This window comes from Camelus ferus, chromosome 14, assembly GCF_009834535.1.
Source record: "Camelus ferus isolate YT-003-E chromosome 14, BCGSAC_Cfer_1.0, whole genome shotgun sequence".
Lineage (NCBI taxonomy): Eukaryota > Metazoa > Chordata > Mammalia > Artiodactyla > Camelidae > Camelus > Camelus ferus.
The window spans coordinates 24,376,826-24,663,407 of NC_045709.1; the positions used below are offsets into that span (position 1 = coordinate 24,376,826).

Below are 286,582 nucleotides of genomic sequence, written 5' to 3' on the forward strand. Positions count from 1 at the left end.
CTGCTTAGTTACATGGGGAGCTGCAAGGTCCATCCCTCCCCCAAAACATTTTTTAAAACCTGACAAAAACTGCCAGAAACTACCTTATCAGAACCTAGAAGATAGTCAAAGGATTACAGCCAACTAGCAGATGTGTGTTACCAACTCAGGTCCTTGGACTCTTCGATCAATAGAAATGGATGGGGCCAGAAATTCAGGGAAGGCCTCATTGGGAATCCTGCTGCAGCACATGGGAGTGAGAACAAGTAAACGTGACTTGTGAATTGTTTTGTTTTGAATGAACTGTCAACTACAGAATAGTGAACTCTGAACCTCCAGCTGAAGATCAAATGAGCACATCTGCTCCACCTAACAGAACTCAAAATGCTTTCCTGGAGTTAATATATGCATCATATATTTTCAAGGAGAATCAAATGGCAGGTTCTAAACAGGTTGTCTTAACCAGAGGACTGAAGAAAAGTTATTTAGCAAGAACATAGCTCAAAACATGCACCCCATACAAAACTGATGGTTTCTTTGGATGGGATCTCATTGAATGGATGATTTAACTCCTAAATGCTGATGTTAGGGTCACTTTTGCTCAACACTTTCCTCATTCCAACTAACCTGAGACCTTAACAATTTACAGCTCCTTACCTGGGGTCTTTCTTGGGGCTTCTCTTGCATATAGAGGGTTTTTCCTTTCCCTTTGAAACATATTCTAATTCAAACCCTCCACTGAAACAGCATGAAAGGGACCTCAGGGCCATGATTTCTTTACTGGTTCCTTAAATGCAGTCAGGGCAGGGCAGGATGCATAACTTAGGTGTCTGCCTGCTGCTTGGTGGTGCCGTGTGTAGGCATCATGCGCAGTCCTAGGCTTTTGCTCCTGACACCTCAGAAATGGCAGTTGGTTTGTGGCTTTTTTGTACCTTATTGTTCTTAATTGCCCAAGTGTGCATGTGTGCAGTTACTTTCAGTCCCTTGTAGTTTCTTTGTATTCTGTTGCTCGAGGAGACATTTGTCCAGGTGCAAGCCCTCCAGTAGAGGGTCCCAGGTCCCATCCTATCTCATGACCAGGAGAAAGGCCACTGAAGCAAGGTAGGAGATCTTTATGGTATTTTAACTTGTTGACCACAGACAATAAAGCAGCCAGTTATTTAATTGATAAAACAGGTTTGTTCAGGAACAGTAAGGAATTGCTGTTAAGGACATGCAGTCTATTAAGAAGCACAGGCAAGTCTGAGAACAAAGGAGAGAAAGATTCTTTTTTTTTTAATTTAATTTTTTACCTTTTTCAGTTTTATTAGGTAGAATTATTAACAGTTTAACTGCACATATACATTATATTGCATGTAAATACATATATACAATATACTGCACCTTTTTTCTTTAGTTTACATATATATACTGATCATTGTTTCTAAGAACATATTAGAGCTTTAGCTTTTTAAACTTACATAGTTATCAAAGGAAAAAGCCAACCACAAAATAAGAATCAACAGAATGTGGTAATCCAATCATAAAAGACTGTCAAATGTGCTTACACATATTCAAGAAATCAATCGCCTAAGTTATAAGTAATAAGTAGTTTGTCATTTTTTTTTTTTTTAGATTCCACATATAAGTGATTATCATATGGCATTTTTCTTTCCCTTTCTGGCCCACTTCACTTAGAATAATGATCTCCAGGTCCATCCATGTTGCTGCAAATGGCATTATTTTATTCTTTTTTATGGGTGAGTAGTGTTCCATTGTATATATGTACCACATCTGAGGAAAATTCTTTTTTTTTTTTAGTAAACCCAAATTTAAAATTTTATTGTGGTTTTAGTGACTCTCTTAATTATAAGGGAGAATAAAATATTCAGTTTCTGTAGCTATTTTAAGGTAACTTCTCAACCTGAGCTATTTATAGCCTTTACTTACATTTATATGGAGAGATTTTAGTTACAAATTTGTTGTTACGTACATATGATCTTACAATAATGCTATGAGGTAAGCAAGGACTATTAAGTCAGTTTTATGGATTCACAAGACTGTAACTGATTTAATTTAGGTTGAGGAAGACTCTTTTATAGAGGAGAAGAGGCTATTATAAGAGTCCTCTGGAGGAAACTGGGAGGCAGCAGTGCGGCAGTTTTTCAGTGTCTGAGTTGTGGGTTTCTCATTGGCTGAGCTGTTTGCTGGCCAAGGAGAAATTCTTCTCTGTGTAAGCTGGGGCACGTAGGAAGTTGCATACATGCCTAAGGCAGGACTGATGCTCAGAAAAGACTTGAAAATGCCACAAGCGTTCGCATCGTGCTGGCCTTTCAGCTGATCGGCCGCAGGGAGTGGAGGACAAGGCAGAGTTGCGAACGGTCTGTCTGACAGAAGAGGGCTGCCCCAACCCAGAGCCAGTCTGCAAAGAACTGGAGGGTACTGTTTTCTTTTCTTCTTCTCTCTCTCTTTCTTTTTTTATCCTGTTTTTCCCTCCAGACACTTAAGAAAATGTCAATCAAACCACTAGCTAAGCAATAAGCTAAAGGAACAGAGACCTCAGAGATCACATGATGAAGAATACAGCAGCCTTTAAAAAAATAGTTTTTAAAAGTCACTAAACAAATAAACAACTGCAGCCCGCAGCAAACAGAAAATCCTGGGGGTTAGGGGTGGGAGAGAGAATCCCATTTCTGGAGTTGCCACATTATAATACTCAACAAAAAGTTAGGAGGCATGCAAAGGAACATGAAAATGTGGCATTTAAAGGAAAAAAGAAATTAACAGAAGATGTCCCCGAGGAAGCACAAACATGGGACTTATTAGACAAATGCATTAAATAAGCTATTTTAAATATGTTGAAATAATTGAAGGAAAATATGAACAAAGAACTAAAGGAAGCCAGGAAAACAATGTCTCAACAAATAAAGAATATCAGGAGAGAGACTGAAATGATAAGAAATGAACCAAATAGAAGTTTTGGAGCTGAAAAGTATAACTGAAATGAACTGAAATTCACTACAGGTGCTCAACAGCAGTTTAGGGCAATTGAAATGATCAAGTCTGAGGAACAGAAGAGAAAAAAAGAGGGAAGGAAAAAAAAAAATGGAGCCCAGGGGACCTGTGGGACATTATTAAGGATACCAACATATGCATGATGGGAGTCCCAGAAAGAAATGAGGGAAAGCAGCAGGAGCATTTGAGGAAATAATGGTAAAAAAACCTCCCAAACTTGACAAAAGATAGGAAGCAACACATCCAAGAAGCTCCACGATGAACTCCAAACAGGGAAACTCAAAAGAGATCCACACCAAGGCACATTATAGTCAAGCTGTTCAAAGACAAAGAGAGAATCACGGAAGTACCAAGAGAGAAGCAAACTGTCCCACACAGGGACTGTCAGTGAGATTCACAGCCAGTTTCTCAACAGAAACCACGGAGGCCAAAAGGCAATGGGATGATAACTGGCAACCAAGAATTCTATACCCATCAAAACTATTAGCAAAAATGAAAGAGAAGTTAAGATATTTCCAGATAAATAAAGTAGGTCTGCTCTGCTGGAAGGGTGAAGGGAGTCCTTTATGCTGAAATGAAAAAACACTAGACAGTAAACTGAAGCCAATGAGGAAATAAAGGACACTGCTAAAGGTAACTATGTAAGCATAAAAATCAATAGTATTATATTTTTGTAACTCCTCTTTCTTCCTATATAATTTAATAGATGCATAAAATAATCATAAAGGTATGTTAATGAGCGGACAATGTATAAAGACGTAACTTGTTACAACAATACATAAAGGGGGAGGAATGTAAATGTATAGGAGTATAGGTTTTGTATACTATTGAATCTAAGTTGATACTAATTCAAACAAGGTTGTTATAAATTTAAGGTACTAATTGTAATCTCAAAGGTAACCACAAAGAAAATAAATAAAAAATATATACAAAAATTAATGGGAAGGGAAACAAAATGGTATATTAAAAGATAAGTACAAAAGATGACAGTAATGGAGAAATCAAGGAATAAAAAAGATGACACTTAGGAAAAAACAACCAAATGGCAGAAATTTGTCATTTGCAGTAATTACTTTAAATTTAACCAGATTAAACTTTCCAAATAAAAGACAGATATAAAACTTATGGGATGCAGTGAAAGTGTTCAGAGGGACATTTATGGCTGTAAATGCCTGTATTCAAAAAGAAGGAAGATCTTAAATCAACAACCTAACTTTACACCTTAAAGAACCAGAAAAAGAAGAGCAAATTGAGCCTAAAGCCAGCAGAAGGAAGGAAATAACAATGATTAGAGTAGAGATATATGAAACAAATAATAGAAAAATAGAATCTATTATATCAAAAATTGGTTTTTGAAAAGATAACAAAATTGAAAAAACTTTAACTGGCCTAACAAAGAAAAAGGAAAGAAGGAAGACTCAATTACTAAAATCAGAAATGGAAGTGTTGATATTATTACTGACCTTACAGAAATCAGGACTATAGGAGAATATATGAACAATTTTACATGAATAAATTACACATTCTAGTTGAAATGGAGAAATTCCTTTTGATGGCCCCTTCCCTGGGATCAGTAATCTTGTGAAGGGTAAACGTGCTGTTTTAAAAATGTGTGATAAAATCCTATAGAATGCTTTTAGAACATCAATTACACGAAAGTCTCACCTATCATTGTATTGCTCTGCTATGATCACAGCAGAGATTCAAGCTAGAATTCGCTTTTATTTACTGCTTGACACTATTGCTCATACCTTCTAGAAGGTAGCACATGTGATACTCCATTGTTCCGATTCCAGGTTTCCATGAACTTTTGCTGTAAGTCCAACACATTCATGCTGTAAATCCAACAGTTCTATCTGTATTAAAATGACAAGATTAAAAAAATGTGTCTTTCAGCAACCAACGTTGTTAGAAACTTTCTTACTGAGGTAAATTCTAGAAATCTGAGATCTGGGGCCTTGGTGAGGAACTCTCTCTTTCCCACAGGTAAAGAGGGCTGTGGCTTTTCTTGCCTTTGCCTCAAGGCTGGATGCATGCACTGAAATAAATGTGCAGCCTAAAAGTTGAGAGTTATGTTTTATTTGGTGGGAGGACTTGATCCAGGATGATAGCCTCTCAGATTGCTCTGAGGGACTGCTCCAAAGAGGAAGGGGAGGAGCTAGAACATATAGGAGATTTACAACAAAGACCAGGTAGTTGGAACAGCAAGATTACTTGTTATCTAAAAAAAAAAAAAGCATCACAAATTAAATAATTTAGTGCTTTTCTATGTATGGGAGGAAGCAAACGGTTGGGCTCACTGAATTCATTCCTTTGACAAGCACCTAGCTATCTAGGGCCAGTATCTTTTCCTTTATTATTCTGTGTCCCCTCAGAGTGCACCATTGTGAGTGGCTGCAGAGGCTGGGCTGCAGGCTTGTCTTCACTAGGGGGTGGCAGCAGCCGCTGATGACTTTGTGGTTTCAGCATTCTTTGTTTACTGATATGGTTTGCAGTATTTTTTGTTCAGACACCCCTCAGTGTACCTCCCTACCCTGCAAGTCACCCTTCCTAGCCTGGATGACACAGGCATGGGGACCATCCCTCGGCCAGGCCTGTAATCTTGTCCTTTCTGGACAGAACAGTCCCTGCTACCACTCTTACAGCAGTGAAAAGTTCTCATCCCTCTGAACATCTTTCATTCCAGATCAGCTATGTTAACAATCTTACCAAATAACGTGAGAGTGACATAGTATTACTTTGTATCTTGTAAAACCATTTGACATGACCTATAGAGCTGGACTTCCAGCAAAGTGAGTTCATCAGCAGCTGAAGTCATAAAAACGAAAGCACCTTGATGGGTATGTTCATGGTATAGATTGTGAAGATGGCTTCATGGGTGAATACGTACCTCTAAACTCTTTAAGTTATATGTACTAAATATAGATAGCTTTCTGTATGAGGTCAGTCATAGCTAAGTAAAGTGATTTAAAAAATTGAAAACCCTTCCTCTTTAACTTTTTACCACATGGTAGATACTATGCTGGTTTTTTACATATATTCTTTTAATATTCTTGACAATCCTATGAAGTAGACACAGCTGTCCTCTGGTACCTGTAGGGGCTTGGTTCCAGGACCCCCATGGATACCAAAATTCTTCAATGCTCAAGTCCCTCCTGTAAAATGATATAGGATGCTTATAACCTACCCCTATCTTCCATATGCTTTAAATGATCTCTGGATTACTTATGATACTTAATACAATGTAAACACTATGTAAATAACTGCAAATACAATGTAAATAGTTGTGGGTGCACAGCAAATTGAAGTTTTGCTTTTTGGAAATTTCTGTAATTTTTTTTCCCCTGAATCTTCTATCCTTGGCTGGTTGAATCTGCAGATGTGAAAGAAACCCGCAGATAGGGTGGCCAACTGTATCCTTATTACATCCCCCCTTTCCAGATGAGAAGACAGTTTCTGAGAGGGTGAGTGATCAAGATAGGATTTGATTCCAGGCCCGCCAGACTCCAAAGCATGGCCCCTTAACCATTATTTTATAGTGCTCTCCTGCCTCCTATGATGGCATAATGGATTGTATCAGATGCATAATTGGTGGCTAAACCCCTGTATGGGAGCTCTTAGTCTTATTCTCCACAGTAATACTTGAAGATGCAACAGCTGAATGAAGCTGAACTTCTCACTGTCTGGCAGAAGAGAAGTTGGAAGTTCCTCCCCTCTATTACTTCCACCTTGTGATGGATTTTGAGAATCCTTCAAGCCTAGTGGGCACTGAGAATTACCTGGTCCACAGGTGAATATTTATATAACCTTAATTTAAAAGCTAGTTAAGATTTGAGTGTGGAAAGGCTCATTTATTCAGCCAGTAAGCAATGTGATACTACATTAGAATAAAAACATAAGAATAAAATATAGGCACAAAAAGTAGAGAATATAGTGACTATCTCACATTTGAAAAATATGTTCTGGGCAAGAGTTCTGGGCAAGCTTTCAAGCCAAGGACTATCATAAAGGAGGAAGAGCATTTGGGTCCTTCTAAGGCATCTTAAATAGTTGTGTGATCTTGTAAGTCTTGGGGTTTGATTTCCTCAACCGTAACGAAAAAAAAGAAAAAAAAAAAAGCAAAACCAAAACCTTGATTTACAGAAAGTATATTTTTGAAGTAACTAGCAAAACAATTTTGGGGAGCCCAATCTTTAGTAAAGAGTGTTTTAAGTTTACTTTAACCAGTGGTAGTTTGTTGCATCTATTACACGGGCTGTTACAAACGGAACGTCATTCGACTTCCTTGACCATCTGAGATGGCTTGTGTTAAACAGTCACAAAGCCGGGCGGGAACACGCCGGCACCCTGCGGTGCGGCGTCAGCATCTACGGGGCACCCTGCGGTGGCGACTAAGAAAACAGTAGAGCTTTCTGAGTTTGCACTTCGTGTAGGCGCACAGCCAGCCCACCGCGCGTTAGACGAGCAAAGACCAGCGAAAACTGCTTTTGGCGTGAATTCATCACAAGGTTACCTTTGCCTGTGAAATAGTGTGGCAGCAGGCCCTCCTCCTTTACTAGGTTACACGTAGGCAAAGAAGAAAATAATGACAAAAACCAAAAAGCGGCCGGAAGCACATTGATTAAGGGCCAAACAGGCCGAGCGTCCGCCTCTGGCTTTTCCGGAAACGCAGAGGCTCACTTCTCGCGAGGGCACCAGGCCAAAATTTCAAAGGCGGGGGCGGGGGCGGTCTGTTCCGGAAGTTCTCTCCTGGATCAGCTTCCCTCCGCCGCGCCCCGCCCCCCGCGCGCGCCCTGGAGGAAGACGCCTGGCCGTCGGCTCTAGTGAAGTGCATCGCCGGAGCAGCGCCGGGAGCTGTAGTTTGCGTGGGCCCGGCGGCACGCTCACGCAGGCGCAGGCGGGCCGAGGGGGGAACTACACTTCCCAGGAACCCTCGGGAGGGGGCGGGGCGGCGGCGGCGGCTGTGGCGGCTCGTTCGTAAGTTCGGCGGCGGCGGCGGCGGGAGTATACTGAGGAGTTGGGGCCGCGTAGCGAGACTTCTCCGGGGCAGGACCGGGGAGCGGGCGTGTTCGCCGCCCTGCGTCAGGAGGGCAGCGGTGCGGAGGGACCGGCCGGGTCTCGGGGCGCGGCGGGCGTTGGGTAGCGGCGCCGGGCGGCCGTGGGCAGCTACCGTCAGTGTCGGGCCCGCGAGCTCGATTTCGCGGCGGCCTCGCAGCTCCCGCCGCCCGTGGTCTCGGCCGCGCCCCGAGCTCCTGTGGAGGCGCGAGGAGCGCGTCGCTGCGTCTCCCTCCCGCAGGTGCGTCTTTGGGAGCTTTGCTGTGGGCTCGTGGTTTCGTGGTTGGTAACTCACCTCCCAGACCAGCCCGGTGCTCTCCACGGCGCGAGGGTGGCTCCGAGTTAGTCGTTTGCCTCCACGTTCACCGCCTCACGATGCGGAGAATTTCTCTTTCCTCCTCACTCTGCTTTACGTAGTGCTCGTGGGAAGTTAGAGACTGTCGGTTTGTTTCCAGCAGGTTTAGTATCTGGAAAATCAAAGTCCACATGCTAATCCTTTCTAGGCATTTTGCTGCATATGCCGGGGCCTCAGAATAAGTGATAAGTAACAAGTTAAGGGGAAACAGTATTTTTACACTGCACGTTGACTGTGAATATGCTTTTGGGATCATAGTAGTGAAATCGAAGGAAGCAGTGGAGGTTTCTTTTTGAGGTGGGGAAAGATGCAGACGTTCGAGTGCTGCATCACAGCGGTGTTTGCACTGGTCAGTCTAGTAGGACCTTTTCTAGTTTTTGATGTTAGAAAATGACCTTGGAGCTTGTCTTTTTCCTAAATTTGGATTTCAGAAGTTTCCTGCTGAGGTTATTTACTTGGTTTTTACTTGGTTGATTTTGATGAAGAGTTGTTGCCTTTTTAGGTAGGCTTTCAAGTCAAAAAGAATTAACTTGCTTAGAGCAGTTTTTAAAAATTATTCAGGAGTAACAGATATCCAGTAAAAGTGCCCTAATTAAAAAAAAATGCCCTAGTCTTAAGTGTACAGCCCAATTGTATACACCGGTGTAAACACCACCCAGGTAAAGAAAAAGAACATCTTTGTAATCCTTGAAGGCGGAAGCCCCTTCCCTGTCAGCAGTACCAGCTTCCTAGATAACCATGATTCTGACTTCTGTACCTATGGATTTATCTTGCCAATTTTTGAACTTCGTATTAAATGGAAACATCCAATATTCATGTCAGACTTGGACTCAACATAACTCATCCATGTTGTTGCCTATAGCAGCATTGTTTTTTAATGCTCTAATAGCTGTGGTTCTCAAAGTGTGGTATCAGTGAGAAAATAAATCACACTGCCATTTTTATCTTTGGTTATTGAATGGTTTGTAAGCAATCCTTTTGTTCCTAGAAAAATCTTTAATTGGAGTTCACAGTACGATAAGCCCTTGTTGAAACTTCCAGAACTCAACTAGGGCACATTGGCAAAAACCAAAACCAAAAAAGTGTCATTAAGTTCGCTGTCTTCTCTCTCTTTGAACAGTTCTGTAAACTGGTGATTCATAGCACTTGCATATACATACTGAACAGTTTTAACAACTGTGTCTGTGATACTGTTCCAGGCTTATGCCTCAGAAACTAGAGCACAAGTATTTTCAGTGTGTGTCATATGGTGGAATGAAGCAGCAAAGGAAACATAGTCTCTTGTTTTAAAATTTTATTAACTCCAGATTTTGAGCTAGTAAAGTGACGTCAAGTTCTTCAGTTACTTTAGCCACATTTCAAGAGCTCAGTAGCCCATTAAGTGACTGCTGGCTACCATATTGGACAGCACAGGTCTATGCAGTTGAGTTTTTTGTCTTTATCTCTTATACCCTGCCCTGCACTTTGCCTTTGCCTGTTTACAATATATCTTGGATATATTCAGTACTTTCAAATCAGTACTTACTGAGTTTTCTTGTTATCCTTTGTAGTTGCATAATGTGAACACCATAATTAGCTGCTCCCTTGTTAGTGGACATTTAAGTTAATTTCAGTTTATTACAAATATTGTAAGCCACTGCCAATATAGCACAAAATGCCTAGATGTGAAATTGCCAAGTCAGTTTTTGTACATTTACATTTTGGATGGATATTGTCAAATTCTTCAAAAGGTTATACTTCACACTCCCAAGTAAATTTTATGGAAGAGTTCCTCTTTTTCACACTGGGTGTTAACAGTTTTTAGTCTTTCTCAGGTGTTTCAAGTGTTCTCAGGGAGGTGAGAGGAGAGGTTAAGAATAATAGATTTTGCTGGTGATGCACAGTGAGTGGTTTTGCACTGGGAGCTGGAGACAGAATAAGCGCATGCGTGGAGATTAGAGTATAAGAGATAAAGGGTGGCTGATGTAGTGGCTTAAATACTTAAAGAGATTAATCCTGGAAGATTTGAGGTAGATGGTAGTGATGGAACTGTGACAACTGGTGGTTGTCTGGAGGAGTGGAGCACTTGGTGAGGGGGCTTCCTGCAGATGGAGGTTACGAGGTCTGGGTAGCTGGGTCTGACTCTGAGTCTCGTAGCTGTACCACTTGCTCCTCCTCCACCAGACCCTTAATTTTGTCCTCAGACTGAGGCCTTCCTGTGCACCCTGTCTACATTTGTAATCTCCAGTCCCCACGTGGCTTTTTTTTTCCTCTTTAACACTTACTAGTATTTAACATATTGTGTAATTCGCTTTTGTGTGTATTTTCCCCACAAGACCCTGACTTTACCCAGTGCCTAAAGCAGTACTGGGCAGAGTAAGAACACAGTGAGTATTAGTTGAGTGAAATAAGAGCATGTCTTCTCTGATGTCCCGGTTAAGTTTATCTATCATACAGGGATAGAGCTGCAGTATGAATTTGGTTATTTTAGAGTGTGATTCATACGGCATAGCTGTCCCATGTTATGAATCGATGTTCTTACTGTTGAACATCAAATGAACTCAAATAATACTTCATAATATGGAATTGTTTTCGACAATATAACCTTAGTTCTGATTTAACTTTAACTTAATTTTAGCAGATATTTATCAAGTTTTGCTTATCTGCCAGGGATGGATGGTACTAGACAGTGGTGAATATACAGATGTCTTCAAGGAACTCACAGCTTGGTAGATTATGAACACAAAAGCAAAATACCACTAATAATGAGGTGAATGCTGAGATAGTGATGTCTGAGACTTCTAGGAATACAGATGAGGGACTACCTGGTGGGTGAGGCATTAGACGGGAGAAGAGAAAGTAAGGGGGCTCCAGGAGACAGTGCCCAGTAGCCATGGGGGTGGTGGTGACTTTTGTTCTGGAACTGGGGAGAACACGGGTTCTCCAGTTAGGCAAAGAAGCAATGTTGGACTGGGGTTGGAAGCATAAAAGTGGTTAAACTGGTGATATTTGATACTGATAGTGGCCTGTTTCTCATTTGGTAACGACATGGCTAAGAAGGTGCTTTAGCTTCCGTCGTTTTAGGTCAGCTGATGGAGCACTTGTATAAACTCGTCAGTAACTGAATGATTAAATTGGAAGGGAGCTTAGGTTTTGATTCCCTCAATTTGGGTATTTTTAAGATATTCCAGAAAAATATGTAACTTATTGCCTGATTGCTTTGCTAGTTAAAGTTTTTTGTATAAGAAGCATTCAGTAGATTTTTGTGCTGAGTTCATGTTGGGTAGAATAGCTTTTTTTTTTTTTTTTAAGAATAGCTTTAACTAATACATTCTGTTGGGTGTCTTCTCTTCTTTACACAGGTATTGGAAATTAATAGCTCTTCTACCTTTCACATTTTTTAAACACAGTAGTGTCATTGGACTAAAATAAAATGTTCCTGATGCCAACCTCTTCAGAGTTAAACAGTGGGCAGAACTTCTTAACCCGGTGGATGACCAGTTCTTCTCGGGCTGGGGTCATATTAAATCGTGGATTTCCTGTTTTGGAAGCAGACGAAGAGAAGCAGGCAAATGTGAACATTTCTTCCAGCTTTCCTGTGAAAGCCACACATTTTCCAAACAGCTTCAGCTGTATAAGTGAAGAAGATTCACTTCATGAAGAACAGATATCGGAGTCTGACAGCCCTTATAAGTTACAATCAGATAAAACTGAAACACATAGAGTCTTTCCTTTAACTAAAGAGGAACCACAAATGGTGACATGTCAGGATGCCCCTGGACACTGGGAAGATAACAGAAATGGCTTTATCTCAGGTCTTACCAGTGAATTCAAAGAAGTTGCTTATAAAGACCCTCTTTTTAAAAAGCTCGAGCAGGTATAACAGGATTTGATGTGATACGTTTTTGTGTTATTGCAGGTTTCTCTTTATGATGAAAAGTCACCTGTTCCAGGTCTTTTTGTTTCTCCCCCTTTACTGTAAAATCCTCATAATACCATATTTTGCCTCTTATTTAATGTAAAACATAAAAACATGTTTAATATGTAAGATATAAATGTAACACTCAAGATAACAATGTCTTTAAGTTTCTACCTCATTTTGTAAAAATTAAGTTAGAAATGGTTGATCAGATATTAGGGAGGAAAAGCTGGTGATAAATGTGCTGATACCTATCCTACTTTAAGAATCAAAAGATTTTTGATTCTTTCTCTGTTTCTTAGTTGAAAGTTTAGAGATTTGGTGGCAGATTTAGTTACTTAGAGATCCATCTTTGAAACACTTTATTACAGAAGATACTAGAAGAAAGGTGGGAGGGATTAAGATGAATGTAAGGAGTGAAGGTTCATAAAGAAATACGAAGTTTAATAGAGTTCATTTTATGTTCAAAAAGCTGAAAGAAGTACAACAGAAGAAGCAGGAACAGCTGAAGAGGCAACAGTTAGAGCAACTACAGAGACTCATGGAGGAACAAGAGAAGCTGCTTACGATGGTGTCTGGGCAGAATACACTCCCAGGTATTTTTTGCTTACATGAGGCCTTGGGTTAGCGCAACTGTAGACAATACATACATTTCTTACCTTTACTTGTTTGATGGTTATTTCTACCATTTCTCTATCCTATGTTGCAAACTCCCAATTTCCTTAGGAGCCGGACAGACAACTGTGAAATGATGGTGGTGTAATTGGGACGGGGGGATCTGTGCCACTCTGGAGCATGTGTCCTGCTTGAAGGCATTCACATTTACTAATAAAATAAAACTTTAAAAAGACCCAGCAGAATAAAAGATCAAGAGCCGAATTTGGCCTGGGGCTGCTGGTTTACAGCCCCTGCCTGAGGAATGAAACTGCTCAGGGTGGTAAAGGTGAGTATGTGTTGAGCCATTCTGCTCAGCTGAGGAGCCAAAACAGAAGTACTTTCTGTGGTGGCCAAGGGCCGTTCTTCTGTAGTATGCTAGCCCGGTCAATGGAAAGCGTGATGTTCTTATTGGGGGAAAACTGCTTGAAATGTGATCTGGAGCAGTAGTTTGGAAAGTTTTTTGAGTATACTGCATAGTAACAAAAGCATTTTTAAATCATGGCTTATAATTTCAAAGAAATTTCATAAATCAGTTCTTACTGGTGTTCCTGGCAGGTAGCAAGGATATTTTCTATTTTGTTTATTCTATGTTATTAAAAAAAATGCCAGTCATGACCTGTTGCCTCTGATGAGAAAATGGATTTGTCCCACGGTTTGAAAAGCAGTGATCTGCGATGTGTTTGCCTCTTGGTGTGGCCCTTTAAGAGATGCACTTTACTGGTTCAGGAAAGCACCTGTTCTGTTCAGAGGTTGCACTGGACATTGAGAATACGAAGAAGAGACGATATTGGCAAATGAGTGTGCAGAGTGTGGCTGGATGGTCCACCAGGAGTGGTGGGAATGGGGTGATGAGAAACGTAGCAAATGAAGAATGGCTTAGGGAATTCGGATGTTTATCTTAGAGAATATAGAGAGCATGGTGTGTATCTTGAAATAGTGAGTGGTTCAGGGTTCCTTTATGAAATACATAAGAAGAATAATCAGGATCACTGAAATAATAGCCTGTGATCGTTTTTAAGGTGGAAACAGCACTATGGCAGAGCAATGGGGAAGCAGATTTCAGAGTTACTCATATAAGAACTACTTCCATGGAGTTTTGGAGCATTTGCTTTTGGGCAGTTTTCATATTTTGATTTCAGGACCCTTTAACACTCTTAAATTATTGAGGACCCCAGAGAGCTTGTTTATATGGGATGTAGCTATTGACATTTACTGTATTAGAAATTAAAACTTAGAAATTTAAAAACTAGTTCATTTAAAATAATAACCAATTATATGTTATCATAAATAACATTTTTTAATGAAAAACTTTTGTAAAAAATTAATGAGAAGAGTAGCATCATTTTATTGTTTTTGAAAATCTCTTAACTTCTGGCTTAAAGAACTCAGCTGATTCTCCTATCTGCTTTTTCATGCCATCTCTTCAGTTGTATTGTTTTGGTTGATGTATGTGAAAAAAATTCCAGCCTCACGTAGATATGTAATTGGAGAAAGGAGAGAGGAGTATTTTAATAGCCTTTTCAAATAATTATGATTATTTCTTTAATATTGCACCCAAACTCAGTAAGTAGTTATTTCTCAGTAGTTATGTTATTGGGACGAGGGCAATAAAAGTTACCTTGCTTCTTAGTCACCTGAAAAAAATGAATTTTTAACTTTAGACAGAGTGTGTGATATAAACAGAAGATTTTATTAGTGAAGTTAAAAGGCAGTAAAATATAGTACACCCCCGAGAATTGGGGTTGGGCCAACCCAAGAGGGGAAAAATGGCACCACTCCTTTGTTTTTCCTGTGTTTATATCCTGGCTTAGGGGACGTTTTTTTTGGTGATTGATTGATTGATTGACGGCTCACGTTCCTGTGCTCAGGTATGTCCATCTCTTTTACACATGCTCCATGGTGCACATGGAGAAACCTGTGGGTGGGGCTCAAACTGAAATGTTAATTACGTTATAATGAGCATTATGTCAAGTTAAGCTGGGTCCTTCTCTTTGCTGTGCAGCCACAGCGTTTGATCCTAGCTGGCATTTCCTCTGGCCCTCACTTAGAGAAAGGAAGTTTTTGGAGCCCCTTATCCTGAGCGCAGGTGTACTGCTATTTTCTGGGTTGCTCCCTTCCTCTTCCTCTCCCCTTGCCTGGTGCTCATTTCTATCTAACTGTCTAACAGTCATTCACAGTATGGAACCTGAAATCATGTTAGTGAGTTTTTTGTACTCTATCACATTAAAATATATTAGAATATCTTGGCATTTTGAATGGATTTTTCATCATGCACTGGTTATTTGGGAAATAATGGTTCACTGAGTTATATAGGTTTTTGAAATATTGACATATTTCATTATGTAATATTAAAAAATTATATCCATTAATTCTACTACAGATCTCATCATAAAAGTCTTGAAGTATTATAAAGCTGTCAAGCTCCTGGTGACGGACATGTTTTCCAACATTCTGATTTTTACTTGAAAGTTTAAATTTTATCACTGGTAACAGATAAATACTGTCAGTTGTTTTCCTTGAAGTGACTGGCTCACCTGTTTCATTTTTGAAAAAATGTCTTCCAAGGACTGAGGCTTAAGTTACCACAGTTTGTCATTCACTCTTTCAAGTAAAAATGATGTTCTTTGAAAGAAGTGGCTAGTTGAGCTTATAGCTCAAAAAATTTCACAGCCCATGTCTCGGCTTACAGCAGAAGTGATTTATGCATTATGCATACTTCCCATTTTGTCCTACAGAATGTTCAAAAGACATGTAGTCAATGGTTAAAATTTAATTAAAAAATTAATGTTGCTACTTTATCTAGGACATTCTTAAGTAAAAAAAAAATATATATATATATATATATATTTTTTTTTTTTTTTTAAACTGTGAGTACTTGGTGGTGATGAACATAGTGGCTGCTAGCAGTCACTGCTGCTCTCCTAGCCTGCTTCTGAGTGATGTCACCAGAAAGTTTCCATTTTGGTTTTGCACTATCAGTGCATATTTCAGCATAGAGAAATAGGCAAATAATGTGTTAGTATTACATGAAAATAGCTTTGAGCTGGTGGATGCCCTGAAAGTCTTGGAGACCTCCAGGGGTTTACAGACCACCCATTGAGTACTGTTGCTTTGGGATTTGCTCTTTTGTCATAGTTGTCTTCATGCTGAAGTGGGATAACCATTAGTCAAAAATACTTACATGAGAGTATTGTTTCAAAGGAAGGGAGATTGAATGTGATACTCAGTGAGGAATTACCTTATTCCCAGTTTTATTTGTGGGCTGTGGTGAGGCAGATGGGTGTTTTAATGAAACACCTCTCATTGTGTCTTCAGTTCCAAGTTTAATTGAGACAGTCTGGGAGAACAGAGGGATAGTTAAGTAGCAGGATTTCAAGGGGCTGGTGCGGCAGGCAGGGTGGCTGGTGTTGCCATCTGTCCTCCAAGAATTGTCTTATAGTTAGATAGAAGGGGAATTTTCTCTCTGTTTATCGGGTTATTTCAAAAGCAGAGACTAAAGAAACAAAAGAGGCAAAAAAGTAATATGAAGTTTTAAGAACTATAGAAAAGTGCAAAACAGAAAAGCCACCCATAATTCCACCTCCTGTTTACCATGTTAATGGTAACCTAAAGGGAAGACTTATTTTTAAGTTTGATTACTTTTTTGGTTGTTTTTATTGTTAAATTTATTTTTTTATTGAAGGATAGTTGGTTTATAATGTTGTGTTAATTTCTGGTATACAGCATAGTGATTCAGTTACACATATATATATTCCTTTTCATATTCTTTTTCATTATAGGCTATTACAGGATATTGAATGTAGTTCCCTGTGTTGTGCAATAGGACCTTTTTGTTTACCTATCTTATATATAGTATCTGCAAATCCCAAACTCCCAATTTATCCCTCCACTGCCCCCATTCTTTCCCCTGGTGGCTGTAAGTTTGTTTTCTGTGTCTGTGAGTCTGTTTTGTAAATAAGTTCATTTGTGTCCTTTTTTTAAACGATTCCACATATAAGTGATATCATATGGTATTTTCCTTTGACTGACTGAGTTCACTAAGTGTGACAATCTCCAGGTCCATCCATGTTGCTGTAAATGGCATTATTTCATTAAAAAAATTTTTTTTTGTTTTTTTTGGGGGAGGTAATTAGGCTTCCTTATGTATTTTTTAATTAATTTTTAATTTAATTTTATTTTTTAGTGCTCCTGGGGATTGAATCCAGGACCTTGTTCATGCTAAGAATGCACTCTACCACTGAGCTGTATGCTCCCCTCATTATTTCATTCTTTTTAATGGCTGAGTAGTATTCCATTGTATAAATATACCACAGCTTCTTTATCCAATCATCTGTTGATGGACATTTAGGTGCTTCCATGTCTTGGCTATTGTAAATAGTCCTCCTTTTGAACATTGGGGTGCATGTGTCTTCTCGAATTAGAGTTTCTTCCTGATGTATGCCCAGGAGTGGGATTGCTGAATCATATGGTAAGTGTGTTTTTAGTTTTTTAAGGAACCTCCATACTGTTTCCCATAATGGCTGCATGAGTTTACATTTCCACCAACAGTGCAGGAGGGTTCCCTTTTCTCCACACCTCCAGCATTTACTGTTTGTGGACTTTTTAATGATGGCCATTCTAGCTGGTGTGAGGTGATGCCTTATTGTAGTTTTGGAGAAATGCTTGTTTAGGTCTTCTGCCCATTTTTTGATTGGGTGGTTTTTTTAATTAAGTTATATGAGCTGTTTGTATATTCTGGAAATTAAGGCCTTGTCAGGCACATCGTTTGCAAATATTTTCTCCCATTCAGTGGACTGTCTTTGTTTTGTTTACAGTGGGGAGTTACCTTTATATGTTGTGAGAGCGGTTGTGGGTCCTTAGGGCACACTTCAGATTGTTGTAACTACATACAGTGGTGCTCTCCCCCTAACTGTGTTTGTTACAGGGCTGCAGAGACACCAGGCAGTGCTCATGGTGGAGCATGAATGGTGCCTTCCTGAGTTAGGCGTTGCTGCAGCCCTACTGTGTACAAACTGTCTGCACATGAATTGTGAAATAAATATACTCAATCAAAATTATGCGAAGGTCACTTTGGACTTCTAAAATTCCATTAAAATTTTTGTTAAAACATAGTTTCCTAATGAGGGGAAGAAATACTTGTATTACTTTGGAGAAAATTTTGTAGCAAGTAGAATAGAAAATGTTATAGGAAGTAGTTAGTTTTGTTGATTTTTCTAATTGCAAGGTTTGACTCCACTGCCTGATGACCAGAGCCAGAAGTACAGATCTCCAGGAAATTCAACCGCTGTGGAGAAAATCAGGCTCTTCCTACCTTCATGTATCTACCAGAATCAAACCCAAGAAAGAAAACACCCTTCCAACATTTTACCCGATAAACAAAACTTCTGTAAAACTACTCATCAGGATTTTGTCTTAACTTCAGAAAGTGGTGCTTCTTCCAATTTGTTTTATGAGGCACAATATCAAGAAGCACTTGTGAAAAAAAAGGATTTGAAGGAAGAAAAGCATGACCATCCTGTAGGTGAGTTACTTACTTTTCTCTCCTCTGTAGTTAACTGACAGGGTTGCGTAGTTGTTCTACGATGAGTCCTTTCTGGTTTTTTTTCTGTCCCCTGAGGCCTTAATTGTGAGGTCCTACATGTTGCATAGCCACTGAGCCTAGATTGGACGTAGAACTGGACATAGAGTTTGGGACTTTCCAAGAGCAGATTGCAGGATGACTCGTGCTGACTTCAAACCTTGCGTGGTGGCGTGGGGTCTTCAAAAAGGGAGGCAGTGAGTTCTGCGTGTACTCTCTTTCTTTGAGAGCTTTGAAGGAGCTTGGGGTTGATTTATAGTGTGTGTGCTGGTGGTGGGCACATGATAGAAGATGTGAGACGGGAGCAGGAGGTTGGTGATGGGAGTTGTTACTTGTAAAAGAAATCCCCAGCCCAGACAGTCTTCACTGCACGTCTGTATTCCCAGCACCCAGCACGTTCCTGCCAGAGCCGGCACCCAGTGTCTGATGGTCTAAACCCATGGAGTTCTTGTGGCGTGTCTAGTATATTTTCTTCTGGTCTTTTTTTTTTTTTTTTTTTTTTTTTTTTCCCTTAAAGTCCTGTTTCTGTGCTCACTCCCTGGCCCCTGCTCCCCCCCCCCCCCCATTTTGTAATCATAGAATATTGTATAATGAATTGTGTTCTTTTCCCACTCATGGGAAAATGGTATGTTATGTTCTGTGGTCTTTGTAACCGTAATTGTAATGGTTGTCATCATTATGCCAGTCATGGAGTAATATATCAGTATTTAATGTTCTTTGTGGTAGGACTGAGTCATTGCAGCATTTTTAATTTTAATTTAATTTTCGATTTTTACGGTGTTTTTATGAATATATTCTCTTGAGTAAGTTATAGAAAAACACAATTGATATTACAGAAGATGTCTACACTTACTACTTAGGATTGGGCGCTGTTGTGGGTAATATCTTGTTCCTAATTTAGAGTAATTCCTTGGTATGGAAAGGTCAAATATCTTTTCCTTATTTTTTAAACAATACACTCCCTTAACCTTTTATTTTGGAAAATTTCAAACATCCAGAATAACTGAAAGACCACTGCAGTGATAACCAGTATACCCACCACCTAGATGCAACAGTTGATGTTTTGCCCTGTTTGTCTTTATATGCTTTTATACTTTTATATATACACACACACACACACACACATACCTATGCCTAAGATTATATCTCTCTTTACAGCTGTGTATTATTTGCTGGGTGATTTCACTGCAAATAATATGCAGACATTGTATTATATCAAATATTTCAGCATACATCAAGCAAAAATTAGGACATTCTTCTATATAACCACAGTACTATTATTATGCCTAGGGACATTGACTATGCAAATGCATTTTAGAATTCTCTGTGATCCCAAAAATGCCTTTTAAAGGTGTTTTTCAAAAACAGCATCCAATCAAGTTTAACATTCAGTTATAACTCTTTAGTCTTTTTTAACTTAGCAAAGCCCACAGTATTTTTTTCCCCCAATGTTAACCTTTTGAAGAATGTTAGGTTTTAATTAGAGTTTTGAAGATTTTCTTTATCATATTAAAGAAACCTTTGGGAGTTCTCAAACCTTTGGCATACAATACTTTTCTTTTTCTTTTTTTAATTGAAGTATAGTTGGCTTACAATGTTGTGTTAGTTTCTGGTGCACAGCGTAGTCATTTAGTTCTATGTATACATATATATTCTTTTCCATTATGGTTTATTACAAGATATTGAATTTAGTTCCCTATGCTATACACTAGGACCTTGTTGTTTATCTACTTTAAGCATAGTAGTTTGTATCTGCTAGTCCCAAACTCCTAATTTATTCCTCCCCCACCACCTTTCCCACCCTGGTAACTAAGTTTGTTTTCTGTGTCTGAGAGTCTGTTTCTGTTTTGTAGATAAGTTCACTTGTTTTATTTTTTAGGTTCCACATATAAGTGATACCCTATGATGTTTGTCTTTCTCTGTCTGACTGACTTCATATAGTATGATAATCTCTGGGTCCATCCATGTTGCTACAAGTGGCATTTTATTTCATTCTTTTTTATGGCTGAGTAGTATTTCATTGTGTATATAAACCACAACTTCTTTATCCAGTCATCTGTTGATAGACATTTAGATGCTTCTGTGCCTAGGCTCTTATAAATAGTGCTACTGAGAACACTGGGGTGTATGTATGTTTTCAAACTAGAGTTCCCTCCAAATATATGCCCAGGAGTGGGATTGCTGGATCATATGGTAAGTCTATTTTTAGTTTTTTAAGGGAACCTCCATACTGTCCTCCATAGTGGCTGCACCAGTTTACCTTCCCACCAACAGTATAGGAAGGTTCCCTTTTCTCCACACCCTCTCCAGCTTTTATTATTTGTAGACTTTTTAATAATGGCCATTCTAGCTGGTGTGAGATGATAACCTCATTGTAGTTTTGATTTGCATTCCTCTAATAATTGGTGATGTTGAGCATCTTTTCATGTGCCTGTTGGCCTTCTGTATGTCTTTTTTGGAGAAGTATTTATTTAGGTCTTCTGCCTGTTTTTTGATTGGGTTGTTTGGTTTTTTGCTATTGAGTTGTATGGGCTGTCTGTGTATTTTGGAAACTAAGCCTTTGTCGATCGCATTGTTTACAGATATTTTCTCCCGTTCTGTAGGTTGTCTTTTTGTTTTGAATGTCATTTCCTTTCCTTTGCTTCCCCAGTGAAGCCATCTGGTCCTGGACTTTTGTTTGCGGGGAGTTTTTTCCTTACGGATTCGATTTCACTTCTAGTGTTCAGTCTGTTCAAATTACTTATTTCTTCTTGATTCAGTTTTGGTGTGCTGTGTTTCTAGCAACTTGTCCATTTCTTCTGGGTTGTCCAGTGTGTTGGCATATAATTGTTCATAGTATTCTCTTACGGTTTATTGTATTTCTTTGGTATCAGTTGTTATTTCTTCTCTTTCATTTCTTAGTTTATTTGGGTCCCCTGTCTTCTCTTCATGGTGAGACTGGCCAGAGGTTTGTTGATTTTGTTTACCCTTTCAAAGAACCAGCTCTTGATTTTATTGTTTTTTTTTTTTTTTTCTGTTTTTTTACGTCTTGATTTTATTTCCTTTCTGATCTTTATTATTTCCTTTCTTCTGACTTTAGGCTTTTGTTTCTTCTCTTTTTCCTAAGTCTTCTAGTGGTATGTTAGGTTGTTTATTTGAGAATTTTCTTGTTTTTGGAGGAAGGCCTGTATCACTATGAACTGCTCTCCAAGGGCTGCTTTTGCTGCATCCCATAGATATTTGTGTGATTGTCATTTGTCTCAAGGTATTTTTAAATTTCCCCTTTGATTTCATCATTGCCCCATTGGTTTTTAGTAGCATGTTGTTTGGTCTCCATGTAATCATTTTTTTCTCATTTTTCTTACTGTGGTTGATTTCTAGTTTCATGTTGTTGTGGTCAGAAAAGATGGCGTACATTACTTTTAACTAATTTTTTTTTAGCATAGTAATTTGTAAAATTCTCAAGTTTTAAAACTTTAATCTGCTTTTTTTGAACTAAATTGTTCCTAATTTTTATCCTAGGAGAAAGTATTTTACCATATTTGGAGAAAATGATGGAACAGGTTCAGGAAGGTGGTGATATGAACTTGAAAAAAATTGATGATTCCCCAGAAGTGGTTAATATTGAAGAAAGGTATCATCCATGTTGAAAGGAATTTAATATAATAGTCATTATTATTGGCACTGTCTTTATTTGAAAGATCCATGGTTTTCTTGTTTTTGCTTGAATTTGCTTTTAAGTATAGGGTTGAAGATATAACTTACTTTGTATTGTCAGCAACAGAAAGAGATTGGGGAGATATATCAGTTAAAGTAGCTTTGACATTGTATTGGGAGAAACTTACTTTGTATTGTCAGCAACAGAAAGAGATTGGGGAGATATATCAGTTAAAGTAGCTTTGACATTGTATTGGGAGAATTGAGCAAAGTTTCTTTACCTTAGGAAAATACCTGGATAAAACTTTCTTCTCAAATAGGTAAATTCTATTTTGGAGAGGAGAAAAACAAATCATATATTGTAGTGTCACATATGGTATCACTTACAAATAATGAGTAAGTGTGGTTACAGAATTTAAAAATTTTATGTCAGAAACAAAATGTCAGTAATGAGGTTGCTCATTGTTTTCTTAAATATTCAAATATTTCAGTGTATGTTATGGAATGGCGAATGACTTTTTTGATTTACTTTGTATTATTAAGGATCATAAAGAATGTGTATTTAATGAACTAATTTTGAAATTTTTAAAAAAATACTGAATATGTTGCTTTAGAAGTTAATCTAAGAGCAGCAGACGGACTTCAGAGGGGCTTCTTCAAGTCACGTGCAGAGTTTTGTGTATTTCTGTATTTGGGGAGGTGGAGTGGGATTGTAGCTTTTATTAGATTCTCCAGTGGCATCTGTGACTTTGAAAAAGGAAAGTTCTCAGTTGAGGCTGTCTGTATCAGGCACACTAAGTGTACAGTATTCACATCACGATTTGCATGTTAAATAACTTTATTTTTATGACTAGGCCTATTAAAGCTGCCATTAGAGAAAGGAAACAGACTTTTGAAGACTACTTAGAAGAACAAATTCGGCTGGAAGAACAAGAACTGAAACAAAAGCAGCTAAGGGTTAGCATCTCAGCTATTCGATTAAATTATCTAAGGCTTTAGAGATTTCTTTGTAATTTGCTTTAATAATAACTTTGCAATTGCTTGGATATACCAGAATTAATCCAAATATTGTTCTTTTATTTTAGGAAGCAGAAGGATCCTTGCTCATCAAAGTAAAACCGAAACAGCCATTCTTAAAACGAGGAGAAGGTTTAGCTAGGTTTACTAATGCTAAATCTAAGATTCGGAAAGGGAGAGAAGGTGAACTAGTGACCACTCAGAGTGCTTCAGAGGATCCACCTGTATGTAAATTAGATAGACAGCAAATCCAGCGGAAAACTGCTCCTATAAACAAAGAACTGTGTGCAGAGAACCTTCCTGTTAAAAAGAGTAAAGCTGGAACCAAGAGTGGTTCTGTCACACTCCATCAGAAGCCAAAAGTGCTTAAGAGTAACAACAGGAAAAGTCTCTCTCCATCAGGACTGAAAATCCCAGCAGGGAAGAAGTGTGATGGGCACCCTAGGGACCAGATCAGTTTAGAAAAGAAAGTAGAATCTAATAATAAAGAAAATGTACCTGAACGTACAAAGCCTCGTGACATGAGCTGCAAAATCCGGAATAAGACACAAGATAAAGACAGACTTCCTCTTTCGACAGGGCTGGTCAGCTCCTTGGCTTCTAGGAGCCCGATGGGTGAGACCTTGAAAGAGTCAGAATCATCTCTTGACATTTCTCTTCAGAAAAAGTTAGAGACTTGGGAACGGGAAAAGGAAAAGGAAAATTTGGAATTAGATGAATTTTTGTTTTTAGAACAAGCTGCTGATGAAATATCATTTTCCAGTAATTCCTCATTTGTACTGAAGATCTTAGAGAGGGACCAGCAGATCTGCAGAGGTCACCGGCTGTCTTCGACACCTGTCAAAGCTGTGCAGCAAGAGAAGACAGCCCCACCAGATCCCACTGGTCAGGGTCACCAAAGTGAGGATCCAGACCGAGCTGAGTGTGAAGGTAAGGGTGGGTGTGAGGTGGCACCCGGGCAGCTCGGTTTTGTGTCCTCACCTGATGGAACGCGGGAGCGATCCCGCACTGTCGGTAGGCGAGCGTTCCAGATGAGCACCTGTGACAGTCAGACTGGGTGGAATGCAGGCGATGATGAGGGTGTTGTGAACAGTGATGGGAGCACTGACTCTGAGAAACAACTTGATGTCACTGTAAAACCAATACCGGAGGGTCAAGAAGGGAGTTTCAGCAGCAGAGAAGATAGTCCCCAAGTCTGTGATGATAAGGGACCTTTTCGGGACACCAGGACTCAAGAAGATAAAAGGAGAGACGTTGATTTAGATCTGTCTGATAAAGAGTACAGTAGTGATGAGTCTGTCATAATAGAAAGCTTGAGAAATAAAATTTCTGATTCCTCAAGAAGACACTCATCTGTGAGTAAAATTGACTTTGATGATGAAAGAACTTGGACCGACCTTGAAGAGAATTCATTTAAACATGATGTTATTCTTGGGAATGAAGCCATTTATGGGACTCCCCAGACAGCCTGCCCCAATAAGAGTGAAACGTGTGTCCTGGACAAAACGATGAAAAGGAAGGTTGCACTGGTCAAGAAGGGAGAAGACGTGGGCAGGTCCAGTAGGGGCACAAGCCCTCCTCCTGCTTCAGATCTGATGGTGAAGTTCTTCCCTTCTTTGAAACCAAAATCGAAATCGGATCCACGCTTGGGAAATGAACCCAGGTTAAACATAAGTCAAGACCAACCACATGGTAAGTCAGAGCATTGTGAAATATGTAATGCAATATTATAAGTTTAATGTTTTATCAGTGTGTTTTCAGAATGCTTATTAAAATCCTAACCTTGTTGCTCAGTGGAAGTCTAGTAGGTGATTTGTTCAGTTTTGATTTGTGAGTCTAAATAATGTAATAGTCAGTAGTATGAGAGATTTGAAACAGTTGTGATTTCAGATTTTTCAAGTTTTTGCCTTTGTCTTATTCTCAGGGTTTTAAAATTAATTCATTATAAAGTGAGATGACATTTAAGTTTCTTTTATAACCAGGGAATACCTGGTTTATGGTTTGGGTTACTGTAGAGTGAACCTCTGTGTGTGCATACTTTTTAAAATTAGCTTTTTTCCTACCTCATGCATTAATCTGCTAAATATGACTAAGAAAATGTACAGTAAGCTCCAGGTTTCCTTCTTTTTCCAGACCTGGGCTGCTAGTCCACTTCCTGGAGTCATCACCTTTTCCATTTCATTTGTGTCCAGTAAAAGACTCCATGCATATGTGTGAACATGTATATGATCCTCCTTTATACACAAGTGGAAACATGCCTTTTATATACTGTTCTGCGCCTTGCTTATAATACATTTTGAAGATTGTTCTAATACACATACATTTGTCTCGTTCTATTTAATGGCTGTATAGTTGATGTGATGTGACTTTTTAAACTTATATTGAAAAAGACTTTTCCATTATATCATGTTGTATTATAAACTCTGAATGTTTAGCAAAGCATAGGTGCTTTATAATATGTTATAACTTAAGCTATTACAAAAATACTCTGATTTTAAAAATAGTATTTTTTCCAGGGAGTTTGGAACCTTAAAAAGTATAGAAGCAAAAATGTTTATAGCTAAGCTATGCAAAGGTAACTGATTTCCATCTGGGGATATTTCTTTCCAGTCATTTTTCCTGTGTATTTTTAATGTGGTAGAGACATGCAACTTGCCTCATCCTGCTTGACCAGGTGTAATATCCTTTGGCTATATCATTAAAACCCTTTGTGTACTTTAAAAATGGTTGCAGAGAATTATATTAATGTAGCATAATTTTATTCATTTATTTGTTTAATATTGGACACTTAAATTATTTTTCACTATTAGAAATAACACTGCAATACATATCGTATACAAAAATAAATGATTTTATAAGTTTATTCTTTAATTAGGGTTTTAAAAATGGGTCAGAGGGTACATACATGTTGTTTACTCTTGTGACATAAATCAGAGCTTTTCTCCAAAAGGGTAGTTGAAAGACGAATGCGTTGGCTATTCTTTTAAATAGCAAATTTAATTCGGAAGAAGGTCATAATTAGTTGGGGGAAACTTTAACTTTGGTGTTGATTCGTGCTTTAGATCTCTTGTGAATACTTATGTTCTTAAGCTATTTATGTATATTGGTTTAAAAAATTTACTTGAATGATTTCTTTTTATATATAATGTTAATTTGTCATCAGATTGATACTCTTTTGAGGTAGAATAATTTGATTCTTTCTTAAATTTAGACTGTTTCATCTGGAAAGTTAGGCCATTAAAATTTTTTTCTCTTTGTTTTTGGAAGCATTGTTTCTAATGCACTTCAACAGTACAGGAGTTTACCAGGTTTTTGGCTCTTATAATAGCTAGCTATTGTTTTGCTGCTGAAAGCTTTTTGTGAAGTTCGGTATTTGTGGCTTATAGGTGACAGTGCTCGATCTCAAGTTTTGAGAGAGAAAGTTATTGAATTGGAAACAGAAATAGAAAAATTTAAAGCTGAGAACACATCTTTAGCTAAACTTCGCATTGGACGAGAAAATGCCTTGGAAAAACTCAGGTAAGTTTGCGTCTATAAATGGGGAAAAATGTACAGTGATTCAGCTTTATCTTTAAGATTATATCTAAACTATTTGAAACAATTCTTATTAATCTAGCAAAATAAATGAGAAGGATGTGAAAAATATACCACATAAGAATTTTTGATTAAATGACCCATTGTGGTCAAAGATGTGTTAGAAGAGGAATTCTCTTAGTGATGAGGTCCTAAGCTGAAATTTGAAAAGCAGTTTGGCGCTATGAATTCAGGTGCTCCCTTGACAGTGTTAGCTTCCCAGGGTGCTTGTAACAATACATGCACACTGGGAGGCCTGAAACGGCAGGAATGTATTTTCTTACAGTGCTGGAAGTCTGAGGTCCAGGTGTCAGCTGAGCCGTGCTTTCTCCCTGTCTAATAGTGGTTTCTGGAAATCCTTGGCATCCCTTGGCTTGCAGCTGGACATTTGGGTTGTTTTACCTTTGGTTACTATGAATAATGCTGCTGTTAACATTGCTGTACAAATATCTGTTCAATTTCTGCTTTTAATTCTTCTGGGTATTTACCCAGGGGTGAAATTGCTTGATCATAATGGTAATTCTATATTTAATTTTTTGAGAACCCACCATACTGTTTTCCACTGTACCAGTTTACATCACGTTAATTGATTCGCATGTGTTGAACCGCTTTGCATCCCAGGGATGAATCCCACCTGGTTATGGTGTTTAGTGCTTTTAATACACTGTTGAACTTGGTTTCCTTGTATTTTTTTGAGAATTTTTACGTCTGTGTTCATCAGGGATACTAGCCTGTAGTTTTCTTGTGTCTTTGTCAGAGTGGTAACTAGGCTCACAGGGAGAGTTTGGAAGTATTCCTTCTTTTTGTGAGAGGGTGGAGGGAAGAGTTTAAGGAGAGTTGGTATTAATTCTTCTTTGAATTTTTGGTGGAATTTACCTGTGAAGCCGTCTGGTCCTGGGCTTTTCTCTTTTGGGAGATTTTTGATGACTGATTCAGTCTCCTTGTTTGTTATTGGACCATTCAGGCTTTCTGTTTCGCTCAGGTTCAGTTTTGGTAGGTTGTATGTTTCTAGGAATTCATCCCTTTCTTCTGGATTATCAGGTGCTTTGGAATGTGACTGTTCATACGTGTTCCTTTTTATTTCTGAGGCATCTCTTGTCTTTCATTTATGATTTTATTTATTTGAGTCTTCTCTCTCTTTTCAGTCGTGAGGGTTTGTTGATTTTTTTTCACTTCCTGAGACTCCTGTAATGTGTGTAATGATTCATTTGATAGTGTCCCATAAGTCCTGTAGGCTTCCTTCAGTCTTTTTCATTCTTTTTCCTTTTTCCCTCTGATGGGTAACTTCACATCACCCGTCTTCAAGGTCACAGATTCTTTCTTCTTGAGTCTGTTGTTGAAGCTCCCTTGTTTCATTCCTTTGTATTCTTCAGCTCCAGAATTTCTGTTTGGTTCTTTCTTTCTTTCTTTCTTTTTTTTTTAAATGATTTCTGTCTCTTTGTTGAACTTCTTTGTTTCTTGTATTTTTCTGAGTTTGTTGAGTTGTTTATCTGGGCTCTCTTGTAGCTTTCTGAGCTTCCTTAAAACAATTATTTTGAATTTTTTGTCAGGCTGTCAGGTGGTTTGTAGATCCCTATTTCTTTGGGGTTGGTTACTGGAGCTTTATTAGTACCCTTTGGTGGTGTCATGTTTGCCTAATTCGTTATGATCCGTGCAGTCTTGCATTTGAAGGAGCAAACACCTCTTCCCGTCTTTAAGACTGGTTTCGGCAAGTGAAGACCTTACGCAGATCCCTGGACTAGTGATGGGTCTGCCTCCAGGATCGTGGTCCAGTGGGGTCCACAGTGGGGCTCACAGTTGCTAGGCTTGTTACGGGGTTTGCAGGCAGCTGTTCCTGCCAGATCCCCTGTAGGACAGGACTGCTCCTTGGACCATGGTCAGGCAGGCTAGAGCTAGGTCAAGGGACTGTTTCCTGGTCTGTTGTTGAGTCTGTAGACAGGGGGTCTGTTTTCAGGGGTGAGGGTGGGTGTGGCTCCTGTGGGCCCCTAGGCAGGTGGGATTGCCTCGGTCATAGGGCTGTGTCAGGATCTGTGGTTGGGACTGAGGTGTGTGGGTCTGTTACTAGGGGCGTGGATGGCCATGGCTCCCTCCTCCTGGGTCCTTGGCAGGGGGCTGTTTTCAGTCTGCAGTCAGGAGCACATGTGGTGAGCCTGCCTTTTCAGAGTGGCTGCCCTTGATCTCGGGCTTCACCAGGGCTTCTCAGCTTCCTGCCTGGACCCTAGGGCTCCCACAGAAGCACTTTCGTGTGTGGAGGACTGCCGCGTTGTTGTTTGTGTGGGAGGGTGTGAGCCAGGGACCACTCACTGCACAGCCTTGCTGGTGCCCTCGCCCGGTGCTCTTTGCACAGCATCCGAGTGAACCTGGCTTATGCCAGCTCCTCTGATCAGCATTCTCCAAAACTAATGCCAGAGTCCTCACAGTGGTCTGTAAGACCCTAATTAGCACCCCCCTTGAAGTTTTCTCCTGCTGGTCTGTCTCTTGCTTACTCTGTTTTAGCCACGCTGGCCTCGTGGCTCTTCTTTGAACACGTCAGACGTAGCCCTGCTTCAGGGCTTTTGCACTTGGTGTTCCCTCTGCCTGAACTGTCTTGTCTAGGTATCTTCACAGCTGTTCTCTCACTTCCCTCCGGTTTTACTTCAAACGCTGTCTCAGCAGCATGACTCCATCCATAATTTCCTCCTTCTACCGTCATATTTCCTAACTTCCTTGATTATTCTCCTTGACATTTCCAGTGATCCATAGATTTTTCTTGTTTTTTGTCATCTTTTGCTCCCACTGGAACGTAAGCAGCTTTATAGGAGTAAGAATGTGTATTTTTTCGACTGGTTTCTCCAGTGCTTGACTGATAGTAGGTAACTCAGTGACTGCCTGTTGAGAAATGCTTTACTGAGGTAACTGACTCTTGTTTCAGTCCTGTGGATCGAAGATGGAAAACTAGCTCCTCAACTGCAGGCTGTCACTCGTGCCCCATTTTGGTACCACAGGTGGATTATGACATTGAGATACTCTCCGTAGATGATAACATGGTTTGGTCATTTTAGGAAAGAAATTGCTGACTTTGAACAACAGAGAGCAAAAGAATTGGCTCGAATAGAGGAATTTAAAAAGGAGGAAATGAGGAAGTTACAAAAGGAGCGCAAAGTTTTTGAAAAGTATTCTACAGTCGCAAGAACTTTCCCAGATAAAAAGGAACGGGAGGAGATACAGGTATGTCAGTCCTTCACGTTGTACTCATGTAAGTTAGTAAAGATGACAGTCTTGTAAGAATCTTAGAATTATTTGATGTGTCAAAGAGAAATTGGGTATCAATTTATTAATCATCCATTGAGTCAACAAATAATCTGAGACATCCGGAATATCTTTTGTAGTCTGACTTTTAAAGAGTAAAGTGTGTAAGTTCTTACTAAAGGCATCCTCAAAAAAGACTGTGGTAATGACATGGATTAATTAACAAGCCAAGAGTTGGAAATTCAGGAGTTGGAACTGTGTTAATTTGTTTCCCCCACTATACATCAAGTTCTGCTAGTTCTGTTTATAATAATTTAAGGCTCGGACGCCTCCTCTCTGTGCTGTCTTTTTGGAGCACCTGCCGGATCTGTGTTCCCGTGTCCGCATCAGTGGACTCACCGGCTGCCTGGCTTCTGGTCCCACCCTTGTCCCGTGCGTGGTTTCTGTCCCCGTGTCTGGGCCCTGCTCTATCTCCAGTTGCGGCCTGTAGTCCCCCGGATCTACTTTCCTCTTCCCTCCCCTGGCATCGCCAGCTGGCTGGCCTCTCTCTTTTCCTCCTGGTGTGTTTGCTGGCACTGCTGGGGGTGCCCCTCCCTGGACGACCGGCTCTCCACCTCCTCTGGCTGGTCACTGAGGCCACCTTACCTTCCCCGTTCACGCCTCCTGCCCAGCAGCTCGGCGTCCCTCCTCCCAGCTCTGCCCCATCACCTTCTGGCGTAGTCCCACCGTGGTCTTCATTTTGTTCTTTGTTCAAGGACACACAACAGTGCCTGATAGACAGCTGACGCCTTGTAAACGTTGCTTTTGAATTCTTGTTAACTTTGTTGAGGAATAGTTGCAATATATAATTGTATATATTTGCAGTACACAGTGTGATTATTTGATACACGTATACATTATGGAATAATTACTAAGACCAAGATAATGAACGCATCCATCACCGTACGCGGTGAACTGTGTGTCTGTGTGTGTGTGCGCTTGTGGTGAGAATGCTTAAGGTCCACTCGCAACTTTCAAATGTATGATTCTTTGTAAATACAGCCGCCCTGCTGCACAGGCTCCGCAGAACTTGCTCTCACAACTGGAAGTTTGTCTCTCTCTCCCTAGCCCCTTCTCTGTTTCTGTGAAATCAGCCTTTTCACTCTCGGTTCTACATGTTAGTGATATGATACAGTATTGGTCTGTCTCTGGCTTTTTGCCTTTGAATTCTTAACTCATCTAGACTTGTATGTTACTGTTCTCGTAGTAAGAAGCTTATTTCCCTGCATGATGATAATGCCTGCCAGTTAGAAAGTACTCCACAGTTTTACAAACGGGGAGGCAGATGTTCAGGGACCTTGTAACGACCTTGTTTCAGATGCTTTCAAGGCACAGAACTGGGGTCTGAGCCTCGATCTCACCCACATCCAGAGTCTGTGCCCTGTGATCCTGGCCTCTCCCTCCGTTGCCTGTGCTGTGCGGTTGACTGTTGTGCAGCTCTGGAGGGAACGGGTGGGTGTTGGGTCTTGTGCGGGGCCCCTGCTGCCTTCGGTCTCACGGCTCAGTGGGTTCTGGTGGGGGAGTGCTGTCTTGCTTCTGTCTGAACTTCCCCAGCTCTCGGTCACGCCCCATACCTTGCACCTGGCTGCATGCAGAGGCCGACTTCTGTTTGTAGGGTTGCCAGAGGCTTCCAGACACTTCCAGGAGTTCCCTCACTTACGTTGTGCAGTCCATCGGGAGCAGCTCGTCTCTTAGACCTGGCTCTTCTCTTGAGTCCAGATAGACCCGTTCAGGCCAGGAGTTCTGACCTGCAGTCTTGTACTCTCCTCACCTCTGCTCTTCCTGTGTTAGCGTGGATCCCTCTTGGTGTGCTCTCCACCAGACAACCCCATTTCCCTTTCCTCCTGTTTCAGTTGGTGTCACAGTTCAGACCTTTATCCCTCGTGGCAGTGTCCCTGCACTGACTCCGGAGTGGCGTCTGCCCCTCCTCCTCCTGATTTCTGGCGTTAATTTTGTTGATACGAGGTGAGGCTCAAACCTGAATCCTGTTCCTTTTCCTGAGAAACCCAGTGTTACTGAGATGTGATCGGCTCAGCGATTCTTTCTGAGTGATGTGTCTTGTCTCTTCTGTTGCATTGTTCTAATTCCAGTAATGGGTTTTGTTTTTTTTTTTTTGAGAGGCTTTGAAGCAGCAGATAGCGTATTTACAGGAAGACTTGAAAAGAAAGGAAGCAAAATGGTCCAGTGCGCATGGCCGTCTTAGAAGCCAGATAGACGTGCTGCTCAGAGAGAACACAGACCTCCGGGAGGAAATCAAAGTGATGGAGAGATTCCGCCTGGACGCCTGGAAGAGAGCAGAGGCTGCTGAGAGCAGCACCGGGATGGGCCAGGGTGGGGCTGCCGCACAGAGGGAGGGGGCCACGGTAGGTTTTGTTCGGGTGGGAGGTGCTGGGATTGAGAGGTCAGGGCCATGGACAGATGTTGAGAGTGCACGCGGGGCGGGCGGGGTGAGGGGGCCGTTGTACAGTGAGGGCGGTTCCTGCCGCATGAGGCAGGGGTGGGGGTGGTCTGGGTGCGGCAGTGCAAATGCACCCCGGACGGGGTGTGCGTTGTGTGCGTCTTACCTCCAGTAGGTATCTCTTTGTGTGCGTTGCTGTACAGAGTTTTCACATTCACTTCTGTAATTCTTCCAGCGTGTTCCAGCACCATAGGCAGGTAATCTCAGCTTTAAAGCAGGCCAAGTGAAGTTTTTGCAGTTTTTTTAGGGGGTGTCTGATCCTTTTGAATCAGGTGCCAGTTTTTTTGTTCATCTGTGTTCACAACTGTGACGTACCAGACGCTGCTTCGAGGCAAGGCAGGCCACACAGTCAAGGGAACAGACGTCCTTGTCCCCTGGGGGAAGGTGGGAAGATGGTGTGTGCTGTTGGGCAGGAGCTGAGGAGCGTCGTCACGGGGTCACGGGTTGGGAAGCCCTGCTGAGAAAGCCACACTGGAACAGTGGCCCGAGGAGGGCGCGGAGCCGGGATGAGACCTGGGTGGAGCAGAGTGGGCAGGGGCCTGAGGCTGGTGCAGCTGGAGCAGAGCCCTGGGGAGATGGGGTGGGTGGGGGTGCAGCTCTCCTGCAGCCTTAGTACGTCCCTGTCAGCGTTGGCTTCTTCCCCCCGAGGGAGACAGGAGCCCCTGGAGGGCTGTGTGTGTGGGGTGTCCCCTCTTCCTGTCAGGCAGCCCGTCTCTGCTGTGGATTTAGGGTAGACTGAGCAGGGAGTGTGGGCACGGTCAGGAGCACACTTGGGTGGGGGCTGTGGCAGTCATTCAGGCCCATTTCAGACCCAAGTGATGGTGGTGGAGACTGGGGGGTAGGCGGGTTTAGCGATGGCCTGGGCTGGGGTGTGGAGGCAGGAGAGGGTCAAGAATGGCTTCCATGTTGAGTTTTGTGTTTCTGGCTTAATGGCCATTTATTATGAGTTTCCCCAGGAGGAGAGCGTGTTTCTCTGGGTGTGGGAGCTCAGGTTTGGACAAGGCGAGCTTGAAACGCCTTCCAGATGTCAAGTGGAGCTGTGTCTGTATCAGGGAAGGTCAGGGTCGTGCAGGCCGCCCACAGGGACAGGGACAGGGACACGGACTGGAGGCTCAGCGGGCAGGGCTGGTTCGGGGGTGGGGGACACCTACCTGACTGCTAAGCCTGGGGAGCGAGAAGCTTCTGTCTGCAGTGGGGACAGTGTGAGCAGTCTTCTCCGAGTAGAGCGGGGCGCTGAGGGTCGCCCACAGGAAGGCTGAGGTCGGGGGTTTGCAGGTGGTGAACGTGGGTTCCTCCCTCTCCTGGCCACCCTGGCACGGTCACAGAGACCTGTTGGATTTGCGTTGTTCCTTGTGCCTTCAGTTGAAGAATGAACGTATTTCTGAAGGTGATGTGTGCGTCATTTGTTCACGGATAACAGCTTGTTCACTCGGCCTTAGTGATGAAAGGAAGCAGCAGAAACACATGCTTAGGACCTTCCTGTCGCAAGCCCAGTTCTCCGCTCGCTCACGGAGCGCATATGTAGACTGACATTGATTTTATGTTCAAAATTTTCTCATACTATAGAATCCATCAGTTCGACCTCAGAAGAGTCAGATTTCTTCAGGAACCCAGGTAGAAAGGCACAAAAAAAATTATTTGCCAACACAAGGTAAGAAGTTGCATGATCTTTTTATAAAACATTTCAGGAATTTAAAGCATAGAAAATTTGTACCCCAACTTAAGAGGTGGAACCGAAGCCCCTGTGCCCTGCTCCCAGTTAGTCCCACCATGACAGCACTGCCTTTCTTGTTTTTCATTCTACTACATTGTATCCAGAAATCAGTTTGGGGTGTTGTTTCATCCTCATCCCTTGCAATTTGCCTTTTTCTCTCAGTATTTTAAGACGTACCCTCATTGATATGTGTGCATCTGGGTTGTTGATTTTAGTAGCTATACAGATTCCATATGTGTTTGCCAGTTTTCTTGTTGACGGACATTCAGGTTTTCCCGCAGTTCGTCACGGGGTAAGTGGGGTGCAGGACAGACCTGGGGCACGTGTCAGGTCTGTGTGATTTTAGGAGGCTTTCCCATTGCTGAGCAGCTTGACCAGTTCCCTCCTTGCTGTCAGCAGAATATGCTCTCTGTGCTCGTCAGCACTCGGTCTGCTCAGACTTTAAACTTACGGCCAGTCAGATGGGTGTGAGGTGGTGGGTCAGTGTAATTTTAATATGCATTTCCCTGATTACTGGTGCGGTAACGTGACTGAGCTTCTTTTCATATTTAGTGGACATTCAGTTTTCCTTTTTTGTGAATTCCCTGTTTGTTTCTTTTGCCCATTTAAAACTATGTGTGTTTTCCCTTACTGAAATTAATTATTCTGCCTGCTTTGTCATTCATAAGCACTGCCAGTATCAATCTGTATTTAGCCTTTTGGTTTGTGATTTTACATACATGCTCTTCCTTTTAATATTAAATTTTCACCTTTTTTTTTTTTTTTAATGGTTTTTGCTTTTTCATGCTTTTAACAAATCCTTCTCAGTCATTAGGTCACAAATACACTGTTTTTTTCCTATGAACTTTTGTTTTCAAAGCTGGGTGTTTAATCTACCTGGAAGTTTTAGAAATTATTTTTGTGAATACAATTTAGGAGAGTGGCTATAACGTGGTTTGACAGTTACGAAGGACATACTTGGATTAGCACTGCCTAGATGGAGAAGCATGTTCCCAGTGGCCCCCCTCCCTTCATCCTCCCTCGCCTCCCGTCGGTCCCTGAACGGCCCTTCTGATGTGCTTGTTTTCTCAATCAGTTCAGCTGCTGACACTTGGCCTCCTGGGGCCTGTGGACAGGGATGTGACCCAGTGCCCTTGAAAGCCTGCTTTCTCCCTGGACACCACATGAGCCTCCTCTGGTGCCCACCAGCCCCCCGACAGGGTGTCTGCCTCTCTTCTTCTCTAGTCTCTTCCTCTGCAGTAGCCAGCATCCAGTCTGGTTTTAGGATTTAAATCAGATCCTGGCACTACCTTGAAGCCCTTCTATCTGGAAGTGGTTGTAATATCCATTGGCAGATAGGAAGGAAATGTTAGAACCTCTGTGTGTTTTTAACTTCACCTCCATGTGGTGGTGGTGGTGGCATGCTTTTTATACCGTATGTTACTGATACAGTGTATGAGTGGTGTGTTGGTCATGATCCTAAAAGTCTATACCACAGCCAGTAGGCCTAGATTTTAATTAAATACCTGGTCACTTGTTTCAAATCGAATTCTGTGTGTATTCTTGGATGCTTCTGTTATCTTTGCCCCGTATCTAACCCTGATGGAAGCCCTATTGGCCGTCCCCAGAATACTCTGGGGTCCGTCTGTTAGGTTAGTTGAACAGCTGTCTCTTCCTCCACATGGTGAACTCTTTCTTGGTCATCCAGGACTTAAGTATTTGAATAAATATTGGATTTATATAATGAAGAATGTCTAGGAATTAGGAAAGAAAAATACCAAGGCTTCCTTAAATAATGGGTGAAGGACAGTTCACAGAAGAGTGTGAACTAAAGAAATGTTTGGCCATAATATTAAGTCAGTTTAAAACTTTCAATTAAATAATAAAACTAAACCTGACAATTACATTCTCACAGGCAGTCCATCTCGAAGGTCGAAGTCTGTGCCTCCGCATGATTTAGGCAGTTCGGATCAAGAACAAGTAAACCTTTTTATATTTTTATATATTCAACAAATTACTCAGGCTTAAAGTTGACTGGTTAACTGGCTTACGTTTCTAAATCATCTATACAGGAAGCTTTTTACTGAACGGAGTTTTCTGTGTGACACCAAGCACTAGTTGTAGAACCCTGTAATGGTGGAATCTGGCTTTTGGATGAAAGTGAAGTTTTAGCTGCTTGAAATGTATTACATGTCCTGTCGGACAGACCTAGCGCCTCTTGTCCTTACAGACGGCCTCCCCCAGGGAACCCGCTGAGCCAGTGAGCTTTCCAGATCCTGACTGTAAAGAGGATGAGAAAGAGGAGAAGGAAGAAATTCAGGGAGCAATCAGCCATCCTGATGGAAAGGTTAAGCGTTTTTTTTTTTAAACCAGTGAATACTGTAAGAAATAAACATGGGTTAAAATGGACTTGAAACACTTACATTGTAAAATAATTGACCTTTAGGGCTGTTGAGGGGGCTTAGGAGCAGGGGGCCTGGGTGCACGACCTCAGCTCGACTCTCTGGGCTCCTCTGAAAATGTTCAACATACAGCATCATTTAGTTGCCATGTCTGAGTTTGGAGATGCAGCTAGAGAAGGAATACAGTCCTGTTTAAGCTGCTGCTTCTTACTCCAAACACAGCTAAAGACCCTTCTGTAAACCTTGGTACTTTTTGCCCCCTTGGTACTTCCCAGAGCCTCGGTTCTCGGCCTTACCTTTCTGCAGCCTCCTTAAGGTTTTCCTGGATCAGGTGCCTTGCTCTGTGCCCCAGCCTGACGGCTTTATTCCTGTGCTCAGGAAAGGTTTTGAGTGGGAAAACGGCCTGGCTGGTGCTGTGGTGAGAATGAACGATGAGGGTCTTTTGCTAGAGAGGTGGTGGGGTTTCCCACAGCTTGTAGAACACGTGCCTTTCCAAGTGCTCTGATTGACTTGAGGAGCAATTACGAGGCCGAAGTCCACTGCTGGTCTTGAATGAGAGATGGACAAAGGCCAGCAGTCAGGAGGAGGTGGTTAGACTTTTCCTGTACAAAGGGTAACAGACTGTTGATGAGGAAAGGTTTTCTTTTCCAGAAGAATTCCAGCTGATGAACGGAAAAGGGACGAGGAAATCGAGAATCAGCAGGTTGCAGCCTCTGATGAAATAAAAGGCCGGCCAGCAGCCGCCAGTGACCCTGAGCCCTTAGGTGAAGGCTGTCGGGTCTGACGATGCGACCCAGTCCCTGTGAGGTCGCGAGGCGGCCGTGTGCTTGCTGTGCTTCTGAGCCTGCGGCCGTCGGAGCCGCCTTGTCAGGAGGGCACAGCTGGGGTTAGTCAGGCCTCAAGAGTCAGCTGCTGGGTTTTGTTTTTGCTTTTTTTTTTTTAAGGAAAAACAGGGGATATGAGAACATGTTAAATGACCCCATCGTGGGAAAGCAACTAGCCAAATCCAGAATGTGGGAAATTTTACAGGTTCAGTGACCTAGTTTCTTCAACAGTTGGCATTAAAAAGGGGGAAAGGAGGGGACTGTTAAAAACTGAGATAAGAGAGAGACATCAGCCACGTGCTGTGTGTGGACTTTGTTGATTGAAGTCAACTGTCAGGCCTTTTTTGTGTCTGTGGAAAACAGTACAGATGGTTATGATGTGATGAGGGAATTGGTTTGTTAGGAGTGATGACGGTTTGGTTCTGTTAAAAATCCTTCCATCAGAGACACCTGTTGATGTGTTTACAGGGGAAGTGATGTCTGCAGCTTGCTTTAAAAAAAACCCACAGAAAGTCTGTCTTGGGGGACGGGTGACGTAAGAGTGGTGAAGTGTTGACAGGTGAAGTTGGCTGTTACGGAGTTTATTAACTTTTCTCTTGAGAAATGTTTCAATTTTTATTATGAAAAATTTGAAGGCAGGCAATTAAGAGAATATGGATATTTCTGTCATGTGGTCCCAGGAGGAAATCTTACATTTGATGATCTTGGTTTTCTTTTGTGTAGATAGAAAAGGTTTATAAGAATGGGTGCCATGTTATATTGTTTCCAAATGGAACTCGAAAAGAAGTGAGTGCGGACGGCAAGACTGTCACCGTCACTTTCTTCAATGGTGATGTCAAGCAGGTCACGCCAGATGAGAGAGTGGTAGGTGTCCACAGCGTGGCTTCTCCGTGGCCCGCGGTGGCTCTGGAGAAGTGGCAGCGCTGCTGTGTGTCTTTGCAGGTCTACTTCTATGCAGCTGCCCGGACCACGCACACCACTTACCCAGAAGGCCTGGAAGTCTTGCATTTCTCCAGTGGGCAGATAGGTAAAGACTTGCTCTGCCTTCTCATTATTAAATTCTTATCTTCTTTTAAAAATAAAAGTTATAGTAACCCCTTTTTATACAGAAAAACATTTCCCAGATGGAAGAAAAGAAATTACGTTTCCTGACCAGACTGTGAAAACCTTGTTTGCTGATGGACAAGAAGAAAGCATTTTCCCAGATGGTACAGTTGTCAGAGTGCAACGGTATGATACTTGCTGAGTTTGTTTTGGATTTTCCAGTTTTCAGCTTTTATAACCAGCCAAAATTTTAACATCTTAAAACATTAAGTCATTTAAAATTTCAGTGAGTTCAAATTTGAGAGCAGGTGAGACGGGTTTTCAGTCTCCTGGAGGTTAGGACTAGTTAGAGGTGGACTCTAATGTCCAGTAAGTCTTGAGCCGAGAGACCTAAAGGGAGTCCAGACAGTGCTTCATGGAAAGAGAATGGGCAGTATTTGTCCAGAAATAACTTTGGTGAGATTTGTAAACAGACACAAAAAAGGAAAGCTGCCCTGTCAGTTTCTAAGAATAACCAAACAGTGGCAGAAGCGACTTTCTCAATCCACAAAAAGAACATCTTATAGGCACTATTTTAATTAAAATCCTGGTGAAGATTTGTCAAATTCATTTTTTCAGTTTTCACCCGCCTCTCCTGGAGTGTATTAAGTGCCCATGAACTTGAATTCTGTGATATAAACCTTGGGGAAAAAAGGGTTAAAACACTACTTCAAATAATGTAGGAACTTCCTACGGCCCTGATAGTGTTTCCCTTTCCATAGTGTGACGCTTTACCTGGTGCTCAACTAAAATAAAATTTGAGGAAAATCTTATGTGGACACCATACTTTGAGTGACTTCAAAAACTTTTAAAAAAATTCTTACTCTTTTGATTGAAATTTTCTGTAATAAAAACAAAATAATATGAAAAGTTTCCTGTATCCCTCTGTGCATCTTCAGGTATTAACTCATGGCCACACATTAGTTCATTCAGAAGTATTTTTCAGTTGAGGTATAATCAACAATAACATTGGTTTCCAGTGAACAAAGATTCAGTATTTGTATATATTGCAAAATGATCACCACACAGTTAGAGACACACTTTTTTTCTTGTGATGAGAACTTCTAAGATTTATTCTCTTAGCAACTTTCAAGTATGCAGTTCACTCAGGATTATTCTGGGGTTTTTCACTCAAGCAGTGGTTCTCAAACTTCAGGGTGCGTCGGAAGCCCCTGGAGGGGCTGCTGACGCAGGTAGCTGGGCCCCACCCAGATGACTAGTGTTTCTCCTGAGTTCTCAGGGGATGCTGACACCCCGTGAACATATGGCTTGGCCCTCCAACACTTGCAGGTGGCACAAAGCCATTATGTTTATGTAAAATTTGAGAAGTAACCAAAATAGGAAAAAACCCACTGTGTGGAGAAGTTGATTCCCAGTCTTTACCCCTGGCTTTTGCTCCTGGCGGCACATAGCACCTGTATCTAGGGGCTCAGTGAACGTCCCCCACAGGCATCAAACAGTCACCTTGGTGTTAACTCTTCATGTTCTGCCTCTGTGTCCACTACCTCGGAGCAGGCCGAGTCAGCCCGGGCCTTCCGAGGAGCACCGCTCCTTAGCCTGACGGAGAGCAGGCGCTCAGATGGCTTGTAACTTAGTGGGAAGAGTAAAGTCAAACTGAAAGCCTTATTTTAATACAATGTCCCCTCCCCCCTTTTAAAGGCAAAGCGTGTGCAGAGTTGAAGAAATTTAAGCATTTTGTGGTGAAAACAAATTTATTAAACTTTTGGGGGCACGTGTTAAGTGCTGTTCTTATCTATCTTTGGAACCGTCCGCCTGCTGCAGAAACAGGAGAGAATCTGCAGAGCTGTTGTGCAGGGAAAAGGACCAAGGGACGCTCTGGAGGGACTAGCCGCCAGGGTTTCCTGTTGTGTATGTCATATTTTTAAAGGCAGTAAATTCTACTTTACATTTACAGAGATGGCAGCAAGATCATAGAGTTTAATAATGGCCAAAGAGAGCTACATACGGCTCAGTTCAAGAGACGGGAATATCCAGACGGCACTGTTAAGACTGTGTATACAAATGGTCACCAGGAAACAAAATACACGTCTGGTCGAGTCAGAGTTAAAGACAAGGATGGTAATGTTCTAATGGACACAAAATTGTAATGATCTTGTGTGTAACTAATCATGACATAACACTAACTTGATTTTCTTGTTAAAAGATGTGCATTTCTTGTGGAGCCTGTGCTTTAATTTATATATGCTGTGTGTGTGTACATACATAAATGGAAACAACTGTTTGGATTGTAAAATAAAACTTGATGCTTTTTATAATCTCTGAAATGCACAGGGACAGCTTTCATTTTTAATTCCTTACTTTATCTTCCTATGGTTATAACCTGTCTAGACTTTAAAAATAGGAAGTGGGTGCTTTCACTGGTTGGAGATGGTTATAAAAACCTAGAGGTACAAGAAATACAGCATCACATAGACTTCCCACCAGCATATCACCATGTCAAGGTCTTGCTCAGAAAGCTGACTGAAGGACTAACAACTTCTCCAGTCAAAATACTACTACGTTCAATTAGTACCAAAATTAAAGCATTTTATCTGCCACAGAGGTTATAGAATGGGAAGTTAAAACAATGAGTGAATAAATAAGTCAAACAGTAAAACAGATGGAGGAGCTCTTTCTGCTAGTACAGATCTCAGTGAGGGGACAGTGGGTGTAACGGGTGGTGATCTAACTGGCAGGGGCGTGAAAAGCAACCAGCAGTGTTAACTGACAGCCCACAGGTGCCTTCACGTTACAGCCCTAAGGTTGGACTGACAGAAGCAGGACGTCCTAGAAGGAGGGGTAGGTCACCTACAAGTAAATTTACATGATCAAGTTTGGTCTAGTCACTTAGTGCAATTTGACAGTCGTGTTGGCAATAAGTCAGTTTAAAAAGTACTTGCATTAATTAATTTCATGTGATTTAAAAACTAAGAAAGTTTTAAACTTTTCAAAGAAAAATAAGGAATTATATATTAACCTCAGGATAGAGAAAGATTTTTAAATAAGACACAGCACAAACCTTAAGTGGTTGATGAGTGAAAAGCTTGTTTGTCCAAAGATAACAGAAAAGAGAACTTTTAAGCCACAGACTCTGAAAAGGTATGTAAATCTGAGAAAGGGTTAATAGCCAGACCACAGAAAGAACACCTCCTAGTCAAGATAGATAATTACAAAGAACTCGGTAGAAAAATGGACAAAGGCTGTGAGTAAGTGATAAACAAGTGACTAAACCAGTGAGTGCATGTTACAGCAGTGAGACACCTGTACTGGTGTCACAAGCCGGCAAATAATGGCCTGGCCACGCCACGTGTTGGCAAGGAACTTGGACTACTGACGTGGGGTTAGTTGGTAAAACCACTTTTTGGAAAGCTATTACCTCATGACTTAGTACATTCCACTAGTAAGTACATTTACCAGAACACCCCTCACAGGTACGTGAGGGGTCCTACAGTAGTATATTTGTAGTTGAGAAGTAACTGGTAACAACCTAAATATCTAATAACAGAATAAGTTATGTGCACAAATGGATATAAGAATGAAAGTGAATAAAACAGCTGTGCACACCAATGTGGGTAAACAGCAGAAATGAAGGGAAACTGATCGTGATACTGCACACACTTGAACATGCACAGAGCAGTGCTGTGTCCTGTATGCGAGTGCCTTATGTATGCATGTGAAGTTACAAAGACCCACGGGAGAATGACAAACACCAGAGCCACAGCGCTCACATCTGCGGCAGGAAGAGAATGACTGGGGGAGGGCGGTGCAGGGGCTGCAAGCGCTGACCCCATCTTATTTCTTAAGCCGAATATACATTAGTTATAGAACAGATTAAATGTTTAATGTGCCTAAAATCTTCCATTTAAAAACTATAGTAAAATAAGTATTTGAAAGCAAGTATTTATTAACTTTTTTCAAACAGTTCCTAACAGTTCAATATGTTAGGAAAAAAAAAAAAGAGCCAGCACTATTGCAGAACAAAGCAAAACAGACCTGAAATGGTCTACAGAAAACAGAAAACTTTCTTCTGGGCTGCTGTGGACGCTCTGCACTGTGTGCCTGAAAAACAAAATGTGTTATTTCACATCTTTGCTTAATGTTCAAATCTAGTTACTGAATCATGTTACATTTATGTGAATGGATAAACAAAGAGGAGCTGTTTACCCAAGTACTTTAATAACGCTGTTGACAGGACACGACTGTGCACCAGTGTGTACGTGCCCCCACAGCCATGCCCTTAAAGTGAGTGACGGAAGTGCCCACAGTCTGCTCCTCTCCTCATGCCTAAGCGCCCGGGACTAGAACAGGCAGCACAGCCAGTGCAGCGCTCTTACAGCCGTGGACCCTCGGAGGCTGCTGGGGCGCCACAGGTAAGAAGGGCCCCTGAAGGAGAAACCTCAGAGGGATTCTTGCTGAGCTCTGTTGTCGCTGCCTGGACACCTCTGGCCTTTCTGGGCAGCTGAGTGTGACTCTGCAGCTGTGAGCCCGATGCCGGCTGCAGGGAGAGCAGGAGGTCATGGCACTTACGTCACTCATCTCGGTCTGCGAGCCCCATCTCCACTAGTGACATGTGGACCGGATACTGTTCATCCTCATATAACGTCACTGTCTGTTCTGGTGCCTGAGCCTGAAATTAAAAGGCGGTTGTCAAGGAAACACCGTAATGTCTTCGTGGCCTGTTCTGTCCTACAGCCGACAAGAGGGAAAGGTTTACGGTCTATACTCGGTACTCTGAAAAGGTGTTTGTGATGGTTTCCTGCTAAACCATTCTTTCCATCTTCTGCTTCATTTAAAATGCAGCTCCTCCCCAGAGTTTTTCTAGGTCAGCCTTAACACTGCCATCCCACCCCTGTTAAAATTCATTTACGTTCTACACAGGAAGCGTCACAGCTTTATGCATAAACTGACCACATTTCGAGTGTTGCTCACAGAGGTGGACACACATGTAGTAACACTTCCTGCCCTGCTGGCATTTCCACTGGCTTCTTGAGAGCACCACTGCACACGCAGGAGCATGGCACGTGCGCTGGTTTTCATAAAGCACTTTCTAGTAACAGCACTGCTTCGTTAAGGGCTCATCCTTAATGTACCAGGAATGTACTGGAAATCCCTAAACCCCGGGTCCCAAATCAGGGGGGCAGGGTTGAAACAGCAGTGGTGAGGACAGGCGGACTGAGAGCTTGAATGAAGATCTGAGGGGACGTCAGCCGACTTCAGGAGGCAGACCTAGGCATTCTAGATTTTCCAACACGTAATTAGAAGTCAAAAGTACAGACTTTCGGGGGTGGGTGTGTGTAGAATTCTCCAATTTTAAAATAGCCGTGCACTGAATCAAACGGTGCAGGCCAGACGTGACTGGGCCTCTAAGTTAGAAAGAATATACTAAACATGACCTGGATTTTCTTATTTGAGCCTTTTGATACAGTTTCTACTGCATTAAACAATTCAAAATGAGTACAATTATGAGATGAGTACAGTTCAAACCTCTATGATTTTGACAGAATCCCCATTCTGGTCTCTCCTGCTCATCTTTTAGGATGCGGCTCAAACATCACTTCCTGTGCTACTGACTCAGGAAGCACCGAAGTGCCTACAATGCAGCCCAACACCACATCCTGGCCTCTCCAGACGGAAATCATCATTCCTGTTTCCTGCACCGCAGCCCCAAAGACACCTGTAGCTTCTGTACGGCACTCACTTCATTCTTCCTTATCTTAGTGGTTTACAAACTTCCCTCACGGACTTGCACATTCTTTGATTACAGGATACTCATTTGATCATTTATCCTGGTCACTGCCATCACTGATACCTTAAATCATTGCAGGGCTAATAAAAAGTTTGTTAAATATAAACCAAGACATCATTTGAACAAGACTTAAAAAATAAATCCTACAGTATTTACAACATTATAAGCTTTAAAGCATTTTTGCATAGATAAAAAGCACTTTGGAAATTTAATAGGGATCCTTGAAATAGCTTTGAGGGTGTTTTGGCTGATTGCGACAGGTATTTACCACGGAAGAAGCGTACAGCTGTTTTCCTTGAAGGCAGTCTATCATGGCCCACAGGGCTTCCATGCTCCACCTGGGACAGTATGGAATCCTTGTCTTTCCTTCATCTCTTAGGGGAGGTCTGAACCCTGCCAAGAGGACCTTTATGGCTCGGGCTGGATACTGCAGCAGGTGAAGAGGAATTTGACGCAGTCTGTCACAAAAGAAATTCTTACATTAAAAAATTTAAAGAATGTCACAATTAGGGGAAAAGTTTATGATGTTGGATTTGATACCAATTTCTTGGATATGACACCAAAAACAGGCAACAAAAGAAAAAACTTGATTACATCAAAATCAAAAACTGCAAAGGACACAAAAGAGTTAAAAGGTAACCTAGAAAGAGAGAAAATTTACAATAAAAAAAGACATCCAAAGAAGAGATATATAAGCACTTGAAAGGAGGGTCAACACCACTGATCAGGGAAATGCAACTCAAGACCACAGCGTGGCACCACTTCACAGCCATCAGGATGGCCACTATTAAGAACCAAAATAACAGGTGTGGTGAGGATATGCAGAGACACTAACCCTAGACACGTGGTGGGAATGTCAAGTGCTGTGGGAAACAGTTCGCTGGTTCCTCCAAACACTACAACTAGAGGGAGCACGCGATCCAGCACTTCTGAGTACACTGAAAGGGTCTTGAAGAGGTATTTGCACCTCTGTGTTCAAAGCATTATTCACAAGAGCCAAGTACCTACCGATGGGTGTGTGGGTAAGTAAAATACAGCATGTATGTATGATGGAGAATTATTCAGCTTTAAAAAGGAAGGAAATTCTAACACATGCTCTAACGTGGATGAACCTTGTCACGCTAAATAAGCCAGGTACAAAAGGACGTGCTCGTATGAGGCACCTGTGGTGGCTGCTGGGCTGGATGGAGGGGGAAGGGAATCGTTTAATGAGGAAAGAGTTTCAGTTTTGCAAAATGAAGAGAGTTCTGGAGACTGGCTGCACTAACAATGTGAGTACAGTTAACACTAAACTATACATTCAAAAGTGGGCAAGACTGTAGATTTTATGATTCATGTATTTTACCACAATTTAAAAAAATACTATAGACAATAACAACAAAACCCAGAAAATAAGTGTTGGCAAGAAGTGGAGGAAACAAACTCCGTTTGTTGCTGGTGGGAGCGTAAACAGCACAGCTGTTACGGAAAAGTTTGGCAGTTCCTCAAAAAATTGAACCCAGAACTACCATGTATGATCCAGCAATTCCACTTCCAGGTATACGCCCCAAACCGTGGAAAGCAGGGACTCACACATCAGTGGTCACAGCAGCACTATGCACAGCCCAAGTGGCCACCAGATGAGGAAACAGAAGTGGAGGACACATACAGTGGCCTATTGGTCATGAAAGTAATGAAATTCTATACATGTTACAACTGGATGAACTCAACATTATTCAAAGTAAAATAAGCCAGACAGAAAAGGACAAATATCGTGTAATTAGACTCCTATGAAGAACCTAAAAGCAACAGATTCACAGAGAGCAGAACAGAGGTTACCAGGAGCTGGGGGACAGAAAATGGAGCATTACTGTTTATGGGCACAGAGTTTCTATTTGGGATTATGAACAAGTCCTGAAAATGGACAGCAGCAATGGCTGCACAAAACTCTGAATATACTTAATGGCAACTGACTGCACTTAAATGGCCAACATGGTAAATTTTACATTATGTATATATTACCACAATAAAAAAACAACTTATAGATTAAAAAAAAATCCCAGTATATATGCAACTTTAAAGTAGATCTTTTTCTTATAAAAGAAGCAAAATCTTTTCAGTAATTATTTTTAAAAAAATACTAAGAATCCTAATTCAACTAGGTTTACTTTTTTTGTTGTTGTTTTTTAACCTGTTTATTGTCAGCTTTTCAGTTGATCCATAATCAACAAATTGTACCAGGACAGCTAGAGGATTAAACTCCTTAATGGAAACAATCTTTGCTCTGTACCATAAGCCATCATCATATTCTGCAAGGCAAGGCATTTCTGAAAAGACAAAAAGGAGAAAAATTACATTGCCTTTTTAAAAAAATTTTTTTTAAAATACAGTAAAGTACAAAGAAAATATAATCACCATATAACCATTATTCAGAATTAAACACTCAACAGTCAGCCATGCTGGCTTGTGGTCTCTTTGCTGTTTATAGTTTATAAACCTTGTTTCTCCTAATTCCTAAGCAAGGAATTTTGGAGAAGGCATGTCTCCTGTTCTCAGGGTCCCTGGTTCCTCCACTGCCCACGACTCAGGCCCTCCTGCCTCGGCTCCCACTTTCCACCCCCTCCCCCGTGTCTCTCATTTGTCTTCTGCAAAGGACAGTAAGATGGTTTCTCTTATTCCTACTTATAATTTTGACCTCCTCCAATCCATTCTCTACAAAACCACCAAGCTGAAACTTCAGCTCCATTGAGCTCTTATTTAAGTCTTCAGTGGGATCTTAACTGTTTGCAGTATTCAGTCCTTAGACTGCAATTTACAGGGTTCTTCACAGTCTACTCCCAACCCACCTGACCACACATCCTCATGTGTTACCTCTACTTCAGCTCACAGCGGTTCCCTGTTCTGGAATGTTCCCCGTGCCCTTTGAAAGACAGGAGTTTATCTCAGAAAGATCAGCTCTACCATGACTTTTATCAAAGCCCTGACCACTGCTAATCACCGCTACGCTGTTAGCCTGTGGCAACGTGCACACACCTTTAATACGAGCTGACTTCATACTGTCCTGGGTGTGCACGCCCCTCCTCTGTGGCCCGCTAGTTCTCGTGTGTACCTGGTACAAGCAACTGCTCAGTAAAGTGTCTGCTAATGAATGCCAGGCTTGAGTAAAACTGTGGAAAACCAGTGCGGTATTACTTCCCCTGTGTTAACACACGTTTAGATTTCAGAGGGCGCAGACCTCAGGTTCCTGTCCTGCCCGCTTTCACCCCTCACGCCACGTGTCACGTTCTCCTCTACACAATTTCCACAAAGAAAAGTGTGGTTGTGGGCAAGCTGCATTTAAGTACACATAACTTTAATGTGCAAAAGACCTTTAATTTCAAATTATTTTGAGTATGCCGAGGTTATCAGCAGAACAGTAAAGAATCTCTTGTGACAGAGCTGTCTGCAGGGGAAACAGCTTTCACCATCTTCAGCCTTAAACGATGACTGAAGTTTCATCTCAAGGAGAACTTTTAAAAACTCACGAGGCTGTCATGTTATTTTAACCCAAAAAACAACTCCTTCAATATAAATTTCTCATTCAAATGTACATATTTCATATGCATTTGTCTATGAACCAACTTTACATATCTATGCTTAAAAAAACTTGAATAAAATAACTGTAGAAAAATGCACAAATAATATATGTATAGGTCCATGAATTACCATGCTATGCAGAGACTGTGTAAATTCCCTCAAGACAAGAATATAATAAGGAAGGAATTGTTTCTTCCAGACTATAAATGAATTAACAAAAATAAAAAATCATAATGAGTTTATTCTTTCACTCATTCGACACATTTATAGGCACCGACCTGTACCAGGTGCCCTTCCACATGCTGGTAGCAGCCCTGCAGTGCTCTGCCCCCCACCCCCCATGCTTACAAAGTGGGGAGGGGGGATGGAGAAGAGCAGGCAGGCAGGGTGGGTGCAGGCGGGATGGGGAAGACCTGCAGTGTGTGCAGAGTTGGGCAGGGACTCTGCTATACCTTCCAGACAATTCCAGGCAGAGGGAACAGCAAATGCTGTTTCTCAGCCAAACATGGCTCCCGAGTGATTAAAATCTCATTAAGTAAAATCAGGCTAATGTTTTAATTTGATAAAATACCCTCTGATACATGTAAAATACCAAGAATAAATATATCTCTATTTGTCACGTGTTGATAAAAACATACAGACACCACTGTTGGTGTTTAGGAACCGTCAACACCAGCAACTAGATGCACCTTCCTCATAGGAGAATCCCACTATTTAATAAAGATGGTAAGATGGATTAGAAAGAAGAAAAGCGGGATTTGACCCATCCTGACAGGACAGGATACAACCTGAGTTCTACTGCCCTGACTCCAGAATGATCAGTTTAGGTGACCTGCAATGAAAGTAACTGCCATTTAGGTCCCAATACTAAGTCACAGTTTGAGCTAGCGGCTCAGAAAAGCGTTCTTCACGCAGTCAGTTGTACAATGCGGCCCGAGTCTTGGGAAATGAAAGTGCCCCAAGGAGAGAGGTCGTGCATGTAAAGTGAGCCTCAGGAAGGGCCGTCTCAGACGGCTTCCCTAGGAACCCCCTGCACTCAGGAGTCCGCACCTGTCCGGAAGTCCGTCAGAGGCGGGAACGTCTCCACGTTCTTGTTGACCCTCCGCAGGGCTTCAGTCAGGCCCTCAGACTCAGACTCCCAGGCGACTCCACTGTCCTCTGTGTCGCTATGCTGGTTACACAGAGTGCAATTTTCTACAGAATCAAGGCAAATATACACCTAAGTGGGGGGAAGGGAAGGAAAAAACTTTAAAATTCTGTAATTTTTTTTTAATTCTGTAATTTTGTATTCATGATATGGACAAAACTATTGCAGGACAGCCTCCAGTGATGGCCCTGTGATCCCTTGGAGAGTTGTCTCCCACATCAAACCAGAGTTGCTCTTTGTGACTCAAACAACAGGACTGAAGTGACAGTCCGCGGCCACTGAGGCCAGATTACCAAAGACGGCCTCTGCCTTGGTGGTGTTCTGCCCAGGACTGGTCTAGGGGGCAAGCAGGCAGCCGGGTCTCCTTGGATCCCGCCCCAGCACCTCCCTGCCCCAGCTCTGTGACTGCAGCCCTGAGGGACCCACTCAAGCAGCTCCTGGATTCCGGACTTTCCTGTGTGTTGCTTTAAGCTGCTAAATCGGGGCAATTTGTTTTGCAGTGATAAATAACTAACTGAAAATCATTATCAAAACCAACAACAGTTTCCAGTACCATGCTCCCTCATAAAAGTTATGGGGCAAACTCTTTTCTATGAAAGAAGGGTTCACTGTGTAAAAATGGCTAAAACTTAATCTGCCACTTCTTTCTCTCTTGGTCGCCAAGAATGTGTAAGTGAATTTTCCCCAGTGTACTTACTCATTAGTCAGTATTTACTGAGTGCCTACTACGTTATCAGACAGCATTCTAGGGACACGCCAGTGACCAAAACAGACAAAAATCCCTGCCTTCATGGACTTACACTCTAGTTGGGAGAAGCAGACAAACATAGCAAGAAAGTGGCACAGAGTGTCAGCCGGTGACAAACAGCACGGAAAACAGAGCAAAGAGCGCCTAAGTTCAATGCAGGAAGAGGACAGGGAAGGTTTCATAGGTGGAAACAGTTCCAACTTAAAAATACACATATTTGATTTAAGAAGCGACACAAAGTGGGAAAACCAAAAAGTGATTAAGAAACACTTGCCTTATTAAGTATAAACAAATGTCTGAAGAGGAAATTACACGGTTGGCAAACTAAAGGTCACCAACCGTCAGTTATTTGAAATCAGAAAGAAATGTGAAGAAGCAATCCTAGACTTTAAGACCAACACCAACAACTCAGGACTGAAATCACATACTTCACTGGGAGAGACAACGTGCTTGACTTGGACAGCGTAGAGCTCCTCCGGGGGAGGCAGACAGGAAGGCGAGTACGGTGGTAGAAGAGGGGTCTCTGTTTCAGACAAAAGCAACTCCTAAAACACCACAAATAAATTCAAATTTCAGAATGACTATTACAGACATCCACTACATTATTAAAGTTCATTATAATGCCAATTTACTTTCAATTAGCAGAAAGTCAGTTGAGACAGTGAATAACACAAAACGATCTGCTCACAGTAGGACCAAAATGTGATGAGTAATCAAAAGATCTTTAGAATTCTTTTGTCCCCGACACCAAAAAAAAAAAGATTTTGTGCAAAAAACCCCACATGAATGTTTATTTAGGTATAATATTTACATGCACACACAAAATTCTAGAGAAGAGTTAACAGTTAACAGGAACTGCCACTGGATTAGGTGTCTGAGATGCAGAATGGGGGTGACTTTTTTCCCTTTTCACATTTCTCTGGTATTTCTTATATTTTTAGAATAAGTATGTGTTTTATAGTAAAAACTAAATTCATATGAGATGCCAAAAGAAGATTTAAATTAAAATCATCAAAAAAGTGTGTTCCCTCTTAAGCTCTATAAACGCATAAGGAATAATGAAAAGTAAATCACGGCAGTCAGCAGTTGTTAAAAGCAAATGTATTTATAAATACATGTGATTTTCTTTTAATAAGTTAAAGAATTCTTGAATATGGCAGTTAGCATAGAAAGAAAAATAATCACATTCAAATTCATAGATTCACTTACTATTTAACAATTCCAAACTGGCGGCAAAACAAAATATATTTGAACCACTTGGTAGATTTCAGCAAAGAGTGACTTACCAACTGCTGAATTTTACTGATATGTTACAAAACATTCCAAAACAAGCATGTTATTTTTGTAATTATAGGAATGAAATTCTACATTTATAATGATAAAACTTTACTTATTAAATCATTTTCTACACCAAAAAGCACAAATGGCAAAAGAAAAAATAAGATTAAAAAAAAGATAAACTGGACTTCATCAAAATGTAAAACTTTGGTGATCAAAGGACACCACCAAGAAAGTGAAAACACAACCACAGAACAGGAGAAAGTGTCTGCAAGAGCTCTGACAGAGGACTTGTATACAGAACATGTAACGTGCTCTCAAAGCTGAGCAGAAGAAACAACCCAGCTAAAAATGGAGAGAACATTTTCTTCATTTAGAAAATTTTCCTTTTCTATGTTTTCCAGTTTTATTAAGATATAGCTGACATACAACATTGTATCAGTCCAAAATATATAGCGTGGTGATTTGATAAACGTATATACGGTGAAATGATTACAGTAAGTTGAGCTGACATCCATCATCCATCACACCACCACGCAGTTAACGCTTTTTCTTCCTCTGATGAGAACATTTAAGATCTACTCTCTTAGCAACTTTCCTATAAACCACATGCCAGTCCCCATGCTGTGCGTCACATCCCAGGACTTACTTATAACTGAAGTCTGTACTCCTGCACCCTGACCCCACCTCTGGTAACCACAAATCTGCGCTCTGTAAGTTCAGTTTTTTGGATTCCAGATATAAGTGAGATCATACGGTATCTGTCTTTCTCTGATTTATTTCACTTAGCATAATGCCTTCAGGGTCTATTACGCTGTCAAAAAAAGGGCAGGATTGCCTTTTTTATGGCTGAACAACATTCTATGGTATAGGTACACCCTGTTTTACTGTGCGTCGCAGAGTGTTACTTACAAATTAAGGGTTTTGGGCAACCCTGTGTTAAGCACAGCTATTGGTGCCATTTTCCCAACAACATCTGTTCACTTCATGTCTCTGCATTACATTTTGGTAATTTTCACAATATTTCAAATTTTTTCATTGTTATTGTATCTGTTACGATGACCTGTGATCAGTGATCTTTGGTGTTACTATGACTCACTGAAGGCTCAGATGATGATCAGCATTTTTCAGTAATACACTATTTTCTAATTAAGGTATGTACGTTGTTTTTTTTTAGACATAATGCTATTGTACACTTAACAGACTACAGCGTAGTGTAAATACAACTTTCATATTTACTGGGACACTGAAACTTCATGGACACGTGCTTTACTGCACTCCTCACTTCACTGTGGTGGCCTGGAGTCAGAGCTGTGGTGCCTCCAAGGTACGCCTGTACACGGGCACCACAGCTTCTTCATCCATCTACCCACTGGCGGACACCTCAGATGCTTCCGTGTCTTAGCTACTGTAAACAACGGTGCAATGAACATGGGGTGCAGATAACTTTCTGAATTAGTATTTTCATTTTATTTGGATAAATATCTAGAATTGGAATTGCTAGATCATATGGTATTTCTATTTTTAATTTTTTGAGGAACCTCCATACTGTTTTCCATAGTGGCTGCACCAATTTCCATTCCTACCAACAATGCACAAAAGTTCCTTTTTTCTGCACCCTCTCCAACATGTTATTTCCTGCATTTTGATGACAGCTGTTCTAAGAAATGTGAGGTGATATCTCACTGTGGTTTTTTTTTTTTTTTTTGATTTCTCTGATGATTAGTGGTGTTGAGTATCTTTTCATGTACCTGTTGGCCATCTGCTTGTCATTGGAAAAAATGTCTATTCAGTTTCTTTGTCCATTTTTAATGAGATTTTTCTTCTATTCAGTTGTATGAGTTCTTTATGTATTTTGGCTATTAACCCCTTACGAGATATGCGATTTTCAAATATTTCCTTCCATTCAGTAGGCTGCCTTTTCATTTTGTTGATCTGGCTTTGCTGTGCAGAAGGTTTTTTAGTCTGATACAGTCCCACTTGTTTATTTTCATTTTTGTTGCCTTTGTTTTAGGTGTCAAATCCTGAGCAGAGGATTTGAAGAGATTTCTCCAAAGAAAATATACAAATGGCCACAGAGCACATGCAGATGCTCACCACTACCAGTCACCAGGGAAACGCACATCAAACCACGATGAGATGCATTTCACACCTGCCCTAAGATGGCTAGGGAAAAAGTCAGATAACAAAAGTTGGTGAGGATATGGGAAAAAATGGAACCCTGGTACAATCCTAGTACAAACATACAATGATGCAGCTCTTTTGGAAAACAGTTTCACAGTTCCTTAAAATGGTAAACAGACTCACCAAGGATTTAGTAATTCTAGTCCTAGGTCCATACTCAAGAGAAGTGAAAACAGACATCCAGTTAAAAACTGTACAAGAATGTTCACAGTAGCTTCATTTACAACTGCAAAAAGGTATAAACAACCCAAGTGTCCATCAACAGACGAATGGACAAACAAAATGTGGTGTATCCATGTAATGGAGTATTATTCAGTAATAAACAGGACACATACTACAACATGAATCAACCCTGAAAACATTATGTTGAATGTAAGAAGCCAGTAACAAAGGGCTATGGACTGTCCGGTTCCCTTTATAGGCTAAGTCCAGAGCAGGCAAACCCACAGACAGAGGACTAGTGGTTTCCAGGAGACTGGGGAAGGGGGTGGGAAGTGACTGCAGCAGTGGTGTGGGGTTTCTTTCTGAGACAATAAACTGTTGTGGAATTAGATAGCTGTGATGACTGCACAACTCTGTGACTGTATTAAAAACCACTAAATCGTACACTTTAATTTATTATCTCAATAATGCTGTTATAAAAGAAAAGTGTTTACTTCCTAGTCTTGTATCGGATTCTTTGTATTGAGGAAGTGTCCAAATTTTCAAAATATTTGGATTGAAACTTACCTCAAACGTTACTTTCCATCTCTCTTCCTCATACTTTTTATTGTAATCTGTTGGTTTCTGAAATAACATAGTATTATTAATGAACAAAACCATCTTCAACTATATAGTACTGTTTTAAGGCACTTTAATATTTCATCCCACAAAAACTGTGGGCATGTCCTTGCTGGTAGTCATTTCAGGTTAACTCCGGGAAAATTTAGAGTTCTGAGTAATCTTAACATTGCAACGAGAGGAACCCTCAAAATCATGCTGAGCGCATGTCCATTCTACACAGTCTACAGTAAGAGGGTGGAGGCCCTTCCTTCCCTTTTAAATGTTCACACTGGAGAGTACAACAGAAGGCAGACTAAGCAGTTTTGGTGAAACCTGTTGACAAACACAGGAGCACGCACGCAGACACGCATACCCCTCTGCTCCAAGGAAACGGCTGGCAGTGAGGATCACATGCACAGACTAACATCATGGTTTTCCACTCGAGAGAAGAAAGTTTTGTATGCTGAACTGAACACTCACTGGCTGTGTGTTATCATTATTCAAAAACCAACAAGTGGACTGTCAGTCTAGAAATGAAACTATCTTGCTATGTAAAATGCTGATGTTAATATTTACGATGAACATTCCACTTCTATAAAGTATTTGTGGCAGCTTACAATGTGAAACCATATGTATAACAAGCTGATTATGTTTTTAAAAATATTAAAAACAGAAGCACCAGGCAACTGGAATGGGCTATTTATGAAGCTAAGCTTAAAATCTGGCTCTGAGTTTCTAGTAAGAAGGCCAAATGGGAGAAACGTTCTACCGCCAAATAAAAGGAAAAAACACTTTCTCTTGGGAGACAGCCCTTTTCTGGCAGTGAATTGCAGTACAATTTTATAATTTACATCTATATTCAAACAACACTGGAGAACTATGAGCTTCTTAGGTTTGAAGGTACAGAAACATTAAGTGAACCTGAGTGCAACCGAAGTCTTTTTTTTAGGACATTTATAAAGCATGACATAGTGTAATCATTTCTCAATAAAGAACTGACAGATTCTTGAGACACTCTTAACATGTAAGACGTGTAGAACTATTTGGAAGACTTGAGGCGTAAGACAAAAATATGACATTTTAACCACAATTTCTTTCTCTACAGTTTGGATTTTCATAGAAAAATAGTTCACTTACTTCCTTCAGTATTTCCTCAGAATGTTCAAAAGTACAATATTTATGATGTGCCATAAAATAAGAAAGTGACATTCCATCAAAATAGAGCTGAATAGATAATTTCTCCCATGGACTTTCAGGTAATTCCTATTTAAGTTCAATACAGAAGATTATTACTATAAAATAATATCTGTTTGAAGATTAAAGTTTCATAGTCAGCAAAACTGAAAGGAGGTTTCTGACAATCACAGTATTACTAGTTTGACTAGTGACTCATTTTGCAAAAATTTCTCCATGGTATCTTGGCAGGTTATAAGGCAACAATTCTACTACTATGGTTTATATAGAATATATTTACATGTCTGTAAGGTAGAGAGTCTTCTAGCTATTTACCAGAAAGCAATTTACTGCACATCATCTTTAGATGATACTGATAATTCATCCTAAGTACAAGGGGAAAGAAAAGCTATGCTCAGGGGAAAATAAATGAGTTTACTTAAAAATCCAAAATGGTAGGAATTGGAAAAAATTAACAGTTAGGAGTCATACAATGGCTTTAAAACCTGTGGGCCCATCTACAAACACTGGGCACTGGACATGCACCGGACCGATGGGCCATCGTTCCTCTTTTCTGCTTGGCACCACCCTGGTCCTAACTCGTGTCTCTCCTGAGTGTCTGTAACTTCCAGCAGCCCCCGTTCTGTGTTCTCTGTGTGATTCTCATCAGTGCAGAGGGTAAGGTCGGGTCACGTCACTCCTTTGCCCAGCTTCACAGTTCCCACCTCCAAGTCCTGTGGGTCTTGTCCTCCAGCCACAGTGGCTTGTGTCCCTCCAGAACCCTCCAGGCTTCTGTCCTGGAGCTCCAGGAACTGTTCTGATATCTGCATGGGGTGTCCCCTCACCATTTAAAAGTCTTAACCAAATTCTTTCTTTTTAAGGATGTCTTCCCCAACCAGTGTATTCAATGCTACTTCCTCCCCGGCCCCCCTCTCCCTACCAGCCTTTCCCGCTTCATTTTTCTTCCTAGCACTTATCACTATTTCACACACTCTGTATTTTATTTTAAAAAGTTGCTTCTCCCCGCTAAAATGGAAGCTCAGTGAAGGCAGGAGTTTGACCATATGGCTCACTGCTGTTTCTGCAGGCCTAGACCAGAGCCCAGCATGCACGTGTCACCAGTGTGGAAGGTCCGGGGCGGGGAGGCGGGGCAGCCTGCTGTGCGGCAGGGCTGCAGGGCAGGCAGGCAGGCATGGTTTCTGGGAAGTCGGGGGCCCCTGCTACACTGAGAAGTGTTTGCCCATGTTAAGCTAAGCAGCAAAGAAAGCTGCCTCGATAAACTAAAAAGCTCCAATCTCTGCTATACTCCGTGACCGCCCACGGAGGTGTGACTGACCGGGGAGGCCCCTCTACCTCATTTAAGTGCGTCTGTGGCTCTTTCTGGTCCTTGTCACGTCACAGCTTCACACAGAAATACTTGTTCACAGTTTTTACATCTTTCTACTTGAATCTTCAAACACAGCTCCAGGTTAATCTTCTCATTACCTGGCTGCTCAGAAACCTCCAGTGGGGCCTCCTGACTGACCTCCTGACTGACCGTACTTCTCACACACCTGTTCACACTGCTCCTCACAGACGCACACTTCCTACAGGTGTGCCAGGCCTGCTTCTGTGCACACCTCCCCTCCAGGTCAGGAGACTGGCTTGACTTCACCACCCTACACTCCTGTCACACTTAGTCCTTTCCCAGTCGCCTGGCTCCGCGCAAGCCCTTCGTGGTGTCCAGTCTTTAGGTTTCTGTGTCTCACTGTTTCCCTAACTAGATGGGGTCTCTGAGGACAGGATTACCTGCACCTCACACAGCGCTACACATAGCACCCTCTCGAAAGCGACCAAGTGTGCTGTAAACGTCTCTAATTCCTTAGTACTTCTCCCTGGGTCAAAGTAAGTCGTTACTAAGGAACTGTCCAAATTACCGGATTTCTTGCTTATGAAAGTTCTCGGGAACTTGCTCAAAATTAGGTTTATTTAAAATGAGCCTAGGAACCAAAGTGGAAACTTTCACGTTAATGAGTAATTTAGGATCACACAGGGACATAGTTCATCATAAAAAATATGCTTCACATTATGTTACCTGAACACTTCATGGCAAATAATCTACATCAACGACATATGCTTTAAATACAAATTACCATGATGTGAATTTCCACCTCTCTCTTTGAAAGCAGTTCCTGAAGAAGTTCTATCGCATCTGGTTGCCAGACATTCCCAACCTGTTTGGGATTAATAGACTCAGATTCCTTCACACTTTCACAAAATAAGACACAGCAGGAAGTAAATGAAAATACACAAAAGCAGCCATAAACAGGTAACACTACAGAGTAGTACAAAACGTACAGGCAATTTTCAGAGATATCATGGGTATATGATAAAAATGATCTTAAGAAACTAATAATTCGCCTCAGCTTCCCATGTCACTCTCTTATTTTATGCTTTAAAAATATAAACCCACAGTAAAAGCAAAACATCATAAAACTTTAAAAGAGCCAACATGCCAACGCAGTGCCTGCATAATGACCATGCCTGCACGTACCACGGAGCAGCGACTGTCACGTTTTATGTGCACAGAGGCTCACCTGGCAGGGAGTGCTTCCTGCCAGCACCTGCCCCCGGCCCACCTGCCAGACGATGTGCATCTGGGGCACGTCCAGGATGCAGCCTCCCTAGCGGCCCTGAGCCAAGACCACCCAGCCAGGCTGCTCCTAGTCTGTGAGCCACAGGGACTGTATAAAACCTCTAAAAAGCTTATTGTCAATTGAGACCACTAAGTTTTAAGCTTAACTTGTTATGTAGTGTGAGATAATTAATATACCATTCCTTAACCTGATCCAGATAAAGGATAAATATCTTGAAATTTTACTTGATAAAGCCATAACTAGAAATTAACAATCATACACCTTCCCATCTATCAATTTATTGTATCAATTTATCCAGATGTTTTTATATCCTTCAGTATAAATCTGTAGTTTTCTTCATAAAGGCCCTTTAGCTGTCTTAGTGAGCTTATTTCTAAATATTCTACTACTTTTGTTGCACTAAAAGGAATTTCAATTTACACTCTAATTTCTAGAAAATTATTCTTAATAAAATACAATAAATTAAAATAAAATAAAAGTATTTAAAATTAACCATCCCACCAATCACTGTTCACTCACAGGTATGGTATTACAGAGCTGACACGGAATACAAAACTGGGGTCTATCAGGACACAGCAAAACAGGGTAAAGATGACACTGCGGAATCTTCTCTGTGAATCCGTGATCTAAATACTGCACCTGAAACAGGACAAATAAAATTTATTACTTTTTTGTATACTTTTTTTTTTAATTGAAGTATAGTCAGTTCACAATCTTGTGTCAATTTCTGGTGTACGACATAAGGCTTCAGTTATATATATATATTATATACTGTATATATATATATATATACATATATATTCATTTCATATTCTTTTCACCATAAGTTACTACAAGATATTGAATATAGTTCCCTGTGCTGTACAGTACGAACTTGTTTATCTAGACAAATAAAAATTTACAATTAAAATTTACTACTAAAAACTAGAGGACTGAAGGGACCCTCTGGTATTAAACAACAACAAAAAAAGACATCCTGGAAAGAAATATAAATCTGGATTTAAAACATATTCAGAAAAAAAACAACATTACATTTCCTCATCCCATAGTGTATCAAATCTCACTGTCAAAAGGATTTCTTACATATAAACCAAAGCCTTTTCTTTCCTTGAGAATAATTAATTTTCTGGAGAATGTTTAAAAATTTTGTTTTGTTTTTCAAAGTATTTTAGAAGTCCCGTTTTTTCTATTTAATAAAACAACATTTCTCAGTATTCCTCAGTTTCAGCTTGGGAAACTCTGAATGTAATGTTTCCTTCTTGGAGAATCACATTGCATAAAAAAGGTTCTGAGAAATCCTATGAGAAAAAAATTTGCTTTTAAGTCATCCAGTGTTCCTCAAACTTTTTTGTAAAATAACTTTTTAAAGACTATTTTTTTTTAGTTTTGGGTTGATAGCAAAATTTGGAGAAAGGTACAGAAGCCTGCCTCATACTCCCTAAGCTCCCATGCCTGCCTCCCCCATCACAACACCCTGCACCAGACGGGTAACCTGTTACCATCATAAAACTACACTGACACACCATAATCAAGGTCCACAGAGATAACAGAAGGTCCACTTTGTGGTGTGCACTCTGTGGGTTTGACAAATGTACAGAGACTTGCATCCACCTTTACGCCACCACACAGAGTAGGTTCACTGCCCTGAGAATCCTCTGGTTTCCGTCTGTTCAGTCCCCTTCCCCTCAACCCCTGGCAGCTACTAAGCTTTTTACTATCTTCATATTCTGCATTTTCCAGAAGGTCATGTAGATGGAGTCATACAATATGTAGCCTTTTCAGACTGGCTGCTTTCACTTAGTAACACACATTTAAGGTTTGTCCGTGGCTTTTTGTGGCTTCATTTCTTTTTAGCGCTGGATAATGTTCCACTGTCAGGACAGACCACGGTTCATGTATCCATTCACATACTGAAGGACATCTTGGGTGCCTCCAAGTTTGGCAGTTACGACTAAAACTACAAACATCTATGTGCAGGTTTTTGTGTGGACGTTAAGTTTTCAAATCCTTTCGGTAAATGCTGTGAAAGTTAAATAAACAAAGACTTCAATTAAATACAGCTGAGACCAGAAAGGGGAGCTCTAAGCCCTGGACGACAGCCGTGCCCAACAGGGACAGACTCCCCCCTTTTTCTGGCCAGGACGCACCAGTGAAAAGCCATGGCTCTTTGTTTACCAGAGTCTTCCCAACTTCCTCCTCTTCTCCATAAAAATGCCCCTTCCCTTGCTGTGCAGGAACTTGGATGTGGCTTGTCATGGTTGTGGATCCTGAATTGCAATTCCCTGCTGACCCCAAATAAACCCAACTTTGCTGGAGAACTATCTGGCAGTCTGTTTATTTCAGGTCAACAATACCAAGAAGTGCAACTGCTGGATCACACACTAAGAGTAAGTTCAGTTTTTGAGAAACTGCCAAACTGTCTTCCAAAGTGGCCGCACCATTTTGCATTCCCACCAACAGTGAATGAGGGTTCCTGTTGCTCCAGATCCTCATCAGCACTTGGTGTTGTCAGTGTTTCAGATTTTGGTGACACAGGTAGATGCGTAATAGTATCGTGTACTAACTTGCATTTCCCTGTCAACGTATGGCGTGGAGCGTCTTTTCATGTATTTACTTGCCATCTGTATGTCTCCTTTGGTGAGGTGTCTGTTAGGGTTTTGGCCCATTTTAAAAATTAGGCTGATTTCTTATTATTGAATTTTAAGAGTTCTTTGTATATTTTGGGTAACAGCCCTTTATCAGATGCATATTCTGCACGTATTTTCTCCCAGTGTATAGCTTGTCTTATTATCTTGACATTGTCTTTCTGCAAAGCAGAAGTTTTTAATTTTAACGAATTTCAGCTTATCCATTCTTTCTTTCATGGGTCATGTCTTCAGTGCTGTCTACAAAGTCACTGCCATACGCAAGGTCACCTGTATTTCTATGCTGTCTTTCTGAGTTTTACGCTTCACATTTAGGTTTGTGGTCCACTTTGAGGTAGTTTCTATGGAGGACGTAAAGTCTGTGTCTAGATTAATTTTTTTGCATGTGGATGTTCCATTGTGACTATCTTTGCTCAGTTGCACTGCCTTCGCTCTCTTGTCAAAGATCACTGACTGTATTTACGCGGCTCTATTTCTGGGTTCTCTATTCTGTTCCATTGACCGATTTGTATTTTGTTTTGCCAGTAACAGTCTGAATTATTTTAACTTTATGCTAAGTCTTGAAGCCTAACATGTCAGTGCTCCATCTTTGTTCTTCCCTTTCAGTATTGTATTGGCTACTCTGTGTCTTTTGCCTCACTATATAAACTCAAAAATCAAGTTTACTGATATTCACAAAGGACCTTGCTGGGAATTTGACTAGGATTGCACTGAATCCATAAAAACAGTTGGAAAGAATTGACATCTTGACATTACTGAGTCTTTCTACAACACAGAATTTCTCTCCATTAATTTTGTTTTTTGAGTTCTGTAGTTTTCCTCATATAGATCTTGTACATATTTTGTTAGATTTATACCTAAATATTTTGTTTTGGGGGGTGCTAATGTAAATGGTATTGTGTTTTGTATTTCAAATTCCACTTGTTCACTGAAGGGACTGGGAAAGGAACTGAGTATTGTACATTAATCTTACATCCTACAATCTTTTTATAATTACTTATTAGTTCCAGGCATTTTCTTGTCAATTCTCTTGCATACACACACACACACACACGGACATGTCACCTGCCAGCTGGATCTGTCTTAATTATGACAGGGAAATGTTGACGTCTCCACCTGTTTCTCCTTGCAGCTCTATTAGTTTTTGCCTCACGTAGTTTTACTCTGTTCTTAGGGGCACATACATTAAGAATTTTATGTCTTCTTAGACAATTGACCCATCTGTCATCATGTAATGCCCTCCTTTTTCCCTGATAACTTCCCTTGCTTTGAAGTCTGTTCTGTCTGAAATTATTATAGCTACTTTTTCTTTTGATTAGACTGAGCATGGAATATTTTTCTCAGTCCATTTAATCTTCACCTTGTATACAATGTAGACAACGGATAGTTGGGTGCTGTTTTTTGATCTACTCTAACAATATCTATCTTAATGGGTGCACTTAGGCCACTGATCTTCAAAGTGATTACTGATATAGCTGGATCAATATCTAACATCTTTGGTACTATTTTTAATTTGTTGCTCTTGTTCTCTGTTCTCATTTTTGTTTTCTACTGTTTTTTTCCTCTGGTGTTTTTTTCAGGGCAAGGGAATTTTATCATTCCATTTTCTCTTTCTTAGCATATCAATATAGTTTCAAAATATTTTTTTTAGTGGTTGCCCTACAGTTTGCAATAATCATTTACAACTGATCTAAGTCCACTTTCAAGTAACACTGTACCACTTTACAGACACTTGACAGTATGAGTACCTTACAATAACAAAATGACCCTAATTCCTCCCTGCCATCTTCTGCACTGTGGTCATTCATTTCACATATATAAACATACATAAGCGTATATATGATATATATATATATATATATAAAAGCACGGGTAATTACATTGCTGCTATTACTACTCTGAACAAACGATTATCTGTTAGAGCTTACCAAACTATTATCGTAGATCAATCAAAAAAAGAAAAACGAAAGATTTATCTTCACTTATTCCTCTTCAAATTCTTTTCTTTACGTAGATCAAAGTTTCTAACCTATTACTTTCCTTTCCCTAAAACTTTTCTTTTAACATTTCTTGCAAGGTAGGTCTACTGGCAACAAACTCTCTCAATTTTTGTTTCTCTGGAAAGTTGTCAGTTTCCCTTCAGTTTTGAAGGACAATTTTGCAGAGTACAGATTTCTAGGCTGATGGGTTTTTCCCCCTCAAGATTTTAAATGCTTCGATCCACTCTCTTCTTGCTTGTGTAGTTTCTAAGGAGAAGCTGGATGTAATTCTTCTCCTTGCTTTTCTACAAGTAAGGTGTTTTCCCCCTCTGGCTTCTTTCAGGATTTTTCTGTAACTTGGATATTCTGTCGTTTGAAATGACAGAATAATTTGTTTTGCATCTATTCTGCTTGGTGTTCTCTGAGCTCCTGAATGTATGGCTGGTGTCTGACATTAATTTGGGGAAATTCTCAGTCATAATTTTTCAGATGTTTCTTCTCTCTTCACTTGCTGGTATTTCTATCACCCCCATGTTACACCCTTGTTGTTGTCCCACAGTCCTGGGGTACCGGCTCTGTTTCTTTCAGTTTTCGCTCTCTTTACTTTTCAGCCTTAGAGGCTTCTACTGGTGCCCCCTCTAGCACAGAGATTCTTCCCTCAGCTGTGGCCACTCCACTAATAAGCCCAGAAAGGTTCCTTCTTAGTATTTCTACCTCTCTGCTTACATTGTCCCTCTGTTCTTGCATGTCACCTACTTTATCCATCAGAGTTCTCAGCATAGTAACCAGAACTGTTTTAAGTTCCTGTTCTGATAATTCCAACACTTCTGCCATGTCTGGTTCTGATGCTTGCCCTGTCACTTCAAATTGTGTTTTCTGCCTTTTAAGTACACTTAATAGTTGAATTTAGCTATGACATACAACATATTAGTTTCAGGTGTACAACATAATGATTTAACATTTGCATATACTGCAAAATGATCACAACAGTAAGTCACCATGCATAGTTACAAAACATTTTTTTCTTGGGATGGAAACTTTTAAGATCTACTCTCTTAGCAACTCTCAAATGTACACTATTATTAATTATAGTCACCATGCTGTACATTACATCTCCATGATGTATTTTATACCTGGAAGTCTGTACTTTTAGTGCCTTTCACCCATAGTGCCCACCCTGCCTCTGACAACTAACAATCTGTTCTCTGTATCCATGAACTCAATTTTTGTTATTTTTTTAGATTTCACGTACAAGAGAGATAATTAAGTATCTGTCTTTTTCTGTCTGCATTATGTCACTCAGCACAGCGTCTTCAAGGTCTATCCATGTCATCTCAAATCACAAGATCTCCTTCTTTTTCATGACTGAAAAATATTCCATTCTATTTATATACCACAATTTCTTTATCCATTCATCTATCAGTGGACACTTAGGTTCATATCTTGGCTATTGTATAATGCTGAAATAAACACAAAAGAGCATATATCTTTTCAATTGTGTTTTCTGTTTTCTTCAAATAAATACCTAGAAGTGGAATAGCTGGGTCACACAGTAGTTCTATTTTTAATTTTTTGAGGATCTTCCATATTGTTTTTCATAGAGGCTGTACCAGAGTCTCAAAAGCAGCATATGAAGTTTCTTTATTCTCCACATTCTCACCCACACTTAACTGGTTTTCTTTTTGATAACAGCTGTATCTAACAGGTACAAGGTGATATCTTATTGCAGTTTGATTTGTAACTCTCTGATAACTAGTGATATAGAACATCTTTTAAGGTACCTGTTGGCCATTTGTATGTCTTCTTTGGAAAAATGTGTATTCAGAGCCTCTACCTAGTTTTTGATCAGATTGTTCGAATTTTATTTGCTATTGAGTTGTATAAGTTCTTTTTTTTATTGAAGTATAGCTGCTGTACAAGATTATATATTACAGGTGTACAATATAGTGACTCACAATTTTTAAAGCTTATACTCCATTTAGTTACTATAAAAAATACTGGCTATATTCCATATGTTGTACAACATATCCTTGTAGCTTATTTTCACCTAATAGTTTGTACTTCTTAGTCTCCTACTCCTAAACTGCCCCTCCCCACTGGTAAAACACTAATTTGTTCTCTGTATCTGTGGGTCTACTTCTACTACTTTTCTTGTTATATTCCCTGCTTTTCTGTATTTTTTAGATTCCACATATAAGTGGTATCATACAGTACTTGCCTTCCTCTGTCTGACTTATTTCACTTAGCATAATGCCCTCCAAGTCCATCCATGTTGCTGCAAATGTCAGTTTCATTTTTTTTTATGGCCGAGTAGTATTCCACTGTATTTATATCCCACAGCTTCTTTATCCATTCACCTGTTGATAAACACTTAGGCTGCTTCCATATCTTGGTAATTGTACATAATGCTGCTATAAACATTGCAGTGCATATATCTTTCCAAATTAGTGTTTTTTGTCTTTTTCAGATAAACGCCCAGAAGTGGAACTCCTGGGTCTTACGATAGTTTTGTTTTTAGTTTTTTGAGAAACCTCCATACTATTTTCCACAGTGGTTGCATCAATTTACATTCCCATCATCAACAGTGTAGGAGGGTCCCCTTTTTGCCCCATCTTCACCAGCATCTGTTATTTGTTTTCTTTTTGATGACAGTTGATTCTGACAGGTGTGAGGTGATACCTCATTGTGGTCTTGACTTGCATTTCCCTGATGATCAGCAATGTTGAGCGTCTTTGCACATGTCTGTTGGACATCTGCATTTCCTCTTTGGAAAAATGTCTATTCATTTCTTTTGCCCATTTCTTAATCATTTTTTAAAAAACGGTGAGTTGTAGGAACTGTTCATATATGTTGGATATTAATCCCTTGTTGGTCATATCATTTGCAAATATTTTCTCTCATTCAGTAGGTTGTCCTTTTGTTGATGGTTTCCTTTGCTGTGCAAAAGCTTTTCAGTTCAATTAGGTTCCATTTGTTATTTTTGCTTTTCTTTCTTTCTCTTTAGGAGACAAATCCAAAAAAAAAAAATAGTGCCGTGATTTATGTCAGAGAGTGTCCTGCCTATGCTTTCCTTGAGGGGTTTTATAGTGTCTAGTCTTAGATTTCGTTCTATAATCCATTTTGAGTTTATTTTTGTATGTGGTGTTAGAGAATGTTCTAATTTCATTCTTTTACACGTAGCTGTCCAGTTTTCTGAGCACCATCTATTGAAGAGACTCTCTTTCCTCCACTGTATAGTTTAACCTCCTTTGTCGTAGATTGACCATAAGTGCATTTCTGGGCTCGAGTTGTGTGAGTTCTTAATGTAAATCAGATATATGATTCACAAATATTTTCTCCCATTCAGTAGGTTGCTTTTTCATTTGTTGATTTCCTTTGCTGTGCAGTTTTTTAGTTTGGTGTTTGTCCACCTAGTTAATTTTTGTTTTTGTTGCCTTGCTTTTACTTCTCATTCAACTTTGTTGTGTCTCAAAATTCTGTTTTTTGCTTTTTTTTTTTTTTTGCCTTTGCTTTTGATGTCAGATCCAAAAAAATTATCACCAAGACCCATGTATGTTAAGGAACTTACCACCTATGTGCTCTTCTAGGAGTTTTATGGCTTCAGGTCTCATGTTCAAATCTTTAACCTATTTTGAGTTAATTTTTGTGTATGTTGTAAGTTAATGGTCTAGTTTCATTCTTTTGCATGTGGCTGTCCAGCTTTCCTAGCACCATTTATTGAAGAAACTGACCTATCCTCAGTGTATATTCTCAGCTTCTTTGTCATAAACTGACCGTATGTGCACAGGTTTATTTCTAGGCTGTCTATATTCTACTCTACTGATCTATCATCTGTTTTCAATGTCAATATCATACTGTTCTTTAATTGAAGAATAGTCAGTTTACAATGTTGTGTTAATTTCTGGTATACAGCGTAGTGCTTCAGTTACACATACACATATTTCTTCTCATATTCTTTCTCACTATAGGCTAGTACAAGACACTGACTACAGTTCCCTGTGCTGTACAGTAGGACCTTGTTGTTTATATTTTATGTATACTTGTTAGTATCTGCAAATCCTGAACTCCTTCATACTCCTTTGACTGTAATTTTTTCTTGATAGCTGGACTTGTACTGAGTGAAAGAAACTGCTATAAATGGGCCTTTAGTAATGTGCTAGTAGGTGTCGGGAAGGCCGAGTGTTCTACAGTCTGCTGAGCAGGTCTCAGGTTCTCAGTGAGCCTGTGCCTCTGGACTGTGAACTTCACAAGTGTTCCCCCGGTTTTTGTTCTTCTCCTAAAGTGGGAGAGGATGGATACAGCAGGCTGGAGTTGGGTCTTTCTCCCATGTGGAAAACTACAGCTAGTTAAAACTGGGTAATTTCCTTCCCTCCAGGCTGATCAGGCTTTGATAATCCCCCAGTCACGTAGGCCCTGCTTAACTACTTTCTCCTGAGTGCAGGCCTTATTAAGAACAGAATGCTCTGGCATATTTTGAAATGGTTCTGTCTCTCCTTCCTGATACCTATGTGAGAACCAAGTCGAGCTCCTAGAGATAAGTCTCACAGAACTTTGTAGAACCCTCCTACATTTGGTTCCCTGGAGCTGTTACCTCTCGGAGTTGTCCACACTAGGTTCCGGCACTTCCTCAGTGGAAGTTCTGGTCATTACTCTGCTCCCATGAGCTGTGACTCCCACATCACCTGACTCTCTAATTGCTGGGGCAGTGGTTTGCCCTTTGTCCTCCCTCTTCTATGGATCCAAGAGGAGCTGCTGATTTTTCAGTTTGTTCAGCTTTTTATTTGTGGTTAGGATGGTATGGCAACTTCAAAGCTCCTTAAATGTGGAAGCAGAAACTAGAAGTCCTCAATAATCCATTTTTGAGATGTTTTATTTAATTCTAATAATTCAATTTCTAAACTTAATAAAGTTATTTCTGTCACCCCAACTTAATAAAACTAACATGTCACTGTTTAATTGGGCTAGCCTGGCAATCAGAATTTTAAAAAATAAAATAAAATTGAATAAAAAAATCTGAGTACAGTAGTTAGGGTGAATACAGTTTTATGTAATGTTTATTTCTTAATGTAGATCATAGGATAAACTTTGAAAGACAGGAAGTTAAGAAATGAAAAACTTATTGTGTATACTTGAAATGTATAGGAAAAAATAAAAAATGATTAGAATTTCAAAATACTTTAAAATAAATTTAAAAGCCAGAGATGTTAAAAAGTGTGAGAAAAATAAAGCTCACCACACTCTCTTATTTACTTGGATTCCTTATATGTAAAGTTCATGAATGGTAACAATGAAAACTGAACTTCAATTTACCTTTATGTTAAAAAAGAAAAAGGATTATCTGAAGAAGTCAAATGTATGTGAAAACTGACTCATTTGCATATAAACACATGAATCTGAAAGTACCCATATACTTAAATACTCACCCAAAATTTGAAACCATTTTACTTCTATTGAAAACATACAAGGTTTGTATTCCAGCAGAAAAGGCCCAAGAGTTAGATCAGAAATTTATGAATCAGAGGCTTAAGACATGAATTCCAGCACTACTACCCACTGATAGGTTAACCTTGGGCACATCACTGAATCTAAATTTCTTACTATTATAATGGGAATAATAATCTACATTTATGATAGTTGGAAACAAAGAGTATGTGAAAAAAGCTTAGAAACCTGAGGTGCTATGTAATTGTCAAATGTCACCATCAAATAGGTAACAAACTTCTATGCAAGTATTAACAAAGACTTTTCTTAATTTTTCTTCCCTTCCTAATACCAAATTTTTCATAGACTTCGTGTCTCTTGATTTCATTGCTTTACTTAGTGAGTACATTGTAAATGGAGGCATTTTCGTCTATTTTTTTACATATACACGTTTTTTCAAAATATGGTTGACCCTCGAACAACATGGGTTTAAACTACAAGGGTTTATGTGTGGATTTTTTTCAGTAAATACCTACTACAGCCCTACACGATTTACAGTTGTTTAAACCTGTCATGTGGAACCATGGGTACAGAGAACAGTATAAACTATACTTGGAATCACTGTGTGGGGCACTGGTGCCCTGACCCCTGTGCTGTTCAAGGTCTACTGTATGCAGCTCTTTCTGAAGATTCTGGATGAAACTCGAGCACTGTTCTCAGTATTATGGAAAGATAAATTAACCCTTATTGTGAAAGAGTAAATTAGAGAAGCCTGAAAATAAATTTGCTAAGGAGATACAGAACAAACTGGAAAATGTTAATTGTTTTACTTAACACAGTGTATACAAACAGGGCTTCCAATTACAAATAAGTGGCACCATTCAGGTATCAGTGGCAAAATTCCTATCTGGAAAATAAAAAGAGAAATTCTTATTACAAATAAATGTGTGATGCATCTGACTGATCTTTCTACAGGAATGAACTCATTAAAAGATGTTTTAATCAAAATTTCATGTATTTGGATTCAAAAGACCACTTAACATTATTATAGCATTTAGCCTTAAAATAGTCACAGGAGAACATGAGACTCACCCGGATAGTGCCGCCAACGACCTCCACCACCCTGCCTCGATACCACAGCGTATCTGATCCCCTTACTGCACAGGCTTCTCCCTTCTTCCAGAAATAAGACTCCAAAAGACCAAGGCACTTTAAATTACTCTGAATTTCATTCATCATTTTCATTAGTTCTGGTTCTGAAGAAATTATTAAAAATAGAAAGCATTTAGGGAAGATTCCCTATCATTTTCAAATGAAGTCATCATCAACCTTTAATAACTTCATCACTTAGAAAATATAAGGAATTAAAAATGAGTCCCCACATAACAGAGCTTTAATAAAAATCTAATTTAGTCAGTAGCTTCTATACGTTTCAAAACATACTACTGATTAACAGCATGTAAATTATTCTGATCTCTGGTTATCAATGCAAGCGTTATTTTGTGAGTGCAAGAGTCATTAAAAACTCTAAACACATAGGGAGCCTAATACAAAAGAACTAGCACTTTAACAGAACATCATTTTGGCAGCACACATATGTGAAACAGAACACAAGCTGAACATCATGAGATGCTCAGATAGATCATGATGTGTGGATATAAAAACTCTTAAATGTTGCTACCTCCTGCTAACTGCCTCATAATCTCCACACATGTCCAAGGCTGGTACCATTGGAGGCAGCCCTGCTGTCAGCTCCTGTGCCAGTTCTTCCGCTGCAGGTGTGTGTTCCTGGGCAGCAGCCTCAGCCTGGTCTCCTGTGAACTGGGCCTAACAGGCCCACCTGCACTATCAGGGTTGCAGGGACCGGACACAAAGCGTCTAGCTCACTGCCCGGCACAGAATAGTCAACCAGTCCCAGCCCTGATTACACACGTCAAGCAAAGCTTCTGGATTAAGCACTGTTGCTAGAGGTCTGAAACACTACTCACTTCTACAAGAGCCAATTACACAGATTTATTCTGGTTTTCAAATAAAAAATAGTATTTAGGAGATTAACAAATGCGACAAAAATTTCATAGTCACCGTACCCCTCACCACAGGTGGACTTACAAGCGAGTGAGGGAGCTTGCATCCCGTGAAAGCTGGAGCTGCCAGGAGTTCTCGAGTGTTCTGGGCACACCCGGCTTGCAGAAAGCCAGCACTAGCACATTAGCCTGAAGAGACTCAGGAAGTCCCTGGTCTTTAGTCATTTGTTCTGATTCCTGTTTTCATTCTAAATGATTATTAACTTTTAACTCTTCTTAGAGAGCTTCCAAACTTGCACAAGTGGTCTTACACACCCAGAACCGCCCCCTGCTCACTTTAGGCCCAGTGTCTATCCATTCCAGTGTCTCAGTGAATGATCTTTATGCGCTAGGCACTGTGAAGAGTGCTTTTTGTGCATTATTTCATTTAACCCACACAACAACTCAGTGGAGACAAGTTCAGAGAGGTTAGATACTTGCCGAAGGTATTTCAATCCATGGGTATCTTACCAGAGAACAGGAGCTGCAGTGACCACTCTGAGAGCTCTGCACAAAGTGGAAGTCTTACCTGATGACTTAGGTACCACAAACACAGTGCCATCGTCACCAATGCAGCTGACTATGGCCTCAAATACTTTCTGGGTAGGGATAGCTGGTGGTCTGTAGGATCCAGCAGTCCTTGGTTCTAGAATTTTCTCCTTAAATTCAGACACCCTGTGCTCACTGACAGTATCAGCTGCTTTTTTGTCAGGGTCACAGTTAATTTTAATACACTTGGTAACTGCTGACTCATCTTGTTCCAGGGGGGTTTCCAGAGATTTCTGGGATAATGAATGGCTGTTATCCAATTTGTTAATTCTGTAACATCCAAAAAAAGAACACATCTAAACATGAGCAAATAAAAAAATTATGGACAAACAACATAAAAAGAATCCTTCAAATATGCTTGAAATTTAAAGAAAATATTTGCTCTAGCCTAGGATATACTGATTTGTTACAATGAAAGTTATTTTAAATTATGAATGAGCTTGATGAAAATAAAGCAATACAATTCCACTTATATGTTAAACTACTATCCACCATTATATGCCATTCTCTCTTAAAATCTTGTAGTAAGTATATGCCAAATATTACACAATTAACTAGCTATTACTGAGAAATACAACAGCTTCAAGCTGATTCCAATTTAGCCCAATGACAAACATCTGTGTGGCAAGTTATCAACATTCATAAAACGATACAAAGATAATATGAATCCCTAATAGTTTTTTCGTACTATTCAGGACTAAGTATTAATGGTAATATACTATACTCACTCATAATTATTTTACTTCCTGTTATTCTCTTCCAATTAAAAAATTATGCCTATAAAAAATCCTAGAAGGACATATTAACATTGCTTATGTTAGAGAAATTATGGCAGGTTTTTGTTTCTCCCACTTCCCTGTATTTTCTTTGAAAAGGAAATAGGCACTGATAAAACAGCTACATAATTCCTCAGGTAACACTGCACCCTCATCGTCCCAGTCTTGAGATAGTAGTTTTAGTGCCATGAAAGCAAAAAAAGAACATTAAACTAGTGGTGGCTATTGTCAGCAGTATTAGCTTGTGTAGCATTTTCCACTTTAACGTTTCTTTTACCAGGGAACTGTGTAGCCTAAAGTCAGTGAACTGGAAAGGACACACATGCAGGCCTGAAGATGCAGCGTCCGGCTGTGCACCGACGCCCCAGCAGCAAGCCGGCCTCTACACACCAAGCCAACAACCTCACTTTCATTTTATTCTGATTTCTCATTCTCTTTCCACTTCATCAGGCCTGGGGTCCTGGTCCAAATAAGGAAAGATACAATCTATGATGAAAAAAGAGATCTGGCTATGTATGGTGGAGAGTGGCTACCTGGAATACGTATTTGCAGTTCTAACATACCTCTACCTCTACAAGGAAAGAGACAGAGAGAGGAAACTGGGGCTACAGCAATATCCTGATTCTTCTCCCCTTGGATCAGAGGAATTTAAACCCCAAACTTATTACCTGAAAGGATCTTTAAATGTAAATATTGTTCAGGTATTCTTCTTTTTGCTGTCCATTTCTACCTTTTGCCACCCATTTTGGTATATATCTACCAGAATTTCCAATATAAAGCTTAAACATTTCCATCTTAAGCAAATGAGGTCAAAGGGCTCGGATCTGCTATCCACTATCTAATTCTCTTTTCCTTTGGTTTAGAGTGTAAATACCAGCGCAAAGGGGAAAGTATAAAAGCAAAAATGTCAGCAGGGGTTTAAATATTTAGCAATCCTGAATGAATTTATTTCTGAGCTAGCTCCTCAAGGTCAGGTTATAAGTCATTTCTGAGAGCAAACAAGAGGCAATTCACGTCTGAAAGCATACAAATTAGAAGCTTCCACCACAAAATGGTATTAAAAAAAAAAAAAGGTCTGTACCTCCTTTCTCTCAAAGCCAAACCCTTTTTAATCAAATATTTAGAAACATCAATACGCTCTCCTTTTTCATCTCTGCAGAAAATTTTCACAGGTAATGGCCATGTTGTTTTGTTTTCCTGCAGTGATTTAAGACCAGAGTAAATATGAGACACAAAAATGCAATCTTTTTATAAACATTACACTTTTCACAGGTACTTCCTCCACATTTCTCCATGCCAGGAAGAAAAATTCCCAACCAAGTAATTTTGACATCTGAGTGTATCAGAGAAAACAGCGTGGGAGAAAGTCAACAAGGTAAGACAGGTGTTCTGAGAAGTGAATCAGGAAGGCATCACTGTCAAGGTGAAATTTACCAAGGGGAGGGGAAAAAAGGCTGAAAGCTTTTTTCATCCCAGAGTGGAGGAGGGAGGAATACACCCTCAATTACAAGTTTCTGTATTCTCCTAAACTCTGCAAATTACAGAACTAAAATATATTTTCCCAGGTATGACTTTATTTTCCTTGTGAAAAGTCAAAAAAGGAAAGAACTACAAAACATATATTCTGCTTTACGTAAAATTATAAAAATGGAGAAAGTGTACATAGAAAAAATTAACATGGAAAAACTAGTAAGAAAATTGTAATCGTTACTGCAATAAAATGTATCAAATTAGAAAAAAGCAAAGGAGGCAAAGTATTTTTGAGTGTTCTGAAAAGATACATCCTATATATGTATCCTCATGTTAAATCCGTACTCATACACTTTTATAACACTGTTAATATGATTTCACTAGAAGCCTAACTTTCCAATCTGTAAAGAATATCAAAAGGCTTCAAAAATGCACTTCAGCATAAATACATATACTCTGTTTGAATGTGCAAATTATCAACTCAAGAATATTACTTTAGAAATGTTTTGATTCACTAATATAATCATTTATGTTATATCTATTATCAAACAGGCATTATAACTTGAATTAAGACCAAAAAAAGGTTGCAAAAAAAAAAAAAATCCAACAGCTTACTGTTATTTACTCAGCAAAATAAACTGGCTTGTAGAAACCATCAATGACAGAACTGGTCCACATCTGTAGCTGTTCACCTGGCACGCACCTGTACGATGATGGTTGCCATGGCTCCAGTCAGGTACAATGAGAGACAGTCACAGGCTGTTGCTGTCCACTTGTCACTCCCACCAGTTGGTCTAAAGCAAAAAATGACAACTAGTTTTATACAAATAGCATAGGATACAGAACTACACAAAAGAAACTCCACATACAGACATAAATTTGAACCAACTACATGTAATGAGAAAATTTAAACGTGGTTTTGTGTTATTTTCACAATTTTATTCCCCATTTTCATAGCCCTTTGTCTATTTTACTTATGGCCCAAATTACATGCTAAGTTATTTATGTACCTCTGTTCTAAAGCTACACTGAGAACTCTTAAAAAAGGAGGTTATGTTTTAAGTTTTTTACGCTAATACACACATTTCATGTATGCTAACTACACCATAAACGCAGCATGGATACCATGCTACGTGTTGGGTGTACATTCAGTTGACCCTGGAACAGTGCAGGAGTCAGGGTGCTGACCCTCTGTGCGGTCAGAAATCTCTGCGTAACTTTACAGCTGGCTCTCCACACCTGAAGCTCTGCATTCACAGACTCACTCGACCACAATGTGCACTGCCATCGTACGTGTTACTGAAAAAAGTCTGCACAAGAGGACCTGTGCAGTTCAGACGTCGTCTACATGTTACGCATCACACGTGTCCTGTCATTACCACCAATGTCTAGGACAGTGCCCAGCACACAGAAGCCACACAAAAGTATTTAATGGAAGTAATAAAAGAACAGTCCCTTTGTAATGATGATTTCTCTGCCCAAATATTTCTAGAAAATTTTTTTCTGGAATTTAAATCTAATATGAATCACTACCCATGAACATTAGCCTCATTTATAGAAAATTTACTTTTTACAGTTCACAGTAAAAAGTATTTAATAAATATTTATTGACAGATTGATGAAAAGGAGAGTATCAACTTCATCACCTCTTTTAGTTTTCAGAGTTGAAACTCAGTGACTTTAGATGTTTCTAACCATCAAAACCACCCCCAGGGAACAAAGCACTACTGCCACTAAAGGGATTACAAGCAACATAAATGCAGGCTCTGAAGGCTCCCTGGAAATGGTTCCAAGATCTGGAGTTGCCCGGAAGCTGCTCCATCCATTAAGTAAATAGCCAAAATGGCCAATCTTTTCACATTAAATGGTTTCTGTGAAGCCCAAACAGTAGGTGAGGGCATATCTCAGTGGTAGAGCACATGCTTAGCATACACAAGGTCCTGGGTTCATCCCCCAGTACCTCCTCTAGAAATAAAAATAAATAAGTAAACTTAATTACCACCTCCCTCCAAAAGAAACCAGCAACAAAAAAGAAGCCCAAACAGTGTTCTTATGAGCTAAGAAGCTTATATTATTAGTCATTCCTTGACTTACTGATGGTTTTTTATTTATTAGGATGGTATACAGATAATATCAGCATAACATTAAATTTTCCCTATGATTTTTTATGGATATGCATTTTTTAAATGTTAACTTTTGAACATCTGAAAGTATTACAACATTTAAGAAAAATATGGCATGTATCCATAGACCTATATGTTTCAGTTGGGAAAGAAAAAATCCTGGAGACGGACAGTGGTATAGGTTGTACAATAATGTGAACTACTTAAAGCCACTGAACTGTACACTTAAAAATGGTAAATTTCATGTTAATGTGTATTTTCCACAACAAAAGGAAATCTATAGAAAAAAATTTCTCAGAAGAGCAGTAAAACATAGTGGTTAGAACTCCAGCTCTAGAATCAGAACTTTTATAATCCTAGTTCAACAGTTAGTAGATGGTTATTACTCTAGATTATAAAATACTTAACCTCTTGAAGACTCAATTTCTTTATCTTTAAATGATACCTTATCTATTGCTTAAAGGCTTGCTGTGATGATTAAGTACAATAATGCCTGTTAAGGCAATTAATACAGGGGTCCAGATGTGCTTAAGGTTAGCTGTTATTAGACTCCTGAAACGGTGGTATTCTACTACAGTCCACAGGATACAATTCAAGGTGTCTACAGGAATGCATTCTCCACAATACTGGGTATAATCAAGGTGCTGACAGAACTCTGTTCTACCAAGGAAGCGAGAGCATCCACAGCCCAGTTAAGGACAGCATCAAGACAGGTAGGAGGCACAGAGACACAGTCTCACCAAGAAAAACCCACCCCCAGTCGCAGCGATCCACAGCCAGGAGGGACCCACAGGGGATGGGTCTCTTCCCTGAGGAGCGAGGGATCCAAGCTTTACATGCAGCACCCTGATCCCGAGATCCTTCACAGGAGAGAAAAGCCCCCCAAACACCTGGCTTTGAAAACCATCAGGGAATCTAATCTGACCAGGAAAACTATAGGACTGCCGGGAACAGAAAACCTGCTCTCAAAGGGCCTGAGTGCAGACTCACTCAACCTAAAAACAAGTGCAAAAACATCAGACTGAAAAGTTCACGGACCAGACTGACTTGCTAATCTTGAAGCATCTGCTGGAGAGGCAGGCACCAGCTGGGATGCCCCTCAGGAATGAGACACTGGCAGAAGCCATTTCTGTGATCTCAGGCTACCTTGTAATGCCAGCACTGAAATCCTCCTTCTAACCTGTTAGTACCAGTGGGTCTGCCCTGCCTACCCGAGCCTCAGCGGGACCTCACAGCCATCCAAGCAACAGCCCTGCCCACCAGCACCCTGCAGCAGCCGCAGCCCTGCCACAGCAGGAGGGCACACACAGCCCACAGAAGGGACACTCTTCACTGCCAGGCTGTGATGGCCAGGCAGGATCGCACCTCTGAGCCCAAAGGCATCTCCTAACTACGGCCATGCTTTCAAGACTGGAAGAGACCTAATACACAGGAACAAATGGAGAATCAGGCAAAATGAAGAGACGACGAGGAGTATGTTCCAAGCAAAAGGATAATACAGAACCTCAGAAAAAGAATTAAAAACAAAACAAAAAAGAGATAAACAATCTTACCTGATAAAAGAGTTAAAAGTAATTGTCATAAAAAATGCTCACCAAACTCAGGAAAAGAATGAACACGGTGAGAACTTCAACAGAGATAGAAACTATAAGAAACTACCAAGCAGAAGTTATAACTGGATGAGAAATACACTCAGACTGGATCAGGTGAAAGAATGAACCAGCGTGCTGGAAGACAAAGCAATGGAACTCCCCAGGACACAGTAGCAAAATGAAAAAGAAAAGTGAAGATACCTTAAGGGACTTCTGGGACATCAAGTGGAGTAACATTTGCATTACAGGAGGAGAGGGAGGGGAAGGGGGGGAGGGAGGGAGGAGGAGAGAGAGACAGAGACGACAAAAAAGATGACAACGAAGAAGACGAAGACGATGAGGAAGAGGAAGAGGAAGAAGAAGAAGAAGTAGAAGAAAGGACCAGAAAAATTATCTGAAGAAATAGTGGCTAAAACTTCCCTAATCTGGGGAAGGAAACACACATCCAGGCCCAGCAAGCCCAGAGAGTGCAAATAAGATGAACCCAAAGAAACACACACCAACACACACTATAATTAAAATGGTAAAAGTTAAGGAAAAAGAGAGAATCCTAAGAGCAGCAAGAGAAAAACAACTTGTTATGTACATGGGAGCCCCCATGAGGCTATCAGCAGATTCTTCAGCAGAAACTTTAAAAGACAGAAGGGAGTGGTATCACACATTCAAAGTGCTGAAAGGGAAAAAAAACTTCCAACTAAGAATTTTCTACCCAGTAATGTTACCATTCAGAATTTGTAGGCGAGATTAAGAGTTTCCCAGATAAGCAAAATCTAAAGGGGTTCATCACCACTAAAGCAGCCCTATAAGAAATGTTAAAGAGACTTCTTTAAAATGAAAAGCAATGACACTAATTAATAATATGAAAATATACAAAATTACAATAGATGGTAAATACAATAAAGGTAGTGAATCAGTCACTTACAAAGCAAGCATGAAGGTTAAAAGAGCAAAGTAGTACAATTAACTAAAATTACAGTAATTATTTAAAGGGTGCATAAAATAAAAAGATGTAAAATGTGTCACTGAAAGTATAAAATGTGGGGGAAGGAGGAAAAAATAAAGCCTCGGAATGTGTTCAAATTTAAGTTACCACTAAATTAAAATAGGCTACTATTTACACAGGCTATTATTATATGTGAAGCTCATCATAACCACACACAAAAAACTTATAATAAATACACAAAAGAAAGAGAAAAAACCTAAACATAACACCAAAGAAAATCACCAAAACACAAGAGGAGAAAGAAAAGAAACACAAAACAGCCAGAAAACAATTAACAAAAATGGCAGTAAGTACACAGCAATCAATAATTACTTTAAATGTAAATGGACTAAATGGTCCAATCAAAAGACAGAGTAGCTGAATGGATGAAAATCCAAGATGCATCTAAATGCTGCCTACGAGAAACTCACTTCAGAAGAAAGGAAACACAGACTGAAAGTGAAGATACAGAAAGAGATATTCCATGCAAATGGAAATAAAAAGAAAGCTGGAGTAGCTATACTCATATCAGGTGGAAAAGACTTTAAAACAAAGACTGTAATACAAGACAAGAACATTTCATAATGATAAAGGGTCAATCCAGCAAAAAGATGTAACATTTATAAATGTATATGCACCCAAAAGATGAGCACCAAGATACATAAAGCAAACTTTACTGGACTTAAAGGGAGAAACTGAAAGCAATGCAATAATGGTAGGTGACTTTAACATCCCACCTGCATCAATGCATCAATCATCTAGATGAAAATCAATACGGAATCAGCATACTTAAACAACACGTTAAGACCAAAGGGACTTAACAGATACATACAGACCTTTCCATACCAAAGCAGGAGATTACACATTCTTCTCGAGTGCATATGGAACATTCTCCAGGATAGATCATGTGTTGCTCTCAAAACAAGTCTCAATAAATTCAAGAAACTGAAATCATATCAAGTATCTTCTCCAATCACAATATTATGAAACTAGAAATCACAAGAAAAAAAATGGGAAACCCCACAAAAACATGGAGATTAAACAACATGCTACTGAACACCCAGTAGGTCATCGGAGAAATCAAATAACCTAGCGACAAATGAAAACAGAAATGCAACATATCAAAAACCTATGAAATATAGTAAGAAAAAAAAAAAAACAGTTCTAAGAGGGAAGTTATAGCAATTAGGCCTACCTCAAGAAACAAGAAAAATCTCAAATACACAATCTAACTTTATATCTAAAGGAACCAAAAAAGAACAAACAAAACCTAAAATTAATAGGAGGGAGGAAATAATAAAGATCAGAGCAGAAATAAGTGCAATAGAGAAAAAAGATAGAAATGACCAACAGAACAAAGAGCTGGTTCTTTGAAAAAATAAACAAAATCAACAAACCTTTAGCTAGACTAACCGAAAACAAAACAAAACAACAAACCTTAAATAAATAAAATAAATGAAAGAAGGAATGTTTTTAACATTTATATGCCAACAAACTGGACACCCTAGAAGAAATGGATAAATTCCCAGAAACACACAATCTTCCAAATAAATCACAAAGAAACAGAAAATGTGAACAGACTGATTACTAGTAAGGGAATTGAAACAGTAATGAAAAACCTCCCGACAAACAAAAGCACAAGACTAGACAACTTTACTGGTGAATTCTAACAAATATTCAAGGAAAAATGCTGTGTAGAACTCTATGCAAGCTCTCCCAAAAAACTGAAGGAGAGAGATACTTCCCAAATATTCCTGATGAACACAGATGCAAAAATTGTCAATAAAATATTGGCAAAACAATACATCAAAAGGATCATACATTCACAATCAAGTGGGATTTATTCCAGGAACACAAAACTGGCCCAACATCCACAAGTTAACCAACGTGATACATACATTAACAAAATGTGGACAAAAACCATATAATAATCCATCTTAATAGATGCAGAAAAAAGCATGTGACAAAATTCAACATCCATTCATGATAAAAACTCTCAACAAAGTGGGTAAAGAGGGAACGTACTTCAACACAATATAGGCGATATATGATAAACCCACAGCTAACATCACACTCCATGGTGAAAAGCTGAAAGCATCTTCTCTAAGATCAGAAACAAGAGAATAATGCCCTCTCACCACTTTTATTCAACATAGTATTGGAAGTCCTAGAACAAAGAATTCTAAAATTTGTATAGAACCACAAAAGATCCCAAAAAGCCAAAACAATCTTGAGAAAGAAGAACAAAGCTGTAGGTGCCATGCTCTCTGATTTCAAACTCCATTACAAAGCTACAGTAATCAAAACAGTATGGTACTAAGGGGGAAGGGTATATATACCTCAGTGGTAGAGCACATGCCTAGCATGCACAAGGTCCTGGGTTCAATCCCTAGTACCTCCATCTAAAAAAATAAACCTAATTACCTCCCCACAAAATTAAAAAAAAAACAAAAAACCCTAATCCTGCCCCCCACCCCCAAAACCCAGTATGGTATTGTCATAAAGGCAGACACATAAATTAATGGAATAGAATTGAGAGCCCAGTAATAAATTCACATGTATATGGAAAATTAATTTATGATGAGAGCAAAAAACATACAATGGAGAAAGGATAGTCTCTTTAATAAATGGTGCTGGGAAAACTGAACAGCCACATGAAAAAGAATAAAACTAGACCACTATCTTAAGCACATAAATTAACTCAAAATGAATGAACGACTTGAATGTAAGAACTGAAACTATACAATTCCTAGAAGAAAACATAGGCACTATCCTCACTGACCTCAGGCCTAGCAATGTTTTTGTGGCTCTCATGCCAAAGGGAAGGAAAACTAAACAAAAAATAAACAAAGACTACAAACTAAAAGTTCCTACACTGCAAAAGAAACCACCATCAAAATGAAAGGACAACCTACTAAATGGGAGAAAATATTTTGCAAATCATATATCCAATAAGGGGTTAATATCCAAAATATATAAAGAACTCATAACCCCACAACAAGAAAACAAACAATCCAATTAAAAAATGGGCAGAAGATGTGAATAGACATTTTTTCAAAGAAGACATACATATGGCCAACAGGTATATGAAAAGATGTTCAGCATCAGTAGGAAAATGCAAACCAAAACCTCAAGGAGATATTGCCTCACATCCGTTAGAATGGCTACTGTTAAAAAGACAACCAACAAGTGTGGGCAAAAATGTGGAGAAAAGGGAATCTTCCTGCACTGTTGGTGGGAATGTAAACTGGTGCAGCCACTATGGAAAACAGTACAGAGGTTCCTCAAAAAATTAACTACTATAGAACCCAGCTACTTCACTTTTGGGTATTTATCTGAAGAACATGAAAACACTAATTCAAAAAGATATATGCACCCCTATGTAGACTGCAGCATTAGTCACAATAGCCAAGATATGGAAGCAACCATAAAACTGATTAATGGATAAAGAAGTGGTATATACACAACTGATTACTGCTCAGCCATAAAAAAGAATGAAATCTTCACATCTGTACCATGGATGAACCTTGAGGGTATTGTGCTAAAATGAAGTTAAGTCAGACTGAGAAAGACAACTCCGTATGATTTCATTCACACGAGGAATCTATGAACCAGCAAACAAAGAAAAGAAAAGAAAAACAAACTCATAGATACAAAAATCAGGTTAGTGATTACCACAGGGGAAGGGGAATGGGAGGTGAGTCAAACAGGTGAAGTGTGTCAACTGCATGGTGATGGGTGGTGACTAGACCTGTGGTGTGATCTTTCTGTAGTGCATACAGATGTTGAATTATAATGCTGTACACCTGAAACTTACAGAATAAAATCCGGTGAACTCACGTTTAAAAAGTTATTATGGTAATTTTCAACATATTCAAAAGCAGAGAGAATGTAATAAATCTGATGTATCTATCACTCAACTTTGACAATTATCAATTCATGACCAACTTTATTTCACCAAACTCCCATGTATTCAGAACCTCCATCCCTGATTATTTTTAAGTAAGCCCCAGAATTAACATTATTTCACTTGAAAATATGTTTGTTAAAAAAAAATTACTTTTGGAAATGCAAACACAACCATGGTACTATTATCACATTAGAAAATTAATAATTCCTAAATCATCAACCACTCGGATGGTGTTCATTTTTTCCTGATGCTTCAAAACAGTTAGTTTGAATTGGTAACTTAAGAGAAGTCCATGCATCATGAATGGTCAATATGTGTCTTTAGTGTCCCTTCCATCACTTTCCCTTGCAATTTTCTGTTGAATAAATTGAGTTGTTCTGCAGTTTTCATGGTTGAATTTAGCTGATTGCATTCCCATCTTGTTTCAGTAGCACTACAACCAACTCTGGAGTGAATGAAAACAGCTGATGACTCTATGGTGAGGGGTGGGAAGCAGTTATTTTTTGTCCTTAGGATATATTCTGGTAAACATGTACCGTCAACTCACTATGTTTTAGTCCTTTGAAAAAGTTCCTCTCTGAGAGGTTATGCCAGCATGTATACAGTTAATTTCACTTTCCTTACCATTTTTACTTACTTGTTTATATAAAATATTAATATAGTTCATGTTAAGTATCATCAGTAACCGCTTCTCTTTCCCCTACTTCTTATTTGAAGTACCTACTCCTAATTAATACCAGTAAGACAGCAGTGAGTTTATTCAACTTTGCATACATCCTCTCCTTTCCCCTCCATTCTCTGAAATTATGCCATATCCACTTGGCATTCTATACTGCTTCCCATGATCATTTGGTCTTCATTCTTTAGGTAAAATAATGTAATAATGCTCACCACCAGCACTATGTCAGAATCTCTCAAGTCTGGCTGATTATCTAAAGCTGGTTCCCTTTCTGGTTCCTCAGGAACGGTTCCTAGAAACAGTATTTCTTCGTGGTCAGACCAGTTTTCTGTCTTAACACCTGAAGGTCAGTTGGCTAGATATAAAACCTATAGTCTGCCATTTTCTTTTGAGTATTTTTTAAATGTTATGTCATTACCTTCTGGAGTAAAGTGTTGGTGGGAAGTGTTACTTTATTTCCCTTGTGAATCAATAATTTTACTGGATCATCTCTCAATGTTGGCATTCCTGAACTGATTTTCCACGATAGACAGTGTGCTCTTTCAATACATTAGTTGTAAACAGTCTTTTACTTTAGGGACCTTTTTTTGAATTGGGTTTTTTAGTATTTGTTTTATTCTGTTTTAGTTTTCTTCTTTGAGATTCCTACTACATGTACATTAGGCCTTTGTCTATGTTAGATCACTTTTGTTTTCTTTTGAATCCTTAGGATTTTTATTTTTTTAATTGAAAAGCTCTATTCTTGGGTAGGGGGGAGGGTAACAACTTAGTGGTAGAGTGCATGTTTAGCATGCACGAGGTCCTGGGTTCAATCCCCAGTACCTCCATTAAAAAAACAAAAAATATCTGTCCTCCTTTCTATCTTGTTTTTCTCTTAAAAACATTTTCTATTATGTATTTTTGTGTTTTTCCCTAGGTTTCTTTTCTTTCCTGAGTGTTATCATCTCTCTTTTCAAGTCTTCCTTTTTCTGTAATCAGTCTTGTTTCTGAGTTTTTAAAATTGTTTTATGTTTTTCTTCAGTTTCTATCATTTTCTAAAGTTTTTAGTTTACTTAAAAATATTAGATTGTTTTGTAAGCATGTCTTTTTCGCTGATTCCACTGCCTCTAGGGATATTATGTGGCTCCTTTTTTCTTCATAATAATTTATATGGAATTTGACTATAATCCTTTCTTTTGCTAATGTTTTACGTGAAATAAAATTTCCTGTACTTCAGGAGAAGGGGAGGATCACAACTGCTTTCCTAGCTTCATGGTTCCAGAATGCTCTCGTGTTATTTTCCCAAAGTGACAGATGATATGGCTTCATATTTGCTCCTCTCTCCTGCTTTTATTTGCATCTTTCCTTTGCCCCATTGTCTGTCTTGCTCAAATCAGGCCCTCTGCCCAGCAGTTCCTCCTCTGTGTGGGGTCATGGAAGAGAGCGTGTACGGCTAAGAAAGCTCCAGCACCATGAAACACTGGCCTGTTACAGGGCTCTTCCCTTCAACTATGAAGCGTACCCAGCATCACATCCTTCTCAGTTTCGGCTGCTGCTCTCAGACTGGCCTGCGGGCTACAGTGACCTGTGAGAATCCCAGTCAGGTTTCCCTCCCCATCCATCCCCATAAGCGTGACACCACAGAGTCCAGTCGGTAGAGCCCCCCCACCCCCACTTGTGGTGGGGGCTCCTGGCGGGACCTTGCTGTCTACACTTGTCGTAGATGTTGACCGTACAGTCTGCAGATCTGCATCCAGGTTTGCGTGTTTATGGCAGGAGTCTAGCAGACTCAGACTAGGCCATGCCATTCCCCAGAATCCTAATTCACTTACTGGTAATTTATACATTTTTAGCTTTCCATGCAAGTCTAAGTTTGTAAGATACACTTTATTTCTATCTGCTAGTGTTCCTCAAGTTTTCTTTAAATCTAACAGAATCTAGACAGAATTTTTGAATTCTATTTAGATACTCATCATACTCACCTACCCCTATTTCCTTAATACCACCAAAACTTACATGCTTTACCATTTTTATATTTCCTGCTTCTTAAAACCTTAAAATTAACTAATCTTATGAAAATTTCAGAATGTCAGCAAAATTAAAACTGATACGAATCTATCAAAAAAGAAAAAATATTTAAAACCATATTCAATAGTGAGAAAATTTACTCAGCGAAAAGCTACCTTATATCAACAAGAGAGCACTCCAAAGATAATCTTCCCATTGTCTTTAGGTTTTCTTGAAGTTCTCTTAAACAGTTAGTATTCACTACTAGTTCAACACCCACGTCATACAGCAAGACCTATGAAAACAATAAGTCAGTCTATGGGAACACAATACTTCAAAAATTTTTTTGCAAACTGAAAAGCATAATACAAATTGGATAAAAATACAAAATGCATTCACTCTCATGATTATATTTTTAACTCTGCACTTACCTTTACCAGTGTGTCTGTAATCACTCTGATGATCTGACCTCTTCGCCACTGATTTTTATCTGGGATCTTAACAGCACAGTGCATATCATTTTCCCATTTTATAGGTTCCCATTTTGAGTTTTCATAAACAGCAAACATCTTTTCTCCTAAACTATGTGAAGAAAAAAAATTAACTCTCTAAACCTTTTCCTGTAACATAATTCTCTGACCACATGTCTTCTACCGTCCCCCCTTCCTCACTCTATTCCAGCCAAACTGGATATCTTGTTCTTCCCTGAATACCCAAGTTTATTTCCGCTGCAGGGTCTTGTCCCCCAGACGTTGCCATGGCTACTCCCTTTCCTCCTTCAGGATACACTTCAAGTGTCACTGGCTCTGTGAGGTCTTCCTCCCCACTGCTTTACTTTTTTCTGTTGCCTTCACCATCATCTGCTGCTCTACATATTTCATTTGTTCACTGTCACTCTCTACAATTTAAGCTCCATGACAGCACAAACTTGTCCATGTTTTTTACCACTGTATCCTTGACACTTATAATACTGGTTATCAAATAATAGGTGCTCAATAAGCATCTGTGGGATTTATAAATCCTAATATAGTGAAAATAACTGGTAAAGATACTATTTGTATACTTTAAACTAGTTTTTAGTGACTATTTAGCTGAAATAATTTCGTACTTTTAAAATTCTGCATTTATTACTTCTATACCATTGAAATGAAATACAGAAAAAAGAATAAAACTATATGCAATATGTTGTCCTTGTATATAATACCTATTAAGTAAGTTTTCTGTTAACAACCACTGAACATAAATCTTCTCAGGAGATATTACATTACAGATATGCACAGGCAGTTCCTTATTATAAAGTGACTGGAGATTCTCATTAGGTAGAGATTTTGCAAATACAGGATTTAAGCTGTTTACTTCATTTGAAATAATTTCTTCTGGAGAAGGATCCCATACTTCAATATGCTTTTTGGAATTATCTTTGAGGGTATATCTGAAAAATAACAAAACCCATCAGCAAACAGAGTAGTTTGCAAAACACCTGTTTGTATTTGCTTAGACACAAATTCACAGTTCTGATATTAATAGCAACTTCAGTCTTTTTTAAAAATAGACTTCCTAATGACCAACAAAGGCCAAAAAGAAAAAAAAGTTAAAGCCACAGTTTAAAATACCAACTTTGCTCGTAATTTCACCATTACCCACTGATATTTTATACTCACAAAGGAACAGAGTTATTGTTTTTTTGATGGTTTGACTTTCTCTTTGACTAAAAAGTATCAACCTGTTTGCCAATGAGAATACAAATGGAAAACAACTGCTATTAAAATGTGTTAACAGGCAAAATTATTAAATGAACTATTTAGAATATTTAATAAATAAGATTAGTTCAGACTCTAATCACAGACAATTAGATACCAAAATTTCTTAAAAAGAAAAAAACTTAAAATTTCTTTCATAATAATATGAGATTTTGCTAACCAAGGTGACTAACCATTTTTCCTTCTAAATCTAATGGACAGTTTTCAGTCATTACTTGACATGAACTTAGAGCACCAGCTACTCTTCCTTCTTCAAATGGTCCCTTTTTTGGTTTCTGGGTTTTCTTTAGCCTCAGGTTCCTGATCTACCAGTTTTTGTTTGTTTGTTTGTTTTTTTACTTTTCTCTTCTGTAAGTGATAATCCTCAGAGCTGCATCTTCATCCAGGGAGACTGAGGTGACTGATGGAGGCAGTGGACTCATTTACCATGTATGTGCTAACTCCATCTGAGTCACCTAACCAGGTCTCTCCCCAACACTGTAGATCCAATAGTCATTTCTTCCATTTAACTATATTCACTGGGTGCATACTGTGAGCCAAGAAAGCTAGATACCAGAGATATGGCAGTGGGCAAAACAAGCAGGGTTCCTGTCCTCCTGGAGCTTGTGATGTTGTGACCCTGAGAGATTACATAACCCTACGCAGAATAAGTTATAAAGGACAAGGGCACAGGCCAATGAAATCTAGTCTGTGAGTTGGAGAAGGTTTCTCTGATTAAGTGACATTTCAATAGAGATTTTAAAAATACATGTAGAGATTTTAAAACACAGGAGTCAGTGACGCATTCCAGAAACTGAAAGAAAACATGTAGTTCTGACACGGTAAGACAACGGGACAAGGCATGACCCTGAGGTAGATGGGGCCAGGCTATTTGGGAAACATGATGTTTTATTTTATAAAGGACGGTGCGTGTGGACGATATAGTTGAGCCCAACAGACTAGTCTGTGGGACTTAACATTTCTTCTTACTCCTCAGGTGCTCAAGGCAGGTACTGATCAAGGGAAGCTCATGTGCTCATCTGAGGACAGGTAACAGGCACAGTGAAAACAGTGGGTCTAGCTGCAGTTGTCAGGAATCAGCAGGCTGGGTGCTGAAGAGCAAGCAGACTGGCTGGAGCTACCAGAGCAGCAGATGTGGGTTTATGAAAACTGGTGCCCTGGGGGTGGGGGTGGGGCACAGCAATGTATTTGTGTAAAATTTTCTAAAGTAAGCATTTTTAACTGCAACTAGTTAAGATCACTGAGTCTTTCTACTCTCACTTTTCCTCTGCATTATTCTTCTCATCTTGGGTGTTGGCCCAGTATTTTGGGGGGTTGGCTAAGGGGAAGTTGAGCTGTATTTCAATTAAAAAAAAATCTATTTACCAATGAAAAACATCAACAATAAGAAAAATAACCCAATTTAAAAATGGACCCAAAACCTTGAGACACTTCATCAAAGTAAACGCACAGATGGCAAATATGCACAAGAGATGCTCCACGCTGTGAGGCACCAGGGAGATGCAAATTAAATCAACAGCGAGGTAACACCACACATCTGCCAGAGTCGCCAAACTCTGGAACACTGACAGCACCAAATGGATGTAGAGCGCAACAGGAACCCTCATTCACTGCTCGTGGGAATGCAAAACAGTACAGGCACCTGGAAGACAGATTGGCAGTTTCCTGTAAAACTAAACATACTCTTACCATGTGACCCAGCAATCATGCTCCTTGGTATTTACCCAAAGGAGCTGAAAACTTATGTCCACACAAAAACCTGCACACAGATGTCTTTAGCAGCTTTATTCATAATTGCCAAAACTTGGAAGACTTCAGTGGGTGAATGGACAAATAAACTATGATATATCCGTTAAATGGCATATTACTCAGTACTAAATAGCAATGAGCTGTCAAGCCAGAAGAAGACACAAGGGCATACTGGCTTTCTTGAGGGCTGTACGTGAGAGTTCTTCAGAAGACCGCTGAGGGGCCACCCAACTGCACAAGTCCCTATAGTGGAAGAATTGCTTTGTCTTGATGTTGAACCCTCCTTCCCTCCTCACCACCACTCTGCCCTTCTGCTTCTGGGGTCACCTCAACCACTGGCCTGTCCTGGGTACCAGCACAATGGTTCAAGCCTGGTTCTCTTTCAAAGTATCCACCTGAACCCAAGAAAAAGTCACACTTCCCCAGATGGAGTACAGGCTACTCTACTACTGTGCATACTCTCTATCCTGCCATTTCTCTTCCAAATCCTCTTCCCCCAAATGGACAAGAGGCTATCTAGGCAGACATTCCATCTTGAAGTAAGATGGCAGCCTCCTTTTCTTAGAAGCAACCTCAATCTCTAGGAGCCATTCTTGTTGCTGTAGAGTCCCCTAGAGATGAAGGAAAGAGCCACCCCACTCCCACTGGACTGACTCCAATCATTTTTCCTTCTCTTTTCCTGACCCATTAACAGAGAAAAACTCCCAAGTCTATGGCCTAAGCAGATATCCAATGGGGAATGATACGCCAGTTTCCCTTCTTGTGGATCAAGAGTTACATATGAATTAAAAGTAAAAGTTGGCAGGTCTACTTACCCTGCTTCATAAGATGCTAGGCCCTCTTTGACTAGCTGGTCATTAATACTAGTAGGCATCGTTCCAGGAGCACCGAGAGAATCAAAAAGCTCAACCAAGAGCACATTATCTTCCAGAATTTCTGCAAAACCATTAAGACTAGTTTGAGGAAAGAAATAAATATGTTGCAAAATATACTAAATGAAGCAATTTTTGAAAACCTGAAAACTTAATTTCCTTCATTTTGCACACATAAGGTTTCTTTCTCAATAATATCAGTCTCTCTCCAGCGGTAAAAGTAGCATTTTTCAGACACAAAAGAACTGGCAATGTTAATAAAACTTCCATTTTAGGTTACTGTGTACTATTCTATAATGAACCAAAAGCAGCTTAAAGCTTTTAGATTCAGAAGAATATAAAGTGACATATATTTATTAAAGCAGCATTCTACTGTGTTTTTAAATTGTTTTATTAGATTCTACCAAGTTCCTGAGGACAAAAGAAATGAATGAAAGTTAATTCAGGCCAGTGCTTGTCTGCAAAGTTTCAAAGCTTTTATAAGAATGGCACAAAGCTTAAAACAACAAAAACTCAATCCAGAACACTAACTGCAATTTTTTCCTATCCTTTTGTTTTTAAGACAAAACATCTAGCTTTTAACTTCTTTTAGAAAACAAATTGGTTACTTGTTTGTTAAGTCTATTTCTTAGAGTAAACTGGGAGTTAGTTGAGGGTAGATTTTACATCTCGTGTTTCTGTATTTCTGGTTCGCAGCATAAAGAGTCTGCTCAACATGCACTTGAATAAATGATAGAGGAATTTCTCTAGGAAACATGCAGTTCTATGCGCTGAGATCAGTTTATGCTTACACTTCTATGCAATAGTAGCTGGCAGCTGCTAAGAGAATGATGACTCCAAATAAAAACACAAATTACTACCAGCAGTAACATTCTATATTACATAGTTATAAGAATACATGTTAGAAAGCTTTTTTCCAAGAGCTGAAAAATCATCACTGACTACTTTTCAATGGACCAGATACACTATCTAGAAACAAAAGGCCAAGCAACTCACCTGGGGCCTCAAGAAACTCACCTCCTCACTTCCTATCTCTTGCGTTCCTCTAGCATTTGATTCCGCACTTCCCAGGTAAAAGCCTTTATTCCAAAGGGGCCAACTTGCCCTGTGTCCTGTACCTGCTCATCTTCCCTACTCTGCTCCTAACTGAAACTTACACAGCTCCTGCTTTTATAAGGTAACACAGTAAACTAACGGGAGGCTCCCATTCTGGGAGCCACTTTATGATAAACACCTTCAACTCTCAATCTCTTCACTGGGCAGGTTAATGGGGAAAGATGCTTTAGGTCGAGTGGGGCTTTTTGGCATTCCTTAAATCAAACTATATAGCTTAAGATACACCACAACTAGTGTTTAGGTATTTGGTGTTAACAAGTAACTGAGAATGAAAAAGGGGGAGTCATGAAAGAAACCCAGGAGTCAGGTCTTCATGGGTTAACCCTGAAGGAGGTATTTAAGGGAGAAGCTAAAAACAACAGAATAAAGTACCGACAGGAAAGCTGGGAAGCAGAATTAAAGCATGTTAAAGTCAGCTCAAATTCAGTGGAGGTTACTCAGGAACAAGAGGCCCTTAATTTACCATTCATATCAGAGAAGCCAGACATAAAACTTCTACAGACTGAGGATACAGTTTCTATAATCACACTCTTCTTCAACAGATCTACTACTTCAGAATAATGTCTTGTATTAAAGTAAGTCAGCACAGACAGGCAATCACTTTCGGATTACGTGGCCTTGATTGATGGATCTCTGAGCTTTAATACCCTCACACTGTCAAACAGGCTAACAATCTCACGATGTCTGAGTTTGTTCAACGATAGTATGATGAAAATGAAAAAATGGATATGGTAAAAAGTGCCCTTGGAAGTCCATGATCAGCCCTAAGTGAACATCGTCTGGTGTATTCTGCACTAGTACAGGTTAACACCAACACAGCCAAGGTTGGTCCCAGCTTTGGAAAAGATCAAAACTCCAGATAATAACAGATTCTGAACCACCCCTCGCCCAATCCAAATCCCTGTGGCACGACATGTTTCAGAACTCTTCAAATCGAGAGAAGCTACACAGAATATACCTCGTATACTTCTTACTTTGTAAAACCCACAGCAGGGTGAGGCAGCAGCTCACAAGCAAATATGACTATCCTGAAGTGGAATACATGACTATTTGCTGCACAGGAGATAATTACTATATATATACCATTGTATCTTTATGTAAACTCATCAGCTTTTGCCATTAAACTTTTGATTTTCAAAACTTGTTGGATTTCAAAATTGTGGGCTAGTGTTCAGCCTGTGTGTCTCAGACCCAAACTGTTCCAAAAAAGGGAGTAACTTTTTTCAAAATATCCCAAGAGCCTACAGTTAAATTCACTCAAGTCAAACAAAACTAAAACCAACAAAAACTATTTATTAGTTATGTCCCACCTCCCCTCACTTTCTTGCAGATTAAATCTTAGCATCCACCACCCCAAGATGAGAGACAGACCTGGCAAAAGAGCAAAGAAAAGAGAAGAGAATTCCTGGCGTCAGGGCTCTCAAGAGGCCATGTTGAGGGTAGGGTGACTTGATCTTTAACAGTATTTTTTGCCTCGTGTGCTGATTTTAGACTCTAGAGCCTGCAGAAGATATTATTCCACTGTCTCCAATTCTTAGTAAGTGTTCTCTCTCACTATTCATACTGATGACACATGGAATTTATTATAAGATCTGGCAAATGTTATATCATAATGTTAGTCTTACTTAAAATTATGATCACACAGCAACAAAAAAATGGAAATAGCTTACTAATGACTGAACATGTCATAAACTTATCTTGCGTTTTTTCTTCAAATTTTTCTTTAGCTTTTTTTGACCACTGCATTGTCCTTTTACATGGTTCAATATAGGCCAGCTTACATTTAATTGCCTGTGTCAAATAAAATTGCACCTTTAAGAAAGTAACTTAAATTTATATTTACTTTAGAATTAAAGTGTTACATGTGCACAAAACTAAACTTTGTGTTTGAATTTAATACAAATTTGGAAAACAAATAAATGTCCAAAGATGTCTCTAACAGTATTTATAAATGCAAACAGTTGGAATTGACAGACTATTGGATTAAGAGGTACAAACTATTATGTATAAAATAAGCTACAAAGATATACTGCACAGCACAGGGAATATAGCTAATATTTTATAATGACTATAAATGGAGTATAACTTTTAAAAATTGTGAATCACTATATATTGTACACTTGTAACATATAATATTTTACATCAACTATACTTCAATTAAAAAAATAAAATACCCAATAACCTATTTAAAAAAACCCCTAAAAATCTGGAGGGAGGGTATAGCTCAGTGGTAGAGTGCATGCTTAGCATGGATGAGGTCCTCAGTTCAATCCCCAATACCTCTGTTAAAATAAGTAAGTAAATAAATTAATTACCCTCCTGCCACAAAAAAACCCCAAATCAAAAATGAAACAAAAAAAGCAGTATTTTGTTGAATGAATTGTTGAACATTCAGATACTGGAATAATAAGCATTCACTGAAAGAATTACAGATACTATGATACATTTTTATATGAAAAAGCAGGTTATAAAACTGTACAGTGTACTCCCATAATCTTGAAAAACACAGAAGATGCATCTTAGAAGCACACACAACAAAAATATTGAATAATTCTAAGTGATGCCCCCCTCATTTTACTCATCTGTATTTTCAAGTTTCTCTGGTAACATTTTACCCATTTTTAAATAAAAAATACTGCTTAATAACAATTCAAATACTAGGAGTGTATGAATTAGGAAAGAAGCCTCCTAAACCTTAATTATCTCTAGGGAGCAGGATTCTAAGATAAAGTTTTATATTTATTCTTTCAGACTTGTCTCTCTCTCTTGCACACATTATATATACTTAAACATAAATGGAATCATAGTAAAAGCATTTCTGTAATGAGTTCGTTTCATATAATATATCATAGTCTTACCACATTGTTCAGGTATTTCAAAATAACATTAAAAGCTGTGGACCAGTAAGTACCTTATAAAGGCACAAATATACATATACACATATGTTTATAATTAATGCTTATTTGCTAAGATATATATGTTATTTAAAAAATAGTAACTACAGAAACTCTTTTCCATAGTCCATGTATCAGACAATATTTACAGACAAAAATTATAGTTAAAAGAATATTTCTATGGTGAAAATGACTTCTAAAACTACTTTAATCTTTGTACTAATATTCTAACCTTATGATTCACAATAAGATGATTACCTTCTCTGCAGGATGTAGAAACTCATCCTTTATTTTACGCATTTCTTTAAGCGTTACTTTTGCTGTATTGCCAAAGTCCACGTATTTAACTTCAACTTCACGATGTCCAGGCAATCCTTCAAACATTATGAAATTGGAAATCACAAACTTGAAAAAAGAATTACATAGCAAAATTTACATTCATCTACAGTCAACTATATTAGAATACTTTTATGTTCAACATACAAACTTAACTGTTTCTTTTCAATGGGAAAAATATTTCTAAGATTTCTAACATAACTTAACACAATCAACTACAATGCATAGTTGTTGAGACTTGATGAATGAGAAACTAACAATTTAAAGATATCAAAGGACAACCAAAATCAGGATGACAAAACAGCCATCAAATGCTAGGTGTTATGGCCTAAAAGTCAAGAATTAGGTTTGAAGTTAGACACTTAAATGCCATGTGACTGAGCAAGCTAATCTGTCTCTCTCAGGTATCACCCTGAGCATGTTACCTTTTCTCTCTAAGCCTCACTATTTCATCTGTAAAGTGGTGTACCAATAGAATCAAATCTTGAGACTTTTTTTTTTTTGAGAATTCACCAATTTAAAATACTCTGCAAAGCACCAAGCACAAAATACGCACTTAATGTTTGTTAATCAACACAAACAAGAAAGACAAACAAGGCAAATAATAATCAAGCTACAGATTCACTCACATAACAGTATCTAACTGTGAAAGCAAAAAAAAATTATTTAGGGGAAAAAGGAGCAGAGACAGACTTCTTTGTCAATCTAGTTTTCATATTTTACAGGATACCAAATAAACCTCTGGAAGGTTCAAACACACCAAAGCTTGAATAAAGATCTATCACAAACTGACCTTTTTTATAAACACTCAAAATATACAACTGAATTTAGCCCCTCCAAGTACATGTATGTTCAGTGCTACAAAATTTGTTGCCATCACTTTCAAATTAAAAAACTAATACAGTATATATAATTTCAAAATGGGAAAAAGTCCAGACATCCTCTGCTCCGTGGCAGAAGTGAAAGCAGGTGGAACAACACTGGTACGACTCGAGATGGCACTTAAGACTTAAGCCTTACGGTGGAGTGTATCTGCAGCACTTGAGAAGACGTGTGTTACTCTGTCAGGTTAAAAGATGAGGGGACCTCCCCCCATTTCCTCTGGAACCCTCAGGCAAGGAGGTTATTCTCAACTGTACCAATGTCATTAGTCTTACCATGCCTCAAGTCTCTGAATGGAGATGCAGTTTTAAACAAAACAAACAAACAGATGGATATGGGATGGAATTTAGAGAACATATTTTACCCAAGTTATTAATCACGTGTGAGAGTAGAGTCAGGAGACATGGAAGGTCTCGAAATTTACCTCCCACGTATTCTCTTTGAGGAAAATGCTCCACTAGATGTGAGTGTAAACTGAAAAGGTAAATGGGATCTGAAAACAAGGGGTCCAACACAGGAAAACCAGTGAAATAAATTCCTAGAATAACAAGAGTGTAGCAAGCCTAGAGGCCAAGCAGTCTAACTGGAGGAGATGACAGAATCAAACCAACATTATCTGAAAAATCTAATCATGTGGAAAATTGTTTTAAACTATTAGGAAAATGTAGCCATAAATTAAAAGAAAATAAAGTGAACAACTGATGCAGTTACTAACTCAGAAGTAAGCAAAGTATAATTTATAGAGTAGCAGTGAAAACATCTGCATGGAATACAAATTTAACTAAAAAATTGTGATACTAACTTCGGGAGGGATAAAGGGGACAAAGAGCTGTAAGAGATCTAATACCTATGTAACATAAGAACAGGTAATACCTAAGACTGAAGTATCCACAAAGTACTACTTATTGTTTAGAAGACAACACAGGTAAACAACAAAGGAAACAGCTGAAATAATTAAGAGTATTTGCTTTTTAGGAGGAGAGTGGAATATGTGTGAGTCATTCAACACCATTTAACTTTCGAAATAAGGCAAATATTAGAAAACAAGAAAATGGTTAAGTCCTATTCACATCAAATGAAACCGAAGGAGCCAGAGATTCACCTACCAACATGACCATCAACTTTCTAAACTGGATGACAGAACAAAACCGTAGGGTCAAATAATATCATCCCCATGATTTAATCTGTACCAACTCAAATGGTATCCGTTTCTTAAAAAAAAAATTGTATTTATTTGTTTCTTCCTTTATTTATTTTTTACTTAAAAATTTTTAATTGAAGTATAGTTGATTACAATGTTGTGCTAGTTTCAGGTGTACAGCAAAGTGATTCAGTTATACATACACACATACATTCTTTTTCGGATTCTTTTCCACTATAGGTGATCACAAGATATTGAATATAGTTCCCTATGCTATACAGTAGGTCCTTATTGCTTATCGATTTTATCTATAGTAGTGTGGATATGTTAATCCCAAATGCCTAATTTATCCCTCCTCCCATCCCTTCCCCTTTGGTGAGCATAGTTTTATGTCTGTGAGTCTATTTCTGGTTTGTTCAATTTTTAAGTATAACATTTCCCTGTAAAAACAGTGTGCAATTTCCTACCAATAACTTTTGCTCGGTACCAAACTCCATCTTCAAACTTAGCTACACAGGCTTGATCTTGAACTGGACAGAGGATTTCCAGATTCTCCCCATCTTCACTTTTATAGAATTCCTCAATTGTCCTTAATATAAATAAAAAATCCAGGCTCTCTATCTAAGAAACAAAGGGATTAAAGTGCTGTAGTTTCATAGAAACTCAAAATTCACATGTTGCATGTATTATAGATATTGCTCACAAAATTATGAAGTATTAGAATTGAATTAGAGATAAATTATTACGTAATTTATATCTGAAATATTTTATTACAGAAGTAGTATATAAAATAAGCATATATAGAGAGAACAAAAAATTTTTAAAAAATCACATTCCTCCAGATATCTTAACTGTATATCCATCCAGATCTTTTTCTAAACACACTTTCCATACATTTGTTTTTACAAAGACAGACCATACCATACATACAATTTGATAATCTGCATTCTTCTATCAATTTTCACTTTTTCTATTTCAGTAAGTATTCCTACTAGTACTTTTAGACTATATTGGATTTCCCTAATTGACCAAACCCAGTATCCAATCTGTCTCAGTAAGCTTTTTAATTAAGTGTAGTGTTCTTTTTCAAATGATCCTGTATTGTTAAAGAGAGTATTTTCCTGCAGAATGCCCCATCTTCTGGATTTCCGTGGTTAGTCCTCATCCTGTTATTCAGCTTGTTCCTCCAGTGAGTAGGGTCCATCCCCTGAACTTCCCAAAAGCTGACAGTTCTATCTACAGGTTTGACAGATTCAAGCCAAACCTTTCTGGCTAAAATATATCATAGTATACTCAAGTTGCAACGCCTCAGAAGACCTAACATTACTGACACTATTAATATGTTAAAATTCACCTAACCACACGTCAAGAGGCAGGAACAAACCAAGCGACCCTCAGTGGATGAATGGACTAAAAAAATGTGGTCCACAACGGAAGATCAGTCAGCCTTAAAAAGTAAATCCCGTCACTGCTACAACACGGATGAACCTTCAGGGCACTATGCTACGTGAAATAAGACAGTGACAAAAGGACAAGCACAGGTATCCCCTGCTACCTCAAGTAGAGTGTTCCCACGAAGCTTTTTGTCAGCCAAACGGACTAACGCAAAGCAGCTCACTTTTTTCATAACAACAAAATCCTCTTCAGCTTTCTCTCAGTTAATGAAAACAGATACTAACATAGGTCTTCCAGAAAAGCAGAGCTGATGTAAAGTGAACTTTCAAAAAACGGGGGATAGCTGTACTGTATGATTGCACTTACCTGAAATATTTAAATAGTCAAATTCATAGAAAAAGAAGGGGGAACTGTGATGGTCAGTGGCTGAGAATGAAATAGGGAGTTGTTATTCAAGGGGTACTGAGTTTCAGTTTTGCAAGATAAAAAAGTTCAAGAGAGCTGTTTGTTGCACAACAATGTGACTATAGTTAATACTACTAAACTGTACACCTAAAAATGTGTTCAGATGGCAAATTTTCTATGTGAAGGACTGACAGACTTTCTTTCAAGATCAGTAACAAGGTAAAGGTGTACGCTTTTGCCACTGCTATTTAATATACTACTTTAAGTTCCAGCCAGAGTAATTAGGCAAGAAAAAGATACAAAAGCCGTCCAAATTGACAGGAAGTAGTAAAATAATCTCTTTTTTGCAGATGACATGATCTTATAGGTAGAAAATCCTACAGATTCCACAAAAATAATAGAAGGTCTAATAAATGAATTCAGGAAAGATACAGGATACAAAGTCAACACACAAAGAATCAGATGCTTTTCTATACACTAACAATGAACAGTCTGTGGAAATTAAGAAAACAATTCATTTACAATAGAATTGAAAAGAATACACTTAGTAAGAAATATAACCAAGGAGGCAAAAGACTTGTACACTACACAACACTGCTGAAATTAAAGACAAAATAAATGGAAAGGTCTCCCACATTCATGAACTGAAGACTTAACTCTGTTGAGCTGTCAATACTACCCCGTGCAATCTATAATTCAAAGCCACACTTATCAGAATCCCAATGATGTCTCATGAGGAATACAAAAACTCATCCTAAAAGTGACATGGAATCTCAAGGGACCCCAACCTTCCAAAACAATCCTGAAAAAGAACAACAAAGTTGGAGAGCTCACACATCCTGATTTCAAAACTTGCTACAAAGCCACAGTAATGAAAATAGTGCTCTACTGCCACAAGGACAGACGGACAGAGAGCCCAGAATTAAACTTTCACATTATATGGTCAGCTGAGTTTTGACAAAAGTGCCAAGACCATTCAATGGAGAAAAGACCATCTTTTCAACAAATGGTACCGGGAAAACTGGAATTCATATGGGAAAGAATGAAATTGGATCCTTCCCTTATATTATACAACAGTTAGCTCAAAATGACTCAAAGACCTATATGTAAGAGCTAAAACTATAAAACTCTTAGAAGGAAACATATGGCGGGAAAAGCTTCATGATGTTAGATTTGGCAATGATTTCTTAGATATGACACCAAAACAGAGGAAACAGAGAAAAAAAATAGAAAAAAAAGTCTTTATCAATTAAAAACTTTTTTGGATCAAAAAATGCTATCAAGAGAGTGAAAAGGCAAGCCACAGGATGAGAGAAAATACCTGAAAATGATGTATCTGATAAAGGATTAATATCCATAATGTATAAAGAACTGCTACAACCCAACAACAACAAAATAAATAATCCAATTCAAATGGGCAAAGGACTGGAATAGATATTTCTCCAGAGAAAACATATAAACAGTGAACTAATAAGCAAAAGAAAAGATGTGCTCCACAATACTAGCTACTAGGAAAACACAAATCAAATCCAAAATGAGATCACTTCACCCCCTCAAACTTGGTATTACTAGAAAAAGGAAAGTAAGTGTTGCTGAGGATGTGGAGAAACTGGAAGCCTTGGGCACTACACTGCTGGTGGTGACAGACGCACACATTCTGAATGGCACTGAAGTGTACACTTAATTGTTAAAATGGTAAATTTTATGTTATATATGTTTTACCTCGATTTAAATAAAAGACACTAAAAAAATCAACAAAAGAAATACACAAGTCCTCTTAGTGACAAACAAAATTTCACCACTCATCTAGGAAACCAGTACAGTGTGGTGCAGTGCTTCTGATGACAGGCTCTAAATGAGCCCAGTTCAATCCTGGCCCTACTCTTTCGCAGCTGTGTAACCTCAGGCAAGTTGCTTCACCCTTCTGGTTACAGTCTCCACATCTAAATGAAGATAACAGTAATTTTCTCATAGGACTGTTGTAAGATCCATGAGTTAATTCATACAAAGCACTGACACAAAGATCTCAGTAGGGATGAAACTTACTGCTGATAGCTATCTAAAACAAACTCATCAGTCACACATCCAAAACGTAATATGAAATGCCTTTAATCTGAATCTATTTTGGTGTTCAAATTCAGAATATTACTTAGTAATATTAAGTATATTCCTGTGTTTGCATGATCAGAAACAGGCTTTATCATTTTATTTTGAATTGCCAGCTCCATGTGCTCTCCTGGTTTCTAGATTTTAGAAGAGAAACATCCATACATTAGGCATCCTTCACTGTCCTTTCCCTCCACACTTCACTAACTTGTACGATGAAGATTTCTTTCAACTTACTATGAATCACATGAATTTCTTGTTTAAAGTTGCAGCTACTAAGAAACTTAAGTTTACTGAAGTTTGATAGTGGTTTGCTTGCTCTAAAATTCATACTGGGCATCATTTCCACTATATATTTCTACTTAAAATTTGAAAAAAATACTTTCTTCTTAAAGGGCCACTATATACTTACCAGCTGAAGATAGAAATCAGTAGGACTATTTATATGACAAACCATAACTGAAACATCTGTCATTTCTTTAGGCAAAACAGGTGGATGATAGTGTAAAGTCATATTTTTTTCAGAGTGACTTCTTGGTGACTGTGACCTAAACCTAGTTAAAAGCATAATTAAAAGCATAAGAGCCATTTTCTTAAAGTTTCTCTTTTCTCAGTGAACTGATCTGAAGACTTACATATATACTGATTTATCTATCAAGAGTCTTTTTCCAATTTCTCTCTTCTAACTTGTGACATTTCTTGGTATTGTTTCCAATTATCAAAACAGGTTATCAAGAGATTCTCAAAACTCAGTAATTAACCTTCAGTTTGTGTTGGAACATTTCTGAGTTGGGGCTGTATGTTCAAAGCTTCTACTCTCCTGGCTGACTTCTTAACCACTGTCTATGGTGGCGCTCAGAAAGGCCAGCTGAAGGGTCTCTGTGGCTCCTCCCAGCTCAGATACTCCAAACTTATTTTTCCTGAATGGAATCTACCCGAGTCACCTCCAGAGTCATGCAACTGCTCAGGACAGAAAGTTGGTGTCTTCCACTACCTCTGCAGTTACTTAGTCATCTTAATCTGTTCATCAGAGATGAGAAAGGAAAAGAAATTTATTCTAGATTCCTATATTAAATGTTCAGTGGTGATCATGATCTTACTCCAAAGGTAAGAAATTTTAAGTCAGGAACTGTTAAACTGTAATTCCTGAAACCCTACTGGAGCTTCCTGTGAAGTTAGCAAGTCTAAAAAAATGTTCAGTATCTACAAATCGTTTCTATTTTGAGCTACCTTAATTTCTCTATTTCCTTAAATCAAATGATCTGAATGTAACTTTTTCACAGACAATCGAACTTAGAAAACTCTGATAGCAGTATTTTTAACCTCTCAGGGTAAGTTACAGTTCATTTTAGAGCCCACAGTTTCTCAAGGTAAAATCTCTTATTCTAATTTATACCTATGATCTTGAAAATATTTAAGCTGTAATGTTACCTACCTTGCTAGTTCCATAAAAACTAAGGCATCTCTAAGAGACACGGGCATATCACTGCTTATTTTATTTGTTGGTGGTTTCTGTAGATCTACAATGAGCACACCATCTTCTTTTTTAAAAACTTTCATTAAAACAGCCTTCTTATTTACCATTTTCAAAAATTCTACTTTAGCTTCTTCTCCCCAGCCTTCATTCTGTGGAAAAAGTAAAATTCCAATGTATTTAGTAATTACAGTTAGCTCTAATGGTATAATACTACAGATTAAGCTTTATACCAGCCAAAGTCTGCAAATTTGAGCGAAGGCATGAATCAACCATAGATATTTAAGAAGTAGCTAGGGCCACAAACCCTATAAAGGACAATCTTTATGTATGCACAATGTATGGACCATACTCAGATTTTATAAACATGGTCTCAAGGTGACCATAAGCTGCTTCCCTTTAGGACTTAGTTTTCCTTCTGAATATTAATATGAAGATAATAAAGATTTAAAAATAAAACAAGCAATATATATGAATTTTACACATAAACGATGAAATCCAAAAGGTAATTTTGAAAGCATAATAGAAGCCATGTAATACATTTAAGATACTTATAATCATCATCAGTTACTAGCAACAGATGAGGCATATCCTACTTAAACAGTAAGGAAAAACACTCACCTGCTGAAAAAAATTTTTTCCAGTTGATCTTTAAAACTTTAAGTACCCATACCTAAAGTAAATTTCAAGAGCCAAAACTACACATTCCTTAAAAATAAAACATCTTTCTAAAGATTTTATGAGAACAGAAGCAAAGCCTACCCAGAATAGAAAGTGCAAAAACATATATACAAGATAAAATTAAAGTCAAAACAATTTTACCATTTTGAGGAAACACAAGTGCTAATATTTTTGTGTGTTTCTTTTTACTTTCTTACTCATTTGTTCACTCTTTCCAGTATTTGCTGAATGCTTCCTATGTGCTCAGTGATTTGCTAAGTGCTGGAGTACAGTGATAAACAAAGGCATACACTTTATAATGATATAACTGCTTAACATACATTTTTACACACAATTTCTGTCTCCTAGGAGATTTAAATCTTGCTGTGGAATAAATATTCATAAGTAATACAAAGCAGAATAGAACAGGGGCTAAAAGTAGAGTAATGAGCAAAGGCCCACAGAAACAGTGAAGAAATGTACAGAAACACATACCACATCATAATTTAAATTTATTTCTCTCTATATATTTATTTGACTTCAAAATTTAATGGTTTACTTGGATATTTCACGCATCATTATGTTCATATATGTATATTCAAATCAATTTCCCATTAAGAACGTTTCCAATTACAGAAACTGAAGTTCATTTCCTTTTCTTATTGGCACCAATTGTTTATTATGCAAAATGGATTTAACAAGAGAACTGGTGCCTTTAACCTACATTCAGTAATCTGATCAGCAATACATAGCTAAAATTGGAAAACTGGACCCTGAATAAGGAATAATTTAAGCCTCACTTACTGAATTCTGTGGAACAATGTCTTTCAATGAACATGGCAGTGCTAATGGGTGCATGTCTTTCAGCAGCTCTTCCACGTATGGTTCAGACTTCCTCAGAACTAGACATAAGTCATTTAGTACTACATGTTGCTTAGCAGTGTGTTCTGATCTCACATGAGTATCACCAACTCTAGGAAGAATTCAAGTAATTATTGAAAATAATGCTTCAAAGGCAATGGAGATACTAAATGACACAATAAAACAGTTGGACTTGGAAGCTACTTTTGGGACATTACATCACCCCAAAACAGAATATACATTCTTTTCAAGTGCTCATGGAATATTCTCTAGGATAGACCACATACTCGGGCACAAAAGAAGCCTCAACAAATTTAAGAGGATAGAAATTATTTCGAGCATCTTCTCTGACCACAATGGCATGAAACTAGAAATCAACCACAGAAAAACAAATGAGAAAAAAACAATGGAGACCAAACAACATGCTACTAAAAAAACCAATGGGTCAATGATGAAATCAAACAAGAAATTTAAAAACATTTTGAGATAAATGACAATGAAAACACAACCACACAAAATCTATGGGATGCAGCAAAAGCAGCCCTAAGAGGGAAGTTCATAGCAATACAGGCCTTCCTCAAAAAACAAGAACAATCTCAAATAAACAACCTAACCTACCACCTAAAACAATTAGAAAAAGAAGAACAAACAAAACCTAGTCAGCAGAAGGAAAGAAATAAGGATCAGGGAGGAAATAAATAAAATAGAGATTAAAAAAATAGAAAAAATAATCAATCAAACCAAGAGCTGGTTTTTCAAAAGAGTAAACAAAATTGACAAACCTCTGGCCAGGCTCACCAAGAAGAGGGAGGACACAAATAAACAAAATAAGAAATGAAATTGGAGAAATTACAACAACCACTATAGAAATATAAAAAATCATAAGAGAATACCATGAACAACTATATGGCAATAAATTGGACAACTTAGAAGAAATGGACAAGTTTCTAGAAACATACAGTCCACCAAAACTGAATCAAGAAGAAATAGATCATTTGAACAGGCCAATCACTAGAAGTGAAATAGAATCAGCAATAAAAAAAACCCTCCCTGCAAACAGGACCAGATGGCTTCACTGTGGAATTCTATCAAACATGCAAAGAAGAGCTCATACTGATCCTTCTCAAAACCTTCCAAAAGAATGACAAGGAGGGAATACTCCCAAACTCATTCTATGAAGCCACCATCACCATGATACCAAAGCCAAAGGCATTACTAAAAAAGAAAACTATAGGCAAATATCGTTGATGAACACAGATGCAAAAATCCTCAACAAAGTATGAGCAGAATCCAACAGCATATAAAAAAAATTATACACCATCATCAAGTTGGGTTCATCCCAGGGAATAAGGATGATTCAGCACATGCTAATCAATCAACGTGATACGCCACATCAACCGGAGAAGGGACAAAAATCACAGGACCATCTCAATAAATGAAGAAAAAGCATTTGGTAAAATTCAACACCCATTTATGACAGAAACTCTAACCAAACTGGGTATACAGGGAACATATCTCTACATAATAAAACCTATTTAGGACAAACCTACAGCCAGCTTAATACTCAATGGTGAAAAGTTGAAAGCCTTCCCACTAAAATCTGGAACAAGACAAGGATGCCCACTCTCACCACTTCTATTCAACATAGTATTGAAGTCTTAGCCATAACAATTGGACAAGAAAAAGAAATAAAGGGGAACTTGGAAGAGAAGAAGTAGAACTGTCATCGTATGTGGATGACATGATAGTATATATAGAAATCCCTAAAGGCTCCACACAAAAACTACCAGAGCTGATAAAAGAATATGGCAAGGTAGCAGGCTACAAGATTAATGTACAGAAACCAGTTGCATTTCTTTGCACTAACAATGAAATATCAAAAAAGGAAAGTAAAGAAACAACTCCTTTTAAAATTACATCCAAAAAAAATAAAATACTTAGGAATAAATCTGACCAAGGAAGTGAAAGATTTACATGCTGAGAACTACAAAACACTGAGAAAGGAAATTAAAGATGACTTAAAGAAATGGAAAGATATTCCATGTTCTTGGATTGGAAGAATTAACATTGTTAAAATGGCCATACTACCCAAAACAATCTACAGATTTAATGTAATCCCTATCAAATTACCCATGACATTTTTCACAGAACTGGAGCAAATAATCCTAAAATTTATAAGGAATCACAAAAGACTCAGAATTGCTGAAGTAATACTGAGGAAAAAGAATGAAGCTGGAGGAATAACCCTCCTAGATTTCAGACAATACTACAGAGCACCAGTAATCAAAACAGCATGGTATTGGTACAAAAACAAACATATGGATTAGTGAAACAGAACAGAGAGCCCAGAAATAAACCCACAAACTTTTGGTCAACTAATCTTTGACAAAGCAGGCAAGAACATACAATGGAGTAAAGGCAGCCTCTTCAGCAAATAGTGTTGGGATAACTGGACAGCTGCATATAAATCAATAAAGTTAGAATACTCCCTCACATCATACACAAAAATAAACTCAAAATGGCTTAAAGACTTGAACATAAGACAAGACACTATAAACCTCTTAGCAGAAAACACAGGCAAAACATTCTCCGACATAAATCTTAGCAATGTTCTCCTAGGGCAGTCTACCTAGGCAATTGAAATAAGAGCAAAAATTAACAAATGGGATCTAATGAAACTTATAAGCTTTTGCACAGCAAAGGAAATCATAAGCAAAGCAAAAAGTCTACGGAATGCGAGAAAATATTTGCAAAAGATGAGACTGACAAGAGCTTAATTTCAAGAATATATAAATAGTTCATACAACTTAAAAAAAAAACCCAATCCAAAAATGGGCAGAAGACCTAAACAAGCAATTCTCCAATGAAGACAGACAAATGGACAATAGGCATATGAAAAAATGCTCAATATCACTAATTATCAGAGAAATGGAAATCAAAACTACAATGAGGTATTACCTCCCATCAGTCAGAATGGCCATCATTCAAAAGTCCACAAACGATAAATGCTGGAGAGGATATGGAGAAAAGGGAACCCTTCTACACTGTTTGTGGGAATGTAGTTTGGTGGAGTCGTTATGGAAAACAGCATGGAGATTCCTCAAAAGACTAAAAGCAGACTTACCATATGATCCAGCAAACCCACTCCTGGCCATGTATCTGGGGGGAACTGTAATTCGAAAAGATACATGCACCCAATGCTCGTAGCAGCACTATTTACAGTAGCCAAGACATGGAAACAACCTAAATGTCCATCCACAGATGACTGGATAAAGAAGTTGTGGCATATTTATACAATGGAAAACTACTCAGCCATCATAAATAAAATAATGCCATTTGCAGCAAGACGGATGGACTTGGAGGCTGTCATTCTAAGTGAAGTAAGTCAAAAAGGAAAGAAAAATACCGTATGATATCACTTACATGCGGAATCTTAAAAAAAAAAAAAGACAAATGAACTTACTTACAAAACAGAAAGAGACAAAAAACAAACTTGTGGTTACTGGGAGGGGGAAGGGAGTAGAAAAGAATAAATTGGGAGTTCAAGATCTGCACATACTAATATATATAAAATACATAAATGGCAAGTTCATACTGTATAGAATAGGGGACAACATTCAATATCTTATAGTAACTTATGGTGGAAAAGAATAGGAAAACAAACATATGTATGTTCATGTATGACTGAAGCATTATGATGTACACCAGAAATTGACAATGACATTGTAAACTGACTATATTTCAATAAAAACGCATATTTAAAAAAATTCAAAAAAAGAATGCTTTAAACCCAAACTTGCCTTCCCTCACAAAAGGTATACATTTCTAAGAATACTCTCCTTAAGTTAAATCTTCTAGAAAGTTATATTTTAATTCATGCTATCTCACTACATAGATTCAATCTAGCTTTTATAAACACAGACATTATTTCTATCCATAGAAATAAATCTCAACTGCCTTCATCTGGATTGTCCTTCATATACCCATTCAGTTTAAACTTGAAAGGCATAATGACAGCCCCACACAGAAATATATTTATTTATAAAGCTATGACCACTAAATGAAGTGACCATGCTATAATTAATACTAGTCCTTACCACAAGAACAATATCAGTTTATTTTCCTAGAAGATTGAGGAAACATTTTTGAACACCTAGATTGAATTCTAACATCAATTAAATTTTGGAGATCTCATTAAAAACTGTATGCAATCATCTGGTAACTAACTGTAACACTTTTTTAGAAGGACTATTTTTGTGCCTCATGCCCTGCTTTGAAGCAACAAAGAAGAGTATTTAAGTTTGATATATTGGAAAGTTCCTTTTGCAAGCTCCCCATCTTAATAACACAGACAAATCTTACCACTTTACCAATTTAGTAATTAATAAGACAAATTACAGAGCAAAATAAAAAGTCTATACCTTGGAACTGAAAAATGATAAATTACTCCTCTGTACCTGTCCAGTTTTTTCTTTAGTATCTCCCTCCTCCACATACGAAGTGTGTCTAAGCAGGCTAAGAACATGTAATAATCATAAAATAACATACCCTGTGACAACCAGGACTTCAGAATTTCCAAAATCTACCATGAATATTTGTATCAGTGCAACTTCATGGACTAAGTATTTGGTTGGACTATGTCTTCTGATATTTTCACTTCCTATTGGAATTAATTCAGTAATAGTTCCTCGACACCACATTCCATTTTCAATACTGTTGACAAATATTCTTGCACCTAAACAATGAGGGAGATGAATCATTATCAATGTTTATGGAGAAAAACACCCAATAACCTCTAAGTTACAAACATGTATATTAGTTCCACCACTAAGAAGTCTTAATTCATGTATTTACTGATGACATACAGTGAATACACAGCCCCCTGTCAAATGCTATGAGAGGGATAAATAAAGCTAGTGTATTCTGACAGTTTCTGTTATACAGAAACTCATGAGCTAGACAGGGAGGTAAAAACAAAGAATACAAAGTCAGCAGTCCTTTACTGAGGACCTGTGTTTTATGAACTGTAACAAAGACGAATGAGACCATGCTGCCTCAAGAAGCTCAAGAAAGGAAAAGAGACAGGCAAATTAAGTTACTATAATACACTACGCAAAACATTAAAAAAAAAAAAAAAAAGAACTTCTAGCCTTTTGTATGTACACACACATGTGCACAGATACATGCATGCTGAAATTTGTAACATACTTCTTTGGTAGCATAAAGGAAGAAGCAATTACCTTCCCTCAATTAAAAGTGGAATGAGAGTAAAGGAACCAAGAAAGGCAGAGTGGGAAAGGCCAAAATTAAGAAATGTACACACAGTGGACTTCAGAAAAGGGGAAGATGAACCAAGGACGTAGCAGCAGAGGAGGGCCTCATGGAGGCATCAGATGAATTACAAATAAATAACCAGGAAAAAAAAAGATCAAGCCAGAAAGAGGCCCGGATTTTTACGTTTACAATGGGCTCAGCAACGTTCTCAATATTTTGTGTGTGAGTTCACCTCCTCCCCACAACAACCCCATGAAAATGGTCCTCCACCCAAATGTGTGAGGAAAGTAGGCAGACAGAGCCTCGTAGCTACTAAGGAGAGGTAGCAGGTGGTGTTGGAGGCCATCCTTTTAACTAATTCAGCATTAGAGAGAAATTTGGTATGACCTGGTCACAGATTATATACAAAGATGCTCTATAATCCCCTCTGTATATGCTAATAAAAACAGGATAGCTGAGAGGCACATCAGGGTAGCCTTTCAATTTTAACTTCTACCAAAACATTAGTTTGGCCTTGAGATTGTCATCAACCCTTTTCTTATGTTGCTATACCACATGACCTATATCTTTAGTTTTAAACTACATGCTATTAAAACATTCTTTCTTGCAGTAGGTGAGATACAAGTCTACTGGAGCTACTTATTAGTCCTTATAATGAAGAACATAGGTAGGAAAAGGGAACAGGGGATACTCTGCTAAAGCATCATATCACATTTCTTCCCTTACCAACCATTTCTCAAAAGATAAATGAGTATTTAAATCATGTATATTTGCCTTGAAATAATAATTATCCTTGACAATTTAAAGCAAAGGATGACTTTCTGGCTTTCTTAGCATATTTTCTGAATCTAAACTGAGCTTTTGGGCATATATTAAATTTAAAGAATTATTTCCAGCCATAAAAAATAAGTTTAACACTACACTTCCCGCTTTAGATGCTCATAATTTAAACCCTGTTTTTTAACTTTTAAAATTATTATTCATTTTTGTTAGTATATGATGGTTCTAGTCTTCTGATATTCTGAAAAAAGACACAGACAAGCTGGGAATTAATCACACTTTTAAAGAACTACTATATAAAGCTAAACAGATCATACAGAACTTTTTGGTATTAGTTATATGCAGGTGTTGACCAATGTTAGCAGAATGAGAAAAATGCTCTAATAATAAGTCAAATCATAGCCTCATCTTATTATAGATATACCATATTTAATCAATGTTATAAGGGAAGTATTTGTAATGAAAGTTTAAATTACAGCAAATCACACACAGCCTTAGAATTAACATGGGCTGATTAAGTTTACCTACCATGCTGTGTGGCCCAGGAAGCAGATGCCATAGGCCTTCTGCATCTGCCTCACCCAGGTGTGCAATGACATCCTCACCATTCACATGTGGACAGCAAGGCCCCATCTTACAGAACACAACGGGACAAACTACATAACCCGTCAGGGGTTTGTAATTTAAAAAATATCTCACCTTACTCCATAGTGGAGTTTTTGTGTACCTCATCTGACAGTCAATTTTAATATTTAGCTAAGTTATCTAAATAAGTTAAATAAAATTAAACTTATGTTAAACAATTCCAAAGCCTTTTACGCTTGTACAAATCTGTATCACAAAAGTCTATATGGGTTGGCCAAATATTACAATATTTAAATAAACTTCAGATTTTAACTTGGAGTAGTATTTCATTACCTAGCTCCAAAATGTCTGAAGGACCAAGGTGTAAACTCGTATTGCAAAACTGATTCACCTTCTTTTCCAATACTGTTGCATCTTTTATTTGTGAATACTTCCGAACATAGAAGTGGCAAGGATGTATTACATGGCTTACAAAAACTAGCTCTGGAGAACCTGGATAAGAATATTTAAACCATATTAAGAAACCAAAAGTTAGGAAAAAATTCACTAAAAACAGAATGCAATCTCCTCTAAAAGAATAGTAAGTGTCTTGTAGCACTGCAAACTCTAGAAGACCTAGGCCCCACAAGAGTCCAAACTATAAAATAGTAACTAGACTGATAAAACAAATAGAGCCCACTTTCACAGATTTCTTTCGCAACCCGAACCATGAACATTTTATTTTACTTGTAAAATACGTTAAATAAATGAGCTGTAGTTCCTGTGGTAGTTAGGTTCTAAAGTCAGAGTATGTGCTATAACTCTGTTTTACAACAAAACACCAACGTTTATTTATAAATATAATTGGAACTTGGAACCCCCTTGATAATGATTAGGTTTCCAGTATAGCTCCAAATCTCCTTTAAACTGTACTAAATCGAAAGAACCAATAATTAGCTCATAGCCACTCTGACTCCTAAATCTTCTCAGGCTGGAGAGGTATGAAAAAAATGTCTGGGAAAGCCAACATATTGAGCAGCAATTGAGGGGAAGATGTGCATGTTTTGGTGGAAGCAAGGGTTGGGTAGAATAAGACAGTGAGAAATTTTTTGTATATAGTAGTAATTAAGCCAAGTGTTTTTACTGATATGAAAAGATCTCAGAGTACAATGTTAAGAAAGGATTTAAAAGAACAGAACAGTGTGTATGGCACGCTACGTTTTGTGCACAAAAACAAAAAACGAGAACTAGAAAAATAAAATCTGTGTATTTGTTCGAATATGCATAAAGAAACTCTGGAAAGGAAGAGGAGACTAGATGGAAAGAGAACAGGTTAGGGGAAAAGTTTCACAGGGTATTTTAATATGTATACATTTAATTTTTGAACAATGTAGATGTTCTAGTAAATCTAGTAAAAATGTTTAAAAAACAAAGACTTGAAGGAATTGAAGGATAGATGATAAAAACAGAACAAACAGATCATTTTACCTATCCAAAACAGACTGCAAAGAAAAATATGCATACTGAGAATGAGGTAAAGAGATAAGCACGTGTAACTGGAGAGATTGCTGAGAGAAGTGTTATAAATTTCAGAAATATTTTTGCCAATAACAGCCAGAACTTTAACCATTAAAAAGGAAGATGTTTTACGTATCAGTAAAATTCATGTTACTCACGGCCTCACTCTTCTTAAGAGTTACTATACATAAAGTACCTGCTTTTGATCCAAAAGGAGATTTCTTCTGAAGAGGCTTTTCTTGATATTTAGGTGTCTCCATAAGATAATCTGTGCAGCATGCTTCAACAATATAGAGGAGAAAGACAACTGTATTAATTTTATTATGTTGGCAATGGCACACTTAACATACTGTTTAAAAAGCTGTACTTGAATTGGTAAAACACTGGAGTGGCAGGACCCCCTGTATCAGTAGGCAAAATACTGATAGTTTTCTTAACTCACTGAGATAATCAGTGACAATAATCATCCAGTGGAAATGAGAGAAAATAACGTGTCCTTTTTTATGTATCCAAAATATTCTGTAAAGTCAACCAATGAAACAGACTGGGGGGTGGGGTGGGGGAAGGAAAAAATCAAAGTGGATCTTGAAAATGGTCCTGAAGAAGACTGACGGGATAATTGCACACAACGTGATCTCACTCTGGTGCTGATGGGAGACACCGCTGGAAACCCAATCAAACAGCTGTGATACATTTAAAATGCGACCACTCAGATGCTATTGTACTCATGATAGTTCATTTTATAACAGGAGGTATCTCAGAACAAAGATTTAAGACATGGTCTTCTTAAATTTAAGGACAAAGTCACAATCTCTCATTTATTTATAATATTTTCATCTTTTTTTTGGCCTTTTTTGTTTTGTTTTGTTTTATGAGGGGGAGGTAATTGGGTTTATTTATTTATATTTGGAGGAGGTACTGGGGGTTGAACCCAGGGCCTTGTGCACAGTAAGCATGCACTCAATCGCTTGAGCTATAGCCTTCCCACTATTCTCATCTTTTATATGGGTTTATATGTGGAACACTAAAAAGTCAAATACCCTAATATTAAAATTATACCTCAGAGTTTAGCTAATATTCCTGAATTAAAAATAAAAATAATCTGAACTTTAGGAATGTGACAGTAGAGGCATGGAATCAACAGGTGTTAACTCACAGTGAGGTGTAAGTAACATGTTTAAGTACAGGGAAAAACAAGAACTAATTTTGTCTCTAATTCCAGACATGATATATTATTTCTTTGCTTTTGTATTTTTACTCACTTTCCAGGTTTTCTTCAATAATTTCTTCAATGATCACATCAGGGCTGGATCCCATCTGAGGTAGAGCAGCAGTGGTTTTAGGGGATGTTGTTGCAACAACATCTTTCTGTGGCTGGAAGTTTTTTGATTCTAAATGCACATTATTGGTTTCCCATCGCAAAGGAGTTGGTGGGGCTTCATTAGTTAGGACAGAAATGTCAAACTTTTTCTTTTTTAGTGATGGTTGTGTACGACTACAAGCAAATTCCTTTTTATGATTATTGTTCTTTAGAACATTCTGTCCAATTTCATTTTCTTGAGGATCACATCTGTTTAAAAATATAAAGGCTACTTTAAGTCATTTGATAAATTTTTTATATCCACCTTCAAACCGTTTCCTTTACACCTGACAGTTAATACTGTGACATGTGCAGAGTTAGTCACACAGGTGTCCCACGGGTTTTTAACAGCTTTATTAATGTATAATTTACACACTATCAGATCCAGTAATTTTTACTAAATTTACTTGTGTAACCATCACAATCTAATTTTGAATATTTCCATTACCCTAAAAGAAACTTTTGCCCATTCTCAAGCAAGCCCAAGGGTTTTAAAAGGTCAAGAGGTAAAAATCAACGAGAAGCTGAAGAAAGAACTTGACATAGTCACATCACAATGATTTGATCCTAAAAGAACACTGGATGTAGTTTTTAATTTCAATCCAGTTTCAAAACTGACACATTGTAACTGACTGTACTTGAATAAAAAAACTGTTAAGAACTCTAAAAAAAAAATCAGCTTCAAATTTTTATTTGGCTTAGGTGTTTAATTTTAAATTATGTGAAGATTATTTCTTTTAATTCACTGAATTAAAAATAAAGTATAGGAAGCAGTGCGGGGTACAGTCCTAAGCAAATTACTAGAAACCTCCACCTAGGCTAAAAGTCACCATTCGTCTGAATACTTTGGGAATGATTGTTCAACAGTCACCAACCTACAGCTGATTATTCCCTTTGCTCCATTATTTTTCTGTCTTCTTCACAAATCCACACAGATTTGGGCTCTCAAACCAACAACTAGAGAAATTCTATCAAAGAAATGAGGTTGAGTCTCAAAAGCTTTTAGTTAACTCATGATAGATTTAGTTTCTTCACAGATCACCATTTAAGAGCCATTTCAGAAATAAGAACTAACAAAGCCAACAGGAATCAGCACTGACCTATCTTATCTGTCTCTTAACACACACTGAATAAAGGTCCAAACGCCTCCTGACAACACACGTATGTACACAACTTTGTAACTGAAACATTTCTTTTCACAACCAACTCTCATCTGACCTTTCTGAGACATTTAACACCATCAACCAACTCCAGTCTCATAAACCTCTCCTCTGACTTCTAGAACACCACTCTCTCCTGCTCCTTCTCAGTTTTGTTTTGTTTTTTTGCAGGTTACCCTGTCCCTAATTTAAAACTTATTATTTTTCAAGGGCACTGTACTTGATCTACTTCAATATTTGCTCTCACTGGGCAAACCGATTCCTTTATTACCACCTGTAAACGGTAGAGGCAGGTTACAATGATACTTTCCCTAAAAACTAGGAAGAAATTTAAGATTACTCAGAGTTAAATCTGAATCAATACAAACTCTTACAGAGACAGAATAGCATCTAGGATTAAAAATAACTGACAATCACCATATTCTAGTCATGAAAATATCTAGACGCACGTAATGACTGGAAAGGATGATTATCCATGGAAGTGTAAAACGTCAAGTCACAGAGGAAAACAGGGGCCAGGGCTCCATGTACGGGGGATGATGACTTGAGACAAAGTCCTCTCGCAACCTCCTCCCCGTGGGGCAAGGGCTGCAGCATGCTGTCTAGGGCTGATGCAGTTCAGTTATTTGATAAATCTTACTCTCTTTATTCCCAAAATGCTGCAAACAAAGCAACCTCTGATGATTTGGCTTCTTGTGTCTGTCTGGATGTTGGAAGAGAATGCCCACGTAACTGTTCTAGTTCCCGTGGCAATTCTATTTGCCCCTTAATTTAATAAACGGCACTCAATTTAATAAACTGGCACTCTTACAAGAGTTTACTTGGCTTAGACTAGATCTGCTCATGCCTGTTTCTGAGCTGATGAGGCTGTGGGTGGGACCCTCATTAGTTTCCCAAAGTGATGAATGTGGTGCTTCTTAGGGGATGATTTCCCCAGGAGACATACCACCTACAACTGGATGAACTTACTTTCTTCTGCAGGGGGTGGTTTCTAAAGTATTTATATTTGGACTACTCCTGAACAAAGAATCAAGTCCAGAACCTCTTCTTAAGTTTCAGCACATACGGCCTACTTCCTTCTGAACATTTTGCTCTAGAGACACAGTAAACCACAGCAACCACATACCCCACGATCTCCCCCTCCCAACTTCTTTCTTTCCTGTGTCCCAGCCTTGGTGGATAATACCACAGTCCACCAACTTAGTCACCAAAGACAGATCTATAAATCATCGAGGACGCCTCCCTTTTCGTCATTCCTCACACCCAACAACTACTAAGTTTCATCACTTTTCCCAACTTAACATTTGTCATTATCTATTCCTCTCCAGTGCTCTACCTATGTTTGGTTTCTCATCATTTGCTGAGACTATTTATATAACAGCCTAAACCATCCTTCAGCTTCCAACCTCATATTCTTCCAAAGAATCCTCTCAATGGTCACTAGAGTTATCTTTAAGAAATGTAACCTAATTCTATTTGCTTTCATGCTGCAAATCTTTCAGTGGTTTTCTATTATTCACAGCTGAGCTGTCCAACAGAACCTTCTGCGATAATGAAATGGTGCAGTGCTACCCAATACAGCAGCCACTAACCACATATGACTGAGCACCTGAAATGCGGCTAGTGCAACCAAAGAACTGAACTCTTCATTTCATTTAGTTTTAATTAATTTATGCTTAAATTTAAATGGCCATATGTGGTTAGTGGCCACCATATTGGATAGCACAGGTCTAGGAAACTAAGTGCAGACGCCCCCGCACAGCATACAAAGTCTAGGATTTAGCCTCCATGTTCCTTCTGCCATGTGGTATTATACATGCTGTTCCTTGAATGTAGTATGTTATCTTCCTGTTAAGACACCTGCCTCCCTTCTGTCCTCCTCTCCAACTGCTACTCATTTTTCATGGATGAAGAAACATAAAATCTCCTCTTTCCAAGTCCCCTGTTACCCACCCCCTGCCCCAAGAACTGCTCATTTCCTTTGCATCTCCATTAAATTCTGCATATGCAACTTTCACAGCAATTACGCACTTTATTGTTACAAGGGTCATTCTCTACTTAGTGCAACTTCTCTGCATAAATCTCAGTACCTGGGGTATTAGTACCTAGCATAAAGTCAGTGTTCAATGCTGGCTGAATGAACGGCTCTCAAAGATGATTCAGACACGTATCATTGAGTGCTGATTCCTTCTACGTCTTTTAATTCTTAAATGTCTTACACAGAATTTAAATGATAGAAACCACGCTGCCCTTTACATTGTTTTTCAGCTTTTGAATCACAAGTACTACACTAAACATCAATTTTTCTGTCCCTTAGATAATATTTCTGTCCCTTAGGCCATGTCAGACACTAATGGCATGTTGCTATTCTTTTAAATACTTACTTTGTTGAGTCTTCAAATTCAATCTTTCCCATAGTGTTGAACATACAGATGATCTCACTGCAATTCATGTTCAACCTATAATTAAATACTTCACATAAAAAAATGTTCTAATATAAGTTTACTACTTTCTCTAATAAAAATTAGTTGCTGACATTAAAAACTCCAAAATACAGAACACTTAATAACTTTGTAATTTATCATAAATTACTTATTTTAATTTAGTTGCTAACTTGGGAAACATTTTTGAACTGAATTATCAATTAATAATTGCTTGCTATTTTAATAAATTTAGGCTCTAATACATCTTTATACTTAATTATCATGTTCTCCTGAATTATAACTTACTTGGGAGAGCTCCTTAGTTTTAGAGAGCTAACCTGTGACAATTCACTCTCAAATGTTAGCTTCAAAGTCCGAATAATCTAGAATCAAAAGAGAAGTATCACTTATGTGTGTGTTTTATTTTGTTATAAATACTGTTGAAACAGAATGAGATTTGAGAAGCAAAACTATACCCTGTAGGTATTTCACTAAGTAACATGCTTACAGTTTGATTTTAGGCAAGTAAAGTGAGGGATGCATGTAAGTGTCTGTGACTCCCCCAACTCCAAAATTTAAAATCTCTTGGAGATACGTATTAACAGACAACAACAACACAGGACACTAGTTAATAAATGGAATATAGCTACACAGTCAGAGGCATTTCTGATCAGATTTATTTTGCATCTGCATTGCTATCCTCATGTTTTTCTTTTTTTCCCCCATCTTCTTAACTAGACTAACTAGGATAAAGACCAAATTTTACTACTTTTTTAACCTCCTAATGCCTCACATGTAATACACAGGAATTGACGATTACTTTTTTAGAACTATAGCTGGAGGGAGGCCTGGCCAAGTAAGATGGTGGTAAACTCTTCTCCTTTAATTTGTAGTTCAAGACTTTAGAGGCAGGTAAACCAATGGCTTCTATTTTGTACCTCAGTTCAGTCCAAACATCTCATTATCTATGGGTAATGAGGCCCTGAGGATTCAAAGACAATAGAGTAGGATATATACCCCAAGGGAGCAAGACAGAAATTAGCAAAGAGGACTGATGGTTAACCTTGTCCTGCCAACGAGCGCATAAGAAACATATTTCTCTCTCTGCACAACTCCAGGCACATCACTAGAGGACAGGATAGAGTGAAGTATCCTGTCTCTTGACCTGCACATCTTAGGGTGGCAGGTTGAGAGAAAAACCTGAATGGGATCTTGTTAAGTTTTTAAGCCAAGAGTTGACAGTCATACCTAGCTGCTTATAAAAGAGAAATAGAGTCCTATTTAATTTGCTACTCTTATTGGTCTTCATTTTCTATTCTAGTGACCTAGAAACAACTCTAGATTGAGGGTCACCCTACTTGTTCTTGAATCGTGTTACATCATTTCCCTGAGTGATAAATAATAACAAAAGTCCAAACAAATTTATTAATGTTTGTCTTAGAATTCAAACACCTAAGAATTCTAAACTGATGCCATTACAAGTTAGGATAATCTAAAAAACAAATTTTTCTTAGGTTTTAAATATCATATTCCAAAGTAGGTAAAATAAGCTACCACAGAAATAATTCACATGAAATATTAAAACTACCTGATTCAGGTCACAGTATGTCCTTAGAGAAGGTGCCGATTTTAATTCTCTTGCTATCTTCATAGCTGCATCCAAATCATTTTTTTTCTCTTCAATGTAGCTCTTAGCCATCATTACATTTGATAAATAATCACCTGTATTTCTTACTACTTCTTCACACAGGTTCTTTTTCCTTCATTTACGATAAAGTTATTTTTCAGTATTTCATAAACATGTTTATGACAGTAAGTTTACAGTAACTCAACAGTATTGAACAGATAATTTCACTATTTTGTGAGCGTAAATAAAGTAAGATTGTTAAAAGGGGCATTCAGTTGAACTAAAATGTATTAGAGTGGAAGCTGTGTGCATGTAACTAGAGAAAAATCAGCCTCTGTAGGAGGACACAGTTATCATGTCACAGAGACAGCTGTCAGAGCTGCACAGTAAGATAGACCCTGGATGATTCCACCACCACTTTTAAAAGTAGGAGGAACCCTGGCCATCTTGCTGTCATTTGTGCCATTATAACAAACACATTCTGTGCTCATTTCTCACAAGGATCTATCTGTACATTAAAATATTTCTGTAAGTAGATACATATTACATGAACTTAAAATGATATTTTTAAATACTTCACCAAACCAGAACTTAATTAACTATAATCTTCAAAGTAATCACTCAGGAAGCTTATAGCATTACTCCTTCATTACTTACCTCATTTTACTCAAGAAATTTTCTGTGCCTACGGTACAATTACTTTATTATGGAAATTAAGATATTTTGCACCAAAAATTATAGTGTCTAATTGCTCATTTTATTCATCAAACAAATGAGTAAAATGATTTCCTCAAAATCAAATCTGGCCTCAAAAAAAGACTTGGCTACACTGAACAGTCTGAAAAGGAAATTAAGAAAACCATTTACAATAGAATAAAAAAAAAGAACATATTTAGGAATAAACATAACCAAGGAGGCAACAGACGTGTACACTACACAACATTGCTGAAATTAAAGAAGGCAAAATAAATGGAAAGGTCTCTCATGTTGTTCATGAATTAGAAGACAACACTGTTAAGATGTCAATACTACCCAGCACAATCTACAATTCAAAGCCATCCTTATCAAAATCGGAACAGAAAAACCCATCCTAAAAGTGACATGGAATCTCAAGGGACCCCAACCTTCCAAAACAATCCTGAAAAAGAACAACAAAGTTGGAGAGCTCACACATCCTGATTTCAAAACTTGCTACAAAGCCACAGTAATGAAAACAGTGCTCTACTGCCACAAGGACAGACAGACAGACAGACAGCCCAGAATTAAATCTTCACATATATGGTCAACTGAGTTTTGACAAAAGTGCCAAGACCATTCAATGGAAAAAAGACCATCTTTTCAACAAATGGTACTGGGAATGAATGACATTAGGCCCTTTCTTTACACTATATACAAAAATCAGCCCCAAATGACTCAAAGACCTAAATGTTAGAGCTAAAACTATAAGACTCTTAGAAGAAAACACAGAGAGGAAGCTTCACAGTATTAGATTTGGCAATGATTTCTTGGATATGACACCAAAACATGGCAACAAAGAAAAAATAGATAAAACAGACTTTATCAATTAAAAACTTATTTAGATCAAAGAATGCTATCAGGAGAGTGAAAAGGCAAGCCACAGAAGAAATGTTTTCTTAGGTCAGTCTGCTAAGGCAAAAGAAATAAAAGCAAAAATAAACAAATGGGACCTAATCAAACATACGAGCTTTCGCACAGCAAAGGAAATTACAAACAAAACAAAAAGACAACCTATGGACTGGGAGAAAATATTTGCAAATGGTGCAACTGACAGGGCATTTAATTTCCAAAATATACAAACAGCTCTTACAGCTCAACATCAAAAAAAATAAATAAATAAAATAAAAAACCCCCAAAACCCCAAACCAACAATGCAATAGAAAAATGGGTGGAAGACCTAAACATACATTTCTCCAAAGACATACAAACGGCCAACAGGCACATGAAAAGGTGCTCAACATCACAAATTACTAGAGAAATGCAAATCAAAATCACAATGAAGTATATCACTTCACACCAGTGAGAATGGCCATCATCAAAAAGTCTACAAATAGGGGGAGGGTATAGCTCAAGTGGTAGAGTGCATGCTTAGCATGCAGAAGGTCTTGGGTTCAATTCCCAGTCCCTCTCTGAAACATAAATAAGTAAACCTAATTACTCCCCAAATAAATAAATAAATAAATAATTTTTTTAAAAAGTCTATAATTATACAAATATAATAAATGCTGGAGAGACTGTGGAGAAAACAGAACCCTTCTACAACTGTTGGTGTGAATGTAAACTGATGCAGCCACAATGGAAAACAGCATGGCAATTCCTAAAAAAACTAAAAATAGAGTTACCACATGATCTAGCAATCCCACTCCTGGGCACATATCTGGAAAAGGCAAAAACTCTAATTTGAAAAGATACATGCACCCAATGTTAATAGCAACACTATTTATAGTATCTAAGATATGGAAGCACCTAAATGTCCATCAACAGATAAATGGATAAAGACAATGTGACACACATACATACATAAACATATATATTCATATATATATGGATATTACTCAGCCACAAAAAAGAATGAAATAATGTCCTTTGCAGCAACATGGATGGACCCAGAGATTACCATACTAAGTGAAGTAAGTCAAAGATAAATATAATATGATATAACTTATCTGTGCAATCTAAAAAAGTGATACAAATGAACTTAGTTACAAAACAGAAACAGACTCACAGACACAGAAAACAAACTATGGTTACCAAAAGGGAAAGGGGGGAGGGATAAATAAGGAGTTTGGGATCAACAGATACACACTACTATATATAAAACATATAAACAACAAGGACTGACTGTAAAGCACAGGAAACTACATTCATTAACTTGTAATAATCTGAAAAGGAATATATATAACTGAATCATTTTGCTGTACGGCTGAAATTAACACAACATTGTAAATCAAATACACTTCAATTAAAAAAGTCAAAAAAAAAAACAACAAGCCACAGAACAAGAGAAATTATCTGAAAATGATATATTTGATAAAGGATTAATATCCATAATGGATACAGAACTCCTACAACCCAGCAACAACAAAACAAATAATCCAATTCAAAAATGGGCAGAGGACTGGAATAGATATTTCTCCAGAAAAAAATAAGCAAATGGTCAACTGAAAGGATATGGTCCACAATACCACTAGCTATTATGGAAATGTAAGTCAAATACAAAATCAGATACCACTTCACATCCTCAAAATGGCTGTATTTTAAAAAAGAATTAACAAGTGTTGGTAAGGATGTGGAGAAACTGAAACTCTTATGCACTGCTAGTGGGAATGTAACCTGTGTAGCCAACTTAGAAAACAGTTTGGTAGTTCTTAACAAGATAAACATAAAAGTACCCTGTGCCACTAAACTGTACATTTTTAAATGGTTACAAAAGTAAACTTCATTATGCATATATACCACTATTAAAAAATGTAATAAAAATGTATGCACATGACCTATCACTTAAAATTTTATAACTGAATATTAAACATGAGATACCAACAACATTGAGGAATAAAGAATATGATTCATTCATAGTGTATTGAGCCTATGTTCTAGATATCCTAATTAGACTAAAAAAAAAAAAAATAAAAAGAACCCAGATCCAAAGGGGCAAGTACCATTACCAAATATATTTCTTACTTTTATGAGCCTGCCTCTTGAAATACAAAAATGTGATTAAAGATTATTTAAGCTCTTATATATCAAAGTTTTAAAAAAGGATGGCTATATAACAGTATGGTGGTATTGTTTAGAAATGAGTATTAGAAAGTATGTTATTATTTTCTGTGATGCAAATAAACACAAGAAAAAATGATGAAATTACATACCAGAAAAAGTATGTTTGCATTTTCCCAAGTATGCTGAATTCTACAATGGGATTCAGAATTTGAAATCATTTTTCTGTGCTAACTGGTTTAAGAAAGAAATTATCTGAACAGCTTTGGATCAGAAGGCAAATAGTCAAAATAAAAAAAAACCCCAAAAATGCTGCTCTTCATTTTGAAGCTGTCAACATCAGCCTACAGGGACCACCCATAACCTTCCAAACTTGTTTAATAGTTACTCATTACTTTAATCTATGCAAAGGAATAAAATGACAAGTTAATGTTAAAAGCTTCAGTTTCATTGAGTATATATTTTTAACTTATTACCTGGAATCAAGAGAAGTAAAAAGCTGATCAAACTGTTTCTCCAGAACCTCTATAAGACTGACTGTTTCCTCTTTTGTTTGACTGTGTATGTGTTCGAGCATCTGGGAAGAACATAATACAAAGATATAATTTGGTATTTCTATTTTGGAGGAACTGTACTCTTTAACATAATTTTGAAAGTAAAAGATACTTTTTGGACTTTTCAAAATAACAACACAAGAGGAGATTAGATGATAAAAATGGAATAACTCATTAGGTTAAACTTTAAATCCTGGTCCTTGTCAGCAAGATCATGTCTTTTTTGGCACTTTGTACTGATAAACTGGCAAAAAGGCCTAGAAAACCCACTAAGTTTTCAAAACTTCTTATCATTTTAATCAGTACAGGAAATGAATCGTTTTGGATAGCTGAATTTCTCTCTGGTAGGATTCCTTAAATTTATAAAAACTTAAAATGTAGTATTAAAAATATTTGAAATAAAGTGTTAACTATTTCACATACTTCTTCATATTTTCAAAGAATCACTGCTTGGTATCTGTGACCTTTTCTTCTTCCAATTTCTTTTTGGAATGGGAATGTCTACCTATGCCTATCCAACCAGTGTATTTTAGGAGATAATTTATTAGTTTCACACATTCACAGTTGGAGAGGAATTTTGCCCCAGCATGAGTCATTCTCTGAGTCTCACCTATACCTGATTTAGAAGATACTTAGATGAGATTTTGGAGCTAGAGTTGATGCTGAAATAGGTTAAGAATTTGGGGGATGTGAGATGGGATGAATGTATTTTGCATGTGAGAAGGATATGAATCTGGGAGGGCCAAAGAACAGACTGCTATGGGTTGAATTCTGTACCCCACTCCCCTTTCAGATTCACGTGCTGAAGTCTTAACTCTCATATCAGCTATAACCCTTTGAATGCCTTGGCTGTGAATTTGCTGTTGCTGGGTGTAAGGAATTTGTTCTTCCTCAATAAAGAAGTCTCTGTCTCTCGGGTGACAGGGTTAAGGAGAAAAGAGCGTAAGACTCTGTGTAACGATATACAGCCAGATAACATGCAATGCTAGAAAGGTGATCTGCAATGCTTCCAAGACAAAACTCAGCTCACAGCAAGCAGAAATCACAGCTCCTTAACAAAGCTCCAATTTCAGCATGCTGCTAGCACAACAATGCTATGAGATTACTGCTAGCAGGCCATGAGAGGTGTCCATTCTTTTGTATATTTCTCTTATCATTTGATAATCATACTTAATAACTGAATGCTAAGCTCCAACTTCAGTGATATTACATCCAAATTACACAGTTAAAGAGAACATGCCTTAATTTATGATAGAATTTAATCATTCAAAATGCTTACTTTTACAGCAATACTTAATTCTTCAAAATTCTGGCCTGCTATCTTCAATGCTTCATCAATTTCTTCCACAGTTTTAGTCTCCTAAGAAAGGGAAGGGGAACATACAAACACAAAGTATAAAAATAGATGCTTAGATACAACATAGTAGCTGCAAAAACATCAAGCTACCATTGCGGTTACAGACCCACTACAGAAATCTGAAAAGAAGCAACAATTAACATTTCAGTTTTGGTGATAGCATCCCAAATTTCTTTTAGGTAGCTTTTTGGAAAAAATGGAATTATGTCCTACAACCATTTTGCATCTTAAAACTACCTGAAAAATTTATCATGGCAATAAATATATATACATAAAAAGTAACAGTTCTTAAGAAAAAAAGATTATAATTTGGCTATGTTAAGATTTAAACAACGAAGGTGAAGACAGCGCTCTGTCTTCTCTCCCAGCCCACTAACGATTCCCTTAACAAAAAGATGTAATACTTCATTCAGCAGTATTTTGGAGTTTCTCCTGTTTCTAGTCTTAAATTAAAAGAATACATTATTTAAAGTGATATGGAGTAGTAACAGGTAAAACTCAATCTTCCAACAACAATTACACCATCCTTTCAGTCACCGTTAAAACACCCGGTAAATCACCCTTAGAATTTAGAAACTTGCACTTTATACAATCTCATAGAATGTGAATTCAATAACTAGGTTCAAAAGGAGGAAGCTATGTACAGGTAAATATCAAGAGCACTGACAGAGCTGGTCAAAGGCAGAATGGGCTAACTTGGGAAGAAAAGAGAATTGCTGAGAACAGTTCAGAACAAATCAAGAGATTCAAGCAAGGGAATATAGGTTTACCTCTGTTACCTTCGTGTTTCCAAAAGAATCTATAGTTATAGGAACCTTGAGAGAAGAGGAAAGTTAAGCTACCAGAGACAAAGTAAAAATGTTTGGCCATATGTCACTTCATGAATAACATTCTTCATACCTCCATTACAGCTGATGGGTTCAGAACAGTCCCGCGTGTGAAGGTTGAATGTTCTAAACCAACAGTTAGCTGGCCAGCAGTCTTTTTAAAGTCCTGAGAACAGTTCTTTATCCTGGAAAATGTCAAGTACATTTATTTTAAATACCAACATTAATATAATGGTTTCAATCCTCTAGTCTGATTTTTACTCTCTCTCAAAAATAATTCAGGGGGAGGTTATAGCTCAGTGGTAGACTGTGTGCTTAGCATGTACGAAATCGTGGGTTCAATCCCCAGTACCTCCATTAAACATAAATAAATAAATAAACCTAACTATCTCCCCACTCAAAAAAACTAAAAAAATAAATCATACTATGACTTCTAAGAACACTTAACAGTGGGTTCTCAATTATCTATGATAAGTAAAGACAGGGAAACCATGACTAAATATGCTTTCATATAAAACTTAATTTTAATCAAGAATTCAATTTCTTAACAAATTCCTAAAAATAATAGCTTACAGTATAAATCGTGCTTGAATTTCCAAACCGTCTCTCCTTCTCTGATATTTTTTGGTAGACATGTTGATAATCCTTTAACTGTCTCAAGCTCAATTATTTATACACACAAATGCCAGCTATTAAAAAATGTACTTATAGGCCTAGATAATGTATATAAAGGTAATGAATTTACCAGATAAGTTAATTTCAAAGAAAAAGTAAGCTACATTTCTTGAGTACAGACGCTAGAGTTTTTGCCTATTTTTATCTTTATATCCCTATGTTAGCTAGCACACAATTAAGTACTCAGTGTTTGTTGAATAAGTAAATCAGAAGCCTATGACACTTCATGGAAGAAACTATGATTAAATATGTTACTCTCAGAGAGAGAAATAATAGACTAGATAATTTTTAAACATTCTATTACTTAAAAAGTGAACATTCATGTTCTTAAAAACATATGTGAATGCTTTGGCCATAAGGAATCCATTATTCAATTCCTGTTTCAAAATATTAAAGACAAATCAGGAAGGAAACACTTCATGTATCAAAAGATACTTCTATTTTAAAATATATAACCATTTAAACCAAATTCTACTGAAATTAGGAAATAGAGGAGTTTCTAACGTAAGTATATTTGACATGGAGAACTAATTTTAAAATGGTAATTCAGAAAAAAACTGGGGTACCTAAAACCAGATTCATCTACTTCTGAAAATGAAATTTCACTTTGCAACCATATTCAATATTATATAGATCTAGACAAAAGTACAATCAAATTTGACTTGGACGATGTATAAAAAGAAAGATTCATACAGAAGCCCACATTTATATTTTCTCTTGGGAAAAAAAAAAAAAGGATAATCTGGCAACACTGGGATGGTCTTAACACAAAGCAGTAATTGGCTGGAGCTGAGTACAGGCTACCTCCCCTTCTGTCTGCCACAATCCTTAACGCTCATTTAATGTCAGTCTATCTCACCCAGTAAGTCATCTGCTAGATTCCTGTAGGTGTTCAAATTTGTTACGGCCACTGACTCACAGGAAGCCAAAAAGATTCCTGAAGTGATTATTCACTCAGAGCCTATGGAGGAAGTGACCGGTGAAATGCAAATACAGGAGTTGGGAGCAGTAATGGTGTTCCATGAGCCTGAGTTCCACCTCTGGTTCTGTCAATAACCAGTTGCTGGACTTCAGCTAAGTGGTTATGCTACCCAAAGGAAAAACTGTTCTGTTGGTTTCTACGCACGCATATAAATCTGGACAGAGAAGGTACAGCAATAACATGAAAAGTCATGACAGTTAGTCTAAAGGATTTTGGATTTTACCTGGATAGGCAATGAAAACCATAGAGCAGGAAAGGGTCTGAAGTCCTAAGGAGGTAGCCAAAAGAGACTAAAAGAATCAAACAGGGTGTAGAAATGGAAGGTAAATTATGAATATGGGTGATATTGTGGAAATAGAATCTGCAGGAGGTCAGATGGATGAGATATGAGGAACTGCATGATCTATAGATGTTTGGGCCAATGACAAAATTGAAAAGTTTCAAATGAGACTGTTCCTTGAGGGAACCCTGTATTTATTTTATTTCCCATATAACTTACTTCCATATTAAATATGATTTAAGAAGTTAAAAGTTATACAAAAATATAATTACCATCTGAGTAGCGTCTTGGTAAATTAAGAAGATTCTTCAACCCTTAAAAAGTTGCAAAGTCAAACTTTACCATTTTTTAAATCATGATTCATTCCACAGTCAACCCTAAATGTACATTCGCCTAGGATCAGAAAATGATTTTCAGAAAAACTACAGCAAATGTCAAAATATCATGGTTCTTCGTCTAACATTTATAAAATGTTTACTCTGTGTCCAGCACCAGGGATGTAGAAAACAATAAAATATGGCCCTTGCCATTAAAGGGGCTTGTAGACTAGAAGAAGATGACAAATATAAATAAATGCAATTAAAAAAACACAGGTGCTCATCTCCAGCTGGAATATGTTAAAAAAAAATCTTTGCATACTATTTCAAAAAGAGAATTTATTAATACATATACATGTAAAATCTTACACAAGAATGGAAAAATGAATAAAATAATCTCAAAGTTATCACTTTCCATAAATCACCTCTCAAACCACTTCTTTTCAAAATCTTGCATTGTATTGTATTCATACTACTGTTGAGAATCAATAGAAATGTAAGTTCTTATTTTTTTCCTCCATTATCTTCTCACTCAGCACACTAGTTTTTGCTAAGTCTATTCTCAGCTTCTCTTACTCTGATGTGGCAATCTTGCATTCTTTTCTTTCCCCACTTTAAATAAGAACAAACTAATGCTGCATCTTTAAGAGTTGGAGTCTCCATTTCATTTACAGCTAAGACAAATTATAAACCTAAAGAGCAATGTATAAACAATGGGTTACAAACACTAATCTAAGAATGACATTTTATCAATGATTCTAAAATATCTCTTCAAGAAATATGTTAAACTTCAAACACTAAAATAAGTGCACACAGAACATACTTTTTTGGCTGCAGTTTTTCCATAAAAGACTCTTCTTTAATATATCCATCTATTGGGCAGTATCCTTGTTTTGTATTTATAGTTGTAGCAACCTTAGGATAAAAGATGAATGGAAGAAACCAGAAAGTCATTCAATAAATTCTGTTTACCCAGAATTCAAAAAACTAGCGTGTCATCCATAGATAAAGTTGAAAATAGCTCTAAAGATCCTGAAATCCTCTTTAAATCAAAGAAAAAGCAACACTTTCATGTTTTTATCCTATTTTATTTTTTTAAAAAATCAGTTATTTGGCAATTAATTAAGCAGAACATTAACTAAAATACTTCACTCTGCTACATTTCTAAAGGAAATGCTTGGAACAATACTTATAAATTCACTGTAAAATTTTTACAATGCTATTTTAAGGTACGTACAAAACTCTAAAATACTTGGGAATAACTATAGTAAGAAAAATACAAGCTCTAAGAAAAGAAAACAAAAAACTTTACTGGCAGTCACAAACAAGAACTGAATAAATGGAGAATTAGGTTAGGGTCTTGAAGACAAAGATTTAAAGCCCTAAAACATAACTAATATAAAATTAATACAATTCTGAAGTTCGTATAAAAACATAATGAGCAAGAATATAAAATTTTTAATATAACATTCAGTGGAGATTTATCCCACCAGAAAATAAAGCTACTGTAATTAAAACACTAAGGTAGTGGCACAATACAAGTCGACCCTTGAACAACGCAGGGCTTACTGTGCATGTAATTTACAGCTGGCCCTCCATATGTGTGGTGCTTCTGCATCCACGGATTCAACCAACTGCAAACCATGTAGTACTGTAGCATTTATCTACATAAGTGGACTTACACAGCTCAAACCTGCACTGACCAAGGGACAACTGTAAATGAACAGAACAGAGCCCTGAAACAGATCCACATATATATGGGAACTTCATATAGACTGTAAGTGGCATTTCAATTAAATAGAGGAAAGATTGATTATTCAACAAATCATGTGGGAAAGTCAGCTAATTATTCTGAAGAAGAAAGTCACATACTCACATCATATAAAATATAAAGGGATTTAATACTTACTTTTTAAAAAAATAAGTATTGAAAAAAAAGTACTGTAACTCTGAGATGGAAAGTCTGCCTAACCAAAGAAAACCTAGAAGCCATGAAGGAGGAGGAAAAACAACTCAAGAAGGAAACATTTCTGAATGGTAAAATGTAATAAACAAAATTAAAAGTGAAAAATTGGGAGAAAACATTTAAAATACACAGGACAAAGTGTTAATATCTCTATCACATGAAATAGTCTGACAAGCTAGAAAAAGACAATTCAAAAGGAAAGTATGGAAAGGACCAAAAAGGATCCGTTAAAAATCCTCCCAGAAGAGGAGCTAAGAAGTCAACATATGAAAAATTGCTCAATTTCACTAGTAGTCAGGGAATTGCAATTTAAAACAAGGAGATACCCACTTTTTGTCCATTAAATGGTCAAACATTAAAAAAATGGACAAACTCAAACATGGATATTTTTTAGACCTGGAAACTAACAGAATCTGCTGATAAGATTTTTTTGGTGGGAGTGGGTTTCAAGAATTGTGCAAAGATATAGTGAAAAATTTTGAAAACCACCTAAATGTTTTATCATAAAGAGATTAGTTAAGAATTACAGCACTTATGTACCATAGTTTATTATATAGTCTTTGAAAGTATTGCAGCAACATGGATGGACCTGGAGATTGTCATTCTAAGTGAAGTAAGCCAGAAAGAGAAAGAAAAATACCATGTGATATCACTTATATGTGGAAACTAAAAAAAAGACAAATGAACTTAATAACAAAACAGAAACAGACTCACAGACATAGAAAACAAACTTATTGTTACCAGAGGGGAAGGGGGTGGGGGAAGGGATAAATTGGGAGTTTGAAATTTGCAGATACTAACTACTATATTCAAAACAGATAAACAACAAGGTTCTACTGCATAGCACAGGGAACTACATTCAATATCTTGTAGTAACCTATAATGAAAAAGAATATGAAAATGAATAAATGTATGTATATGTATGACTGAACTATTATGGAGAGATTGACACAACATTGTAAACTGATTATACTTCAATTAAAAAAAAGTAATGTAGGAGACTCTCATGAGAATAGGTTAATGCTGCTAAGAAAAATAAAGCAGACTACTAAATGCGATAGTCTCTCATTTAAATATATACCTCTGGTGGGAAAGAGGATGTTCTGGGAAGGTTTTAAGTATAAGGTACCAAAGATAGTTATGTATTATTAGGTTATCAGGGTAAAAGTGTTACGTTAGGAAAATCACAATGGAGCAATTGTTATTTTTAAGAGTGTCCCCTCAGAACTGAGGACTAAAACTTTCATTTCTATCTGCCTCTTCATTTATGCCCTTTTGGCCTGGCATTTCATAGTAAGAGCTTAATGTTACTATCAACAGATTTGATACAGGACATTTCTTCCAGAAAATTTAAGAAATTATTAAATACAACTGATTTAAAATATTTCAGTTAAAACTGTGTAAAGATTCTTAACTTCTAACATACATAATAAATATTTTCTCCCCCTTCCTCTGCCATAGCTTGTCATTTAAGTGTTACTTATTGTGGTGTTTTTGCTTGTTTTTTCTATTTGTAAATGAAAAAAATGTGGTCAAATTTAACCAGCATCTCTTCTATGGTTTCTGACTTCAGTGATACGCTTAATAAGGCTTCCCCAACCAAGATCACACAATTATCTATATTTCCTTCTAGTTTATATTTTCAACTTGTACGTTATTAACATTTCTAATCTACATAGGATTTTAATATATATTAATTACCTATTGATTGCATAAATTATCATTTCCTCATGGTCCAATATATTTTTGGACTCAGGTCCAAATGATCAGTAAAATGCCAGTACTTTGGAATGGTCCCTAAGTATGATCCTACCCTTAAAACAAAATCTGCCATATTGCTGTGTATAATTATACAGTGGTTATTACCAATTAACCATTAATATCAATCAGAAGCAGAGAAGAGATGTTACAGAAAACCATACAACCATGAGAGATAAAGATTCTTAGATAAATTCATATTCACCCCAACTCAGACATAAGAACACAAGTATACCCATTAATTCTGAATGAGATAATCTTCAGCTTAAGCTTAAAATAATCAGCATTACCTAGGCCTTCAAAGTGAAAGATAAATTATAAGTCTAATGTAAATATAGGTATTTCAATCTTACTTTTTAGAGCATCCACCTCATTTAAAATAAACTAAAAAAAAGAAAAAAGTAATAAACTATAATCCTGAAATAGTCTATAAATTCAGACTTTTCATTTAGACTTGATTCCTCCATTCTCTCTTATTCCAAGTAAAAGATACCAGCAGAAATCTAAGCTTTAAAAACTAATAAAAGAGTGGTAACAATTTCAGGAAGGTTTCTTGAAGGCCTCCTTTAACAGTGAACAGCTTTAGTGCATCTGAAGAATCTTAAATACAGTCCTCTGTCAATTACCTGGGGTAACAGCACAGGGGGATAGGAGAAAAGGAGGGAAGAACGGGACAGATCACTTATCTCCCAAGGTAAGAGTCAGAACTGGTCAACTGATACAGAACAATTTGTCAAAATCCTAAAATCAAAACCAATATTTATAAACACACTATAAACACTTGATTAGATGTTATCCAAAACACTAAAAATAATACAAGTATAATGATTTAAGAGACCACTGAACATGAAATCATTTGCCACAAAAACCAAGAAGTTACTGTTCTAATAAACGTATCGTCTGTTTTTTGAACATTAGAACAGGATGGATACGGGCAGAGACAGTTCCAGCTGTCTGCCTCTTCCTTTTCCCTTTACTTATTCTTTACCTACCACAAGACTCTATCTTCATATCGTTGGGGATATTCCATTTCAACCTCAGGAGTTAGTCTCCCCTTTTCTTAACTATGTAGTGAGACACATCTGAGGAACCTACCGTCAAAAAAAGGGAAAGGGGATGGGAATTTCCCACAATGAAGGTCATAATTTGTAAAGTATATATCCAGAAGGAACCTTACTTCAAAATGACACCTGCACTCCAATGTTCATAGCAGCACTATTTACAATAGCCAAGACATGGAAACAGCCTAAATGTCCATCAACAGATGACTGGATAAAGAAGATGTGGTATATTTATACAATGGAATACTATTCAGCCAAAAAAACCAACAACATAATGCCATTTGCAGCAACATGGATGCTCCTGGAGAATGTCATTCTAAGTGAAGTAAGCCAGAAGGAGAAAGAAAAATATCATATGAGATCGCTCATATGTGGAATCTAAAAAAAAAAACCAAACAAAACATAAATACAAAACAGAAACAGACTCATAGACACAGAATACAAACTTGTGGTTGCCAAGGGGGCAGGGGTGGGAAGGGATAGACTGGGATTTCAAAATGTACAACAGATAAACAAGATTATACTGTATAGCACAGGGAAATATATTCAAGATCTTATGGTAGCTCACAGAGAAAAAAGTGTGACAATGAATATATACATATATATATGTTCACGTGTAACTGAAAAGTTGTGTTCTACACTGGAATTTGACACAACATTGTAAAATGATTATAAGTCAATAAAAAAGATTTAAAAAAAACATAATTTGTAAAGTATGTTATTCCAAAACAGACATCTTCTAATATGTAAATGTTTCTGCTATAATTAAAATGTTCCCAAATTATATATATATATGTTTAAAAACATATTAATATATATATTTTTTTATCATGTTTAACCTGTAAACCAGTTAATCCGCACTTAGTCAAGGGTCGACTGTAACACTTATTTTAAAGGTTGTAGAGAACTTTCACTTAATTTAGATTTGACTCTTACAACCCTATGAAATAAGAAAAGCAGGTATTATTTTCATCTCACAAATGAGGAAACTCAGGGTTAGGGTGACAGAACCAGGATTGTACTGCAGGTCTTCTGCCTCTAATATTAACTGTCTGCCACACTGCCACAAAAAACAAGATATAAATCCTTATCATCCAATCTCTAAAGTGGAACATTAAGAATTTAGAGAGTAAGACAACTTTCTAGGAACATACTATATAAACTGAGCAACATTTGTACTTGTAGTAATGCAAAGAATATCCAGTAAATTTTATTTTAAATCATTAATTTATTCTATTATGGGTCCACGTGCAAATGTATTACTTTTAGTGCTTCTGAAGTCATGTTAACTTAAAGCCACTGTTTTTTTTTTTTTTTTTTTTTTCACTCTAGCATCTCTACGAATGTAAATTTGATGACACACAAAGGTTGAGGGGCAGGGCAAAGTTCAAAATTTGCTTGCATGGTATTGGTGTGGAAAATGCAGGTACAAATCTGAAAGGAATATTATTTCATTACGATAAAAATAAATAGAGGCAATATTCCACAAAAATCTCCAAAAAAGTCAAAATATATAGGCTAAGTGTATAAACTTAACCTTGCATTCCCTTTGATCACTTTGAACAATTATAAAGTGGATATGAACAGCTTATCTTTTGCTAGGTTCCTTAGACTCAGGAGCAAAAATGCAAGTTTTTAGTTCCTAACTAAAAGTATGTCTTATTTCTCCAATATTTTCACCTTTAACATTAGGTTGTAATGCATTCAATATGAAAGACTAAAACTTACCTCACAATCAGGGCATATAATTGTGCTGTATTCTTCAGTTACTAACAAGCACAGTTCACAAAAAGCATGTCCACACTGAAGTTCATGATGGTGACCTATAGATGAAATTTTATTGTGAATTAAACTTTGCACAATTTGTTAATGTTGAATGTTCAGTATAATCAGATGGAAAGTTAAAGGGGATTCTCTTGTATAGGAAAAGAAATGTAGTTTAGTTGGAAATGGATGACTTATTAAATGAAATTCAGGAGAAACAACACAAGTCAGAAGGAGGGAGAAAAATAAGAAAAACCAGGCAGAGCTATGTAATATTGTTTGCATTCATTTAGATGGTTATTTAGCACCTATACTTCTTCAAATTTGACATCTCTTATAATCATATAAAGTGCTCTGACATACTTCATTTGATCATTGTAAATCGCATGGCTAAGCAGGCTGGGAATATTTTATTCAACCTAGGGATGGGTAAACATTTTAGTGATCTGGGGTAAATGGTATAATCTAGACTCCAATCTAGTTCTGTTTCCAAGTCTAATGTTCTTTCTACTTGATCATACTGCCCTCTGCTAATTTATATTTCCCAACCTGTGATGGGACAGAGAGGGCCAATTTGAGACACTGGCAAGACCATTCTCTTCATGATCTAAGACACTGGCAAGGACAGAAGTCAGATGCCACTAATGTCACACACACATGACCCATATAAAGATTATCTTCACAAACTTAGCATTTATGAAGGGAAATACCATAATCTTATCTTTGGAGTAGGGAGGGAATTAGTGTTTAATGGGTAGCATTTCAGTTTTGCAAGATGAAAAAGTTCTAGAGATCTGTTATACAACAATGTGAATATACTTAACACTACTGAACTGTTCTTTTTAAAATGGTTCAGATGGTACATTTAATGGTTATTTTTTTTTTTTTTAAACCACAATAAAAAAGAAACCAGAGAATGACTCCCCGACCACACTGAGAACTGGAATGCCAATGGCTCTATTGCCTGTGCCACAATCAGGATGTTGCAAATGAAGAAGCTGCTGCCACAGCAGCCAATTCCAGAACCCTAACCCCTGTGCCATGTTCACACCAGCAAGGTGGTCTTGAGTCTTGCCTCTCCTCCGTATGATACCACAATTTTGACTGAAAAACCTAATATCAAGATGTTAATAATCTAAGTAGAATTTGGAGTTTATCATAATAAGCATTCATTATAGCTGTCACTTTCACAGGTTGTCGTTTTAAAAGACTTTGCAAGAAAAAAAGGGAAAAAGAAACTAGATAAAATTAGTCACCATTCACTATAAAATTACAGTGTTCTTGCTAATTTATATTATAATAATTGCATTCTTTTGATAAAAAAAGCTTTAGTTTTAAAGCCAGCTGAAACATCTGAAGCTAGCTTACAACCAAGCTAAATTTTAAAGCTCGTTTAAATCCCAGAGATAATGTTACTAAAGAAATCAAAACTGTTTCAACTGTTTTACTTTTATAAGGTTTCTGACATTGTACAAAGCAAAATAACTTGTGCTGCATTACAGCTTACAGCAGTTTCACAACTTCGTATGCACAGGCACTATCTTTCCAATTGAGTACTTCTCAGCATTATAATAAAAATGTATGGAAGAAGCAGTGATTTAAAAATGCCATGTTCTAAAACTTTACTTTGTAATACTATCTCATTCGAATAATGGCGATTTTCTATGCAACAGCAGTGATCGAAATTTGGGGTAGGAGAAATTTGGCTCCCCACCGAAAACACAACTAACCAACTTTTCCCACTCGCTCATGTCTCCCAAATGGAGTCCGTCTTGGAGGGACTGAGAAAACTGACTTTCACTTCGAAAGTGCAAAGATTTAACAGGTACACAGCGTAATAAGGCTTTCAGCAGCTCCAGGAGTTGAAATTCAACAACTCGCCCCTGGCAGAGACACAGCGCCGTAACGCCTTTCCGGTTACATTAAGTAACTTGAACCTGTTCCACCTGAGGGGAGTCTTGAGGGAGCAAATCAAGGGCTCACGTTCCCTTGCCGCACAAGGTCAGAAAGCAAGACGCACAGAAGTAACGTGCTGTCTGCCAAACCGAGCCGCATGCCCCGGCCCATCCCCAACGTCCGTTGTGTAATTTTAGAAACATTTCCCAGTGGTCTATTCGTTACTACAACAAAAACTACACAAGGAAGCCATGTTTCGTTGCTTCACCACAGGATGACGGCTAGGGCCTCACAGCTCCCCTCTCACCGACCTGCGAACCGGCCGGTGAGGAAGGGGCGGCGCACGGGGAGGCTGGGGGTGAGGAGAGCCGCCCTCGCCCGTCTCAGCGCGTCCCAGCCTCGCTCTCCTCGCGGCCCGCGGGCTCCGGGGCCCGGCCTCGACCCGCGCACGCCTAGCCGCCGCGGCCACCCCGCCCCGCCCCGCCCCCTCGCGGGCCGCGGGCTGACCCTCAAGCCCTCACCCAAAGCTCCGGGCGCCCTTCCTCCACACCGGGCGCACAGGGCCTCCCCCGTGGCCTGGGCTCGGGCTTGCCTCTCCACCTGCCCGCAGGAAGACGGGCCGCGCCGAGCCCTCAAGGCCTCAGCCGCCATCGCCGCTTCCTCAGGCTCCGAGGGCGCACGCCGCGTGCAGGCCGACGTCCCTCGCGGCAGTGGCCAATCACCGGAGGCGGCGGCTCCAGAGGGCCAATCACCGGAGGCGGCGGCTCCAGAGAGCCAATCGGTGGCGAGGAAGTTGAAGCCCCCCCCCCCCCGGCCAGCGGGGCAGCCGGGCTGTTTCTGTTTTGCCGCCGTCGGAGAAACGATGCGCGAGGTGATCAAAAACCGTTTCCCCGTCCGATCTTAGTCCGAGCGTCACCGCCTTAGCACTCTTACTGCATTTAAATCAGACTTAACACAGCATTCCTTCCACTGCTGTTGACCTCACAAGGGGCGAACCATCCTTCACGTTGAAGTCGTCCCCCTTCCCTCGGGCACCATAGGGGCTTCGGTGCGCAAGCCGGCCCAGCTGCCTACCGGTAGGGGGATGGGTTAGCTACTTCAGACTAAGGTGGTCATGATTGCCAACAGCTGTCAAACTCTCGGTGTACAAGGCACTGTGGTCGGGAACAGTTGAGGGTGCTAAAAATTTACAAACTAACATGTTCCCGCTTGAGAGGTATGGAGGCCTCTACCTAAAGGGTAACTTCTAGTACGGTAGCTTGTGTTAAATGCCGGAGGAGAGTGAGAGAAAAGAAGAATTATCTGCGTTGTATGAAAAGCCTTCCTAGAGGATAGAGGGTTTCCACTAGACCTTAATACCTGGATGGGACTTGCGGAAGTAAACAGGGTAAATGAGGCATTCCAGGGAGAAAGAACAGCATAAGCAAGAGAAACTAGGTGGGAGATGCTGTGGTCTATTCGGAATTTAACTTATAGATCATTTGGCCAGAGTATTAACTTACTTACAGTGAGCTTTTTGGAGAGGTATATTGGAGTTGAGCCTTACAGGGTCTTGAATGCCGGACTTGGCATTTGGAGGAGTTTGGACTTCACCATTTAAGCAGTAGAGTGCTGGCCAAATTGTGTGAGCAAGGAATGACGTGATCTGGTAACAGTGCGGCAGGTATATTGTGGAGGAAGCATCTGGAGATGGCAGGGTGCATTCAGCTGCTACGAATAAAAGCCTGCATACAGTCTTCATTTTCTCTTTTCTGTATACTTTTTTTTTTTTTGGATATAGAAGTATTCTATGCAAAAGCTCACCCCTGATTAATATCCAAAATGTGCAAACAGCTCACACATTTCAATATTAAAAAACAAACCACCCTATCAAAAAATGGAAGAAGACCTGAACAGACATTTCTCCAAAGAAGATATACAGATGGCTGACAGACATATGAAAAGATGTCCAACATTGCTAATTATTACAGAAATGCAAATCAAAACCACAATGAGGTATCACCTCCCACCAGTCAGAATGGCTATCATGAAAAAGTCTACAAATAATAAATGCTGGAGAAGATATGGAGAAAAGGGAACCTCGTACACTGTTGATGGGAATGTAAATTGGTGCAGCCGCTATGGAAAACAGCATGTAGTTTCCTTAAAAAACTACAAATGGTCTAAAACTACTATATGGTCCAGCAATTCATATATACCTGGAAAAAAATGAAAACTCTAGTTGGAAAAGATACATGTAGCCTGATGTTCATAGCAGTACTATTTACAATAGCCGAGACATGGAAGTAAGTCGAAGTGCCCATAAACAGATGATTGGCTTAAGAAGATGTGGTACACATATACAATGGAATATTGCTCAGTCATAAAAAAGAATGAGATCTTGCCATTTGCAGCAACATGGATGGACCTAGGGAATATTACACTTAGTGAAATTAGTCAAAGAAATACAAATACTATATAATATCACATGTGGAATAAAAAAATACAAATGAATCTATACATGAAACAGAAACAGACTCACAGACAAAACAAATTTATGGCTACCAAGTGGGATGGGGTGGAAGAGGGGAGGGACAAATTAGGACTATGGGATTAACATATATGAACTACTATACATAAAATAGAAAAGCAACAAGGATTTATGGTACAACACAGGAAATTACACCCAATATCTTGTAATCACCTATAATGGAATATAATTTGCAAAGAACAAAAACAAAAAGCAGAAGCTGAACCACTATGCTGTATACTTGAAACTAACACAATATTATAATTCAACTATAGTTCAATTTTAAAAAAGCTCACCCCTACTCAAAAATCTGTTTACTTTGTAGACCTCAGGAAAAAGTACTGATTCATTAATACATCTCCATGCTACCATCCAATAGTTTCTACCACTAATCCATAATGGAATTCAGAGTACTAATCAAGCCAGTATTCCCATGTAACGTGCTAATATTTCTACAACTTTTTTTTAGTGGTGTTGCCTGTTCCCCTCATCTGGAGTGCCCACTCCTTTCTCCATCAATTCATGTTTTTTCCTCATCATTCATGGGTCAGCTTTAGAACCACCTGTGCCTCACAACCTTCAGATTTCTCCCTGCACTCAATACTAGAGCATGTAGCTGCAATCTCCTTTTCCATTAGGATATCTCTAATGTAATTTGAATAATGACAATCTTGTTGCATAGGGGTTCCTCTTGTGTCATAAGATGAACTGAATGTGGTTCAGTACAGAGGAGTCATGTCTGAATATCACCAGGCAGGCTGGAGAGAATTATGCCTTTGGTACAGTTGAATAAATCTTGGGTAAATCAGGGTCAGTGACAAGTACAATGACATACATTTAGACCTCACATATTAGGTATTGGTACCTCCCAGATCTTTCCAACAGAGCAGATAGAATTACGTTTACATTTAATTTAGATTGTTTAAATCCTTTGTGTGGAATTCTTTAATGGCTTCCCTTTGACTGTGACAAATCCTTAAAATGGCCTTCGATTTGGCCTCTTTGATTTGGTCTCTGCTGACCTCTGTAGCTTCATTTTGCCTCACTCCTCCTCACTGTGCTCCGGATACTCTGGCCTTTTTCAGTTCTGTAAGTCGGTCAAGCTCTTTCCAACCTTAGGGCCTTTGCCTGGAATTCTCTTCCCTGCATTATTAAAAAAAATACTGTAGGCTATTTTAGCCCCACAATAAGGAATAAAGAATAAAATTATGAATGCCCATGATCACTTCAACTGGCTTAAGAAATAATTTAATTTTATTTAAGTAATTCAGTTTTATAATGTCTGGCCAGTTACTCACATTTTAGCAAATTCTTTGTTCCTCCTGTGCTTCATACCTTCCTTCTAGGATCCTTTCCTTCAAGGACACCCTGAAGAAATGTCTTTAGTGAGAGTATCTTAATGGTGAATGCTCTCAGCTTTTATTTGAATGCAAATATTTTCATCTCATTTTCATACTTAAATGATTATTTAGTAACATACCATTCTAAATTGACAGTTTTTTTTTTCTCAGAGTTTGAAGATAACATCATATCAATTTCTGACTTTTACTGTTGCTATTGAGAAGTTTGCTATAAATCTGTCATTCTTGACAGCTAAGTTGTTTTTCTTTGGCATTCTATATATTCGTTGTAATGTCAAAGTGTAGATATTTATTTTCCCTGCTTCAGACTGATTGTAGTTCCTCAGTCTGAGAAATTCATTCCTATCATACTGGTCTGGCAAATTCTCAGCCATTTGTCTTCTTTTAATATTACCTCTTCCTTATTATTTTCTTTTGGAACTCCTGTTAGACAGTAAATAGGACTTTTTTTTTATCCTTTATTTCTGTTAATCTCTCTTTCATATTTTCCATTCTTTATGTCTCTGTGCTGCATTATGGGTGATTTTCTTCAGATGTATATCCCAATTAATCAGTTCTCTCTCCAGCTGGATCATTAGATCTGCTGTTTAATATGACCATTGAGTTTTAAATTTTCAATGACTACTTAATCTAATTTTAGATTTTTTTTTAATTTCCAAATTTGCCTGACCTTTTGGATAATGCTGTATACCTTTCTCATGTCTTTGATTCCATTTTTAAAATTACTTTAATATAATACACTTACTTTATTATGCACCTGCAAATTCCTTTTTCTGCATTCTTGAGGGGTCTAATCCTGCAATTTATTATTTTTATTGATTTTCATTCATGGTGATTTGTTTCCTCACGTGTTTTGTAATTTTGCATTTTAAACTCACATGGAAGTGCTTATTTGTGGGAATCCTGTGAAGCCTGTAATAAGCATGCATTTCTCCAGATTATGTTTTTACTTCTCACAGGTGCCCCAAGAAACTATGAAACTTGGACTGCTTTAATTTAATTCCTCGGCTTGTGTTTTCCTAGATTACTCCAATAGCATATTCTGAATCTCAGGCCCACCGAGGGCAGGTGTGTATTCTAGATTACCTGGGGAGATATTTTCCCCACCCAAAGGTATACAAGATAGACAAATTTCTTTCCCTTTTAGCCAAATTGTTTACTCCCACCAGCAGTGTATGAACCTTCTATGCAAATGATTGGATTAGCATTTGTTTTGTTTTTTTGACGTACTTTGCAGTACTCAGTGGCTGTACTTTGATATCTCCTTTTTGCTTTGATTTACATTTCTCTGAAGACTAATAAGGCTGGCATCATTTCATATTTATTGGTCATTTAGGCTTTCATGTTCTGTTTAAGGGCAGGGGAGTTCTGTGTCTATTTCTTATTGATTTGCAGCAATTCTTTATTCTAGATTCCACTACGAATATCATTTTCCAGGCTGTGACTTGTTTTTTCATTTTATGATATCTCTTGTTGTCCAAAAGTGTTTTATTTCACTATGATATTTTCATTGAGGTTTGCAATATTTGCCTATTGTTTAAGAAATCTCCCCCAAGCTAAACATTCATTTTATTCATTATCTTCCATAAGCTTTATTACCTTCCCTTACACTTTAAAATTCAGCTTTGTTGTTGTTGGTATTTGCGTTGGAGTGGGAAGAAGTGGGGTGCAATGGAAACATGGGAGCCCAGTGATTTGGATGGACAGGGTCATGAACCTTGATGTTCCGTTTTCATGTGTGCTTCTACGTATCACATAGTGAAGTGCCATCTCAGAAAATAGATACAGAGATAGATTCCACAATGGCATTTAAAAAATCAGGGTGGGGGAGCTAATTAGTTTTATTTATTTATTTTAATTGTTTTTGGTGGAGGTACTGGGAATTGAACCCAGGACTCATGCATGCTAAGCACGTACTCTACCACTGAGCTATACCCTCCTGCCTCACAATGGCATTTTATTATGCTTTTCAAAAAAGGATCAAGTATATTTTAACTTCGATTCTGCTTTTGTCTCAATAAAACCTTGGGTTTACCATTTTTCCACTAGACTCACTAAAATTATCAGGTTGTCACTAAAATAATTTATTGTACAACATTCACAGAATGTACACAGTATGTACTCAGTAGAAGTATAGTCGTGAACATTCACTTGGTGTCAAAACATGAGAGTAAGGAGGGTGCACCAACATGCCTCAGCCAGCACGACATGGTCTCCAAATGCACCAGATGGCGCCAGGCCCTTGACAAACAGCATTTGCAGTTTGGTTGCTTTCTTAACTTTCTGAAGGTAGTTTTCAGGCCCTCTGCTACTTTGCCTCGGACCTTCCTGTCCTAATTACTGCTAGCAGAGGTGTGCAGTGAAGAGGTATAAACTGTCTTCCGTATGTATTCCGGATGAGGCGGAATACCCAGCTCTTTCGGGAAGAGACTGGCTTTTTCCTTAGAGATTGATCACAGGGCAGTGGGGCAGGAAGGCCCTTTAGAAAGCACTGAACCCCACCCCCTCATTTAGGGTGGGGTAGCCAAAGCTCTGGCCTCCATGGGTGGCATCCCAGTGTCTTGGTTTCTGGACCGTGCTCCTGGGCTTCACTATGCCAATCTCCACATCCACCTCCAGAAAACTCTGCCTTGGGAATTGTAAAAGAAGTGGACTGCATGGACATGAAATTTTATATGAATGGAGAGATGACCAGTGCTGCTTCAGGCCAGCTCTGAGGGACTTTCTGGGGATAAGCAAGCGTCAACCTTGCTGCTATGAAGAGTTAGGGGGCAGGATGAGGGCTACAGGGTCCTTTCTTGAGAAAGAGTCCCAAGGAGAGCTCCAGGGTCCTAAAAGTTGAGGAACGTACCCCTGTGAGCCTCCCTGTAGGGCAGCAGCGTGTTAGTGTCCTACACTGGGCCTCTCATGCTCTCGTCAGGGGTTCCACTCATTAACTAGGGGCATCTCCATCTGTGTTTGTCACACTCAGGCCAAGTGGCTGCCTTCCAGGCTGAGATGGGTGTGGGCCCTTGGTTGCAGAGCCCACGACACCTCTGGCTTGAACTTGGCCAGCAGAGGTTAACTCGTGGTTCCCAGACTTTGGTGTGCTTAAGAGTCCTTTGGAGAGGTTATGAGAGTACAGAAGCCCACGACCTAAAGGTTCTGACTCAGAAGGTCCAGGTGAAGCCCAGGCATGTGCCCTTTCATAGCCGTCCTGTGCTGGATTTCATTAGACTGGGTCCACCCTGAGAGCAGGTTGCCTTACATTCTTGAGGTCTCTTCTGACTCCTCTGTGGTTCATGTACATTTCTCTAGTTCCTTCCATTCCAAGACATATATTCACTGCTATCAGATTTTCTTCTTTTGGAAACATAAAGCTGCAGACTCCAAGGGAAAAACAACACCCATGTTTTCATAGATTTTGTTTGTTTCCATTGAGGCAAGTTATTATGACGAGGAAACCTCCAGGGGCAGAGTCAGTGCAAGGCCAGGCCTGAGATCACTCTGAGGTGAGGCAGGTGATGGAAGTGCATTTGGTGTTGGCTCAACAGACAAATACAACCCACTGTTTCAGACGCTGATTTCAGTCCCTAATTGTGTCTCAAACTTTGTTTCAGTCACTGACGGTGTGGGCTACGCTGTGAGTGGCCCCTCATGAGGCACCTGGCCAGAGGGGTGGGCAGCCCTCTGCCCTCCACCTTTGCAAACTCTGATGGGCAGGAGGCTGTCCATCCCTTCTCTGAAGTCATAAAGGAATAAAGGCTTTTCATGCAAAGCTCAGAAGCACGGTCACTTCTCAGGTGGGATGTTGTTTGGTTGTGGTATTTATGGCTCTGTCCTTTTTGCCCACACTCCATCAGATGTGCCCGTAAATGTGGTTCACAAACCCTGGTCGTGATTCTAACAGGATGGCATCGATTTTGATGATGGCTTCAGGGAAGATGAAGAAAGTAGGAAGGCGTGTTCAAGCTCACGGTGGCAAAGGGGAGTTGGAGAATTAGAGGGGTGGTGGCCCAGGTCCAGCACGATCACGTTTACTGGCCTTTTCTCAGCAGGGAAATTAATTCTCAGCCTTCCTTTCTGTCCGTCCGGGAGGGTCTCCTCTTGCCCCCTCCCACCTCTTCACCTCTTAGCTTAAAGGCAAATAAAACTCACATCTGAATTGACAGGACTTTCCTGGAAACCAACTCGCTCATCCCTATATGCACTGGCCCCTCTCATTTTAGTGAAAACAGTGTAGTGAATGTCATATTCACCATTGTTTTTGTGCGTAAAGCTGCTTCCTTTTACACACAGACCTTCCCACTGGGGCTGAGCCCACGTGGTAGAGTCCCAGCAGCAACAGGGACTCTCTTTCAGATCTCTTTGTCGTGCATGCATTTCGCATTCAATTACTCTCTTTTTTATTTGTCTCTGTTTCCCACGATGAGTCTTGCTTTTTGAGTCTACTGCGTTTTCCTAAAATGGCCACCGCATGATCCCCTGCCATGTAGTGTTGACACCTTTCCTGTCAGTGATGGCTGAGGAAGACGGTGGGAGAAAATGAAGGTGGGGTGGTGTGCAAAGGCAGGTCATGCTGAGCACGGTGGGCTATGCTGACTTTGGAGTTTACGGGGCAGGGGAGTGACAGGATCCAGCGGCCTTCTCGCTCCTTCATGTTGTGGGGAGCACGTGGTGGCACTGGGTAGAAGAGCTTCAGGAGCTGTCAGTGCGACTGTTGTCATCTCCAGAGTCAGGGGACACGCCCCTCACAGCCTGGGGCTCCCCACCCCATGTTGCTCTCCGAGGAGGTGAAGGAGATGGGCCTGTGCTCCACAGAGGTGGGCAGTGGGAGGGCATAGGCTCTGTGGACACTTACTGCCTGTGTGACCTTTCTGAGACTCTCCCTCCCCTGCTGGGTGGGCAGGATGAGAGTCCTGAGGTAACGCTGGTGTGCGCCACAGAGGGCCCAGCGTGCAGGCAAGCAAAGAGGGAGGCTCCCAACCTGCTTAGACTCTGACTGAGCCTCTCCAGCTGTAAAGAACTTTGAATGAAATAGTCACTGGGATCATGAAAAATACTCTGCATCACAGCACCTCTATTCTGGCCTCAAAGGTTTAACCTGAATGAAGCCTTTAAATGAAACTTACTGTCTACAGGAAGTACGTGTGCTAGAGGTACAAGTCAATGACACTAAAAGGAAGCAATCAGCCAGATTCAGAGTGTGGAGCCCTCTACAGGACAGCCGACCCAGTTCAACAAGTAAACAGCATAAAAAAAGAAAAAAGGGGCAGGAGAGGAGGAAGGGACTGTCTCAGAATAAAAGTCACTTTAAAAGCTGTAACAGCCAAACATAATAATGGACCCCCTCTATGTCTCCATTTTAACAAACTTGTAGTAAAAAGGTGTTTTTAGAGAATTACGGAAATTTGGATTTGTACATATTAGATGCTATCAAGGAATTATTGTTGATGTTGTTATTCGTTATGTAGTAAAACCTGCCTTTTTAAGACTGCAAACTGAAGTATTTAGGGTAGAGCTGCAAGATAAAATACACTGTTGCACAGGACATACTTTTACTAAAAATTGTTTATTATTATCAATTTTAACTGAATGACCTGTATTTCCATTGGCTAAGTCTGGCAACCCTAATTTAGGGGTAATGTGGGATGATGTCATGTTCCAGCAAGGAAAAAAAAAAAAGTGGGGCCATAAATTAAGTAAAGCACAGCAAAATGGAAATGATTGTTGAAAGTAGTTGAAGGTACAAGAAGGTTCAAACAAAACAAAACAAATAAAAAATACTCTGTACCAGGAGGCAAATAAACCCAATTCTGTCACTGATGACCTGTGTGACTTTAGACAAATCAGTCTTTGAGATTCAATCTCCTCATCTATAAAATGCCCAGATCATTTCTCAGGTTTGTTATGAAGATCAAGTGTGGAGGGCTTTGTGAATGGTCCGCTGTCAACAACAGGTAGAGGCATCACTGCTGTTTTCAGGTGATGTGTCCCACATCTCTGGAGATGCTCTTCAGTGGAGAGACTCTGGAGCATACGCTTGAATTGTGCGATGAAAGCTGCAACAGCCTTATCACTGGACTTGGTTTCCTAATATCCTGGGGCCAGATCGCATTAGCAGACATGTAATGAGTGAGATGGAAAAGAATTCTCCAACAAGTCACAGTTTCATCAGCTCTGCTCTTTGGGTGAACCTGAAATTACCTTTCAGAGGTTGGCCCAGCTGAAGCAATGCTGGTCCTGGAGAGAGGTCTGGCTACAGTGTTTTGTAATCGAGCCCTGACTTCTCTGAGCCCTGGTTTTCCTTCCTACAAGATGGAAGTGTACTGGTAAGCCTGCTTCCGCCATTGCTTTCCCACTGACACCATAAAAGTAAAAGGAATTTTAAAAATTGTGTAGGACCATTCAAATACTTTTGAGGTTTTATTTTTCATGTTAATACATAAAAATCACTATGGAAAATATTTTTGGAATGCATGCTTTTCCAGTAGAAGAGACTGAAATAAATATCTTTGGATTTCACAGGGGTTGACTGATGCCTCGTTTATGTGAGACAGCATCACGCAGTGGCTGAGAGCTCAGACTTTGGAGTCTGACAGATTGAGTGGCTCTGCCTCAGTTTTCCCATCTGTAAAATGGGGGTAATAATAAATAAATAAATAATAAAATAATAAATAAAATATATAAATAATAAAACAGTATCTACCTCTCAAGGTTGTTGTGAGGTAGATTAAATGAATTAACAGATATAAAAGTGCTCACAACAGTGTCTGGCAAATAATAAGCACTAAATAAGGCTTACAGTCAGTGCCCAGCACAGTTCTTGGCACAGTGTAGGGCCTCTGGAACCATGTTGTCCGCAATGCTGAATGAAGCTTTTATAAACATCTATGTGCATGTTTTTGTGTGAACATAAGTTTTCAGCATCTTTGGGTAAATACCAAGGAGCACGACTTCTGGATCGAATGGTGAGAGTGGGTTCCACACTGGCTGCACCATTTTGCACTTCCACCAGCAGCGAATGAGAGTTCCTGCTGCTCCACTTCCTTGTCAGCACTTAGTGTTGTCAGCGTTCTGGATTTTAGCCATTTCATTAGATGTGTAGCAGTGTCATGTATTAATCCGCATTTCCCTGATGACGTGATGTGAAGTGTCTTTTCAGATGCTTATTCGCCATCAGTATAACTTCTTTGGTGAGGTGTCTGTTACTGTCTTTGACTCATTTTTCGATTGGGTTTTTCTTATTGTTGAGTTTTAAGAGTAATTTTTATATTTTGAGTCGCAGTCCTCTATCAGCTGTGTCACCGTTTCTTTATGCCTCCCTCCTCGTCCCGCTGAGCTGACGTAAATCAGACATGCCCCCATAGTAAGGAGTCAGACTTCATCTTTTTGGTGTTTGACTGCTGATAGATTTTAAGCATCACTTGTCCCTTTCTTTCTGCCGCACGTCTGGGCAACAATAAGAAAGCCTGGCTGTTCTCTCTTTTGGAGCCCTCAGTCCATCCCCCACCATGATACAAAGTCTGAGCCAGTTTCCTTTCTCTGCTCTCTCAAGCTGTTTTTGGACTTGCTTGGGAACCACCCTGCTCGCCTTAGGAAATCTCATGATGTGAGGAGTAAGCCTTCCCGTGCCCTGGTACGTGGAACGGGGACGGCTTCGGTCGTCTTGACGTCTGAGCCAGCTTTGGGGTGGGGTGTCTTCTCTTTCTGCAGAGTGACTACAGCACCCCTCTCTGATAATGTAATGTGTGAAATGGCTGACTACTGCTTGAGAAAGGGCCGAGTTTTCGTAAAAGTGGGATGGCTGCTTCCTTCTGAAGAATCTGGATAAGCAGCAGGGCAAGACAGTACAAATGTGCCCTTGTGGACCTAAGTCTTTCACTGTTGGGTGGTAAATATCACTGCTTCTTGGAGACCTAGCCGTTCTGGAGACAGTCTGAACACTGGGCTTTAGTATCTGAAGGTCTGGGCAGCTTCGTGGCCTGGGCCCAGGGGAGCTGTTGGAAGAGTCGTGGTTGGAGAGGGCGGCTCCTTCACCCGAGAAAGCCCCGCAGCTCTGTGTGCATTTGACCCCAGCACCTGAGGAGGGTGAGGTTGCTAGTTCTGAGCACAAATCTTTTGGGGGGAATTTATTAAGAGGCCGGGTTCTCGGAACCCCTGTAGAAAATGTTTAATAGCTTTAGAAGCTTGTTGTCTCACACTGGATGGGATTCAGCTCAGATGAACGCGGCACCTCTTTGCTCCCCAGGCCGCCCTTTTGCGCTGGAGAGAGCTGTCGTCACTGCCACGTTACAGCTGAACTGGAGAAGTGTGGAGTGGGTGCAGGAGTTTTCCGTGAACGCATCTGAGGAAACTGAAGCACAGAGAGTTGTCCTTACTGGCCTTCTCTGCTGATAATGGAGGACAATCCAGTCAAGCTGAGAAAGTCAGGAAGCAGCCCTGGCAGCTGACAGCCAGGCCATGATGTCCCCAGCTGAGTGTGAACACTTTTCTCAGATTCTAAAGGGGACTCAGACATCCTGTTCTGCGGCCAGCGGGGAACGGGTTCGAAACATGAATACTCTGCAGAGAGTATTCAAAACAGCTCCACCAGACCCCAAGGCCCAGGACACTTTCCTCTGTGAACAGCTGGTCAGAGTCCTTCCTCTGCCTCCTGAGTGGGGGTCCCTCCACGTTCCTGTTTCTGAGCCTCCGTTCGAGGCTCACCCCCTTGTTGACCATCTGTTCTCGCTCCTCCAGCCATTCCTCCGTCACCCTTACTGAGCTGTTCTCTGAGCCGTTCCTGCCCTCCTGGGGCTGACGCTTCAGGGAACAGAGGAGGTAAAACGTGCAGTGCATCAGAGGCTGGCGTTTGCCGTGGAGAAAAGCGAAGCGTGGAAGGGAGGGGTGTCAGGGTAGAAGGTGCTGGTCCACAGACCTGAGACATCAGGGAGAAGGCACTTCCCGAGGGGCAGCCCTCACAAGGCCCCAGCTAGACTTGCAGGCCACGTGGACAGGTCACCCTGTGAGGGCCTGCAGGCCACTGTGGACACCTCAGGCCTTTCTGACTAATAGGCTTTAGTATCAGTCTCCTTGTTTGTGGGGCGTCCTATCATCTCACCTGGATGTGTGAGTTAGTCTTACTCCCACAGGGAATCTCATTTCTGTCTCTTAGGGGGTCACAGATACTGTAGTACCCCCGGGATGACAGGGGCTGTAATGCACCCAGGCTCACAGGGGTCCTTAGGGCCAGCAGCTGTCTGCACCCTCCTGTCGCTTCGCCCAGGGAGCTCGCAGTCTGCCCTGGGGGCGCTGGCTTCCAGGACGCGTCGTGACCCACTGGGCACATCCCTGGGCCTTTCCCCTTCTTTTCCTGGTACCTGCAAAACTCTCCCTCATCTTTGCCTTCGAAATCTCAGCTCTTAAAACGTGAGCTGGGCCCACTCAGGGTGTTCCCTGGAGACCCAGGACATTCTGCGCCTCTGTCAATCCTGCCCTTGCTGGACAGCTTATTTAAAAGTCTGTCTTTCCTGTTGTATCACTTGCTCCTCTCAGGCCGGCACCGCATTGCTCAGTCTCAGTGCTTCTCCCATCATTTAGGTCCTGCTGTGTCCTAGCAGTGCTTAATTTGTCGAAAAATGAAACCAAGAGGAAGAAATCCCATGTTATACAAATGTTAACACATAATGTAGGGAAAAACCCCACCAACTGATAAATCTAGTACCTATGCACTTACAAAATGCTTCTCTCCACAATATCTCAATTTATCTTCACAACGACTCTGTAGAAGGGAGCCTCTATCCCTTTAAAATGAATCAGGCTTTTGCCTTAAATCTACATTAAACTTTATCTTAGAACCTCTGGACCAAGAAGATAAAATCCCGAGTTAGGTTCTGGTATGTCGAAGGGGAGGGCTGAGAACCAGGAGTGGGACAGAGGAGAAGGAGCTCGCCCGGAGTTCTGGTCTGAAGCGGAAAGAACAGCATCGGTGAAGCAAAAGTGCAAGATGGGGCCAGGTGCTGGCGGGGGAGGCCCGCGCTGGCTGAGCTGAGGCCAGGTGCCCCCGAGGGGAGTAGATGGTAGCTTTCGTCCTCTCTTTTCAGTGTTAAATGTCAATTTTCAAAGGAAAGGTAAAATCATGGCTCTCACCCAGATATAACAACAAGTAAGTGTTAATGATTTTATTTAGCTTGTATCCAGATGCGGGAACTAGGCAGTTGTTAGAACTGGTTCAAAGGTGCAAAGACGCACATGTTTATCTGGAGGTGAGGAATGCCCGATGCTTGTGCGAACAGGGCAAACTGGCTTTTCCAGAGAAGGAGGACTGTCCCTCATGGGGCAGGGCTCGTTTGCGCATCTACAGAAAGGAATATTCTGAATTGCTATCAGTTCTCTGTAACCTTAGCTCTGTAAAGCCTGCCTGAGGGTGTGGTCTCTGGACAGCAGGCAGGTTTCCATCCAAGCACTGTCCTGACCCGACTTGGCAGATTCTATGGTCGAGCCACTTAGTAGAGGGGATGGACAGTGCTGGACGGTCACTTGATCCCGCAAACCCATCTCCCTTCTGTCATGCAAGGCTGACACTACTAACGGGTGGGGCTGCCGTGAGCATTCGAGAGACAAGGCTTTGAGGAGTCATCTCAGTCCCGGGTGTTTAATGACCACCAGCAGTTGTTCCAGTCCTGTTAAGAAACATTCAACTGCACTCTTGGGGTGATGGCTGCCGAGTGAGCACGGAGACCTCACGGTCTTTGTGAACAGTCAGAAGCAACTAGCAAATGTGCACTTGTTCTATTTTAAGTCTCCTGGGAAGAGACTTTCCCCATCCCGATAATAACGCTGTCAGCGACGGATGTTGGTGGCCTGACTTGGCTCATCAACAGGCAACCTCCTTTACAAAATTCCTCCACGGAAGCCTGTTCATCCAGATCCAGGTACACATGCACACACTCACAAGAGCCAGGTGCTTCACACATGGCCTCCCACCTGTCACACCTCCTCGTCCAGGTCTCTGCTCTCCTGGCCTCCTAACCCCCCCACTGTGTCTGTTCTTGCTGGGCTGCTCTTCTACTGCCCCCCTGCCCCCGGAGCCAAGGTGATCTTAACACATGACCTGGAGCAAGTCTCTGCCTTTATTAATAACCTTCAACAGCTTGGCCTGTGTTTGCAATGAAATCCAGCCTCCTTCATGTGGCCTATGAGGCCCTACAAGGTAAGAGTCTTGCCTGCTCCTCCAGCTGCCTGCTGACCAGTCTTCCTGTTGCAGTCCACCCTCCCGCCAACCTCACCGTCCCTCCTCCTGGAATTCTCTGGGCTCGACAGCGGCGGCTCCTTCTCACTCACCTCAAAAAGGACTTTCCTGACCACCCATTTAAAGTAGGCTCACCCACTGCCCTGTCCTAAACTAAGCCTCCTTATGTTTATTAAAACCCTTACACTATTTCTCCTGCCCCTTCACCAGAGTCCCAGGACCATGAGTCTGTCTTGTCCCTGCTGTGCCCTCAGCCTGCACAGCAGACACGGGCTGAACAGAAATCTCTCATGGCCGACAGATCTTTCATACCCTATTGACCAGCAAGGCAGTCACTTAGTATTATGGGCAGGAGTATAAACTGACACTGCTTATCTGAAAACAAATCTGGCAGTGTTTATTAAGAGCCTTAAAAATGTTCTTAATCCCTTAATTCCGTTTTGAGGAATCTATTATAAAAAAAATAAGAGATGTGGTATCAGATTTAGTGACAAGATGCAGCCTTTTAAAAAAAGATGACTAGTAAGAAATAAATGAGTCATTCAGTGGTGGGGATAATAAGCTCTCAATATGGAACAGTGTTGTCATTGGAATCATGTCTTCAAGGTAAATAAAAAGGCAGAATGGAGCAGTCCCTCCAAAACAACACCACCACTGCCAAACGGACCCTTTGGTCTGAGACCATTTTGCCCCCTTTCTGTCTACAACTTAATAAAGCTACTTGATATACCAGTCTCATTTCTGGTTTGACTCTGTTATTTATTCATTTTATAAATACTTGAGTGTCAACTTTTTGCAAGAGTAGGTATGTACAATATGAAAGTTATTCCAGACAGAGTTCCTGCTGTGAAGAGACTTCTCCTTCAAATTTAACTCCTTTCAAACTGATTCCAGCCCCAAGCTAAACCACTTACAGCTTTGTGCGTCATCGACCGGCTTCTCCCACTGGCTCTGGCAGGACCAAGAGCAGCTGGCCATCACAGCTGGGGGCAGGCAGACAGCCCAGCAGGAGGAAGAGTGAGGATGGGTTACTCGTGGCCGCACTTTAGAAAGCATTGCTACCCTGTCAAGACTGGAATGAGAAGGCTGTCATGATGCTGCCTGGAAAGGGTTCCAGTTCACTGGACATCAGATTAGTCCAATGATATTGTGGCTGAAGACAGAGATTAAAAACCTGGAGAACAGCAACACTGTTTTAACTTAAATACACACACACAGTAACACAGCATATTAAAACCTATTTACATGAAGTACACTGTACCCCAAGAAAACAGCACAGAACTCTGAGACTCCCTTTTCCTGCTCAGAGACACAACCTGGCACGGTCAGCAGCAAGACATCCTTGTAAGTGAATGATGGAGAAGAGGTGGGGTGGGGGGCAGCCCCCACAATGGGAAAAGCTTACGGAGTGTAATTTTCAGGTTCTGTCAAATCAGTTTGTGCTGGGAGTGCCGCCGATGATGGAAAGGCTGTGAAAACTGCTTTCCCTAGCATGCTGCTGCTGAAAGGTGTAGCCCCCTACAGAAATTCTGAGTTAGAAATGTGGGCACATCAGATGGGAGACAAAGCAGGGATGCTGGTGAGGGAAGAGTTCAGACTATCCACAAGAAGTAAAGTGACCAGAAAAAATTAAAAAAAAAAAAAATTGAAATCACATCTCACTTTTTTGTGTCCTATGCTCTGTGTTTTATACAAACTCAAATTAATTAGAACTCCACAATCAGGCCTGGTTTTATAAGACATCTTTCACTGGAGCTCTCAACATGGGTGTGGTTACACACGAATAAACTAAATAGAAGCACAAAATGTACAGTAAGTGCTGCAGAACGCTTTGTAACTATCTCATAGGAAATGAATACGACATTTTAAACCATGGTGGACCTCCACTGAGGCTGAATCCTGGTAAATGAAAACCCCTTTGGGCCAAGGGAGCATTTGGAGCTTCGTTTTGGAGTTGGCAGAGGGGTGGAGGGTGACCTGGGAGGAGGGAGGGCACCAGAGGATTGGCCAGGTGGTGAGCAGGAATGAGGACCTTTAAGAAGGATGCCTCAGAGGCAAACTGAGGTTGTCCAGGTTGCTGGGAAGTAAACCTGTCATCACGCCCATCTCTTGCCAACGTCTTGCTGAATTAGCCTTTTTTGAGCAAGGTGACTGTGAAATAAGTTCTCCGGGGATTCACAGGGATCTCAGGGAGGCCACTGGCCTTTTAATAGGTTGTGGAGGTCTGAGCAACCTTCCCTAGAGTTCAAAGGACAGGGAGACCCCAGCAGATGCCTGGATTCCTTGAGACTGTTGAACACGGGTGAGCTTTATACACATATAAACACGTCATTCTTCCTTACACCACCACCTTGAAACCCACATATGCTTAAATAAGGAGCTAGATGTATAAACGAAAATCATATACAAACAGTTAAATCTCTGCGTTACATTACAAAACACCACTGAGTATCTTTTATACAGTTCTGTCCTCTTAAATGCATTCTGACGACGTCCCCACGGCAGCACTCGCCCAGCTGGTGGCCGGCAGATGAAGAACCCCCGCGTGAGGCTGGCAGGCTTGGGAAGTAAGGTGGTCTCAATAATACATGTTCTTATCCCACCAGCCTGCAGAGGTGGAAAACAGCAAGTCAGAACTGCGAGTCCATTGCGGACGAGCAGCCCCTCGCGGCGTGCGGCGACCTACCTCCCGGATAGAGCCGGATGAAGAGCTTCCGCGCCTCGTCGTACACCCAGATCAGGACGGCGTGCGGCGCAGCCACGAACCAGTACTGAGCCCTGGAAGCAGAGGGGAGAGTCCTGACGTCCGCGAGGCCACCTCCCTGCCTTCCTGGACACACTGCGCGGGGTCACACAGCGTAAAACTGGGCCGTGACTCCAGGAACAACGTCTGCCTTGGAAGTGGGCCATCGGGTGAGGGGAGAGGCGGGGCGGCGAGGACGGAGAACCCGTTTCCTCTTCTGAAAAGACTAGCGGTCACAGCCTCAGGCTGATACGAAGCCTGTTCCATACTACCTCTCTTGAAAGACTGGAGGGGAAAGAACCCCCTGAAACCCTAATATTCATCTAGGCTGCGACAACCAGGTCGGGGGGGCTCTTCCCTCCCCGCGGGCCAAGGAAGCTCACCGGAGTGTGGTGAAGTTCAGGGCTGTGACACTCCCCAGGCCATAGGAGAGGATCAACGCGATGATAATCTGCGAGGCGATCCCCACCCAGATGACTTTATTTCTGCAGGACACATAGGAGCAGAGCCTGAATTCGCAGGCCCACACGCCCAGTAGTCAACCCTCTTGTGCTTCAGGCGTGGCCCCCATCATCCCGGCACCAAAGGCCGAGGTTGAACCAGGAGGGTGGATGCGGGCGGTACCTGAACAGGCCCTGCTGGAAGATGGAATTCCTGCGGGTCTTCCTGATAATCAGATCTGCCAGCTGCTGGATCATGATGCCAACGAAGAAGGCGGTGTAGCCCGTCCATTCTAAGTATTTCCTCTGGTAACTCGTCTGTCAACGGCCAGAGGAAGAGGAGGCCGTGAGGCCCCAGATGGAAACTTCAGGGAGGTTTCAGTGCATTTCCATTAACCGTTACTCTTTTCCCCTCACCAAGATTGAGAGGGGATCACCTCCTTGCGTTTGGAAAGAAACATGTTTTTTTCCTTTAACCAGGTGAACAGGGAAAGATGCTGACCTAGGTGATTGGGTCCAGCCCTGGAGTTATTGGCTGGTTACCCTTCCACACCAACTGCAAGGCCAGTGCAAAAAAATGAGCTCCAGGCATCTAACTCGAGAGATTAGCTGGGCCCGGTAAAGGCAAACCGCTGTGACCAAGGGGCCCGCAAGCCCTCTTAACTGGGAAAACTGTCACCTTCTCGGTCCCTGTCCGGCCGTCTGTGGAAAAGAAAGTTCCACATCTGGGGTGACGCAGTGACAGGGGTGAAGCGGAGGAGCCGCCACAGCCCCGCCCTCACCCACTCCTGCCCGCAGCCCCGCCCTTACCCACTCCTGCCCGTAGCTGTCTTCCAAGTCGTTCACGTAGTCCTTTTCCCACTCCACCCGGAGGTTAATGAGGGCGCTGGGTTGGAAGCCCTCCTGTGCGTACACGGTGAAGTACACAAGGAAAGCTCCCAGGGCTTGCATGAGGCCTGGAAGAATGGGAGGGTCGACAAGGACATCAGAACTGCCCTGACCTCATTCTCCTTTGCTTCCTCCTCACATCCCCACCCGCCCAACCCACCAGGAAAAGTGAATTCTCGGGTGGCCCCTTGGGTGACAGGCGAGAAGCGCCCTCTGCGTACCAATGTGCAAGTACGAGTACACGGCCAGGGGCAGGTTCACCAGTCTGTCCTTCTTCTTGTGACGAGGCTTCCTGTTCATGATGTCACTCTCAGCTTTCTCATAAGCCAGGGCAACGGAGGGGATCTAGAGAAGACAGCCCGAGGCCTGAGCCTGAGCCTGAAACTCCACGCCTGCCAACCTGCTGGGGGCAGGAGGTGCAGCCGGCAGGGCCGCCAGGCTGGGGTGGGGTCACAGAACTGGTCTTCCCAGGGCGGGCAGTGGGGTGCGCCGTGCGCTGAGAACTTAAGAATCTGTCTGCTCTGTGTGATCCCAGGTGCCACTGGTTCAAAACAGCGCCAGTCACATGCACTTTCCTCTCAGAGAGGCTCTCCCCTGCTGCTCTCTCCCCCTCCCCTGCCGCTGGTCCTAGTGGTTCTTGCAGGTTCCCCTCAGAGGGCAGACAGCCTGCATCTCTAACCAGTTCCCGGGTGTTGCCTGGAAGACCCACTACAGTGAGGGCTTGGAAAGTGAGCTGACTGTAGACTGTGGATCCTCAACTCCCTTCTAAGATAAAGATGCCTCCAGCCTCCCTGTAGTGCGGTGGTTGCCTGGGTGTTGTAGGAATGAGAAGGGGGCTCCACTGGCTCCCTGCCGCCCATGTCAGCCAGACCCTTGAGAACGAATGCACAAAGCATTCTTAAGTGGATTCGCACTAGAGGACGTTACTGCAGGTCAACGTGAGGCCACACAGTGCGAATGACCACCACTTCTTACTGCACTTAGAGAGGGGCTTCTGGATCACAGATGCTTCCTAACAAGGGGCAGTTGTGGGTTATTAGCCGCTGGATCCCCAGTGGCACAGGGCTGTTCTGATGAGAGCTGCACCTTCTTAAAAGAAAACGGAGGCACATGAGCTGCAACTGACCAATGGCATTTTTTTGAAAGGTGAAGAATTCATGCCTTGAAAAGTTCGTATGTACAGTGAAGTGGTTTTAATTTCCAAACATTTGACACACCTCTCTAGCCCTTTGCTTTGAAGTGTGGTTGGGGACCAGCAGATCGGTGTCACTTTAGAGCTTGTTAGAAATGCAGAACTTCAGGCCCCCTCATGTTGAGGTTTGAGAAGCACGATTTAGTCCACCTCTTGCCCCTGAAGGTAAAGACTCTGAAGCTGACACCCCGGGGAAGTTATCAGAGCCTGCTGCCTTTCCTGCTACTTACTATATCTGTGCCCAGGTCGATGAACAAGATAGTAATGGTGCCAATGGGCAGGGGCAGGCCGGCGATGATGTAGATAAGAAAGGGGCAGAGCTCAGCGATGTTCTTGGTCAGGGTGTACGCGATAGTCTTCTTCAGGTTGTCAAAGATCAGGCGGCCTAGGCAGAGACGTTTCTGCTTACAGGACTTGCCTCTGATTTCCCTGGTGCCCCAGCCAGTAGGACCACTTGAGGCCCCACTCACCTTCCTCCACCCCTGTGACTATGGACGCGAAGTTGTCATCCAGCAAGACCATGTCGGCTGCATTTTTGGCTGCGTCAGAACCTGTGATCCCCATGGCAATCCCAATGTCTGCCTTCTTTAGAGCTGGAGAGTCGTTAACTCCATCCCCCGTCACAGCGACAATAGCATCCTGTGGGGACACGTGAGGAGGTGGGTGAGCAGCTGGGGCAGGACCAACACAGTCCCCAGTGTGTCTGAGGATGCGAGGACGGCTGGAGCGGAAATGAGGCCCGTTCGGGGTTCGGGGGAAAGATTAAGACGGGAGATCCCAGAAGAAAGACCAATGAGCTCCAGACTAGCTGTGCTGGATAATTAACCCAACGAGGATCCAAACTGGAGAGGAAGAAGTGAGACTGTCACTGCAGATGACACGTGGAGAATCCTGAAGATGCCACCAGAAAACTAGTAGAATGAATGATTCAGTAAAGTTGCAGGATACAAAATTAACATACAGAAATATGTTGTATATCTGTATACTAACAATGAGCTATCAGACAGAGAAATCAAGGAAACAATCTCATTAACAACTGCATCAAAAAGAATTAAATATCTAGGCATAAATCTAACTAACTAAATCTAACTAATCTAAATCTAACTAAAGTACTCAGAAAACTGTAAGACACTGATGAAAGAAACTGAAGGCAACACAACCAGATGGAAAGATAAACCATGTCTGTGGATTGCAAGAAGTAGTGTTGTTAAAATGACCACACTGCCCAAGGCAGTGTACAGTCAATGCAGTCCCTATCAAAATATCAATGCCATTTTTCACAGAACTACAAGAAGTAATTATAAAACTTGTATGGAATCATAAAAGCCTCCAAATAGGCAAAATAATCTTAAGAAAGAATAACAAAGCTAGAGGATCACACTCCCTGATTTCAAACTATTCTACAAAACTACAATAATCAAAACAGTATGGTACTGGCACAAAAACAGACACATAGATCAATGGAACAGAACAGAGAGCCTGGAAATAAACCCACACTTATATGGGCAATTAATCCACAACAAAGAAGTCAAGGCTATACAATGGAGTAAAGAGAGTCTCTTCAATGTATGGCGTTGGGAAAACTGGACAGCTACATGCAGAATGAGACTGGCCACTTTCTCACAGCCTATACAAAAATAAACTCAAAATGGATTAAAGACTTAAATGGAAATGTAAGATCTGAAAACGTAAAACTAGAAGGAAACGTAGGCAGTGTGCTCTTTGTCAGTCTTGGCAATATTGTTTTGGATATGTCTCCTCAGGCAGAGGAAACAAGAGCAGAAATAAGTAAGTGGGATTATATCAAACCAGAAAGCTTCTGCACAGTAAAGTCAACTATAGACAAAACAAAAAGGCAACCTACTGAATGGGAGACGATGTTTGCAAATGATATATACAACAAGGGGTTAATAGCCAACACATGCAAAGAACCCATACAACCTGACATTAAAAAATTAATGATTCAATTAAAAAAACGAACAGAGAACACAAATAGACATTTTTCCAAAGAAGACATACAGATGATCAACAGACACATGAGAAGACGCTCAACATCACCACTCATTAGGGAAACGCAGATCAAAACCACAAGGATACATCGCCTCACACCTTTGAGAGTGGCTGTTATCAAAATGACAACAAACAACAAGTGCTGGCGAGGTTGCAGAGGAAAGACAGCCCTCCTACACTGCTGGTGGGAACGTAAATTGGTGCAGCCACTGTGGAAAACAGTGTGGAGATTCCTCAGAAAGTTAAAAATAGAACTATTAGTGGATCCAGCAGTTCCCCTTGTGGGTATTTTTGTGAAAAAAGCAAAAACACTAATCAGAAAAAATATATATGCACAAGATATATGTTCAATGCAGTATTTTTTTACAATAGCCAAGACATGGAAGCAACCTAAGTGCCTGTCAATAGATGCCTGGATAAAGAGGATGTGCTGTGTGTGTGTGTGTGTGTAATATATATATATAACTCAGCCATAAAAAAAGAATGAAATCTTACCAACTACAACAACATGGATGGACCTAGAGGGTATTTTGCTTAGTGAAATAAGTCAGAGAAAGACAAATACCATATGATTTTACTTACATGTGGAATCTAAAAAACAAAACAAACGAACAAACACGACAAAACAGAAACAGTAACAGACTCAGAGAACAATCAGGCGGCTGCCAGAGGAGGGCATGGGGCACTGAGTGAAGCAGGTGCTGCGGATGAAGAGGTCAAACTTGCAGTCACACAATAAATGTCACAGGGATGAAACGCACAGCCTGGGGAAGACGGTTGGTAACTGTGTAATATCTTTGTATGGTGACAGATGCACTCGAGTTAATCGTGGTCATTTCTAAATGTACAGAAATATCAAATCACTGAGTTGTGCCACAGGAACTAACAGTGTTGTAGGTCAATTACACATCAAAAACAAACTTATAAAAAAGGAAGTCAGACTTGTAGATACTAGAGGCAGGGGGTGAGGAGAGGTAGAATTAGAGGAAGGTGGCCAAACAGTGCAAACTTCCAGTTATAACATAAATAAGTACTAGGAATGTAATGTACAATGTGATAAATATAATTAACACTGTTGTATGCTATATTTGAAAGTGGTTTAAGAGAGTAAATTGAGTTCTCATCACAAGGAAAAAAAAGTTTTTCTTTTTCTTTTATTTTGTATGTATATGAGATGGATGTGCACTGAACTTACTGTGATAATCATTTCATGATGTATGCAAGTCAGCATTATGCTGTACATGTCAAACAAACAGTGCTATGTGTGTCAATTTTACCTCAATAAAACTGGAAGGAAAAGCCCCCATGTGTGTGGCAGGCGAAAGTCTTTACCCTTTTTGTTGTATGTCTTACAATTGTACACCTTCCTATGCCCATAGCCCCCAGAGTATCACACTTCACTGTCAGAAAGCCCTGGGGAGCATGCTGGAGGGTCCCCTGGGGTAGAGGGTCAGCCCTGACCACTGGCGATGTGGGGTGGTGAGGACAGTTCTAGAGCCCTGATGGGGGCCAGGGCCCAGCACAGCACTCCCCCGGGGCGGGGGCAGACCTGGAAGGTCCCCAGGTGCTCTGTCCACCCACCTGCCTCTGACAGCCCTCCACGATGATCAGCTTCTGCTGGGGGGACGTCCGGGCAAAGACGATCTCTGAGTAGTTGGTTAAGAGCTCATCCAGCTGTGCTGGGCTCATGTCCTTCAGCTCCATGCCGGTCACCACGGCGGCCTTGGCATCCCTAGAAGGGCCAGGAGGAACTGGGTGAAGCCAAGGTGGAATGTGGCTGAAATGCTGTTCTGGCAGGACGTGGGCGGAAGCCTCTTTGATTCTCCCTGGAAGCCAGCGTCCTGACGCCCAATACTCTAGTGGGACACCAGGGCTTACGGGTAGTGGGAATATTGTGGTCTCATTTCAAGACAGCAAACTAAGCCGGACAAATAAGGCTGTTTCCTGGTACCCTACAACAGGAAAAAGCCAAGGAGCTGTTTCTTTACAGAACAGGTGAGCGATGGTACTTCCTGGGGCAATGCTTTACTCAACAAGTAAAAGGAAGGTAAAAAAAACCTGCCTGCTATATTTTGGGTCTTAGAATGCAGCTTACGTCAAAACACACAGGCAACAATTCCTTGTTGTGGTTTATTTCAGATTTATAGGGTCTACTATGCAATGTGCTATGTAGGGAGAAAGGTTCACTGAGGTCTTCTTTAAGGAAAACCATTGTGTGCTGAGTATAAAAGTAAGATTCTAAAGCCACTGATCATGCAGATCTGATGGTGCTGCCCCTGAGAAACCTCTTCTAACGGTTTCCACAGAGCTGCTAGCAGAGCCCAGGACCCCTGACTCGTCTGCAGAGCCAGGTGCAGCCTGCCTTGTCCCCTCTGGCTGCCCCCGTGGCCCACTGGACTTCTCAGTTCTGAGCCCCCAGTCTGTGCCCCGAGCTCCCAGGTCCTGCAGCCTTTGCCGGGAACGGGCCTCTCTCACTCCCTTCCCTCGGCAAACACCCCACTTTTCAGCCCTCAAATCTTAGTTTGAACGTTCTTAGGTACAAGATACTGCGTGCTTTTTTCTTTACATTTTTAACGTTTTGAGCTGTTTTTAGGTCTGTTTTTTCCTATAGGTACTAAATATTGGAATTTGAGCACCTGACTCAAAGTACAGATTTTCCTATACTCTGATTTAAAAAATGGAACAGTAAGTTAAGAAGGAAAGAGTGTTTCCTTTCTCCCCAGAGCTGCAAAAATAGTTCTTCTATGATCATGCAGCTGGAGTTGGTGAAGTGGGTAATGGAACACATTCACAGAAAGCACCCACCCTGCTCTCCTGCGGTGACTGGTATGAAAGGTAGAACCCTACTGCTTCTAAAGCAAAACAAACAACAGAAGCTCAGAGCCTGTCTGCGCAGATGAATGCTGCTTTCGCCAAGGACAGGAGCACTCAGACTTCAGATACTGCCGTGCCCAGAGGCTGTTTGGCTCTGGGTCTGAACTGCGCCTTGTTGGCTGTGCTTTATTACCTACAGCTCCGTGCTCCCAAAGGGCACGCACGCTTGGGAACTAGAGGAGGTCCTCTGCTCTTTCCCCTCCACCCCCACACGTGAAAGCCGACAAGGCCAATGACATTTATTTTCAAACTGAGACTTTGGAAGCTTTGACTTGTGTGAATGATCAACATTCCAGGTGCCTGTCCCCCCACTGCCAGCTCCTTGTCCCCATGTGCCTCCTTCACTGGACTTATCACATCACAATCAGCCTCCATTCTTCTGCACCTCTGGCTAGATGGAAGGCCCCCCAGGCACGGGGAGAGCGTCTGCTCTGCTCGCTGCTGTAGCTCCAGTGTCTAGGTATGCGGTGGTAGGTTTTCTAGTGACTGGAATGTAGTTGGCACTCAACAGTTGTCAGAAGAATTAACACACAAATGAATGGACAGATGACAGGACTAAAGGACCCACACGGTTAAAAGAATTAGGAGAAATAAGGAAAAACTGAGTCTTTCCTTAGGAAGCTTCCATTCTACTTACAATCCAATAAAAAAGGAAAGAAAAGTGTGCTTCCATAGCTACACACCACGAAGCCAATGGAATAAGCACTCAGGATGCACACCAGGGGAGTGCATGGAGCACGAGGGTTCTTGGCATTCCCGATCACACAGCTGCATCAGCGACAAGTAATTCCCCATAAAGTTTCTGTTTCAGCTTTCTCACTCTACATTAGGGCTCATGTTTTCAGATCTGCTTCACTGGGTTGAAATTTCATATAGGAAATGCAGAAAGGTAATTTTCACGGGATCAGTCCAGTGCCTGGCCCATATTAGGCGCTCAATAAAATTTTGAGTAATGAATGGATATATAAATTATAGCATAAACCAGCCTAGCATTACCCTGAGGGAAATGTTTGGCAAAAAGGGGCTTTGCTCCCAACAGCACCGCTCTTCAGAGGCAACAGGGCCCACGGGTAAGAGCCTGAGATCTGTCGCGGTGGCTCCGAGCTTACCGCTGGTTAACTTGCTCCACAGCAATGTTGAGGCGCTTTGCGATGTCTTCTACGGTCTCGCTGTTGGCCGAAATTATCCCCACACTCTTGGCAATAGCTTTGGCCGTGATTGGATGATCACCCGTAACCATAATGACCTAAAACACAGTGAGAAAGGCAGGTGGACGGTTAGGAAGCCAGCTGACCGGAGTAGGGACATTCAGGGTCGCCTACTACAGCTTGAGCACGATTAGTGACAACTGTGGTCTGCCCTCACGGGTGGTTCTTGATCTCTAGGTCAAAGAAACAGCTGTCCTTGAAGGATACACTGGTCCCACTCGATCTGTGCTTGCTCCTGAGCTTCTGACATTTCCTCTCCTGACAGTAAATGAAGCCCTTCCCTTCGACGTAACTTTATCGGTGCAAGGGCTGGTAGGCGTCTCCTCGGGCAGCTTCATGTTGCTCCGACAGTCTTGGAGTCAACATGGTCATGGAATTCACATGGATTCTGGAAGCTGCACCTCAAGATTAAGTAATAAAACCCTTTACTGTCTCTCAAGGTCTAGGTGAGATAGGGCCGCCTCATGGCACAGGGAGACAGACAGCTTTCTCCTCACAGCAGTTACTCTTGTGGTTTATACCACACAGACGCAATCATTTTGCTTTCAGGGGACAGTTCCTGAAAGTATAGTAAAAGTAGAAATTAAAAAAGGGGAATTGTGATATTTGGTTGAAGACACCTAAATACTCTCGTGACAAATGTTCTTGGCAAGGGACACAACGTGAACAGAGGGCTTGCTGGGTCAGGAAGATTAACCCCACCTTGATCCCCGCGCTCCGGCATTTGGTGACTGCATCAGGAACCGTGGACCGAGGTGGGTCAATCATGGATAGGAGGCCCACGAAACAGAAGTTGGAGGTAGGGAAGTTCATCGCGTCTGTATCAAACAAGTAGGTTTCTGGAAACTCATCTGCTGGCAGGTAGAGATGACAGAAACCTGAAGCAGGTATGAATTGGGGAGTCAATGAAACTAGGATAAGAGATGACAAAAGAAAGAAAACACATTTTCATACACTCTCAGGCCTTTATATTGAACCAATACTTTGGCGTTTACCAGAATTATTTAATTCCTTCAGTTCCATAACACACGTTGTTTCTAGGAAAGACATACTTCATCCAAAAATACTTCACTGTGTGCCACTGGGGTCTCTGTTGTGTTCTGGAGATAGACCAAGAGCGAACAGCCTTTACTTCTGCAGATGCCCCACTTCAGTGGGGAGACAGAGACATGAGAACCGGGAAAGCCGTCACCAAGGAGGTCACGTGAGCTGACTCTTGAGAGAGGAGTCGGACATTTTCCAGGGGAAGAAGGGAGGACCGGGGTGGGAAACGCTTTGGTTTTTGGCAGAGATAGCAGCGTGTGCTCCTGTACAAACCAGGGAAAGAACCTGGGGCGTCAGGGGAACACTGTGACACTCTTCCCGGAGAGGCGGGGAGAACCGCTGGGCACTCAGAGGGCGCCCGCCTCTCGCAGGTCAAGGGAGGAGGGGTTCCCTAAGTCGGGTGTGACACCCAAGGGTGCGTTACTTTCTCAACCGCTTTTACATCAAATTTATTCTCAGCGTGGCACTCTGCCTTACACATTTCACGTTTCAGCAAAACACAGGCTTTGGGAGGTCAACCGACCGTGGGGTTCCTAGAGCATCTGGTCAGAAGGGTCGCGGCCCCGCCTTGAAAAGGTCGCCTGGTGCTGTGGGTTATTTAAGGCTTGCGTCCAGCTTCATCACCTCATTTATGCATTTTACTTGCTTTAAAAACTCAAATATCCCTTAGAAACACACATTCCACAGATTCCATCTCTACTGGCAAGAACTGTCATGATGTTTAATGAGCCTTGCCATCAACTCTGAACTCCTGGCACCTTGAGTTCTGCAGCTCAGAGGTGCCATTCTGTCAACCCTGGTCCTCACGACAGCGTATCTCATGACACCACACACAGGTCCTGCCACCATGGCTGTGCGACCACGGATCCTCCCACCTTTAACATCCCGTCTCAGATACTGGCAGTAATTTTTCCTAATTACTAAGCAGGAAAAGTCAACATTTTTGAAAACTTACTTTTCCCCTCTAAGTAGTTGCTAAGTCCTACCAGTTCTGCCTCCACAGTCTTATTGGGTCAAATATCCCCCCTCTTCCACCTGAGGGGGGACAGCACCTCCTGCTGAGACCCACACCTCTACTCTCCCTCCTGCCGCCAAGGACAATCCTCTAGGAAACACTAGCTCCCAAAAAGCCTTTCGTGGCTCTGCACTGGCTGCAGAGCGAAGCCCCAGCCCCTCCCGCCGCAGCCACCCCACGTCACCACCGCCAGCTCCCCTTCCCAGGGTGGCGTCCCCTCACCTAGCCATCCCAGCCATTTCCACCTCTGTACTTCAGCTACATTGTCCCCCCACCTCCCTCCAAGTGTTGTCACTCAAGGACCAGATTGAAATGTAGCTCCTCCCCTCAAACCTCCCCAGATTTTCCTGGTGGGGAAGTGACCCCACCCTCCCTGGTGATATCAGATGGAGGGTCTTTCTTGTTTGCTCTCCTTGCTCCTTTCTGTGGTTCGAGTGGATGCCAGCGCTCCTCTGCTACATCATGACCCCAAGGCATAGAGCCTTGGGTAAGGGGTCGGGGGCTCACCCAGCACGCGCTCCCCCAGGCCTCCCAGCTCCATGTATGCTGTGTGGAAGGCCTTGGCGGTGCTCTGGTCCAGAGGCTGCTCCTGGCCGTGGACCATGATGGTGCTGCATTTCTCCAGGACCCGCTCAGGGGCCCCTTTCATCACCAGGAGGAAACGCTTGTCGTCGGGGTCGTCTGTCTCGTGTATGGAGAGCTGTGAGGGAGGAGCCGAGCGTGTTAAGTACTGCGTGTCCCTGGCATCGAATGTGATACCGTCTGGACTCGCAACAGCCTGAATCGTAGATGTTTTAATCAGCAACACACTAGCATTAATGACACCCCTTTCTCTGCAAGGCTACTTGTCCTCGTGTGTAAGGAGGGGAGCATTCTCTGCAGGCAAGCTCCTTCTTTCTACCTCGGGCCCCAGTTATGTGCAGAGATCTGGACTCCGTCCCGGCCCAGAAGGATGCCCTGAGTTTGGATCCAAACTAAGTGCAGCTTGTTTCTCAAACACAAACTGGCAGCTTTACTGAGGGCAGATGTGACTGTCAGCCTACGAAGCCATCTGTCTTGAACAAGCTCTCCTGGGGTGACTGTGGGGCAGGAGGGCTGTGAGCCTGCCTCTCTCACCTGCTACTGTGAGAGCGGCCTTCAGACCCCACCAGCCCGAGCTCAGGCGAGCTGCGGGCCTCTCTGTCTCCATGTTGGGCCAGCTTTACTGGATGCGGAGAGGGCAGGGGTGGGGGGCTCTCATCACAGGCCTCTGGTAAGTAGCAGGCATCACAACTTCACTGTCAATACCCTTTGACCTAACAATTCTGCTTCTAGATTCATCACAAAAGACAGGCAGGAAAACTGTGAAAAAATGCACAGATGATAATAAAGTGGCTAAGTGTCATGTAGCCCTGGCTGCGTGCCAGGGGCTCTTCCAAGCCCCTGAAAGGAATCTTAGGAGCTTGGATTGTGGGAGAGAATGAGTAAGCTGAGAAGAAAAATTCTACCATTTTGGGGTTATCACTTGATTCCAAATCAGTAGTTTTTAGAATTTTGGATATCAGAGATGAGTACAAAAAAAATGTAGAGGGCAAACATAGGTTGCAGCCTTTTTTTTGTACAGCCAAGTAAAGACAGTAGAAAACCCACTAATTAAACAGACTGAAAACCCCCCATCATTTTCTCAAAGGTAGGGCATTTTAACACTTAAAGTAGGAATAATAAACACATTTATTACGTGTGCCATTCTGAGTGCTCAAAAATTAAATGGACTCATTTAATTCTCAAAACTATGGCTGTGGGTACCATTATCATCACCTTTTACAAGGGAGGACTCTGAGATGTGGAGAGGTTCAGTGACTTGTGCGAGGTCACCACTAACAGGAGGCTGAGCTGGGACTTGAATTCAGGCCCCAGAGTTCCTGTCCTAACCATGCAGGACAAAAAGGATAATCTTTTGAATTCATCTCTATGCAAAACTTTATAAAATATTGTCCTAGTTTTCTAATTTGCCATAAAGTATGGAAATTATTTTCATGGACCATGTCAGTTTGGGGAGTTGCTGTTCTAAGACCAATAAGACACAGACTTTCCACCCTGTTTCCTTTGGTTGAATGACACTCAGAAGCCTTCCACGGTCAGGACATCGCATCATCTTACTTCGGTGGAGCGTTGCTCGTGTGTGGATACAAAACGGCACTAGCAGGGTCCAGAGGCTCTTTGGCCTCTTCTGCAGGAACCCCTCTCCTTTCTAGCCCAACTCTGTCTCCTTCAACATTTTGTACGTGAGGCCTCACAGAACCTGCTTTTCCTCACTTCTCACATGATGAGGAAAGTCTTCTCTGGAGGAGATGGAGCCGCAGCAGGCGTCTGCGTCTTGTTCCTGACTGGAAGGTCACCTGACCTGGTTCTGAAGAGCACAGACTCCTGGCTCTGGCCCTCCTGGCTGCGGACAGTGCTGGGCGCCCCCCCTCCCCACCACCTGCTGAGCTGTGTGAAGTGAGGGGCTCAGGACGTGTGGGAATTGGCCCATGACATCTACCACTGCTGCTGTCACTTCAGAACCGTCACTCATTCTATTTCCACTCTTGTTTTGAACAGAGGTCTGATTTCCTCTGTATCTTACATCATGCATTTTGTTAGTCCTCTGCTTTGCTAACCACAATTCTTTATGGGTCAATTATCCACAATACAGTTACTTTCCAATCCTAAGTTCTTTCCAAAAAAATGTGTGGGTAGTCACCAGAAACTTGGTCATCCTATTTGCATAACTGACTGCTATGCCAAGACCAAGTCACGACACTCCGCTGTCAGCTTTGGAGTCTACGGGGATCCCCACCTGAAGCAGACCCTGGGCTACAGACTGTCCTGTGTCCTAACATGAGATAAGACAGTCGACTGCCGGCCACCCAGGCATGAGGGGAAACGGGGCCCTGTGCACTGCTGGAGGCGGAGCTGGAAAGCTCTTCATGAAGGGCAAGCCTTGCTCACATGCCCTGAAGCAAACCGTCCTGCCTCTGTGTCGTGGCACAGAAAGCATACACTCAGGAGTCAAACAGCTGTGTGAGACTGCTCACATCCACGCCTCCCGTTGCCTCTCCTGTCGGCTGGGGTCACTTCGCCCTCCCGCACAGACGTCTTGTGAGGATCAAGGGCCTGGCACAGAGGCAGGTGTGGCACTGCTCTCCCCACCTTTTCCTCGTCCTTCGGGACGAGGTGGCTGTCCCTCACTTGTGCCAAGGTCACCCAGCGGGCTGGTGGTGTGTGCGCATGCTGAGAGTGGGGGTCACACAGGTGGCTCATTCATGGGAACAGCCAGGCCCGGACAGGATCTGCGCCTTACTTCAACTCCTCCACTTAGGTCAGGGAAACCTGTTCTGGGTTTACCAGATGCCCAGGCCCTGCCTTCCTGAGGACTAGTTTTGAAGTCAAGTACTATTCAAAACACAGATTCACCAAAGGACACGTACAGGTAGACATGCTGCTCTGGTGTTGATAGAGATTCAGTTGTGAGGAAGACTCACCTGAAATTTGTTGGTTGAGTTAAAAGGGATTTCAGCTACTTTGCGGTTTCTTTCTCTAACTTCCATCACATCACCCAAAATCACCTCTGAGAATTTCAAAAGAGCAGACTCTGAGGCGTCTCCAACCACAACTTTCTGCGAACCAAAAGGGATAAATACTTTCAGCACATAATCTGGTTTTTGGTAATTATTTTCAAGGACCCAGCATGTAACCCAAGCCTCCTTTCTACCTAGAGAGAGAGAGCAATCACACCACGGTCAGTGACTGACTAAGACCACGGTGATGCTGACTGCAGGGTGGTGCCAGCTGCTGGCAGCAGGGAAGCTCAGAGCTCTCCCAGAGCTGGAAGTTTTCATGAAAAATGCAGTTACGAACTGTATCTTGAAAGACAGGTGAGTTACCTATAGACAGAGAAGCAGAAGAAAGCCTTCTAGGAACCAGAATGCCGCGAAGGAAGGCACGCCGTGGGGAAGTTCTGTTGTGAGAGCTGGAGACACAGGTGGATGTGGAGGGTGTGCTGGATGCCCCTGAAAGGCAGGCTGAGGTCTACACTTGAGAAGCAGAAAACAGAGAAGCATGGGCAGTTTCTGAGCAAAGTTAGGTGAAGCAGGTCATCAATGTAGTATTTAAGGAAAGACTGGGGGAGACAGAAACTGGAATCATGGAGGCCAATTAAGAGGTTTAAGACAATTATTTAGAAACAAGGTACTAGCGATAACAGAAATGAATAATTACAGATATTTTGAAACAAGAATGATAGGACTTGGTGATTCATTAGCTATTTGGAAAGGAGAAAGGTAAAGATGGCTTCAAAATATTTGGGCCTGGGTGACAAGTAAAATGATTCTGCCATAGAAAAACAGAAAATTTGGGACAAGATATTAATTTGGAGCCAGTCTGGGTACAGGTGGAAGGGCCCAAGTATAATCTGTTGAGAGTCTAACATGCACACTTCCAGGTGGAAACTCACAGCTATCTGGAGACCCATGGAGTTTGGGTGAGAAATCAGAACTGGAGACAAGGATTTGAAAGATAGAGACAGAGAAGTGACTGGCCAAAAGGAGAATTAGAGGGGGCTGATAGAGAAAGAAAAGCAAACAGAAAACATAAGAAAGTAAGAGTCAATGAAGGAAACAGATGGTACGTGGAAAAGCCAGGAGAACACAGCCTAGCAACTCACTGAGAGGGAGAGAGGCAAGGAGGAGGACGGAGGGGAGGGGAGAGTTTGTGTTTGGAAGTGCAGTTACACACCAGAGCTCCGTCCGTTACACACCAGAGCTCCGTCCGTTACACACCAGAGCTCTGTCTGCAGCCGAGAGGACTGTGCTCTGAGGCCAGTCCTTCTATTTCCATCCCATTATGTTTGAACTGGTGAATGGCACTTGCATAATAAAGAAACTTTGATTATATCTTCTTAGCTGGTAAAGAAGTTAGGAAAGTAACTTAAAGGCACATTCACTTTCTGGAATGAAACAGAATTTTCAAAAGGCCTAAATGAACATTCTGAGGACTCTTAGATTTCTCGGAGCAAGTTACAGTGAAAGAAGTTTCCTGCAGGTCTCGTGATTGGACTTGCTCTTACAGTTCAGACTTTACTCAGTTGGAGAGATTAAGTCAAGCACCAGGTCAGAACAGAGAAAGGCTGTGACGGATGACTGCACGTGCGGACCCTTCACCTTCATGACGGGGACGCTCTCCTGGCCGGGTCTGAACTCAGCTCGGTTGCACAGCGTTATTATCTTCGACAAGGAGGCCCAGGTTGCAGAGCTTTGGTCGAAGGCTTGATCTGGAAGCAGAAGGACAGCGATGCCGAGGATGCTGGGCGTGCCGGTCATGAGCAGCACCGCTCAGCCCGGCCAGGCCGCGGACCAGCGTGGTCTGTGCGGCTCAGCCCCTCCGCGAGTCCCCAGCGGGGCGCAGACAGGGCGCGCCAGGAAACTCACTCGAATGGGCTTCACTAGTGTCCGCCACAAAGACCTGGTTGTCGAACCACAGGTGGGCCACGGTCATCCTGTTCTGGGTCAGAGTCCCCGTCTTGTCCGAGCAGATGATGGAGGTGGATCCCAGGGTCTCCACCGCCTCCAGGTTCTTCACCAGGCAGTTCTTCTTGGCCATCCGCTTTGCAGTCAGGGACAAGGCCACCTAGGCAGCAGAGAGAGAGAGACAGAGAGAAGGAGGCTTTAAGAAAAATCGGGTTCAAACATGAAGAAACAGAGCTGGACTAGTTCCAGGTCCCGTTCCAGATGCAGTAAAGCTTCAGACCCAGAGGCTGATGAAACACAGAGTGCCCTTCTTTTATTAAATATGGGACCCTTTTTTGGTCCCTTTACCCCTTGAGGAAGTGATCCTGAGGGGCCTGCAGATAGCAAAGCCAGGCGAGGTCACTGCCACCAACACTCGGGAGTCACCACAAAGGGGCTTTGGCTGCCGAGCACCTGTGGCTTGCAAGCAAGACTGTGGGAGGTGGACTTTGACCTTGGGGCCAAAGAGCTTGCCCCCGGGGGCTCACTTGTTTCTTTGGGGAAATCAAGAAGCACTTGTTTCACTTTAAGAGCTCCAGATTATAAAGATTCTTAGCTCCCTCTCAACTCCCCACGTCTCAAAGGGTTCTTTTGGCTCCAATTCCATCAAATTACTATCTGCTGGAGTCAGGGGAGCCCTGGGGTCAACAACTCCTCTCCGTCCTTGCTCAGGACAATACCAAGCTGCCTTCACCCGGAACTGGAAAGATGAATCCCTCTTCTGGGGCCTCCACAGCAGAGGCGGGGGCGGGGCCCTGTGTGCAAGGATGAGTTAGGCTCTCCCTTCAGAGGGAGACTTAGAGCTGAAACTGGGGGAGGGGGCAAGCAGGAAAGGGCTGAATTGCTCTGCAGGAACACGGGTGTGTGTGTGTGTGTGTGTGTGTCTGTCTGAGAGAGGGAAGAGAAAAGAGGTAAAAAATGTGTCTAAATTCTTCAGTTGCAGGAAATGCCAAAGAAATTATTATTTTCCTTTAAGAACTGTGGAAACATGGGGAAGGTGTGGGGCTTCTAGAAAATCTGTAAATGGTGCTTTGAGACTGTCTTATCCAGCTCTTAAGGGGCAAAGTATCATCCATAATTTGCAAATGGATCTCCTGAAAGTGAAAATATAAGGTTTTCAAGGGCAAAGCATTCACATGTTAACAACATCTCAACTCCTTTGTCCCTCTAAGAAGCAGCCCATCCTGAATGGCCTGCGGTCGTCCCTGACAGCGTGAACTCGGCTGTGCAGGAGCTCGCCCAGCACAGCAGAACGGCCCGTGTTAGCAGGGTCAGGGTGTGGCCTCCAGCAGCACAGACTCACAGTGACAGTGGCCAGGAGACCCTCAGGCACATTGGCCACAATGATGCCAATGAGGAAGATGATGGAGTCCAGGACCTGATACTTCATGGACACCGCGATGATGAAGAAAAGGACGCCAATGGACACGGCCACTCCTGCCACAATGTGAACAAAGTGCTGGATCTCGATGGCAATGGGTGTCTTTACATTCGTGACTCTTGAAGCCAGCGAGGCGATCTGCCCGATGACGGTACGGTCACCCGTGTTGATGACCATGCCAGTCGCCGTGCCTACAGGTGGAGCAGACATTTTATTGCAGGTCCTCAGCTAGGACCTCTCTTTGGTGGCTTATGTGGTCAATCAGCACGTGACATTACAAAGGTCAGACTCCAGGCTCTTCAATTCATGTTTTCTCTTGGGAAAGCTTTGTAGCAAGATGTGGTAAACAGACAAAACCATAAAGCCTAAAGAGGGAGAAGTGGTATGGGTGAAACGTGCGTCCCTCCAGCGGCTGGACTTACCTTCCAGACAGGTGGTCGAGAAGAAGCTGATGTTCTTTGTTTCCAGGGGGTTCTCGTGTGTAAACTCGCAGGAGCGGGGCTGGGGCTCAGACTCCCCAGTGAGAGATGAATTATCTACCTAGAAATTTGGAAGAAAGTTCAAGAGTAGGCACCTGTTCTCTGCCCTCTTACACTGAGACCTGGAAAGACAAAAGCACGCTCCTCAGGATGTCCCATGGTACCCACCTTACACCCCTGAGCAGACAGCAGCCTGATGTCCGCAGGGATCTGGTCTCCTCCTTTAATCTCCACTATGTCGCCCACCACCAGCTGCTCTGCTGGAATTGTCTTCTTCTCTGAGTCTCGAATGACAAGAGCTTGCTGGGAAAGAAAACCACGACCCACATCTCAGATTCCCTCCTGGGATGATGCTGACCTCCGCCACCCTCACCAAATCCACAGACTGAGGTACTGGAACCCACAGCTGTCAGAATGGCAAAAAATGAAACAAAGACTTTTACTTTGGGCCTGAAGACCCTAAGAACTATTTTTTCTTGAGTTGGAGCTCATAGAGATAGTCTTGGAACCAGAAAATGCTGCTATGGGCAGATATAGCAAAGCGACAGCCCTGGGCCTGACGGAGAGGGAAACAGTTAAGGATGAGTGGTCCTGGCTGGGATGTCCAGGAAGAATCCTGGAGGTTAAGCCACAGGGTTTAATAATCTTACTCAGGTTAGGAAAACTTTAATGGAGTTGGAGATGGACCTCCGCTTGGTAGCACAAAAGATTCCACCCAGAGTCCCTCCACTGGCAGCTCTGCGGCCTGGGACAGTGCAGCCTTCCTGCAGCACTGACAGTGGGGCAGGTGCTCGGTCTCCCTGGAGGACACCTCCTGGGTTCGGGTGGGGGGAGGGGTGCTGGGGCCTCCCACGCTGAGAACGTCTCGGGGCAACACGCAGTGAGGCTCAGAAATGGCAGTAAACATGGTCACAGGTAAAGAATCGACCTCCTTGGCTGCCAGTGGACACTCCTGAACCACAGGAGTTCGTCCTCAGAACCGCCTCAACCTCTTTTGTCTTAGCGGCTCTCCAGCGCTGAGGAGCAGCGACGGGAGATGCTGTGGTGCCTAATGATTCTGTCCTGCTTTACTTCTGAGTGAGCATTTTCCTCTCTCTTACCTCTTGGGTCATCTGAAGACCCTGGGAGGAAACAGCGGTTCACGGAGATTAGGCCTCTTGCTCAAGACCTCTCAGACAGCAAAGATGGGGCCAGGGCCTGAGCACGGCCCTCTGCCTCTCAGGCCCCAAGCTCCTCCTCACCAGGTGCTTGCTCACCCGACGTCTCGCAGACGCCAGAGAGGGGTGGTGCCACTCACCTGTGGAATCATCTTATGGAAGCTGGCCATGATGTTGGTGCTTCTGGCCTCTTGGTAATAAGCAAAGATCCCTGTTAGAATAACCACCAGGGCAAGCACGGAGCCCAAGTACACCTGGGTGAGGAGGACAGGCGTCAGTCAGAAAAGCAAGCATCAGGAATGAGCCAGATCCTAGGGCCAGGGCTCCACGGGACAGTGAGAGATGACAGTTGTATCTAATTAAATGGCGAAGAGTAAGTGACATGGCTGTGCAATCTGTCACCCCAATAAGACCCCGGGCACCCCGGCAGTCCTTCCCCCCTCCAGCCCCAGCCTTGGCCACCACCAATCTGCTTTCTGGACCCAGGGTCCATCTCCTCTGGACACTTCCTGTCAATGGACCGAACACTATGTGCCTGCTGCACCTGGCTTCTCTTTCTCAGCATCATGTTGGCCAGTTCAGTTTTGTGGTTTGGTGCTCAGTTCGCAGCAGGCACAGATGCTCTCCGTGGTAAAGGGAGAGTCAGCTGCGAGGAGAGAAGGCCCATGGATACTTCACATGGATATCGATATTTTTCCTCACTTAGGAACTTACAGCGTACCTCTCTCTCCCTTAAAAATTCATGCTCATACTGCCTCTGACACATCAGAAAGTCAGACAGAATTTCTGTCTTAACACTGGGAAATGAGTGATTTTTCCCAAACCCATGCAGTGGCTGATCAGCGGCAGCCCCCTGACTCCAGCCCAGGATGCGGCCCATGGAAGGAGGCCTGCTCCCCTGCCAGCAGCAAAGCCAGGAAGGAGCCCCCATGTCTTACGTTGTCCAGGGAGGAGGCCTTATTGCTGGAGTACTGGATCCCATAGGCGATCCAGCAGAGGACGGCCCCTATCCACAGCAGGATGGAGAATCCCCCCACCATCTGCTTCAGGAACTTGACAATCTCCGGGGTCTCCTTGGGAGGGGTGAGGGCATTGGGCCCATTGCGAGCCAGGAGCTCAGCAGCCCGGGCGCTGGAGAGACCCTGAGAAAGCCGACCCAAAGAAATAGGAATTAGATATTTCTCCCCCCCGGGTGGGACATCACACTTCTGCAGTTGTGGGTGGCGGTCACTACATCCGAGTTCAATCACTGTGCCCTCCAGGGAGCCTCCTCTGGTCAGAATCCATCATTCAGCATATCCTTCAAACCTTCCACACGCCATCTGGGTGGAACAGAGTGGGTGTCATGACACCCCCCTACACACCTGCATCCCCACCCAACTGCTTACTCCTCAAGCCCCGGCATCGCCACTCCTCCCCACCCCTCACTGCAGCCCAGTGGGTCACAGAGTAGGTACCTTCGTTGACTTGAACAGATGTATCCAAATCTGATGTTAAGACACCAAAACTTTTGAAATTTGAGTTTGAATCCTCAAAAGGAAGCAGAGCTTCCATGGTGGGGATTTTGAGAGACACACCAGGTGCCCTGCTGCCACCCTTCCTTCTCAGGCCGGGCTTGGAGAAGACCCTCACACATCCTGGGCACAGGGTTTAAAAGCAACCTCTGACCATGACAGCAAGGAAGCGTCTGAACCTTTGGGGTTCCCACAGGTTTCCGACAGTCACAGAGACCCCTCGATGACCCAGCACAGGCTCAGCAGGGGGCTCTGCCGGCTCTGGAGGCTGCCCCACTTCCACACGGCGGTGGGCACGTGGGATTCTCACAGCTGCAGCTGCAGGCCACTCATCCTGAAGGTGCTGTATTCTGCACCCCCCACCCTCCACAGCCTTCTTTGTATAGCCACAGGGATTCTCTCCCATCATGAGTTCTCTGATGACTTACCATAGTGATGTTTGTACCATATTTCATTTCCAGTTCCTCACTGCTGAGTTTGTGGTCATCCTGAATCCCATGAAAGGAAGAACAGAGTGAATTAGATAATTCCAAAAGACTGAAACTCGAAGCCTTGACAAGCCCACGAAAGCTGGGAGTGGCACTGAGGATGGGAGAGGGGACAGGAAGTGTGGTAAAAAGAAAGAAGGCTTTGTGCCAGGTAGCTACTGCTACAAGAGGAAAGAACCCTGCTGCAGGAGAGGTCACTGGACAGGAGGTTTCTGGCCACCCCTGAAGAGTTCAGACTTAATTTGCCATCTGTCATGTAGCAGCTGTCTTTAGTTTTTATGAACAAAGCAATGCATTTCACTTCAGTCTGATCTTCAGCACATGCAAATCCTAGCACACCTGCTGTCCAGGCACTCTGATCTAGACACTTAACTCGGACGCGAATTCTGGTTAGGGTGAGGAGCAGTGCGTTCTGACAGCTCTTCCCCAAGCAGCCCTCTCGGGGTAGGCCGTCTGGGAGGGAGAAGTTGGCCTTTTCTTATTCCAGTCCTTAAGACTCAGTTCACAGGCAGAGAAACCCTGCAGATTAAGAACCTGCCAAATAAATACCAGGAGGGCCCACACTTGCTGATTTTGCCACAGAATCATTAGACTAAAGCAGAGTTTCTCAACCTTGGCATTATTGACATTTTGGGCCAATAGATTCTGTTGTGAGCTTCCACCCACCAGCACCTCCCTTGAGAAGGGATAACCAGGAATGTCTCCAGACATTCCTAAATGTCCCCTGGGAACAAAATCCTCCTCTCTTCTCTGGGCTAAAGGACTAGAAACCTCTCCCTGTAGCAGAAAACCCAGGGGTGAGCCTTCCTCACCCCACCGAGAAAACCCAGCACTCAGGATAAACCCTGATTGTCCGAAACAAAAACTGATATTGTGATTGGCACCAGAACATCTCTTTTCTTAAGAACATGCAAAAGAGTTTCGTGCCCTTTTCTCAGCCGGACCTGCTGTGCCCGTCCACCCACTGTACCAACACCAGCTGCCTGTGATAGTTCTGGGGGGTCAAAGGTTAAGATGCAGTTCTGGGCACACCATGCCAGGTTCTGGGAAAACAAAAAGTAACAGGTGGTTGGAACCATTGCTTTCAAGGATGGACCTCAGAATTTCAGTGGCCTGTACTGCGACACCCTTCTCCCGTTAGCCTGGCTCTGGGAGGGGAGCAGGGCGGGTTGTGAGTGTGGACTCTGCCAGGACAGCGCAGGGCAGTACCAGGTGGCTCAGGCTTGTGTCTTCAGAAGCCAGGGGCACTGCGCTTCTCATCCAGGTTCTAATTTTCTGGAAGGGTCAGGATGCGAGCGCGCACCCCTGTACGTGTCACAGATTACAGGGTTCTTGTGAGAAGGGTGTGAAAAAAGAGGGAAAGAAAACGTTTCCCTCTCAGCGAGGAAGCAAGGGAACACTCTGGCCAGTACTGTGGAAGTTACTTTTCTATATTCTACACCTTCATAAAGTGCTCAAATCTCAAGGGAGATTCTCATTACAATTAACAAGCATATGAGAGAATGGATATATATTCATGTTATAAATTGCAATTTCAAGTAAGACTAGCTATGTCTTCACTCCTGCATACTGGAGACACACAGGAAACAAGGGTGACTACCACCGTCTGGTGCCGGGTGGAGTCTATCTCCTGCTTTCTTTCACTTAATCCTCTTAACGATTCTAAGAGGTAAGTACCATTTTTAATTCCAGTTTTTCAGCATAGGAAACTGAGCTTCGTCAAACTTGGATTTGAATTCAGGCCAGTCCACTTACAGGTCTTAAATATGTGTGGACACATGCCTAGTGGTGTGCTGCTAGCCATTTCATGAACTCTCCAGGAAAAACAAATAAAAAGCTCTGATCTGTAGCGTCTGCCGATTTCTCACCGTAGCCACACTTAAGTTACCAACACAATATTAGTCAGCTTGCCAAATTCCTGAATATTTAACTGGGGGCTCTCTAGCACACGTGAGCCCACCCCACCAGATGCTCAAAGAATCACAGCCTCAAAGTCTGCAGTGAAGTGCAGGGCCAATCTAGCACCATCGTAGACTCAGCGTGGAAGCCTCCCATTTGTGCTCCTGAGATGTGATCTGTCACGTTGCAGGTCTCGGCTGGCCAGCTTTAACAACCCCCAAGTTCGTCCTTAGTGGTAATGGTGTTGCCCATCCACAAAGCACTTTAGTCACAACATGCGCTTACTCTTATCCCACATTCCCCCCTCACACACCCACGCAAAGTGTTCATTTCCCATTTTACGTAAAGAGAATGGAGCTTCAGTGAACTTGGGTAGTCTGCTCCCAGTCACAGATCAGTCCTGGAGAACTGGAACCTCAGTTGAGCCTAAGGTTGTCTGAATCCAAACCCAACATTCTCACCACTGAAATTCTTTCTTGTGGGGCAAATAAACCCAGAAACCCAGCAAGGTTTAGTGCTTTCAGTTTTCCTCCTGGGTGGTTCTGGCTAAAATAGTTTAATCTTATCAGCTAAAATCTGGCAAGTGGTTACTTATATCTCAATGCAGCCACCAGGAAGGAGAGAGGTCTGGGCCGAGCCTGCAGGGACTGGAATCAGAGCCTCATCCCTTGGGTTCTCCCTGGGCGTGCCTGCCGCCTGAATGCAGGAATCTTTAGAGGGCCTGACCCACTGGCAGATAGTATCACATCATTTTTTTTTTTCCAGCAAGGAAACAAATCTCAGGGATTTTCACATTTTTGAGACTGATTTTTCTTTTTTAAGAGGTGGGTTGCGGGGGCACTCAGGGGGAGGGCAGGGCTTAGCGGCACCCCTCTGGCTTAGGGACCAAATCAACTGACCAGATCAAGTTCCTTCTTAAGCTCCTCTTTCTGCTGATCCTTCCTGAGCTCCCAGCGGTTCTTTCTCAGGCCCTTGTGCTTCCCCTTGTCATCCCCCCTGTCTGTTTTCTCCACATCGTTCCTTCCACTGAGCTCCACGGAGTAAATTTCCGTTTTCTGAAAGAGAAGCAGATCCGAGGTGGGTTTTCTGAAGAGGTGCAGCGGGCCCACCACTTAGGGACCTACAGGGAAGGGCAGTCCTCCCCCTGTCCCTCCTCTGCAGGAGTGGAGAGCTGCTCTCCGCCTCACCTGCAAACAGCAGCTCCGCGCGCCGGCCTTTCCCCTCCGGCCCTCCGGTGGAGGGCAGGCTGGGTGGGCACAGGCGTCTCCCCAGGGCACCCCTCCCGGGGGTGGGGGCGTTACTTCCCTCAACTCGACAAGATCCCTCCAAGAGGTGGCAGGGTCTCCGTGTTCCCCACAGGGCTCACCGTTTCAAGGGTTGGGGTACCTACTGAACCCCTGAAACACAGTGGCCAAGGCGGCTTGAAGACCACAGCGCACCGCGTAGTCACCAGCCCAGCGCCACGCTCCGGATCGGAGCTGTCCCCGGACCCCTGGCGCCCCCTCCCCGCGTTCGGGTTTGGGTCTTCACCCGGCCAGCCCTGCGGTCCCCGCACAGGCGCTTCGGGAGAGAAGCTGACCGGGGGAGCGCGGAGCGGAGCGGAGCGGCCCTGCCCCTCCCCTGGCCCCGCGCGTCCGCGCCGCGCCGCGCCGCGGCGCACGCACCTGGCTCATGGCGCGGGCGGGGGTCCGGTCGGGCGGGGGTCCGGGCACGCGGCGGGGTCCGGCGGCGTCCGAGGCTGGCGGCGGGGTCCTCGCTCCTCCGGCCGAGCGCCAGCCCAGCCCGGGAGGCTGCACGGCCTTAAATGCGCGGCCCCGCCCCTTCCCGCGCCGCCCGCGCCGCCCGCGCCGCCCGCGCTGGCCGCACCTCCTGCGGCGCCCGCGGCGCCCGCGGCCCCTGCGGCCTGAGCTCCGGGGGGCGCGGGGTCCCGCGGGCAGTGCAGTCCGGCCGCCCCGACCACCTGCCGCGCGGAGAGCACGGGAAACCCCCACCCGCTTTGCTCTCTAAAACTTGATTGCTCTCCAGGAAAGAGTTTTTAAAAAGGTGTAAGCAGAGGGGAGGTTGCAGCTGCTAGCAGCAACTAACCGCCCTCTAAGGTGTCCCGAAAGTAAAAGGCTCCTGTTGACCGAGAATGGATTTGGGCAGGGAGTGTGTCAGCGTGAATATGGGAATGCCCGGGACAGCGCTCTGAGGAGCGGCTGAATGACTTTTGCAGGGTCCTGAGGACGGAGGGGCTGTGAAGTCAGCGGGCTCTGGGATGAGGCTGCCTGGAGGGCAGAACCGAAGCTTGGGGCTGCTCTGGGAGGAACACCCCATCCCTCCCGGGATGGAGACCTCCCTCTCCAACTACTGGCCGTCTCCCCTCCTTCCCTCCCCCCTTCCCTTCTTTTCTTTCCAAAAGGGCAGCATTTGAAGTCACCCCCCCCCCAACCGTGGAGCAGGGCAACAGCAGTGAGTCACTCCTTCACTAAGCTAAGTCACAAGGGAGTGATAGACTCTGGTGACATCTGGCTACAGTTACAGTCACCCGTTCTTTAGAGTTGGAGAAGTTACATTCTAGTCCACACTCAAGCAGCAGTGTACTTCGGAGGAGTTCTGTGTAAGGATATACAAACTCTGTATGAAACTTTTGTGCCTTTTTGCTGGGAACCAAGAGAAAGGGTTTGCAGGCACAGAGTGGCTGCTGCTGCTCTGTCTTTTTGGACAGACGTTGGATGAAGAACCAGGACGCCTGGAGAGAGGCCCCTGGGCTCCAGTCCAGTTCAAGCTTGCAGAGCAAACCCAGTGCACTGTCTTGATTAGGGGACAGGAGAGAGGGAGTTGAGGAGAGGAGTGGGCTAACGGACAGGAGATGGCACAGTTTTAAACATTAGTAAGACATAGCAACCCCCTTGGAGAAGATTGCTGTTAACCTTGTTGGTGTCAAGTTTGGAAAAATCTCAGTTGTCCTGCACTGTTTGGCCCTGCAGAGATCCTGGCTTCTGCCAGGTGCCAGTTTCAGCTGCTGCTGCTGTGGCCCTGCTGCCCTGGGGGCAGCCTCGGATGCCATCAGGTGTCCTGGGTGCAACTTCTGCCACTCCCCCCACACCCACCCTAACTCCAGAATTATTGCTTTCCACCACCAGTCATCCTGCAGCAGAGTCCCAGATCCCAGTGCTCCTCATTGAGAATGGCCTCCAGGTATCTGTGAAGCAGGCACCTGGGTTGGTCCTTACCTGATAGAAGTGCAAACTGGATTTCCCTCGGAAACATTGACCCACCTCTTGTAGGCCCCAGGGGCTCTCTCCTGTGCTGTTCTGGGCAGGGACCCTGATCTCCACCCAGTTCTGGTGACCTCTCTTGGGCTGGCTGGAAAGGCCAAGGTACAAACCGGACACCTCCCCTGCCTGAGACTGCAGTAGCAGCTTCTATGGAAGCTGGATTTTCCCATCTTTGAAAAGAAGCTTAGCCATGCTGTCTCTGCTAGGACTGCTCTAAGTGACAGATGCTACATGTTCGATAGGCTGTCATCATATATGTAACTATTCCTAGCTCATATTAATCAATTAAAACACTTTGTGTATTTGAAACTGCACTAGACATAGGGGTGGTAGGGAGAAATGGCACCAAAATTGTGTCAGAGGAAGGTACACTTGAGTTAAAGAGGCAAAATTAATAAGTAAATGATAGTAAATGACCCAAGACAGAATGGAATTTATCAGTAAGTGGTACAGACTCTAAGTGCTTTCAGAGGTGAAAGGAAAGATGGGGAGAGATGTTAACACTTAGAATTCATCATCTAGATTTGTTTCCATCCCTTAGTGGCCTCCGTGAAAGGTGGGCGTTGGGCCTGTGCTTGTCAGTTACTCCTCCCGGTGCCTGAGCGGCCCCTCCTGCTGCAGCCCCTCGGTGACAGGTTATCCACAGCAGGCTCCCCAGGCAGACGTGAGGGTGTCAAGTCGGAGAAGAGGATCTAGGCAACAGTGGGAAGAGGAAGATTCACCTCCTGCCTCACAGCCCCCGCCCTTCCTCTTCGCTCCTCTCCGCACATGCCATCCCACACACCTGTATTGCTCATCCTACCAGGTTATGACGAGGCAGCATTTCTCCATCCGTGAGGGCCCCTCCAGGGAGTTGGAGGCAGAATGAAAAACAAAAACAAAACAGTGCTTCAGTCAAGCACGCCTCTGCACTGTTTCCTCATTTCTTCATTCACAGGGGCGTCTGGACATCCCGTGGAGAGGAATCTGGCTTCCAGAAACCAGCACCTGCACCTGCTGACGCCCTGCCTGCTGGAGTCCGGGGCCAGGTGGGCTGGCGCGTCCAGGGATTGCAGGGGCTCAGGTGGGCCCCGGGGCGGCCACAGGTGTGTTTCCTTTTCCCCAAAGGTTAGCGCACGGCCGCCTTTGTTCTCTGTGACTTATTTTGGGTAATAAGATCCTTTTTCAGAAAATTAGTTTTCCAGGTAATAAGTGATTGAAAAATATTGATTGCATTCTGAGGTCTTTGATTTTTGTTTTTTAATCTTAGGGCGAAAAGAGATTTTTCCCCACTGGAGTCACCCTCAGCTTTATCATGGATGGGTGCACGTGTAATGTGTGACCCACGACATGGAAGCTTCCTTCACACAAATGTGTTTGGTTGACTTTGCAGGAGTCTGTCCCTTCTCCTGAGCGAGCTGATACCCTCCTAGTCACCAGCTCCCACGGCCTTCAGAGTCGGGGAGCCAAGTGCAGACACTCGGATTTGTATTTACTCCTGAAGTGTTTATGGGAGACTGCAATCTGAATGTGGCAGTGCCCTGGCCCTTCGTCTGGCAGAGCTCCCCTGGTGGAGGAGGTGATGCATCACCCAGGTTAGAGCACCGACACAGACAGGAGAGGTGCCTGCCCTGGGCCGGTGGGCAGGCACATTTCCAAACAGCCGAGGAAGAAGTGCGCTCGGGGCAGGGAAGGCGGGCGCTTCCCTGGGTGTGTCGGGTGCAGGTGCGTTTGGAGGGCGGGGTAACCGGGCATAAGCAGGAGGAGAGAGGAGGGCACCGGCTCCTGCAGAGACATGGCCCAGGGCGTTTCGGGGCGGGGGGGGGAGCCCGGGGCTGGCAGGACGGTCCTCTCAGGGAGTAGCAGGAGGTCCAGGGTCAAGGTGGGCTGTGCGGGGACAGGGCTTCATCCCTCCATGGGCTGAGGGAGCCCTTGAGGATGAGAGTGTCATAAAAGAAACAGCATCTTGGGGAGATGAGAGGTTCTGGAGCAGAAGCTGAGGCTTACCTCACCGTGAGGCTTGCAGCTGTCCCAGCGTGGATTTGAACCAAGCTCCCTTCTTGCTGGGCGCTTGTAAGCCCGCAGAGCGCCAGCGAGGTGTTGTGCATGTGCTTTAGCAGCCAGCGCCCTGAGCATGTCTAGTCCCTGAGCTGCTATTAATTTGGATACAATTTATTTGTTCTCTTAAGAGCCTTTGAAATGAAACAAGGAAAGGAAGGGCAAACAATGGTCACCTAATCTGATTTAGAGGAGTTTCTAGGCTCCTTGCTGTGTGCCCCCACATATGTACATGTACCCTGTGTTTCCAGGGTGAACAGAGCTGTTCTGAGAGCTGTGGTGTGTGTGTGGGGGAGCCCTAAGAGACACAGTCCACCTCATCCTTCATCTGCAAGGATCAGCTTCTGTCTGCAATAGTGATGAGGGGCTGTCCTCCTTGACAATGATCCAGATTAACCAAAACAGCGTTTGGCCTCTTCCCAGGGATGTTAGTAGAACAGTGCTCAACCCCCAGTTTCACGCCTGGCCTGTCCCTGTGAGACACCAGGTGCAGTTTTGGGGTGAGAGGAAGGACCTGGTCCTCGTGGAGTCAGTGTTCCCTGTAAGGCAGGCACATGTAACAGCACTTCACTATCTCGGCCATCTCTTCTCTCTGATGTACTTTAAATAATTGTCTGTGATGACCAACATCTTAGGTCAACATGAAGTAGGTTTGTCTAACTCTATGGACATATCTGTCCTGGGATCAGCACTTCAAAATTCCAAAAATTTACTCTAGAAGCAAATGGGGAAGAAAAAAGAGAAAGAGAGGGAACACAGCCCAAATCCCTGGTCTCCTTCACAGCAGGGCCCGAGTTAGCTCTTGTTGATCCAGAAAGGGTGCCGCAGTGGGCCTTTCAGCACCCAGCCCAGGGTTCAGACCATGGCTAGAGAGGAGGCATTTTGTACATAAACCGAGGAAATAAAAACCAGTCAAGGAACTGAAAGGCTGTCTTCAAGGGACAATCAGTAGAAAACCATCGGCTGCTTGGCTACATGTTCTCCTGGTAAGTTCTCCGAAGAGGTGAGTGGGTAGTTGAGGTTCTGAGGTTGTATCTGCTGTGGCCCATGGGGGCGGGAAGGGGTCAGACCTGCCCAGCCAAGTGCTCTGGGGCCCCAGGAGAAGCGAGGAGGCAGGAGGAACGAGGCAGGTTCACAGAGGTCCTCCTGTGCGGCCAGCGTGTCCCCGGGGAAACAGCCGGGGCAGCTGGGGCAGCCTCTGTTGACACACCGGCCACCAGCATCACAGCCTGGGAAGCGTCTCGATGGGGCTGGCTGCCCCTCAGGCCAGCTGCACCAGCTTCCAGCCTTCTTAGACCTGGCTCTGACCTCTCTCCTCTGTCTCTCCTCCCTCCCTCCCAGGGTTGTCAGATAAGATACAGGCTCCTGCTAGAGCTGCATTTCGGAGAAACAGTGAATAATTTCTTAGTATGTCTCACATATCACATATGATATACTTATACTAAAAAAGTAACTATTCATTGTTTAGCCAAAATGCAAATTTCACTGCATGCTATTTGTTAACATGGTCAGCCTTGCTCCCTCTAGGTGCCTGGGGGTCCTTTACTGCTTGTCAGCAGACACATCTGGGGACACCAGCCCACGCTCTATGGGTCTTCTCATTGCTAGGCCAAAGATGAAAAGAAAAACACACTCAACTTTCTCTTCCTGCTGTGCCAGTTCCTCCCAAGAGCCGGGTTTGTCTTAAGATGGACAGCGTGAATGAGCGTGGAAGAAAGTTTTTTTTTAAATCAATTATTTCTTCAGCCAGAAAATTCTTACACTGTGTGGAAGTCACAGTCCTGGATCTGAGACGAGCACTGAGGGATTGTCTGTTTCAGAGGCAACCAGCAGAGGGGGCACATTCCACAACGAGTCAGGGTCCCTGGGTGAGAGGATCACCTTCACGGCCACCTGTGGTCACTCAGGCACCAAGAATTCATAGAGTACCCGCAGGCACGGCTACCTCGTGCCAAATACTTCATCTCTGACTGAGCAAAGGACAACTTGGTAGGAGACAAGCCCCAAACAAACCAGTGAAAAAAAGAAACAACAGCAAAAAATCTCCAGTGATAATTACCACAGGAGGCAGTGAACTGCAGCGTTTCTTCAGGACAAACGAGCTGCGGAAGCTTCCCTCCTCCTCGGGCTGGACGGGGTCTGGAGACACCGCGTCCACCTCGAGACTCGCGGTCTCCCTGAGGCGGGTGTTCTCCAGGAGCAGCCCGCCTCCTGCTCTACCTCCTCTGGATGTTGCCGCCATCACACTGCGGCGCAGAATCAGCCTCCCCAAATACGTCTCTTTGGGATGTTAATTGCTTTAAGCTGTCTGTCTCCTGAGACACAGCAGAGATGGGAAAAACTCTGAAAACCAGGTGGGAGTCACTGTTTTGTAAGAAGCATTTACGTTTGTAAGGGAAACTTCCTCTTGTAAGGGTGTCTCCCGCCTTGTACCAGGAAGAGGAGGATGACCAAATCTAGAAAGGTGTCAGTGGGGAGGACAAAGGCTTGAAAATGTCTAACAACCTCACCCTTGTTTTGTGTGCTTTTCTGGGTCACTGACTCCCCACCCTCAACGTCCTCTCTGGTCCTTGGCTGAGTATGGTATTTGAGGCGAGGGCTTCGTCCATTTTGGAGGCTTGCTCAGTGCTCCTGGGTCTTCCGTGTGCACGTGTTGTTAGGCTTTTGTTTGATTTTCTCCTGTTAGTCGTTCTCCTGTCACCTTGATTCTGGATCAGCCAGAAGAACCTAGAAGGCTGGAGGAAGACTTCTCAACGGCAGTCTTGGCCCGGCGGTCCCGCATGGCTTCGCCTCGTTTGTCTCCTCGCCAGGGAAGCGAGCTCTCTGCTGCTGAGCCACGGACCTTCTCCAGGGTCTCAGACACAGCTGTGGGGCCTGGCGTGGAGCAGGGGCCTCCAAGTCTCAATTCTCTTGGAGAAATGAAAGACGACTGTGAAAATATCATTTTAAAAGATCACACAATCTCACTTTATCACCCTTGATTTTATTTTGATTTCTTTCTTTCTTTTTAAAAATCTTTTTCACATGGAGGAACTGGGAATCAAACCAGGTGCCTTGAGCATGCTCAGCATGCTCTCCACCAACTGAGCCCCAGCTCACCCTCGACTTTAGTAACTGACTCTTGCAATTAAGAAAACCTTTCTTATAAACTCCTTAAAAAACTCATTTTGCAGTTGTTTATTTCTAGATATAAGGGGGCCCCGATGTAACAGGAAAAAATTCATTGTTTTGTGAAACCTAAAACATAAAAGTAGGTATTTCTTCCCAGCTTGAGAGAGAAACTTGATGATCTCTTCATAAATAGTGCTGAGCTGAGCCTGCAGCCCTGAGTCCTACCGCTCCCGTTTGCTGGCTGCATTTGTTGGACAAGATGTCTAACATTCCTATGATGGCAGACAGTGTCGGAGTTGAGTAGGTCAGTGGTTCCCAAACCTGGCTGATCACAGAATCTCCTGGGAGCTTGAAAACCTCCCTGGACCCCACACCCACATAAGTCCAGGGTAAGTCCTGCGGGCCTCCCAGGTGATTCTCCTGAACCAGTGGGCTTGAGATGATGTCTGGACACCAGAGAGTGATGTCAGTGGTCTGGTGTGAGCAGAGGTTGGACGGCTTCCCCAGGTGATGCTGCTATACAGCCAAGGTCAAGGGCCCTGGCTCTTTAAGGTCCCTTTGATTCTAACACTTCACGGTCTGAGAACCTTTCTATTGCCTTTGTAAGTACTTATGGGGCAGTTTTATCGCACTTAATTAAAATGGGTGTTAGACTCTTGCAGCTCAGATTTGCGTATTGAAGGGCAAGTGTCTCATAGCCACCTCCTGGCAAAGGGCTGCCCCTGTTCACAGAAGGAAGGGGTGTGGAGTGCGGGCGAGTTGGCACAAGCCAGCTGCCCCTCTGCAGGGTGGCCAGATGTGCACGCATTGCAGCCTTGTGCCGGCTCTGGCTGTGTGTCTGTGACACTGCGTAGAGCTTTTCATACGCAGGGATGTGGGTTCATTCTACAAACAACAATGAATTGTGATGACCCCAAAGTACCCACATTTCAGCTTATTTCTATATTTCTAAATGTAACTGATGTGTGTGTTTACACAGGGCAGAGGAACCCATTGCAAGCATGAGAGGGCTTCCAGCCTGAGCCTAGATTGTGTCTAAATTTAGGACCTGCCTGGGCATGCCTGGCTCACTGCAGAGCAGGCTGGATGGAGGGTGGAAGTGCCTCCGTTCAGAAATAGGACAAGGCACACAAATGTGGGTCCAGCACAGAAACTTCAGTCACTGGAAAGCCTGTGTGCACTGTCATTCCCTTTGGTCTCACGGTCCAGCTCACAGATGAACGAGGGTGGTGAGTCTGCTTCACGGACTCTGTAAACGCGGAGGTTCAGCCCCTGCGGGCCGTGAGCACAGACAGTGGCAATGCCTCGTGGAGACTGTGGTTCAGCAGGAACTTGCAGGAAGTGGAGACAAACCCTGGGGTCTGGTGGACAGAGAGCTGGCTTAGAATGACCAGGGCTGGAGCTGGGGAAGGCAAGGAGGGACTTGACCTCTCCTGGCATCCCAGGCTCCTGGAGGGCTTTGGGTTGGAGAGGAACGAGGGCTGACAGAACACGGCTCACATCCTGATGCCCAGAGACCCAGCCAGGGACCTGGGCACCTGTGGTCTTTTCAGGAGATTGTCCAACTCAGTTCAGCAAATGCCAGGCTTTGTCGCTTGTTCCCCATGCCTCAGTAGTAGAGTGTGTGTCGGAGCTGGTCCGTCTGCAGGGGACACAGGTCTCCTGCCGCGGGCGAGTGAGTGGAAGTGCCATTAGCTGGGCCGCGACAGGCTGTTGGATCTCCAGTATGCCTGCCCCTTCCCGCGGGGTGGCTGTGGACACGTGGTGACCCAGAGGCACCTTTCTTCCCCCTCTTTCCCTCGCTGCATGGCGGGGAAGGGGCTGGGGTTGGGCTCAGATCAGGGGAGCCAGACCCTGGGCTGTGCTGTGGAGCCTGTGCCTTTCCACGGGGCTCAGTGATGCTGCCATGAAAGGCCTGCCACATGGAAGCCAGAAAGCTGTTCTCAGTTCACCCACCCCATCTTGCTTCTGAGGTAACTTTTCACCTCCTAGAAAATTCTGACTGGAGCTCTGTGGTTTCATGTGTCAGCTTGGTTAGGCCATGCTGCCCAGATTTTGGTCAAACACCAGTATAGATGTTGCTGTGAAGGTATGTTTCAAAGATGTGATTGACAGTTAAGTCAGTGCCCTTGGAGTAAAGTAGATTACCTCCCATAATGTGGGTGGGCCTCATTCAATCAGTTGAAGGACTTAACGCATGAACAGACCGAGGTCCCTCAAGGAGGAGGGGATTCTGCCTCCAGACAGCCTTTGGACTCCAGCTGCCACACCAGCTCTTCTCTGCATCTCCAGCCTGCTGGCCTGTCCTGCAGATTTTCTACTTGCCTGCTCCCACAATTGTGTGAGCAATTTCCTTGAAATAAATCTCTCCCTATTTAAACATCCTATTGGTTCTGTGTCTCTGGGGAATCCTGAGCTAATGCAAACTCCTTAAGTTCATCAGACCAGCAAACCTCACAGAGAACTTTTAGCACATAGAAAAGAAATCAAATGTCAAAGGCAGTTTCAGTCATTTGCCTGTACCCTAAAGGAGGCTTGTGTGATCAGTTGCCTTTTAGAAGGAGGTTTACAGGAAAAAGCAACTGATGCTGTGTATGTTGTGTAACCAGTTACTATCATCACCTGCTCCAGTTTCATAAGCCCTGTTCTAGAACCAGATCTCCTTGTGGTTTGTTCTGAGGTCATTTTACTAACCGTGGGATGTCGGGGTAGCAGCAGGGAGGCTGACAATGAATAGTCAGCCGCAGGGGAGGGAAGCACGGAGCAGAGCCTCTGACCTTGAACGATTCAAGAGCCTGCAATGAAGTGACTTGAATTCTTAGTTTTCCTGAGAACTCGTAGAGGCCAAGCTACTTCTGCTAAATTTTATCTTGGTTACAAGCTCTGTTTTCAAAGGCAGCTTGTAAACTGTTTCTATAAAAGAAAAGGCAATAGGGCATTCAGGACCTTTCTGGTGGATTTGACCAGTACAGACATCAAGTCTGCAGCTGACAGGATCACCCAGATTTGGAGGTTTGGGAAAGATCCAACCAATTTCCCAAACACCCTTGTTTTCTTGGCCCCTTTGGTCTCAGCCACGTAGACTCAGATTACGCAGCTCTGACGATTAATCCTGAGACGGGGATACGCAGAAAGGTGATTTCCTGAGGATTCTGTTTATCCGTGGTTCCCCAAACGTGTGCCGTGGAATCTCAGTCCTGCAACACGGTCTCAAGGGCAAACACATTCACCAGTGTTTTGTGTGGTGCACTTTTCATCCATGGAGAGTTACTATGCTGTTAGCATATACATGTGCTAGGACACCGCTAACCTCCATCAGAGGGGCATTTCCTGGGATAGAAAACCTAATTTTATAGGCTCCTGGTAAATCAGAAGGAAGAGGCTGATTTGCCCAAGCACAGTTAACAGCAGTAAGTACACCGTCACCAAACTCAGACTTGAACCCTGCGTCATGGGAACACGTCCTTCCTTCCCTTCCCAAGTCTGAGAACTTCACGGACCCAGCTGGCTCCTGGAGCTCTCCGGGGACTTCGTCCCACGTACAAGCATGGAAGCTGAGGTAAGACCCTCCTTTCACCTCTGCCAGGTGCCGAGCAGGGCAGGTGTTGTGCAGCATCTACAATGGGATTGGTGATTTGGAGGGTATGAAGCAGTGATAGGAATGGTTTTATTCAAAAGCCTTAAAAATAACTTGCATAAATATGTCCACAGTAGTAGATTTCTGAATGGCAAATATTTGGAGCTATTCAAATGGCAAAAAAGGGGCCACGACTTAACATTATAGCATGTTATACCACAAATGAATATTGTGAATTAATTGGAAAAAATGACTATCATGTAGAAAATGTCAATAAAAGGAGATGCCTAAATGAAATAAAATTAGATGAAAATAGCAGAAAATAAGTTATGTGCACACTGATTACATTGTATGGAATTATATGTATGAATGTTAGCAAATCTGAGAGAATTTGAATGAGGTTGGTAGTGTAGGATTTAATATTCATTGGGTTCTTTTTCACACAACTGCTCAAGTTCCTGTAAGACAGCAGGCTGTCCCCCGGGTCTGTGACTTGGGGCCACCATGTCTCACGCCTGGGGCTTGGTGAGGACAAGCCCACGTGAGGGTCAGTTTGATGTGTCCACTTGGCAGAGCTGCACCCCAGTTATTCAATCTAGCACCCTTCTGGGTGGTCTTGTGAGGTATTTTGAAGAGGTGACTGAAGTCTATAGTCAGCTGACTTTAGGCATGGGGGATTGTCCCAGAGAATCTGGGTGGGCCCCACCAGACAGATGAAAGGCCTTTTGAGCAGAGTGGAGGCTTCCTTGATGATGAAATTCCACCTCGTAGACGCTAGCTCCGCTTCCTGCTGGCCTTCAGACTTGCCTTCCCAGCCCCTACAATGTTGTAAAGCAATTCTTTGCAATCAGTCTCTTATATGTCTCCTGTTGGTTTTGTCTCTCTGGTTCAAATTGGACTGGTAGGTTGCTACGAGCACTTTATAGAGGGCGATGGAAACTCAGTGGGATCACAGAGCAGTGGAGTGACAGGCCTGCAACCTGGAGTTATTTCTGCTATGTAGTCTCTCCTTCATTCTTCTGACTCGGGGCAAAAGGGAAGGGAGAGTTTGTTGAATCTTCTTTGTAAAGTTCCATGGACAGTTTCATGAGAGCTGATGGAAATGCCTGTGAAACGCTAGGAACTATCTGCCCTTCCTTCTGGGCCTTCTCCACACTCCAAGAAGAGCTCGGGCTCTTTCAGAACTTGGGAGACAGTCAGTGCTGCTGCTGCCACCTCACAAGCTCTGCACTGCGGACAGCCACCCCGGGCGGTCTGGGAGCTTGCCAGACAATGTCTCAGGGAAAGGTGGCAGAAAGGGATTCCAAGGTGAACTGACAATTACAGTTACGTAAACTCACTTCCCATCTCCTGGTCACACTGGCGGTCAGTGCCTGGTGGACCTGACTGGATGGGGAAGTGGGGGGGGACGTGTTCCCACAGGCGACATGTAGCATTCTTTTCTTGGAAACCTGGAAAGCTCATTAACTCTAGAAGCAGGGAGATAGAAAGTCTTGGAAAATTCCTTCGGAAAAAAAATGAGTGTGTATATAATGAGGTAAAAAATTTACCCTTCCAGGTCAGAGGGTCAGCACCTCCCAAACCAGATGAAACCCTGGGGCACAAGAAGGGAGAGAACGCCCGAATATACTCACTTAGAATTAAACTTTGTAATTTCCTTATGAGCTTATTGTATCCTTAAAATAGAATTTTCACCTGTGTTCCCATAAAGTCTGTGTAAATATGGATTCTAACAGAGGTTGGAAATTTGTATCTTCAAGGCCAGATGTGCAATTTGCACAAAAGATTCAGTTTCCTCAAGTAATCCCCTCATTTGGGGAGCAAGGAACCAGGAAGGATAGAAGGATGGCAATTCTTTTATTTTCTTGTTTTTGAAGTGCCAGTGATGGCAGCATGAGAAGTTGGGTGGCTTTTGTTTTATCAGTGACCTAAGGGAGTCCGTGCAGGTCACTACATGGAGCATATGATGTAACTTTTAAAGTAAAACAAATTAGCAACTGTTTAAATCAAGTGGTGTCCCTTTTCTGAATGGTCTTGGAGGACCTCTGGATAGTTTAATTTTATTTAAATTATTTAGTTATTTTCCATCCAAGTTCTCGGTGTAGTTTCAGGATTTACATCAGCGTTGGATTCACCTAACACATCACCTCACTGGCCCTTCTGGGCAACTTACACGCTCGAGCTTTATGACCTGGCAATGAGCAAGGTCATCCTTCCTTTAAAAAGGAGAATCCAGGTTTGAGATGGAGCACGGCTCCTCCAACTGCTTCAGCAAGTATGTGAACGTGATTGGATCTGCACCACTCTTTTCTTATCTTCTGGAATTAGTGGGATAACCCTTTAAGGTAAACCATCTATTTGATGAATTTACTAAAATGTAAAGAATGAAAAATCCATTGCTCTTAACTTGTCATTTTGGTAGCGTCAGTCACTAATGAACAAATGGTTATTTCTAATAAGGAACATCGATTCTTGTGTTTAATGCAGACAATTACCTTCTTTCGGAAGTCTGAAGGGTGTTGGGAACAGCACTGACCAGACATAGGAAATACTCCTATATTCACACTGGCTGTGGAGGGAAAGCTTTATGAATCTGATGAGGGCCTTTGTACAGCATCTTTGGAAATTATATGTAGTATGAGTAAGTCTCATTTTAAGTAAACACAGCATACAATACTCTAGCGCTAATAAAGCAGGGAAATAATTCACATTATGTATTCTCCACCCTCAAAATTGAAGTGCCATGTGTTAGATGTCGAGGCATGGAAGTGCTACCCTGCCTTATGAGGCCACGGAGGAGGGCAAAGCCACACAGAAAGAAGCAGTGGGCATAAAGTGGGGGTCCTGGGACGTTCTGCGGTTCAGAAGGAAAACCAGGGCAGATGGCCGATAGGGACGCTCCAGGTGCTGCCGTGTGGGAAATGTGGGCTGTTGAGAGGCGGCAGGAATTGTCAGTTAGTGTTCAACTGTTTGGTTTCAATGACTAGCATTTCCATTGCCCTGGACAAACGGTTTTTGGACTAGCATCGTAATTCTCCTACTCCTTGCCATTTATAACAGAAAATAAGCAGGGAATTAGCAAGAAAGTGATTTTAGAGATCACTTTTTAAAAAAAATAATTTTTCCATAAAGTAAGATACACGTGCGCAGTCTTTGGAAGTACCCACTTAAATGTCAGATTTTGTTTGCATTTATGTTTTATGTTCTGTTGTTTAGAAACTGTTAACATTTACATTAATTAGATACATGGTTGGTGAGTCAGAATATTCTACATGGAGATTGGGTGAATAAACAGCAGTAACAGTTGGAGGGCACGCGCCTTCCAGGCTGGGAGATGCTGTCTTCAGGAATCACTGCATCACAGGGACCTTTTCAAGGCAGCAGCCCTTCAGTGAGGGCTTGCTGTGTGCTAGGCATGCCGTAAACATTGTTTCATTAAAAATGTTTTGAAATAAGATATAATTGACATAAAGGAGTTCTTTTTTACTCCAAAAACTTTAAATCACATTAATCACATGAATAATCATTTGCTCAGTTCCCAGTGTTGCTGAAGGCTGGTCTTGGGCTTAGTTTGTGCCGTGTGGGGTACTTCCCACCATGTACCCCCAGCAGCAGTGAGGTGCACAGAGTGGAGGTGAGGGCAGGAGCAGGCCCACTTCTGTGCTCAAAGGCCTGTGGTCTGGCGAGAGTGAGGCTCGTCCACAGGGGCCCTGCCCTACTGTGGGCTTCTGGCAAGACTCTGGAATGCCACAACTCCTGGTGCGGATGTATGGAGTGGCAGGGTAGGTGGGCAGTGAGTGCCCTTGGAAGACACCCTTTGTGTTTGCTCAGTGGCAGAAAGTCTAACAGCGCAGGAATAGTGACCGTGGACCACTTCCTGTTTCCATCAGTCTCGGCCCCGCGTCTCTCCGGCTTAAGCAAGCTGCTAAACTGGTCTGAAGAGGCAGTTCCAGCATCGTTAGCATAATTCCACACTGAAGTATGTTCATGGAGGAGAAAGTGGCTGAAAGGTGTCGGGGTGCCCATTAAAGCTAGCAACTGTGAAAAGGCCCGCCCTTGCTGATCTGAACCAGGCTCCATCCAGCCTTGCCCGGCTGCTGGCCACCGTGAAGCTAGAAAATCTCAGAGCTTTTACTTGGATCTTTGGCCTTCTTTTCATTTTTTTCTCTCATCTTTTCATTTTTCTTTAATATATATTTGTTTGTTTTTATCTTCATTTTTCCAGCTTAAGCATTTTCTTTCTAATATTTTCTTACTCTTCATTTTCAATCCTCTAATTTCACTCTCCCATTGTTTTTTTTTCTTTACTTATGGGGGGCTTTTGCTTATTGTCTGTGTTCTAAAAGACACCTGTCTGCATGCTTGGAATTAACATGTGCTTTAGCAGGGAAAATTGTATCAGGATCGATCCATCAACACATAAATGTTGTTGTCATGGAAACGCTGCCAGGAGACGCTCATTAGAAATTAGATGTGATGATGTGGCATTGCCCTGGACACTCCAGATTCGTAAAATAAGTATTAAACTCTTTCTTTGTTACCCAAAACTCACTGTGTTTTTTTTTTAATTGACGTATAGTCAGTTACAATGTGTCAGTCGCTGGTGTACAGCTTAATGTCCCAGTCATGCATATACATACATGTATTCATTTTCATATTCTTTTTCATTAAAGGTTATTACAAGATACTGAACATAGTTCCCTGTGTTACATAGAAGAAATTTGTTTTTTATCTGTTTTTATATACAGTAGTTAATATTTGCAAATCTCGAACTCCCAGATTTATCCCTTCCCGCCTCCTTTCCCCCTGGTAACCAATAGATTGTTTTCTATGTCTGTGAGTCTATTTCTGTTTTGTAAATAAGTTTATTTGTGTCATATTTTAGATTCCCTATGAGTGTTATCATATGATATTTTTCTTTCTCTTTCTGGGTTACTTCACTTAGAATGACCAGGTCCATCCATGTTGCTGCAAATGGCATTATTTCATTCTTTTTTTTTTATTGCTGAGTAGTATTCCATTGTATAAATATACCACAACTTCTTTATCCAGTTCTCTGTCAAAGGACATTTAGGTTGTTTCCATGTCTTGACTATTGTGTATAGTGCTGCTATGAACATTGTGGTACATCTATCTTTTCAAATTTGGGTTCCCTCTGGATATATGCCCAGGAGTGGGATTGCTGGATCATATGGTAAGTCTATTTTTAGCTTTTTGAGGACTCTCCGTGCTGTTTTCCATAATGTTTTCCACCAAACTGCATTCCCGCCAGCAGTGCAGGAGGGCTCCCTTTTCTCCACAGCCTCTCCAGCATTCATTGTTTGGACCTCACTGTGTTTTGAAAGGTTTAATGGTCATCTTTCCCAGTGGAGGAAATGGATAATTCCAGCAAGGGCCTCCCAGCTGGGCTGGCAACGGGGCTCTTGGACAGCAAGCCTCAACTCTAGTATTAAAAAATTTGCAGCGGCGGGACCAAGATGGCGGAGTAGAAGGACGCTAGTAGCTCACCATGTCCCACAAATACACCAAAACTCACATCCATGACCCCCCCCCCAGCCAACCAGAGCACCTGCCGACAGAACATCGCCCTCTTTGAAAGACAAAGACGCCAAAAATCTGGTAGGAGAAAAGGAAAAATGAAAGAAGAAAAAGCAAAACAGTGCGGGACCGGTCCCACAGGGAGGGAGCGGCAAAGGAGGACTGGTGCTCGTTTGCTGGGTCGCCCCTCTCCAGTGGAGAGGCCAGCGGGACGGAGGGAGGGCCTCCGAGGCTCAGATCTGCCCTGAGCACCCCTTGACCTACAGAACTGAGTTAAACGGGCACAAAGGGTCTCCGCGACACCTAGCCCGAGACGGGGACTGGACAGGCCACCTGAGCCGGGCAGAGGACGGGGGCGGCTGTAGTGAGGCAGCCCCGGGGGACTGCAAGGTGCTGCGTGCCGTGGCTGAGAGGGGACACGGAACAGAACAACCTGGGCCCCCATAAATTACGGAAAAAAAAAAAAAAAAAAAAAAAAAAAGAAAAACAACATGGCTGGTGTGCCCTTGGGGGGAGGGGTGCCGTAGCCTTTGTCTCCTCAGAGCCGCTGCGCCATTACTGGCGCTTCTCGGGAGAAGAGAGGCGGGGAGCAGCCACAGCCGCCATCTCCTCCTGTGCGCAGCGCCGGGCAGGGGCGGGGCCGTGCCCTGAATCCGCACCAGGGGGCTCCGCAACCTCCTGGGCAGGGTGAGACTTGCTCACAGCCTCAGGCAGACAGGATCTTTCTGCCCTGGCACGTCAGAGATCTCGCGCCACCAAGACAAGCAAGGAGCTGAGTCTGGGCACGGAGCGGTGGCAGGGCAGTTCCGCGGTCTTCCCCGAGCCCGCCTACGGAGCGCCCACCGGAGGTGGAGCGGGCAGCTGCACAGAGCAGCGGAGCGACCGGCGCCGGGAGCGGGCGGGCGGCCACCCCCTTCCTGGCAGGAACGCAGCCCCTGACCGCAGTGCTGGGAAGGGGCGCGATCCACCCGCCCGCGCACCCAGCATCTGACTGCGGCATCCGGAGGGAGAGTGACCCGCCCGCCCACTGCGAAGGAGACCAGCACCTGACCCAGTGTTGGGAGGGGGCGGGATCTGCTTGCCGACAGGCACTGGGAGCAGCACAGACGAGGGCGCCAACAGAGGGCCTCTGGAAACAGCAAGCTGAGTTCGCGAAACAGGGCGAAGACAGAAAGACTTCTTGATAAAATCTTTAAGAGTGCACAGTCTCCAGGAGAATACATCCTTTTTTTTTTTTTTTAAATCTTTTTTATATCTGTTCTATTTTCTATTATCTTTTTAATTTTTACTTTTTAAACAATTGTATATGTCTACAGTTTTAATCCCTTTAAAATTTTTCTTTTAAAATCTTTTTATTATTTTTTTAAAAAAATCCACCTCATTTCATTTTTAATTCTCTTGGTTTTGATCTCCAGTTATTGATTATACACAGGTTTCAGATATTGTTTTTTGATTTTTTTCTCCTTTTTTTAAAAAGTTTTTAAAAGACATCTCAGTTCGATTGCTATTCTGTTTCAACTTGCTCTTCTATTATTGATTATACACTGTTTTCAAACCTTTTTTCCTCCCTTTTAAAATTCTCTCGTTTTATTCTTTTAAAAAATCTATTCTATTTTCTATTACCTTTTAAATTTTTTACCTTTAAAACAATTGTATATGTCTACAGTTTTCAACCCTTTCAATTTTTTTTAAAAAAATATTTTAATTTTTGTTATTTAAAAAAATCCACTACATTTCATTTTTACTTCTCTTGGTTCTGATCTCCTGTTACTGATTATACACAGGTTTCAAATATTGTTTTCTGATTTTTTCCTCCTTTTTTAAAGGTTTTTAAAAGACGTCTCAACTCAATTGCTATTCCGCTTCAACTTGCTCTTCTATTATTGATTATACACTGTTTTCAAACCTTATTTTCTCCATTCTTTTAAAATTCTCTCTCTTTTTAAAGTTTTATTCCTGCATAGGCTTTAGATATATAAATACATAAACTCCTTAAGGACACCAATAGATAACTGATACTCCTTAAGCTACAGTGCCAGAGAGATATGAACAATATGAAGAAGCAGAGGAACCACTCCAAATTAAAAGAGCAAGAGAAATCCCCTGAAAGAATGATCAATGAAATAGACATCGATGGCCTACTAGGTCAAGATATCAAAAAAGGAGTGATCAAAGTACTGAAGGAACTAAAAGAAATAGTGTTTAGAGATACAAAATATGTCAAAAATGAAATAGAATCTATAAAGAAGAGCCAAGTAGAATTGGCAAACTCATTTGCTGAGGTGAGAGCTGATCTAAAGGCTGTACAAAGCAGGTGTACAAGTGACCTAGAAGACAGGACAACAGAAAGCACCCAATCAGAACAACTGAGGAAAAAACAAATAAAAAATAATGAAAACAATATAAGGGACCTATGGGATAATATAAAGTGTGCCAATCTACGCATAACAGGGGTTCCAGAAGGGGAAGAAAGAACAAAGGGGATTGAAAAAGTATTCGAAGAAATCATGACTGAAAACTTCCCAAACCTAAAGAAGGAATCAGATATCCAAGTACAGGAAGCTCTGAGGGTCCCAAACAGGAAGAACCCAAACAGACCCACACCAAGACATACCATAATCAAGATGGCCAGAGTGAAGGATAAAGAAATGATCCTAAAGGCAGCAAGAGAAAAACAAAGCTTGAGCTACAAGGGAACCCCCATAAGGCTCTCAGCTGATTTCTCTACACAAACACTACAGGCCAGAAGGGAGTGGCAAGATATATTCAAAGTCCTGAATGAAAAAAAAGATGCAGCCTAGGATACTCTATCCAGCAAGGCTATCTTTTAGAATAGAAGGAGAGACAAAAAATTTCACAGACAAGCAAAAACTAAAAGAGTTTAGCCACACTAAACCCATGCTAGAAGAAATATTGACAGGTCTACTCTAAATAGAAAAGAAGCAGGATGCTACAAAAGTGAGAATCTCATAACTGGAAAGGTGATAACTATCATGAATTATAAATAGAATAAACACAAAATTGTAAAAGAAGACATCTAAATCATTAAGAGTGGGAGAGGGAAGCAAGGAAATATAGAGAATTTTTTTTCTTTTGAAAATTTTTTGTTCTCCATAGGATGGGTTTGAGATTATATTACTATCTGTTTAGTACAAACAGTTATAGTAATGGGTTAATAGACTTACAAAAAAGGGCAACCATAAGCCAAAAACTTACAAGTGAGTCACAAAAACTAAATAAAACCCAAGATAGTACAAAGGAAAATTACCAAACCACAAAAGGAAGAAGAAAGGAAGAAGGAGGAAATACCAAATCAACTGCAAAAATAAGTTCAAAATGGCAATAAACACCCATCTGTCATTAATTACTCTAAATGTTAATGGATTAAATGCTCCAGTCAAAAGACATAGAGTGGCAGACTGGATAATAAAGCAAGAACCTTCAATATGCTGCATACAAGAGACCCACTTCAGGGAGAAGGAACCCTACTTCAAAATGACACCTGCACCCCAATGTTCGTAGCAGCACTATTTACAATAGCCAAGACATGGGAAGCAGCCTAAATGTCCATCAACAGATGACTGGATAAAGAAGATGTGGTATATTTATACAATGGAATACTATTCAGCCATAAAAACCAACAACATAACGCCATTTGCAGCAACATGGATGTTCCTGGAGAATGTCATTCTAAGTGAAGTAAGCCAGAAGGAGAAAGAAAAATATCATAATGCGATTGCTCATATGTGGACTATAAAAAAAAAAAAAAAGAAAGAAAAACAGACATAAATACAAAACAGAAACAGACTCATAGACATAGAATTCAAACTTGTGGTTGCCAAGGGGATGGGGAGTGGGAAGGGACAGATTTGGATTTCAAAATGCATAATAGATAAACAAGATTATACTGTATAGCACAGGGAAATATATACAAGATCTTGTGGTAGCTCACAGAGAAAAAAATGTGACAATGAATATATATATGTTCATGTATAACTGAAAAATTGTGCTCTACACTGGAATTTGACACAACATTGTAAAATGAGTATAACTCAATAAAAAACTGTTTAAAAATTTTTTCAGCTGTAGAAAGAAAGGGGTTCTGTAGGAATTGTTTCTTTGAGAATATATGGTTTCAGTTGACCAACTGATCAATAATCAGACAGGAAAGATTTGTTGAGTATCTGTTACATATGCTAAGCCCGTGGTAGATAGTTACAGGTTACGAGAGAAATCTAGTCAATCCTTAGCTGTGCTAGTGGGGCAGGTGAACTGTAGGAAGGGGCAGACCTGAAAGTTTGAAGACTGTACCACAGGAGAAGAGGGGGGTGTGCAGGTCAGCATGGGCCCCTCCTCTGTACAGTTCTGGCAGGACCACGGCTGATAGGGGCACTTCTATCTTCAAAGTGTGGCTTCCAAGGTTGCCTTGGAGACCATCATTCCAGTCTGCAGACGTGCAGGTGTGTGAGACCCAGCAGGGGCACAGGTAACTTCTGTATGTGTGCACTGGCCAGGATTTAGTTCTGTGGCCGCATTTGACAGCAGTAGAGGAAATGAATTCCAGCTGTGTGGCCCAGGAGGCAAAAACAGGAATTTTGGCTAGTGGCTGGCAGTGTGTACTGCCCTGGTTAAAGTGTGGGTTGTGGGTCTAAAGTGATACTATGGAAGATTTAAATTCATTTATCCATATTTTCCTATATTTTCACAGTTTATTATTATGTGTATTACTTTTACAATCAGGAAAAAAAAAAAGCAGTACATCTCATTTAAAAGATGTAATCCACCCAAGGACAAAGTATTTTTTCTCTGTTCCTTTTATATTGCATCTGTGTGAGATGACGGATGTTCACTAAATGTATCATGGTCCTCATGATGTGTGTAATATCATGCTGTGCACCTTGAACTCAGCACTGTGTATCAATTATATCTCAATAAAACTGGAAGAAAAAAATCTGTCATCCAGGTTTGGAACTTAGATCATTATTAATTTTTTTTCTATAGAAACAGTTAAAATTGCTGTTTGGATCCCACACTGAGATCATAAAATTCTATACAATCCACAAAGTCAAAATATAAGGCTAATCTAATTCTTAACTCTGCCGTGTTTCTCAGAGGGATTTACATCTACCCATGAAGCCAGCCTGACACCTGCTCTGGGCAGAGGACCAGGCAGGAGAGAGGGACAGACAGGAGGAGCAGGACCTGAAGTGCGAACGTGGACACCAGGGCTCTGGCTGGCCCCCACGTTGCGGCCGTCCCCCTGTCAACCCACGTGCCTCCTGGCAGCTAGCACCTTGCTCAGCTGTGTCCACTTTCCAAAGTAGCCCCTGCTCCAAAATTACCTTTCTTTTTCCCAACGAAGTGCCTCTTCACTCTGACCTCACTCAGGGATTGCGGGTAAAACCCGTTTTGAATTAATTTGGAGGGAGAGAGAACACAACCACTTGGGTTTCTCAGGGTCGCTGCAATCTTCAAGAAAGTTAAGCCAAATGCCTCTACCGTTGGCAGGTTTGGGGCAGTGAGTAGACAAGATTCTCACGTAGGGTGGTGTAGATGTTTTTGGTCAGAGGCCCCACCCCAGGCTCACGTGCAAGTCTGTCTCCTGTACAACTTCTTGGGGCTCTTTCTGCCTTTCATGGCGTCAGGCTGCCTCCAGTCTTCCACCCCACGTCTATCACAGCCGCATTCTTCCAACATCCTCTGTGTGACCCTTCCCCTCCCAGGCCTTCTCAGTCATGTTGGGCTATGTGACAAACTGTGCTACTGGGCTGTGAGTGTAAGGCCTGTGAGTCACTTCTGAGTAGACGCAGTTAAGAGCAGGTGTGAGTCTTCCACACAGGCTGTTTCTTTCATCTGAGTGGCTACAAGGGATGACCTACTGCAGGTGGAGGAGCTGAGGGGGAGGAGCTGGAGGGGGAGGAGCTGAGGTGGAGGAGCTGTGGTGGAGGAGCTGAGGGGGAGGAGCTGGAGGGGGAGGAGCTGAGGGGGAGGAGCTGGAGGGGGAGGAGCTGAGGGGGAGGAGCTGAGGGGGAAGAGCTCAGGGGGAGGAGCTGGAGGGAGAGGAGCTGAGGGGGAGGAGCTGACAAAGAAGCTGCCCCACCCCTAGCGTGACCTGACGGAGAAGACCCTCTGTGGTGTGCTACCACCTAGGGCTCTGTTGTCACCCCTAGCCTACCTTGTCTAGATGGACACAGGCTCCCAGACAGCAGGGAGGGGGTCTACTGGGCGTGGAGACACGGACACGGGAAGGGTTTGTAGGCCTGAGTCAGGCCGCCTCATCAGACTCCCCTTGTGGTGGTGCTTCACCTGAGAGAGACAGGGAATCCACGTGGGAGGGAGCTGCTGAGGCAAAATCAGCACTACTGTCATCACCATCGTCATCGGCACCACCAGTTGCTGAGCAGAGGAATAATGTGAACAGATTTGTTTAGGTTTAGAGAAAAGAATGCCTGGAGAGGAAAGAAAATGGGCCAGAGACGTCAGTCCGAAGGAGAGAGAATGTCTCTGACTTCAAGTACTTCGAGCTGGAGGCATCAGGGTTGGTCTCGAAGTGCCGTGCAAGAGACTGTCCAGGTGTTGACTGAGCAGTGCAGCATATAGCAGATATTTGGAAGAAGAGATTCATTACAGGCTTGGAGACCAGGGAAGAGGGACGTCTTCACCGAAGTGCAGGGATGTGAGGCAGCTTTCTCGTGGCCAGATTTAGAAAGGTGGGGAGAGGAGCAGTGGGCCCTCTGGATGGAAGGGTTGATGTGCACAAAGGTTTTGAGGCCAGAAAATCATGTTAGACTAGTTTGGAAAGTACTATTTCAGGAAGGGTGCATAACTGGAAGGTGAGACTGCAGAGACAGATGGAGGACACATGGTGGAGAACCTTAAATGTCACTGAGTGCCTTTAAACTTTAACTTGAAAGACTGCTGTTTAAAGTCAGAGTGAGGAACTGGCAACAGGGCAGATGTCATTTGGGGACAGCTGCGACCCACCTGCAGTGCACCATTCGGCAGTGGTGCGGATTGTGTTGGACCTACGTGTGTGCATGTGGACAGATCTCTGAGGCACTGTTGAGTAAAAACATCAAGAATAAGTGACACTGCTTGTGTAGAGCAGGCTGCGTCTTTCCCTGCAATACTCCATATTCCTGAGCGTACATGTGAGTAAACACAGGCGGATGTGAGCGACTGCACCCTGGTTCTGGAAGGGAACATGCAAACTGATTACAGTGGTTACATCTGCGCAAGGACCTGGGACTGGCCACAATCCTGCCTACTCTGGAGGGTCAAAGCCTTGTCATTGGAGAGATTTTTCTAGCCAGATTCCTTCCCCAGACCCAGCTCAAGCTGGATTCCAACCGTGGTTATCATTTGGGTGGACCAGACTGGACTTGCTCTCCTTCCCATCAATTCCGATTCATTTATGGTAATAGGAGGTAGTAAATATTCTTGCAGAGATAAGCAGAGCCCCCTTTTACCTAAAATTACTTTTCACTGAGTAAAAATATTTCTTTTCAAGACATAAACACTCTTTTGAGAATGATATTTTTGTTTTCCTATATGTGAAAATCTTTGATATCTTGTTTATATCCTGACTATTTTCAAGAAAAATTTGAAGCGACCAGTAACATTAAAATACATTAATTTAAACCACAGGACAATAAAGGTATTTAAAAAGAAAGAAAAAAATTTATTTAGATCATACACAAGTGGGAAATGAAAATGTATGCTTATGCAAAGACTTGTGCATGCGAGTGTTCATGGCCGCTTTATATAAAACAGCCCCGAACTGGAAACAACCGAAATGTCCATCAACAGGTAAATGGATACACAATTTGCATACATCTATACAATGGCAGCACCGTAAGGAATTAACTACTGATACACACAATCTGGATGGCTTTTAAAAACACTATGCTGAGCAAAGGATGCCAGAGACAAAAAGGTATATGCTGGATTATTTCATCTGGGTAAAATTCTAGGAAAGACAAATCTGATCTGTAGTGCTACAGAGTAGATCAGTGAATCCATGGTTCTCAACCATTCAGGTGATGGAAACCTTCTTTATCGTGCCTGAGGTGTTGGCTACATGAGTGTAAATGTTGGTCAAAACGAATCTAACTGTACATTAAAATACGTGCATTTTGTTTTACATAAATTATACTTTAATGTAGTTGGTTTAAAAAATAACATTTTAGTGCAACAAGTAGAAAATGTAGTTTAAAAAAGACTATAGCAACAAAATACAAGGTACTTCAAATTAAAATGAACAAAAATGTGCAAGAACTTTATGGAATCAATTATAAAATATTATTGAAAGATGTGGAAGATCCAAATCAGTAGAGAAATAGGCCAGGTTTCATCAATATAGAGCTCAATATCCAAGAAGTGCAAATTCTACTCAAAATGATCTGTAGATCCAATGCAATGCCAACAAAAAAATTCCAAAAATTTTTTTTGTGGAATGTACAAACTGTTCCTAAAATTCATATGAAAGAATAAAAGATCCAAGGATAGCTAAAATGTTTCTTAAAAAAAAAAAGAATTAAGAGGAAGAACTTGAACTATTGGATGTAAGAAATTATCATGAAGCTGCAGTACTAAATAACAGTGGTTTTGAATTAAAATAGACAAATGGAGTAGAAGAGATCAAAAATAGATCAATGGACTAGAAAACAAATATGTTTATATGAGAACTTGACGTAAGACAGGAGAGGTATTAAAATCAGAAGAAATGATACTGTATGTAAAAAATAAAATTAGATTCCTCCCTCATATCATATGCAAACAAAGAAACAAAAAGTAGACCATGGGGCTGACCTTGGGACAGGCAGGGTGAGGTCGGTGCTGGAGGAAACCACAAAAGAAAAACATCAGGACATTTGTCTCTAAAAATTTTAAAACTTCTAATGTCAAACAAATGAAAATGTATGCACAAAATTGGAAGAGAAAGTCACAAGATTATTACTATCTAAAGAACTTTTAAATGAATAAAATGTACCTAAGTACTTCAATATAGGAAAAGGACACTGTGCATGGAAGAGACACAAATTGGAAATTGGCAAGTGAAGAGATGTACTGTTTAATTAGCAGTCAAATTCAGGCAATTCAAAATGCCAAACTGGTGAAGTTAAAAAAAAAATCAACCTATATTATTCAACACTGGTGAGGGTGTGTTGAGACACTGTTCTCATCAATTGCTGGTAAGAGTGTAGACTGGCAAAAACTTCTGGAAAGCAATTTGGCAATGTGTATCATGGCTTCAAAAATTACAGTTCGTGGTGCTTAAGACTGAAAGAATGAACAAGCCTGACGACGATTAAACCAGCCGCCATGCACACGCACACTGTCGGGCAGCCAGCGGGGCTCGTGGTTTAGGGTTTACTTAGTTACCATGGGAGAAAGTATTCAATATTAATGCTCAGTACAAAAGTCAGCCTACAAGTTTATACAAAATATAATTGCAACTTTTCTGGACAAAATATATGCATACTCTAAACACAGGATTGGAAATAAGCATAACAAAATTTTAACAGTGATTATCTCTGAGTGCTAAAACTACGGAGGATTTATATTTTCTTGAATTTCCAGTTTTCTACAGTAAGCCTGCATTAATTTTGCAAAAAGAAACAAATACTTATAAACTTCACAAAGACTACGGAGACATCTGTACTAGGCACCTCAAGTAAACGGCTTATTGAGAATTTAAAATACATAGAGCTTTAAGGGCCTGGCCTCAAAACAAGAGGAAAACATATCAGGTTGCATGTTTCTGGGAAAAGAAGCAACGTTTTGCTGACTGCTCTGCAGCAGCGTCTACCAAAGTGTGTTCTGGGAACTTCAGTGCTGTAAGTGTTATCACATAATATTGGGAAGAAGTATGGAATTATGGAAATGTTCCTTGGCTATCAATTTTGGGTACAAAAGGAAAATAAAATAGTTCTTCTCTTAAGCCTTTGAAAGCTGAGTGTCTGAAATGCTGTTATCTTCAGTTGTAATAGTCCTATGTTTTAGATTCCAAATTGTAGGCATCAGAGGAAGCAATTCTGGGTCCAATGCATGTTTTAGCCTAAACAGAGGCCATCTTCAGAGTGTCTATGGAGAGGCTTCAATAAGGGCATAGAATCTGCTGAGGCTCTTATTTAAATAGTATTTGATCCAGACTCTAGGGTTCCAAGCACTTAGCATGGAAGAGGCCACCTCAGTGTGTAAATTTTAGGGCAGACATTACTAATTTACCCCTTCAGCCTTAATCAGATCACAACCTGGCTCCTGTGGGAGATTGGACTTTGTTTAGCGTCTTGAAGTATAATTTAGCTATAGACAATGTCATTGTTGGAGGTTGAATGGGGTTCTTTAGTTTTGTCCATTTAAATTTGGGGCAGCGTCGTCCAATACTTGGAATGCCTCAGGGGTTTGCACGTCATCTTCGCCCAGGGCCATGCCCGCCTCCTCTGCTCTGTTCCAGCTCCCAGACACTTGCAGCCCAGGAAGCACCACAGACTGGCCAGACATCTGGGAGATAACACATTTGGTCATGAGTTCCGAGCGTGAATTTGTTGGAAATAGTCTGTTGCCTTCCGGCTTGAGAAACTAGTCTTCCTGTTGCCCAAGGGACAGAATTCTGAGCGCCATCCTCAGGCCTCAGCAGCATGTCTCTGACCTGCAGGTGGTCGTGCAGCTCTGAACAAGCAGGGAGGCACTGTGTTTCCAGGGGGCAGCATCAGGCTGGGGCAATCAGAGGGCTCTGGGTGCAGTTCAGACGGACAGGAGAGAGGGCAGGGGCTCTGGCACAGGGCGGGGGACAGCACAGGGGAGGGAAGAAGAGCCAATGTCTACACTTCAAAAGGGAGGAAAAACTAGATTCTGGGGGATGCTCAATCCCTGAAAAAGTCTGGAACACATTATTAAAGAGTTATCTTTGAATTGTCTTTTGTTTTGTTCTGTTTTGAGGGTGTGCAAACCAGGCTAGTGGGCCCAAAGAGCAAGTGGAAAGTGGCATTAGAAAAAGCCCGGGTCTCTCCTTGGCTGAGGTGGAGAACCTGGAGCGCTGGCCTCGAGGAAAACAAGTGGGCTGAGGACAGCCTCACCACGTCTGTGACGAGTGTCTTGAAGGACCTCTGCTCTTTGTGCCCCCAAGGAGGAGGCGGCTGAGTGCACCAGAACCAGGCTGAAGGGGGCCTGGGAGCAGGCAGGGCTTCTCAGGAACGAGGCTCCCAAGCTGGGGAGGTGAGGCTGAGCCGTGGCCAGGCGGGCGGGCGGGATGCTCTGCGCAGAGAGGAGAGAAAGGAGACAGAGGCAGCAGGGACGGGGTACCCCGACACCCGGGCCAGAGTGAGCCTCCCTGTCAGCCGCGGATGGTGCTGGTGTGGGCCGCCCTCCCCTCTGCAGGGATGATGGGGTCACCCGAGGGTGGGTGTTGTAATACGTAGCAGAACAGAAGGGTGCCAGGCATCCCGCGTCCCACTGGGCATTGCATACCTGGGGACCCAGCCTTCCGCTGTCCCCGCCCCAGCCCTCCAGTGGTCCAGGTCTCAGGTCTGCAGACTGAGGAGCACACTGCCACTACTAAGTGCTGACAAAGCACTCTCTGAGCACTCTCTGAGCACTAACTAGGCTGGGCGTGGGGAGAGTCCGCATGAACAAACACCACGCCCACTGGGGACGCACGTCAGCACAAACCACAGAGGCCGTGAGGGGCCCCCTCCCTCATCCCAGGGCCGCACCGCTGGGCCCCTCAGCTCCCTGAGCTTCCCTGTCCACCCACTTCGGGGTTCAGGAAATGACATATTTATGTAGAGTTCGTGAATAATTATGTGCCAACAGGGTTTTCCTCTGTGCTTCTCATCCACTTAAATCCACAGCAGAAATCACTCTTGTGAGCACTGCTCTGCTCTCAATTTTTATAAAAATATCTTCAAACCTGAGCATTGGGCAGTGAATAGAAAACTAATTTCTGGTTCAGCCTGTCCTGCTCTTTGAGTTGACCCCGGTGTCGTGTGGACGTCCAGCACTGGGCTGCCGACCCTTTAAGTCGGCCTCATGACTGTGTGCCAGACTCGCTGGCTGAACAGAACAGAACCAGCAGGCTGCCCCACAGGGATGGCAGTGCTTCCTGGCCCACCTGTTTCAGGCTTAATTTCAGCAGCTGATCTCCTGTTTTCAGCATTTCCTTCCTGCAGGCAGGTCTTCCTGATGCAGACAGTTCTGCTTCTGCCAGGCTCCACATCACTTACCCCATCAGCTCCACCCTCTAGAACCACGCAGACTCCGGTGTTAGGGGAAAGCCATGGTCACCGCTGTATCAAGCTGTGGGCTGACTCATTAGACAGAGATGGTGGTGCTCGCCTCAGGTGAACGCTCTAGTCGGGCAAGGTGGGGAGGGGCCTCAAGCTCTTTTCTGAATCTCTGTATCTTGCTGTACATCAGTTCTTTCCAGCCCCTAAAGGTCGAGAGACAAACACTGCAACAGTGTTTGCTGCGCTGGGGAGGGGCTCTTTCACAACCTAACTTACTCACCTCTGGGGAATGTGTTGGCACAGGGTCTGGCAGGCAGTGAGCGCTCATCTATGCGGCTGCTATGGTGTGATTTATAGAACAGAAGCCTCTGTTAAACATACTCCAAGACATGGTGCAAACGAGGCCTCACTGGGAGTATGTACATATTTGTGTGTCAAATGGCAGCAGGCACTTTACGTATGAAACTGACCTTATCAATTTGTGAATTGATTTCAGAAAGAAATGCTTTCTCTTACTGAAATCCTAGTGGTGTAAATGGGAACACATTTATGTGCAGTCATTTGCACATGATTAAAGCACTCCATAGACACCACTCTGGGGACAGGGACAATTACATATTTATAGTTTAGTTGTTCTATTTTAAGACAAAAGCTAGATGTGCTTTGAAATATATGCTTATTACTTTTGTTAAATGAGCAAAAGTCAACATTGGAATAGAACATATAAAATCAAAGCCCTGAGTGAGGAGAACATTTCTTTAATTCACGTTACTGAACTCCTGATTTTCAGTACAATATTTCCACCATCACAAATTTGATACTGGAAAATATCAAAAGGGCTAATAAAGCCGTTACTGATGGATGATCTGTTCAAGGGTCTTTTAAAGAGAATAGAAGCATTTCTACACCAGCTGAGCAACTGTATGACAGACACATCAGCGGCACAGCACTGAAATGTTTGTGTGTCTGTGTTCCCATGAGGTAATACCTAGGGTAAATTTAAGTATAATTTTCAAATAGCTTATTCCAGAAATACGAATCTACATCACTTTTCAATGCAAAACACTTCTTAACCAAATAGTTATTCTAAAATTGGTCAAGTTTTGAGGGAAAAAGTGAAAAAAATTGGGAAGAAAACGTGTGGATAATTTTGAATGTGAGGAATGCCCCTGTGTTCATGGCCCGAACAGGAGAAATCATACAATGATGACAAACAGTTGTGCCTCCAAGCCCTTCTTGTGGGAAACTGCACTTGTTACTGTTGATAATGGCAAAAGTGAGCGAAGACGACTGCACTTTCCTCAGCGTGCAGTGGGGGTGCGAGGTGCGGGGGGGGCGGTCATCCCAAAAGCTGTCAGCAGCAGTGTGTCCAGTCTGTCCCTCCAGACGCGTGGGAATAAAGGCCACCAGTGATGACAGTAGGAGCCCGGGAAGTGTGGCAAAGCGGGGAGCCACGCGATGAGGATCGGGTCACCGCTGACGGGACGTGCGGTCCGTTTTCATTAGGCTGCTTCTCCCTAGCCCTTCCTCCCATGCACACCGCTTCTTTGTTTCCTGACACCCCCTCAGCAGCTCCTTCAGACAGCTCCTCCCTCCATCGGAAAAGCCTCCCTTTTCCCTTCCTCACTTCCCTTTGCTAGCTCCCTTCTTCTGGAAGCTTCCTTTTCCTCCAATTCCCTACTCCTTTCCAGCTCTGCCCCTCTCAAGGGATGTCCTGCTGGTGACGGAAAGGAAATTCAACTTCAGTGTTCAGCAACAGAGACACACCCGATCAGTTACGCGGCTGCACTGAGTCCATGAAAAACCTTTGGAATTCTATGTGTTTACGCTGTTTGGAACTGGAACTTAATGAATCTGAAGATTCGAAGTTTCTCTGCCACCTTGTTTTGACTGTGGCCCCTTCCCTGCTCCCCCCTGAAACACCGGCTTGTGTGCTGGGCTTCCTCACTCTAGTCCCCAGGTCTCTTGCTTCACTGTCCTGGGTTTGATTTCTTCTCTCTGCTTCAGTTCCCTCAAGTGCAACTCTCACTTCTATCAGACCTCTGTCTGTTGTGTATATCCTGCTATTTGACTCTACGATTTCATTTCTGGAAGTTCTACTTGGTACTTTTTCAAACTCCCATGCCCCCTTATTTTTAAATAAGATCTTACTCTTTTTTTTAGAAATTTGATTCATTTATATTCATAATGGTTTGACACATTTTTACATTCTCTTGCATTTTGCTGTTCTGTTACCTCCGATGTTCACAGCTCTAACCTTGCTGCTCCTTCATGTGCTTTCACTCACTTCGGGTGTTTCTACGGGTGTTTTGTCATTTTGATTATGAGCTGCTTGAGTGGGGCTTGTTTCCACCATGAGAATTTCTTGTGGCTTTGTTGTGAAAGTTCTTCCAGACCCATTTTGCAACCAATTTTATGATATTATCATGGCTTGGAGGTCCTAGGGTAGCATAAGTTCAAGCTCCCCGCTCTTTTTGAAGAGAAGGCCTGGATTCCTGAATTATCAGGGAGACATTTCTTTCACCCAGTGCCTAAGCAGGTGAACTTCCTTCCAACAGTCTGTTCCCATGGGCGAGTTTTTCCGAGCCCACCCCTCTTATGCGAAGAGGGGTTCTGGAACTAAGTATTGCATGTAGGTGGTGTTCTCAGCTCTGGCTACCCTCCTTGTGGGGACTTAAAGTCTGGTTTTCTGTTGACTGGGACCACCCTTCACCGAGGGCAGCACACGCAGCTCACACAGGTACTGTGCAGGTTTTAGCTCCTTCCTAGTTTATGACACCTGGCAATTACCCCGTCCCACCCCGCCCAAGCCTTCTGTTTAAAGATCAGCCTTGCTTTAAAAGGTTGTTCTATTTTTAGCAGTCCTAACGATTTGAGGCAATTTAAATCAGCCAGATTTAGAATCAGTATTGCCAGATATAGAAACATCACCAATAAAATCGGATAAACTGTCAAGTATGTAAGGGTGTTTCTCCTTATAAGTGGTGACTGGATTGCCAGGCTGAGCTGCTGGTGTTTTAAAGGCATGTTTTGCATCGTTCTATGCTGTAGACGCTGCACATCTGTCAGGTCTAGAGGCCAAATGTGCGCTAACGTCTGGGCGCTTGAGGACGCCATCCTCTCGGGAGGGCGGTGTTGCGGCTGCGCAGAGCGGCGCTTGCGCCGCCTCCTCCGCGCTCGGGCCCAGGCCTGCCGCGATCCTGCTCAATGGCGGGCTGGCTGTTTTCTGAACCTGCCTTTTCGGGCATGAAATCGGGACAGTCACCCCCGCCATGCTGATCATAGTGAGGACTAAGTGAGGCCCTGCACGGGAAGTTCCTGGACTCGGTGATGCCTGGCACACAGTAACTGCTGCCAAGAAACAGGGTTCTTGCCACTGTTCCCTCCCCGCCACGAGGCTGAGAGCGGCGACAGCATCATTCGTAAGCTCACCAACGCCTCAGGTTTAGAGCCCAGCCTTCTGGGCCTCCTCCCTGTTACCTGAGTCATCCTATAAAAGAGACGTTCACATATTGAGATACCGGGAACTCGTTCTGGCTTAGACAGGCATTAACTTGAATTTCATGCTCACTAAAATAGCCTGTCTATGGCCCATCAAACATACATTGTACATCTGCTTTACTTAAGAAAGTAAAGGGCACAGTGACCAGCAGTAGAGAACATCCATGTTAAAAATAAAGATTAAGTGCCCTCTTCCTGGGACGCCAGCGCTGGTCCCCCCTCCCAGGTGCGAGGCTGCACCGCACGTGCTGTGCGTGCACGCGCTGGTCTGTGGTTTTCTTTTCGAAACTTTGGAGAAATGTATTCCTGAGTTGTTCAATGTTCTTTGTTCTGACAAGATATAAAACTGCTGGAACCTCTGCTTCTCCGGAGCAGTTTCTCAGAGTCATCTGGGAAGCGGGCTTCTGGGCTGGTGCTTAGTTTGGCTCAAATAAAACTTTTTTCTATTCTTAGTATTGATTGTTTATTGATTATTTTCGTTGGCACATCCAAGGTGAGTAAGTTGGGAGGTCGAGGAAGGCCTCGGTTCAAACCCAGCCCTGCTGCATGCTGGCCGTGACCATGTGCCAGCCCCCCAACTCATTGTCCTTTGCCATAAAATGGGGATCTGAGCATCTTGCTTACGGGGTGACCACGGGGAAGAAGGAAGGTGGGAATCCCACACAGAGTGGCGTGCGGGGGTCCAAGCACAGAACCTCATGCCCTCAGCAAGCAGGGCCTCTCATTTCTCCTTCCTGCTTCCAGCGTCTCCCCAGCTCCTGCTCAGTGAACGCTGGGCTGAGTGGGACGAAGGGAACCAGGAAGGAGAAATGAGACCCAATGCAGAACGGCAGGCAGCAGCACAAAGCCGGCAGGGAGCCCAGGACCCACCAGCCAGGCTGGGGCCCCGACCCCAAGCTGCCCCCAGCTGCCCGCACTGGGGGGAGAGGCGGGGGAGTGGCCACCCGGGTGAGGACGAAGAGGCCTAGGGAGCTGGCAGAGGGTGTGGAGGAATCTTGAACTCGACGTTTCCATTTCAGTAGGAACCGGAGACATTCCAGGGATTAAAACAGTTCTTCCGTGAACAAGATTATACTGTGTAGCACAGGGAAATATACACAAGGTCTGGTGGTAGCTCACAGTGAAAAATAATGGGACAATGAATGTATATGTGTATGTGTAACTGAAGAATTGTGCTCTGCACTGGAAATTGACACTTTGTAAACTGACTATAACAAAAGTAAAAAAAAAAAACGAAAAACAGTTCTTCCTTCTCAGGAGCTCGAGGGCCCTACTCGGGCAGTGGACGCACCGGTCACACAGTGTCAGGACAGACGCACCTGGACTTTGGTTTGGAGCAACATCAGCTGGTTGCTCAAATGCCCCAGCTTTGCAGCCTCGACCTCCGTCTCCTGTTCACCGCTTCCTTCTCTTTCTCGTGACAGCCTCCCGTGCACAGCTTCTTCAGACCACATGTATTGGCATGGCCGTTCTTACAGACGGGAAGCCGAGGGCCACAGACTCCACTGGGTTTGCCCAAGAGGAGGAGACACCAATGTGTAGGAGTACTTGGCTCCAAAGATGCTTTGTCCGTTGTCCCAGGCAGCTCCTGGCTCACTGTGTCCCATGCTGTGTCACCCTGAAAAGCCTGGCGGGGAGGGTGGGGATCTGGGGCCCAGGCTCTCCTTCCTCTGACTGACAAGCTATGTGAGCTCAGGGAAGTCATTTCCCCTGGGAGCTTGGCTTCTTCATCGATAAAACAAAGATTCACGTGGATGAGTCTAGGGCACCTTCCAGCTCCAGCTTCTATGATTCTCCTACCACGTTTTAGGATAACTCAGGTTTCTGCCAGGCCATCTCCTGTGTCCCCTCACAAACCCTCACCTGAGAACCCAGGAAACTGAGCAAGATGGAAAGATGAGGCAGGAAACTAATGTTTGCAGAGTTGTGCTGGGTGCTGTTAGCCAAAGTTCCTGATTTTCATGAGGTCTGAGACTACTTTATCCTTTCGATTAATTCCTGGCATTTACAAACTCTTCATCATTTCTGTTGTTGCCTATAGATGCAACCAGTGTTCCAGGTTCTTGTCCTGTCCCAGAAAGAATTCAGAGACAAGACGTAGTGGTTAAAAAAGTAAAGTGAGGCTTTATTAAAGGATGGATGGTACAGTCTCAGGGGAAGAGTGGGCAGGCTCAGGGGAGCGGCCGCCCTGAGTTTCTTTGGCAAGTTAGTTACATGGGGTGTAAAAGTGAACGGGCAGAATATTCATTGGGGAGGGAAGGGTCTGGGGTCGTATTCCCTGATTATCATCCCAACTCCACCTTCCCAGAGGGAGGAGGGGTTTTTGTCCTTATTTAGTCTGGATCGGAAGTGTCATGGCGTTGGTGCGTGATGGGTACTTCTGATCTGCAAGGCTAATTTTATTGATATGAAGGCATAGTGAGCAAAAGGTTACATTCGGACCCTGGAGACTCCTGCCTTTCCTCACCTTTCTTTGTATTTCTCCAGGCCACTCATCACCCCAAAAAGCTGTGACCCCTTATCAGCCCAAAGGTTCCTACTTTTCTTTCTCTGCCCAGGGACCCCTGGTGCTTACATGATGTGTGGTTTCCTGCATTTGGCCTGTGCCCCTCCTTTCTGCCCAATTCCTGCCATTTGGTCTGTGTCCCCCTTTCTCTGCTCATACCTAGCTGTCTGCCTGCTCTAACACTATGACTCGTGTTCTTTCTACTTCTCTATATCTAGAATGCGTTCTTCTGGCCCTTTCCCCACCACCAAACTCAAGCTAGAGTAATTTACCATGGATAGACCCACCAGAATTACCTGCTATGTTGATTTTTTGGTAAAAAGCTGGAGAGAAGAAAGCTGGGTAGGAAAGTAAGCGTAAAAGGAGGGAGCAACGAGGATTCTCCCTATTAACACTCGGTGCACTGGGGGGTGTCATATCACCTACCTGGAGATGGTTTTTTGACTTAATAGTCTGCACCAAGGTCATGAAATCTTGATTCTTTTTGTGAAAAGGGATTAAAAACAAGATCTTTCCTGCTTCTTTCTGTGACTCCCGGGAACCTTTGTGCAGTGTTGGAATGTCTTGTCAATAATCACTTCTGATGCTAAATTCAGGGTTAGGCTCTGTGGGTGACGTGTTCCCTCCAGAAGGTACTGGGTGGGGAAGAGCTGAGAAGACTTTGCTCTTGACCTGTAAATGCTTTAAAGTGCAACTGGCAGTTCAAATTCTTGTCCCACATGGCTTCTCTGCCTGAAGTTTTGTGAAAAGTCTTAGGGACCAGACTTTAAGACAATTACGAGACATTGTCTGAAGACATTGTCTGACATTGTCTGACATTGTCACACCCACCCCGCTGGGCGGTCCTCTGGCGGTAGCTGGGGCCCTCCCGAGTTCGCATTGTGTTGAGAGGCCAAGGACGCTCTCAGGGGTGATGTTCAGCCCTCCTTCCCACTAGACCTGAAGGCTGTAAAACTCCTGGGCACAAAAAATTCAGTTAAGTTCACACCAATTCAAAAGATTTCTCAAAACCTTGCTGCTGTACTTGACAAACACCAAAGTTTCAGTGGCTTAGCACCACTGAGGTTTACTTCTCACGTCAAGTCTGGAGGGGACAGGGTGGGAGGGCACGCTTTCCTTACAGCCCACCTGGAGGGCTGAGGGAGGCTCTGCTGCGCGGCCTCACCCTGCGCCTCCACACCTAGCAGGGGAAGCTGGAAGAGCGGGCAGGGAGGCCTTCCAGGAGGGCGCTCTGGCTCAGCCCCGCCGGCAGCCCAGACACCGCACACGCTCCAAACTGCTGCAAGCAGCCGGGGAAGTGGAGCTCCTGGCAGGTTGGATGGCTCCTCGGGGCTGCCCCCAGCTGCTTCTGCACACCCACTGTGCGCTGGGGCCGGGGTGGGCGGTGAGGACGGTAATGACCCTCCCTCCCTCTGCCCCGACCCTCCGTCTATCATTTCTCACCCCTCACACGCGTCCCCCCTTTTCTTCTGATGCAGGAAAACGGATGTGGGGCCTGAGATGGGCTGTGTCCCAGGCTTTGATTGAGCCCCTGGAACATGCCACCAAGTGTGGGTCCTTGGCTTCGCACAGGAAAGCGTTCAAGAGCGAGCCACAGTTGAGTAAAGGTAGATTTATTCAGACAGATACATTGAAAGGCAAGAGAAAGGCCACGAGGTGTGGGGGTTGGGTGCTCAGATTAAAAGTAGGCACACATTCCATAGACAGAATGTGGGCTGTCTCCGAAGAGGTAGAGAGAGAGAGGGACGGCCGTAAGGTGCCGTGTTGCTAGTTTTTATGGGCTTGGTGGCTTCATATGCTAATAAGTGGAAGGACCAGTCTAAGTAGCCTGGGGATGGGGCTGGGGTTCCCAGGAAGTTGGCCATTTCCCACTCTTTGTCCTTTTGTGGCCAGCCTTGGGACTGCCACGGTGCCTGTGGGCATGTTATCCACCACGCTGATATATTACAATGGGCGTATAATGACGCTCAAGAGCTGCTAGAAGTTAAATCTCCCACCATCCTGAGCCTCAAGGCCTCCTGGGGGTTGACTCGTTCACCATTTTGATGTTAATTGCTGTGGCATTCCTTGAATGGCTGTGCCCTGCCCCCTTCCTGTCCCACTTCAGCACTGCAGGGACCATTCAAGTTGAAGCCAGGCTGAAAGCACAGGCTGAAAGGAAATCAGTATTTGCCCCCACCCCACACGGGGCCTCAATGACCTCGGTTCAGGCGCAGCACCACCTCCCCCAAGGCAGGTCACCCACCACTGCCCCGCCTGGGGCTCCGGGCCCCTCCGGGCCCCTCTGAGAGGAGCTGCTGTTCACGCGGCGCCATCTGGCGGTGGAGACGAGTCATTGCAGGCTGACATCGACCCCACCCCCCCACCCCGGGAGGATTCAGACTTCCTCCTTGGCGTCTTCTGACCCAAGGCCAAGGCTCTGTTTCAGCCGGAGCGGGACTGTGTTTTCTCCCTCATATCCCCAGAGCGCCTGACGATGGGTAGACTTGCTGGTTACTTATTCGAAACTCAAGACGCTACTGCCAACTTTTGTTTTGTGTCCATCTTCTACCAGGCATCTTACTGTTGTGTTCACATGTGTTATCTCAAGTAAACTTTCAGCAGCTCAGTGCCAAACCCGGGCTTCCTAGGGACTGGAGGTTGTAATTACAGGTCAGGGAGTGCGAGAAGTGGGCTCTGAACTCAAGTCTTCTATTTTAAAATCCTATTTTCCCCCTATTATTTTATGTACTTAAATGATTTTCTATTAACTAAAACCCAGTAGTGGAACCCTTGCACATTTCAGTTGACATGTAAACTGTTTCATTTTTAGGTTTCAGTAGTTGCAGTTGGCAGTCACCCTCTTGTGTGTCTGTGAGGAAGGTATGCATACATAGACACAACCACTTATGCGCAGTCTGTATATATACAAGTGAGATTCCTTCTTTCTGTGACTGTAAGATCTTCTAAGCGCTGAAAGCTTCGTCCTGGACTGACATACTACTAGAACTATCACGGGACATACTTGATGAAAACGACATGCGCTTGTCTGGAGGTGCTGTGGGCGCCTGGGGATGGGGTGCAGGAGGCCCCCTCGGGCGGAGGCTTCAGATCACGGCACTTTGGAGCTCTCGGACGGACGTCGTCAGCTCTGGGCGCCGGCTCCCCGGTCAGCGCCTCGCTGGTGTCTGCTCAGAGGGCCTGCTCCGCTTCTTCCTCCCAGTCCTGGCTCCTGCCCCTCCCCTTACAGGTGTGAGTCCCCAGAAACATCTCGTGCCTCAAAGTGCGTCTCCGTGTCTGCTGCAGGGAGACTCTCGGACACTAAACGTCCCAGGTGCAGACCCTCTGGGGAGGCTGGAGGGCAGCTCAGAGCTTGGGTTTAAAGAACATGTCGGGCCCCAAATCCATCACCGCCCCTCTCTCCCCACGCCCTGCTCAAGGACTCTGAAAGGCCTGGTTTCCTGAAGCACTTAATGTTTTGAAGATACCAGCCAATCAATAATATACTCGAAACATTTAATGAAAATCAAGATCGCTTTCCATGTTGTTCATGAGAGTGTGGAGGGAGCAGTGAGGGAGGTTCTCCAGGAAGGGGCGCTTCTGTCTCAGGTGGGCTGTGGGTGAAGTGTTTCAAGCTGCCCCAGAAAGAGACAGGAAGCTTGCACTCTGGCTGTTAATGCCATCTTAGCCTGAAATACATAACAGCAACAATAAAACAGTATTTCAATAGGGAACACTTATGAAGTGCTCACTGTGTCAAAGCTCCCCTAGAGAGTTTATGTATATTTGCTCATCTAACCCTCAGACAACACCAAGCTAAGTATTATTACTAAAACGGATAGACAGAACAAGGAAGAGGGTGTCGGAGGCTACACTTACTGGACGTTTACTCTACTCAGGTCATTGCACTAAGAAAGTAACTTGTAACATCTCATTTCACCCTGCTGTGACCGAGTGATTTACACATCATTGTCCTACAGATGAGGAACACCTCAACCAGGAAGTGGCAGAGCCAGCTGTGAGCAGCTCCTCCCTGGGGAAGAGGGAACCTGGGTCCTCAGGCCCCTCCAGGGAGTTTTAATTTGGTCCCTTCCTCCTCTGTGCGTGACATGCAAATGCCCTCTCCAGGGTGGGGCAGCAGTCTCACCTCTGCAACAGGTCATGGCCCTCGGGGTGAAGCCGACAGCAGGTAAGCCTGCTCTGCAGTGATTAAGGGGGTGGAGGGGATGGCTTTGAATCAGTCCTCAGCTTCCTGATACCAGAGCAGAGCTTGGAAAACTGGGGGCCGGTTGGGAGGCTGGGCTGTCAACACGAGGAAGGAAGGAATGCAGGGCGGGACTGGGCAGAGCTGCAAGTTCTGGGGCCGACCCTCCTGCATGGGGACAGACGGGTGGGCCGGGCCGGGAGCACCTCCAACACGGAAATGCTGCGGTGTTTTCCCCAGAGACGCTGCCCGCGCTGGGGAAACAACAGGCCCTCTTCACAAAAGTGGCAGAGACCCAGAACTTCACCCTAGAGGCAGGGCTGGGACTGCGCAGAGCCGGCTGAGAGTCTCAGCTCAGACGTGATTCACAGGCACACAGGCCCTTTGAGAAGGGAGAAGTCCTGCCGACCAAATCCTACGTGGAAGCAGCACGGGAAGTGGAGAAAAGGCGCCTTCCAGGAGTACCTTATTTTCTCGGTTCAGATTTCTTAAACTAACTTCCTATGAGTGTCCAGCGAGATGGCAGGGCTCTTCTGACAGACCCGACGGGCGTTCCGAGGTGGGGTGGACGGCACTGGCCAGCTTCTCACTTGTCTGGGTCGGTGGCACATTATTGAGAAAAGTCCACAGTCATGCAGGTGAACCATTGCAAGTTCCCAAAGTTTAGATGTGTCTTGGTTTGCAATCAGGAAATTTCAAAATTAGAGAGGGCAGGAGAGTTATTTTGGAGTCTACATTAAGATATACTAAGCTAGCAGTTGAAGCGAAGACTTTGGTGACATCCAGCGATTTGTATGTTGACTGTTACGTCTTTGAATGTACTTTTTTACTTTTCAGTTTTAGAAGCAGTTAAGAATGCACACGGAGGAAGTGGAAGTCAGTCCCTGTAGAGGATTTGACGTGGGCCCAGGGAGAACGCGGGGTTTCTGAGGTGCGTGCCTTGGAACCCGCTAGCCTGGCAAAATCTGAGGCACCTCCCTTTGGGACTCTGGGTGTGTGCGGGGCTGCCATCACTAACCACGTGCAGATTTCAGAAGCTGGTGAAACCATCGTTGGGTGTCACTACAATGTGGTGGTGAAGACCGTGGGCTTTGTTGTCAGACAGACCTGGGTCTGAACAGGAACCCTGTCGCTTAGCAGTGCCTGCAGGTCACTGTGTCTCATCTGTAGAATAGATTGGTGCCACCTCCCTCGTGGATCCTGTGATCTTTGGAGCACTCGGCCCAGCCTCTGGCATTTATAAAACACGGGCTAAGGGATGGGGACAACCTTTGGTGGCTGCCATGGCTGTGTCTGTGCCCAGACTCGGGGACGACAGGGGTCCTGCGGGCTCTGCATCCAGTGCCCACGCCGCCCGAACCCCAGGCTCACCTACTTGGCTTGGGCTGGATTTGGGTCTGGTAGCAGCTCAGACTCAGGAATAAATGAGATTCATGACCCCTGGCCCTCTCAGCCTTTGTACCCCTAGACCACATTCTCCTGTGACCTCGACTCCCAGTGAGGCCACTCACAGCATCCTGGGCGGCTCCCCTGCAGCCTGCTGGACGTGCAGAGCATGGTTCCCTAGAATAAGAAGCTGCCTTCACAAGATCCCTGGCGGTTCTCCTGCACGTGGAGTTTGTGATGTGCTGAACCCCCTGCTGCTCTGCCCTCTTAGGGGCTCACTGTCCTCTGGGTCCAGGAGCCCCCATCCTGCAGCCCCAACCTTCCCACCCTATCCACGGGGACCTCTGTAGCAGGGCCCTCGCTGTCACTGGCCCAGGGACCAGTCCAGGCCCAGCATCACGGAAACCTAGACCAGCTGCTCCCTCTTCTGGTTCCCTTCTGTGAACGAAGGCTGGTCTCCATTTGCTAAATGTCTGGCTGCTCTGATGGTTGATTTGGGACCCATGTGAGGTGGCCTTGGGCTCAAGTCTGGGTGGACACAGCTCCTACTCTAGGCGGCTCTTTCCAGGCTGATCCTCCAGACCCATGGGTGGGACCGCATGGACACATGCTCGCCTCCGGGCCTTGGTCTGTCCTGAACCATGCACCTGACATGAGTTCAGACACACACACACACATCTGGGCTGTGTTTAGGTGTTTGCTGGTGGTGGAAATGGAATTTCTAGGTCATTTGGGGTCAGTTGTGTCAATCTCAGAGGCCGCTGGGAAGCAGTTTGGATAGAGATCTACGTGGAAGCAGTGGGGAGACACATGGTTGGTGCTTTTTTATTACCTGAGTGGGGAGTGACTATCCTGTGTCCTGGCCCAGGGACTGCTGCTACTAAAGGGATGGGCGTCACTCGCCTCCGTGGAGGAAGGTGAGCACTTCTGAGCGGGTCATACCAGCCAGAGAAGCAGAAGCCAGCGGGCAGTCTGCAGAGCTGCCTCTCGGCCCACGCCCACCAGTGAGGACCGGGCAGGGACTTTGGCCCCCGTGGCAGCTCCTCCCTCCCTCATGACCTGGAGCCCCGAGTTGTAGGGTCTCACAGGTAGTGAGCTCCCTACTGGCGTATTTGGGGCAGGACAGGGGGTGTCCGTTCCTCCGGGCCCCACGTGAGCATCTGTGTGTGGCCCCTGGGGTGCCCGGCCTGGAGCACAGCTCTAAATGCCGGGGTCCAGGTGTAGCTCAGTCTGGCTGCGAGGGCCCAGAGCCTTGGCTCAACACTGGCCATCAGAAGAGGCTGACGCAGCTCTGTGCCCTGGCCTGGCAGGCCGGCCCGAGGGCCAAGAAGCAGTGGCCCGGGAGGAGAGGGGAGCCCCAGGAGCCCAGGACACTCTCCACCCTGCTTGCCTCTGTGGTTTCCTCTTCCTAAGTGATTCTGCCCTGAAACTTCTGGCCGATACCTGGCACGCTCTTTTGTCTCCTCTCTCTCTTTCCAGCCACCTAACTAGTCTGAAATGCTCTCCCTTCTCCCTGCCCCTTTCCAACCATCCCAGCCCCAGCCCTCCGTGAAGTTGTCCCTCGCCTCCGAGCACCTTCTAGCTCGCCCACAAGGTTGGCCCTGAGTCAGTGCAGGCTCCCACGAGCTGGCGTGGCCCTGACGTGGCTGTGAGGTCTCAGGGTCAGTGTCCTCCACAAGGTCAGTTATACTCATGCAGCACTTCTGGGTCAGCCACTGCCCCGTGCATGAGGAGCAGTGTGGGGTGTGTGTGTGTGAGATACATGTTCTGCCTTAAGGAACTCAGTCTGGAAGGGAGGACAAAGCATGGCACAGGGAGTAAAGTAGGAGTCAGAGCCCACGAGGGTGAGAGGAGGGGTGAGTGAGAAAGGGGTGGGGTGAGTGGCCTCCGGGGCAGGTGGCAGTGGCCTCGGGCCATCCTCCGACAGAGGATGAAGAGAATTTTGTCACTGAACCAGGTTTGTCTGCAAGCCAAACACTGTGAGCCGAGGTTTGCAGCAGGGAAAGGGTTCATTTTCAAGGCAGCCAAGTGAGGAGAGGGAGGATGAACCTTAGCTCTGCCTCCCTGAAGACCAGGGGCTTGAGATGCTCATGGGATAAAGAAGCAGGGTGGGCTGAGGCGGGGGAAAGGGGACTGGAGGCAGAGAAAAGATGAGGTAATTGGTGTTCTGCACAGGCCCAGTTTTAGGGTTGGTCATCCCAACTGGTCTTAGCCAGTCTGACCTAGGCGGGAGCTGACTCCAGGTTTCTGGGAGACAGCTCGAGCCCCCCTTACTGTAGTCACTCGTACATCAGAAGCCTGAGCTACAGGGCAGTTAAGAATTCTGGTGACATGTCACCTGGGCCACGTGAAGCTCGGAGGGCATGCAGCTAGAGAAGGAAACAACAACAGCAGTCAGTAAAGGCGGGGGACTCAGTCAGTAAAGGCGGGGCCGCCTGTCCTTGTCTGCTGCTCTGGAAGGCACACTCAGCTCCTGTTAACTGTGGGGCATGATCCCAGTTCAGCTGAGTGACGGGGCTGCCCCAGATTAGGACTGCTTGAGCACAAGCATGGGGCAGGAAGTGCTGGCTGCCCAGGAGGCAGGGCCTGTCTCTGGCCTCCAGGAGGTCCTGGCTCCTGGAGGGGAGCAGGGTCCGGTGGGCTCCCACGAGGACTCAGCTGTGACGGGAGGTGGGAGTGGAAGTTCTGGGCTGGGGCTGCACCTGAGTTCTCATAGTCCCCACCCCAGGCACCTCTCACCCCTGAAGCCGGGGCTCCAAGTGAAGCACAGAGGCTCAATGGACAGAGTTAGTGATGGGAATGCACGCTGATTTTCCAGCCTCACCCCAAAGGATCCCAGACAGAAATCAGCACAAGCCGAGGTCCAGGCTTTGAAAGAAATCTGGGTGTTACCGGGGAGCATGCCATGAAGCCCAGCACACACTCTGGGCCAGGCAGTCCCCCAGAGCCCACCCCTTCCTGCCAGCAGTGAGCAGAGGAGCCGTGTCTGCGTGGAGAAGGCCCCATGGCCCCTGTGTGACTCACGTCTCCCCAGGTGGGGCCGGCTGCCACCTGCCACCTGGAGGAGCAGGGACAGCTCCCACTCCAGGTCTTCCGCCCTCTGGGCCAGGCAGGCTCTCCTGGCCTCCAGTGTCAGGGCCTGGTCACTGTTCAGGGCCCAGGTTCCCAGGTTCTCTCTGCCGGGGCCTCCGGCCTCTGCTGGGTCGGGTCTGTGTTCCTGCCACACAGGAGGGCCGGTTCTGGGAAGCACCTGAAAAGACACAAATGGAAGAGGAGTCGGCCTGCGCAGCGTGCTGAGTTCACTCTGCCCTGAGCCCACCCGCGACCCCGCATGGCCCCGTCACCAACACTTTGACAACACCCACTCCAACTCGATGCCCACAAGTTACATCCAGGGACTGGCCTTCCGCTTAAGAAGAAAGACATAGTGTTCCCTGAGTTTATGTGGCCATATTCGTGCACAGTAACAACAAATTACTGCATTACACGTTTGTCACGTTTAATAACTTGCAGCAATTGTTAAACAGTTTAATCTTTTTATGGCCCCTCAGCTCATGCTGGTTTTCCTTCCTTAACATGAGGGATATTTATGTCGTATCTCCTGAGGCATGAACACTCCCTGGTACTTTATTCTCACCAAATAAGCATCAGCTTAGATTCTCCGTACAACTCGTGCTGGGTAACTGCACCTGGTCACCGCACACTGGAGCTGATGCCACAGCTTCCCTGAGGAACCACCCCTCAGCTTAGCGTGACCCCTTTGGAAGGGGTCTGGATGAAGCTCAGGGAAGGAACGGTAGACACACTGGGAAGAGGATAATACCAGAGGCTGGTGCCTGCATTTGGGTTTCTCAGGGGGACCCGCTGTGGGGTTCAGGGACACTTTAGGGCCAGAGGAAGACACAGCTCCTGCAGCCCCTCTGGGAAGGATGTCTGTGCGCTTAGTGGCTGTGACAAGGCCCTCTGTTCCTTGTTTACACACGAGACAAAACTTCCCTCAGTTGTTTGTGAGCTTAGGTGCCCTTTCTTGTGGTTTTGTCTTAAGAGGTCAGATTGATGAAGAATTGACTTTCCAGACACCCCCCCACCAAACATCAAGGCTCAGGCACACGCTCTGCTCCGAGCAGAACCCTCTGTATTCAGGGAGCATCTCAGCTCCTGGGCCCCCAAATCCTAGGGCCACTGTGCAGGTGGGCCACTCCCTGGTTGTGAAGAGGGATTCCTTGGTGAACAAGATTTCTCGGTGCTGACGCCCACTCCGGGAAGCCTGGTGAGAAGCGATGCCTGACCGTGCCATCCACCGCCCAGGGCATTGCCAGCCCTAGCAGCTCAGCAAGGCAGGAGCCAGGGTGACAGGAGGGAGGTGCTGGGCATGGGTGTAAAGGTCAGGGGGGCTCCAGACACTCAGGTCAAGAGAAATAGTATTTTAATGCAGTGTTAAAGATCAGACTGGCAAACTGAGGCCCACAAGCTGGCCGCCTGCTTTAGTAAATAGTTTTATGGAGTTCAGGGCAGACACGGCTGAAGTATCACTTCTGTCTCATGCCTTTGGCCCCCTACCGTCCCTGTGTCTAGCCCTCCAGAGACCTGAGTTGGGTTAGGGTGCGGTGCAGGTGTGGGGTTCACCCTTGTTCCAGAGCCATGGCTGTTGATTAGGCTGCATCTGGAAGAGCTATTTCCATTGCTCTCTTTGCAGGTGCCCTTCCCCAGTCTTTCCAGGACATCCATTTCCTGAGACACCTGCAAACCCACGGTGACTGAGTGTGCCTCCCTGACCCTGGATGCAGCACTTAGCCCTCCTGGGGTAGGCTGCCATCTGCCAAAGAGAACAGGCAAAGCTGGCCCTTGGCTTGTGGGCTTTCTGGTCAGAGCTGGTTGTTTTGGTCTGAACTGCTTTCTGTGGAAGGGGCTGTGACTCCGTGGGCCCCACGCCATGAGACTCAGCTGTCTGCGGACACCTTAAGAGCTGAGACTCACCACAAACATGTTGCCTTCACTTGGCGACAGCTGTCCTGGCCTGTCCTCTTCTTTCTGGAGCACTAAGGCTTGAGCAGTGAGCTGGAAGAACTCCTCATTCAGCCCATCCAGATTGTCTTCCACCTGCCGTATCTTTCTCTAGAAATAAGTGACACAGGGTCTTCATTACTTTCACTTTTATTCTAATTTCATTAAAAATTTGTGAAGCTTCTGCTCTGTGACAGGCTGTGCCATCAGTGCTGGACATAGAGAGTTGAAGTCAAGTCTGGTCTCCAAGGGCTCAGTGCCTAAAGGAAAGTAGACCCAGACCTACAGTCCAGTCTGGCGAAAGCTGTTGTGGAGGGACACACAGGGGCTACAGGAGCAAGAAGCAGGACACCTGAAACAGGCAGGCGTGATCACAGAGAGCTTTCTGGAAGAGGAGAGACATCTCAGCTGAATCTTAACAATGAATAGGGATTAACTGGGTGGACAATGGGAGAAGGGCATGCTAGGCAAAGGGAACGGCATGTGTGGAAACACAGAGACACGAGATCGCACAGGGAACATTCATCCAACTGTCAGTTCATCCATGCATGCATGCATCCATCCCTGCATCATTCATCCATCCACCTATCCCTGCATCATCCATCAATCCATCCATCCACTCATAAGTAAAGGAAGATTTATTGAGCACCCAGTATGTATCAAGCCAAAGGTTGGTTCTGGGACTCAATTAGTGAACATCCATAGGGTCAAGATGGCAGACACAGAACAAGGAATTATCAGCGACCAGTGTTACCTGAGGGGATGTTCAGGTTGCTGTGGGAAATAGTCAAAATTCAGTTAGTGATAGCATGGAATTTGTTTGGAAAAGTAGAAGGAGATGATGCAGGAGATATAGGGACAGCAGGCTGCAAAGGGTCTTGTGTGCCAGTCTTGGCTCCAATGGCAGAGACTTCTTGTTAATTTTGTGGGAGTGTCAGCATTTCCAGATGAAGAACTGCTCGTTTCAGACACTCTTATGGACAGAGATGATCATGTGATTAAGTTTTGGCCAAGCAGATATAAAAGGAAATTGTTGAGGGAATGGATTCTAGAAAACCTTTTACAAGAGAGAGCTGCCTCAGTTACCCTTTACCTTCCTGCCTTTCTAGTGCCTGTCATGTGACTGCACGTGACCGTGAAGATGAAGTCATGGCCGGGGTCACAAAGCAGAGCCATGGAGGCAAGGGTCAAGTTTGTAGACCATCACAGATGCTGATGGCTTTGCTTTGAATGTGGTAAATTTAAGCTACCTGCAGGGCATCCCATGAGTTAACACAGCAACCGGTGCAAGGTGAACTCAGCTGTCATGAAAAGCTTACCTCTTGCTCTGCATATGAAATGCCAGATAAAATGCAAACACAAATGCAGAGCCACAGTTGAATGGAAACTCTTTTGATACCGAAGGTGAAGGCACAGATCGGGGTAGGAGGGAGCTGAAGGCTCCTCCTTGGAGGCCAAGGCGTTAACTCCCACTTTGGGCAGATGTTGAGGCCGTGAAGGCATTTATGGTAGAAACTGAGTCAAGCATGGATGGAAGTGGCTGAAATATCCCTCCCAGTCACCTTTCCCCCAAACCTGTGTTTGACTTCTGTCTCCCAGAGTCACACCACGGTGTGCAGGTAGCAAGCAGGGCTGAGTGTGGCGCAGCTGGTTGGCGCAGACCTCAGGGCAGGCAATGGAGCATGTGGTGGCCCGCAGCACCCCTGACGTGAACGGGCCCCCGTCACAGAGCCCGGCTCCTACCTGCAGCCCAGGAAAGGCTCCAGTCCTGTGTCCACGTCCCCGGCTCTCAGCGTCTGTTCCTTTGGCGTCACCCTGGGGGGGCCGCCCAGGTCCTGGCTGCTGCTGGGGGCTGGGAGGAGGGGGGATGAGAGGCGGGCTCTCAGGCCTCTGCTGCCCAGTAACACCTGGTTCTGCCTGAACCAGAACAGAAGAGACACTGGCCGCTTTTGACACCTCTGTGGGCGTCTGAGATTAGAGAAAGATGAGGTTTTAATGAGAAGAAGGAACCGACAAGCCCTTAGGTCCCCTGTGGCCGGGCTAGTGGACCCTTGCAGCCTTCCTTACCCAGCAGTCGGGTGACTTCCCAGTGAAGGGAGCAGAACATGCCAGCTGACACGTGCCAACTGAGATACTGATGTTTTTGAGGTGAAGCCAAGTGAGAAGCAGCAGATGCAAGAAGAGCTCTATGCGTCCCCTATTTGCCTAAAAGCAGGACCCACATTCTGAAGGTCCCCGCCTCCCCTCTACCAGGAAGGCCTGCAGTTAATCACTGGAGACAACTCTAGATCCTTACCAGCCCAGAGATGGCACCAAAACGTACATAAAACCTTGCCAAAACTAGCCCCATCCACCATCAGTTTCCCATGTATTTACTTTCCCACAATTGGCCGCCCTAGAACTCAAAGTCCTTTTCTTTCATCTTGTTATGTCTCTAAGGATGGACTGTTCTCTTGTCAGGACGCCGTGTGCGCTGCACCCCTTTGCGTTGCTCGGCGCCTTGTGCTCCTGCACCAGGGGCACACACACGTGAGTGAGCTTCTGGTTGCTTTCCTCTGGCTGCTCTTTGTCGGTCTAACTTACAGGACCCATGTGGAGAACTGAGATGGGCAGGGGAAAAGGGTTTTTTCCCTTCCCCACGTCACTGGCTATGCCCCTGCCCAAGGCCACATGCCCCGTGCAGTGCTCCTTCTGTGCCCGGAAGCTGCTCTGCTGACCCGCGGGGCTGCACGTACCTGCTCGCCCTTCCTGCACCTCCCTCGCTGTGCTCTCCTCAAAGTTTCCCTCTAGAATGTGCCAGCTGCTTCCTGCTGGGACCCTGTCAGTGCATGACGGTACTCTTCAGAGTCCCCTTGGGTCACTCAGTTCCAGATCTCAGTTTCTATACTTTGAAATGAGATGGCTGGACTCATCAGGGAGCCCTCAGGCCTGGGGGACTGGTCTCAGTTCATGAGTCAAACCTGAGCTCTCTCACCTCCATCTTTGCCAAAGCTGTTCTCCTCCAGGAAGACCCTTCCCCAACCCTCTCCTGATTAGGAATCCATCCTTAGTTTAAAGCCCACCTCACCTTTCCTGGTTCTCACAGGTTCCTTTAACCTCTAGAATCTTTTGCTGTAGTCACTTGTTCTTCCTGACCCCTTCATCAAAGGCAGCAACCAATATTTGTCGAATGGAATGATCCTCAGGTTGAAGCTCGTACAGCTGGCTGGGAAGTGTTTTCTCAAGGTCTATAGTGTTCGGGGCAGAGCCCAGTCTAGAATCCAGGGCTCCTGATTCCTGAGTTGCCTTTCCTTTGTGTGACCGCTCTTCCTGGAGTCTCGACCCTCCAAGAGCCCCAGGCCCCCGCTAATTTAGCAGGAGGGTTCAGACTTTTCTCCCCTTTCCTGTAGGAGACTTCAGTTATTTGTGTGAGCTTTCTAGGCACCTTAAATCAGGAAACCAACGGGAGCGATGTCTGTGGGAAGTAGGACTGTTGTGGTTTGGTGGGGGGGAATCAGAGGAGAGGTCTGTGCGGAGCAGGCACTGAAATCCCAGCCCTGTCACGTTCCGAACACACCTCCCTGAGCTCTGGCTCCCTCACCCTGAAAGGAGCACAAGCGTGGGATCCGCTTCACAGGGTTGCTGTGAGGATAAGTTAGAGAGCAGATAAAGTGCTTGTCTCAGGACCAGGAACTACAAGTCAATGACAGTCACCACGTATTGCTAGTCAGAGACAGTGCAGGGAAGGACAGACGGCGTGTCTGAACACCTGGACAGAAATCGCACCAGCACAAGCAAACTGACCAGCTCAGCCTATTGCTGAGCTCGGGGAAGAACAGAGACTGGAGGCTACACCTGGCAGGAGGCTGGATCAGAGGAGGAGGGTCAGAGGAGGCGGGTGGGAACATGAAGGGTGGGGACAACCCCAGTAAATGAAGGAGTTCTGATGAGTACTCAGACCAGCAACGCTTTGGCAAACAGGGTGGCCACAACAATGGGGGGTTACCACGGGCAGGGGGCCCCCAGACTTGTAGCTGGATTAGAGGGGGTTAAGGCTCTAAATCAGGCTCTGGTTATGAAGAATGAGAGTCTTGTTGCCAGGGAGCTTAGGGGGCCAACACCTGTCCCCCACCTTGGGCCTTGGTGCTTCTCATCCGAGGGCAGAGGCCGGGGCTTCAGGAGCACTTCATCCACCAGTTGAGGGTCTCGCTGACGAGCAGAGAGAGGCTGTTCACCAACCTGACCAGAGGCCTTGGAAGAACAGACACTCCTGTAACTTCCCTCCAGCTCTGGGCTCAGAAAAGAACAGCAATGGACCAGGACATCACAGCTAAACTGACCTGGACTCATGTGCGGATCTGAGCTTGGGACTCCGTGTCTCTGGGTAGCCTGGCCGCTGACTGTCTGGTGCTCTTGGGGGCCCTGGGCACCTGCCCAGGAGCAGTTAAGACCTGACTTGGGTCATGGCCTCCCTCATCTAGGTCCCAGGCCCCTTGGGGACACTTGTTGCCATCATGGGCTCTGCCCTCTGCCCTGGGGGTGTCCCGGGGGGGCACCCCTGCACAGAGGCCCTCTGAGTCCTCCTTCCCGCAGACACACTGCTCTCAGGGCGGGATCTGTGAATCGTGCTTCTATCCTGAGCTCTGTCCTGTGTGAGAGGCCAGATCAGCTCACAGACTGGGGAGATTCTCGTGTGTGTGTGTGTGTATGAATCTCCACAGCTCAGGCTAGCAGGGTACCCCAGGGGCCCTTCACCTTTCTGCTGATCCGAGCTGGTGGTCCGCTTGCCTGAGAAAGTGCCGACGCCAGAGCGTAAAGCACTCTGTCCAGCTCTGGCTGAAAGCCCGCGGGAGGGACGCTGAGGGTACAGCCTGGGGAGGAAGAGCACAGAGAAGCACCGTCTGCACATGGACGCCTGGCCCGACACTTACTTCACACTTTCCCATTTTGGAAGCTTGTGTGTTTGCCCTTTTCATCCCAGGACCTTCCCTCCCGCTCTCTTTCCTCTGGGCAGTCACCGCCATGGGCTACGTGTGTGTGTGGGCTGCCTTGCATGTGACCAAGGTCCTTTCCCTTTGTATACATCTCATTATGTTTCTTACTTTTTCTAAACTTGGAAATGTTTAAAGATCTGCGCATCTTTAATTTATGCATCTCATCTATCGCATCTGACTGAGAGCACCCATGTGGGGCCCAGGATGCCCCTCCGCACCCCGCCTTATCCTGCCCTGGTGGACACTGAACACCTGCTCCTCTGCAGCACCAAATCCTAAAGGAAGAAGCCTTTGCAGCCTGGAAAATGCTGGACTCTGCTGTGTAGCAGGAGCATTTCCAAGGTGTCATGAGAGGGGTTTCCCCGGGGTCCAAGAAAGAGCAAATGAATATTCACATACAGACTTGCAAGGCCGCCTGGCTAAGTGGACTCTCGCTACCCGTTTACAGCCTCTTCTGTGCGGATGGGAATTTGTAAGGAGCTCTATCACTTTTGCCCTTTAGAAAAACATAACTAAAGGTCTAAACTAGGGAGACTGTCAAAGCCTCAGGGTCCGCGTCACCCTGATATCTTACACAAAGCCACCCCTAAAAGCCAGTGCTGGAGGCAGCCAGCAGGAAAGCTGGGGGAGGCCTCACTCCGCCATCGTTATCTGAGTCCCTTCCCTGGCCCTGGGGGAGCAGGGGCGCTGTCTGGCTGCCGTACCACGTGAGATGATGAATGTGAAGCGACACTGAGGCACTACCCACTGCGAGCGCTGCTGTCATGGCTGTTCACCTGCCGGTGCGGCACCTCCCCTCCTCTCACCTGGAGGACACTGCCAGGGCTCCCTGGGAGAAGCCGCAGTGTGGCTGCCCCACGAGTCCTGGCTTTGCCCGTCGTCTGTCCTGGCAGCGGCTCCGGCCCCCGTCACTGGGTCCCCACCGCTGCCCAGACCTGGCTGCTCAGTCATGCTGAAGCCCTGCAGGAGGTCCTGGAAGAACCAGGGCTGCATCAGCCTCTCAGGTATGGAAGTCCATCTTGGCTCAGGCAGTTTCGGCAGTTTCCAGGAGGAAGTGGGCATCTGCTCCCCCAGGCCGGGGCACCGGGGGCTGGGTTGTCTCGGGTTGGGGGCTGACCTTGAGTCCCTGGAGCTGCCGGCAGGCACCCCTGTAGAAGGCCAGCATGTCATCCCTGTGCCTGCTCAGCTGGGCCGCCACATGCAGGCTCTGGTCCTCAAGCTTGTCATATAGCGTGCGGACACTGATGTCCTCCAAGGTTGTGGCCGGGGGTGGCTTCCCTGCAGGAAGAGGCCTTGGAGTGAGACTGTGGGATAAGCAGGGCCTCCTTCCCCTCAGGAGCTGTCTTGATGGAAGAAGGAAGGATGGTGTGAGGCCCCCACGCTGGCCTGGGGCTCCGCCAGGGCAGCACCTGCAGGAGCTGAGTGTGAGGCTGAGGGACTGTCCACTGCCAGTCTTCCCCAGGCCTGGTGGGTGCATGTGGGGGGAAGGGAAGCCCCATCTGTGCTGCAAAAGCGGTAGGGGAATTCTCGTTCTGAGCAGCAAACATGGGCCCAGCTCTGGCAGAGCCAGCATCGCCTCCTTCCTCTCTCTGTGGTCAGGGTGGTATCTGTCCCCCGAGCTCACCAGCCGGTCAGTTGGGAAGGGGGTAGGCAGCTGTCAAGAAGGCCGGACTGGGTCCTCCACTCTACCAAGCTCGCCCTCTCCATTGCCCTGTCACACACTGCACAGTGAAGGGGAAATTCACCCTCCCCGAAGGGACCCATCCTCTATCCAGAAGGGCCCTGTCCCACCTCCTCCTGTGGGAGCTCCCAGCCCTGCGTCTGAATGGAGGCTACCTTTGGGGGTTAAAGTGCTGGCCTCAGTCCTGACTCTGTGTAGCCCCTCCGTGTCCACTGGTCACCCGTGAGGGGTGGCCCAGGTGGGAGGGTAGGCTCGTCCTGGACTCGGTCAGTCCTCTGCTCACGTTGGGGGGGCGCTGTCCTCACTGTCCAGAGCCTTCACCAGGAAAGTGGCGACTGGCCTCTAATCCCCATGCGAAGGGTGCTCGGGGGCAGCAGCCAGGCCTGCCCTGCATGGTGTGCCCGTGGTGTAGGGCGTGTGGGTGTGTGTGTGGGTGAGGAGGCCTACGTTCAGGTTCACACAACGAGCAAGACTTCATGTGCTCTGACCCCACGACCACGCTTGTAATGATTCACTTCACTGCCTCCCCCAGGCCCCTGAGCATTCAACTCACTTGCTGGGGTCCCTGCAAGTCCCCAGTTAAGAATCAACAGAGGCAACGTCTGAGCTGTGTGAGCCCAGGTCCGGGAGAACTTACAGGGCCCTTCCCTACCCCTCTGCCTGCCGTCCGAGGGAGGCAGCCTGGGTAGTGAAGGGTCTTACACCTGCAGTGCCCCCTGCATGCCCCACTGCACACACTTCCTGCTCACTGTTGCGGTCGGGGGCCAGGTGGGGACGGGGGGAGCTGTGGGTCCCCAGATCCCCCAAGGCAATGCCCAGCTCTCCAGGTGCAGGAGGAGCTGACAGGGCAGGTGAGTGGTCCTGTAAAGGGGTCCTGGAGAGCAGTGCTCATGCCTGTGCCTGCCTTGAGCGAGGCCCCCCCCCCCCCCGAGCTCCTGACCAGCACAGTGAGGACCAGAGAGCTCTTCCTCAGTTCAGCCCTCCCAGCCTGGGACGTTGGGCAAGCCACTTACATTTCCTTGTGCCTCAGTCTCCGTCTATAAAATGGGGACAGCACAACACCTGAACACACCTACTTCTAGGTTTTGTTGTGAAGGCGAGATGGACAGCTAAAGTGCAGAAACCCCAGTGTTGTGGAAATACAAGATGCTCCCAAGAGCGTGTACATGGAGGGCAGGCAGAGAGGAGGAGGGGTTGCCCACCAGCAGGTACCTGTGCCCTGGGCAGCGGCCCTCTCTGAGGAATTGGCTCCGTCCTCAGAGCCCCAAGGACCAAGGTCTTCAGAGAAGGGAAGGCTGCAAAGAAGCACCAGCCTCAGTGCACAGACACACATGAGCGGCCCAGGGCTCGTGTGGGCCCGGGGGCCAGTGGTGAATCCCACAGGTCAGCTTAGGAAGGGGCCCCTCCCGAGCCCACAGGGCCAGGCTGGGCTCATGAGTGTGGGCAGGGCCAGGCCTGCTGCAGTCACTGGGCTGGGCTGGGGCCGGGAGACGTGTGAGGGGTGAAGGGGACTCACCTGTCCCTGAGGGGCACATACTCCATGGGCATGTGAGGCTCCCCAAGGCCCCTCCACTGAGGCCTCCAGGTCTGCATGGGGCAGGCCTGGGCCAGCGAGGGTCTTAGCACGAGGCCCAGGCCTGTCAGCAGCACGGTTGCCAAGCCAACAGCCAGCAGTACCCCTGAAAGGTGGGGCAGAGGGGCGGGGTCCTGTGACGACTTCCCGGAACCTCCCTAGGCTACAGTTTTGCATGGGTCTCAGTGGCTCTGGTTTCTCTTCCTGCTGCCTCTGGGCCTTAACTCCTCACGCTCCCTGGGAAACAGTCCTCATTCCTGCCTGGGGCTTAACCATGTCTGGGGGCTGACTAGGGGTTCTCCTCCACCCTTGCTGTCTCTGTGGAATCTGCTCCAGTCTAGGGCCCAAGGATGAGGGGACCCCTCCTGGGACACTGCTGTCCTGCCCGCCTGGCCCCAGAGCCAGGTCCTGGCTCAGTGTGGCTGGCTGGCCGCTTCGTGCCCAGGCAGGTTTGGGCCTCAGCCACGATGGGCAGTATTCTCTGTCCACCTGGCAGGCTCAGCCTGGAGAGTGGCTCATGAGGACGAGGAGGAAAAAAGACAGGAAAACCCACAGAGGAGGTTAGAACAGGCATCTCTGGGATCCTATGACTTCACCCAGGGGCCCTGTTCACCATGGAGGGACCCCATTCACTGGGACAGGTCCCAGAAATAAGGAACACAGGGCGAGCAGGGAGGGTGAGGAAGGTGACCCCTGGGGAGAAAATTCAGTTTCTTTGCCTGGCAAATGAAGCCCCAGTTCAAGACAAGCTTGTTCTTGTCCCCATCTGTAGTCTGGGACTATGCCCAGAGTCTCAGGCTGGACACATAGCTGGGGTCCCTGCTGTGTGACCCTCTTCCCACACCCCCTCCACATCCCGGCCCCTCTGGTCTGTGGTCAGTACCCGAGATCACTGCCCAGTCTGGGCCCAGGTTTTGTAGCTGGTGCCTGAGGACACCGTGCCTGGCGAGGTGATGTGGGGAGGAGGGCTGCACTGGGGACAGGCCAGGGTCGCAGGCCACCCCCTTCTCCTTCACCAGCACCACCGTGATGCTCTCGGGCAGCCCGTTGTCCTGAAACACGTATGTGCCCGGATCTAGAAACTGATGAGCAAACCTGTGGGGGTGCAGGGCAGGAACATGGGGAGAGTCTGGGTGGCTGCGAGCCGCAGCCAGGCCTCTCCCCACTCACAGGAGTAGCTGCCTGTGATCCCCACCCCTCCCACATGGTCTGCAGCCCCCACCCCTGGGTCCTCCCGTTGCCCACCCTGACCCCAGGCTGCAGTCACCTGGAGAAGTTGAGGTGAGTCTCGTGCACCAGGTGGGCGAGTCTCCTGAAGGCCCCGAAGTCCCAGTGGGGGTTGCTGTTGAACAGATGCTGCCTCTGGTACACGGGGTAGTGACTGAATGAGCGATCTGGGGGATGAAACGGGTTGGCCTGGGTTCCAGAGGCTTCCTGACCCCACCCTGGGCAACCCCCAGCCTGTCTCAGGAGACATGTTTCCAGTGAAATGACACTTCATCCTTTCATGCATGTAATCCTGGTGCCAGGGCCAGACCTGTTGACCTGCAGAGAAAGCTGACGTCCCTTTGGGGTGCACATGACAGCGCCCTGGCACTCTCAGAGGTGGGGGCCTGTTCAGCTCTGCTCCCCGATAGCACAGGGCAGACACGCAGCGGGCACTCAGCACATGCCGTGGGGGTAGGGGGCCCGCTGGCAGGACACACGGGTGGGCCCGGCCTGGCCAGTCCCTCCAATGAGGCCTTTCCCATGCACATATGTCAGCTCTTCTTACTGAGATCGGTCCCCTGCCACCCCCAACATGGGGCTCTGAGCTCACATCCCCGCAGTGTGGGAAGGAGACACACGGGGCATGTCAGCGATGCAAACGCCAAGGCTTAGAGCGGGTGAGGCTGCGACAGGCCCGGAGTGTTTATGCAAGAGCTGGGCCTGGGAACCAGGGCACACAAGTTTGCACTGGGCTTGGTTTCCCATGACTCCTGTCCCTCTTGGCTTTGGCACTACCTCGTGGGGAGGACTCTGGGTAGTCACGTGACATGAAACCAAACACAGTCTACTTCTACCTGGGTCAAGTGCCCGTTCTGTCCCAATGTGATTAAAAGCCTGGACTGTGCCGCACAGTGACCTATCCAGACACAAGGGCTGAAATCTCAATTTCAGGTACCAGAGGCTGAGATCTTCAGTCTCTCCTAAACCTCAGTCTTTGGGCCACTATCCTGTTGCTTTGTAGGGGCATCCTCTGTACTGACTTGTTGCAGTTATAAAGCAATTAGCGAGACAGCTTACGTTTGTAAGCTCTGCCCCATATTTTATCTCCTCAAAATCCATTCCTTAAAAAAAAGAGAAAAAAATTTATTGGAGAAAAGAAAGCCACCCTGGGGCTGGCTGCCCCCTTGCCTGATGGGCCAGCTGCCTGGTGTCCGGGGAGGTCCCTGTGGGTCCCACTACCCTGTGTGTGAGCAGATGGGTGGGGTGCCCATCCCCCGCATAGCACCCTGGGGAAGTCCAGGTGGGGAAATGGGAGGGCGTTAAGGTCTCCTGAGGGCTGGACCATGCTCAGTGCCTGGAGGAGGGTCGCTGAGCCGGGCTGGGGGCTGGGGGTGGCGAGACCCTCTTCTACCAGGGAAGCTGTTTCACGGAGGAGGTCTCAGGCTTGTTCTGAGTTTCCTGGGGTGGGAATCACAGGGAGGCAGACTTCAGCTCACTGTGGGGAAGACAATCCTTATAAATCCCAAGAAGGAGGGGCTGTCAGGCAGAGTTAGGGTCCAGCCGGCCAAGGCACAGAGCAGCCCTGCAGAGGGGCTGTGGCCCAAGTCAGAGGTCACTTTGGTGAGGACCCTCTGCTCCCAAGGCACAGAGTTCTGACAACCCCATGTTGCAGCTGGAGCGTATACTCCAAGATGTGTAATTGAGGCCCATGGTGAAGCAACCCATCAGCCAAGAGCAAGGGGGCAGCACAGGCCAGGGACTGGCTGCTGCGAGGTCACGGGACAGCCGGTAGGGGAAAGATGAGAGAGTCAGGGTGGGACTCACTGTGGGGAAGAATATGAAGCTGGAAAAGAATCACGTCCCCCTCTACCAGGCAGACCACTGGGTTTGGAATATGGGGGTGGATGCTGGGATCCTGGGGGACAGGGTACTCCAGGGCTGTAGTCCGGTGACGCCTTTGCTGCCGTGGGCTGGACACAGGTGGACCTGGGAGAGTTTTGAGGAGGAAATCTGGCGGACCTGGGCCTGTTTGGGGAGCCACACGCCCACCTTTGGGCCCCACCTGTCTTGCTTCCCTTTAAGGAGCAGTCCCAAGGCTGCCAGGGCCTCATCTCCCAGAAGACTGTCTTCCTACCTGAACTTCTGTGATCCCTGCCAGACTCTCATCTCCCCAACACCTGAGACAGAGCTGAGAGATTTCTGAGGGGTTTGAGGTGGGCCCATAGCTTCCCAGGGCTTCCTCTTCCTGGAAGCGTGCAGCCATGTGCGCCCCCCCCCCCCCAATCTGGGAAACCTGGGCTTGGAACCCCTCCCAGCTCACCAAGGAGGAAGGAGTCAAGCACGTCCCCTCTGGAGATAACAAAGCCAAGCATGCCGTGGGGGCCACACTGGACCAGATGGACCCTGGCGCTCCCTTGCAAGGACTGGTCTGGGCCCAGGGTGCTCACTGCTTCCTGAGAACGAAGCATAGCATTGTATACCCCAGGAGCGGGGACGGGCAGCGAGACTTGGGAGGGTGGACAGACAGAAACACAGACTGAGCCATTCAGCACAGCCCTTGCGATGCGGTGCCCACCCCCAACCTCCCTCAGGACATATTTCCTTCCTCACTTAGCTTGCCTAGGTGGCTTCCTGATCCCTAGGCCGTCCTTGTCTTCAGAAAACACCCCAGACTCAACTCAGGTCCCTGCACTGGGTCGTTGTTTGCCTCTTTTTTCTTTCTACCTGCAAACGTGCTACTCATATGACAACCAGAAACATCTCCCTATCACCTGAAACTGCTGCCCAGTCCCTGCCCTTTCAGTGGTGAGCAGACACACCACCCAGAAGCTCTGGCAGAAGAATACCTAGGGCGAGCCGGACCCACACCGCACTGGTCCTCTTGCCCCCACCTCGAAGAAGTAACTGAGGCCCTGAGACAGCCATGGCCACCTTGTAGTGGCCAGGAGATGGCCCTGCCTTGTGGCCAGAGGTCCAGGCGGGATAAGAGGCCCAGGTTTGGCTCCGGCAGAGTTCACACCATTTCTGTGACCATGGTGAGCGGTTTCACGCCTTTGAGCCTTGCTTCACCCTTTTGCAAAGTGAAGCTTCTGGCGTTCAGACTGGGTCGTTGATGTTGACAGAAGTTTCACCGCTGTCACCTGCTCTCTGCCCTTCCCTCCAGCCTGCAGACGGGACACTCACTCGGACAGCAGAAGACCAGGTAAGGAAGGCTGCTGAGCACACGGGCTCCCCCTCCGCCTCCTGGTTTCTTCATACTGGCGCTTGGGTTTCCCACAGCTGTGGGTGCCTGGGTGGCCCCTCTGCCCTGCCTCCAGTGGGCAGAGGCTGTCCCTCCATCCCAGCCCCTCCCTGAGCTGAGCTCACCCTCTGGACACTGTCCCCGGCTTTGCCCTTCACGCTGAGGACCAGCTTTCTGCCGGGTCCCCAGGCCAGGGAGAGCTGGGGGGCCCTGGCCAGACACTGGGCATCACAGAGCTCCTCTGCAGAGACATACTCCCGGCACTGGCAGCTGTGGGAGAGAGAGGGCAGGAGGCTGGCCCCAGCAGGTTCAGAGTAGCTGCCCACTCCCTAAGGCCCCTTAGCCAGTGCTGCCTGCTCTGGAAGGACAGGGACCTGCACTTTTGATGGAGGCCCTTGAAGGACTGGACAGCACACCCTCTTGCCCCCATCCTGCACCAGCCCAGGCATCTCCCAGAATGGGAGCAGTGCCTGGGACAAAGGCCTTGTCCTGGGTGGGAGCGTTTTACTTGGGGTGTCCTGCCCTGGAAGAGTGAGGAGGGACCCAGCTGCTCAGCCTGGAACACGCCTGCTTATTTAGCAGAACTCCCAGCACAGTGGTTCTCCCTCCACTGCCTGTTCAGGGAAGCTCGACCCAGGGCAAAGGGCAGCTGGAGGTGTAGAACTCAGGCCCAAAGCAGGCCCCTTGTGGCTTGGCATGAAGTCAGGCTCAGGCTCTGGGAGCTGCTCGTGTGCTGGGGTCCTCCTCCTCCACCGGCACCTCCTCAGCCCGGGCTGCTTGCCCTTGGCCATGCTGGCCTGGTGCCCTCTCAGGGATGCCCAACCTGCACCTTCTGGAAGGATTCCAGGCTGGGTCCTGCCAGCACCCTCCTGGAGGCCCTCTGGGGACAGTCAGGACATGCCTGGGGATGGTGGCTTCGCTCTGCTCATAGCAGCTTTGCGTCACTCACATGCCCAGTGAGGCGCTGAGCTCCCCACCCACTGGGTGGCAGAAGGAGGAGCAGTCGTGCTGCTGGGGGGACACGCACGTGCGGGTGGCGGCCAGGCGGATGTCTCCAGGCGAGCAGCGCTCCGCTACCTGCAGGAGGGTGTGGAAGGAGAGTCTTGGCTCGGGCACTGTGCAGGTTGGGGGTGCACCAGAGAACACTCCAGAGAACATTCCAGAGACAGAGGAAGGGTCTCTGGGGAACCAGTCTCCTCCAAGAGGTCATTTAGTCAACGTGCTAAGACTAGGGTTAGGCTGGAGGGTAGAGGGGACCCCACACAAGTAACAGGAGACAAGTCAGCTCCTTGGAGAGATACACGGGAGGGAGGTCTAGCTCTGGGGAGACTGACCTAGGTTCCCACGCCACAGCAAACATGACTTCCCAGGAAGTAAGTATGATGGGCAGGAGGGAAGGTGGGGGCTGGTCATGGTGAGACCGGTTTAGAGTAAGACTGAGGGCAAGACGCCCCAGAGGGAGGGCAGCCCAGCAGTTGGAAGGACCAGAGTGTCAGAGGAGCAGCCCAGCCAGGGGGGCAGGAGGGAGCAGCATCAAAGGAGCCGGTGCGCTGGCTGGGCCCACACTGCCCGTCTACCTCCGGAAGGTGTGAGTCCAGGGTGGAAGGGGTCTGGGGAGCTGCAGTCCCTTCCCTGGGGTCACGTCAGGGAAAACATGCTCCCTCCTGAAAAACCCAATTTTTTAGGCCAGTGGGTAGCCAGACTTTCGATCATGCTGCCCAAGACTGAAAATGACTGTGAAAAGTATTAGTCCAACATATGCTAGACAGTGTAAAAAAATACACAAATACAAGGGAAAATCTCATGAGAAGGAAATGAACATGAGCAGTTTTGATATTTCCTTCTTGGACCCCAGTGACTTGAGCACACCGATTTTGGGATGGGCTCCGTGAGGCCAGAGTGTTCCCTGTTCTCTGACCAGGGTAGTAGGGGTAACGGGTAAGGGAGTTTGCCCATTAAAATCAGGGGTGAGTTTTAGGTGCTACCCATGAAATCAGCCACACCTCTGAGGAGCTGATCCGTATGTGATCCCATGATACGTCAGAGGTGAGCCCTGCCTCTAAGTAGCTGAGTTTTGTCGATAACCTGGTTAGCTCTCTGCACTTCACTCTCTTCATGTGTAAAGGGGGCAGCTTTGACATTCCGGGGACCAGAGGCAGGCCAGGCAGTGTGTCAGGCTCCACACAGGGCACTGGGAGGCCACCTGAAGGCCTTGGGCTGGGCAGTAGCTCTGTGTGGGAAGGAGGCTGTCTCTGAGGGTGGGAGGGCTTGCATCTGCAGGGAAGTTCGAGAAACGGAGAGGATGGGGTAGGTTTGGTTTTCTTGGCTACGGGGGCAGGCGGGAGGGGGCCCAGCTTCTCACAGACCTGAGTAAGGGTGCTGGGAGCCAGGGCCGGGTGGCCACGTGAAGGACAAACGCCCAGACCTGTCTAGGGAGCAGCTCCTTGTCCAAGCTGAGCGCCCTCAGCCGAGCTCAGACTTGCAAGGCCTGGGAGCCAGGCTGGTGAGCGGTTTTCAAACGTCAGTGACTGTCAGAAACATTTGGAGGCTTGAGGAGACCCAGCTGCTGGGTCCTCCTCCTGGAGTCTCTGCTTCAGTCCGCCGGGGGCGGGGCTCAAGGATGAGCATTTCTGACAAGCTTCCAGGCGATGCTGATGCTGCCGGTGCAGAGACCACACCTGGAGAGCCACTAGTCCAGCAGAAGGAGGAGCAGAGCCTCTCGCACACAGGGGAGAGGGGCTCAGACAGCGAGGACTACCTGACTTAGGGCTCCAGGCATGTTGGAAGCCAATCAGGCTGGGGCCATGGCCAGGGGCTGTGACCGTCCTCCTGGGGGAGACGGTCACAGCCTGCCTCACCATGTTGGCTCTTCTCCTGTTTAGCAGCAGGGTCTGCAAGGGGGAAGGTAGACCCGCCTGGAATGGCACAGGTAGGGGAGAAGAAGGGCGGCGAGAGAGCAGGCGTTCAGGCTGAGCTCCTGTTGGACCTGGGCGGGTGGACGGCCTTGGGGTCCTGACTGTCGTCTTGTTTTTCTGTGGCTCAAATGCAGGATTAAGATGACTGAAATTGGAGATTTGGAGTCAAGGGGGAGACATCTGCTGATTGAGCCCGGGACAGCACAGGGGCTTCTATACCACATGGCTGTTTGGGCGAAGGGGCCCCCATACAGATGTTGCTGCCTTTCAAAAAAACGTCAGATCCAGGGCCTCCAGAGCTGACTATGAAAGGAGGGGTTCCTGGCTGCCCCCAGGGCCCTGTGCCAGGGAGGGGCATTGCTCCTGTTCTAGCGTCCCGTCCCACCTGGGACGTGGCCCTTCCTGCTGTTTGTGGCTTCTTGTTTCATGTGCTCCAGGGACAGACCCCTGCAGGGGCGACTCTAAGATCCTGTACAAGGCTGAGTTTCTGTGGTTCTCTGATAAGGAGAGACGTGTGTCTGGACCTGAGCTCTCTGCGGTCTTCCCATTTGTGCAGGAGCTAATCCCCGGGCACAAAGGGCTGGACGGGAACCAAACAGCCAACGGAGGTGCCTGGCACATAGGGCGGCCACCGAGACAGTGCTCCCCTCACCCCCCAAGCCTCCCCTCCCCGAGGCCCCAGTGCGCTCGCTACCTGGGGCTGACAGTCCTCGCCACTGCTGCGCTTGTCCTCGGACTCGTGTCCTGCCTGGCAGATGCAGGAACTGTCTGACTTCTGGAAGACCCTGTTCAGGCCTCGGCATGTGCAGTGGGAGGCACCTGGAGAGAGAGAAGTCCCCAAGCTCATCACAGGCTCCTGACAGGGAACCAGAGACACGAGGCAGCCCGGTAGGGCAATCAGACACCTGCCTTCATCAAAGTACTGACCTGAAGGGTCTCTGAGGGGAAAAATGAGCTCTTCCAAGTCTGACTTTGCATTAGAATTATCTGAGAAGTTTTTAAAAACATTTGTCCCCTTTAGACCAATTAAATGAAAATCTCTGAGGGGAGGCCGGGACATCTACCTTTTAAAAAGTTCCTGGAGACCTTTACTGTGCAGCCAGGGCTGAGACCTAGCCGTGCAGCTGAAAGTCCCTGGCACCTGTGGAAGGCGCTGTTCCTACCAGGGTCACACAGAACCTCGGGGGTGCAGGGGGCCGTCCTGAAAGGCTGGCCCAGGCTTCTGTCTCTAGGTAACGAAGGGGCGAGATCTGCAGACTGAAGGCCCCTCGAGACCTTGAAGGATGGCCTGGAATGCGTGGACGGAGCTGGGTAAGGAAGTTCGGGTTTTATTTGATTGACAAAAGGAGCCCAGGTGGATGTTCCTCTGGGAGAGGCAGTTGTGGGGAGGTCGAGACTGGGACCTTGCAGGGGACTGAGGTTCACTGTGGTTCTGGCCTGTTTGCCCCTGTTGGGATTGACGTCTGCTCAGGGAGATTAAAAACTAATCAAAGTTTAGCCCCTGCAGATACCACTTGGACATAGTGCACAGTAGCCAACAGATCCTCAGCAGAACTTGTTGACTGAATTGATTAAGGCTGAGATTTTTTGCCAACATGGTTACAATCTCCCCCTGCATTCCCAAATTTAGGGACCATTAACAAGAAGGAGAATTATTTTTACTGTAGAGAAGGATGGAAATTACTCAACCCTGAAGTGACACAGGGGGTTTTCTCCCACAGTCAGATTGTCAGCTCTCTCCACTACCCTGAAGGCTAGAAAGTGCTTTGGCCCATCTGGACCCGCCCCCCCTGAGTGAGACGTGGGCCCCATCATGATCCAGGGGTCTTCCATGTCTTCTCTTTGTCCAGAGCCGTGGGCTGCAAACCTGGGAACCTGGGTGCCGGGGAACTTCTTGGGTGAAGGAGTGACTAGGTGGGTGAAGGAGTGACCAGTTATGAGACCTCACCCTCAGTGTTTTATAATTCAATTATATTAATTTCCTGAATAACAATTTTTTAAAAAATTTTTCTTTTGCTAAAGAATACTTTGAACAAAAGTCTGAATGCTTGGTGTGGCATTCATGCCTATAGATTCGACCACAGATCTTAAAAGTATCATTTTAAATCTTTCCCCCACCATCCCAAGCCAGTGGGATTCTACTCATCCTCAGGTTCCTGTTTAAATACGTTTCCCAGAAGCTTGCCCTGATCCTGCCCTGCAGAAGCAATTTTTTTCTGATTTTGAACCATCCAGACCTTTAGGCTCACTTCTTGTGGCGCTGACACTCCTGCTAGTTCTTTTTGTGTTTTCTTCCTTCTTCCTGTGAGAACTGTCTTCGTATCTTTCACAGTGCCTCTGTGGCACTAACAGTTGGAAGCTAGTGTTTGTGGGCTGACCTTTAAATATATTAACTGAAAAACCCCCACCTCATCCTGAAAGGGAAAGAGGCAGTTTACAAATGTGCATGTACCTGCCAGACGTTTTTCTACCTTTGGCAGAGTAGCTTTTTTCAGACCCATCTTCCTATGACATACAACTAGAAAAGCCAGAAAAAAATACAGAAAACTTCTGTCTGAAGGCATAAAGAACTTAACTAAAGACTTAAGAAAAAGGGCGGGAACACCCAGAGGACCGGCCCACATTTGGGACACACCCCCTGAAAGCCGCTGGACTCTCAGTTGACAGGCTGAGATGCGCACAGCTTCACGATGGCCCTCGAGGCCCTGGGGACACCGAGAATGGGGGGTCTCCGGTCAACACCACGACCTTCAATTCGAGCCACTGAAGATCTGCAGTCAGGGATGCACTGACTCTCTCAAAACCTGGAGCCCAGGACTCCTTTTCTGAATCCCTGATGAACTGAGGGCTTTTGCTGCTACTGTGACTGCCTTCCAAAATGAAAGTGACTCCTCTATTCTGGAAGGTAGCAGCGTCCAGAACTGCAAAACTTCTCTACAGTTTTCATTCACAAAGCCGAGCATCCAACTGAAACAAACAGACAAACAAAATAACACCCACAGCAACAAAACCAGACATGCAAAAAACAGGAATTGTTAAGAAATCCAAAAAAACCCCACATGTTCAATTTAGGCTCCCAAGAGATCCAAATATTGGAGGTGTGAGACATGACATATACTTTAAACTGCGATTTGTATGTTTGATAAATCAAACGACAAGATGGAGAATTTCACCGGGGGAATAGGAAACTATAAAGGAATAATAGAAAATCCAGAACTGAAAGATTCAATAGCAAAAAATAAAATATCGTTAGATGCATTTAATAGCAGATTATATGGAGCTAAAGATAAAATAAAGTGAAATACAGGTCTGAAAAAACATCCAAATTGAATCTCAGAAAGAGAACATAAAAGATGAAAAATGCAGCAAACAACGCAAGAGACGTGTGTGGTAAGAAGAGGTAACATGTGTAACTGGAGATCCAAAAGGAAAGGGAAAAAAACAAGGCAGAGTAAATATTTAAAAACATAATGGCTGAGAATTTCACAAAATTAAAATACATCAAACCACTCAGGAAGTACTAAAGGAACTCAAGTAGGATTAACTCAAATAACACAAACAAAATTTGCAGGAAAAAACCCCTCAGTTTTATTCTTAAAAATCAAAGACAATGAGAAAATCTTAAAACTACTCAAGAAAAAGTACATTTAGCTGCAAAGAGCAAATATAGGTGCTTAAATAAGACTCCTCAACAGAAACAATGGAAGCAGAGGCCCTGGAAGCGTATCTTTGAAACGCTGAACGAAAATCACTGTCAAACCAGAATTCTAGCTCAAGTATGCCTTACGACTAAAGCTGAGGAGACATCTTTAGACAAACAAAACATCAGCCGATGACAGTTTAAAACCCTAATAGCATTTACAATGGCATCAAGATACACGAAACGCCCAGGAATAAAGCTGATTCTACGTAGGTGTAGACACAGTGCTGTTTTCTTCATTGTGCTCTGATCAGGCTTCTCAACTTCCACAAGATGTCCCACTCTAGTTAATACATTTTCCCTTTCTGTTTTCTAAAAGCGTTGTTGACTTCTTGTGTAGGACATGAGTTAAGAGTCAGAATTCACTGTTCCTAAGTAGATAGCCATGGCATGGCCCTTTTATTGAGGAAACACTCATGTTTGTCATCAACCACACATCTTATATATAGCGGGTCTGTTTGAGATCTGTCCTGTTCCGTTGGTCTTTTACCCTGTCCTAGTCAATGTAGCTTTATAATAAATCTTCATCAGTACTCTATGTCTCCCAACTTCATTCTTCTTTTTAAGATTGTCTTAGCTATTTGTGGCCCTGGAATTTCCACATAATCAGATCATATCCACAAAGACCATTGCTGGAATTTCTATTGGGTGGCATAGAATCAACAAATCCTTCGGGAGAGAGATGGTATCTTTATTATATTAAGTCTTCTTACCTTTGAACGTGGCTTAACTTTCCTTTCATTTGTGTGTTCTTTATTTTTGTTCATTTCGGACAGCACTTAGACAGGACAGTACCTGGTAATTGCGCTTAATACTCTCCTAGAGAAAGTCCGCCGACGTTCAGCCTCCATTAGGGGGCAGGTCTGCAACGAGCTAAATACGTATGATGTGGATGTCTTCAATTCCCCATTGTGGGACTATCTGGTTACTTCTCCTGCTTGCACAGTGGAGAATGGCTCACAGCAAAAACCACATGAAGACCACCTCTTTGAAATGAGGGAGGTGAGGAGTCAGCAAGGAGCCACTGGCCCAGGCCGAGAGCTGTACTGACAGCTCTGCAGCTGCCTCTACCGCATGGATTCTAGGATAGGGACGGGCTTGGGGCCTCAGCAGCGTCAGACCTGGACTGGACAGCCTCAGAGCGGAGATCCAGCTCCCCGACCAGCATGGTGCTGTGGAGCAGGTGGCTCAGCCTCTCTGAGTGTGTTCCTCACCTCACTCATCTACGTGTGGAAGTCACTGTGTGGACTCTTACTCTGTCCACACACACCACACCGAGACATAGTGTGGCTTCCGTAGAACAACTACACTCAACGATATGGTGGTTTTCTGAAACCACTGACCCTCAAAGCTGCAAGGGAAGGAGAACTGGTATATTTGGAGCTAGTATCTGCAGACAAGAGCAACCAGCCAGCTGCAGGCAGGCAGGAGCCCTGAGACTCACCTGGTGGAGAGAAAGCAGAGCTCCCGCAGGGGAGGCAGCCCTTCTGGCCTGGATGGGCACTGAAGGTGCTGGCGGGGCAGGGCAGGCAGTCTCCAGCTGCCCCCGCCTGGCTGCTGTTTCTGAAGGTTCCCGAAGGGCAGGGCCTGGGGCTGTGAGTCCCGGCAGGACAGTAGTGCCCCGCTGGGCAGGGCTGGCTCTGATAACTCTCTGTCCCTGGAGGGAAATGAGGGGAAGTTCTGAGCTACAGACTCCAGCTAAGGCAGGGTTTGAGCAATGGCAGAGGGAGTCCAGTGGAAGAATGACTTGCTGGGGGATGTGTGGAGGTGCAGGGGAGACAGCAGAGCAAATACAGGGGAGAATCTAGATTGTGGGGAGGACGGTGGAGGCCCTGAAACCGTTGTACCTATCCCCCACTTCCAGCAGTGCCCTCCCGACACCCGAACACGCCTCCGTCTCTCTCCGCAGACACAGGGCAGTGTGCCTGGCATCCCTCACAAGCTGGGCAGCCATTGTCTTATTTTCAGGAGCACCTGGGCCGCAGGCTCCAATATGCTAATTTGTGTGGTGTTGTGCACAGACTGTAATTTGTAGGTCTTTTAACCTAACATGAAGACAGATGCGGCAGCTGCCTGCTCTGAATCCTCCTCGACCTGTGTTGTCCCTGTGTTCTTGGGTCTTTCTCCGTCAGGTGGCTGGCCTAGCCGAGAAAAACTACAGGCCTGTCTCCCGGCACACTCCCCAGGACCCTGAGGATCTCTCCCTGCCTGACACCTCCACCACCTCACCAGGCTCAGCCCAGTTCTGACTCGAGGCCCAAGCCCTCCCTTGCTTCCCAAACTCACCCTGGTGGCAGCTGAATCCGGGGGGGCAGGGCTGGCAGGGCAGGGCGTCCAGGGCCCAGCTGCGGTAGGTGCCCGCTTCACAGAGGCGGCAGCAGGTCTCCTCAGAGACTCTAAGGCCGCTTCCATTCAGGGCCTCAGAGCCCCCGGGGCACGCACGTGCATGGGTGCTGCCCGGAGGGCAGTAATAGGGAAACACGCAGCTGCGCAGAGACACAGACCCCAGACCCGGGTTTCAAGCTGGTTGGGTCTGTGTGTGCCATTGCTTCTCATCTCACTAGCAGAGCCCCAACACTCCCCAGGCTTGGGCCGTAAGCTGGCGGGGGGAGGGGAGACTCCGATGTTACCCTGGATAGGGGGCTCTGGGGTTGCCTTGTGTCTAATGGGGCCTAAGCAGGTCCGGGTGCCTTCTTGGAGAAGGCTGAGCCACGTCCAGGTGACCAGACTGGATTTCCTGCACTTTCACTTGCTAAATCTGACCACCCCACGCAGGATGGCCCTGGAAACCGATGAAGGACATCTCAGTGCAATTTGCTCCGTCATCCTCCTTCCCTGGGACAGAGGCAGGGACAACCAAGCAAAGGGTTACCTGTACTTGTCTCTGAGCCCTGCTGTTTGGCCTGAATCCTCCGGGAAACTGAAAGGGTGGACCCCTATTGGGAGAGCCTGGAGGCTGAGACATGGCGAGGAGCCTCTCACTGATGGGAGAGGGTACTCACAGCTGCCCGGGGCCAGTGTAGGTGGAGGAGCCAGCAGGGCAGGTGTAACCCCCAGGACAGAGTGGGGGGATCCCAGTCTGGGGTCCACAGTAGGAGCCAGCTCTGCACGTGACCTCAGCCACAGCACCTGCGGGAGGCAGGAACAGGCATCGTGGTCTTGGGGAGGTCCGGGTGGTGAGACCCAACCAAAGATTGGGTGGACCTTGGTAGGCTGGGCAGCTGGTTTGCGAAGGCAAGCAGGTGGCCGTGGGGTTTCTGCCTGATGTGCCCTGGGCCTCCTGTGTGAGCTCCTGGCCAAACCTCAGGGGTGAAGGTGTGAGGGCTGGGGGCAGGGCTGGGAGGGAACTAAGGGCTGGCAGTCTCACCTGCAGGGCACTCAGACCCCGCTCTGCAGGGGATGGCAAACACATTTGCGTGGCTGCTCAGCTCAACCCCTGGGCAGTAGTAGCCAGCGGGACACAGCTCACAGTCTTCCAGCGATGATGCCCCTGGCTCTGTCCGAAAGGTTCCCGGTGGGCAGAGGAAGACACCCTGACCACCTGGACACCAGTGGCCTGGAGGACATGGGTGGTCTTCGAAGGAAGAGAGACCTGGGGCAAACGCAGCAGGCAAGGAAGCGATGCCTCACAGGGCCTCCTGATGGCCTCTTGACTCGCCTGCCCAAAGGTCTGAGCATCTGGCCAGGACATGACCTCTCACCTGGGGATGGGCAGTGGTACCCGGCAGGGCAGGGGAGGCATTCTGCCAGACTCTGGGCCCCTTCTGCTGCCAGGTAGGTGTGTTCAGGGCAGGCCTGAGGGTCTCCTGGGTTGGTCTCACTACCTCCAGGGCAGTAGTGGCCGGCGGGGCAGGGGCGGATGGCCGTGGTCCCTGGAAAGCAAGGGCTGGGCTCACATTCCATCCTCCACCCCGTGCCTTTCTCAGGACCAGCGCTCTTTGGGCTATGGCACAGCTGCCTCACCAGCTTGGCACCAGCGCCCGGCGGGGCAAGGCCCACAGTCCTCTTGCTTCTTGGCTCCGGGGGCTGTGGCCACAGTATGAGGAGGGCACAGGATGGGTTCTCCACTGCCCTCTGGGCAGTAGAAACCTGAAGCACAGAGGGTCATGTTGGGTTCCTTGGAAGGCAGGGAGGCTGCTCCACTGTGGCTTGTGGGGAACAGCACCAGGACTGTGGGGCGCATGTGTCCAGGGGTGGTCTGGGGGTTTCCACTGACCCAGGAGCTGAGAGGTCTGGGTGTCAGTCTTGGCTCCCCTCGCCTCTGCACTTGCCCAATCAGTGATCAGGTGCTTATCACATTAGATGCCACATACATGCGGTGCAGGTAATGACATACATACGCATATGCACATACCTCCTAGCTGTTCAACACCTGGGATCAACTATTTTTGGAGTCTGTGACACAAAAGATCCTTTGCCCGGCTGGGACTTGTGGTCGCTGCCTCTTTCACACACCACAGGCAAGAAACGAGCATGGTTACCTGGTGAGCACTGCTTGGCACAGAGCTGTCCCTGGGAACACGTGGTCTGGGGCTCCCTGGGACCTGGTGTTGTCACTTCAGAGGTCCCAGGTGGGCAGAAATAACCAGCAGGACATTTCCCCAACACCTGTCCACCTCTGGCAGCCAGGAAGAGGGGAGAGAGAGTGACACAAAGAGGATGGAGGGCCCATCTGACCCCAGTGCCCCAGCGCCAGGGGAAGCTTGCCCTGATTTTGGAGTTTTGCCTTTGACCTCTGCCCCGGGAGCACACGTGAATACATCCAGGTATACGATAGGAAAAGGATGAGACACCTCATCTAGCTGTAAAACAGGGCATGAGGCTTACACCCAGGGGCCCCGGGTCCAGCGCAGCACCCGAAGCCCCACCCCTGTGCAAAGTCCCGCAGGGGCTGGGTTCCTGGGTGTCTTCTCTCCACTGCATTTGTGGAGCCCCGGGGATAAAGAGCAGGACCCGGGCAGGGCTGCCAACAGCAGGACAAGCCCCTCCAGGAGAGGCTCTGTGGCCCTGCTGCACTCACTGTGGGATGAGGAGGGAGAGGACGGCAGGTGCTCCACCTGCTTTCCGCTCAGTCTCCAGGGAGCACTTGGGGCCTGCCAGGGACTGAGCCCTGGAGACACCCGTCTTATCTCCAGCTCTGCAGCAGGAGAAAGCAGGCCAGACCTCAGGACGAACTTCCCGAGACAGGGAGAGGCGCCTCCAGAAGGGGACCCTGAGGGGCCCTCTGCTGTCCCCTGGTGCGTAGTAGAGTCCACTTTGAAGCAGGTACACCCCTGTCAAACGTCTAGCAACTCCTCTTCTGATGAGCCCTCTTCCCAGTCTCCAGAAACTGCCTTTAACAAATGTTGGGAGATTTCCCTGGACCAGAGACCACCAGGGTGCTTTCATTTTGTCTGTGAGTCTCTGAATCCCAAGCATAGAGTCCTTGCAGTGATTCCTGCTGCTCCTTTGCACAGATGGGTAGGCCAGGTGCAAGTGTGCACGTGCCTTACACACAGTGGACGTGTGTAGGACATTCTGGTGGAATTTGGGCCCTAAGGCCTGCTCTCTGATCATTCTGTTTAAAGACACTATGTATTGTCTCTCCAGCCCAAGCAATTCCGAAAGCTACTCTCATGGTAGAGAATTCAGAAATAGGGGTGCAAGGAAGCACTGTCCATCTTTCCCCTGGAGTGTATGGGCAGGACACTGGTGTCAGCTAGAGGCACCAAGCAGTTCACTTGTAAGGAGCTGCCCCTGGTTTTGCAGAGCAGAGCTCTTTTCATTTCCTACGGAGCCTCCCTCAGTTTGAATATATTTTATTTTTAAATCTAGATCTGTGCTGATTGTCCTGGCTCTCTTTACCTGTTCAGGCCTGTGTGGCCAGGTGGGACTGTGGTCTCACAGAAAGCCCCAGCCCCTTACACATTAGCTCCCCTACCCACAGTCTGGGGGCCTTGGGGCAGGCCCGGGGACACCCATGGCCTCTTCCCCCAGAGGGTGCACTTTGCTGGCAGTGGCAGGTGAGTGACTCTGGGCTGTTACTGACCTGCAGTAGTGACCAGGGGGACAGATGGAACAGTCACCCTCTTCCCGGAGGCCCAGCGTGTCCTGAGGAGTGAAGGTCCCTAGAGGACATGGAGGCGGGGACCCCGTTCCTGGAGGAAGGGGAGCAGCTAGTGAAAATGGGCAGCCCAAGGCTCGGGTCAGACCCGTGCCTCTGGACCTGCCCGGGCCCGTCAGTGTCCTGCTGCCCCTGATGGTGCTGAGTTTCTCGTGCTGCTTTCCCAGAGCCGATGAAGTGATGACACAGTGGTGACCTCAGTCTCTCTCCCTGTGATTATTGTCTCTTTATAAGAGTAACTCCCTGGTGGAGGGTTTTCAGATAGCAGTGAAGCTATTTTGGGGAGAGGGGCCATTCATCTAGTCAATGGGATCACTGAGCTGCCTACCGTGAATCAGACACTGTGGGCTCTCTGGGACTGAGCTGGACCCGCATCTGTCCACACATCAGCGCATCTCATTTGAAGACTGCCTCCTCTCTGACCTGCCCTCTGTCCTCAGTGCCCTGCTGCCTGGCCTGGGTGGGTGGGTGTGCCTGTGCTAGTTCCATCCTCCTCCAGCTCGGCACCCCCCAACGCCCTCACATCCTCAGCCCTCATCCTGGGGGTGTCCTCTGGCTTTGCCGGTCTCAGTGTTTTCTTGTGCACGTGGGCTGTGCTGGTAGGTACCAGTGCATACGCCTTGAATGGAAATAGAAGGAGGAATTTCTCGACAGGGTAAAAGGTTTACAGGGAGCAGCTAGATCTACTGAAAAAAATCTGACCAGGAGTGGGAGTAAGAAGCTGAAAGGTGTGAGTTTAGTTTGGGGCCGTTGAGAGTAAGAGAGTCAGCACCTCAGCAAGGGCGGGTGAAGGTCTGTGTGGTGGGCCTGAGAATCCAGGGCAACGGTGCTCCTCAGACAGGGGCCATCCTCCCTGCGTGTGTGTGTGCGTGTGTGCAACTAGTACGACATGTAATCATCAGGACAACAGCCCAGGTTGTTTGAACTTGGGACATTCTAAATATTCATGGGTAAGAGGTCGCTCATTAAAAGGGGCATACCTTTACACCGTACTCATGGGAAGAACAAACGTATGCACCACCTGTGGATCAGACCCCTGTAATGTACTCACCCTTCTAAATTGGCAGGACTTTCTCCCCCGTTTACCTAATACATGATGAGGATTATGAACTTTTGTGGACACCTACTTGTCTGCTGGGCTGCCTGAGGACGACATGTGTGTGTGTCTGTGCGTGTGTGCACGCATGTGCATTTGGGTGCACATCCTGTGTGTGCATGTTTGTGCATCTGTAGGCGTGTGTGCATGTGTGAGCTGTGTGCTCCTGTGTCTTGTGTGCATGTGCACTGTGAGAGTGTGCCTGTGTGTATGTATTTGCATGTGCATGTGTGAGTTGGTGGGAATATGGGCTCGCGCAACGTATGTTCTGGGTTAGCAAACTGGTGGTCATTGTGGCTCTGCTGTCTTACTTGCTGCTTCCCCAGTGCCCTGTCACCACCACAGGCCCTTCTCCCTGCAGAGCTTAGCAAGCCCTCCCTAGATTGTCGACCCAGATTGGCACGGGCGATGACAACTGTTTGCCATCGTCTCTGGTCCAGGTGCTCTCTCAGGGGCCCTGGCTGAGTGTGGGGAAGAGGCAGGACACTGAGCATGGGTGAGTCAACTGATGGAGAGAAGAGATGCAACGGTCTGGGTGGGAGGGTGAGGTGGGGTCGGGGGAGGGAGGACAAGGGCTGTGAGTGTGCTCTTCACTGTCTCCCCATTGCAAACCAGGGATGGACTTTGAATGAAGGAATGGATAGATGAATGAATGAATGAATGAATGAAAGGGAGGCATGGAGGGAGGGAGGGAGAAGGGGGAGTTGGAGCTCCTGGGCATACCAGCTGGGCAGTAGGCATGTGCTGGGCAGAGCGTGGGCACTCTGCTGCCAGGATGTGGACAGTGAAAGCCAGCTGGACACTGCAGGCAGGCGTCTGAGCCCAGGGAGGGCTGGTACTCTCCTGGGTGGCACAGGGCAGGCCAAGCAGCCCCTGGTTGGCAGAAGTGACCCTGGGAATTGAACAAAAAGTAGCACCTCTGAGAGCCAGGCTGGGTGTGGTTTGGGTGCCCAGGGGCTTGGGAGGGTCAGTGCCTTATCCTCCCTTCTGGTTGGTTCAGGCCCTGGCGACTAGAGTCCGGGAGACCAGGAGGCTGGATGGCGCAGCTGGGGAGAGGATCAGGGTCTAGGAGATGGGGGAGTTGAGGTCCCTCTGGTGAGGCACTGAGAGCTGGCCAGTGGAGGGTTCCAGCTTGAATCCTGGGAAGGGAGCCCTGGCTTCCCCGGGGGTTGGTGTTTGGGCCCCCTCCCGCCACTCCCCGGGAGGTACCTGAGGGCAGAGGAGAGCCATGGGGCTAGAGGCACTGGGGTCCGAGGGACATTCAGAGCCAGCCACACAGGAGCCAGGGGGAGAGCTGAGGCCCAGGCTAGGGCAGAATGAGCCAGCTGGGCAGGGCCTGCAGCTCTCCTCAGAGATGCCACCTGGATAGAGAGGTTCCCTCAGGGAATATCAGCCCCTGAAGACAGACCTCCCACTGCTCGGTCACCGATGTCCCCTGGGGCCAGAACGGAGCCAGCACAGTGTGTGTCCAATGAAGCAGCTGTTGGCCGGGACCTCCCTTGGGCTGCCGATGGCGCAGTCTGGCATTTTGCAGACAGAGCCCTGCCTTGGGCACAGCCTGTCCTGGGGGTGTAGGCCCTCACATCCACACCTAGGCACAGCCTGTTGCCTGGACCCCACCCCAGCCTGTGTCCATCCCAGTGGGAGCCCCAGAGACCCTGGCCAACAAACGGTCCTGTGGTGCTGTTTGTGTCTGCTCCTCGGGGCTGGAGGGGGTTCTGAGGGAGGAGCGGCCCCCCGCTGGGAGGGGAAGCACAGACCAGACACTCACCTGGGCTGCCCCTCGTCATTCCCGCGGGGCAGGGTACAGGATACAGAGTCCCCTGTGGGCAGTAGTGGCCACGAGGGCAGGGCCCATTGAGGGGGAAGGCAGAGATTCTCCAGGGAGTGGGGCTGGCTGCACCCCCCTCACAGTAGTAGCCGGCTGAGCAGGGTCCTTGAACATAGAGAGATGTAGAATGTTAGGGTGGCAACAGAGACCCAACCAGCTGCCTGCACTATGCAAAGCCCATGTCCTGCCCTTCCTGCCCTCAGTCCTGGAGAAAGACAGAAGTTAAAGTAGGAGGAAGGAAAAATGCAGGGGAACCAGAGATTAGTTCCACACGGAGCCCAGGGCGAGGGGTGACAACAGGAGACAGCAGTTGTGGGCACTGCTGCGTACAAGGTGCCACTCTCAGCTCCTGATCTGTAAGGACCACGCTCTCCTCAGCACCATTTTACAGGGGAGGAGACAGGCCCGTGAGGTTAGGTGACCCGTCCAGGTCTACACTTGCACTAAGTGCAGAGCCAGGGCTAGAAGCCCACTGGCACCTCTGGGAGCCCCGCTCTCGGCCACAAGGCTGAGGCGCCTCAGGAAGGCAGGAAGGAGCAGGCTTCAATGGAGGAGGTGGCAGGAGGCGGCCAGTCCGCCCCAGACCTATGCTGTGGTCCTGCCGAGGCACATCCTGGGGGAGGCTGTGCTCTGCTGGGTTGCCGTGCTTACCCTCGGGCTGCCCGTTGCCCTCCCCAGGGCAATACCTCCCTGAAGGGCAGGGCTGGCAGGCCCTGGAGGAGAGAGTGCCTTCTCGCGGGTTCAGGGTTCCCTCTGGGCAGGGAAGAGGAGAGGGCGTCCCTGTTGGGCAGTAATGACCTATGGGGAAGGCCGGAATGAATTAGCGCTGTGTCCTGGCCCCGCACGGCTCCCTGACCCCACAGTTGGAGGGCGTGGAAGAGGGCATGGGTGGGGTGCTGGCCCAGGAGGTGGGAGGAGGCCGGGAGGGCTTAGAATCCAGGCAGAGGGGCGGGGGCTCTGCTGGAGTCCTGTCTGGGGTGTGCCTGTGTGTGCACTTGTGCGTGAGTCTGTGCAAGTGTGTGCACACAGGGACATCAGATCTGAGGTTCCCGGGGTCGTCACTCAGTGATGAGTAATTATGTGTGTGGTCTGGCTCTACAGGGCTGAGAGAGGAAGAGAGTTTCTTGTCTTGGAGGAAGTGGGGTCATGTACAGACCCCAGTTTTCCTCTGGAGAAGTGGCTGCCTTTGGAGCACCCCCAGCAGGCAGCCTCGCCACCCAGATCGCTGTGGCGTCTTCTCTGGGGGCTTCCTGAGCGGGGCCCCTCTCCCGAGGAGGAGTGCTCCCAGGCCCTCTGGCCTCGCCTTGCAGACGGATGGAGGCCACCCAAGGACAGCAGCACTTAGCGGCAGGGCGGGGACTGGCCAGCACACCCTGCCTCTTGGGCCTGTGCTCTCTCCTCCGTAACTCAAGAGAGTCACCTCCGGGCCCTCGCTGGAAACTTGTGGTGAGCAGGAAGGAATGGCTGAGAGAGGCCTGTCGCAGACCGTGGGGCAGGACTGGCACCCCAGGGGGTGTGCTTCCTCGATGAGCTTCACCCCACGTCCTTCCTCTGCAGCACAGTTACCCCCACTTCATGGGTGGGCCGCTGGCTGCTGGGAGGGCTGAGGCCTTGCCATGAGGCATGGAGACTGGGAGAGAGCCGAGCCCCGGGAGACAGGGGTCCCACCTGTGGTGAACCCTGAGCTGCACCCTCCATTGTGGTCATGCCCATGTCCCTCTGTCCCCAAGAGACCGGCCTGAGGGCATTCACTACCTTTGGGGCAGGTGGTGGGCTCCACGGTGGCAGCCTTTTGGCAGTAGGTGCCCCCTGGGCAGGGCAGGCAGGTATCAGCTCCAGGCAATGGGCTGAAGGTGCCAGGTTCACAGGGCAACTCGCTGTGGGCCCCTGGGGGACAGCGGAAGCCAGGAGGACATCTGTATCCGTGGGTTCCATCAGAGGGTGAGGGGACAACACTGCCTCCCAGGCAGATGTACCTGAGAAAACGGAGAAGCGTGGCTGAACTTCCTCCAGCACCACCTTGGGGTCCTAGTCAGGCTGAAGGCGAGAGCCAAGGGTGGACTTTGAAGCCCCAGGCTATCAGGGCTGTGCTGAGGAAGGCCAGTGTGGCCACAGCCAAGGGCCATCCCTGGGATGAAAGGAGCTCCCCAGGTCCCTGAGATAGGAAGCTAAGCAGCAGGGCCTCAGGAAGACAGTTCTGGAAAGGGTCTGACATTTTCCAGAGTAAGCATGACTTCCCTCTCCAAATGTTCTCTGTCCTCAGGGCCCCTGAGCAGATGGGCCAGGTCTTCCTTTGCACAGGACCTGGCCGGAGCTTACTGGTGCTCATGGCCAGTCTCCATCCAGCCCTTTGGGCTATGCGGGGGATGCACCTGAGTCAGAATCTCAGACACCTGTTGGCAGAGTGTGTTGGCCAGTGGGATAAAAACCAAGGCCTGGCAGAGGCCACAGAGTGTGTAGAGGCCACCCTGGGGGCGAGCACACCCAGAACTCCTTGGACCTTGGAAGGTTAGTGCTGTGAGGGTCAGTGAGGGTGTGTCCAGTTCAGCCCCGTATCTGAGGGATGGCACACTGGAGGCCCACATGCCTCAGGGAGATAGTCACCCTGACCTGGGCTCCTCAGGGGGTCTGGGGAGAGATCATGGGAACTTAGGATTGGTATGACTTGAGGAAAGCCTAAGCTGGGGATGCCCCTCCCTCCTCAGGCCACTGCTCACCCTGCATCACAGGTCCCTGCCTCCAGGATGTGCGACAGCCCAGGATGGCTGCAGTAGTGCCCTGCAGGGCATGGCTGGCACTGGAGCCCACTGGCCAGGCCTGGAGCAGAGGAGTAAAACCCAGGCAAGCAGGGCACTGGGGAGCCTGTTCCCCTGGGGCAGAAGAAGCCAGGGGGGCAGATGTCATTCCCAGAGAGTCCAGGAGCCTCCACCACCTGTGCATCCAGAGAGAAGGAAGAAAGGACATGAGGGCAGGGCTTGGTCCCAGGCTGCAAACACCACTGCTGGCTCCTGGGGGAGAAGACGTGCGGAGTCAACTTAAATGAGGCTACTTTGCAAATAAAAATGTTACCTGCAAAATCTCCCTTAATTAATATGTGTTTTTAACTGTGCCAGCGGAAGCCTGGGAGGCTGGTCTCGGACATCTGGGAGGGGCCTCTTACTTCCTAAATCATAGTGCTGACTCAGTGGACGCCCCTCCCTCCCTGGCTCATCTCCCAGCCCAGTCTCCTGTCTGGTGTTGCTGTGGAATCAGTGACTTCCAAAAGAAGGGGCAGTCTCTGTTCTAAAGAGGACGCAGTGCCCAGAGAGGGCAAGGGGCATGTATGCTCACAGTCACGCAGCCAGTCAGTGACAAAATGAGGATCAGAGACAATTAACCAGCACACCAGCACCCATCTGTCCATCTGTCTGTCCAACATGGGTCCTCGCATCTACCTGCCTGACTGACTCCACTGCCCTGCTCTGCAGAATAATCTAACATACCGATGGTCGCTTTCTCGCCATGTGGCCTTGAAAGTCCCTTACCCCATGGGTTCCTCAGTTTCTTTCTGCCTAAATGGGGTCACCCTGGGGCCTCCCACGGGGCCACTGTGAGGCCTGCAGTTTCAACGCGTGTACAACACATGACGCTGCCAGCACGTGTGACTTGCTAATATTGCCATGTGTCTCAAGCCCAAGTTGCCATGTACTGGAGGGAGAGCAATTTAAAAGGAAAAAAATCACTGCCATTATGATGGCCAGTTGCCAAGGGTTGTGAGACGCTGCTGGTCTCAGAGACGGTAAATGTGAAAAAGTGGCCCATCTTAGGGTCTGCACCAGGCTCTGCACAAGGCCCTGGGGACACTTAGGTGAGGGGGGCCCTGCCCTCGGGGTGCTTCGACCCTGGTGGGAGAATCAGGCAGCTCAGCAGGCACCTCAGCCAGCTTTGTGGTCCAGTACACACATGGGTGTTGCAGGGCGGACTCTGCCGCCTGTCTGGGGTGCTGTGCCCAGCTCTTAGTACCTTGTGTTTGATGGGGGTGGGAGACACTGCTCCCCCTGAGCAGTAGTGGGCGGAGTGGCAGAGCCCCGATGGCTGAGACAGCCCTTCTGATGAGCAGAACATCCCTAGAAAAAGCAGACCCAAGGGGCAAGTGACAGAGGGACTTCCCTCACCTCCCTCCTGCTCTGGCAACAGCCCTGCCGCCCCTGGGCTGTGCCCCTCCCACCTCCCCTGCCCCCTCCCAGGGTGCTGCTCTAATGGCCAGACACTCGGGGAATGAGGGGCAGTCCTCTTTCTCCAATAATACCAGGCCTCTGAAGGGGACATGGGTTGGCCTTGTCCTGAGCCCTAGAGGGCATGTGGGCTGGACTGGGGCACAGGGCAAGAGGAGGCCCTGGGAATCCAAAGGACGGTGGGGGCTGTAGGCCTGTTGAGGGTTGGCAGGGCCCAGCCCATGTGTGGACCTGACCTTGCTGTCCTTGATCCGGCCACTGGGCTCGTGAGGTGCTGCCGTGACAACATGGGCCCAGGGGACCTTTCGCTAGCCCTCCTACTTTTCCTCATTCTCTCCTCAGTTTCTCAGCCTAGGCTTCCCGAGGGCCCACATCAGGGTCCACGCACCTGCTGGGCACAGCTCGCAGTCCAGCTCCGCAGCAGCCCCTTGCCTGGGCCTAAATGTCCCCCGAGGGCACGGGTGGGCAGTGGCGGAGTGGGAGCCGGGGGGACAGAAGTAGCCCCGGAGGCACAGTCTGGGGCCACTGGCCAAGGGGCCTAGGGGCAACGGCAGGGTCAGCCTGAGTTTGTGGTGGGAGACTCAGGACCCCCAGGCTCTGAACCTGCCTTAGCCCAGGCCCTCAGTCAAGGTGCTTTATGCTTTGTCTAATTTCTGGGCTTGCTAGCTGCCACGGGCCCCTCCATGGCTGACTGTCTGCATTGTCCAGGAAACCTCCGTGGGCCCCTGAGATCTCCAGCCCCCAGAAGGCCTGTCTGTTGAGCATAAGCCTCCCTTTCTCTAGGACATGGCATTTGCCCATGCTGGTCATACTACGGCCGCCCCCCTGGGCTTGCTCAGTGGCTTGCGGACCCCACTGCGCAAGCTTCTCTATCCTGCATTTAGAGATGGCCCAGGCCATCACCGGGGAAACTGAGTAGGGCCATAGCCAGCTGGATCCTAGGGGCTGGATCTCAGACTGTCCTGTCCTGCACCTTGTGCCTACCGTCCTGATGAGTCTCCATGTAGTGCCCTGTCCTGGGTCAAGTCCCTGGCAAGCCTTTCCCTCTTACCTGGCCTGTTTCAGGGACCCCTTCCTCTGCTTTTCTGTCGGTTGTCAAGGGCCACATGAGAATCATAGCACTATGACCGTGACAACCAAGTTCCTCGCATAAAAACTCCCAAGATACATTCTAAAGCCAAAGCTAAAAGAGCACATACAGGGAGGCATCAGGGTCTCCTGAGGCCCTGAGCCCACCCCCTGTGCTGGCTTTGGCAAGTCACTCCCCTCTCTCTCTAACAGGGGAAGTGAACATCTTGGTCTTCAAGCGGCCCATGGAGAGCTAGGTTCTCCCACCACTGGCACCTTGCCCTGGGGCCCAGTGCCCTGCTGCGGCCTCCTGCTCGGCCCCAGTGAGCCCACCTGTGCTGGAGGCCTCACAGTAGAATCCCGCAGGGCAGGGCTCACAGGAGTCCTTGGCCTCCTGGGGCTGGAATGTTCCGTTCTCACAGGGCCTTGGCTGGGGAGATCCCTCAGGACAGTAGAAGCCTGGTGGGCACCGGAAAGATGAAGGGGTAGCTGAGGTCTGGCCAGGAGGACAGTAATAACCTGCTGAGCACGGCCCGTCTGGGAAGCGTTTCCCGGCTCCTGTGGAGAGGGGGTGGAGACAGTGGGCCTGGCATCAGATAAGAAGGGAAAGGAGGAGAGGGGCTGAGCATGGCCATGGAGCTCAAGGCGCAAGGCTTTGGAGCCAAACTCTGCATCCCTGCTGGCTCTGCTGCTCACTGACTACGCAGCTATGCAGGGGGCCTCTCTGAACTCAGGCTTTTCATCTATAAAAGAGTAGCCTTATTGTGAGGATAAATGAGTTAAATGGCCTGTCTGGACACGTCCCATGGGGTCATGGAGCCAAAGTGAGAGTGCTGACTGAGGAACCTAGAAACACAGGCCAGGCTGAGGCAGTTGAGGTGTGCAGAGCCTTGCCGCCCTGGCTGCAGGGGATGGGCCAATGCCTCACATCCCCAGCCCTATTCTGGTGTGACACACTCAGGCCCTTGTGGGGGCCCCTGGGGCCTGGGGCCATTTGAGGGAATACACACTTCCTTTCTTCTGCTACCCGGTGTCATCACTACTTACTGCCCACCTCCATCTTCTGTAGGTAGTTTATATAGAAACGGAGTAGCCAATGAAAATTGACAAACTCTCATCACACTCTTCTCTTCTTCCTCTCTCCAACATGGCTACAGCTTTGTCCACCCTCTCATCTGTGGGCTCAGTCTTGGTGGGGTCCCCTGAAGTCCTGCCCCTGGCTGTTCTGGCCAGAGTCCCTGCTTCCAGAACAAGGCTGGTAACCTTCAAAGCCTGAAGCAAGCACTCCATGATTCCTCCCTGGGACACTCCAGAAATCAGGGTATTCCTGGGCTGGAGCACTCGTCTGTCTCAGTCCATCCCCTTCCCTTCTGTGAACTCACAGGGGCTGGGGCCAGGTCACCTTTGCCTGCCTCTCCTGCCCCCCTGTCCAGGTCTCAAGCAGTGTCCCTTACGGGGCTGCAGATTGGATATAATGTGAGGGGACCTGGGATGTCCACCCTCAGGGAAGTTAAGTGTCTTTGGGACCACACTTGTGGTCACTGGGGTGACCACAAAGGACATTGCAAAATCCCAGAGAGAGATGGCTCTCGTTACCTGAATCCGAGCAGAACTGTCCTGCAGGACAGGGGCTGCAATCCTCAGTGCTGCGTGCTCCAGGCCTCTCTCGGAAGGTGCCCCTGGGACATGGGTGCTGGGTGGGAGTCTGGGTACCCAAAGGGCAGTAGTAGCCAGCAGGACAGTCCACTGGCCAAAGAGGCCTGGTTTCCGGCTCCCAGGTCCCATAGGGACAGAACCTGTGGACACAGCCAGTGGGTAGTCAGGAATGAAGGATCAAAGACTTCTTTATCTCCAGGCTTCCTAGGAAGTAAGGCTCCTGCAGTGCTCCCAGGACGTGGAGGGTTTGGCAGAAGCAAATCTGAGGTCAGAGGAAACGGACATTAAGACAATGGCCTTCTGTCTCACTGAGTCTTGCGCGTGAAGCCTGCAGCCCTCCAGACCCTGCACTGGCTATAGTGTTCATTACGCTGGGCTTTGTGGGGTGATTGGGGCCTGGAGTGCTCATGGTCACTGGTTCCTGCAACCTGTCTGAGCCCTTCCGGCTCCAGGGGAGGGCAGGAAAAGTCAGAGGTCACTCGGATCGAGGAGGAGCCCCAGCCCAGTCCCCGCTCCTCACTTCCCAGCAGGGCACGTCTTGCAAAGACTCTGTCCAGGTTCATCCTGATACTGCCCTGGGGGGCAGAGCTGTGGCTCCAGGCTGCCTGGGGGGCACAAGTGCCCAGCGGGGCAGAGAGTGCCTAGAAAAGCCAAGAGAGACAGTTATTTCCTCTCAGGGGACTCCCCATCTCCTCCAGCCAGAACCCAGAACCGCCACTTCTTTCTCCCTCCATGTAAGTGTGGCCGAGGTGGGGTGCGTGATTCGTGGTGCCTATGGCACAGGACACTTCTGGGCGCCTCACACCTCAGTCCTACGAATGCCTAGAGGGGAGACAGGTGCGGGCGAAAGCCAGCCTTGTATGGAAGGGCCGTGTGGTGGAAGGAGTCAGGTCTGTCATGGCCGGGCTGAGAGGGGTGCAGGGACGGAGCTCCCCCCAGGCTTGGAGTCGGAGCCTCACTGGGTACGCAAGGCAGTCTCAGGCTTCCAAGTCAGAACCCTTCTCACGAAAGGTGTTCCCAGGGGTCCTAGTACTATGAGATGTTCCTCAAAACATAGCTTCTTTTGGGAAATGCTGCGTCAACAAAGCCCCTGGGAGACCCCGTGCTCACAAACTGAGGGCTCTTGATTGACGGCAGCATGAGATGTCAGGCTGCAGTGGGCTAATTTAGGCCACGGGAAGGGATGGGGCCAGATCAGAAAACTGTACTCTGTGTCCATATTCTGGGGGATGAAGCTGTTTTCACGCTTTCATATATTCACTTTGTTTATTTCCTGGGATACTTAATGAATGTTTTTGAAGATGCTGTCCTAGATTGGCTGTGCCCCAGAGTCGGGGCTGATGCCAGAGCTTACAGGTGGGGACTGTTGGTGGGGGGGAACCTCCTGGGCACTGCAGTGTCAGAGGAGCCTCGCCCTTGGGTCAGGAGCCCCTGCCCCTCTGACGCTGTCAGGTTGGAGCTTGGTGAAGGCAGGGACGCAGTGCCGTGCCTGGCACACAGGCGTTATCACGAGAGCTGGTTGGCAGGCAGCCTTCGAACGGGGTCACCACCGAGTGCTGTGCAGGCTGGGTCCCATCTCCCTTGCTGAGCTCCAGGCACACGAGGAGCCTCCCTAATGTATGTTCCCAGCCCTTTCCCAGCAGGCTCGAGTTCACAAGGGGCTGTTCCATTGCTGTTGGGCTATAGGGGCCTGAATGCACAGGGAGAGCCCACAGGGCGTGTCTCCCTTCCAGGCCGGCCCACTGCAGATCCCACAGCACCCAAGCCCTTCCCAGATTGTGAGGAGAGTCTGCCCTTACCTGGACTGTGCCCAGAGACAGAGGCCCTGGGGCAGAACCAGCCTCCTTCACATGGGGCCTCCGGGGAGCTCAGGCCAGCTTGGGAGCAGAACCAGCCGGCTGGGCATGGCTGGCAATCCTCCAGCGACGTGGCCCCAGGGATGGGCAGGAAAGAGCCTGCAGGTCCACACACTGTGGTCACCACAAGGAGGCCTCCCAGATGCAGACTTGTGGTGGCCCACCTCAGATTACAGAGCAGATTCTGCTCCGCCTGCGAGGCTGCCCAGCCTCCCAGCCAACTTGTCATGTGGAGTGCTGCACAGCTGAGGTGTGCCTCATCCCACGTCTCCGCTGCCAGGACCACTCACTCTCACTGTGTCTCTGCCATCCACCTCTTCTTGTGCAAACCTCCCCCGGAGAGCCTGGGCCCAGGCTTTAAGTCATCCCATTTATCACTGCACCCACTAGCCCCATGCTGTGTGGATGCAGGGTGGAAGCTGCCCTTTAAGAGCAGTTTGGGGGTTTCTTTTGTATCTTTCCCCAGGGGGCTCCCCAAGGCTGGGCCTCTACTCCCTGCCCCTCTTATGGGCCCAGAGCAGACCCCCGCACTGCTGGTGCTCATCCAACAGTGACTTACCAGCGGGGCACGGAGTGGGCCTGGGGCTGCCCTGGGAGCAGAAGTGGCCTGAAGGACAGAAATCTCCTGTGATCCCATCCGTGGGATTTGGGACAGAAGCTCCCTGAATGCAGTGGAATCCTGCACTGCAAGGCCCAGACACGGCCTCTAGGCCAGACAGGAGACAGTAGGAGCCTGTAGGGGAGACGAAAAGATGGGATCCCTGGACTTGAGGGGCAGAGAGATTGGGGCACCCCACATCCAGCTAGCAAACGTGGGATGATCTAATGTGCATTGCAGGCTGTGGCCAAAGCACCCGCATCTGAGCCAGGCCTGAGTCCTGCCCTCACTGGCCAGGGGTGATGTGGCTTAAAGTACCTCCTTACCTGGCTCACAGGGGGTGCAGTCTGACCGCTGGACAGCCCCTCTCTCTGGCTGATAGGTGCCCCTGGGGCAGGGGAACTGAGAAGCAAAGGAGGTGGAGGCAGGACAGTAATGGCCAGCAGGACACTCGTTCCCCACCACAGAGGAGGTGTTTGCCAGGCAGAAGAAGCTACAGAGAGGACAAGGTGGGAGAACGGGGCTCAGAGGGCTGCTGTGTTCCTGCAGCACAGAGAAGAGGGGAATGGCTGCCTTCCTCCCACAGCCTCAGCAGCTACCCCTGGGCTGCAGACACAGCTCTCCTGCAGCTCAAGGGACTGGTGGGAGGGTTTGCCTGGGGCTTAAATGGCTTAAATTGCAACAAAAGAGACCCAGGTTTGAAATTAGGAATGACTCAGCGATACCCAACAAAGAGATCAGAGACAGACACAAAGATGGCAAGAAGTTGTGGAAGTTCTGTGGCTTCTTAATGTCAGAGAAAACTCTTTAGGGAGCATCTCGTCTGACCACCTCCTGTAGCAGGAACGCAGACTGTGTGCCAGCTGCACATGCGGGCCCCTGGGATGCCTTTTAGCACTTACCCCTCAGGACAAGGCTCACAGTGGCCCTGGGCAGCCAGCCCATTGTGGGTGCCTGCTGGGCAGGGCCTGGGGGTACCAGTGCCTGGGGGGCAAAAGTGTCCTGAAAGGGAAACAGATCCAGCAGGTCAGGGCCAGGGAAGCCCCACTCCCTGGTGCTTGGAGCGGCCCTGTTCTAAACCCTACTCCTGGAGGGCCCAGAGGACCCTTGGCCTCTGTCTGGGAGGCAGCCTTGGAGCTTGCTCTTTCCCCACCTCCTCAGGCTCCTCCTCAGGCCAGCGCCCAAGGATACCTGCAGGGCAAGGGCCACTGGTCCAGTCCTCCAGGGAGCTGTTGGGTGCGAGGGCCCCACTGAGGCAGTAGAAGCCTGTGCTGCAGAGCCCAGAAGGGCTGGTGAGGCCAGAAGAGCCGCAGTAGTAGCCAGGCGGACATGGGGAGCAGGCAGCCTGCAGGAGATGACCCCATTAAGATGTACGACGACTTTTGACCTCAGGGGCAGTGCGGTTTGGCTGGATCCAAACAGGCCCTCTCCACACCCAGACTTTTCTCCAGACTGGGGTCTGCCTACCTCTGAGCTGAGCTTGAGACGTGGGCTGAAGGTGCCAGGTGGGCAGGGCTGGGGCACGGCCGAGCCCCTGGGGCAGTAGTGTCCCTGAGGACATGGGCCAGCTCCCTCTGCAACCAAGAGACAAGTCAGCCTGGTCACTGGGAAGGACAGGGTGAGGTGTGGGTTCTCTAGCAGCTCCACCTGCATCCCTGGTACAGGCTCTGGGCCCAGGGGGAGTCGGTCAGCTGTTTCCCAAGGCACACCTGTCAGTGGTCCTTCCTGTGACCACACCCGTTGCACCTGGCTATTCCGCTCCAGCCCATCTGCTCATACCAATGGGACAGAGGACACTGGTTGCCATGGGTTGGTGGCATCTGGAAGGGGCCCCTGAGGGAGGGGGGGGCCTCCCTGGAAAGCTCGTGCCTTAGGGGATGGACGGTGTCTGAGACCGAGGCAGGGGTTCAGCCAGATCACCACCCACTTCAGCTCTTGCTGCAGGACCCTTGGCAGACCTCCCTGTGCTGGCTAGTGCACTAACAGTTTTCCTAGTTTCTGGAGCTGCCTCGTGGTGTCTTCCCTTCTCCTCTCCTTCACCTCACATGGGCCGTGCTCTGAGTGGCCAGCCACCAGGGCAGCTCGTGGCAGAGGGTGGGAGGCAGCTGGTGGGCTGCTGCTGAGCAGACCAAGCTGTGGGAGCTGGGGCACGGGCTGTGCATCGGTGACCCCACCCCACAGCACCCGGGCCTCCCCGAGGGTGGTGTGACCCTTGGGGCTCACAGGTAGCTGCAGAGTGGCAGATAGCTGGACCTGGGTCAGTGGGCCTGACATCCAGCTTGGCTACTGACTGTGTGACCTCAGGCAAAGCAGACCCTATTCCTGAGCCTTAGTTTCCTTTTCTGTCAGAGGCAGGAGTTGGACTGGATCACAGAATTTTGTCCTTTGGGGCCTGGATTCAGAGCTCTAGGAACTCCATGAAACATAGTGAAAGTGTTGCCAGAGCTGTTCCAAGTCTTTGCTCAAAACATGCTAACCCCCACCTTTAGCAGGAGTGAACATAAATCTTTAAGTTGAAGAGTCCAGAGATAAGAAAGGAAGCTCCAAACAAAAAAACCCGGCTGGGACCAAGATGGCAGGGCATCTGACCTCCTCACACGCTGGCTTCACTACATCAGTGTATTGAATGACACAGCTGAAGGCGGAGGTCACTGGGCATCAAGGATAAAAAGGGGGTGGTGCCGCCTCCCCCAGGAAGCCCCGCCCCCTCCGCAGGGGACGAAGGCATCTGCCTCCCCATCATGAGCCTCACTCCTCCTCCCTTAGTCTTCACTCTTTATTATCAAATACCCCTCCTCAGGTGGTTGAGAAGCTGATCTATGAACTTAGTTCCCGCTTCTCCATTCTGTGGCCACTGAATGAAGCTTGGGCTGTGTCGATCTCAGATTCAATTTCGTTATTGGCTGCTCGAACCTGAATGGAAACAGAACCCTCCCCGGCTGAGGCAGAGAACCTTGGCCAGGCTGGGGCCCATATGACTTAATTTGGCAACAAAAGCTTTGGGTGTTTTCCCTGGACATGTTTTCCTGAAAGTGTGTCCATAGATTCCATCAGTTTTCAAAGGACGCTTGGTCCCTAGAAGACTAAAAACACTGGAATGATCTCTCGGCCACACATGAGAACTGCTTGGGAAGGTTATCAAAGTGACGTACCTGGGCTGGTCTACACCCCAGAAACTGAGACTGGTGGCCTGCTCCCCTGCCCCCACCACCCCCCGCACCAGTAGGTACTGGCACACCAGCAACTCAGATACACCACCATGGCACTTCACCATGGCCCTTAAGGTGAGCTTCCTCAGGCCTGCCCTGTATTTGCCCTCAGCCTGGCCAGTGTGGGGTATGGTGGTCCTTGGGGGTCCCACTGAGGATGGACAGTGAGTGGAGGAAACAATGCCAGGGCACTGTTCATTGCTGGGCCACAGTGTTCCTCCCACCAAGAACAAGAAGACCCCAAGAACACGAGAGGCCCAGGACAGGTGCCAGGTCTCTGGAAAGAACAGACTCCTCAGTTTCTCTGGGTGTACCAGTGAGTGAACGGGGGGCTTTGAATCTGCCCCTCGCCTCCCAGTCGAGGGCTTCAGGAAATGGGGCAGGGGCTCAACATCCATCAGGGAAGGGTCCATTACCTTCAGTGCCAGCTTCCGGGTTGGGCCGGGTGGACGCTCTGGAGCAGAAGAAGCCCTCCCAGCACTCTCCGCCAGCCTCTGTGGCATTGGCCCTGGGGCAGAACCTGCCCCCGTCACAGGCTCGACATCCCTGCAGGCTGCTCAGTCCAGGCACAGGGCCATAGGTGCCCGCGGGGCAGGGCTGCCAGTTGAGCTCTGTCCCTTCAGGGCAGTAGAAGCCTGTGAAGGGGCAGAGACGAGACTAGGGCCTGAGAAGGCAGAGAAGGGGAGGAAGCCTGGAGGAGGCCGGAGGAGGGAAAGCTCTGGGTGCTGGGCTGGGGCCTCTTTGCTGCAGGACTCCTGCCCAGGAAATGGAAATGTTCCATAAACTTATTATCATAATGTACAGCCCAAGCCTTTGCCTGAGGGGACTGGGGGGGGGGAGATAACTGCCCTGTAGGCAACTGCCCCCACTCCTCCCTTCTGCTTTGGACCCTCCGCTCAGTCAGCTGGGCTGGCAGGACACTAACCTCTCGGACACAGTTGTGGCCTCAGCCCTGGGACACAGTAGTGGCCACTGGGACAGATGTGACATTTCGTTGTGTGGATGCTGGAAGCGTAGGAGCCAGGAGGACACAGAGGGGGGTCAGCCATTCCTGGAGGGCAGAAGTGCCCTGGGGAGCAGGATCTCCCAGAAAGCCCCTCCATAGGGGTGACGAGGACAGTTCCTCCACTGCAGGAAATGCTGGAAAAGATATGTGCTCTCAACAGAGAACCATGGGCAGCAAATGGACTTTAAGCATGGGCCTGGGACCTTTCCTACCCTGCTCGCTCTGGGAGCCTCCCACCTCATGTCCTCCCACCCTCCAGTCTGGCCCCCGGAGGGTCAGCCTGGCTCTTGGGGTGGGATGGGTGGTGGCAGAGATGAGATGTGCTGCCACAAGTCTGGACACCAATGTCCTTCCAGTGACCTTGTGCAGAGCAGTCAGATCCCAGCACACAGCACTCAGCGCAGCCTGACCTTTGCAGGTCTACAAGTGGCCTGTAGGCCAGTGGGGGTGGCTCCGCCCTGACAGTAGGGATTTCCTCCTCTTGCTCTCTGGTAAGAAACCCTGAAACGGAACCAACTCCTCACTCTGTGGACGTGTCCCTTGTCTGTCAGAGGAGGCGAAGTGTTTGCCCACCCTGGGTGGTAGGGGGCTGGCCAGATTGGCGGGTGGCCACCAGGGCAGAGTTGCCCTCCAGAGCAGTCTTGACATCCTCCTGGGGTTCTGTTTCCTTCCTCAGACCAGGTTCCAGGTGGGCATCGGGCAGGGACAGAGGCGCCTGTAGAAGTTGGAGTGACAGATGAAAGAGGCTCTGTGCTCTGCTAGCTCCCTCTGGCCCCAGGGAGACCTTGGTCTGGGCCGGGCTCCTGTCCCCTGAGCCTCTCCCTCCAGACAGTCAGACCACGGAGGAAATGCGTCCTCGTCTCAGCTTCCAGAGGGCAGGGACCGGTTCAGTTCTGCAGTCGTCACTGAGTAAATGAAATACTTTTGCCACCCTCTTTGGTGAGGACCGAAGAGGGGAGGAACCCCCAGGCCTTTAAAAAACATCCTGGGTGGGGAGTAACTGAGGCATGAGGTGCAAAGGAGGAAGGGCAGTCACCCAAGTGAGGTTTCCTGAGATCCAGGCTGCAGGAGGGTTCTTGGAGAGGGGGAAGGCGAGGACTGTTGAGCAGAGTGGGGAGGGCATCGGGGGAGAAGGGGCCTGTGCTCAGCCCTGCACAACTCAGCACTGCCCTTCATTTAGGGGCCCTGTGGCCTGTGCTGGAAGAGGGGCTCAAAGCATGTGGAGACCCGCCTTTAACTAGCAGAGAGCTGGAAGGCAGTGGGCCTTCTGCCCTGCAGTGGTTGGCATGGCCCCAGAAGTGGTGAGGTACCCTCGAGGCAGTAGTGCCCGGCGGGGCAGAGGAGGCCCCGCGCCCCATCGGTAGGGTCCTTGCTCGTGGCTCCTCCCTTGCACCAGTGCCCTGCAGCACAGTCTCCTAGGAGAGAGGATGCCTTGTCAGCTGTTCCTGCCATGCCCTTCACTGGAGAACAGCACGAGGACCGTGGCCCCTCACCCTTTCCCCACACCCACCCGTCCCCTACGATGGCCACAGACCGCAGGAGTCCCTGGCCTGAATCCAGTCCTAGCAGCCCGGGGCCCTGGTTCAGCAAGGTCCTGAACGGGCCCTCCTCTGTTCAGTACTCAGCTCCTGGGTCAAAGCAGGTGTGGGGTCTGGGGCAGTTTGAGGTTTGCCCTCCTCAGAGACTGTCAACTTCCAGGCCTGGATTTTCCTTATGTATTAAATCATTTGCGGCCATTTTACCCAGAAACTGCCCAAACACCCCCTGAAAGTGACCCCCTCCTTCCCCTTCCCCAAACCAGCTAAGGGGGGCAAGGGTGTGGGGTAGGGCAGAGACACTAAAGACCCTCTGGGAGAACCCTGAACACAGTGCTGGGAGGGGTGGTGGAGGGGCCTCTGCTGAGAATGGTGACTGGGGTACACTTCTGCTCTGAGGCAGGCGTGCAGCGATGAGACACTCCCAATTCTGGGTGATGTCAGAATCACCTGGAGAACTTCCTAAAACCAGACAGCTGGGCCCAACCCCACACCTTCTGGCTCTCTGAGGCAGGTCTGGGGAAGGCAGTGGAAATGTAGTCCCCCTTCTAGTCCAGCAAGTCCCAGCTGCCCTGACCCCCATGTTGTCCAGTGGTCCAGGTCAACGGTGTTTCCCCTGAAGCATCTCCTCCTCAGCCTGGTCTGGGAACCACCACTCAGGCCCACCCACTGCCTAAGGACTTTTCTGCCCTGGAGGACATACCTGTTGGTGCAGTGAGCCCTGCCAGTGCACAGAATTTCCCAGCAGGGCATGGCTGGCATTCAGCGATGCTCCTTAGCCCCTTCCGAGGGCCATAAGTGCCCAGTGGGCAGCTGTGGTGTGTGGCTACAAATGTGCCCAGGGGGCAGTAGTAGCCTTGAGGACAGGGGTACAGGCTGAAGTCCTGGATGGGCCCAGCACTGGAGTCACAGTAATAACCTGGCCGGGAGTGAGGAACACTCAGGACTACCCCTCCCTGCCACCCTGGGACGTTTAGTCCTAGCAGGGTGTCCATGGAACCCAGTGCCCTGAGAACTGTGCCCCTGGAGCTCCACTCCCAGCAGCATCTCCTTTGCCAACCCCCCTAGGTCTTTGCTGCCTCTCACCTGCTGGGCACTGCCCACTGGGGGCCTGGAGACCAGCCTCCTTGCAGTAGAAGCCAGGCGGGCAGGCCTGGCACGCAGAAGGCATGGTCTGCTCCGGGAGGCTGGAGAAGGTGCCAGCGGGACATGGTGTGGGTCTGCACGATGCTGCAGCTGAGGGCACAGGGTGGCCTGGATAAGGGGAAGCCACCGGTCCAGGGAGTAGGCTTCTCATGGGCAGCAGGTGTGGACCCAGCCTCAGAGATGGGCCTTTAGGACCCATCTCTGCCCAAACTCCCTGATGCCCAGTCCCCTCTGCCACACACTTAGAGACCCCAGACCCTTTACCTGTGGCTGGAGGAGCATTACCAGGATTCATACCCCTGAGAGCTAATGAGGCTTCTGGTGCCACAAGGCCACAGCCACTGGTCCTCAGCTGTCCACACCAAATAACTCAAGCCACAGCAAACACCCCGGGTATATTTTAACCATGTCCCTCTGCAATGCTTCTCGGCCTCAGGCTGGACAGCCTGTGGCCCCTCTTCCCTCTGGCTTCCTCCCAATTGCCCAAGGTCTAGATGCAAATGGAGGAATAAGGTCTGTCAGCAGCCCTGGGAAAGGAGGGCGAGTGGGGCTGAGAGTGCAGCCCAAGGAGACACTCACGGCAGAAGGTTCCAGGGGGGCAGGGGCCCCCTGTCAGCCCATCCTCTGGAGCTGGGGAGGCTGCTCCTTCTGCACAGAAGTAGCCACCCTGGCAGGGCCCACTGGGTGTGGAGAGGCCTGGGGGCGAGAGTAGACTCACTATGAGAAGAGGTTGATCCTGCAGGGCAGGCTGGGGGCCGTGCACAGTGTCGGGCCTTGGGGGACTTGGGGCCTCTGGACTGAGGGTCCCACCAGCGGCCAAGCCGGAGTTGAGTGCCTTGTCCCGTTCTCCTCTCCATCGAGCACTGAGACGTGGTACCACTCCTGTCTCACAGGGGCCTGAGGCCCCTGCCAGCAAGCAACCAGGTTCAGTGGACTCGGGCTGGGGCCTTGGCCTCACTGTGCTCTCCAGGCTGAGAGGGACTGAGAGCTGGGGCAGGAAGAGTCTAGCTCATGTTTGGGTCCCCAGTGACCAGTGGTGTCCAGCCACAGTCGGTTCTCAGGAAGTGTGCCACAGAGCCCCTCTCTCTGCAGAGACCTGCCCTCCTCCCCACACTATTCTGTGTGACCCACCTGAGCTCACTCGACAGTGACAGCCACAGATTTATGCAGCACAGCCCTGCCCGTAAGTGCACCAAGCACACCGCAACATGAAGCAGGTTCAGGCATCAGTTCTCAGTTTTCAGAGGAAAACCATGGCGGCATGCTTGAGTCACACAGCTAGTGAGAGAGGGTCTAGATTCATGGCAGCTCTCTCACCACCCTGCCTAGCCTGGGTCACAGCATGATGTCCGGAGAGGGTGCTGGTCCTCACCAGAAGTGGCGCAGAAATATCCTGGGGGGCAGGGCATGGGCTCTGGGCTGCCCCTGGGGCAGAAGGAGCCAGCCGGGCACTTTCCCCCCGTGGCTGTGGCTGGGCACAGGCAGTTGGTGCTGGTGTAGTTGTCCAGGTCGAAGGGGCGGGCGGTCCACGCTGCTGATACGCAGAACCACCCTGAGGTGGAAGCCAGCAGGGAAGGGTAAGTGGTGGGGCAGGAAGGTGGGCAGTGGTCCTGGGGTTCAAGGGCCAAGCACCCACAGGCTGCAGGCCCACCCCTCCCAGTAGCTGTGCCAGGGGATAGCCTGAGTCACTCCAGGTCTGGGGACAGAAGGGAGAAGTGCAGGAATAAGTGGGAACTTCTTAAGGTACTTAGGGAAACTCACCTGCATCACAGGGCCCGGAGGCCTGAGTCAGATTCTCCTGCCCGCAGTAGTGGCCTGGGGGGCAGGGTAGACAGCTGTCCAGGCTCTGGGTGAGTGGGTCTGGATTGTAGTAGCCCCGAGGGCAAGGGAACTGGGTGGCATACTTGGTGCCTGAGAAGCAAAGTTCAGAGAAGAGGGTCCAGCTTGCTGGAGTCCAGCTGGGCCCAGGGCTGGGGCGGGAGACAGTGCCACTTGCTGCTGCGTGCACCCTCCTGCAGGGCCTGTCCCCTCACCAGTCGCTTCCACCGGACTTCCCAGGCTGTGTGGCACTGGGCCTGGGGTCCACAAAGCCACTTATCTTCCCTGTGGTCAACTTTACTGGAAGGCATGGGGCCAAAAAATTTATAACATATTGGTAATTTTAAATCTTTATTTTTTAGCCAACATAGATCTAATATGGAGTGGAAAGTAAAACTCTCATGAATTTGAAAGACGAGGCAAAGGAAGTGAAGAAACTCCGTGTTCAAAGCCAGCTTCTTTGGGCTTGGCCCGGGGGGGACCAGTCCTCCCCTGGGTCTTTGGGATGGGTGGCGGGAAAGTCTCAGAGGCAGAGAATGTCTGTGTGCTCCTCAGTTGCCACAGCAGTTTTCAGATTGGCAAGAGCCAAACCCTCTGGCCAAGCCTGGCCCAGGCACTCACCTCTGGGGCAGTAGAAGCCGGCGGGGCAGGGGTGCTGGCTGTAGGTGGTAAGGTTCTCAGGGCAGTAGTAGCCAGCAGGGCAGGGAAAGCAAGAGGCTTGGCCAGTCAGGTTGCTGTAGGAGCCAGCACGGCAAGGCTGGGGGAGGCTGCTTCCCCTGGGGCAGAAGTGGCCTTGGGGACAGGGGCCCCCCTGCTCCGAGTGGCCTGAGGAAAGGAAGGAAGCTGAGTGGGGGGTGCTAGCCTAGTCATAGCAGAGCATGCTGCAGCCTGGGGTGACCAGGGTGGTGCCACCAGGATGAAAGGGGGACCTGGATTTGGGTCAGAGGCTCAAGGGTTTTATAAAGAAATAATGCTGATAACTAATGTTTGCACATCCCCTTCCAGATCAAAACACGTGTCTTTCCATACATGTTATATCATTAGAGCCTCAGAAAACCCCTCTTTGGTAGGTGGGCAGTAGTAATGATGCAGCCTTGCTGGGGACGACGACCTGAGAAGGAAACTGACCCTGCCGAGACTCAGACCCTTTTCCTGACGTTGATTATGGTGCCCATTCGAGGACAGGCTCTGTGAGCGCTCACTTTGTGATAACACAGACTTAGAGAGCATTGCTTTCACATGTAGCTGTAATGGACCAGGAGGGCTGGTTCTGGTTTTGGTGGGTTGTCCTGGCTGAGCCACCTGGGCCCCCTCCATCACTCCAGCCCCTGCACGGGGGACATGGATTCCATTCTCTTGCTCCCCTCCCGACACCCAGAACTTAACCTCCCACCCAGGGACAGGACTTCTGCCTCAGGCGTTTTCTGGACCAGTGGAAATGTTAGAGGAGAGGGATTTTAAGGGCCCTTGCCAACGCTGCAGCTCTGCTCTGCGCCCAGTCAGACGTCCCGAGGATGAGGCACACCCACCGAGGACAAGGGCAGCGGCCACTAGAGGGAGCCCCTCTGCCTCACTCGTCCTGCTGGGGCGCGGAGGGTCTCCGGCCCCCACACTCAGCTCACCTCTGGGTGGCCCACAGGGCAAATTCTGGTACCCACTGGTCTCTGGAAGCTCCCTGGTCCTCCCTGGCCACCTCCTTGCAAATCTGTGACATTCCTGCCTTTAGGCCGATGGGGCTCTGATTCACGAGATCAGATGGCCGGGGTGGGCTTGGGGCTGCAGCTGTGACAAGAGCCCCGTGACTGCAGTGCAGGAAGGCAGTGAGCCACTCTGTGAGAAGCTGCTGGGCAGAGGCAGGGGGGTGGGAGGCCAGAGGGTCCAAGAGTAGCTGTCAGACCACTAAACACTCGGCCAAGGCTCATCTCCAGGCCTACCCTGCTCACACACTCCCCTGTCCTCAGACTGCCCCCACCTAGTCACCTCCCATCACTAGAATGCCTGCCTAACTCTGGGTGTCTGGCCAGGGCAGGGCCTGCTCCTGTCCTGAGAGGACCCTTACCTGTTGGGTTTGGGGAGAAGACTCCTGCCAAACAGAAGTAGCCAGGGGAGCAGGTTCCAGAGGGGGTAGTGAGGCCAGACGCACCGCAGAAATGGCCAGGGGGGCAGGACAAGCACTCAGAGGCCCTGGAGAGAAACATCCTGGGGAGACAGAGAGACTCCTGGGGAGTCGGGCCAGGGAGGTGTCCCAGGGCAAAAAGAAGATGGGTCAGGGGACCAGGCACTCTGAGGGTGGAGGGCTGTTCAGGCAGGGACATGCCTTTCTGGGGCCTTTCCACTTCTCCTCTGTAGTCTCCCTGGGATTCCTCCTGCTTACACGGTATCCAGGGCAGCATCCTGGCAGATGCCTGAGCAGGAGGGTGGTCTCTCTGTCTCTCACAACAGGCACCTGGTTACAGTTGTCCTTCTCTATCTTAATCTCCAATTCGAACTCAGGCTGTCTAGGGCCACAGACCTCTGGGTCTGGCAACTACAGTCAGAACACCCAACAGCCTTTCGGGCACTGGTTCTACTGCTGTCCCCTTGCTCTGGGGTATCCTCTCCCGGGGGGCTGGGAGTTTCCCAGAGGTGGGGAGACAGAGCACTGCTCTCAGGTGCAACACAGGCAGACATGCGGTGTTCCTAATGCTTTTCTTTCTCGGACATGACTTGTTCTCAAGCTCTCAGCAGTCGGCACTGCCTGCCTTTATTCTGGCCAGCTCTCTCCTTCCATTGTACTGCTAGTGAGGGGATTTCTGCCCTCACAGGCCACATGAAACTCCTGCTTTCGAAGACCCATGATCCTCCATGGAAGGGGGAGGGGTGTTGATGATGAGACGGTCAACACAGGAAGAGAACTAGGAAGAAAACAGTTCTGGGCTGACCCCCATGGGCCTGGGGGCAGTGGCACTCACCGATCCGAGAACGTGCCCATAGGGCAGGGGAGGGGCACTTCCGTTCCCTCTGGACAGAAATGGCCTGGAGGGCAAGGTCCCCCTGTCTTGGCACGGATATCTCCAACAGGGTGGGTGACCTCAGCTCCTGCCCAAAGTCAGAGGTGGGTGAGATCACAGAGGAGCCTCTACCCAGCCAGAGCTGTCACTCAGCAGCCTGTACCTCATGCATGCTCTGCAGGAGGACATTTCCAGGACGAGCAAGCTCAGTTTGAAAGCTGCAGAGAAGGTACCTCACTCCCCAGGTGGCTCTCAAGCCCAAGTTCTGCCCAATCCTGATCTCCATGGGGATGCCTAGTGGTGCCTCAGGTAGGGGTAGGGTCCGGAGATGTGTCCCCTTTTAAACTAATTATGGGTTATCTGGTTAGGACTCCAAAGTGGGGAGAAGATATCGGGATGCTGGCATTTGCCCTATCCTGGAGAAATGTAGGTGTGAGACAGGAGAGGGCTTGGGGGCTCCAGGTCCAGCTCGGGAAGGAAATCCAAGTGGCCCAACATAGACCTCTGCGACATTTGTTTTGGAGATCTGGTCCCATCTTGGCCAAGTTTTCATTTTCATTTGTCCCCTTATGGTTCGCTCAAGCCTTTTTGGTATGAGATGGGGCACATAATTATATCGATGATAAACTCTAAGAAGAGGGCTTTTGTACTGTTATGGGAAGAGAAAAGAGAGTGATGTGTGACTGCCCCCAAAGCCGCCGGATTTGTCTGGGAAGGCTGCGTGTGTGCACTTCTGCATGTCACCCCCGGACACAGGTGCCGAGGCTGGAGGAAGAAGACTGGGTGGCGTGTGTATGAGCACCGTGGCCCCACAGCTGCGTGAACGCCATCTCCACAGCACAGAGAGCACTGATGCGATGGGGGAGGAGAGACTGCCTCATGTCAGGAGACTTTCTGGGACAAGGGAGGCCTGGAGTAACGGCCTCACCCTGGTGTGCCCCTGGACCTGCTTGTGAAGCAGAAGTGCCACCTGGCAGAGATCGTTGGGCCGGTGTTTGTCTTATAAACACATGTGGGCTTGGTGCCAGCCTCGGCCGCACAGAATCTGCCCAGGTGGCACTGAGGTCACACGAGGTGGGCCTTGGTAGGGTCACTCCATCAGCCAGACGCAGTCTCGTCACTGGAAGGACATGGTGAGAAGTCCTGTTCCCTGAGGGCTCCTCCAGCCCAGGAGTTCTGTGATTCATGGTCTTATGGCTCCCCTTGCTTAGCTATGCCCTTAACAGCTCACTTGGCTGGGAAGTCTCCTGATGCTGACCTAGGAGAAAGCCTGTCTAGGGTCGGGCCTTCAATGCCCCCACCCCGAGGAGGGCAGCGGGTTGGAGCTGAGACTCAGTCTTCCCTGCAGGAGGCCAGTCCCACCCTCTCCCTTCCGGGCCCGTGTCACTGAGCCCATTCCTCCATCACCCCGACCTACAGAGCTGCTCTCCTGTGTTACGGTCACTTCTCAGGCTCAGTCAGGCTGTGCTTTTTCACTGCCTTCCTGGTCTCTGCTTTATTTAATTTCTACCTCAACACTATGCACTCCCATACTCTTAGTAGTCCTATCAGAAACCAAGTGATGTGATTTCCTGCACTAAGGAGTGGTGACACGGGCCTTCTGCTGAAAGACCCAAAGGCCCTGTCCTTAACCCCTGAGCCAGCAGGGAGAAAAGGTTCCCCGTGAGCTGCTGCTCCTCAGGCCCCAAGGCACAGCCTTGACCGTCTCCCCAGGAGATCCCATCTGCTCCTTTCTGTCTCCTCCTGTAGGATGTGGCCAGCAGCCTCGGGCTTGGTTTTGGCCCTGACATGGACTGGACATATCCAGAGGACAGGACAAGGGTAGGCAGCCAGTGCCCTGGGAGCAGCAGGTCCACTCTTGGTGGCTCTCTTGGCTGCTCTCTTGGCCTAGAGAGCAAAGTGGCTTTGGTCACCCTGTGCCCTGCCCACCCTGTGTGTAGACGGTTTCAGTAGCAGCTCTGCTCTGCTTTCCAAGAAGCCCACATACCTGAGCCATTGTTGTGCTGCCCGTCCACCCAGGGTATGGCCTCCAGCGAGCCTTCTGGACAGGTATGGCCCTCAGTACCGAGGTTTCCCCATGCCCCACTGAGAGGTCTTAGACTCTGTGCCCCTCCTGGACAGTAAAACCCTGGAAACAGAGGAATCACTCAGGCTGACCTGCTCTTGGGGGTAGAGCTCAGCTCCTTGACCTCCTGTCCTTGAGGGTCCTGCCACTCCAGTAACGGCTCCTGTTTTGCCTAAGCCCAGCTACACTGACTTGGGAAGACTTCCCCTGGGTTCTGTCCAACCCACCTTAGCCTCAGGGACTGAGGATCCCAGGGCCAGTGCCGAGGTGGCAGGCTGGCCACCCTCTGCTTGGTGCTTTTCCTGGCCAGTCATCGGGGAGACTCGGGGGCCCTCACCTGGTGCGCATGGGCCCCTGGGGGCAGCCTGGCCCGCCTCAGCGCAGAACAGCCCAGGTGGGCAGGGCAGGCACCAGCTCACATCTGGTGCCCCTTTCTCCGCATTCCAGGTGCCAGCAGGGCAGGGCCTCTGCCTGGGGTCCTTGGTGCCAGCAGGGCAAAAATGGCCAGGGGGGCAGAGGTCACCAAAGGGGAGTCCCTCCTGGAGGAAAAGGGGTCTGTCAAGGCTTAAAGTCAGGAGCAAGGGGGTTCTCTCGTGGTCCTGCCTGATTGCCTCTCTGGGGAAGCCTGCCTGGCTCAGCCTGGCCACTCCTGCTCCTGCATGTGCATTGGTCTGCCCTCTGGGAACCGCACTGGGAGTTTAACTTTGCAGAAAAATAAAGTGAACTGTAATATTAAATAGCCTAAGCAGCCCCAATCCCCTGTCTGTTAGATGAAACTATTGATGCAGAGCTTCAGCTGTGGTCAGGTAACCTGTCTGTCTGTCTTTCTGTATCCATCCATCCATCCATCCACCCGTCACCTTCACACCAGCGAGCACAACTACTCGTCATTATTAATAGTTCCCCAGCTCCCCCCAGGCTTGACATGGCATATCTCTGCCTAGACATTTTCTTATTACTGGGCCATTGTGGTGTTTTGTATATTTTTGTTTCATTTTGTTTTTGCTATTAACATTTGTGGTTTGAACATCTTTGCATAAATCACTATTTTTTCCCCTTTCAGGCTCCTTTCCAGATTGGAATGACTGGATTGGAAGATCTGAACTGCCTTGGGGCCCTTGCCATACACTGCCTGGGTACAATGGACTCTGCTCCCCAGCAGTGCCCGCCAAGGGCACTGGCAATTGTGTTTACTCTTGATGATTTGTAGGTGCATGTTGTGAAAAATGGCTTTGCTTCACGTGTCCTTGGCTGTCAGCCCAGCTGTGCCCTTTCCCTAGCTGATGACACATTTGTATTTGGTCCCTCTTCAGGTGGAAGCTGGAAATCGACGTTGAATACCTTTTCTCTACTTTTTCACATTTTTATCAGCCATGTGTAATGGTTGTGGGTCTACCAGCTCTGTCTCTGCAGTAGTTCCGTCCTGTCTTTGCTGGGGGCGCACTGTCATCCCATTAGGTGGCAAGCCCTAGAGGGCAGGCACTAGGCCTTGCCCTCTGCTGTGGCCCCCAGCCCCGGCCCAGGCCTCTGTGCTTAGGCTGGCCTTGCCTCTGGGAGGCCCAGTGGGGCCTGCACTCACCGGGGAAGAGGTGTTGGAACCAGGCCCACAGTGATACCCGGGACGGCATAGCCCCTGGGGCTCAGCCAGGCCGGCTTTGCCGCAGAAGGTCCCAGAGCGGCATGGCTGGCAGTCCTCCATGTGGGCGGCCCCAGGGGCCTCTCGGAAAGTGCCCTGGGCAGAGAGAAGGATACCACCAAGGTCAAGGTCCTGGAGACCAGAATAGGGGCTCCAGGCCTGAACAGGTTGGCCACTCTGCCAAGAAGGGAGGAGAGCAGGGCCCCTTTACCCTCACCTGGGACAGGAGGAGCAGGGGAATGGGAGATCCCTGATCAAGAAATGAGCCTCCAATGAGGGGAGGCTAGGGAAAAAAAAAAAAGAAGAAGAAGAAGAAAAAGAAATGAGCCTCCAAGACACTCGCAGGAATGGGTGGGATTTACTTTTCGACAGATCAAAAGAGTTTGACTGCAAAGTGCCCATCCGATGAGGAGCGTCGTAGCTAGAAGTCATTCGATTCTGCTAGCAGGCAGGAAAAGAGAACAGAAGCCACCAGGCCGTCTAAGAGGTGCATGTATCTTGGGGAGAGGAAGCCGTGGTGTAGGGGCAGTGGGGACAGAGGGCTTATGGGGCTTGGAGAGCAAATGCTGCCCTTCCTGCCCAGGCCCCACCTGGCCTCCTCCCTTCCTCTGCGTCCCTCTCACCCCCACAAGCCTGTGTCACTTTGTCCCTTGTGACTTTCTGGTCTGGCAGCACTATCAGAAACCAGCTGCAGGAAAGTGAGCGGTCCAGCCCTCATCTGAGCTGGGGTGGGAGGAGGAGGGCTGGGTCCAAAGGCTGGACCGCTGCACATGCCATGGTGAAAGGATGCTGTCTGTCCCACCCACCCGGACAGGGCTGATGGCTCTAGAACTTCCCTACCCAAAAGCAAAGAATGGCTGGAAGGGTGGGGGAACTTCTCACCCTGGGACAGGGGATGGACAGCAGGCCCTGGGCTGGGCAGTAGTGCCCAGGTGGACACGCAAGGGGGCTAGCCAGCTTTGTCTGGTTGCAGAGTTTTCCTCCTGGGCACTCCTGACACCAGAGACGACCTGGACCCTGGAAAGAGGGGTTGGTAGTAAGGCTGGTTTCTTTCCACACTGCTAACATTTGGGCCAGGCCTGGTGCATAGCAGGTACTCAGGAAATGTGTTGAATTGCACTGGAGATGCTTCTGGCCTGGGCCCCAGGCTCTGCGTTTGTTTGCGCCTTCCTTTCTGAGGAGGGCAGGGCCTGAGAGTGCCTGAGCACAGGGCAGATGCCAGTAGAACTGAGGTGCTCTGTGGGCATCTGACTTGGTCCACACATTGTCAACGTCCGGAGGGAGGGCCGGGATGGAGCCTCTGCTCTGCTGGCCACCACCCCACCTCCCTTACCTTAGAACCCTCCCATTTCCAGGCCCTCTGAGGGAACACTTACTGAGAAGCTGCCAGCACTGCATGGCCGTGGAGTGGCGGTGCCCAGCTCAGGGCAGTGGTGACCAGCTGGGCACAGCACACAGGCCACAGCCAGCCTCGCACCAGGACTCTGGCGGGAGGTTCCCCTGGAGGAGAAGTAGAGAGCTGAGGGGGTGGGGCCCACAGCCTTGCTGGGGGAGGAGCTGTGACAGCCACATGCGGTCACCGTTGTCCCCATGCACACCACAGGGTTCGAGAGCAACCAGGCCCCTAGGTAAGGCTGAGGATGTGCCTGGTGTGACCTAGTGGTAGTGAGGCACAAGAGAGTTTGAAACCAGGCTGTGGGCTAACTGTGCTTCTTTTGAAGTGTCTGTTCCTTCGCTTTGCTTACATTTTCCATTCGGTTTTCTCTCTTAGTTTAACTGATTCGCAATGGCTCTTTGCGTAATAAGGCAGTAAGTAGATGGATGTTAGCCTGTCATTCATGCTGAAAATACCTCCCCGCTTTGTGGTTTGCCTTTTACCTTTGTTTATGATGACTTTGAAGGACAGAAGCTTGTATCGTTGTCTAAATCTTGCAGTCTTTTCCTCAATTATTCTGCCTTTCATGTCATGCTTAGATTTTCCACACTCTGTCAGATTTTATTAATCTCTATTTATATTTTGTTTGTAATTTTATAATTTTTTTACATTGAAATCCATATTTGTTCTGAAATTTATTTTGGTTAATGTTGTTTTCACTTTTTACAAGAACAAGTATTACTTTTTAAATTAAAAACTCTAAGTTTTACTTTTTGACTAGAGGAATAAAAGGCACTTCTTGTTCAAATAGTCATATCAACAGAGAACCCCGGAGCTTGGGCCAAATCTCTGCTGAGAACTTGGCTGGCATTAGCTCCCAGCGCACTTGGCCTATTGGCTGAGCTGCTCTGAATCAGCTTCTCCACTGGAGTGTGGGCACCTTCCCCACTGACTGCAGCCCAAAGCGTTCTCCCTCTATCTATATCTGGGCCCATGGGGTCCCGAGCCCTGGCCCCTGCCCATCCTATTCCTGTGTCTTGTCTCCAGAAAGCTGCAGGCCCTAAGGGCAGTCTGTCTTTGAAGATTCCTCAGTGCCCAGAGCAGCACTGGGCTCTAGCGGGTAACATATGATCACTTAGCTTCAAGAACAGCCACACCGCTCAGCCTCCCTTACCGTGGGCAGAGCACAGGCTTGGGTGTCCCACGCGGGCAGAAGGCCCCTGCTGGGCAGGGCAGACAGTCTTCTGCCTGGCTGTTGCCTGCCTGAGAGCTGTAGGTGCCTGCTGGGCAGGGGAACTGGGTGCCCCACTTTGTACCTGTGTTAGAGAAGAAAGCAGGGGTCTGAGGAGGGAAGAGGTGGGTGGTCAGAGCTGCACTATCCAGGCACAGCGGCTCCTCACCTCCTCCCTGGGGACAGGTCCTCAAGGGAGGCCACTGGGGATGGGCACGGAATGGGGGTGCCACTCACTGAGGACCCAGCCTTTGTCTGGGCTGGCATGCCCTGTGACTCTCCAGTCAGGAAGTTCGCTGGCTGGCCACTCCCAGCCCTCCTCTCAGGACGGTCTTCCTGAAATCTCACCTTAATCTGGGAGGCATGCAGGCTGGCCCATGCATATTTCACTCCAGATACTGACCTGTGACCCTGCCAGGGCAGACTCTGGCCCTACTCACCTTGTGGGCAGTAATGTCCCGCTGCGCATGTCCCTGAGGGCATCTGGGCTCCACTGACACAGAACCAACCCCCGGGACAGGGCGTACACTCCTCGCCCGCAGTCAGTCCGGTCTGGTTACTCCAGGTGCCTGGGGGACACTGGAACTGGGTTGGCTGTTTGGTGCCCTGAGGGCAATAATGGCCAGCTGGGCAGGGGGTGGGGGGCCAGGCTGAACCCCCTTTTCCTGCAAACACAGTCCTGAGCTAGGCCTGAAGGAGCAGCAGCCCCTGCAGTCACATCCCTCGGGCAGGTGGCAGGGACATTGGCTGGGGCTCAGCACTGGGGAAGGGGTGTCTGGGTTGCAGGTGGCCCAGAGGCTGCCCCACCTGAGGCAGTGGGGCAAGACTGGGAAAGCTCTTCCTGGTCCCACCCTCAAGCACCTAACATGGGGGAAGGAGGGGCTGTGGGCCAGGGTCTGTTTTCCTGGCCCCTGCCTTGGAGTGCAACTGGTTCTTCGCCCCTAGGCAGGGTATGGCAGGTGGCGAGGCTGCCTCTCTTGCCCCTCACTTACCTCTAGGACAGGCCAGTCCCGAGGGGCAGATCTCACACTGTGACAGGTCAGAGAGGTCCCTGCGGTTGCTGAAGGTCCCCGGTGGACAGGCATGAGTGGGAGTGTGGGGACTTGAGGAGCCCACAGGGCACATGTACCTATGACAACCGAGGAGTCAGAGCCTAGTACCCACCATGCAGAACCCAACATCCTGGAGAATCACAATAAAATCCCCCTGGGCCTGCAGGCCTGCTGTGTGGCTTTGGCATGGTAACCTGGCCTCTCTGAGCTGTCTTTTCCCTATAGAAAAGCCAGGGGTTGCCCAGCTGCTTCCTGAGCACGCTCAGGCCCCAGTGCTCCTACAGGAGGTCCAGGAATCCTGGGCTGGTGTGACCCTGAGCCCTGCTCTGGGGCCAGGGGCTCAGCCCTCCCAAGACACTGAGGCAGGTGAATTCTTGGAGAAGCCTCACCTGAACCTGAGGGCCTGACTCTCTAATGGTGGTAGGAGGATTCAGAGCCCCCATCCAGTCACCCTGTCATTGAGAACTCAAAGCCCCTTACCCCGGTGTGCACTCTGTGTCTGGCTGAGTCAGCCCAGCCTGGGTGCAGGCCTTGCCTGCTGGGCACGGAGTGCAGTCTGTGGCTTCATCCTGGCCTGGGTGGGGACTGAATGTGCCTGGCTGGCATGGGATGGGGTGGGTGGTTCCGTTGGGACAGAAGTGCCCTGCTGGGCACTGCAGACACTGGCTGAGAACTGGAGAGAGAACAGCCCACATCACTGTAGTAACAGGTAACGTATTGTGTGAAGAGAAAATCCTGAAATCTACATACCAAAAAAAAGGCACTATAGCAAGTAAATGAAGCAGGTAAGATTAAAGGATACAAAGTCAACATAAAAAAGTCAATACTAGCCAGGGCCTTTAAGAGATATTTGTACACCCATGTTCATAGCGGCATTACTCACAGTAGCTAAAATGCGGAAGCAACCCAAATGTCCATCAGCAGGAAAATGGATAAGCAAAATGTGGTATATATGTACAATGGAATATTGTTCAGCCTTAAAAAAGGAAAAAATTCAGATATACGTGACACCGTGGATGAACCTTGAGGATGTTATACTAAGTGAAATAAGCTAGCCATAAAAAGACAAATACTGTGTGATTCCACTTAAATGAGATACTTAGTTGTCAAAGTCATAGAAACAGGAAGCAGAATGCTGCTTGCCAGGAGCCTGGGGGGAAAAGGGGAATGGGGGATTATTGCCTAATGGGTACAGAGCTCTAGGTTTATAAGATGAAAAGAGCTGTGAGGATGGAAGGTGGTGATAGTTGGACATCATGAATGTATTTCATACCACTGAACTGTACACTTACAAATGGTTAAGATGGTAACTTTTATGTATATTTTTTACCACAATAATAAACAAATCGAAAAATCCCAATAATAGTTGCAAACACTAGGAAATTGAAATAAAAAATACAATTCCATTGACAACAGCCTCCAGAAACAGTAAACAATAAATCGGGAATAAATCTAACAAAGTACGTGCAGGCCTTGTATACTGAGAACTGTGACCCTCTGCCAATACCGCGTGCCCAGGAAGGAGGAGAACCAGTACTTGCACGTCTACGGGGCCCACGCGCCGCAATGTGCCGCATGCTTCCTTCCTCCTGCACTGACTCATTGCATTCTCCCCACAGCCCTGTGGGTGTGTTTGGGGCGGGGGTAGCTGGACTCTGCTCCTCAGAGACCACCTGGGCTCCCTGGGGGTGTGCAGACCAAGCCGAGCACTGCGGACCCAGCACCGTCCCAGCCCATCCTGATGCAGTCAGGGTCCCCCGCCTGCTCTCACGTACATGTGGGGCAGGGCTGGCAGTCAAGGCCTCTGTCTGAGAAGAAGGGGCCCAGAGGGCAGAAGAAATAGCTACCATGCTGTGGGCGTGGCTGCTGTCTAGGCTGGACTACAAAGAAACACAGGTGAGGGCGCAGGTAGGTCGTGACTAACACCTGTACCTGGAGGCTGCCGATATTTGGGATTCCAGCTCAGGTGCTTACTTTTGTCAAGTGTCTTTGCAGATTCCCTAACCTAAAAGAAAATCACCGCAGCGCTGCTTGCACTTGTCACAGTGAGGAGGAATTAACCCTGTGAGACACAGAGCTTCATGGTGAAGGGGTGGTTCTTACTTTCTCCGTCTCCTCTAACTCTTGGTGGAGGCTGCAGCCCCAGGACTTACGTGCTGAGGTGTAGGATGGCCTGCCTGATCCTTGTCCTCTGACCCCATGCCACACATTGTAGGTTCCTGGTGACACGTGCTGAGTGAATGACTGAGTCGTGAGGCGGCCGCTGTGGTGTTTGTGTCACAGCTCTGTAGCTTCTGTCTTAACTGCACGTTAAGCGGGAGCAATGGCTCTGAACCTCCCAACACTCACATGCACCATCTCCTTGATCCCTGCAGTGGCCCCAGAGGCCGGTACACTTGCTTCCAGGTAAAACTGGATGGGCGAGTCCCCAGACTCCGGGTCAGAAGTGGGCAGCGACTGTTGGCTTCCTCACCACGGAGAGGTGCTAACTTCTTCCTGCTGACTCCCTTCCCTCCCTGCCAGCCCCTGCCAAGAATGGTTGAGACAAGGAGCTGCCCTCTCCTGGGGATCACCCGGCAGTCCTTGCTTCCTGTGAGTCTGGGGAACCCATTGCCGGTTCCGGTGGGACACGGCTGAGAGCCGTCCTGCCTGCCTGCAAATGCCAACAGAAGTTGAGCGACTGAGGAGAGACCCCATAGCCCAGGGAGGTGCCAGCCAGGGGTCAGTTGGGCCTTAATGGCAGCAGAGATGGCACTGAGGTCCTTTACCCCTGGCCTGGGTACATTCAGGTCTCCCACAAGCCTTGGCCACAGGCTGGCCCACTTTCGGCCTACCCCAACTGGGACAGGATGGATGGAGAAGGGAGAGTGTCCCCAGTTGGACGACTCAGAGCTGATAGTCAAGGCTGGGATCCTGGGGACAAGGTCAGTTCCTCATAGGTCTCTGGGAGGACAGCCTCAGGATGTCTGTGCAGGGTTCTCAGACCAGTCTGACCACCCAGGGCTTGTCCTGGGGGCTCGGGGAGAAGGAGTTGAAGTTGTGGAGCCGTGGGCTGAGTTGTGACCCCTTCCTCTGGTCTGAGGAGGGACCACAAGCAGCAGGAGTCACCGACAGTGAACTGGAGAGAGCAGATGGTCTGACAGCCAGCCCCACTTCCCAGGTGAGGACTTACCAGGTCACAGGACCGAGAAGCAGAGCCCAACCAGGTACCCATCCTCCACCTTGAATTCGATCGAGGTCAGAAGTCTGTGCCCTGGGCAGCCTCTGGGGGATCGACCACCGGGCTCCTGTGCACACTAGGCTGCGCCCCAGGCAGTGCTCAACCCTTGGGAGCTCATTACACTTAGGGCTGTCATGGGAAGAACATGTATGGGTTCCCTTTGCAGGTCCCCCTCCTCCTGAGAGGGGGCAGCCACCTTGTCACCCCTCGCCCTCAGCTTGCCCTTCCTGCTCTTTCCCTCCCCCTCTCTGGGGCACAAGTGTGTCTGCTCCTTACTAAAAGCCAGCGGGGCATTGCAGGCAGCCCCCAGCCACAGAGTGCCATCCTGACAGGCAGGTGACGGGGCCAAGGAGGCAGTAGTGGGCCCTGCTGTGGGGAGAGAGGGCGACTGTCCCTGTGAAAAGCCGAGGAGAGGAGGGCAGCGCTGGTGTGAGAGTGATGCTCCCCATGGAGATCCTGAGTGGGGCCTTCTCTCATGATGGTGTTTCTTCAGCAAAAGCCTGCTGTCATAACGCACCAGTCCGCACTGAGGACATGGGATGCAGTGGCTGGTACTGCAGACCATGGCTGTCCTGGGCACAGCCAGCGTGAGAGAAGAGAAGAGAAAGGCACGAAGATCATGCATCGGGGGCCCCAGGTCGGCTGAGGGGCCTCCCGAGATCCTGGAAACCTGATGCGCTGAGGAAGCCTCAGGGCTTTGTAGTTCCCCTTACCTGCTCAAATTTCCAGGCTCTCAGAGCACCTGCAGTCAGCAGTGCAGAACAGCTGAGCTGACATTTCATCTGGTCAGCCTGCTTGTTTTACACGAGGGGAAGCTGGCATGACTGGCCAGAGCCACGCTGGGACCCTGGTGCAGGGGCTGTGGTCTGTGTCCCTGCAGGTCAGGGGGCAGGGTGTGCTGCTCCTCCCTGGGCCCCTGCCCCCACCCTCCCCGACAAGATCTCTGCTGGGCTGAAGACCCAAGGAAGGGCTGCCTGGGCTTCACCTCAAAGCAGCTCAGCAAATCCTTACATGGGACCCCAAGAGGCCCCAGGCTGTGGTGGCACAGACAGGTCTGGTTCAGATCCCAGCTTCTCCACCTACTATCATTTAGCAACTTCTCTCTAGCTCAGGTTTACTGGGACACAATACCTACCGCAGAGAATTGTGTGGACAATAAATGAAAAAGATGTGAGATATATATATATATATATATAGATATATATATATATATATATATATATAGTTTATATATTAAGTACATATGTATTAAATACATATATATAAATTTATATCTTATAGAAGCTATATATAATTATATATAAGATGCATATTTTAAGTAATCAGATATAAGATTTTATGTATGTATCTATCAAACTTTCATTTAGTAAAGACAATACAAGTACTTATTTCACATGAGGTCCAGAGAGGCAGACAATTTACAGAGAAAAACTAATCCCCTTACAGGGCTGCCTGTAACTCCAGAGCCCGGGATAAGGTGCAGAGAAGGATGAGAGGGCCAGAGAGAGTCAGCCCTGAGAATTCGGGTCCGGGGAGGCTGTCACTTGGGTTGGAGAGGCCTGCAGATGAGTGCAGGTTACAGGAACCCAGAGGAGGGTCCCGCAGTGTGTGCCCCCTCCTCTGCTTTCAGGCACTGACCCAGCAGTGATGAAGGCCATGGGTTGGGTTCATAACCTAGACCTGACACTCACTGATGGCATACTCTTGACCAAGTCTTCTGAAAAGTGAGTTTGAGTCATATCCACGCACAGAGGTGATGAGAGTTCTCAGAGAGAATGCAGGCAGAGGCCTTACATCCCAGTACACAGCATGCACCCAGTTGTCGTGGTCATTATTTCACTGCTCTTGTTGACTCACCTGCATTGAGGGCAGCTAGCAGAGGGGCCAGGGCCATCCAGAGCACATGCTGCGTTGGCATGCTGGAGCAGTGACCAGCAAGGGTGAACCAGAGAATGTGCCGGATCCCTGGCTGGTCCACGCTGGACATGCGACCCATGCTGTAACCTGAACCTCTGTAGCTGCCTTGGACCAGACCCAGAACACCCCCACCAATGTCCCCTGGGAAAGGCGGCCTCCCTGAGCGCATCAGAGGAAGACAGGTGGGATGTGCTCTTTGTCCAGCTCTCCTGCTCCTCTCCTGCCAGGCTGCAGCCAAGAAGAACCAGACTACCAGCCTCGGGTGCCCTTGTGAGACTTATCAGCTGTGGGATCCTTGAAATAGCTTATTCTTTTTCTGTTAAACTGAGGTGACAAGAGTACCTATCCCCTAGAATTGTGAGAGAGTTAAAGGAGTCTTGGGGGTCCTCAGAGCAGTATCTGCACACACATGTTCAGTGTCATTACTAATTCATTTTCAATTCACTGAGCATTTTATTGAGCACGTAGTGTTTGTCTGGCAGCACACAAAGGCAGAGAAGTGAAAGTCTGGACCTATGTCCTTAGGGCTTAACTAAAAGTCTGAGACTAGAGAAAGTATTACAAACACAGTCATCATAAACCAGTTAGCATTACGTGGCCCTACCGTGGGGCCAGGCATCCTTTACTTTTCTCAGGAATTTTGCCGAGGGGTACAGTCTTAATGGGTGCTGAGGGAACAGCGACTTGCTTGAGACGACCCAGGAAGTAAGGGGCAGAAGCCAGGCTGCATGGGCTGAGGCCCACGCTGACTCAGCACACCTCCCAAGGTGAAGTGCGGTTCCGATGACCCCAGGACCCCCTGACGGGAAAGTAGATGTCCCTTTATTTGCCCAGAGCTTGTCCCTCCGAGCAAGTGGGATGATGGTGGCTGGGTAGTGGGGCCAGGGCTCTGCAGTTTTGGTTTGGCTTGAGGGGTCACTCCTCAGGTCTAAAGTATTACAACTGAAGTATTTTTATGAAGATTTCCCCTCATCAGAGATCAGGGTGGGTGTGAGGATGACTGTCATGCTGATTGCAAAGCCATCAGACTTTACACTGGGGAGGGGCTCAGAGAACCTCAGAGCCCTCCATGCCCTAGACCTGCCCTCCCTTGCCCCTGTGCCCAGTCACAATGCCACCTTTCTGTCCTCGCACACCTGCCTCTTCCAACTTCTGGGGGCTCCAGGCATCCCTGGGCTTGTTCCGTTTCTGCCTCCATGTTCATGTGGCTTCTCCTCTGTCTGTGTCTCTCCTCTTCTGTCTCTTATAAGGATACTGTCATTGGATGTAGGGCCGCCCTAAACCCGGATGACGTCACCTCAGATCTGTAACTAACCACATCTGCGAAGTTCCTTTTCACAGATAAGTTCTCATTCACGCATTCTGCGGGCCATGTCTTTGGGGGCCACTATTTAACCCAGTATCTGTGTATAAAATAACACTCTCATTTTAGGAGATCACCAAGGTCCCATACAGACTGGCATGGACAGCAGCCATGTGGGTGTGGGTCTGTGGGGAACGAGGACCCCTGAAGCACCTGGAAAGGACCAAGGCCCAGCTTCGTCAGAAGGTGAGCTCATCCACTACAGGGCCCGTGAAAACAACCCCTCAACCCTGTGGAAGGGGGCCTGCTGCCAAGTCCCTTGCAGAGCTGGCTCTTCTGGGATTGCTTCATCAATAGCATCATGTAACCAATAACTGCAGGCTTGGAGGAGTCACTGGCTGGCACGTGATGACAGCGCTGTCACTTTAGGCCGAGCAAGACTGGAATAGGAGTGTTTGGAGAAGAGTCTGGGAGATTGGGAGGCTTGGTTGTCACAGAAACTGATCAGGTTTGTCCAGGTTGTCAAGGAAACGTCTCTAAGCAGAAGGCAGAGCTGGGGGGTGAACTCCAGGGATCTCTGAAAGGGCCTGCTCTGAAGCACCGTTACCTGAGTTGTGGTCTCAGTGTGGGCTGTGGTTTGAGAAAAGTGTGTTGAAATTAAGCCTTACTTTCTGTTATAGTTGGGGTGGGATTTGTAAAGCACCTTGGCTTTTAGGGCAAACGTCTGTTACTGGAACAGTGTCCCCCCCAAAACGGGCTGAAGCTAAAGACGCCTCTGTCCCCTTCACAGGAGAGTCTGGGGGAGTGGTTGGGTCTCAGGGCCTAGGCTCTGTCAATCTTGCTTCTCCCCCCCTCCCGGGTGGGGGGCTCCAAGCAGCACAGGGTGGGGTGACCACGTGGGCACCATCCCTCTGTCCTGGAACACAGGCTGGCCAAGGCCCTCACCACCTCTGCCAGTTCCCCTTGGTAACACGAGACATGGTGCCCCAGTTACAAGGGGTGGGAAGGCTGGGAGGTGCAGGGGAGCCGGGAGCAGGAAAAAGGAAAACAGGTTCTGGAGGGCAGCTGGGCGGCTCCTCCATGGTGGGGTCACCCAGACACCAGTGCACCATCTCTGGGTCCTGTGAAGTGTGGTCACACATCAGCATAAGCTCTTCTGTGCTTTGTGGTTCTGGAAATCCTACGGAAGGTGGCTCACAGCAGGTTAAGCTGATGTCCTCAGTGGAGGTGCTCCAGACAGAGATCTGCAGTTCAGACTGAAGGTGCCCATGTGGGTTACAGACAGGACAGAACAGCCTGGTTTGAGTGTAGATCAGGCATGTTTAACATGAACATGCCTGATCTCAGGTATCTGGTGCCTCTCCTCAGGGACCCCTCCCCAGTTCCTTGGCTCCTGTAACTCAGTTACAGGGGATGGAGACCAGGATCTGCCCAGTCTGATACCTGATTTACCCTGTGTGTGAGTCTGCTCGGGCTGCCACAACAAATACCACAGGCCAGGCAGCTTCAACAGCAGGCCTCCCCCAGCCCTGGATGCTGTAAGTTTGGCATCAAGGGGTCTGCATGCAGGCTAGTTTCTCCAGAGGCCTCTCACCTTGGCGTGTAAATGACCATCTTCTCCAAATGTCCTCACGTTGTCTTCCCTCTGTGCCTGTCTGTGTCCTAATCTCTTCTTGCAGGACGTCAGTCCTGTTGGATTAGAATCTACCCTACTGACCTCATTTTATCTTGATTACCTCTTTAAAAACCCTGTCTCTAATACAGTCCTGTGTGTTAGGGTCCTGTGCGTTAGGGATTTAGCACGCGAATTTGGGGGGACACAACTGAGCCCCTACCATCCTCAGTCCCTCCTCCCCTCACACCCCATAGGGGTGATGTGACGGTGAGGGAGAGGGTGCCATGCAGTGTTTATGTCCCAGCTGAGGAGGCCACCTCTGCTGTCTTTGATGGGGCAGCCACAGGGCCAGCCCCTCCTGAGGTCAGCAGTTCTGAGGTTTCTGGCTGTGTCACCCATTGCAGTGGGCCAGCAACGTGGGTTTGTTTAGGAAATTTTAATAGGTGTGCTGCTATAGGCAACCGCAGGCCACAAAGATGAGAGGTGCGTGTGTGTCCACCAATGGTGGGCGTGCAGGGTCTTTTATTAAGGGGAGGGGACTGTGAACACAAGGAGTAGGTGCTGCATGATCAATTTGTGCACAAGTACCCGATTGGTTGTGTTGAGTGAAATAAATGCACAACCTAATAGTTGAGAGTTATGTTTTATTTGGTGGACAGTTCTGAGGACTCGAGCCTGGGATGACAGCCTCTCAGATCACTCCGAGGGACTGCTCTGAAGAGGTAGGGGAGGAGCTAGGATATACAGGAGTTTTACGACAAAGACCAGGTAGTTGGAACATTAAAATATTGCTTGTTAACTAAAGAAAACTATACATCTCAAATTAAAGAATTAAGCACGTTTCTATATATGGGAGGAAACACAAATATTTGGGCTCATCGAATTCATTCCTTTGACAAGCACCTAGCTATCTAGGGTCAGTATCCTGTCCTTTCTTATTCTGAGACCCAGAATAAAATAACTCAGAGACCAGGACTTGAAGCTTAGGAGAAAGGAGGCAGCTTTAACTTTTCCAGACAAAGAGGACTCACAGCAGGCTAGTGCCTTCAAAACTGTGAAACTGTCTTAGGGTTGGG

At 45.6% G+C, this 286,582-nt stretch overlaps 5 protein-coding genes across 15 annotated transcripts; 1 reads left to right on the forward strand and 4 right to left on the reverse strand.

Moving 5' to 3' along the window:
* The first annotated feature begins 7,875 nt into the window (after positions 1-7,875).
* On the forward strand, positions 7,876-44,389 carry CENPJ (centromere protein J). Of its 5 annotated transcripts, XR_004325828.1 has the most exons (19): positions 7,957-8,269; positions 11,725-12,239; positions 12,754-12,877; positions 18,163-18,459; positions 22,018-22,129; positions 23,007-23,109; positions 23,238-24,861; positions 26,556-26,688; positions 29,784-29,949; positions 32,130-32,372; positions 34,034-34,118; positions 36,076-36,140; positions 36,391-36,507; positions 38,110-38,250; positions 38,329-38,413; positions 38,496-38,616; positions 40,385-40,548; positions 42,662-42,839; positions 44,006-44,141. XR_004325828.1 is itself a non-coding variant. In XM_032496547.1 (18 exons), exons 2-18 carry the CDS (start codon positions 11,796-11,798, stop codon positions 44,185-44,187), a joined length of 4,206 nt encoding a protein of 1,401 aa, XP_032352438.1. In that variant the 5' UTR covers positions 7,876-7,950; positions 11,725-11,795; the 3' UTR covers positions 44,188-44,389. The 5 variants fall into 5 exon arrangements, 4 of the variants coding, with proteins under 4 accessions (XP_032352438.1, XP_032352437.1, XP_032352439.1 ...); XM_032496547.1 differs by lacking the exons at positions 7,957-8,269; positions 42,662-42,839 and adding an exon at positions 7,876-7,950 and having other exon boundaries at positions 44,006-44,389; XM_032496546.1 differs by lacking the exon at positions 42,662-42,839 and having other exon boundaries at positions 44,006-44,389.
* Positions 42,350-134,279, reverse strand: RNF17 (ring finger protein 17). Of its 7 annotated transcripts, XM_032496540.1 has the most exons (37): positions 133,924-134,279; positions 131,471-131,565; positions 125,781-125,872; positions 122,777-122,888; positions 121,799-121,879; positions 120,442-120,542; positions 116,192-116,363; positions 114,910-114,986; positions 114,565-114,639; positions 110,923-111,230; positions 109,857-109,940; positions 108,497-108,655; positions 106,073-106,259; positions 101,468-101,636; positions 99,965-100,155; positions 98,942-99,083; positions 95,091-95,244; positions 92,523-92,638; positions 91,041-91,161; positions 88,198-88,318; positions 85,078-85,305; positions 84,305-84,455; positions 84,050-84,168; positions 73,305-73,395; positions 72,213-72,328; positions 70,336-70,625; positions 68,836-68,999; positions 58,218-58,337; positions 57,195-57,275; positions 55,027-55,152; positions 53,857-53,913; positions 50,094-50,210; positions 48,821-48,989; positions 46,386-46,521; positions 44,484-44,673; positions 42,997-43,096; positions 42,350-42,528 (listed from the first exon to the last, which is right to left on the reverse strand). In XM_032496540.1, exons 1-36 carry the CDS (start codon positions 134,051-134,053, stop codon positions 42,998-43,000), a joined length of 4,941 nt encoding a protein of 1,646 aa, XP_032352431.1. In that variant the 5' UTR covers positions 134,054-134,279; the 3' UTR covers positions 42,350-42,528; position 42,997. The 7 variants fall into 7 exon arrangements, 6 of the variants coding, with proteins under 6 accessions (XP_032352431.1, XP_032352432.1, XP_032352433.1 ...); XM_032496541.1 differs by lacking the exon at positions 108,497-108,655; XM_032496542.1 differs by lacking the exon at positions 98,942-99,083 and having other exon boundaries at positions 100,111-100,155.
* A 14,943-nt stretch (positions 134,280-149,222) lies between these two features.
* On the reverse strand, positions 149,223-176,130 carry ATP12A (ATPase H+/K+ transporting non-gastric alpha2 subunit). The gene is made up of 23 exons (XM_032496550.1): positions 176,006-176,130; positions 175,241-175,396; positions 172,383-172,442; positions 171,379-171,582; positions 170,581-170,694; positions 169,452-169,586; positions 169,227-169,344; positions 168,727-168,995; positions 167,346-167,544; positions 167,079-167,188; positions 165,402-165,536; positions 162,406-162,598; positions 160,542-160,717; positions 159,741-159,877; positions 157,339-157,489; positions 154,218-154,386; positions 153,978-154,132; positions 152,777-152,900; positions 152,478-152,623; positions 151,852-151,985; positions 151,611-151,712; positions 151,171-151,262; positions 149,223-151,091 (listed from the first exon to the last, which is right to left on the reverse strand). The coding sequence occupies exons 1-23, from the start codon at positions 176,012-176,014 to the stop codon at positions 151,063-151,065; spliced, it is 3,117 nt and encodes a 1,038-aa protein (XP_032352441.1). The 5' UTR covers positions 176,015-176,130; the 3' UTR covers positions 149,223-151,062.
* Positions 176,131-213,595: 37,465 nt separating this feature from the next.
* LOC116668694 lies at positions 213,596-244,315 on the reverse strand. Its single transcript, XM_032496811.1, has 24 exons — positions 243,930-244,315; positions 243,668-243,838; positions 243,334-243,558; positions 242,969-243,095; positions 242,253-242,452; positions 241,411-241,623; positions 236,961-237,085; positions 236,110-236,383; positions 234,301-234,466; positions 233,477-233,621; positions 232,431-232,563; positions 231,935-232,096; positions 230,169-230,295; positions 229,785-229,996; positions 228,845-229,007; positions 228,541-228,623; positions 226,765-226,925; positions 226,454-226,619; positions 225,409-225,524; positions 224,786-224,904; positions 222,418-222,526; positions 220,648-220,785; positions 218,695-218,920; positions 213,596-213,769 (listed from the first exon to the last, which is right to left on the reverse strand). Exons 1-24 carry the CDS (start codon positions 244,147-244,149, stop codon positions 213,765-213,767), a joined length of 3,786 nt encoding a protein of 1,261 aa, XP_032352702.1. The 5' UTR covers positions 244,150-244,315; the 3' UTR covers positions 213,596-213,764.
* Positions 244,316-244,331: 16 nt separating this feature from the next.
* Positions 244,332-275,288, reverse strand: LOC116668695 (multiple epidermal growth factor-like domains protein 6). Its single transcript, XM_032496812.1, has 35 exons — positions 275,170-275,288; positions 274,676-274,810; positions 273,737-273,889; positions 272,495-272,696; positions 272,080-272,220; positions 270,054-270,180; positions 269,162-269,301; positions 267,724-267,927; positions 267,046-267,195; positions 266,657-266,836; positions 265,864-265,980; positions 265,225-265,374; positions 264,842-265,057; positions 263,914-264,018; positions 263,177-263,318; positions 262,523-262,737; positions 262,014-262,232; positions 259,856-259,962; positions 259,580-259,733; positions 259,291-259,390; positions 258,715-258,881; positions 258,350-258,523; positions 257,734-257,889; positions 255,875-256,074; positions 254,612-254,708; positions 253,599-253,748; positions 252,999-253,102; positions 251,714-251,928; positions 250,752-250,972; positions 249,648-249,794; positions 248,937-249,101; positions 248,375-248,526; positions 247,889-248,057; positions 245,995-246,103; positions 244,332-244,584 (listed from the first exon to the last, which is right to left on the reverse strand). Exons 3-35 carry the CDS (start codon positions 273,854-273,856, stop codon positions 244,332-244,334), a joined length of 5,268 nt encoding a protein of 1,755 aa, XP_032352703.1. The 5' UTR covers positions 273,857-273,889; positions 274,676-274,810; positions 275,170-275,288.
* Positions 275,289-286,582: the final 11,294 nt, after the last annotated feature.

Bases quoted from the DNA above. Each gene is read 5' to 3' on its own strand.
- LOC116668695 (XM_032496812.1), bottom strand. From the start codon at position 273,856: ATGGAGGACTGCCAGCCATGCCGCTCTGGGACCTTCTGCGGCAAAGCC. The intron at 272,221-272,494 runs GTGAGGGCCCCC...CTCTGTTTCCAG, and splicing joins CAGGGGCCCATGCGCACCAG to GGTTTTACTGTCCAGGAGGG. The intron at 248,058-248,374 runs GTACCTCCCGGG...TTCAATTCCCAG, and splicing joins TGGCTCTCCTCTGCCCTCAG to GGTCACTTCTGCCAACCAGG.
- ATP12A (XM_032496550.1), bottom strand. The intron at 169,345-169,451 runs GTGGGTACCATG...CCAAATTTCTAG, and splicing joins TGTCTGCTCAGGGGTGTAAG to GTAGATAATTCATCTCTCAC. The intron at 167,545-168,726 runs GTGAGTCTGTGC...TCTGCTGCCTAG, and splicing joins GTCTCCTGGCCACTGTCACT to GTGGCCTTGTCCCTGACTGC.
- LOC116668694 (XM_032496811.1), bottom strand. From the start codon at position 244,149: ATGCGCCCCACAGTCCTGGTGCTGTTCCCCACAAGCCACAGTGGAGCA. The intron at 243,839-243,929 runs GTGAGGCAGCTG...CTTGCTTTCCAG, and splicing joins CGGGCGCTGGTGCCAAGCTG to GGACCACGGCCATCCGCCCC. The intron at 233,622-234,300 runs GTGAGTGACGCA...TCTCTCCCACAG, and splicing joins CTCAGCGCCTCACTGGGCAT to CTGCCAGTGCCGGGAGTATG.
- RNF17 (XM_032496540.1), bottom strand. From the start codon at position 134,053: ATGGCGGCTGAGGCCTTGAGGGCTCGGCGCGGCCCGTCTTCCTGCGGG. The intron at 44,674-46,385 runs GTTAAAAAACAA...CTTTTGTGACAG, and splicing joins GAAAAGCTGACAATAAACAG to ACTGCGTCAAATTCCTCTTC. The intron at 43,097-44,483 runs GTAAATACCTGT...TTTTAATTTCAG, and splicing joins AGCTGTACGCTTCTTCCGTG to GCTCAGGCACCAGAACAGAC.
- CENPJ (XM_032496547.1), top strand. From the start codon at position 11,796: ATGTTCCTGATGCCAACCTCTTCAGAGTTAAACAGTGGGCAGAACTTC. The intron at 12,240-12,753 runs GTATAACAGGAT...ATGTTCAAAAAG, and splicing joins TTTTTAAAAAGCTCGAGCAG to CTGAAAGAAGTACAACAGAA. The intron at 26,689-29,783 runs GTAAGTTTGCGT...TGGTCATTTTAG, and splicing joins AATGCCTTGGAAAAACTCAG to GAAAGAAATTGCTGACTTTG.